The 288,358-nt window shown below is 41.5% G+C and overlaps 2 protein-coding genes across 2 annotated transcripts in view; one reads left to right on the forward strand and one right to left on the reverse strand.

Annotated features, from left to right (window-relative positions):
- Positions 1 to 33,537, reverse strand: part of LOC106589781 (exportin-5) — a 38,318-nt gene extending 4,781 nt beyond the window's left edge. The window contains exons 1-26 of the mRNA XM_045710454.2: positions 33,294 to 33,537; positions 32,495 to 32,616; positions 32,103 to 32,175; positions 31,729 to 31,866; positions 31,348 to 31,530; positions 31,214 to 31,240; positions 30,857 to 31,042; positions 27,384 to 27,460; positions 27,246 to 27,290; positions 26,972 to 27,056; positions 26,771 to 26,854; positions 23,381 to 23,506; positions 23,048 to 23,138; positions 22,768 to 22,896; positions 21,407 to 21,522; positions 20,875 to 21,030; positions 20,738 to 20,779; positions 20,520 to 20,609; positions 20,140 to 20,339; positions 19,527 to 19,623; positions 19,107 to 19,288; positions 10,559 to 10,659; positions 8,591 to 8,687; positions 8,007 to 8,143; positions 7,613 to 7,710; positions 7,266 to 7,312 (exon numbers count right to left, since the gene is read on the reverse strand). Coding sequence (XP_045566410.1) covers positions 7,266 to 7,312; positions 7,613 to 7,710; positions 8,007 to 8,143; positions 8,591 to 8,687; positions 10,559 to 10,659; positions 19,107 to 19,288; positions 19,527 to 19,623; positions 20,140 to 20,339; positions 20,520 to 20,609; positions 20,738 to 20,779; positions 20,875 to 21,030; positions 21,407 to 21,522; positions 22,768 to 22,896; positions 23,048 to 23,138; positions 23,381 to 23,506; positions 26,771 to 26,854; positions 26,972 to 27,056; positions 27,246 to 27,290; positions 27,384 to 27,460; positions 30,857 to 31,042; positions 31,214 to 31,240; positions 31,348 to 31,530; positions 31,729 to 31,866; positions 32,103 to 32,175; positions 32,495 to 32,616; positions 33,294 to 33,395 — 2,831 coding nt within the window. The 5' untranslated portion in view covers positions 33,396 to 33,537. The remainder of the gene's footprint in view (positions 1 to 7,265; positions 7,313 to 7,612; positions 7,711 to 8,006; positions 8,144 to 8,590; positions 8,688 to 10,558; positions 10,660 to 19,106; positions 19,289 to 19,526; positions 19,624 to 20,139; positions 20,340 to 20,519; positions 20,610 to 20,737; positions 20,780 to 20,874; positions 21,031 to 21,406; positions 21,523 to 22,767; positions 22,897 to 23,047; positions 23,139 to 23,380; positions 23,507 to 26,770; positions 26,855 to 26,971; positions 27,057 to 27,245; positions 27,291 to 27,383; positions 27,461 to 30,856; positions 31,043 to 31,213; positions 31,241 to 31,347; positions 31,531 to 31,728; positions 31,867 to 32,102; positions 32,176 to 32,494; positions 32,617 to 33,293) is intronic.
- Positions 33,538 to 111,918: 78,381 nt separating this feature from the next.
- LOC106589783 (KH domain-containing, RNA-binding, signal transduction-associated protein 2) lies at positions 111,919 to 227,288 on the forward strand. The gene is made up of 9 exons (XM_014180115.3): positions 111,919 to 112,415; positions 134,538 to 134,665; positions 170,663 to 170,779; positions 197,082 to 197,228; positions 203,403 to 203,533; positions 205,356 to 205,554; positions 222,045 to 222,127; positions 223,548 to 223,606; positions 226,254 to 227,288. The coding sequence occupies exons 1-9, from the start codon at positions 112,325 to 112,327 to the stop codon at positions 226,346 to 226,348; spliced, it is 1,050 nt and encodes a 349-aa protein (XP_014035590.2). The 5' UTR covers positions 111,919 to 112,324; the 3' UTR covers positions 226,349 to 227,288.
- Positions 227,289 to 288,358: the final 61,070 nt, after the last annotated feature.

Raw genomic sequence — 288,358 nt, forward strand, 5'->3', positions numbered from 1 at the left:
TACCCAGTAACTAGAATATGCATATACTTATTATATATGGATAGAAAGCACTCTAAAGTTTCTAAAACTGTTTGAATGGTGTCTGTGAGTATAACAGAACTCATTTGGCAGGCAAAACCCTGAGACATTTTCTGACAGGAAGTGGATACCTGATGTGTTGTATTACCTTTAAACCTATGCCATTGAAAAACACAGGGGCTGAGGAATATTTTGGCACTTCCTATTGCTTCCACTAGATGTCACCAGCCTTTACAAAGTGTTTTGAGTCTTCTGGAGGGAGATCTGACCGAACAAGAGCCATGGAACGATGATGTCCCATTAGACACCTGGCGCGCGAGTTCATGTTGGGTACCCTCGTTCCAATACGTTATAAAAGAGTATGCATTCGTCCACCTTGAATATTATTCATGTTCTGGTTAAAAAAGGCCCTAATGATTTATGCTATACAACGTTTGACATGTTTGAACGAACGTAAATATATTTTTTCCCCTCGTTCATGACGAGAAGTCCGGCTGGCTTAGATCATGTGCTAACAAGACGGAGATTTTTGGACATAAATGATGAGCTTTTTTGAACAAAACTACATTCGTTATGGACCTGTGATACCTGGATGTGACATCTGATGAAGAGAATCAAAGGTAATGGATTATTTACATAGTATTTTCGATTTTAGATCTCCCCAACATGACGTCTAGTCTGTATCGCAACGCGTATTTTTCTGGGCGCAGTGCTCAGATTATTGCAAAGTGTGATTTCCCAGTAAGGTTATTTTTAAATCTGGCAAGTTGATTGCGTTCAAGAGATGTAAATCTATAATTCTTTAAATGACAATATAATATTTTACCAATGTTTTCTAATTTTAATTATTTAATTTGTGACGCTGACTTGACTGCCGGTTATTGGAGGGAAACGATTTCCTCAACATCAATGCCATAGTAAAACGCTGTTTTTGGATATAAATATGAACTTGATAGAACTAAAAATGCATGCATTGTCTAACATAATGTCCTAGGAGTGTCATCTGATGGAGATTGTAAAAGGTTAGTGCATCATTTTAGCTGGTTTTATGGTTTTGGTGACCCTGTCTTTGACTTGACAAAACATTACACACAACTCTTGTAAATGTACTGTCCTAACATACTCTAAATTTATGCTTTCGCCGTAAAACCTTTTTGAAATCGTAAAACGTGGTTAGATTAAGGAGATGTTTATCTTTCAAAGGGTGTAAAATAGTTGTATGTTTGAAAAATTTGAATTTTGACATTTATTTGGATTCAAATTTGCCGCTCTTGAAATGCACCTGCTGTTGATGGAGTGCACCACGGGTGGCACGCTAGCGTCCCACCTAGCCCATAGAGGTTAAACAACACAATGTAACTCCAAGTCAATCACACTTCTGTGAAATCAAACTGTCCACTTAGGAAGCAACACTGATTGACAATACATTTCACATGCTGTTGTGCAAATGGAATAGACAACAGGTGGAAATTATAGGCAATTAGCAAGACACCCCCAATAAAGGAGTGGTTCTGCAGGTGGGGACCACAGACCACTTCTCAGTTCCTATGCTTCCTGGCTGATGTTTTGGTCACTTTTGAATGCTGGCGGTGCTTTCACTCTAGTGGTAGCATGAGACGGAGTCTACAACCCACACAAGTGGCTCAGGTAGTGCAGCTCATCCCGGATGGCACATCAATGCGAGCTGTGGCAATTAGGTTTGCTGTGTCTGTCAGCGTAGTGTCCAGAGCATGCCTTCTGAGACTTCGTAGGCGATTTAATAAACCCCCACTTCACTCCATTCTGCTAGCAAACGTGCAATCTTTGGAGAATAAAATCGACGAGCTACGCGGAAGATTAAACTACCAACGGGACATTAAAAACTAACATCTATTTCCAAGAGAGTTTATCTATTTTTCGTAGCCGTTTACTTACCAACACAGTCAGAGGCTGGCGCCAAGACAGCATTGAATGAGCTGCATTCCGCCACAAGAAAACGCTCACCCAGAGGCGGCGCTCCAAGTAGCCGGGGACTTTAACGCAGGGAAACAAATCAGTTTTACCAAATTTCTATCAGCATGTTAAATGTGGAACCAGAGGGGGAAAAACTCTGGACCACCTTTACTCCACACAAAGCTCTCCCTCACCCTCCATTTGGCAAATTTGACCATAATTCTATTCTCCTGATTCCTGCTTAAAAGCAGGAAGCACCAAAGACTAGATCAATAAAAAAAAGGTCAGACGAAGCAGATGCTAAGTGACAGGACTATTTTTCTAGCACAGACTGGAATATGTTCCGGGATTCCTCCGATGGCATTGAGGAGTACACCACATCAGTCATTGGCGTCATCAATAAGTGCATCGATGACGTCGTCCCCACAGTGACCGTAAGTATAGTTGAAGTCGAAAATGTTCATACACCTAGGTTGGAGTCATTAAAACTAATTTTTCAACCACTCCACAGATTTCTTGTTAACAAACTATAGTTTTGGCAAGTTGGTTTGGACATCTACTTTGTGCATGACACAAGTAATTTTTCCAACAAATGTTTACAGACAGATTATTTCACTTACAACTCACTGTATCACAATTCCATTGGGTCAAAAGTTTACAAACACTAAGTTGACTGTGCCTTTAAACAGCTTGGAAAATTCCAGAAAATTATGTAATGGCTTTAGAAGCTTCTGATAGGCAAATTGACATGATTTGAGTCAATTGGAGGTGTACCTGTGGATGTATTTCAAGGCCTACCTTCAAACTCAGTGCCTCTTAGCTTGACATCATGTGAAAATAAAAATAAATCAGCAAAGTGTAGACCTCCACAAGTCTGGTTCAAACTTGGGAGCAATTTCCAAATGCCTGAAGGTACCACGTTCATCTGTACAAACAGTAGTACGCAAGTATAAACACCATTGGACCACGCAGCCTTCATACCGCTCAGGAAGGAGACGCGTTCTGTCTCCTAGAGATGAACGTACCTTGGTGCGAAAAGTGCAAATCAATCCCAGAACAACAGCAAAGGACCTTGTGAAGATGCTGGATGAAATAGGTACGAAAGTATCTATATCCACAGTAAAACAAGTCCTATATCGACATAACCTGAAAGGCCGCTCAGCAAGGAAGAAGCCACTGCTCCAAAACCGCCATAAAAAAGCCAGACTACGGTTTGCAACTGCACATGGGGACAAAGATCGTACTTTTTGGAGAAATATCCTCTGGTCTGATGAAACAAAAATTGAACTGTTTGGCCATAATGACCATCGTTATGTTTGGAGGAAAAAGGGGGAGGCTTGCAAGCCGAAGAACACCATCCCAACCGTGAAGCATGGGGGTTGGCACGGGGGTGGCAGCATCATGTTGTGGGAGTGCTTTGCTGCAGGAGGGACTGGTGCACTTCACAAAATAGATGGCATCATGAGGAAGGAAAATTATGTGGATATATTGAAGCAACATCTCAAGACATCAGTCAGGAAGTTAAAGCTTGGTCGCAAATGGGTCTTCCAAATGGACAATGACCCCAAGCATACTTCCAAAGTTATGGCAAAATGGCTTAAGGACAACAAAGTCAAGGTATTGGAGTGGCCATCACAAAGCTCTGACCTCAATCCTTTAGAAAATTTGTGGGCTGAACTAAAAAAAGTGTGTGCAAGCAAGGAGGCCTACAAACCTGACTCAGTTACACCAGCTCTGTCAGGAGGAATGGGCCAAAATACACCCAACTTATTGTGGGAAACTTGTGGAAGGATACCCAAAACGTTTGACCCAAGTTAAACAATTTAAAGGCAATGCTACCAAATACTATTTGAGTGTATGTACACTTCTGACCCACTGGGAATGTGATGAAAGAAATAAAAGCTGAAATAAAATCACTACTATTATTGTGACATTTCACATTCTTAAAATAAAGCATTGATCCTAAATGATCTAAGACAGGGAATTTTTTACTAGGATTATTACCAGGAATTGTGAAAAACTGAGTTTAAATGTATTTGGCTAAGGTGTATGTAAACTTCCGACTTCAACTGTACATACCTCAACTAGAAGCCATGGATTACAGGCAACATCCGTACTGAGCTAAAGGCGAGAGCCGCCACTTTCAAGGAGCGGGACTCTAACCTGGAAGCTTCAAAACAGGAAAAGCTTCAATATAGGACTAAGACCGAATCATACTACACTGGCTCTGACGCTCGTCGGATGTGGCAGGGCTTGCAAACCATTAGACTACGAAGGGAAGCACAGCCGAGAGCTGCCCAGTGACACGAGCATACCAGACGAGCTAAACTACTTCTATACTCGCTTCGAGGCAAATAACACAAACATGCATGAGAGCACAAGCTGTTCCGGAAGATGTGAGTAAGACCTTTAAACAGGTCAACATTCACAAGGCCACAGGGCCAGATGGATTACAAGGACATGTATTGCGAGCATGCGCTGACCAACTGGCAAGTGTCGTCAGTGACATTTTCAACCTCTCCCTGTCCGAGTCTGTAATACCAACATATTTTAAGCAGACCACCATTGTACCTGTGCCCAAAAAAATTAAGGTAACCTGCATAAATGACTACCGACCCGTAGCGATAAAGTCCGTAGCCATGAAGTGCTTTGAAAGGCTGGTATTGGCTCACATCAACACCATTATCCCAGAAACCCCAGACCCACTCCAAATTGCATACCGCCCCAACAGATCCACAGATGATGCAATCTTTATTGCACTCCACACTGCCCTTTCCCACCTGGACAAAAGGAACACCTATGTGAGAATGCTATTCATTGACTACAGCTCAGCGTTCAACACCATAGTGCCCTCAAAGCTCATCACAAAGCTAAGGACCCTGGGACTAAACACCTCCCTCTGCAACTGGATCCTGGACTTCCTGACGGGCCGCCCCCAAGTGGTAAGTGTAGGTAACAACACATCCGCCACGCTGATCCTCAACACAGGGGCCCCTCAGTCCCCTCCTGTACTCCCTGTTCACCCATGACTGCACGGCCAGGCACGACTCCAACACCATCATTAAATTTGCCGATGACACAACAGTGGTAGGCCTGATCACCGACAACGACGAGACAGCCTATAGGAAGGAGATTTGAGACCTGGCCGTGTGGTGCCAGGACAACAACCTCTCCCTCAACGTGACCAAGACAAAGGAGATGATTGTGGACTACAGGAAAGAGAGGACCTAGCACGCCCACATTCTCATCGACGGGGCTGCGGTGGAGCAGATTGAGAGCGTCAAGTTCCTTGGTGTTTACATCAACAAACTAACATGGTCCAAGCACACCAAGACAGTCGTGAAGAGGGCACGACAAAACCTATTCCCCCTCAGGAGACTGAAAAGATTTGGCATGGGTCCTCAGATCCTCAAAAGGTTCTACAGCTTCACCATCGAGAGCACCCTGACTGGTTGCATCACTGCCTGGTATGGCAACTGCTCGGCCTCCGACTGCAAGGCACTACAGAGTGTAGTGCGAACGGTCCAGGACATCACTGGGGACAAGCTTCCTGCCATCCAGGACCTCTATACCAGGCCGTGTCAGAGGAAGGGCCTAAAAATTGTCAAAGACTCCAGCCACGCTAGTCATAGACTCTCCTCTCTGCTACCGCACGGCAAGTGGTACCGGAGCGACAAAGTCTAGTTCCAAGAGGCTTCTAAACAGCTTCTACCCCAAGCCATAAGACTCCTGAACATCTAATCAAATGGCTTCCCAGACTATTTGCATTGCCCCCCTCATCTCTTTACACCGCTGCTACTCTGTTATGCATAGTCACTTCAATAACTCTACCTTCATGCACATACTACCTCTACCTACATGTACATACTACCTCTACCTACATGTACATACTACCTCTACCTACATACCAACTCAAATAACCGGTGCCCCCGCACATTGATTCTGCACCGGTACCTCCCTGTATATAGTCTTGCTATTGTTTTACTGCTGCTGTTTAATTACTTGTTACTTTTATCTCGTATTCTTTTCCATATTTTTTGAAACGGCATTGTTGGTTGAGGGCTCGTAAGTAAGCATTTCACTCTAAGGTCTACACCTGTTGTATTTGGCGCATGCGACTAATAAAATTTGATTTGATGACAGTTCCTTAGTGATGTGGACACCGAGGAACTTGAAGCCCTCAACCTGCTCCACAACAGCCCCGTCGATGTGGATGGGGGCGTGCTCGGCCTTCCGTTTCCTGCAATCCACGATCAGCTCCTTTGTCTTGCTGATGTTGAGGTTGTTGTCCTAACACCACACTGCCAGGTCTCTGACGTCCTGTAAGCTCCCTCATCGTCGTCGGCCTACCACCGTCATGTCGTCTCCAAACTTAATCATGGTGTTGGGTTTCATGTGCAGCCACGCAGTCGTGGGTGAACGGAGTACAGGAGGGGACTAAGCACACACCCGAGGGGCCTCCATGTTGAGGGTCAGTGTGGCGGATGTGGTTGCCTACCCTCAAATGCATTCATAGGGACACACGCTAGAACTCTGCTACCCGACCACGATGGGCCCTGGACACTATACATCAGGTTAGGACGAGTTGGGCCTGTTTTCTCATCAATATTTAGGGTACGGGTCGGGCTCGGTATCACTAAATTGATCACTAACATTTTGAAGCTGAGGCATTTGCTCGTGCTCTGCTGCGCAGTAGTCTACAGTGATCTATACAGAAGCCCAGCCTAAAACAGCAGGTCCGGGACAAGGTAGCACGTCTGGTGAACAGGTCAGGGTTCCAGAACAGCAGAAACTGGAGCAGCAGGACGATCATGTGGACTGGGGACTGTGACAGCCAGGAGTTATCAGGCCAGGTAGCCCTGAGGTATAGTCCTAGGACTCCGGTAATATCTTACTGAGATCATAGCATGGTGTTAGAAGTGCTTCAACCTCATCAAATAGAAGACCAGAACACTGTCCGAGAACACTGTCCGAGTCGACGGAAGATTATTTCACATAAAATAATAAAGTTCTGGATTTAGAGTCGCAGAATATAGCTAGCTAACAGCTAACTGGCATCTCGTAATTGAGCAGCCCAAAGTGGAGACATTGCTATGGATACTGACACAGGCAGACTAGCAGAGCGCATGCAGCGCAGGGAGAAGGAGGACAGACAGACACCAGCAGCTAATGGATACTAACGAAGGAAGTTTTTTCTGATTTCGGGGAGGGCCTTTAATTTTGCAGAAGCAATACGGTTAAGGCCTGAACGTCATGGGAATGGGTAAGACTCGGGCTTAAAATATATGGCTGTGCAGAGCTCTAACGCATCTTACCTGACAGTACTCCGCTGGTTGATGATCTGCCACCTGAGGTTGAGTCTCTGTACAAATAAACAAAGGGAGACAATGTCATGTGATACGTCCTGTTATTACTTATTATTATCATCTCAAATGGTAACTGATTTCTAGCGACTATGACAGCAGCGATCAAAAAGACTGATAATCCAAAATAAGTTCTTGATCAGCCTCAGAGATCGGTTTATTTATTTGGAAGTTGTACCACAGCTAACCTTTTTTGTTACGCGAATACTTAACTTGATTATTTATTTTTTTTATGCAAAGAAGCTTTCCTTTTTGGTGTATTGCTTCACAGGAGCAAGGAGAAAAGTGTGAGCTCTGACCTGAAGCATGTAGGCGAACAGAGGGCCCAGTAGAGGGCAGAGCAGACTGTCGTAGTACTCCTGAGGACACGACAGCACCAGCTGCTTCAGGAACACCCGTACACACACACACATTAAGGAGCACAGATTGGTTGAATAGATAGTGGACATGTAATATCAGTGGCCATGACTATGCCGCAGTGTGTGCTTGATTTAAATTGTTTTACTCCATTCTCTATGTTCAATAGGGGGAAAATTAGGTTGTATTTGATCATCCAAAAAACCTGCAAGAGGGATACTTGGTTCACGAGCAATGACAGAATTATTTTGTCTGAAGAAAATTTAGATTGATTGAATTCGTCAAGAGCTTCTATGTGATTGGAAGCCCTGATGGGCCAATAGGACAGAAGGATATGGAGCATGGGGCGGAGTCTGTGGTCAGGTACGTTGTCGAGGGAGATTAAGGCGGAACCAACGATCTGTTCAGCCAATCCCTCGATGGTGTAGAAGTCCTGCTGCAATGATAGGCCTGCATTCCCCAGGATATGGTAACTAGAGAGAGGAGGGTTATCGAAGATGGTGGATAAATGAAGATGGTTCACTTAGGTTGTTTACCATTGAAAAAATTATCAGTTCCGGTCTGCTTAACGGGGTGGCTCTCCCATAGACACCAATACGATAGCAGCTTAGTTCATTGACTTCCATTGAACCAGAAAAGTGGGATGTATCACTTCCTCTTCCGTCTCTGGGGTCATGTCTAGAGAGCATACAGCTTATGTCAAATTTACGTTAAAAGTAGATTTTTTGGGACATTTTAGCTAATCCTAACCCTTTTCCTAACCTGATACGAAAAGTCAATTTCGACATAAGCTGTAAACCACCTAGTCAAAACTGAGAAAGAGAGGGTTGGTAAGCAAGAGAGAGCGAGACTGTGTAGGAGTAGTGTGCATGTGTGGAGAAGGAGAGGAAGCAGAAGACTATCCACAGTGAGGAACTCACCAGTTGTCATAGAGGGTACAGAAGAAACCCTGCATGCGCTCTAGATGAGTCTTATACACTGGAGAGTCATAGATGTCCAGGACTGGCTGTGTAAGGCCTACAGGTCAAGACAATAATCATGGAGGTTTATCAGCCTTCATAGGTGTATACTAAAAGCAGAATCAATGAGTTAGCAATGCCCATCTCAAGCTAATATATATACACACACTGCTCAAAAAAATAAAGGGAACACTTAAACAACACAATGTAACTCCAAGTCAATCACACTTCTGTGAAATCAAACTGTCCACTTAGGAAGCAACACTGATTGACAATACATTTCACATGCTGTTGTGCAAATGGAATAGACAACAGGTGGAAATTATAGGCAATTAGCAAGACACCCCCAATAAAGGAGTGGTTCGGCAGGTGGTGACCACAGACCACTTCTCAGTTCTTATGCTTCCTGGCTGATGTTTTGGTCACTTTTGAATGCTGGCAGTGCTTTCACTCTAGTGGTAACATGAGACGGAGTCTACAACCCACACAAGTGGCTCAGGTAGTGCAGCTCATCCAGGATGGCACATCAATGCGAGCTGTGGCAAGAAGGTTTGCTGTGTCTGTCAGCGTAGTGTCCAGAGCATGGAGGCGCTACCAGGAGACAGGCCAGTACATCAGGAGACGTGAAGGAGGCCGTAGGAGGGCAACAACCCAGCAGCAGGACCGCTACCTCCGCCTTTGTGCAAGGAGGAGCAGGAGAAGCACTGCCAGAGCCCTGCAAAATGACCTCCAGCAAACCACAAATGTGCATGTGTCTGCTCAAACAGTCAGAAACAGACTCCATGAGGGTGATATGAGGGCCCGACGTCCACAGGTGGGGGTTGTGCTTACAGCCCAACACCGTGCAAGACGTTTGGCATTTGCCCGAGAACACTAAGATTGGCAAATTCGCCACTGGCGCCCTGTGCTCTTCACAGATGAAAGCAGGTTCACACTGAGCACGTGACAGACGTGACAGAGTCTGGAGACGCCGTGGAGAACGTTCTGCTGCCTGCAACATCCTCCAGCATGACCGGTTTGGCGGTGGGTCAGTCATGGTGTGGGGTGGCATTTCTTTGGGGGGCCGCACAGCCCTCCATGTGCTCGCCAGAGGTAGCCTGACTGCCATTTGGTACCGAGATGAGATCCTCAGACCCCTTGTGAGACCATATGCTGGTGCGGTTGGCCCTGGGTTCCTCCTAATGCAAGACAATGCTAGACCTCATGTGGCTGGAGTGTGTCAGCAGTTCCTGCAAGAGGAAGGCATTGATGCTATGGACTGGCCCGCCCGTTCCCCAGACCTGAATCCAATTGTGCACATCTGGGACATCATGTCTCGCTCCATCCACCAACACCACGTTGCACCACAGACTGTCCAGGAGTTGGCGGATGCTTTAGTCCAGGTCTGGGAGGAGATCCCTCAGGAGACCATCCGCCACCTCATCAGGAGCATGCCCAGGCGTTGTAGGGAGGTCATACAGGCACGTGGAGGCCACACACACTACTGAGCCTCATTTTGACTTGTTTTAAGGACATTACGTCAAAGTTGGATCAGCCTGTAGTGTGGTTTTCCACTTTAATTTTGAGTGCGTCTCCAAATCCAGACCTCCATGGGTTGATAAATTGGATTTCCATTGATTATTTTTGTGTGATTTTGTTGTCAGCACATTCAACTATGTAAAGAAAAAAGTATTTAATAAGATTATTTCTTTCATTCAGATCTAGGATGTGTTGTTTAAGTGTTCCCTTTATTTTTTTGAGCAGTATATATATTTATTTTTTTATTCGAACATTCAGGCAAGTTAGCTGGCTAACTCATTGATCCTGCTATGTAGTATATCCCTCAGCGGTGAAATTATAACAGGTTAACACCACAGGTTACCAACTTGCGGTATAGAGTTTCTAAACCAGTACTGTGCAGAACCAGTGAATCAGTGTGGTTCCCCTTACCTAGAACCACCTTCCTCTCCACCTCGATCACCTCATAGGCCCTGGAGAACGTCTCACTCAGACGACACATGTTCTCCGGCAGGAACAGATTGTTGTGGGTTCTACAAAAGAGACATTATCATCCTCTTAATCATCACACACACAATCATCATGTCTCTGGACCTACGTATTGCCACAGTCAAACCCTGGATCTAGTTGTGACGTGGAATAAATATTGTGGATCTAAATGTTATTAGGTTTGAAATTGCAACAAAGAATCTGTTTAAACACCAAACAAGGATGATCAAAAGCCGTGCTATAAATTCTCAGACAACCCAAAGATTCCTAGATGCCCTTCCAGACTCCCTTCACCTACCCAAGGACGTCGGAGTACAAACATCAGTTAACCACCTGACCGAGGATCTACATTTAACCTTGCGTAATACCCCAAATGCAGTTGCACCTCTAAAAACAAAAAACATTTTTCACAAGTTAGCTCCCTGGTATTAGAGGTCAACCGATTATGATTTTTCAGCGCCGATACCGATTATTGGAGGAACAAAAAAGGCCGATGCCGATTAATTGGACGATTTTTTTATAACAATACTGAGTGAACACTTTTATTTTAACTTAATATAATACATAAATAAAATCTATTTAGTCTCAAATAAATAATGAAACATGTTCAATTTGGTTTAAATAATGCAAAAACACAGTGTTGGAGAAGAAAGTAAAAGTGCAATATGTGCCATGTAAAAAAGCTAACGTTTAAGTTCCTTGCTCAGAACCTGAGAACATATGAAAGCTGGTGGTTCAACATTCCCAGTTCTTCAATATTGCCAGTTAAGAAGTTTTAGATTGTAGTTATTATAGGAATTATGACGCGTCAACTATTTCTCTCTATACCATTTGTATTTCATATACCTTTGACTATTGGATGTTCTTATAGGTACGTCAGTATTGCCAGCCTAATCTCAGGAGTTGATAGGCTTGAAGTCATAAACAGAGCTGTGCTTCAAGCATTACTAAGAGCTGCTGGCAAACGCAGTAAAGTTTGAATGAATGCTTACGAGCCTGCTGCTGCCTACCACCGCTCAATCAGACTGCTCTATCAAATATCAAATCATAGACTTTATTATATTATAATTAACACAGAAATATGTGCCTTAGGTCATTAATATGGTCAAATCTGGAAACTATCATTTCGAAACCAAACGTTTATTCTTTCAGTGAAATACGGAACTGTTCCGTATTTTATTGAACGGGTGGCAACCCTACGTCTAAATATTGCTGTTACATTGCAAAACCTTCAATGTTATGTCATAATTATGTACAATTCTTGCAAATTAGTTCACAGTTCGCAACGAGCCAGGCGGCCCAAACTGCTGCATATACCCCGACTCTGCTTGCACTGAACGCAAGAGAAGTGACACAATTTCTCTAGTTAATATTTCCTGCTAACACAAATGTATTTTAGCTAAATATGCAGGTTTAAATAAATATATTTTAAGAAAGGTATTGATGAATATTTTAAGAAAGGTATTGATGCTTATGGTTAGGTACATTTGTGCAAAGACTGCTTTTTTCGGCAATGCGCTTTTGTTAAATCGTCACCCGTTTGGCGAAGTTGAAGTAGGCTGTGATTCGATGATAAATTAGCAGGCACCGCATTGATTATATGCAACGGAGGACAAGCTAGTTAACCTTGTAATATCAACCATGTGTAGTTAGTGATTATGTGAAGATTGATTGTTTATAAGACAAGTTTAAATGCTTGCTAGCAACTTACCTTGGCTCCTTGTAGCCACAAGGTCCTTTTGACGCTGCACTCGCATAACAGGTGGTCAGCCTGCCACGCAGTTTTCTCGTGCAATATAATCGGCATCCGAAAAGGCAGATTAACGATTGTTATGAAAACTTGAAAAATCGGCCCTAATTCAATCGGCCATGCCGATTAATCGGCCGACCTCTACCTGGTATACAGAAAATACCCGAGCCCTGAAGCAAACTTCCAGAAAATTGGAACGGAAATAGTCTTCCAACTTGCTTGGAAAGACAGCACCGTGCAATATCGAAGAGCCCTCACTGCTGTTCGATCGGCCTACTTTTCCAACCTGACATTTTTTATTGTTCTCCTATATATCTTTGATACTGTCGCAAAGCTAACTAAAAAGCAGCATTCCCCAAGTGAGGATGGCCTTCACTTCAGCAGCGATGAATTCAAAGATCATAATCATTAGAAATCAAATTACAGACGACTCTTTGAATCTGCGTATTTCTCCAAAACTCAGTTGTCCTTCTTCTGCACAGAATAGCCAAGCACTAGGATCAATGGAGACACCCAAAATATATATTTTTTTATCCTGCCTCTCCTGAAAAAGCCAAACCTTGATCCAGAAAATGTAAAAAAAATAAATGAATTGTCCTATATTGAACATCCAATTTCTTGAAAAAAAAAATGTAAAAGCTGCCTTCCTGAAGACAAATAATGTATACTCAAGGTTCCAGTCTGGTTTTAGACCCCATCATGGTACTGAGACTGCACTAGCGAAGGTGCATCTGTCCTCGTGCTCCTAGACCTTAGTGTCACTATTGACACCATCGATCAAACACATTCTTTTGGAGAGATTGGAAACCCCAATTGGTCTAGATAGACACGTTCTTGCCTGGTTTAGATCTTATCTGTCGGAAAGATATCAGTTCGTGTCTAGATGGTTTGCCGGGGGGACCAAATCGTAAGTTTCGGTGTTCAAGGTTCCATTTTAGGACCACTATTGTTTTCATTACACTACCTGTCAAAGGTTTTAGACCACCTACTCATTCAAGGGTTTCTTTATTTTGACCATTTTCTACATTGTGAAATAACACATATGGAATCATGTAGTAACCAACAACAAAAAAGTTTTCAACAAATCACATTTATATTTGAGATTCTTCAAAATTGCCACCCTTTGCCTTGACAGCTTTGCACACTCTTGGCATTCTTTCAACCAGCTTCATGTTTTAGTCACCTGGAATGAATTTCAATTAACAGGTGTGCATTCTTAAAAAGTTAATTTGTGTAATTTTTTCCCTTCTTAATGTGTTTGAACCAATCAGTTGTGTTGTGACAAGGTAGGGGAGTATACAGAAGATTATTTGGTAAAAGAACAGCTCAAATAAGCAAAGAGAAACAACAGTCCATCATTTCTTTAAGACATGAAGGTCAGTCAATACGGAATATTAAGAACTTTGAAAGGTTCTTCAAGTGCAGTAGCAAAAAGCATCAAGTGCTATGATGGAACTGGCTCTCATGAGGACCGCCACAGGAATGGACAACCCAGAGTTACCTCTGCTGCAGAGGATAAGTTCATTAGAGTTACCAGCCTCAGAAATTGCAGCACAAATAAATGCTTCAGAGTTCAAGTAACAGACATCTCAACATCAACTGTTCAGAGGCGACTGCGTGAATCAGACCTTCATGGTCGAATTGCTGCAAAGAAACCACTACTAAAAGGACACCAATAAGAAGAGACTTGCTTGGGACAAGAAACACGAGCAATGGACATTAAACCGGTGGAAATCTGTCTTTTGGTCTGGTCCAAATTTGATATTTTTGGTTCCAACCGCCGTGTCTTTGTGAGACGCGTGCAAGTGAACAGATGATCTCTGCATATGTTTATTTCCCACCGTAACGCATGGAGGAGGTGGTGTTATGGTGCTTTGTCGGTGACACTGTCTGTGATTTATTTAGAATTCAAGGCACACTTAACCAGCATGGCTACCACAGCATTCTGCAGTGATACGCCATCCCATCTAGTTTGGGCTTAGTGGGACTTAGTGTGTTTTTTAACAGGACAATGACCCAACACACCTCAAGGCAGTATAAAGGCTATTCGACCAAGAAGGACAGTGTGGAGTGCTGCATCAGATGACCTGGCCTCCACAATCCCCCAACCTCAACCAAATTGAGATGGTTTCGGATGAGTTGGACTGCATAGTGAAGGAAAAGCAGCCAACAAGTGCTCAGCATATTTGGGAACTCCTTCAAGAGTGCTGGAAAATCATTCCAGGTGAAACTGGTTGAGAGAATGCCAAGAGTGTGCAAAGCTGTCAAGGCAAAGGGTGGCTATTTGAAGAAGATCAAATATAAAATACATTTTGATTTGTTTAACACTTTTTTGGTTACTACATGATTCCATATGTTTTATTTCATAGTTTTGATATCTTCATTATTCTTCTACAGTGTAGGAAATAGTAAAAATAAAGAAAAACCCTTGATTGAGAAAGTGGTCTAAAACGTTTGACCAGTAGTGTATATACTCCTCCGCTTGGTGATGTATTCAGAAACACAAAACTTTCACTGCTATATGGATGGCACACAGCTGTACATTTCGATGAAACATGGTGAAGTCCTAAAATATACTACACTGGAAGTCTGCGTTTCAGAAATAAGGAAGTGGATGGAATCAAATGTTTTACTTTTAAACTCTGACAAAACAGAGATGCTAGTTCTAGGTCCCAAGAAACAAAGAAATCAGCTGTTTGATCTGACAATTCATCTTGATGGTTGTATAGTAGTCTCAAATAAAACTTTAGGACCTCTGCGTTACTCTGGACCGTGATCTCTTTTGACAAACATATCCAAAATATTTCATGAGTAGCCATTTCCCCCATCTTTGTAACATAGCAAAAATCCTAAACTTTTGGTCCAATAATTAAGCAGAAAAGTTCATCCATGCTTTTATCACTTCTAGATTAGACTACTGCAATGCTCTACTCTCCGGATACCCGGATAAAGCACTTAAACTTCAGTTAGTGCCAAATACGGCTGCTAGAATTTGGACTAGAACCACAAAATGTGCTTATATTACGCCAGTGCTAGCCTCTACACTGGCTTGCTGTTAAGGCTAAGGCTGATTAAAAGGTTTTATTGCGAACATAAAAAGGACTTGCTCCTACCCATCTCTCCGATTTGGTCCCACTGTACATACCTACAGTACCAGTCAAAAGTTGACACACCTACTCATTCCAAGGTTTTTCTTTATTTTTACTATTTTCTACATTGTAGAATAATAGTGAAGACATCAAAACTACAAAATAACACCTATGGAATCATGTAGTAACCAAAAAAAGTTTCAAACAAATCAAAATTGACATTCTTCAAAGTAGCCACCCTTTGCCTTGATGACAGCTTTGCTGGAAACCTGGATGGTGCCAGGTTTCCTCCAGATGTGACGCTTGGCATTCAGGCCAAAGAGTTCAATCTTGGTTTCATCAGACCAGAGAATCTTGTTTCTCATGGTCTGAGAGTCTTTAGGTAACTTTTGGCAAACTCCAAGAAGGCTGTCACGTGCCTTTTACTGAGGAGCGGCTTCTGTCTGTTCACTATACCAAAAAGGCCTGATTGTTGGAGTGCTGCAGAGATGGTTGTCCTTCTGGAAGGTTCTCCCATCTCCATAGAGAAACTATGGAGGTCTGTCAGAGTGACCAGCAGGTTCTTGGTCACCTCTCTGACCAAGGCCCTTCTCTCCCGATTGCTCAGTTTTGATGGGCGGCCAGCTCTAGGATGATTCTCAGTGGTTCCAAACTTCTTCCATTTAAGAATGATGGAGGCCACTGTGTTCTTGGGGACCATCAATGCTGCAGACATTTTTTGTTACCCTTCCCCAGATCTGTGCATTGACACAATCCTGTCTCGGAGCTCTACGGACAATTCCTTCGTCCTCATGGCTTGGTTTTTGCTCTGACATGCACTGTCAACTGTGGGACCTTATAGACAAGTGTGTGCCTTTCCAAATCATGTCCAATCAATTGAATTTACCACAGGTGGACTCCAATCAAGTTGTAGAAACATCAAGGTTGATCAATGGAAACAGGATGCACCTGTACTCAATTTTGATTCTTATAGCAAAGGGTCTTAATACTTATGTAAATAAGGTAGTTTTTTTTAAATACAATTTGCAAAAAATTCAAAAAATCTGTTTTCGCTTTGTCATTATGGAGGATAGTGTGTAAATTGATGAGAATAATTTTTTGATTCAATTTTAGAACAAGGCTGTAACGTAACAAAATGTTGTAAAAGGAAGGGGTCTGAATACTTTCCAAATGAACTGTATATCCTGCCTGGTTGGTCCTGTCCGTAGGTATCGTCGGACAGGCCCCCCTTCCCACCGTCTCAGCCTCCATTATCTACAGGTGGAGTCGGAAGTTCACATACACTTAGGTTTCTTGTTAACAAACTATAGTTTTGGCAAGTCGGTGAGGACATCCACTTTGTGCATGACAAGTAATTTTCCCAACAATTGTTTACAGACAGATTATTTCACTGTATCACAATTCCAGTGGGTCAGAAGTTTACATAGACTAAGTTGACTGTGCCTTTAAACAGCTTGGAAAATTCCAGAAAATGATGTCATGGCTTTACAAGCTTCTGATAGGCTAATTGACATGATTTGAGTCAATTGGAGGTGTACCTGTGGATGTATTTCAAGGCCTACCTTCAAACTAAGTGCCTCGTTGCTTGACATCATGGGAAAATCAAAAGAAATCAACCAAGACCTCATAAAAAACATTGTAGACCTCCACAAGTCTGGTACATCCTTGGGAGCAATTTCCAAACGCCTGAAGGTACCACGTTCATCTGTACAAACAGTAGTACGCAAGTATAAACACCATGGGACCACGCGGCCGGCATACCACTCAGGAAGGAGACGCGTTCTGTCTCTTCGAGATGAACGTACTTTGGTGCAAAAAGTGCAAATCAATCCCAGAACAGCAGCAAAGGACCTTGTGAAGTTACTGGAGGAAACAGGTACAAAATAATCTATATCCACAGTAAAACGAGTCCTACATCGACATAACCTGAAAGGTCGCTCAGCAAGGAAGAAGCCACTGCTCCAAAGTCACCATAAAAAAGCCAGACTACGGTTTGCAACTGCACATGGGGACGAAGATCGTACTTTTTGGAGAAATGTCCTCTGGTCTGATGAAACAAAAATAGAACTGTTTGGCCATAATGACCATCGTTATGTTTGGAGGAAAAAGGGGGAGGCTTGCAAGCCAAAGAACACCATCCCAACCGTGAAGCATGGCGGTGGCAGCATCATGTTGTGGGGGTGCTTTGCTGCAGGAGGGACTGGTGCACTTCACAAAATAGATGGCATCATGAGGGAGGAAAATTGCGTGGATATATTGAAGCAACATCTCAAGACATCAGTCAGGAAGTTAAAGCTTGGTCGCAAATGGGTCTTCCAAATGGACAATGACCCCAAGCATACTTCCAAAGTTGGGGAAAAATGGCTTAAGGACAACAAAGTCAAGGTATTGGAGTGGACATCACAAAGCCCTGACCTCAATCCTATAGAAAATTTGTGGGCAGAACTGAAAAAGTGTCCGTGAGCAAGGAGGCGTACAAACCTGACTGAGTTACACCAGCTCTGTCAGGAGGAATGGGCCAAAATTCACCCAACTTATTGTGGGAATCTTGTGGAAGGCTACCTGAAACATTTGACCCAAGTTAAGCAATTGAAAGACAATGCTACCAAATACTAATTGAGTGTATGTAAACTTCTGACCCACTGGGAATGTGAGGAAAGAAATAAAAGCTGAAATAAATAACTCTACTTTTATTCTGATATTTCATATCATATCAATATTTCATATTCTTAAAATAAAGTGGTGATCCTACCGGACCTAAGACAGAATTGTTTACTAGGATTAAATGTCAGGAATTGTGGAAAACTGAGTTTAAATGTATTTGGCTAAGGTGTATGTAAACTTCCGACATCAACTGTATGCTGCAACAGTCTACGCACCTTCGGGCTAGGATCAGTCTGTCCTATCTGGTGAAATTCTCCTGTCTTATCTGGTGTCCTGTGTGACTTAAGTATCCACCCTCTAATTCTCACATCTCTTTCACTCTTCCCTCCTGGAGGCCCTGAGCCCAAGGACCATGCCTCAGGACTACCTGGCCTGATGACTCCTGGCTGTCCCCGTCCCACCTGGTAGTGCTGATGCTCCAGTTTCCTGCGGCTATGGAACCCTGACCTGTTCACCGGACATGCTACCTTGTCCCAGACTTACTGTATTCCACCCTCTCTCCCTCCCTCCCACTTGCTGTCTCAACCTCTGAATGCTCTGCTATGAAAAGTCAACAGACATTAACTACTGAGGTGCTGACCTGCTGCACCCTCTACAACCACTGATTATTGTTTGACCCTGCTGGTCATCTATGAATGTTTGAACATCTTGAAGAACAATCTGGCCTTAAATCTCCACCCGACACAGCCAGAAGAAGACTGGCCACCCCTCAGAGCCTGATTCTTCTAAAGGTTTCTTCCTAAGTTCCTGCGTTTCTAGGCAGTTTTTCCTAGCCACTGTGCTTCTACATCGCTTGCTGTTTGGTGTTTTAGGCTGGGTTTCTGTATAAGCACATTGTGACATCTGCTGATGTAAAAAGGGCTTTATAAATACAGTTGATTGATTACCATCACAAACACCATCATCATCAAACATTATCATCAATCCAAACACATGCACACGCTGTCTTTATCTCCAACACCCCCACCCCCTCTACACATCCCCTTACCTGATGAGGGCAAGCAGGTTGGGCAGCAGGGCCAGGACCTGGGGGGTGCAGGGGTTTCTGTAGATTGGGGCTCCAGAAGGGGTGTAGCCCGCCACGAAGCCCCCCGCCTTAGCCTCCTCCAGGTCAGCCGGCCAGCGGGCCCTCTTCACCACCCCCAGGATGGTGTATACACAGAAACTCAACTGGAGGGAAGGAGGGCAGGGTGGGGGAGAGAAACAGGGAATAGGACACTTTCAATATACAGTAGTTGATGTTTTGGCAGGACTGGCAAGCCTGACGTCACATAGAAAGTTTTAGCACTTAGCCATGAACACATGCACGCGAACACACACACACACACACACACACACACACACACACACACACACACACACACACACACACACACACACACACACACACACACACACACACACATACCCGTGACCTGTTGATGCCTGTTGTGTAGTCTGTGCCTTCAGCCATCAGCTGATCAGCACCAACGAAGGCCAGGAACAAAGCAGGTTCCAACAGTACCCTGATACACACAGAGAGGACAACCATTTATATTATACATTGTGTGTGTGTATAGCATGTGTATGTACGCATGTTGTTTGCGCGTGTTATGAAAATCAAGTTGCTTGCTGAGTGAAAACCACTTCATAACACACGTGACCGCACTCCTTGACAACGTTCCAAAGGTTACCAATTGGATGGCTCCATCCGTGACATTTGCAGCTATGGAGTGAGCTTACGTTTTTAACTCTAGTACACACGCTCGTGGGAGGTAGGTAGCCTAGTGGTTAGAGCGTTGGGCCAGTAACTGAAAGGTTGCTAGATCGAATCCCCGAGCTGACAAGGTAAAAATCTGTCATTCTGCCTCTGAACAAGGCAGTTAACCCACTGTTCATAGGCCATCATTGTAAATAAGAATTTGTTCTTGACTGACTTCCCTAGTTAAACAATGGTTAAATAAAAAATAAATAAAAAGTGTCTGCAGTGAGTGTGTGTGTATACACAGTTCAGTGTGTATAGTGTGTGTGTGTGTACATACTGCCTCATCTCATCGGAGGTCCAGCGAGCGGCCACGGTGGCCATGAGCTCCTCCAGGAAGGCCTTCTGCTTGGTGTAGTCTTTGAACTGGTTACTGATGAGGACCAGAGCCTCTATCAGAGCACACTTCTCCATCTGGGTCAACAGGGCCTCGTTGGAGAACAGCTTCTTCACCTGATTATACAGTATGTCAAAACATGGCTGCAGAGAGAGAGAGAGAGATGTACATGATGAAAACACACACACTTATAACATGCAATAGATGTAAGTGATAGTGATGAAACACAGTTGACTATTTAAAGTATCGGTTCCTTTCTGCTGCACAGTGCTGGAGGAGCACAGTCCTCTAGGACTGGGAGGAACGTGACCACGGACACATACCAGAATGAACCATGGGTAATCTCGAGACATCTTGATGATGGAGGAGCAGGCGTGTCTTCTGACGTTCTTCACCGCACGCGTCCGTGGCGCCTGAAAATGACATCACAGATCAGATTGATGATTGGACCGAATACTTTGCCTCGGACACCTATTATTTTTTTTTTCAATCCCAAAGAACACATCTGTCATCCCTCCTAAGAATATTTAAGACGGCTCACCTTGCTCTCCTCTACCACCTCAAATGTGATGGAGGCAAACAGCTGGGAAAGAAAAAACAACAGTTAGACACCTTCCACATGAAGACGGAGACATTATAGATCGGTGTGTGTGTGTGTGTACACGTTTGGGTGTTCACCTTGTACAGGACCTGAGGCAGGAAGTGAGGTCGGTGTGTGACGAAGGGGAAGAGGGAGGAGAGGTTGGTGAGGACACAGGACAGGATGAGAGGGTCTTGGGTGTTGTAGTTCAACACTGCCTGTAGCAGCTCAATGCCCTGATCTACTGGCAACTTCTACAGAAAGGGCAGAGAAACACCAGAGTTAGGGGTTCGTCATCATCATTTCCTTTCATTACATTCATAACACCTGTTTATGTTCTTGAGCCATGGTTTTGTCTTTCGACAATACCTACAAGTAGTAGGGAACTCGACTGGCGGCGTTCACACGTTGACCATCTTTGGATAGCGTATCACCCTCTCTACCCCTCTAACTCTCTGCTGTGTGTATCCAATAGCATTCTGTTTTGGATAGCGTATCACCCTCTCTACCCCTCCAACTCTCTGCTGTGTGTATCCAATAGCATTCTGTTTTGGATAGCGTATCACCCTCTCTACCCCTCTAACTCTCTGCTGTGTGTATCCAATAGCATTCTGTTTTGCTTCCTCATACCTCAACCTCCACGTTCTTGAAGATCTGTCCCACAACACTCTCTGTGAAGAAGGTCATAGCATCCCACTGGACCGCTGACGGAGACAGGATAGAGCACAGCCCCTCAGCCATCTTAGCTGGAAAGGAGGAGGAGAGAGAAGACAGAGGAGGGAGGGAGAAAGACAGGAGGGAGGAGGAGGAAGGAGGAAGAGAGAGAGAAGACAGGAGGAGGAAGGGAGGAAGAGAGAGAGAAGACAGGAGGGAGGAGGAAGGGAGAAAGAAACAGGAGGGAGGAGGAGGAAGGAGGAAGAGAGAGAAGACAGAGGGAAGAAGATGGAGAGAGAAGACAGATGGAGGGAAAAAGGTGAGAAGACAAAGTCTATAGTTAATAACACTAATTATCTAATTAGTTAACAGGCACCACCAGTATCAATCCCTTTCAGAGAGTTATGAGAATTCATCTAAATGTCTGTGTTACGGGTGACCTAGAGTGAGAATTCATCTAAATGTGTGTTACGGGTGACCTAGAGTGAGAATTCATCTAAATGTGTGTGTTACTGGTGACCTAGAGTGAGAATTCATCTAAATGTGTGTTACGGGTGACCTAGAGTGAGAATTCATCTAAATGTGTGTTACTGGTGACCTAGAGTGAGAATTCATCTAAATGTGTGTGTTACTGGTGACCTAGAGTGAGAATTCATCTAAATGTGTGTGTTACTGGTGACCTAGAGTGAGAATTCATCTAAATGTGTGTGTTACTGGTGACCTAGAGTGAGAATTCATCTAAATGTGTGTGTTACTGGTGACCTAGAGTGAGAATTCATCTAAATGTGTGTGTTACTGGTGACCTAGAGTGAGAATTCATCTAAATGTGTGTGTTACTGGTGACCTAGAGTGAGAATTCATCTAAATGTCTGTGTTACGGGTGACCTAGAGTGAGAATTCATCTAAATGTGTGTGTTACGGGTGACCTAGAGTGAGAATACATCTAAATGTGTGTGTTACTGGTGACCTAGAGTGAGAATACATCTAAATGTGTGTGTTACTGGTGACCTAGAGTGAGAATTCATTTCATCCATATAAAGAAGCATTTCCTTTATAAGAACCTCAACTCTCCACTTCCTCTTGATACAGGTTAACTCTTGATTAGAGCAGTCAGCTCAGATGACCTAGAAATGTACTAATGGCCCGAGTCCACAGTCTCTCCAGTTATGAACCTACACCTACTCTTGTGGTAGTCTGACTGCTGTGGCTGGCAGCGTGTTAATCCCCCAGGGACTCCTCCAAGACGCTGTTTCATACTGACACATTTATCATCACACACACACGACCCCCCCTTCCCAGATCTTCAGTGTGAGCCACAGTCAAGAAGCAGGACGTACACCCAGTGGTCCCGATGTCAATGGGTGTACTGATCTGATACTGCAGCCACTCTGCTGCGATCTGGAAGCCCTCCAAGGGAACCACACGACACGCGTTCCGCACCGCCTCCCCCTGCTGCGCTCGGAACGCTGGAACACATCGGAACACGGACACAAGCATCAGGGTGGTGATCAGTAGGAACAAACTGGAGAGAACATTCTTTGATAGCAAATAAATAAATATATATTAAGATTGCATAAATCCAAGATATTCAAATAAAATAGGAGTGACATTGCTTACAGTTGAAGAAGGAGTTGAAGTCTTCATCACTGTCGAAGTCATGACGGGAGTACTCACAGCTGGGACTGTCGTTCCTGGAAGGGAAACCAGTCTAACAGGAGGAGCACGAGAACACAAAGTCATGGAATTAAAGAACCTACCTTCCCAAAGCATGTCAAGAAACAATATAAATATTGGAGAAGCTCAACCTTTTGGTGTAGTTGTCATTATTTATCATAGTTTGTGTGTAACTCAATGAGTCCTTTACTTGCTCATTTTTCTAATGAACATTTTGATACTTTAATGTGCACCTGCACAAAGTCTTAGCCGCACGAACGTTGTAGCCCGTCTCACCTTGACTAGGTTGGTCATGGTGGCTCTGAAGTACTTGATCATCATCTGGATGATGACAGGATCCTTGGAGAGAATCTCATGTCTGAACAGGGTTCCCCATGTGATCTGGGTGGAAGATCTTAGGAACTGGCGGGGAAAGAAAAGAAATACAGAGTAGAATAGATTTATCAGAAGAGATCAAAAAATGAAAGAATAAACCTGTCAACATTCAGTGCTCAAGGCCCAGAATTGACAAAGGGGGATATGGAGAAACAGCAGTATTAGCTAGCTGTAAGGGATTTGAATCAAGAGCCTGTGGCTGGTACTTTACTGTGACAGCAGGTAAGTCACCTGGCTGGTACTTTACTGTGACAGCAGGTAAGTCACCTGGCTGGTACTTTACTGTGACAGCAGGTAAGTCACCTGGCTGGTACTTTACTGTGACAGCAGGTAAGTCACCTGGCTGGTACTTTACTGTGACAGCAGGTAAGTCACCTGGCTGGTACTTTACTGTGACAGCAGGTAAGTCACCTGGCTGGTACTTTACTGTGACAGCAGGTAAGTCACCTGGCTGGTACTTTACTGTGACAGCAGGTAAGTCACCTGGCTGGTACTTTACTGTGACAGCAGGTAAGTCACCTGGCTGGTACTTTACTGTGACAGCAGGTAAGTCACCTGGCTGGTACTTTACTGTGACAGCAGGTAAGTCACCTGGCTGGTACTTTACTGTGACAGCAGGTAAGTCACCTGGCTGGTACTTTACTGTGACAGCAGGTAAGTCACCTGGCTGGTACTTTACTGTGACAGCAGGTAAGTCACCTGGCTGGTACTTTACTGTGACAGCAGGTAAGTCACCTGGCTGGTACTTTACTGTGACAGCAGGTAAGTCACCTGGCTGGTACTTTACTGTGACAGCAGGTAAGTCACCTGGCTGGTACTTTACTGTGACAGCAGGTAAGTCACCTGGCTGGTACTTTACTGTGACAGCAGGTAAGTCACCTGGCTGGTACTTTACTGTGACAGCAGGTAAGTCACCTGGCTGGTACTTTACTGTGACAGCAGGTAAGTCACCGGGCTGGTACTTTACTGTGACAGCAGGTAAGTCACCGGGCTGGTACTTTACTGTGACAGCAGGTAAGTCACCGGGCTGGTACTTTACTGTGACAGCAGGTAAGTCACCGGGCTGGTACTTTACTGTGACAGCAGGTAAGTCACCTGGCTGGTACTTTACTGTGACAGCAGGTAACCCACCTGGCTGGTACTTTACTGTGACAGCAGGTAACCCACCTGGCTGGTACTTTACTGTGACAGCAGGTAACCCACCTGGCTGGTACTTTACTGTAACAGTTGGTAACCCACCTGGCTGGTACTTTACTGTAACAGTTGGTAACCCACCTGGCTGGTACTTTACTGTAACAGTTGGTAACCCACCTGGCTGGTACTTTACTGTAACAGTTGGTAACCCACCTGGCTGGTACTTTACTGTAACAGTTGGTAACCCACCTGGCTGGTACTTTACAGTAACAGCTGGTAACCCACCTGGCTGGTACTTTACAGTAACAGCTGGTAACCCACCTGGCTGGTACTTTACAGTAACAGCAGGTAACCCACCTGGCTGGTACTTTACAGTGACAGCAGGTAACCCACCTGGCTGGTACTTTACAGTGACAGCAGGTAACCCACCTGGCTGGTACTTTACAGTGACAGCAGGTAACCCACCGGGCTGGTACTTTACTGTGACAGCAGGTAAGTCACCGGGCTGGTACTTTACTGTGACAGCAGGTAAGTCACCGGGCTGGTACTTTACTGTGACAGCAGGTAAGTCACCTGGCTGGTACTTTACTGTGACAGCAGGTAAGTCACCTGGCTGGTACTTTACTGTGACAGCAGGTAAGTCACCTGGCTGGTACTTTACTGTGACAGCAGGTAAGTCACCTGGCTGGTACTTTACTGTGACAGCAGGTAAGTCACCGGGCTGGTACTTTACTGTGACAGCAGGTAACCCACCTGGCTGGTACTTTACTGTGACAGCAGGTAACCCACCTGGCTGGTACTTTACTGTGACAGCAGGTAACCCATCTGGCTGGTACTTTACTGTGACAGCAGGTAAGTCACCTGGCTGGTACTTTACTGTAACAGCAGGTAAGTCACCTGGCTGGTACTTTACTGTAACAGCAGGTAAGTCACCTGGCTGGTACTTTACTGTAACAGCAGGTAAGTCACCTGGCTGGTACTTTACTGTAACAGCAGGTAACCCACCTGGCTGGTACTTTACTGTAACAGTTGGTAACCCACCTGGCTGGTACTTTACTGTAACAGTTGGTAACCCACCTGGCTGGTACTTTACTGTAACAGTTGGTAACCCACCTGGCTGGTACTTTACTGTAACAGTTGGTAACCCACCTGGCTGGTACTTTACTGTAACAGCTGGTAACCCACCTGGCTGGTACTTTACTGTAACAGCTGGTAACCCACCTGGCTGGTACTTTACAGTAACAGCTGGTAACCCACCTGGCTGGTACTTTACAGTAACAGCAGGTAACCCACCTGGCTGGTACTTTACAGTGACAGCAGGTAACCCACCTGGCTGGTACTTTACAGTGACAGCAGGTAACCCACCTGGCTGGTACTTTACAGTGACAGCAGGTAACCCACCTGGCTGGTACTTTACAGTGACAGCAGGTAAGTCACCGGGCTGGTACTTTACTGTGACAGCAGGTAAGTCACCTGGCTGGTACTTTACTGTGACAGCAGGTAACCCACCTGGCTGGTACTTTACTGTAACAGCAGGTAAGTCACCTGGCTGGTACTTTACTGTAACAGCAGGTAAGTCACCTGGCTGGTACTTTACTGTAACAGCAGGTAAGTCACCTGGCTGGTACTTTACTGTAACAGCAGGTAAGTCACCTGGCTGGTACTTTACTGTAACAGCAGGTAAGTCACCTGGCTGGTACTTTACTGTAACAGCAGGTAACCCACCTGGCTGGTACTTTACTGTAACAGCAGGTAACCCACCTGGCTGGTACTTTACTGTAACAGCAGGTAACCCACCTGGCTGGTACTTTACTGTAACAGTTGGTAACCCACCTGGCTGGTACTTTACAGTAACAGCTGGTAACCCAACTGGCTGGTACTTTACAGTAACAGCAGGTAACCCACCTGGCTGGTACTTTACAGTAACAGCAGGTAACCCACCTGGCTGGTACTTTACAGTGACAGCAGGTAACCCACCTGGCTGGTACTTTACAGTGACAGCAGGTAACCCACCTGGCTGGTACTTTACAGTGACAGCAGGTAACCCACCTGGCTGGTACTTTACAGTGACAGCAGGTAACCCACCTGGCTGGTACTTTACAGTGACAGCAGGTAACCCACCTGGCTGGTACTTTACTGTAATAGTTGGTAACCCACCTGGCTTGGGTGAGTGGTGAAGGCCAGGAATGCTTCTGTGTACTTGCTGAGGTTTGCAGGTACATCTACCTCCACATCTGAACCCTGCATTAGAAACACATAAAGACAAAGGACAGAATCATCAAGTACTATATAGAAAATACACACGTAAAACAATATAGTAAATAGATGATGGTAATCAAAGACAGTACAGAGACTCACCACTAAGAAGCAGAGTTGGCTGCCAAGGGAACACAGGACCTGACAAAGCCTCTTCAGGAAGATGTAGTGTCTCTCCACCACTGGCCTGGGGGTGGAGGGGTCAAATCAAAACTTGATTTAAACACAGCACACTTCACAGAAAGAAAGAAAAAGAACAGGCCGTATGAGCGCCAATGCTAATGGTGAATATCAACCCTGTTCTAGAGCAAAAAAAAAGGTAAGACTGCTGGGCAGGCACTCTGACGTTGAACACCAACATGTGTAGGCTACTCACTGTGTCGGAGAGGATTTGTTGCATGTTGCTGCTCCATCTGCAGACCTGTAGCCACAAACCAATGAGAATGAGAAGCCAGAACGAGCTAGAAATGCTTCTGTGTAAAGCCTTATGGGTGATGAGGGGAATGGTACTCACTGTGCTGCAGACAAGATGTAGTGCATGGCGACATCATCAAACAGCACCATGAGCGGTTTCCTGTCCTCCAGCTTCCCCTGCGGAGACACCAGGCACATTGTTTTGTATTTTTATTTCACCAGGTAGGCCAGTTGAGAACAAGTTCTCATTTACAACTGCGACCTGACCAAGATAAAGCAAAGCAGTGCGACACAAACAACAACAAGAGTTACACATGGAATAAACAAGCGTACAGTCAATGACACAATAGAAAAAAATAAAGTCTATATACAGTGTGTGCAAATGGCGTGAGGAGGTAAGGAAATAAATAGGCCATAGTAGCGAAGTAATTACAATTTAGCAAATTAACACTGGAGTGATAGATGAGCAGATGATGATGTGCGAGTATAAATACTGGTGTTGCAAAGAGCAGAAAAGTAAATAAAAACAATATGGGGATGAGGTAGGTAGATTGGATGGGCTATTTACAGATGGGCTATGAACAGCCGCAGCGATTGGTTAGATGCTCAGATAGCTGATGTTTAAAGTTAGTGAGGGAAATATAAGTCTCCAGCTTCAGTGATTTTTGCAATTTGTTCCAGTCATTGGCAGCAGAGAACTGGAAGAAAAGGCAGCCAAAGGAGGTGTTGGCTTTGGGGATGACCAGTGAGATATACCTGCTGGAACGTGTGCTACGGGTGGGTGTTGTTATCGTGACCAGTGAGCTGAGATAAGGCGGGGCTTTACCTAGCATAGACTTATAGATAACCTGGAGCCTGTGGGTCTGGCGATGAATATGAAACGAGGGCCAGCCAACGAGAGCATACAGGTCGAAGTGGTGGGTAGTGTATGGGGCTTTGGTGACAAAACAGATGGCACTGTGATAGACTGCATCCAGTTTGTTGAGTAGAGTGTTGGAGGCTATTTTGTAAATGACATCACCGAAGTCGAGGATAGGTAGGATAGTCAGTTTTACGAGGGTATGTTTGGCAGCATGAGTGAAGGAGGCTTTGTTGCGAAATAGGAAGCCGATTCTAGATTTAATATTGTTTAATGTGAGTCTGGAAGGAGAGTTTACAGTCTAGCCAGACACCTAGGTATTTGTAGATGTCCACATATTCTAAGTCAGAACCGTCCAGAGTAGTGATGCTGGGCGGGTGGATGCGGGCAGCGAACGGTTGAAAAGCATGCATTTGGTTTTACTAGCGTTTAAGAGCAGTTGGAGGCCACGGAAGCAGTGTTGTATGGCATTGAAGCTTGTTTGGAGATTAGTTAGCACAGTGTCCAAAGAAGGGCCAGACGTATGCAGAATGGTGTCGTCTGCATAGAGGTGGATCAGAGAATCACCAGCAGCAAGAGCGACATCATTGATATATACAGAGAAAAGAGTCGGCCCGAGAATTTAACCCTGTGGCACCCCCATAGAGACTGCCAGAGGTCCGGACAATAGGCCCTCCACTGAACTCTGTCTGAGAAGTAGTTGGTGAACCAAGCGAGGCAGTCATTTGAAAAACCAAGGCTGTTGAGTCTGCCGATAAGAATACGGTGATTGACAGAGTCGAAAGCCTTGGCCAGGTCGATGAAGACAGCTGCACAGTACTGTCTTTAAGACGTTAACCTGTTGGGGCAAGGGGGCAGTATTTTCACGGCCGGATAAAAAAACGTACCCGATTTAAACTGGTTACTACTCTTGCCCAGAAACGAGAATATGCATATTATTAGTAGATTTGGATAGAAAACACTGTAAAGTTTCTAAAACTGTTTGAATGGTGTCTGTGAGTATAACAGAACTCATATGGCAGGCAAAAACCTGAGAAAATTCCAAGCAGGAATTGGCCTGTCTGAGAATTTGTCGTTCTTCTTTCTAGTCCCTTTCGAAACTACAGTATCCGTGGGGTTACGTAGCACTTTCTAAGGCTTCCATTGGCTCTCTAAAGCCTTCAGAAAGTGGATTGAGGCGTCTCCTGTCTCTGGGCAGAGTATAGGAGCTCAGTTTGTCAGTGGTCTGCCTGGTGACAAAGAGATTGGATATGCACATTCACGCGACCAGGCTGTTTTTTCTTTTCCTCTTTGAATGAATACACTATTGTCCGGTTGGAATATTATCGCTATTTTATGAGAAAAATACCATAAAAATTTATTTTAAACAGCGTTTGACATGCTTCTAAGTACGGTAATGGAACATTTTAAAAAAATTGTCTCGATATGCGCTCGCGCGTTACCCTTTGGATAGTGACCTGAACGCACGAACAAAACGGAGGTATTTGGACATACCTATGGATGATTTGGAACAAAAACAACATTTCTTGTGGAAGTAGCAGTCCTGGGAGAGCATTCTGACGAAGAACAGCAAAGGTAATACAATATTTCTAATACTAATTCTGAGTTTAGTGTGCCTCGAACTTGGCGGGTGTCAAAATAGCTAGCCGTGATGGCTGAGCTATGTACTCAGAATATTACAAAATGTGCTTTCGCCGAAAAGCTATTTTAAAATCTGACATAGCGATTGCATGAAGGAGTTCTGCATCTATAATTCTTAAAATAATTGTTATGTATTTTGTCAATGTTTATGATGAGTAATTTAGTAAATTCACCGGAAGTTTTTGGTGGGAATGCATGTTCTGAACATAACACACCAATGTAAAAAGCTGTTTTTGGATATAAATATGAACTTGATTGAACAAAACATACATGTATTGTATAACATAATGTCCTACGAGTGTCATCTGATGAAGATTAAAGGTTAGTGCTTCATTTAGCTGTGTTTTGGGTTTTTGTGACATATATGCTTGCTTGGAAAATGGCTGTGTGATTATTTTGGGGTATGTACTCTCCTTACATAATCTAATGTTTTGCTTTCGCTGTAAAGCCTTTTTGAAATCGGACAATGTGGTTAGATTAACAAGAGTCTTATCTTTAAAATGGTGTAAAATAGTCGTATGTTTGAAAAATTGAAATAATTGCATTTTTGAGGTTTTTGTATTTCGCGCCACGCTGTTCCACTGGCTGTTCAATAGAGTGGGACGGTCACGTCCCACTTGCCCAGAGAGGTTAAGATGACACAGCAGTTTTCACAGCCCTGTGACGTACCTGACTAGTCCTGGCCATTCAGTAGCTGTAGACCTCCATTTCACATTCCAACATATATATTTTTTATTTACTTAACTAGGCAAGTCATTTAAGAAAAAATTATTATTTACAATGACGGCCTACCCCGGCTAAACCCGGACGATGCTGGGCGCCGCCCTATGGGACTCCCAATCACGGCCGGATGTGATACAGCCTGGAATCGAACCAGGGACTGTAAAGATGCCTCTAGCACTGAGATGCAGTGTCTTAGATCGCAGCACCACTCGGGAGCCGTGAACAAATATCTGGTCCTGTCCTAAAAAGGGGTGTGCCTGCAGTAAGGGGTGTGTCTGAACATAAAGGGGCCTGTCAGGTCCTACAGAGCCTGTCTCCATTAAGGGGAGTGTCTAGTACTGTGTACTAACCTTGCGGCTGATGGCAATGAGCAGGCACTCGGCAGCCTCCAGCTGCAGCTCTGTCTCACTGAGCAGCAGACACAGCATCTCCAGCAGGCGACAGTTGTCATTGGTGAGGTGGGCCAGGGCCACCCAGTCTATGTAGCCTGCCAGGGTGTTCAGAGCAGCCACGCCTACACGACAGTGGGCCTTAGCCTAACCGGGGGGGGGGGGGGGAGAGACAAGGGGGGGGAGAGGAGGAAGGAAGGAGTAGGGAGGGGAGAGAGTGGGTAGGGGCAGAACAGAGAAGTCTCCTTAGCTGGGGGTCTAAATGTAAATATAATACATTAGAATATATAGTAGTACATCTAAAACACTCCTTCCTACCTGCAATTCTTGGCCTGGTATTTTTTTCTGGAAGATACACAAAAAGGTAGAACATATCAATAAAAGAGTTGAAAAATACTGCCGCAAAAAAATATACACCATGAGACAGACAGGTATAACCAGTGTCTGTTTACCAATTTGCGGTACTCGTCGACGTGGAGCTGCAGGATGGTGAGCAGGAAGCTAAAGATGCTATCCATGTTCTGGGTGAGGGTCTGCTGGATGTCCCTGCGGCGCTGGGCGGGCAGGGTCTGGAAGGTGATCACATCCTCCGCTAGCCGCAGCAGGATCATCATCACCAGCTCTGTCTGGGCCTCCTGGGTCCGGGGAGGGAATGAGGGAGGAAGAGGGAGTTGGCATTAATCTGATCGCAACAACTTTATTTGTATACTGTAATGTACTCTCCAATTGAATCCATTGATGTTTTGAGCCCTGAAAGTTGCTCCGGGGGGCCCTTGGCACCCCGCCAACATAACAACCTAGGGGAAACACTGAAATGGAAAGTGCTAACTCACCCCTATGCTGGTCAGTGCCTCCATCTCCTTGAGCATGTCAGGCCAGTGCTGAGGCCATTCTCTCTTGATCATCTCCACTATGATCCGTGCGAGAACGTCCTTGATGTGACTCTCCTCCTCCAGGATAGGATAGGTGCCCTGCAGAGAGAGGCAGTGTGCCAGTCAGGGAACGGACTAGTGTCAGCATATTCATTAACGTACACCTAACAGATCACGCAACAATGCGGAATTTGTTGGTTTATTTATACTTTTGTTTTGAACTATATTTGCTATTCGGTGGACAGACCACCATTAATTCCCTTCATCATCTTGTCTGCCACATACCTTTTCTAGAAAAATAGAGAAAGAGGGTGTTTATCACCCAGACGACTTACAGATGACAACAGCCCCATGGCACAGTTCTTCAGCTGGACTTTCTCCTGCTGTGGCATGTTGTTCCATCTGAACCTATTCTCAACATAAAGAAAAACAAGGTTTTGGGGAACACATTGGCAGCACGTGTCCAGTCCACATGTGTAGGGGAATATCTTGATGACAATGATGGAGTGGCTGGTAGTCTAGCAGTTAAGGGCATTGGGCCAGTAACCGAAAGGGCACTGGTTCAAATCCCTGAGCTGACTAGAAAAAAATATGTTGATGTGCCCTTGAGCAAGGCACTTAACCCTAATTGCTCCTGTAAGTCGCTCTGGATAAGCATGTCTGCTAAATGACTGAAATGTAAATGTGCAGAACTGAATCATAATGACAAATATACTCATGAACTCACTTGATGACGTGCTCCAGTATCTGTAGACCAAAGTGCCTCACCACTGCTGTTTGGGCTTTATCTGCTAACTGTAGCCCACATGGGACACAGAATGGACACTTCTCTTTGAATTCTTCACAAAACTGAAGAGAAAAAGAGACACGATGGACAAGTTAATAATATGCGCTCATTCAATTAGCTACCTTGCGGTAGTCAGCTAGAACAAACTCATTCACATTAATGACGTTTGAAACATCAAAACGGGGAACTTGCAATGATATCAGTCATTGTTATGGTGTTTATGGATCTTTACAAAGAAGTGACTTAGGAGGAGTCGAAGATTGCTACTGTAGCTAGTAAGTAGCTGCTGGCAATCAAGCAAGACGCTCTCAAAACACTGAATAACTCAAGTTTATTCAACGCAATCAATATATCTAGGCTAAATTCTTGGCATAAGTGATATTGCATTCAGTTTGAGTGCATCAGTCATCAGTAATGGTTCTGCACAGATATCTAGGTTGCTACCGGTGTGCAATGAATGAAATCTGCAGCTGGCAACGTGATGGGCATGGCATGTTAGCCATCTGACGTTAGCTAGCTAGTTAGCTAGCAAGCTACGCCCATTGATTAATCCATGCAATAGACATGGTAAAATGCCACGATCGACTTATATAGTGCTAAGTTATAACTAGCTAGCTATGTATGTATTTATATAACACAGCCCATTCTCAGTCAAGTAACCACATCGCAACTGGGAAAGCTAGCTAGCTGGCGCCTTACCAGCTAACGTTAGCTAACTAGCATCTAGCCATCAAGATACCTTTAGGGCCTCCAGACGATATATTTGGCTAGATTCCGCGTCCATCATCACGTTAACAGCTTTGATGAGGTGATCACACATTTCAGACACTGGTTCACCCATGACTTTGAGTAGCGTCTTCAGAAAGTGAGATGAATGCTAACGGTACTTCACTTTGCAAAACACCTGCAGAATGGGTAAACTGCACGCGCTTCGATAATTCACAGCATGTACACATGCACAACGTGCTGCGCATGAACGTTCCACAAAATAGGTGTGGAGTTTTGGGACTTGTAGTTTTCTTGGCTGAGGGTGGGATTCCAGAGCACAGAGTGACAAATGTCACTGTGTGTGATAAAAAAAATACACATGCAAATACTTAATTTAATTGAAATGATTGTGTCAGCACAAAGAAAATGCCTTAATTTGGTATTTTGAAATGTGACTTTTAGGCCAGCCTCCATTCCCACCAGCCTTCCTTTATCTGGCCCGAGACACAGGTATCAAATCAAATCACATTATATTTGTCACATGTGCCGAATATAACAGGTGTAGGTAGACCTTACCGTGAAATGCTTACTTACAAGCTCTTAACCAACAATGCAGTTCAAGAAATAGAATTAAGAAAATATTTACTAAATAAACTACAGTTAAAAAAAAAAGTTTAAAAAAGTTATTGACTGTTTGTTTAATTTGATTTGGTCTACCACACCACGTCAAGCTATATAGGCCTACGCCATTCAATTGTTTTAAACCGCCATGTACAACTGCTCTTAGTAGGCCTATGTGTATTATATTTAAACCAGGGGTTCCCAAACTTTTTTGATACATGACCCCAAAATGTTTCACGACCCCACCATGTAAAAAAACAGCCAATGTTTAGTTTTTATTTGGGTTCCTGATAGTCTATTACAAATCAGTCTGACAGTACTTTCAAAGTATTTCAATCTGAAGGAACTGTGGTTTGAGGTGACCAAAATGCATCCAAAAGGTCCTCAGGCAATAATTGCGTATGATCATCTGTGTAGAAAATATCATCATTGCTTTCAATTATGACGTTTTTGCATTCAAAAGTTAGGGTCACATGTCACAACCGCATATCGTAACCACAGTAAAACTGATTTTTTTGTCTCTCAAGAGTTTCTCTTGTGACCCAATTTTCAAGTCAGACCCATAGTTTGGGAAACACTGAAATAGAATAGTATACAAGTATTTTTGCATCATACCCGTTGTATACAGTACCAGTTAAAAGTCGACACACCTACTAATTCAAGGGTTATTCTTTATTTTTACTATTTAATACATTGTAGAATAACAGTGAGGATATTAAAACAAAGAAATAACACATATGGAATCATGTAGTAACCAAAAAAGTGTTAAACAAATGAAAATATATTTTATATTTTCAATTCTTCAAAGTAGCCATCCTTTGACTTTATGACAGCTTTGCACACTCTTGGCATTCTCTCAACCAGCTTCATGAGGTAGTCACCTGGAATGCATTTAAATTAACAGGTGTGCATTGTTAAAAGTTAATTTGTGGAATTTCTTTCCTTCTTAATGTGTTTGAGACAATCAGTTGTGCTGTGACAAGATAGGCTTGGTATACAGAATATAGCCCTATTTGGTAAAAGACCAAGTCCATATGATGGCAAGAACAGCTCAAACAAGCAAAGAGAAATGACAGTCCATAATTTCTTTAAGACATGAAGGTCAGTCAATACGGAACATTTCAAGAACCTACGAAAGTTTCTTCAAGTGCAGTCGCAAAAACCATCAAGCGCTATGATGAAACAGACTCTCAATAGGACCGCCACAATAATGGACGACCCAGAGTTACCTCTGTTGCAGAGGATACGTTTATTAGAGATAACTGCACCTCAGATTGCAGCCCAAATAAATGCTTCACAGAGTTCAAATTACAGACACATCTCAATGTCAACTGTTCAGAGGAGACTGCGTGAATCAGGCCTTCATGGTAAAATTGCTGCAAAGAAACCACTACTAAAGGACACCAATAAAAAGAAGAGACTTGCTTGGGCCAAGAAACACAAGCGATGGACATTCGACTGGTGGATATCTGTCATTTGGTCTGATGAGTCCAAATGTGTGAATTTTAGTTCCAACCGCCGTGAGACACAGAGTAGGTGAACGGATGATGTCCGCATGTGTGATTCTGTCACGGGTGTTGAAAGGAGAAGAGGACCAAAGTGCAGCGTGTGTGTCGTTCCACATTTGATTTATACTGTGAAACTATGCAACACATAAATACAGTGAATAGAAAAAAACAACAAACTGTGATGCAGAGATGAACACATACACAACTCAAAATGAATCACCCACAAAACCCAGGTGGAAAAACCCCTACTTAAGTATGATCTCCAATTAGAGACGACGAGGACCAGCTGCCTCTGCCTCTAATTGGAGATCATCCCAAACAAAACCCCCAACATAGACCGCACCTAGACAAAACAACAACAACCCCCCCCCCCCTCCCCCCAAAAAAAGAAAAGAAGGGAGGGCAGGCTGGGTAAATTGTCTATGGCGGTTCTGGTGCAGTACCCAGAACCCTATCATCCAGCGGATCCTCCCACAGAGGAGGCGGCTCCGGTTCGGGGCGTAACCCCCGCTCCGCCCGCTGATCCCTCTGCTTCAGTACCACGTGACCGTGGATCGTCATCGGAGGCTCCAGGCTGCAGACCGCCGCCGGAGGCTCCGGGCTGCAGACCGCCGCCGGAGGTTCCGGGCTGCAGGCCGTCTCAGGAGGTTCCCAGACTGCAGGACGTCTCAGGAGGTTCCAGACTGCAGGCCGTCTCAGGAGGTTCCGAACTGCAGGCCGGCTCAGGAGGTTCCGGACTGTAGGCCGACTCAGGAGGTTCCGGACTGTAGTACGTCGCAGGAAGCTCTGGACTGGGAACTGTCGCCGGAAGCTCTGGACTGGGAACTGTTGCCGGAAGCTCTGGACTGGGAATGCACACTGGAGGCCTGATGCGTGGGGCTGGCATAGGTGGTGCCAGACTAGTAACACCCAGGGTGAGTGCGGGGAGCAGGAACAGGGCGTACCAGGCTGGATAGACTCACTGGAGGCCGGGTACGTGGGGCAGGCACAGGATATACTGCACTGTGGAGGCGCACTGGAGTTCTCGAGCGTAGAGCTGGCACAACCCGTTCTGGCTGAATGCTCAACCTAGCTCGGCAAATGCGGGGCATGGGCACAGATCGCACCGGACTGTGAATGCGCACTGGCGACACAGTGTGCATCACCGCATAACACGGTGCTTGCTTCTTCACTTGCTCCCCACGGTAAGCACAGGGAGTTGGCTCAGGTCTCCAACCTGACTCTGCCAATCTCCCCGTGTGCCCCCCCTGCCTCTCAGGCTTCCGTCATTGCCGTGACTCCCTCGCTGCCTCCACCTGCTTCCCCGGTAGGCTGTTGTATCTATCCAATACCTGCTCCCAAGTCCAGTCTATTCTTTCCTCCAACACCTCCAGAGGCCAGGATGCCATCTCCTCACTGCTTGATCCAGTCCTCCTGATCACGCTGCTTGGTCCTTATGTGGTGGGTGATTCTGTCACGGGTGTCGAAAGGAGAAGAGGACCAAAGTGCAGCGTGTGTGTCGTTCCACATTTTATTTATACTGTGAAACTATGCAATACATAAATACACTGAATGTAAAAAAATAAAAACGTGACGCAGAGATGAAAACATACACAACTCAAAATGAATCACCCACAAAACCCAGGTGTAAAAACCCCTCTTCTCTAAATATACAAATACTTTTTGAGATCAACTGACACTAAACAAAGAGTTTATCAAATTGAACAACTCATGTTTAATTTACGTTTTGTTGATCTCCAATTAGAGACAACGAGGACCAGCTGCCTCTAATTGGAGATCATCCCAAACAAAACCCCAACATAGAAATACAAAACTAGAACCTAAACATAGACAGAAAAGATAGGGGGAAAACCTGTCACGCCCTGACCTACTCTACCATAGAAAATAACATCCTTCTATGGTCAGGACGTGACAGATTCCCACCATGAAGCATGGAGGAGGAGGTGTGATAGTGTGGGGGTGCTTTGCTGGCGACACTGTCTGTGATTTAATTACAATTCAAGGCACACTTAACCAGCATGGCTACCACAGCATTCTGCAGCAATACGCCATCCCATCTGGTTTGCGCTTAATGGGACTATCATTTGTATTTCAACAGGACAATGACGCAACACACACATCCAGGCTAAATAAAGGCAATTTGACCAAGAATGAGAGTGATGGAGTGCGGCAATCAGATGACCTGGCCTCCATAATAACCCGATCTCAACCCAATTGAGATGGTTTGAAATGAGTAGGACCGCAGATTGAAAGAAAAGCAACCAACAAGTGCTCAGCAGATGTGCAGCAGATGTGGGAACTTCGTTTGATACTTTTGGAAAAGCATTCCTCATTAAGCTGGTTGAGAGATTGTCAAGAGTGTGCAAAGCTGTCATCAAGTCAAAGGGTGGCTACTTTGAAGAATCTAAAATATATTTTGATTTGTTTAACACTTTTTTGGTTACTACAGGATTCCATGTGTGTTATTTCATAGTTTTGATGTTTTCCCTATTATTCTACAACTTCAATGAGTAGGTGTGTCCATATAAGTGATTATCATCTAGGGACTATGCATTCTATGGAAAATAATGAACGACATAGAAGGTGTGTTTGACCTTCCACGGAGTTGCGTTATTTTCCAAAGAACGCATAGAGCCGAGGTGATTATCCCTTTTATACCGTGTCTATAATTTAACACATTTGCCACTAGAAATGTGTTCATTTGCAGGAAGAAATGTGTTCAACATCCACTGAAGTAGCTAGCAAGCTTACTAGATAGCTACAGTAGTTGCCGTGGTAACCAAACAAACAGACTTGCTAGTTTAGCTAACCAAACCATCAGTCCTAACAATACCAATACTGTTTTCTATTCAACTTTTGCTTTCAAACGCAGCTCAAACAAAACATGTAAAAATTAAATATAGCCATTGAATTCAGCCGTGCAAATATACTGTGCATTATAGGGAAATAATGCACACTTTAGAATGCCCTTCAAGCCAATCAGAAAGGAGTATTCAACAATGCCGTAGTATAATGTCTGATATACACACGTCTGATCAATTGCAGAAGTGTGCAACTCCTAGTTTGGGAAACTTAAGCAATAACGCCCAAAGGGGTGTGGCATGTTGGCCATATACCACAAACCCCTTAGGTACACCACAAACCCTGAGGTGCCTTGTTACTATTATAAAGTGGTTAGTTACAAACAAAAATAGAAGAGTAAACAAGTATTTTTGCATCAAACCCGACCTATATTGTTAATCAAATCCAGTTTCAGCCAATCAGCATCCAGGACCCAAACTACCCAGTTTATAATAGTTTATGACTACCATATATGTTCTTTCCCTTGCTCTTAGATCAATCATCCAGAACATCCAACATATCTTTCTAATCACATCTTCCATTCCTATCAAATAAACCGACAATATCCCTTAAAGCTGTGCCTCCTCTCCTCCTGTGTTATTTTCGATACACCACCACAATAATCCACACCCAAACCACCAGCAAATTCACCACCAGATTATTTTAACTGCAGTCATTTCAAGTCATTTCAAGTTTTTACACCAGTGTTATTTCATACATGCAGCTAACTTTTCTCTTTCTTTCATTCCGTTTCTTTCACACTGTTTTTGGTTGCTTTTGTGATGCAATAGATTGAAGATGAACTGCTTTTCTGAACTTACAAGGTAGGCCTACTTCAATGACAGTATCTGGCCATTGGAGGGCATCATATGCAAAGAAATTGTATGGGTGAAGCAAAGCGCTGTAAGGCTTACCATCATTGGATTCAGTACCATAACAAAATACAAAAGAATAACCCAATATAGAGACAATCTAAATGCAATGTAATTTCCTGGTGCAGCAGCTGGGTAATTCTGAGGTGGGTGTATGTTTAATTTCCTCTTTCAATCTATCTACCAGTAGCTATGAATTTTACACTGAGTGACAGGTTGAATATTGAATATTCATCATGTCGTTTTCCATTAACGTGTTGGATGCTTCATTTACAGCAAATGTAATAACATGGCATTAGCAAGAGTTTGAAAGGAATTCCTCATGAGATATACTAAACTCAATCAAATGTTGTAGGCCTACTTTGCACATTAAAGTGTGGCCTATTTGAATTGTGTTTCAAATAACATGAGAACATGAAATCCCAAGTTCATCCATATCTGAGAAACATAAGACTATCATTTGATAGATATTGATGTGGCAGTGAGTGTTTAGGCCTGGTCATTTCCACGTAAAAAGACCTGTGAGCACCAACATGTAAAGTTCTTAGGAGCATGTCAAATTAGGTGTCACATGCAAGCTGAGTCTATATTTAAAAAATGTGGAATAACCAAAGGCATTTATTTCCTGTCAAACAGGAAACATCTACCAGGAAAAAGTCTTAAAAGTTACTAGAAATACATCAAAACACAATGTTGAAGTCAAGACCCCTGCCAACTAACATCAACACGTATATATAGTTTTTTGATAAAATGTTCTGCCTTCTGTAAACATTGCCTTGTGCCTTGAAATTTCATTTGTGTTTTTACTGATATCAATTTTGTTTTTGAATTTTGAAATGATTAAAACTAGAAATTCCATTACTGAATTTCCCCCCAAAATCAGTAACGGAATTTCTTCAATTGAATTGGCTTCAATGGGAAATCATAGTAGTCACACACCACAGTTGGATTTACAAGTTTGGACAGCACAGTACATTACTGTAGAGTTCAGTGCAGTACACACCAGAGTTGAGTACACTATAATTTACTGTATTGTACTATATTCTACTTTACTGTACTCTCCTGAACTCTACTCTAGTGTTCTGTGCTATGCTGTACTGTACTCTACTGAGATATACTGTGCTTTACTTTGACGTCCAAACTTGTGAAACATATACCCCTATGATTGGTTCAGATTTAGTCCGGTCCAGACCAACCAAATTGGGTCTTGTTTGGGAGCAGAGCGCATTCAAATAATAGCCAATGTGTAGAATAATACTAAAATATGCAAAGGAGGATATTGAAATGTATACCTTTGCGTACATAATTAGGATATACCACCATGAAGGGAATAACATTTCATATGCATAATTAGGCACTTACGTATGTGTAGTGCAGATGAGGGACCAATGATAAAATTCCGTTACCGGGTGTAAATCAACTTTACTTAGTGTAGTTCAATAACCAAAATTATTTTTTTTCTAAGTCAATGTGTCATGTCATAGCTGACACCCCGTTCCTTCTGCAGACATCTTTGAATTTTAATTCGGAGCAGATATTTAATCATTTCACACCACCCTTGATAAGAAAGACACTGGGGCAAAGACCACAAAGCCCCAACTATTAATGTACCAATTATGGTTAGCCCAAGCTACAATCTAGTGGGTTTTCTGATAATCTCCCTCTCGGAAGTCATGAAAAGATAAGGTTTCCCTGGGAAGAACCCTCCCTAGATGCAAAGGATTCTACAGATATTTAAGAGTTTGGGGAAAATGTCGACACAAAAAACTGATTTGACAAAAATTCTGTTACCAAACTTAGCATTCTTCCAGTAAATGTGTTTTGTAGAATGTTCAATGTAAGTTGTTAAACTTAGTCCTTGTGCATAGAGTTCCATGGTTTGTTAAAGTTTGAAATCAATGGTTTTTGTTTGGCATACATTCTCGGCGCAATTCCGTTACCATGGAGTTGCCCGCCTACAGAACAAAGACTATAAGAAAAAATACCACATTGACAAATTATTCTCTGGGATTTTCGGTTGGGTCCAATGTGGAAAACGGCCTAGAAAGATAGAATAGTGAATAACTCTTTCTAACATCAAAATTGTGTTGTTTTTGACCCACTTATGAATCCCGCAGTGTAATCTCGCTATTCTTTGTTTAATAATGTACAGTAGGTTTATCTCTGACTTTGTTTTTGCTTTGATCCATATTCCCTATCAGATGTGTTCTTAGAAGATGTTCTCAAGTTTACACTAGTCTGACTCCATGCCTCCAGATCAACCAGGACAAAATACGAATTGAGGCAACACTCAATGGGGGGGAGGGCTTCATTATAACACATTAAGACACCATGGAGACAGAGATTTGTTTACAAAGGAATACAAATCATTGATTGTGTGTTGTGCGTCTATGCTAAAATTATGATTTTGATTTAATACATTTACATTAACCTAGACACAGCCTACTTATGGGGTATCAAAGTAATACATGCTTATCACAGTTGCTGTCACTTTTGGCCAATAAAAGACATCCAAGGTAGGACAAAAATAAACATATTTGGGTGATTGAATGATCCCATTAAAAAAAAGTTTCCTTGAGAGTTGTCTAAATATGATACAAGCAGAAGAGTTCTGCTGCAGAACTTATGTTTATTTCCAGAAGATGTGGCCATAATCTATTCACATTTTCTGGCAATACTACTGCAATTACAGTCCAATATAATTGTTGGACAGTGCTTTAGGGCATTTCAATTTCAATCTCTTACTAGCCAAGATCAAATGTGAAATTATGGATCTGAGATTCATGTATATTTGATCAAAAGCTGTATGAGCTGACAAGTCTTAAAAATCCTGCCTCTAAGCGTTTATCACACTGCAGAAAAAAATCCTTGTGAATGTTTTTTATGCTATAAAAAGAGACCTTTTAATGAAACAATGAATAACAATTATCTAAAGGACCTTTTGTTTCATATCCAGCATTTCGTCTTTACTTCTGATCAAAACAGATACATTTTCTTTCAAATCTTATCAATATGATGAAACGTGTGCAGCAGAACAACATTAATAAATGCAGTAAACATTCAAAACAACATTTGCATATTACTTTCAACTTCCCAATTATATCACCATACACAGAAAATGCAAACATGAATGCATAATGCACATGCTGCTAATCCATTGTAATAGTTGTTCTGACTGAGTAACCTACAGTTAAACAGTTTCAAGTTGGGAGATAAACAGTGACTCACAAAAGTTCTCAGCCTTCCCTGGCAAGACATCAGACTGTGATTTAAACAGTAACTCAAAGAGATGATGGTTATGATATGGCAGCCCCTGAAGGGATAGAGGCAGGTACGTTATCACAAAAACACTGTGCTTAGCTCTTCCACCACCGCAGGCCATGCTTTCAGTGAGATTACTGATAACCTACAGCAGTCTGGGGCCCGCTCTCTCTGCTTACATATGCACCTTTATTTTCCCCATGATCTGGCCAGGTGGAACAACAATGAAAGCCTTTATTTATTTATATTCTTTATTTTGGCTCTGCACAGCTGCCATGACCTGGGGACCAGAAACAGCAGTGGTTGATATCACAGTCTGGAGAACGGGTGCCAAGTGCCTTGAAGATCGTAGCTAGGGAGAGATAGGCATCAGTTATTAGGGGGGTGCCGATGGGTGGCTGACAGGAGAGACAGACAGGAGTAGACATCAGTCACCAAGGCTGTGGGGATGGGTGGCTGACAGGAGAGACAGACAGGAGTAGACATCAGTCACCAAGGCTGTGGGGATGGGTGGCTGACAGGGGAGACATACAGCAGCAGACATCAGTCACCACCACACAAAGTTTGTTGTAGGCCTATTTTATTTTTCCTCTACATTTGGTCCTTGAAGTGAATGGGTATAGAATAATAATTGCAATGTCAGAACAGTTGATGAAAGCAGCTTTGTTCAGAGTATCCTGGCTGTCTTTACTAACCTTTAGGTGAAACCTCACACATGCTCCCCAAGCCGGGTCTTTAAAGTGCCCATTTCCAGAGGAATATAAATACCATCTGACACACAGTATTTTCATTATTCAAATCCAGGGATAGAGTCCAGTGCAAGAGAGTCAGTTAAAAAAAGGGGGTCAATGTAAATATTCCAGGTAGCTACTTAACTAACTGTTCAGTAGTCTTATGGCTTGGGGTTATAAGCTGTTCAGGAGCCTTTTGGTCCCAGACTTGGTCCCGCTAGCCATGCGGGATCAGAGAGAACAGTCTATGACTTGGGTGGCTGGAGTCTTTGACAATTTTTAGGGCCTTCCTCTGACACCGCCTGGTATAGAGGTCCTGGATGGCAGGGAGCTCGGCCCCAGTGATGTACTGGGCAGTACGCACTACCCTCTGTAGCGCCTTGCGGTCCAATGCCAAGCAGTTGTCATAGTAAGTGGTGATGCATCCAATCAAGATGCTCTCAGTGGTGCAGCTGTAGAACCTTTTGAGGATCTGAGAGCCCATGCTAAATATTTTCAGTCTCCTGAGATGGAAAATGTGTTGTTATGCCCTCTTCACTGTGTTAGTGTGTTTGGACCATGATAGGTCCTTAGTGATGTGGACACAGAGAAACTTAAAGCTCTCGACCTGCTCCACTACAGCCCTGTCGATGTGAATGGGAGCATGCTCGGCCCTCATTTACTGTAGTCCAAAATCAGCTCCTTTGTCTTGCTGATTTTGAGGGAGAGTTTGTTGTCCTGGCACCACACTGCCAGGTTCCTGACCTCCTTCCTATAGGCTTTCTCATCGTCATCGGTGACCAGACCTACCCCCGCTGTGTCATCTAAAAACGTATGGAGTTAGTGATTAGTGTCCCGCTCCTTGAAAGTGGCAGCTCTAGACTTTAGCTCAGTGTGGATGTTGCCTGTAATCCATGTTTTCTGGTTGGGATATGTATGTACGGTCAATGTGGGGATGACATATTAATGAAGCCAGTGAATGATGTGTTAAATTCCTCAAAGCCATCGGATGAATCCCAGAACATTTTCCAGTCTGTGCTAGCGAAACAGTCCTGTAGCTTAGCATCCACTTCATCTGACCACTTCCATACTAAGCACTTCACTGGTACTTCCTGTTTTGAGTTTACGATTGTAAGCAGGAATCAGGAGGATAGAGTTATGGTCAGATTTGCCAAATGGAGCGCGAGGGAGAGCTTTGTATGCGTTCGTGTGTGTGGAGTAAAAGTGATCAAGTTTTTTTTGCCTCTAGTTGCACAGGTGACATTCTGGTAGAAATGAGGTAAAACAGATTTCAGTGTTCATGCATTAAAATCACCGGCCACTAGGAGCGCCGCTTCTGGGTGAGCATTTTCTAGTTTGCTTATGGCCCTATACAAATCGTTGAGTAACGTCTTAGTGCCAGCATTGGTTTTTGGTGGTAAATAGCCACCTACGAAATATAGATGAAAATGATCTTGGTAAATAGTATGGTCTACAGCTTATCATGAGGTATTCTAACTCAGGCGAGCAGAACCTCGAGACTTCCTTAATATTAGAGATTGTGCACCAGCTGTTGTTGACAAAGTGACACACACCACCCTCCTTCAGTTTACCCGACACTGCCTTTCTGTCCTGCTGATGTATAGAAAAAACAGCTAGATGTGCAGTATATTTATATTTCCCCTGTCCTTCTTCAGCCATGTCCCGGAGAAACATAGGACATTACAGTTCTTCAGATCATGTTGATACAATAGTCTTTAGCGAAGCTTGTCCAGTTTATTCTCCAGTGATTGCACATTCGCCATTAGAACAGAGGGTAGAGGCAGTATATCAACTTGCAGACGGAATTTTGTCAAGTAGCCCGCTGTCATAATCTTCTCCTTCATCTGAAGATATCTCGAAGTCAGAGTCAGACCAAAATGCAAGTGGGATGTGGATACTCATCTTTTAATGTAAAGAATAAAGAATACACGAAAAAAACAATAAACACGAACGACTTCCGACAGGCCAACAGGCTATACATACAAAAAGACTAGCAGTGTTAGCACAACCACCCACAAACCCAAGTGACAAACATAACCCGTAATTATATGACTCCCAATCAGGAACAACGATCACCAGCTGTCCCTGATCGGAAGCCACACAGACCCACATAGAAATACAACACCCAGAACACACATACACAGACATACTCTGCCACGTCCTGACCAAAACTACACAACAACACCCTCTGCTGGTCAGGACATGACAGCCGCACGCCGGCCTCTATAACGGCGCCTCTTCCTTCTTCGAGTGTCAGTGATTTGGGCCGGGTCCGGTATGAGCAGTACAGTATGTCCTTCGCTGCTGACTCATTGAAGTAGAAATCCTCATCCAAATTGAGGTTAGTGATCGTTGTTCTGACGTTCAGAAGCTGTTTTCGGTCATAGGAAATGATGGCAGAAACATTATGTATCCAAAAAGTTAAGATCAGCACAAAAAAACATGCAAAATAGAGTTGGTCAGGAGCCCGAAAAAAAGCTGCTACTCCCTCCAGCTCCATTCTCCCACGTATGAATCAAGTCTGAAGCAATGTCACACTCCCATGTGATTTTTATTGGCAAAATGTAGAGTGCAAAGCTTTTTTTCTGCAAAAGAGACACTATTTCCACTCCATCGCCACAAAATATACTCAGCTTCAGCTGATAAAAGATTGACTGAGTTTTGTGCAAATGTGTGGAGAAACAAGAATAGCAGTCAGCAAGACAATATGCAGTGATGGTGATGCACACTATGTCAGTCTACTGTACTTACAAATAATATGATAATTTAGGGGATACTTCCATTCAAACCAACCTGCATGTGTCTTATCCAGGAATCAAACCCGGATGTTTGATGTTAGTTTGATGTAGTAAAACAACAGATACAAGAACTACCTCATATGATGCGTACAAGAGCAGGTACTGGTCCACAAAACTACACTAAAGCAGTAAAGAGCCAAAGGTTGTTGGCTACTGAAAGTGAAAAGTGTTGCCTTGCCAACAACAAACCATCCAAATGGCCATCTGGGTAACTATAGAATTGCTCATTATTTAAGTTTAGCACTACCTTCCTCAAAACAAAATAGTCTGTCATTGGCTAGGGACAGGATCAATGAAAACAGAGAGAACAGCAATGGCTTTGAGAAAGAACACCGTCTATAGATCTGACCCATCTGGTTGCCGTAGAGCAATGTCATCCAATTAGTCATAAAAGAGAGTGAGACAACAATCTCCAAAAGAAGAAACAACGCTTATCAAGGGCAGACATTAGCATAAACCCAATGTGAACCCAATCCCAAACTGATTAAGGAAATAAAATCCAGGAGCCGGGGTGTTATCATTCTGATGGATTGCTCTTGTGGAATAAAAGTTCCCCTTTCCTGGTGGACCTTAAGTGGAATGGTGTTTATATAGTGCTTCAGTTGACACCTGGAGTACAGTATGGATAGACATTGTGATACGTGACAGGGATAGAAATTTGAACTTCATTTGTGTGAAGTTTCTGCAACTGTTCAACTAGGGATGAAAACTATGGATTAATAAATTATGTTAATTTAACCTTCCAAATATGAGTTTGAAAATACGCTGTGTACAAAACATTAGGAACACCTGCTCTTTCCATGACATAGACTGACCAGGTGAATCCAGGTGAAAGCTATGATCCCTTATTTATGTCACTTGTTAAATCCACTTCAATCAGTGTAGATTAAGGGGAGGAGACAGGTTAAAGAAGGATGTTTAAGCCTTGAGACAATAGAGACATGGATTGTGTATGTGTGCATTCAGAGGGTGAATGGGCCTTTGAATGCGGTATGGTAGTAGGTACCAGACGCATCGCTTTGTGTGTCAAGAACTGCAACGCTGCTTGGTTTTTCATGCTCAACAGTTTCCCATGTGTATCAAGAATGGTCCACCAACCAAAGGACATCCAGCCAACTTGACAAAACTGTGTAGTCGAGATGGGCCAGCATCCCTGTGGAACGCTTGACACGTTATAGAGTCCATGCCCCAATGAATTGAGGCTGTTCTGAGGGCAAAAGGGGGTGCAAGTCAAATCAAATGTTATTAGTCACATGCGCCGAATACAACAGGTGTTACAGTGAAATGCTTACTAATCAACAGTGCAGTTTCAAAAAAATACGGATAAGAATAAGAGATAAAAGTAACAAGTAAGTCAATATTAGGAAGGTGTTCCCAATGTTTTGTACATTGAGTGGATACTCAAACTTATCACTATGCTTTGTTGTGATACATTTGTATCTGTTCTATTACAGTCAATGAAGGAGGTCAGATCAAGGGAGAAACACAAACACACAATTCAGTATAACCATGTTTGCCAGAAAGTAGAAATGAGTACTGAATCAGTCATGAAACCAGTTATATAGCGAGACTACATATCCAAGGCTACATATCCAAAAGGCAGGCCTTTTGTAACGGGTGTCGTAATGATTGGACCAAGGTGCAGCGGGAACGTGTATACTCATCTTCTTTAATTGGTTAAAAGAAGGAAAAACAAACAAATCACTAAAACAGTACTGTCAGGTGCACAGACACTAAACAAGGAAGTAACTACCCACAAATCCCATGACAACAACACCCCTCTTAAATAAGACCTTCAATTAGAAGCAATGAGGAGCAATTGAAGGTCAACCCCATCAACTAAACATAGAAATAGAAAGACTAGACTAGAACATAGCAATATACCAACATAGAAAATTAACCAAAACCCCGGAGCACTCTAAACAAACACCCCTCTACATAAACACGTAACATAACCTAACAATCCCCGAACCACATAAAACAAACACCCCCTGCCACGTCCTGACCAAACTACAATAACAAATAACCCCTTACTGGTCAGAACGTGACAGTACCCCCCCCAAAGGTGCAGACCCCGGATGCACCTAAACAAAAACACAAAAATAACCCCCCCCAAAAAAATCCCAAACTAAAGGGAGGGAAGGGAGGGTGGCCACCGTCACCGACGGTTCTTGTGCTACACCACCCCTCCCCAACCCACCTACTATGGAGGTGGCTCAGGCTCCGGCCTTACTCCCCAACCTAACCTGTCCACCCCCGCTAAATATTTATTACATTTTACCCCTCCCGAAGTCTCTGGGCTATGGCGCATCGCTGAAGACCATGGGCTGATGTATGTTGCTGGAGACCACGGACTGATACGCGTCACTGGAGACCTCGGGTGGAAGGGCGACTCTGTCTACGCCGATTCCGGACTGTAGGGCGACTCTCGCTGCGCCGATTCCGGACTGTGGGCTGTCTCTCTCAGCTCCGATTCCGGACTGTGGACCGTCTCTCTCGGCTCCGGACTGTGGGCCGTCTCTCTCGGCTCCGGACTGTGGGCCGTCTCTCTCGGCTCCGGACTGTGGGCCGTCTTTCTCGGCTCCAGACTGTGGGCCATCTCAGCTGGCTCCGGACTGTGGGCCGTCTCTCTACGGGGCACTGTTGCCGGAAGCTCTGGATGGAACACTGTCACCGGACACTCTGGACGGGGCACTGTCGCCGGACACTCTGGACGGGGCACTGTCGCCGGACACTCTGGATGGGGCACTGTTGCCGGACACTCTGGACGGGGCACTGTCGCCGGAAGCTCTGGACGAGGCACTGTTGCCGGAAGCTCTGGACGAGGCAATGTTGCCGGAAGCTCTGGACGAGGCACTGTTGCCGGAAGCTCTGGACGAGGCACTGTTGCCGGAAGCTCTGGACAGGGACTGCGCACTGAAGGCCTGATGCGTGGGGCTGGCTTAGGACACGCCAGACTAAGGACACGCACCACAGGGCTAGTGCGAGGAGCAGGAGCAGGACGAGCTGGACTGGGCTGACGTACTGGAGGCCTGGTGCGTGGGGCTGGTAGTGGAGGCGCCAGGTTGGAGACACGCACCTCAGGGCTAGTGCGGAAAGCAGGAACAGGATATTCTGGGCCGTGGAGGCGCACTGGCGGTCTCGAGTGCACCTCCTGCACAACCCGTCCTGGCTGGATGGTAATAGTAGCCCTGTACGAGCGGAGTGCTGGCACAGGTCGAACTGGGCTGTGCAGAGGCCTGATGGTTGCCATGCGTAGAGCAGGCGTAGGGTAGCCTGGGCCTAGGAGGCGCACTGGTGGCCAGATGTGCTGCGCAGGCATCCTCCTCCCAGGCTGGATGCCCACTCTAGCACGGCACTTGCGAGGGGCTGGGATCGCTCTCACCGGACTGTGCGTGCGCATGGGCGAGATCGTGCGCACTTCCGCATACTCCGGCGCTCTCCACTCCATACGCCCCACATAATAAGCACGGGGAGTTGGCTTAGGTCTACGACCTGACTTAGCCATACTCCACGTGTGCCCCCCCCCAAAAAAAATATTGGGTCTGCCTCTCAGGCTTCCTTGCCAGCCGTGTTCCCCTGTAGCGTTCCCGGTCCTCTTCAGCCTCTCGTATCTCCGCTCTCCTGGCTGCCTCAACCTGTTCCGGTGGGCGACGGTGTTCACCAGCCTGGTGCCATGGTCCAGCCCCATCCAGAATTTCCTCCCATGTCCACGACTCCCTGTAGTCCACGTGCTGCTCCTTCCTCCACTGCTTGGTCCTTTGGTGGTGGGTAGTTCTGTAATGCGTGTCGTACGGAGTAGACCAAGGCGCAGCGGGTTGAGTGCTCATATTTACTTTTATTGAGACACGTAACAAAACAAGAAAATGAACGAACGACAAACAGTCTTGCAGGCTACACACAGCAATGCAAAAACAACTTCCCACAAAAGACAGGTGAAAAAAGGGCTACCTAAGTATGACTCCCAATCAGCAACAACGATGTACAGCCAACTTGATATTGATTTCATGTTTTATGTCTCCTTCCTTGGGCTGATGTTAAACACCTTCCCCTTGGAGAAACCCCCTTGGGCTGATGTTAAACACCTTCCCCTTGGAGAAACCCCCTTGCGCTGATGTTAAACACCTTCCCCTTGGAGAAACCCCCTTGCGCTGATGTTAAACACCTTCCCCTTGGAGAAACCCCCTTGCGCTGATGTTAAACACCTTCCCCTTGGAGAAACCCCCTTGGGCTGATGTTAAACACCTTCCCCTTGGAGAAACCCCCTTGCGCTGATGTTAAACACCTTCCCCTTGGAGAAACCCCCTTGCGCTGATGTTAAACACCTTCCCCTTGGAGAAACCCCCTTGCGCTGATGTTAAACACCTTCCCCTTGGAGAAACCCCCTTGGGCTGATGTTAAACACCTTCCCCTTGGAGAAACCCCCTTGGGCTGATGTTAAACACCTTCCCCTTGGAGAAACCCCCTTGGGCTGATGTTAAACACCTTCCCCTTGGAGAAACCCCCTTGCGCTGATGTTAAACACCTTCCCCTTGGAGAAACCCCCTTGCGCTGATGTTAAACACCTTCCCCTTGGAGAAACCCCCTTGGGCTGATGTTAAACACCTTCCCCTTGGAGAAACCCCCTTGGGCTGATGTTAAACACCTTCCCCTTGGAGAAACCCCCTTGCGCTGATGTTAAACCAATGAACAGTATTTAAGGTTACCGCAGAGACCGCAAGAAGTCTGATTGAATGATTGAAATTAAATAGTTACAGACCATCGGTTACACATTTTGCTTCAGACATGGATTAAGCTGCCATGAGGGGAACTAAGGCTAATGACTGGCCTGTGCACCTGACATGAAGGAATGATGAGGCTGTCTGGGCTCATGTGTAGGATTTGTTTCCTTTCCTCCCAGAGTTATTGTAATAACTCAATCATTAGCTAGACATAGACACAGATACATTTGTGTCATTCAGCAGATGCTCTTATCCAGAGCAACTTACAGGAGCCATTAGAGTTAAATGCCTTGCTCAAGGGCACATCGCCTAGTCAGCTCGAGGATTCGAACCAGCGACCTTTTGCTTACTGGCCCAAAGCTCTTAACCACTAGGTTACCTTTGATGTTTGTTTTCAATTAACAACCTGATATACTGTATCACTTATTAATTACTGACATGTATTGTTCAATCATTTAGAAGATGGATGAAAGGATTGATGGGAGGAGCTGATTTATTTAAAATTGCTCTATTGAGGTTCATTTTCTTTCTGCAGGTTGTTATTATTACCAAAACCATATTAATCATGACATTTACGTAAAACAATAAACAAGTTTAAATCTCTTGTTCTCTCAAACTGACCAAAATATTATCAAATATATTTGGTGATAAAATGCCTCAAATGTTTGAAAACACCTACAGATAAAGATTTCTCTGGTCCTTCGAATTCTCTTGTCAACAAATTACAGAAATTATGCTCCATTTGTCAATCTGACACTGTGTTTCACAATAACACTTAATAAGATTGTGCCGTAATGGATGGCTGCCATTTTGTGAGCTCCTATACAACATCTATCTGAACTTTATTTTCATGAAATGTATCCGCTATAATTTCTTATAACCGACAACAACTTTTAAACATCAGATCGGCAGTTACTTACCTCAATTCCAAATTCCACTCATCTGTCCTGGGCGTTTTATGCAATTCCGACCCAAAGTTTGGGATATTCAAGAGAAAAAGCCGTCGTTACAGAGGCAGGAGAGGAGGAGGCCTGGCGAGATTAAGGCGAAGAGAAAACCGGCCACCTCTTCCCTCCATTCTATTGGTCAATGGTCACTTGATAATAAGATGGATGACCTCCAATCACGGATTTGCTCCAAAGGGGCCCTTGTAACTGCAATATTCTCTGCTTGTCTGAAACATGGCTTTCAGACAAGATACCCCCATGGCTATCCAACTTGACTGTTGTATACGTTCCATCTCAGGATAAGACATATAACAAGCTCGCACTTAACGAACTTCATGAGGCTATAAACAAGCAGAAAACGTACACCCGGAGACTAACTTTGTCACGCCCTGATCTGTTTCACCTGTCTTTGTGATTGTCTCCACCCCCCTCCAGGTGTTGCCCATCTTCCCCATCATCCCCTGTGTATTTATACCTGTGGTTTCTGTCTGTCTTTTGCCAGTTCGTCTTGTTTGTTCAAGCCTACCAGCGTTTTGTGTCTCAGCTCCTGCTTTTTCCAGTTTCTCTTTTCTTGTCCTCCTGGGTTTCTGACCCTGTACCCGCCCGCCTGACCACTCTGCCTGAGCCTGCCTGCCTGCCGTCCTGTACCTTGGCCTCTACTCTGGATTATCGACCCCTGCCTGCCTTGACCTGTCGTTTGCCTGCCCCTGTTGTTACAATAAACATTGTTACTTCACATAGTCTTTTACTTGGGTCTTACCTTGGTACCTGATAGACTAACTTGTCACTGGCGATATTTTAAGACATGTGATGCCCAACTGCTATCAACACGTCTCTTTTGGCACTAAGGGCGATAAAGTTCTAGACCACCCATCAAACAAACAAATGGGCAATATAGGAATAAGGTGGAATCATATTACACAGGCTCCGACGTGGTGCTACAGAGGGTGGTGCGGACAGCGCAGTACGCTGGGCCGAGCTCCCTGCCATCCAGGACCTCTATATCAGGCCCCGAAAATCGTTCGACTCCAGCTATCCAAGCCATAGACTCTTTTCTCTGCTTCCACACGGCAAGCGATACCGGCGCATCAAGTCTGACACCTACAGGATCCTGAACTGCTTCTGTCCCCAAGCCATAAGACTGCTAAATAGCTAACAGAATGGCTACACAGACTATCTGAGTTGACCCTTGTTTTTCATTTGTATTTTTGCACTGTCTCTATTCACACTAACAGGACTCTACACACTCACAGGACTCTACAGTACACACTCACGCACACTGACACTACAACACACACATAACATGCTCACACATTTATTCTGACTCTATACATACGCAGACACACTCACATACAATCATAATATAAACTTCTGCTACTCTGATTATCTTATCTATTTTGATGCCTAGTCACCTAATCCCTATACAGACAGGACATTTGGAAAGTATTCAGACCCCTTGACTTTTTCCACATTTCATTACGTTAAAGCCTTATTCTACAATGGATTAAAAAAAACAAATCCTGATCAGTCCACACACAATACCCCATAATGACATCACAATACCCCATAATGACAAAGCAAAAACAGGTTTAGAGACATTTTTGCAAATGTATTATGAATAAAAAACGGAAATATCACATTTACATAAGTATTCAGACCCTTTACTCTGGCAGCAATTACAGCCTCAAGTCTTCTTGGGTACAAATTTGGCACACATGTATTTAGGGAATTTCTCCCATTCTTCTCTGCAGATCCTACTGTATCAAGCTCTGTCAGGTTGGATGGGGAGCGGGGCTGCAATGCTATTTTAAGGGCTCTCTAGAGATGCTCGATCCGGTTCAAGTCCGGGCTCTAGCTGGGCCACTCAAGGACATTCAGAGACTTGTCCCGAAGCCACACCTGTGTTTTCTTGGCTGTGTGTTTAGGGTCGTTGTCCTGTTGGAAGGGGAACCTTTGCCCCAGTCTGAGGTCCTGAGCCATCTGGAGCAGGTTTTCATCGAGGATCTCTCTGTACCTTGCTCCGTTAATTTTTCCCTCAATCCTGACTAGTCTCCCAGTCCATGCCGCTGAAAAACATCCCCACAGCATGATGCTGCCACCACCCTGCGACACAGTAGGGATTGTGCCAGGTTTCTTCCAGGTGTGATGCTTGGCATTCAGGCTAAAGAGTTCAATCTTGGTTTCATCAGACCAGAGAATCTTGTTTCTCATGGTCTGAGAGTCTTTAGGTGCCTTTTGGCAAACTCCAAGGGGGCTGTTATGCACCTTTTACTGAGGAGTGGCTTCCATCTGGGCACTCTACCATAAAGGCCTGATTGGTGGAGTGCTGCAGAGATGGTTGTCCTTCTGGAAGTTTCTCCAATCTTCACAGAGGAACTCTGGAGCTCTGTCAGCGTGACCATCAGGTTCTTGGTCACCTCCCTGACCAAGCTCCTTCTCCCCTGATTGCTCAGTTTGGCCGGGAGGCTAGCTCTAGGAAGAGTCTTGGTGATTCCATGCTTCTTCCATTTAAGAATGATGGAGGCCACTGTGTTCTTCGGGACTTTTAATGCTGTAGAAATGTTTTAGTACCCTTCCCGAGATCTGTGCCTCAACACAATCCATTCTCAGAGCTCTACAGACAATTCCTTCGACCTCATGACTTGGTTTTTGACATGAACTGTCAACTGTGGGACCTTTTATAGACAGGTGGGTGCCTTTCCAAATCATCTCCAATCAATTGAATTGGACTCCAATCAACATGTGGACTCCAATCTACTCTAACATCTCAAGGATGATCAATGGAAATAGGATGCACCTGATCTCAATTTCGAGTCTCATAGCAAAGGGTCTGAATACTTATGGAACAGCGCTATTTCTGTTTTTTATTTTTTAATACATTTGCATAAATTTCTAACAACCCGTTTTTGTTTTGTCATTATTTGAATTTTTGTATTTGTATTTATTATGGATCCCCATTCGATGCTGCCAAAGCAGCAGCTACTCTTCCTGGGGTCCAGCAAAATTAAGGCAGTTTATACAATTTAAAAACATTACAATATATTCACAGATTTCACAACACACTGTGTGCCCTCAGGACCCTACTCTACCACTACCACATACCCACAGTACTAAATCCATGTGTATGTGTAGTGCGTATGTTATCATGTGTGTGTATGTGTATGCATGTGTCTGTGCCAGTGTTTGTGTTGCTTCACAGTCCCCGCTGTTCCAGAAGGTGCTTTTTTAAATCTGTTTTTTAAATCAAATTTTACTGCTTGCGTCAGTTACTTGATGTGGAATAGAGTTCCATGTAGTCATGGCTCTATGTAGTACTGTGTGCCTCCCATAGTCTGTTCTGGACTTGTGGACTGTGAAGAGACCTCTTGTGGCACGTCTTGTGGGGAATGCATGGGTGTCCGAGCTGTGTGCCAGTAGTTTAGACAGACAGCTCGGTGCATTCAACATGTCAATACCTCTCATAAATAAAAGTAGTGATGAAGTCAATCACTCCTACACTTTCAGCCAGGAGAGATTGACATGCATATTTTTTATAATTGCTCTCTGTGTACCGCCAAGGGCCAGCCGTGCTGCCCTGTTCTGAGCTAATTGCAATTTTCCTAAGTCCTTTTTTATGGCACCTGACCACACAACTGAACAGTAGTCAAGGTGCGACCTGCCTTGTTGATAGTGTTGTTAAAAAGGCAGAGCATCACTTTATTATAGACAGACTTCTCCCCAGCTACCTCTGCATCGATATGTTTTGACCATGACAGTTTACAATCTAGGGTTATTCCAAGCAGTTTAGTCATGTCAACTTGCTCTATTTCCACATGATTTATTACAATATTTAGTTGAGGTTTAGCGTTTAGTGAGTGTTTTGTTCCAAATACAATGCTTTTAGTTGTGGAAATATTTAGGGCTAACTTATTCCTTGCCACCCACTCTGAAACTAACTTCAGCTCTTTGTTGAGTGTTGCAGTCATTACAGTCGCTGTAGTAGCTGACATGTATAGTGTTGAGTCATCCACAAACATAGACACTCTGGCTTTACTCAAAGTCGTTAGTAAAAATTGAAAAAAGCAAGGGGCCTAAACAGCTACCCTGGGGAATTCCTAATTCTAACTGGATTATATTTGAATGGCTTCCATTAAAGAACACACTCTGTGTTCTGTTAGACAAGTAACTCTTTATCCACATTATAGCAGGGGGTGGAAAGACATAACACATAAATTTTTCCAGCAGCAGACTATGATGGATAATGTCAAAAGCTGCACTGAAATCTAACAAGACACCCCCACAATCATTTTATTATCAATTTCTCTCAGCCAATCATCAGTCATTTGTGTAAGTGCTGTGCTTGTTGAGTGTACTTCCCTATAAGCATGCTGAAATTCTGTTGTCAATTTCTTTACTGTGAAATAGCATTGTATCTGGTCAAACACCGTTTTTTCCAGAAGTTTACTAAGAGCTGGTAACAGGCTGGTTGGTCAGCTTTTTGAGCCAGTAAAGGGGGCTTTACTATTCTTGGGTAGCGGAATGACTTTAGCTTCCCTCCAGGCCTGAGGGCACACGCACTCTAGTAGGCTTAAATTGAAGATGTGGAAAATAGGAGTGGCAATATCGTCTGCTATTATCCTCAGTAATTTTCCATCCAGATTGTCAGAACCTGGTGGCTTGTCATTGTTGATAGACAACAATATTTTTTTCACCTCTTCCACACTGACTTGACGGAATTCAAAAGTACAATTCTTGTCTTTCATAATTTGGTCTGATATACTTGGATGTGTAGTGTCAGCTTTTGTTCCTGGCATGTCATCCCTAAGTTTGCTTAACTTGCCAATGAAAAAGTCATTAAAGTATACTGCTCAAGGAAGCAACACTGATTGACAATACATTTCACATGCTGTTGTGCAAATGGAATAGACAACAGGTGGAAATTATAGGCAATTAGCAAGACACCCCCAATAAAGGAGTGGTTCTGCAGGTGGTAACCACAGACCACTTCTCAGTTCCTATGCTTCCTGGCTGATGTTTTGGTCACTTTTGAATGCTTGCGGAACTTTCACTCTAGTGGTAGCATGAGACGGAGTCTATAACCCACACAAGTGGCTCAGGTAGTGCAGCTCATCCAGGATGGCACATCAATGAGAGCTGTGGCAAGAAGGTTTGCTGTGTCTGTCAGTGTAGTGTTGTCATGACGTTGGCCTCTTTTGGTACAGGGAGGACAGTTGACCCCCTCCCTTCTGCAAAACCACCCCCTACCTTCCCCCCAATCCACCCTGTGTGTAAAGGGTCGTAAAAACTCTAAAATTCCAGGAGAGTCTCTGGCCACATGGCCCATAGAGAGACACAGGAAATTCTTCCAACTCATAGAATTGGAGAGCCAAGCGACATTTTGTGTTCTGGAGAAGGTATGGAAGATTGGTGAAGAATCCAGCTACGAACTGATCCGCTTGGTACAATTTTGTGATACTCAGAAGAGACAATATAGCCATATTACCATAAAACTGTTTATATAATAGCATCATAATGGTTGTATAGAATGTATTAATAAGGATAAAGCTTTTGTAAGACATTGAGATGCTATGTACTGATGTAATGTGATAGAATTGTATTTCTGTAACCAAATCTAACTCAGTCATAGGCACGCCCCCAGGGACCCATTCAGGACCAGGCGTCATTTGACAAGCTGTTATATGGGCACTATAAAACACCCCCTGATTTACATTTCTTCAGACCAGGCCTACACTCCGTGGCCTATAGGTTACCATCCAATTCCTCTACTGAAAGTGAACCATACCACGTGGTTAACTTTTAGACTATTGATACCGACAGAATAAGAACAAGTCTTTGATATTAATTATTAGTCTGCAGCTAAGTAAATTATATCATTGAACGCGAAGACCAACGAAACAACCATTCGATGACGACATTAATGAATGTCGCTTTGAAAGATCCATTCTAACCGAGAGAGAGACTCTCCATCAGAACTACTCTCCAACAAGAATCAGAACGACACACTGAGCGTAAATATATATTGATTGCAATTGTTCCCGAATGAGTGAGCCTTCAATTGTCAATTGTTAATATTAATGAACTCTGTGTGCCACAGCTGTCCTTTTATGATCCATTGTTCAACAGGCCGACCTGCCTGTTTAGCCCACAAGGGCACATTCCTCTACCAATCCTTTGTGACGATAATTACTGTTTGTATGTTTTCTGTTAATTACTTAGTGTAGTAAATAAATGATTTTAAGACAATTGATGTATGGATGATTTTAGTAAAGACTGGGTTCGTGCAGATACAACAATTTACGACGTTTGGAATGAGACTGGACTCGAGGTAAATACACCATTTAAACTAGAAGATAATCGGCCTATACTATAATAGAATAGAATATTATAGTACAGGAAAGTTATATTAGGAAAATTATAGCTTTGTAATCTGAATATTCTCCTTGGTGCCCCGATCTCCTAGTTAATTACCATTAAACGATTAATCAGTTTAACCTGTTGGGGCTAGGGGGCAGTATTTTCACGTCTGGATAAAAAAACGTACCCGATTTAATCTGGTTACTAATCCTACCCAGTAACTAGAATATGCATATACTTATTATATATGGATAGAAAACACCCTAAAGTTTCTAAAACTGTTTGAATGGTGTCTGTGAGTATAACAGAACTCATTTGGCAGGCAAAACCCTGAGACATTTTCTGACAGGAAGTGGATACCTGATGTGTTGAATTACCTTTAAGCCTATGCCATTGAAACACACAGGGGTTGATTAATGTTTTGGCACTTCCTATTGCTTCCACTAGATGTCACCAGCCTTTACAAAGTGTTTTGGGTCTTTTACTGTGAGATCTGACCGAACAAGAGCCATGGAACGGTGATGGCCGATTAGACTCCGGCGCGCGAGTTCATGTTGGGTACCCTCGTTCCAATACGTTATAAAAGAGAATGCATTCGTCCACCTTGAATATTATTCATGTTCTGGTTAAAAAAGGCACTAATGATTTATGCTATACAACGTTTGACATGTTTGAACGAACGTAAATATATTTTTTCCCCTCGTTCATGACGAGAAGTCCGGCTGGCTTAGATCATGTGCTAACAACACGGAGCTTTTTGGATATAAATGATGAGCTTTTTTGAACAAAACTACATTCGTTATGGACCTGGGATTCCTGGAAGTGACATCTGATGAAGAGAATCAAAGGTAATGGATTATTTACATAGTATTTTCGATTTTAGATCTCTCCAACATGACCGTTTGTCTGTATAGCAAAGCATATTTTTCTGGGCGCAGTGCTCAGATTATTGCAAAGTGTGATTTCCCAGTAAGGTTATTTTTAAATCTGGCAAGTTGATTGCGTTCAAGAGATGTAAATCTATAATTCTTTAAATGACAATATAATATTTTACCAATGTTTTCTAATTTTAATTATTTAATTTGTGGTGCTGACTTGACTGCCGGTTATTGGAGGGAAACGATTTCCTCAACATCAATGCCATAGTAAAACGCTGTTTTTGGATATAAATATGAACTTGATAGAACTAAAAATGCATGCATTGTCTAACATAATGTCCTAGGAGTGTCATCTCATGGAGATTGTAAAAGGTTAGTGCATCATTTTAGCTGGTTTTATGGTTTTGGTGACGCCTGTCTTTGAATTGACAAAACATTACACACAGCTATTGTCAATGTACTCTCCTAACATAATCTAACTTTATGCTTTCGCCGTAAAACCTTTTTGAAATCGGACAACGTGGTTAGATTAAGGAGATGTTTATCTTTCAAAGGGTGTAAGATAGTTGTATGTTTGAAAAATTTGAATTTTGACATTTATTTGGTTTCAAATTTGCCGCTCTTGAAATGCACCTGCTGTTGATAGGGTGCACCACGGGTGGCACGCTAGCGTCCCACATAGCCCCAAGAAGTTAATCGCGTGATAATAATTACAGGGAGCTAATTGATAAACATATCTTCAGTTTAATGGTACCCCAAAGACACGACAGTGTCCAGAGCATGGAGGCGCTACCAGGAGACAGGCCAGTACATCAGGAGACGTGGAGGAGGCCGTAGGAGGGCAACAACCCAGCAGCAGGACCGCTACCTCCGCCTTTGTGCACGGAGGAGCATGAGGAGCACTGCCAGAGCCCTGCAAAATGACCTCCAGCAGGCCACAAATGTGCATGTGTCTGCTCAAACGGACAGAAACAGACTCCATGAGGGTGGTATGAGGGCCCGACGTCCACAGGTGGGGGTTGTGCTTACAGCCCAACACCGTGCAGGACGTTTGGCATTTGCCAGAGAACACCAAGATTGGCAAATTCGCCACTGCCACCCTGTGCTCTTCACAGATGAAAGCAGGTTCACACTGAGCACATGTGACAGACGTGGCAGTCTGGAGACGCCGTGGAGAACGTTCTGCTGCCTGCAACATCCTCCAGCATGACCGGTTTTGCAGTGGGTCAGTCATGGTGTGGGGTGGCATTTCTTTGGGGGGCCGCACCGCCCTCCATGTGCTCGCCAGAGGTAGCCTGACTGCCATTAGGTACCGAGATGAGATCCTCAGACCCCTTGTGAGACCATATGCTGGTGCGGTTGGCCCTGGGTTCCTCCTAATGCAAGACAATGCTAGACCTCATGTGGCTGGAGTGTGTCAGCAGTTCCTACAAGAGGAAGGCATTGATGCTATGGACTGGCCTGCCCATTCCCCAGACCTGAATCCAATTGAGCACATCTGGGACATCATGTCTCGCTCCATCCACCAACGCCACGTTACACCACAGACTGTCCAGGAGTTGGCGGATGCTTTAGTCCAGGTCTGGGAGGAGATCCCTCAGGAGACCATCCGCCACCTCATCAGGAGCATGCCCAGGCATTGTAGGGAGGTCATACAGGCACGTGGAGGCCACACACACTACTGAGCCTCATTTTGACTTGTTTTAAGGACATTACATCAAAGCTGGATCAGCCTGTAGTGTGGTTTTCCACTTTAATTTTGAGTGTGACTCCAAATCCAGACCTCCATGGGTTGATAAATTGGATTTCCATTGATTATTTTTGTGTGATTTTGTTGTCAGCACATTCAACTATGTAAAGATAAAAGTATTTAATAAGATTATTTAATTCATTCAGATCTAGGATGTGTTATTTTAGTGTTCCCTTTATTTTTTTGAGCTGTGTAGTTTTCAATATTTTGTAATGAATGAGCCATCTGATTCAATGAATGAAGAAGCTGAGTTGGCTTTTTTCCCCAAAATTTCATTTAAGGTGCCCCAAGGTTTTTTACTATCATTCTTTATATAATTGATCTATTTTTCATAGTGTAGTTTATTTTTATTTAGTTTAGTCACATGATTTCTTAATTTGCAGTACGTTTGCCAATCAGTTGGGCTGCCAGACTTAATTTCCATACCTTTTGCCTCATCCCTCTCAACCGTACACTTTTTCAATTCCTCATCAATCCAAGGCGATTTAACAGTTTTTACAGTAATTTTCTTAATGGGTACGTGCTTATTAGTAACTGGAATAAGTAGTTTCATAAATGCATCAAGTGCAGCGTATGGTTGCTCCTCATTACACACCACAGACCAGAGAATATTCTTTACATTATCAACATATGAATCACAACAAAACTTATTGTATGACTTCTTATATACTATATTAGGCCCAGCCTGTGGAACTTTGGTTTTCCTAGATATGGCTATTATATTGTGATCACTACATCCTACGGATTTGGATACTGCTTTAAAGCAAATATCTGCAGCATTAGTAAAGATGTGGTCAATACATGTTGATGATTTAATTCCTGTGCTGTTTGTAACTTCTCTGGTAGGTTGACTGACAACCCGATCCAGGTTGCAGGCACTGGTTACAGTTTGAAGTTTTTTCCTGAGTGGGCAGCTTGATGATAGCCAGTCAATATTTAAATCACCCATAAAATATACTTCTCTGTTGATATCACGTACATTATCAAGCATTTCACACATATTATCCAGATACTGACTGTTAGCATTTGGTGGTCTATAGTAGCTTCCCACAAGAATGGGCTTTAGGTGAGGCAGATGAACCTGTAGCCATATTACTTCAACAGTATTTAACATTAGATCGTCTCTAAGCTTTACAGGAATGTGGTTCTGAATATAGACCGCAACACCGCCTCCGTTGGCATTTCTGTCTTTTTGGTAGATGTTATAACCATGTATTGCTACCACTGTATCAAAGGTATATTCTAAGTGAGTTTCAGAGATAGTCAGAATATGAATGTCATCTGTTACAAGCAAGTAATTGACTTAATGGACCTTGTTTCTTAGGCTACATGTTAATATGGGTTATTTTTAGCACTTTTCTGGGTTGCTTGATTGTTTTAATGCTTTTCTGGGAAGCTTATCAGAGGTAGACTTAATCATGTTATGTACATTGGAGCTGATAGTGCAGGGTGAGCTGCATAAAGTGGTCTTCCTACTATTGCACACCACCTCAGTGCTAACAGTGTAACTCTGGTTTATAGGCTCATGATTGCTGCTTACAATAGCTGTAGGATAAACAGATGTATTCGGTGCAATTAAGGGTACATCAATTAAATTACTTACATTGTGTTTGCCAATGCCCCTAAGATCATGTACATTTGATGCAGCATTATGAAAACTCATTGTCACAATGGTAGGGATTAACTGAGCTGGTCTAGGATAATTTACCAGTCATTGTTTCAACACAGCCTTGATATGCGTGGACAGAGTCCAGGAGCCAAGATGACATCATTCCTGTAGAGTATCTTCTGTTTCCAGAAGTTGTCAAAGTTATATATAAAAGTGACTCTAGCAGAGCTACAGTTGCCTTTTAGCCAGATGTGTAATGCCAGCAGTCTGCTGAATCTTTCACACCCGGGGCCCAACGATGGTACTGGACCTGAAATTATTGGCCGTTTTTTTGGAGTCTTTTAATGCCAAAATCAGTTATTTAAAATCCATTTTCAATTGTTCCGAGCTAGCCCTCCTGATGTCGTACGACAGTGTCAGCTCCCGGCATCTGTGGTAGAACAGTCGGAAGCAGCCTTGTTATGTCGTGTACTCGTGCTCCTGTGTAGCACAGGGTTTTTGCCTTGGGGTACTGAGATGTTAATCACCATAAAGCTGCCTATGATGACAGCTGGTGATGTTGAATGGGCCGTTCTCTCAGGCAGCCTCACGGTCTGGTGTGGCTGAGAGCTCCGAGGATCTGAACCCGAAGTAAAAGCCACCAGAGAGGGAGACAGAGCCGAGAATAAAGGTACCTCCGGATCCGATCTTGATTGGGAAGTCACCAAGGATGAAGGTGCCGGAACCTCTGGATCCAGGTCGGCAAAGCTGTTTCTGGTCTGTGTCAGTTCCGGGCTCAACATCTCCATGCAGACCCCCGTTGCCAGAGGACACCTTCTTCGACTTCCACGGCGAGTGACGTACCTCCATGGCTGGTTGGTTGGGTCGAGATCAGATCCGTTCTCCAGGGAAGGTTGAGACACCTTTGGGGATGGAACCCTGCCTAGCACCAGCCAGTCGGCTGTGGAGAACCGGCACGACGGCGAAACTTCCACCAGTCCAGAGCGGCGTCCGGCTACTGGGGTGGAAGAAAAATAAAATGTAGCTGGGCGTGGATTCCCCAGTAGGTTATGTAGGTTTGCTACTTGCTTGCTAAGAGTAGCTACTTTGCTCCTGTAGTCCTCCACAAGCATGCAGTTCCTACATTGAAAGTCAGTGTGGTCCTCATTGTCCCGGAACAAAGCAAAGTAAGCACAGCTCCTGCAGCACTGGAAACGTTCAATAGCGACCTCTATTTGAGACCACCGAGCCAGCTAGGCAAGCTGGGCTTTCGCGTCTCTCCCCCTATACAGAATCTGGCAGGATCCCGGGACAGATAGCAATTTAGCCGAACAGAGTTTCAGGATTCAAAATAAAATAAAGTATATAAAAACACTGTCAGCTTTAGTTCAGGTTTTAACGTTTGACAGGTTTCAGTTTTGGCGTTCGACAGCGTTCAACAACAACGCTGGGATATTGTGTGTAGCTTGATGAGGAACAACATTTACTTAATCCATTTAAGAATAAGGCAGTAATGTAACAACATTTGGAAAAAGTTAAGGAGTGTGAATACTTTCCGAAGGCACTGTATCTACCTTTATCACTTCTGAATCCCTGCAGATTATAAATATGGGATTGGAACTGACCCTGTATATATCTTCTTACTTCTCGCGTTTTTCTTATTTCTTTATTTATTGTGTGTTTTTATTGTACCTTATGTTATTTTTAGTGCTACATTGATATTGATTACTGTATTGTTGGATTTTAAGCTTGCAAGAAAGGCATTTCACTGTATTTGTGCACATGACATTATAACTTAAAACTTATTTAAAGTCTATGCCCCCCCCACTCTAACAAATATAGATTAAGCTGTTATTGTGTTAGTGTCTACCACAGAACCTCTCTCCACTGCTGCCCACGCCATTCACTCTGTGGTGAACTTCTGGTGCAGAGAGACCTCTACAGACTCAGAGAAACCTTTACCTTAAAGTGGAAAGAAAGTGAGGGTTGGTCACACATGCAAACAGATTTGATTCTTACTGTAGGGTTCCATATCATGTACCATTGCAGGCCTATTCAGATATAACATTCACTTTCATTGAAGTGAAACATAAGCCAGCCTGACACTATTGTCAAAACACATTGTTATGGAAGTTAAAAACAACCCACTGCACTGATAATAAGGGTGCGAGATCATTTTGTCCATGGGGAGAAATACTTTAGGAGCTAGGCTACTTCTAAAGCAACCATAAAAACATTTCCTAATTCAAAGCTTGGAGAAAGGAACGGCACTGTCGCTGTGGACAGTGAAGCCATTTGACGAAGAAGAAAAAACATCTCAGAAAGCGCAGACAGAGCAGACGTTCTTCCCATTTCCCAGAGGACACAGTAACAAACACTGGCCCCACTGAACCTTTTATAGACATTATCTCATTATCAGCCCACTGCAGCCCGATTCTGCTCAGTCACCTCTGTCTACCGCGCGCCAATTAAAAATGATTGGCAATGGCAATGTCAAAACTTCACAGTGTTTGCATTCATTTAACATGGTCACGCACAAGCTGTTTGTGTTAACGTGCAACTCCATGTAAAAAAAAAAGATCCAATGTAACGTTGCTGTGGCGATGCACAACAACAGGTGTCGTTAAGGTAGTTCGGAAGAAATAATGAGCACTGCTTGAAAACAGCACATCATGAAGAATATATCTGCAGGATTCATCTCCTGTCTCTGTGTCCGAGGTTCCATTGCTACATAAGAAAATTGGTGTAAAAGTCCAAGACTATAAGTGACATTTTGAGGACAGGGGAAAAAACAGCAGTGTTGCCAAAACAAAATGCTTTACTTGCTGGATGCATGATCCAACCACGATGGGACTCTGCTGTCGTGTGAGACAGATTGTTAGTCAATTTTACCATAGATTCGATACTGTTAGTCTTTCTCAGAGATCCTATGTTAAATAGAGCTTTGTCAGGTAGAAGTAGGAACCAGACATACAATGGTACATCAATTTGTCTCTTGTATCAGTAGATGATCTATTTGTTCTCCAGTTTCCCAAAGCCTCCAGACATTCTGTTCCTCCAAGACGAGCTGCTAATTAACTATTTAAATGACAAAATTGCTTTAATTAATGGAAGCTATTAAAGAGAGGAGAACGTAACCCAGCATCATTAACTATTCATTTAACTATTCCTATTGTGACATGTCTGTAATTGACAGCGCATTAGTTTCAAATGCCTCTCAATATCAAATCTGACACTGAACTGTGTTCGCATATGAGTTTTTGGTTATAGAATAATTCGATGTCCTAATGCAAAGACCTGCCACATCCATCACGTCACACTGTCTGGCAAGAGGAGGAGTACCAGAGTGTCTGGCACTTTGCTAATTAAATTGCCAAGAGTAAAGTGGGCCAATTATGTGGTAGGGAAAACTTTCAGCTCATAATCGATCTGATCCACCATTCATTAACCAGACCCAGCAATTAAGAAGTTGATAGTCCAGTCTCAGGATTATCCTTAATTGGCAATCAAAACGATCATCAATAGCAGCAATTTATCAAAGCCTACTTTCACATATCAAAGAGTAGAAATGTTCCATTCAATATTAAGATAATTGTGACTATGATAACCATGTGGCTTTGTGAATGATTACAAAGTGCTTCTGATTAGGCTTACCTTGCTCCACGTGGAAGAGGATGAGTCTGTCCAGGGTTACTTTCAGGATGGACTCTTCATGGCCAATAAAGGATAGCGCACCACTCAGGTTGTCTGCATACCCACCAGACCCTTTTTTACCAGAGACAAGAGAAGGACAAATGAAACTTCAATCAACATTAACTTTTTAGATTAATTCAGTTCAATTATGGCATGAAAGAGGATAGGTTAGAGGAACTCTAACATGATATGTAAAACAGTGCTAAAAAGATCAAGGTGTATAACTTCGCAGTCAAACAGGTTGAACAAACTTTTCTGTCTGGCTGGCATTTTTTTGACTGTCCATACAGTATATGCATTTGAACAGTTGGGATAAAGAAAGTGAGCCAAACCCAACTGTCAAATGAAATCAATTAGTAAAGTAGAGCTCTCACACCAAACAATAGGCCTTATTACTGAGTGTTCGACAAAACAATAAACAGCTACTTACTGATGATTGGAGAATCTCCTGCTCTGCCCACCATTTTGTTTCTGATTCCTCCAGTGGAAGTTGCACATCAAATATTACCAGAACAGTCTACAGCAACGGCTCCAACCGTATCAACATTACCAGAACAGTCTACAGCAACGGCTCCAAGATTATCAACATTACCAGAACAGTCTACAGCAACGGCTCCAACAGTATCAACATTACCAGAACAGTCTACAGCAACGGCTCCAACAGTATCAACATTACCAGAACAGTCTACAGTATCATGGCTCCTACATGGAGAAAGAGTAATATGTTTAGGTGCTAATACAACACATAGTGTAAATCTATTTGTGGAAACCCTGTGGGGAAAAAAAGGATCAACACAAAGAAAGAATGTGGTTGACACTATGGTACATTTTTTTAGCACCTCAATTTCTCCAAACCTAATAATGTCCTTTCACAAAAAGAGAAATAACATTGACTATTCTGGTTCTGTACAGGCAGAGGGAATGGCAATACTTTGTTTTTTCCAACAAATATGCAATGGAATTTCAGTTCTGACAAGAAAAATGTTTGCTATGATTGAGCATTTCCATAAATACTGCCTTACCAAAACTGCAATTCAGAAAGCCTTCCTGTCACGTCCTGACCAGCAGAGGGCGTAATTGTGTTCGTTTTGGTCAGGATGTGGCAGGGGGTTTGTTTGTGTTAAGTGTTGTGTTGGTGTAATTGGACTCCCAATTGAAGGCAGGTGTGTTGAGTTGCCTTTGTTTGGGAGTCCTATATAGGAGTGTGTGTTTTTCTTTGCGGTTTTGGGTAGTTATTTGTGAGCACTGCGTTTGTGAGCCTGCTACACTGTTGCCGTCGTGAGTATTGTTTATTGTTTTTGCCTGTGGATGCTTTACTCCTTTTTTGAATTAAAAAACTATGAGTATCCACATTCCCGCTGCGCCTTGGTCTTCTCTCCAGTACGACATTTTTTGTGACAGAACTACCCACCACAAAAAGACCAAGCAGCGGAGAAGAGGACAGAGGGAAGTCAAGGAGGACTATTGGAAGCAGCGCGCTCGGGAGGAGATGGATTCCTGGTCGCTGGAAGTATTGGAGGAAAGGATTGACTGGACATGGGCGCAGTTGCGGATCCACTGTGACAACCTGCCTGGGAGGCAGGTAGAACCTGAGAGGCAGCCCCAATAATTTTTTTGGGGGGGGCACAAGGGCTATTTGGCGGGGCGAGATTGGAGCCCCAGGCCAGCTCCCCGTACCCTTGTAGGGCAGACTGGACAGGTCCCGTGCTTTGGGGCTGTGGTGAGGCCTGGGATTTTCAGGCCGGTAGGCACAGTACCAGTGCCCCGCATGTGCCAGGGCGAAGTAGGCATCGAGCCGGAAGGGGTGATGCCAACCCTGCGCTCAAGACCGCCAGTGCGCCTCTATGGTCCGGTGTTTCCCGCTAGACGCACTAGCATGGAGGTGCGTGTCTCCAGGCTGGCACGTCCAGTACCAGCCCCATGCATCAGGAGACTAATGCGTCAGCCCAGCCTCGCCAGTCAAGAGTCACCAGAGTGGCCCGACTGCCCGGAGCTGCCAGAGTGGCCCAACTGCCCTCCGGAGCTGCCAGAGTGACCCGACTGCCCTCCGCAGAGATACTACAGAGATACCGTGATGAGATCCTGAGGCCCATTGTCGTGCCATTCATCCGGTGCCCTTCATCCGCTGCCATCACCTCATTTCAGGATGATAATGTACTGCCCCAAGGATCTGTACACAATTTCTGGAAGCTGAAAATGTCCCAGTTCTTCCATGGCCTGCATACTCACCAGTGATGTCACCCATTGAGCATATTTGGGATGCTCTGGACTGACGTGTATGACAGCGAGTTCCAGTATCCGGCAACTTCACACAGACTTGTTCTCAACTCACAGAACTTGATATCAACTGGCCAACCTGGTTAAATAAAGGTGAAAATAAAAAAACAGACATTGAAGAGGAGTGGGACAACATTCCACAGGCCACAATCAACAGCCTGATCAACTCTATGCGAAGGAGATGTGTCGCGCTGCATGAGGCAAATGGTGGTTACACCAGATACTGACTGGTTTTCTGATCCACGCCTCTACTTTAAAAAAAAAAGTTTATTGTGACCATTAGATGCATATCTGTATTCCCAGTCATGTGAAATCCATAGATTAGGGCCTATTTTCTTATATGATCTGTAACTGTTCTCCACTAGTCAGTGGAAAAGGTGGAAAGTTTTAAGTTCCTGGGCATGCACATCAATGACAAACTGAAATGGTCCACCCACACAGACACTGTAGTTAAGAAGGCTCAATCGCGCCTCTTCAACCTCAGGAGGCTGAAGAAATTTGGCTTGTCACCCAAAACCCTGACAAACTTTTACAGATGCACAATCGAGAATATTCTGTCGGGCTGTATCACAGCCTGGTATGGCAACTGCACCTCCCTCAACCGCAAGGCACTCCAGAGGGTGGTGCGGTCACAACGCATCACAACGCATCAACTACCTGCCGTCCAGGACACCTACAACACCCGATGTCACAGGAAGGCCTAAAAGATCATCCATGACAACAACCACCTGAGCCACTGCCTGTTCACACCGCTATCATCCAGAAGGCGAGGTCAGTACAGGTGCATCAAAGCTGGGACCAAGAGATTGAGAAACAGCTTCTATCTCATGGCCATCAGACTGCTAAACAGCAATCACTAACTCAGAGAGGCTGCTGCCTACATTGAGACCTGGACACTTTAATAAATGGATCACTAGTCACTTTAAACAATGCCACTTTAAATAATGGCACTTTAATAATGTTTACGTATCTTACATTACTCATATCACATGTATATACTGTATTTTATACCATCTACTGCACCTTGCCTATGCCGCTCGGCCATCGCTCATCCATATACTTATATGTACATATTCTCCTTCACCCCTTTAGATTTGTGTGTATTAGGTAGTTGTTGGGAATTTTTTGGCTACTTGTTAGATATTACTGCACTGTTGGAACTAGAAGCACAAGCATTTCGCTACACTCGCATTAACATCTGCTAACCTTGTGTATGTGACCAACAACATTTGAATAGATTTGATTTTATGTTGCATTTATATTTTTGTTCAGTGTAGTTTCCTCTGGTTTTAACGATCCTATCACTCCTCTATCTTAGACATATAGGCTGTGAGACCTGGTTAGAACCTGTTCTCATTAATATTATTTTTCTCAGGAAGTGGAGCCAATTACCCCTTATCTCTTTTGTCTGTAAACAGCTCTTTGAGTAGACAAAGTATATAAAGAATGTTTGATTGTAAAATCTTTGAGATCCTTTCCGGTATATCCTGAAGATTATTCTTCAGATTCATCCTAAGAGTGATTTTCCTTGCAATTGCTCAAATAAACCTTTTACTGCTGATAAATGAGGGGCATCAAGTCTATTGTCTATAAAAATTGGCATATAAACTCAGCAAAAAAAGAAACGTCCCTTTTTCAGGACCCTGTCTTTCAAAGATAATTCATAAAAATCCAAATAACTTCACAGATCTTCATTGTAAAGGGTTTAAACACTGTTTCCCATGCTTGTTCAATGAACCATAAACAATTAATGAACATGCACCTGTGGAACGGTCATTAAGACACTAACAGCTTACAGACGGTACATTTACATTTTACATTTAGCAGACGCTCTTATCCGGAGCGACTTACAGTAGTGAATGCATACATTTCAAAAAAAAAAATTGTTTTGTACTGGCCCCCCGTAGGAATCAAACCCACAACCCTGGCGTTGCACACACCATGCTGGCGTTGCAAACACCATGCTCTACCAACTGAGCCACAGTTGGCACAGTAGGCAATTAAGGTCACAGTTATGAAATATTAGGACACTAAAGAGGCCTTTCTACTGACTGAGGGCATGTAGGCCTGTTGTAAGGCAGGTCCTCACCAGACATCACTGGCAACAGCATCGCCTATGGGCACAAACCCACCATTGCTGGACCAGACAGGACTGGCAAAAAGTGCTCTTCACTGACGAGTTTGCTGTACACCAGCAGGAACTCATCCAACTTGAAGGAGCTGGAGCAGTTTTGCCTTGAAGAATGGGGCAAAAAATCCCAGTGGCTAGATGTGCCAAACTTATAGAGACATATCCCAAGAGACTTGCAGCTATAATTGTTGCAAAAGGTAGCTCTACAAAGTATTGCTTTTCGGGGGGTGAATAGTTACGCATGCTCAAGTTTTTTGTCTTATTTCTTTTTTTTTCACAATAAAATAGGAAAAGTGCCAAGTGGGGTGAATACTTTTGCAAGGCACTGTAGCACCATAAGGAAATGCTCTGACTTTGTTCAGTGTAGTTGACCCTGCCAAAACCAACACCTGCCACTACTTTAGGATTTTCAATTTCTTTGTTCCAATGAACATAAAATACTCAAGACAGACGCTATTGTATGTATGACATTGCAAATGTACGGGAAAGTGATATAGGTCAAGCGCAAAACAAAACAAATAACATCCAAACAAATGTTAGGATCAAACAAATGTGAAGTGGGTTACAACCACTTTGAAAGGAATATTTGTTAGGACCAGTTGGGGGAGAATCACTTGTCAGTGTCCTGATGGCAGACATCAATCAAATGTGACAGGTGGCTGATTGCTCCATTAAATCACTACTGATGGCTGGATCTGGCTCATCAGCTCAGGTGAAAACAACATCTCAGAAAGTGTTTGGTGGGCTCTATTCTCCAACTCCTGTAACTGAAGAGGAGTTCTGTGGTAAATCTTTAAATATATATAAACAATCTGATGGAGCATGCAGACACTGGGACCCTCAGGGAAGATTGATGTCTTTATCTGACATGGTACTCTATGAATCAATACTACTTTTGAATCCCCACCAAGCCATTATTCTGGTTTTATTTGAGTGTATATATGCAACTTGAATAATCTAATGTCTGGTGATCTTAGTAGTGACCTCCGTAATAAGTCTAACAATTTATACAATATCAAAACTGATCCCCATCAACTTCCAACAGGAGACATTGGTGTCTTTAGCCAACAAGGTCATAATGTGACAGGGTTGAACATGATGACCTGTAAAAGAAAAGGAGGACAGTGCTATTCAACCATTGTAATTATTGTGATGAAGCCACAGTTAAGTGTAACGACAGCTTGGGGCACCATGATTTCCAGGGGCCGTGTAGCTAGCTGCCTAGCTAGCACATATGGTTCCTTGGAAGTTGTGGCAACTTATTTTTGATGTTTCCCATTGGGTCTGGGGATGAAGCCATACATTTCCTGACCAGTAAAACAGACGTTTTTGTTTTTCTTATGAAAGTGAAAGTTACACCTGTTCTGAAAACGTTTTACTATGGTTCCCTAAAAGTTTTACCTGTTCTGAAAAAGTTTCCCTGAAAGTTTTCCTGGGAAGTTTTATTATCGTTCTGAGAACAGAAATTTACGTTTATTTGAAGGTAATTAAATAAAGTTCTGAGAACATGTTTCAATAAGACTTTTAACAACACTGCTAGCTTAGTTGAACTGTTTTGAACTCCAAACGCAGATAAGACACATGAAAATTCATTTTCTTAGGCATTAATCATGCAAACCTATTTATTTTTTATTGTGGCATGGCGTCAATGAGATTCAAACCTATGATCTTCTGTTCTCTAGCAATAGAATTAGTCCACTGCGGCACAGGATGGAGCTAGCATGCCATGTTTTTTAACTCATACAAAGCTGTTCATTTTTGTCTATTCAAACAGACCCCATTTCAAAAGGAAACAAGAAATCATTAAGATCAGGTGTGGCCAATTAGTGGCCGCGGCCAACTCACCTGAACATACTTAACAAGACAGAGGATAGAGAGAGTTTTATTGATGCTGTGAACGGAATCTATATGTTTTTAAATAACATTCTTAGAATGTTCTTTGAACATTACTAATGTTTCCTTGTGGTTTTATGTAAAGTTTTCTTAAAGGTAGACTCAGCGATATGACGTAGATGCAGAAAGTAAACAGCATAGTGGGTAAACTTCTCCACTGTTTTTGTGCCAAGGCTACCACGCAGTGAACAGCGTAAAGCAAACCTGTGCACGTGTGCAGATACTGTGTGTGAATGGGTGAGAGCGAATTCTTGCATCTCGCTCGTCTCAATATCTGCGGTGCTGCTCGTGGCAATGTAATTTCTCTGAGAATATGACTTCAAATAGAACCATGAGGAAACCTGCAGAAAACGTTATGCTAAAGTACTGAAATTCTCACCGAAGAATGTTGTTTCTTTTTTTCTTTAAGGGGTAGATCAGCTTTAATATTGCAGATTGATTTCCATCAATGTAATTATCTTCATAATTTCCAATCTCCCATATATTTTTGGGATAAATATATGTATTTATATACACTACTTCAAAAGTTTGGGGTCACTTAGAAATGTCCTTGTTTTTGAGGAATGGAGAGTAAGGTGGGAGGAAACGTGACACCATGTGCTGCAAACCACTCTGGGATGGGCTGCAAACCACTCTGTGACTGCACAGGAGTGGTGAAATGCCACGTTGTCCCATACAAGTTGGCCGATTTGGCCTCACTGCAACCCTTTCCTCACCTGGCACAACCCTTCCATAGAAGTCATCCAGGAATGAAATGAGACGCTCGGTTTTGTATGACCCAATTAGCGGTTTGTGTAACAGCAATCCATCAGAGAATAATGCTGCACACATTGTGATGTTGGCACCCCTCTGGCCCAGGACATCCACTGTGACTCTTTTCCCAATGACATTCCTTCCTCACCGCTGTGTTTTGGCCAAGTTGAAACCAGCCTCATCCACAAAGATGAGTATGTGGGGTGTTTGCCTTGCTTCGATCTCCATGACTCTCTAAAATAAATCCACAAGGCAACATAAGAGTTAGGCTATTACAGTAGTTTACATTATACCTAAAAACATGCCATTGTGTGTCTCTGCCCTGTTTGGTTTGGTTCAAAACCAGTTCTGTATTTTATAGTCATCTTACCTGGACATATTGGTTCCTGAGTTGCTTGACTCGTTCAGAGTTCCTCTCAAAGGGGACAGTGTACAACTGCTTCATCCTGACTTGATGTTGTTTCAGGACTCTAGAAATAGTTGTTATGCTTATATTGTGAATATTTCCAAATGTAATATTGTCTGCCAACACTCTGTCCTGAATCTCTGTGAGTTTTATGCCATTGTTTCTGTTGACCACATCAACAATTGCAGTTTCCTGCACAGCAGTGAAAATCTTACCTCTCCCGCCTGTGGGAGGTAACCGTTGGGTCCTAAGCAGATATACAAAAACAATTACACACAAGTGGGTTTGGAGGCTTTGCTCAATTTACTTCTGTAATGTGCAGTTCAGTCAGATGCCCTTGCAGAATGCACATCTTACCTGTTGTTTTCCGGAAATTTCTTAGAATACATGCCACTGTTGAGCGTTGCAGATCGGGCTGCACTCTCAGACCAGTCTCTCTCATTGATTGACCATGATTTATTACATGATCAATTATATTAGCCCTAATCTCATCTGAGACTACAGCTCTTGATCTTCTTCTCAGTCTTCTTCCACCACACGTACGTACTCCTCTCCCTCTCCCATCCACTCTTCTTCCTCTGTCAGCCACTTCTCTATCTCTGGCTGGGTCCATGTTTACATTACAGTACAGCATTATTCCTAAGATGTCCTCTTTTGTATAGATGGTAATGAAATTGAAAGACTAACACCTGGGTAGGTGTTCAGCTACAATGGGAATCAGCTGTGGTTGGTCTAATTGTATTGATAGTATTTCGTTTTTTAGATTTGGAATATATTTCAATAAGGATTTACTGTAGAATTTAGCAAATTGCTGTCTTATTCACATTTGTGTTATGTTAGGTTTTGAACTTCAGTATAACAGTTTTGAAAAGAGTATGTAAACATGTACAAATTTGCCTGTAGGCACATAGAGTTTTGGTGGTGGTTGTGTCTGAGTGAGAAAATAATTCATGAAATTTGAAAGATATAGTCATTGTGATGTAGTCATTTTGTGCCAAAGCAATGAAAAATGATCCACAGTTTAACCCACATAGACTGCTGTTGTGCTTACTGTGTGAAGAGTTTTGAAAAAGTGACCTAAGTATTGAGAAATGGGTCCTAACGATTGTCAAAAACTGTAATATTTAATCATTTCTGCTCTCTGAATTCATATTCATTATATAAATAGGCCCTTTTAATTTTGTCTGGCTTGCCATTCAGATCGCTAGGTGTATGCAAAACCATAAGCAAATAGGTAAACTGTGTTATGACTAGAGAGTTAATCAGGATGATTTTTCCACAAATAGACAGGTATTTTTCTTTCCATGGTAGCAAGATCTTATCTATTTATGCTAACTTTCTCTAAAAATGTATTGGAGTGAGATCATTTCTTTCTTTCGGGATATGTATACCGAGTATGTCCACATCCCCGTCAGACCATTTTATTAGTAAACTACACAATAATGTAAAAGTTGTATTGTTTGGTGATCCAATGCGTAATATAGTACACTTAGCATAATTTGGTTGTAATCCAGAGAGGTTAGAAAAAGTATCTCGATCCACTATGTGGCTGTAGAGGGATTCTAATTGTGGATTTAAAAGAAATCAGGAATCATCAGCGTACAATAAGACCTGGATTTCTAATCCCTTAATAATATTGTTGGATCTGATTTTAACAGCTAACATTTTGATGGCAATAATAAATAGACGTGTCGATAGTGGACAACCTTGTATTACTCCTCTTGACAGTTTAACATTTTCTTGAGATGTAGCCATTATTTGCTATTTTACACCTAGGGTTACTATACATAACTTTAACCAATTTTATAAGAGATTCAGTCATGCTTTATCAAAGGCCTTTTCAAAGTCAGCTATGAATACCTGGCCTGGTTTCCCAGATATTTCATAGTGTTCTATTGTTTCCAGTACTTATATTATCTCCAATGTATCGTCCATGTAAAAAACATGTCTGATTAGGATGAATAATTTCCAACAATACATTTTAAATTCTATGTTGCTTCTTAATGTTCTCTGAACATTCTGCGAATGTGACTTTAATTAAAACCATGTGGAAACCTATAGGAAACCTTATTCTGAAGTACTGAAATTCCCACAGAAAGACGTTGTTTCAGGCATCAGCATGCTTTAGTTCGGCTGTCGTCCTGTTAGTCGAACTGAGGAGTGTGCTCGCATGCTCCCTAAAAAGACATTCACTTGAAAAACGAAAAAAGTGTGGGAAAGTGGCAATATTACCCCGGTACAGTAGAGGGCGATGAGCTGGTAATAGCCATCTACGGCCAAACAAGGAAGTGACGACACACCCAAACAAGGAAGACGCGCGGGAGAATAAAAGTGTACAGAGAGACACTTGACTGAAATGCAAAGGATATGCGTGAAGAATTGGATAAAGTGGTTGGTGCACAATGACTGACTCGCATGGTAGATGGAGTGTGGAAGCCCAGTCTCTCCCTTCTCACGTTATATGAGATTCCCTTTAAGAGCCTTCATGCTCAAACACATGCAGTGTGATAAATGTAAAGTATTTCTTAATGTGTCAAGTGTGTGTAGACGGGAGGAGTATTATATGCCAGCTGAGCCTAAATGCTGCAATTGTGGTGGTGAACATGCACCTGACTTTCTGAAGTGTCCTGTTAGGGTGAAGGAGATGAAGGTGGTAATAATAAGGCCTGTCCAGAATGTTTCCTATCCAGAGCCGTTGAGACGAGTGAAGTTGAAGAATAAATAAATTGTAGTAGAAGTAGACACCAGATGATGTTCCTTGTCAACAGAGGATCCTGACATGTTGCATGTTAAGAAGGTGGACTTTGTAGAGATTATTACTTATCAACATAGGATCCTGACATGTTGCATGTTAAGAAGGTGGACTTTGTAGAGATTATTACTTGTCAACAGAGGATCCTGACATGTTGCATGTTAAGAAGGTGGACTTTGTAGAGATTATTACTTGTCAACAGAGGATCCTGACATGTTGCATGTTAAGAAGGTGGACTTTGTAGAGATTATTACTTATCAACAGAGGATCCTGATATGTTGCATGTTAAGAAGGTGGACTTTGTAGAGATTATTACTTTGGTTATCAACTGAACAGCGCAAACGGAGAGGACATCTGAAAAATAATCATCATTGTGAGTGCAGCTGAGCATTTTTTGGGACTCTGGGACTTTTCTGCAGATGCATTACAAGGAATCCTGTCGATCAATGGCCTGTGTAGGGATTTGATTTGAATGTGACCGAAGGAGTGGGATGGTTGTTTGATTGAATAAAATATTTTGTATTATCTCTCTCCCCCCCCCCCCCCTTCCCCTTCCCGCAATGGAATATATTATTTTTGTTTCAATACCCTGTACAGTAGGTGGTGGAAATACACCAATAGGTTTAGTCTTCCAATAAAACTTTAAAAAAGAAGAAGACACTTGACTGGCGAGAACATTTTATTTGTGAGAATTGCCCGGGACCAACTAGATTTGATGTGCCTAGTAACACATACAATAGGCGAGATACAGTGACAGAGAAGATGCCTGTTACAGGTTCACAATGATGGATGAAGGGGCATACGGCCGAGAGAGCTATGGTGGAGTGTTTCTAGAGAGTTCTTTTAGTTCCAAATTGCTGCAGAAGAACCTGGATGTAACACCACCAGCTGTACTGCCACAATGCTAAGTCCTTATGTTTCCTGGGACATGCAGCTTTCCCCCTATATGAGAACCTCATGTGCCCTTATCCAGGTATGTTGATAATAGAATGTTGGAATCAATTTCACTTTTTCTGTTTCTAATTTTCTGTTTCTAAATTTCCCTTGTTACTGCGTACATGTATGCACCTCTATATGAGAAGTGCCATTTTATCTAGGCTTTTGGAATATGGTTTCTGGAAAATGTTATGTTTTTGTTTAGCAAATATATATATATATATCTCAATGAACCTGGGCATACCTGGAACTACCACCACTCTCGTTATCGCAGAGTCAGAATGCATTCAGCATCATGGCTGCAAAGATGAGGATTCTTGATGGACACAGACTCAATTCTTTGTGTGCATTGTGAACCAGTAGAGTTTTAATCTTGTTTATACAATGAAACCTGATTCTATGATGTCTCAGTGTGCAGTAATTTACATTAGATTGAACTACACCACAAGTAGAAGAAAGCCCGTAGAGTCTGTGACACACAGCTGTTCTGTACGTTGTCAGCACTTGATATTGAAATATAATGCATTGAAACACCTTGTATTGAGATGAAGAAATGCCAACTGAGCTTTCAACACACAACAATAAACCTTTATTCTTTCTTCTGGGCTCTGAAATTAAACCACAATAGAAAAGTGTCTGCTGAGGACAGACGTAAACAAGTGTCTATGGAATAAAATGTAAGTGTCAGAGTGTATTTACAAATATTTCTAACTATAAATAATTCTAAACAATAGTACAACAGATTCTGCCATGAACAGATATGTAAACAACAAAAGTGTTAAATATAAAGTGTCAATAGTGTAGACACTATTATTTATGAGCAATATAAATATTTTGGAACAATAGTAAAACAGTGTCTTATGTAAATAACAAAATTGTCTATGGAATATAATGAGTGTCTGACTTAATTTCACTGTGATCCCAATCGTTCGGTCCATGTACTCTTCTTGAAGTCATTTACGAACTCATGCAGCTGGTGATCAAAATCCTCCCAGAGTTTTGGCAGGAGTTCATCCAGGAAATCAGCTAGAGGTGCCAGGACCCTGTGGAGAGGATGAGAAGAGGGGGAAAATTAGGAGTGTCTGGAGAGCAGTGTGCATGGTGAGGAGGAATAAGGACAACAGAAGAGAGGGAAGGGGATCAGAGTAAAGTCTGGAATTATTTTTTATTTATTTATCTCTGGGATGAGCTGGTGGCTCGCTGCCTGACGTTCTCCAGATGTTGAGATATGTCTTCAATCATTTGCAATGCCTTTGTGAGTACACATCACTGACAAACTGAAATGGTCCACCCACACAGACAGTGTGTCAGGAGACTGAAGAAATTTGGCTTGGCACCTAAAACCCTCACAAACTTTTACAGATGCACAATTGAGAGCATCCTGTTGGGCTGTATCACAGCCTGGTACGGCAACTGCACCGCCCACAACCGCAGGGCTCTCCAGAGGGTGGTGCAGTCTGCCCAACGCATCATCGGGGACAAACTAGTTGCCCTCCAGGACACCTACAGCACCCAATGTCACAGGAAGGCCAAAAAGATAATCAAAGACAACAACCACCCGAGCCACTGCCTGTTCATCCCGCTATCATCCAGAAGGCGAGGTCAATATAGGTGCATCAAAGTTGGGATAGAGAGACTGAAAACAGCTTCTACTATATCTCAAGGCCATCAGATTGTTAAATAGCCATCACTAACACATTAGAGGCTGCTGTCCTATACATAGACTTGAAATCACTGGCCACTTTAATAACTGTAACACTAGTCACTTCAATAATAATGTTTACATATTTTTGCATTACTCATCTCATATGTATATATTGTATTATGTACTATTTTACTGTATCTTAGTCTATGCCGCTCTGACATTGCTCGTCCAAACATTTACATATTTGCAATTCCATTCCTTACTTTAGATTGTGTGTATTGTTAGATATTACTTGTTAGATATTACTGCACTGTTGGAGCTATAAACACAAGCATTTCGCTACATCCGCAATAACATCTGCTAAAAATGTGTATGTGGTAAATAACATTTTATTTTATTTCGATTTGATGTGTCAAGGGCTGAGTCTGCAGCTCTTTTCTCCCATCTTCTCACACCATTGCTACTACTGCTGCAGCTCTGTGGCATTGGTGAGGAACAAGCAAGTGGAGTAGGTCTTGGAGGTGGGCCCAGGATAGAGCTTCCCAGGTCTTGTACAGAGATTGTTTCTAATTCTGCACTGCAGCTCAGTGCGGGAGATGGGCTGGGGTCCGATCACCAGTCAGAACTGGGGGCAGAGGTAGTGCTTTGAGCCGGTGAACAGGCAGTGTTGGGGTACAGAGAACAAAACCAGGTGCTGTCTCCATTCATTGGTGTTTATGCCTTGAAAATAAAAAAGTAGAGGGCTATTTAGTACAGATCCAAAACAATAATGAACATCAAATATCATGAACTGAGACTAAAATAGATTATATAATGTTGTAAACATTTGAGTGGAGTTGAGTAGGCTTGGCCTGGCCTTGCTACTCAACTCTGTTCAATTGTTTGCAACATTTTGACTAGCTGGACCTTTCTACTAAACTTTGACTTTGGTGTTACCAATGTGGGAAGCTTATGATTTTCTTTCTATGACTAAATTAAATTTGATCAAAAGTTGTAAAGATCTTGAGTTTGTTGGCTTGCTTTCCCTGCACGACTATGCTGCTGGGCCAGCTAACCACTTGCCAGCCAAGTAGCTAGCGCTAGCTATTGTTAGCAAAACATGGTTGCTCTTTTCGATGACTACAATAAAAAATACAACAATGTACCCCATCCTTTGGTGAAGATGGCATGTTGTTTTCAGTTCTTGAAGAACTTGTTGCGAACCTTACCCCACTTTTTCGATCAAGTGGTTGGGTCAGACTCCAGCATCTCCGCAATCTCCCTCCATGAATTGGCATTTACATGCTGGTCTTTATATAATGCATGGCTAGAATCGTACTGGTGAAGGTACTTTTGTACCTCATCGGTCAATCAATGCTCTAAACTGCCGTTCACCATGTTGAATCCACACTGAGTTTCGGGCTGAATCGACAAGAAGCAGAAACTAGAGTCACCACTACAGTTGACCAATCATGTATGAAGGGGCATTGTAAGGGCTGTCGTCCTGGAGAGAAGAAGACCAAGGTGCAGCGGAGTTAGTGTTCATGATTTAATTCAAACAGAACACTGGAACACTACAAAAACAAGAAAACACCGACAGCTCAACAGCACTGACAGCTGAAACACAACTGAACAGAAACAATTACCCACAACCACAAGGACAAACACACACTACTATATAGGACTCCCAATCAAAGGCAACTCCACACACCTGCCTTCAATTGGGAGTCCAACAACCAACTCACACGTAACACAAAAATCTCTGCCACGTCCTGACCAAAACTGATACAATTGCTCCCTCTGCTGGTCAGGACGTGACAGTACCCCCCCTAAAGGTGCAGACCCCGGAATGCACCTTAAAAAGAAAACACAAAAAATCCCCAATACCCCAACAAAACCAATAAACAATACCCCCTAAACAATAAGGGAGGGAAGGGAGGGTGGCTGCCGTCAACGACGGCACTGTGCTACACCCTCCCTCCCCAACCCACCTATCCTGGAGGTGGCTCAGGTGCGGGACGTGAACCTCGCTCCACCTTCGGCGTCGCCCACTTCGGTGGCGCCGAAAGCTGCGCCGGGCAGACGGGCCACTTGGGCTGACCCTGGCAGACGGACCACTCTGGCTGGGCCGGAGGACAGGCGGGCCACTCGGGCTGGGCCGGAGGACAGGCGGGCCGCTCGGGCTGGGCCGGAGGACAGACGGGCCGCTCTGGCAGCTCCGGGCAGACGGGCCACTCTGGCAGCTCCGGGCAGACGGGCCACTCTGGCAGCTCCGGGCAGACGGGCCACTCTGGCAGCTCCGGGCAGACGGGCCACTCTGGCAGCTCCGGGCAGACGGGCCACTCCGGCAGCGCCGGCACGGCGGGCCACTCCGGCAGCGCCGGCACGGCGGGCCACTCCGGCAGCGCCGGCACGGCGGGCCACTCTGGCTGATCCGAACAGGCGCGGCACCCTGGCAGATCCGGACAGGCGGGCCACTCTGGCAGATCTGGCTCAGGATTCACCAGGCTGGGGAGACATGAGGGAGGAAATCTCTGCCACGTCCTGACCAAAACTGATACAATTGCTCCCTCTGCTGGTCAGGACGTGACAGGCGTTGACTTCGGCTTCCGAACTTCGGCTGGCCCTTGAGAAAAATGGTGTGCCCGAACACCTGACAAAACCCTAACCGAACTCCAAAACGAATATATGCACAAATTGTACCGACCTGTTTCGTTTGGGAAGCATGCAGCCGCCTTTAACCTTTTACATCTAGACGTTCCGCTAGCGGAACACCTGCTCCAATATCCAATGATAGGCGTGGCGCGAATTACAAATTCCTCAAAAATACAAAAACAATTTTTCAAACATATGACTATTTCACAGCATTTTAAAGATAAGACTCTCCTTTATCTAACCACACTGTCCGATTTCAAAAAGGCTTTACAACGAAAGAAAAACATTAGATTATGTCAGCAGAGTACCAAGCCAGAAATAATCAGACACCCATTTTTCAAGCTAGCATATAATGTCACAAAAACCCAGAAGACAGCTAAATGCAGCACTAACCTTTGATGATCTTCATCAGATGACAACCCTAGGACATTATGTTATACAATACATGCATGTTTTGTTCAATCAAGTTCATATTTACATCAAAAACCAGCTTTTCACATTAGCATGTGATGTTCAGAACTAGCATACCCCCCGCAAACTTCCGGCGAATTCACTAAGAATTTACTGAATTACTCACGATAAACGTTCACAAAAAGCATAACAATTATTTTAAGAATTATAGATACAGAACTCCTCTATGCACTCGATATGTCCGATTTTAAAATAGCTTTTTGGTGAAGCACATTTTGCAATATTCTAAGTACATAGCCCAGGCATCACGGGCTAGCTATTTAGACACCCGGCAAGTTTAGCACTCACTAATATCAGGTTTACTATTATAAAAGTTTGATTACCTTTTGTTGTCTTCGTCAGAATGCACTCCCAGGACTGCTACTTCAATAACAAATGTTGGTTTGGTCCAAAATAATCCATCGTTATATCCGAATAGCGGCGTTTTGTTCGTGCGTCCCAGACACTATCTGAAATGGTAAATCAGGGTCGCGTGCATGGCGCAATTCGTGACAAAAAAAATCTAAATATTCCATTACCGTACTTCGAAGCATGTCAACCGCTGTTTAAAATCAATTTTTATGCCATTTTTCTCGTAAAAAAGCGCTAATATTCCGACCGGGAATCTCCTTTTAGCTAAACAGAGGAAAGTAAACAAAGCTTTCGGTCGACGCGGGCACGAGCCTGAGTCTCACAGTACTGTAACCAGCCACTACCCAAACGCGCTACTTTTTTTCAGCCAGAGCCTGCAAAGCCACGATTCAGCTTTTTACCGCCTTCTGAGACCCTATGGCAGCCGTAGGAAGTGTCACGGGACAGCTAAGATCCTCACTCTTCAATAAACAGAGACAAGAAGAACGACACCTTGTCAGACAGGCCACTTCCTGCCTGAAACCTTGTCAGGTTTTTGCCTGCCAAATGAGTTCTGTTATACTCACAGACACCATTCAAACAGTTTTAGAAACTTTAGGGTGTTTTCTATTCATATGTAATAAGTATATGCATATTCTAGTTACTGGGTAGGAGTGGTAACCAGATTAAATCGGGTACGTTTTTTTATCCAGCCGTGAAAATACTGCCCCCTAGCCATAACAGGTTAACGTTCTTAGAACTATTTGAGAACATTCCCAATGTCAAACCAGTTGGAGAACATTCCTAGAGCATTACCACAAATGAAATGAAATGTAACCAGTTTAATATTTTAGGAAATGTACTGTTTAAGTAAAGAAATACCAAGAATATTATGTTTTTTGTCAAGTTCCTTAAATGTGCTGAAAGTGTTTCAAAGTCAAGCAACTATCCTGAACCATTCCCAAAAAGTTTTGGCAATGTTGTATGCAAAAAAAACAAAGGCCAACAATGCTTTCACCAAGCTCTAAGAAACATATGGTTCTCAGAACGTTAATGCGCTAGCTGGGTGAGGTCCAAATGTTACTGATACAATTTCCCTGAAAGAAAGATTGCTTAATGGGCCCTGAAAGCCACAGCTAATTACCATTGTAGTTTAATACAGCCACGGAGCATTCTAATGGCCTTGCCGACTTCTGTCAGCAGCACACACCTCGCTGTGTGCTGTCATTTCCACTCTACCGATGTTATATATGGACCAGGGTCAATTCGTCTGGGCAAAGGGTCTCTGCATAATCGCCCTAAATGAAGGCAGAGAGTAATTGAGTTTCAAGGACTCTGTATTAAAACACATAGAGAGCCAATGCCATGGACTTGAACACCAGGACACCATTAATAACGAAGCAGAGGGTGAGGCAGCGAGAAAGGAAAGGCTGTATCTCAGCCAACTGTCACTTAGCACCTCCAGACAGTGCACTATTTTTACTGCTTCTTCCCACCGGGCTTTGGGTTGTTGGAGTTAATCCCCGCCATGGCTCCAGTTCCTCTTCCCTTCAGCTCTGCTCCGTGGGAGTAAAGGTGACAACTAGGGGTTTCTGAGGTGTTAGCCATGTTCTGGCTCTGCTAATAAGAGAGCCTCTCATCCAATCACAGGCCCAGCCTGAGACTGGTGGTGGCTGTTGTCTTGCAAGCCCCAGAAGCTCATGTTGGTCACACAATCAGTTGTAAGACCTGAATAACAAGCAGTTATAACACCCCACTGTTACAGTCTGGCTGAATAACAATCAGTTCTTCAGTTCTCACATGGTGAAGATCATGAGAATAAAGCCAAATTAGGCGGAAAACATCAATACATGTCAATTGATTATCAATAAATCTTTGCCTTAGTATTATATCTGCTGAATCAATAATGTCAATCTGCAGAACCCCCAGTGGACTGAGTTTTTCCATATATATTCTCCTCAATGTTAGTTTATAAACCCCAGGCTATGTATACCTCCAACCTCTCAACACACTCACAATTTTCCAATAGTCTAGTGCTTCCACCATGTCATGCTGCCAGAATGACTTTACAGATAACTGCAGACCCTGAGAAATGGTGAGAAAGGGAAATGGGTGTGGAAATTGCAAGGTAGTGAGTCTCTGACCAGACAATTCTAACATCAAACTTTACAACCAGGCTCTTCCCATCTCCTTTGGGGAGGAAACTATTAATTCAGCATTAAACTAAGGCTTTGACTGGGTTGTGTTGCAGGTGTATTCCTATCCTACTGTTTAGACACATTAACACACTCACACACAAGACCAAAAACATTCCACAACCACTTTATCTCATATTGTCAGCTTTGAATTCAGGAACATCTCGGATTTCTACTGTACTTGCAGATTTTCTTAAGACCGTTACATTCCCAGCTTCATCTCCCCCCCCCCCCCCCCCCCTTCTCTGTTGTTCCATTTCTCATACACTAATAAGCGTATCATTCATTGTCAAATGTCAATGGAGTTGTTTAACAATGAGTGTTGCTGAGTTTCTTGGCGCTGACATGTTACTCAGTGAGAAGTCTGAAAATGGAAGCCTTCTCCAGGATTACCACACCGTAACTGTCAGATAATCTATCACAGAGTCCACTGCTGCGTCGCTCGCATTCAGCCTGCCTCACAGATTGCTTATCCTACAGTGTCAACTGGCCTTGTCCCTTGGGAGTGTGCAGTGACGGAGCAGCAGTCTCCATAGGGAGGGAGTTCATTTAAAAGGATTTCTGGGTGGTTGTTACACATTTCTTCAGCGATCAGCTGCATGGCAGGAATAATACCTCAGTGATGTTGTTTTGAGTTACTGCTGTTACTTTGTCATCTTTAGGAGGATGAAAAGCCTAAATTAGTCTGAGTACAACTCGTCAGAAAGGCTATATCTGGTCTGGCATTAGGAACACCTGCTCTTTCCATGACATAGACTGACCAGGTGAATCTAGTTGAAAGATTTGATCCCTTACTGATGTCACTTGTTAAATCCAATCAGTGTAGATGAAGGGGAGAAGACAGGTTAAAGAAGGATTTTTAAGCTTTGAAACAATTGAGACATGGATTGTTTATGTGTGCCATTCAGAGGGTAAATGGGCAAAACAAAATATTGAAGTGCCTTTGAACAGGGCATAGTAGTAGTTACGGTAGGTAGTAGGTGCTTGTAGAGTACATGTCCCAACGTATTGAGGTGGTTCTGAGGGCAAAAGTGGGTGCAACTCAATATTAGGAATGTGTTCCTAATGTTTTGTTCAGTCAGTGTATATGTCAAAGCCATGGTATAAAAAAATGAATGGAGATTGTTCTTACCATTGAGAGTTGAAGAGCTCCTTCACTCCAACAGCATACTGCATGGCCTTCTCCCATTCTTTTCTCTCCCTTTCTGTCACCAAGGTCAAACTGGGCACAGACATCATTTCAATGTCTACGTTTAATTTACACTGAATGAAATATCAACGCAACATGCAGCAATTCTGAAGCTTTAACTGAGTCACAGTTCATATAAGGAAATCAGTCAATTGAAATAAATGATTTAGGCCCTAATCATTGGATTTCAAATGACTTGGAATACAGATATGTATCTGTTAGTCACAGATACTGTACCTTAAAAAAAAGGTAGGGGCGTGGATTAAAAAAACAGTCAGTATCTGGTGTGACCAGCATTTTCCTCATGCAGCGCAACACAGTATTGTCCCACTCCTCTTCAATGGCTGTGCGAAGTTGCTGGATATTGGAGGGAACAGGAACACGATGTCGTACACATCGATCCAGAGCATCCCAAAAATGCTCAGTGGGTGACATACCTGGTGAGTATGCAGGCCATCAAAGAACTGGTACATTTTCAGCTTCCAAGAATTGTGTACAGATCCTGGTGACATGGGGCTGTGCATTATGCTGAAACATGAGGTGATGGTGGTGGATGAATGGCACGACAATGGGCCTCCGGATCTCATCATGGTGCCTCTGTGCATTCAAATTGCCATCGATAAAATGCAATTGTATTCGTGGTCCGTAGCTCATGCCTGCCCATAGCATAACTCCACCGTGACCATGGGGCACTCTGTTCAGAACATTTTTAATTTTTCATTTAACCTTTATTTAACTAGGCAAGTCAGTTAAGAACATTTTCTTATTTACAATGATGGCCTACCAAAAGGCAAAAGGCCTCCTGCGGGGATGGGGGCTGGGATTAAAAAATAAAAATATAAGACAAAACACACATCACGACAAGAGAGATACCACAACACTACATAAAGAGAGACCTAAGACAACAACACAGGATGGTAGCGACACCATATGACAACAACATGGTAGCAACACAACATGGCAGCAGCACAACATGGTAGCAGCATAAAATATGGTACAAACATTATTGGGCACAGACAACAGCACAAAGGGCAATAAGGTAGAGACAACAATACATCATGCGAAGCAACCACAACTGTCAGTAAGAGTGTCTATGACTGAGTCTTTGAATGAAGAAACTGCCCAGTTTGAGTGTTTTTTGCAGCTCGTTCCAGTGGCTTGCTGCAGCGAACTGAAAAGAGGAGCAACCCAGGGATGTGTGTGCTTTGGGGACCTTCAACAGAATGTGACTGGCAGACCAGGTGTTGTAAGTGGAGGATGAGGGCTGTTGACATCAGCAAACCGCTCGCCCACATGAAGCCATACACGCTGTCTGCCATCTGCCCGTTACAGTTGAAACCGGGATTCATCCATGAAGAGCACATTTCCTGTGCCAGTGGCCATCAAAGGTGAGCATTTGCCCAATGAAGTTGGTTTCGACGCCAAACTGCAGTCAGGTCAAGACCCTGGTGAGGGAGACGAGCATGCAGATGAGCTTTACTGAAACTGTTTCTGTGCAGAAATTCTTCAGTTGTGCAAACCTATAGTTTCATCAGCTGTCCAGGTGGCTGGTCTCAGACGATCCCGCAGGTCAAGAAGCCGGATGTGGAGGTCCTGGGCTGGCATGGTTACACGTGGTCTTCGGTTGTGAGGCTGGTTGGACATACTGCCAAATTCTCTAAAACTACTTTGGAGGCGGCTTATGTTAGAGAAATTAACATTTAATTATTCTCTGACAAAATTTCTGGTGGACATTCCTGCAGTCAGCGTGCCAATTGCACACTCCCTCAAAACTTGAGATATCTGTGGCTTTGGGTTGTGTGACAAAACTGCGCATTTTAGAGTGGCCTTTTATTATCCCCAGCACAAGGTGCACCTGTGTAATTATCATGCTGTTTAATCAGCTTCTTGATATGCCACACCTGTCAGGTGGATGGATTATATTGGCAAATTTGAGAGAAATAAGCTTTTTGAGCGTATGGAAAATGTATTATAATTCAGCTCATGAAACATGGGACCAATGCTTAACATGTTGCGTTTATATTTTTGTTAAGTATAATTTTGGTTGAGTTGTCAACTAACGTCAATTCAACAAAACATTTCAACATGACATTGGATTTAAGGTAAAAGAATTGTATGATAAAAATATGAAATTCCCTTACATTGATGACTTTTTGCAAATCCAATCAGTTTCCAACATTGATTCAACGTCATCACATACAGTATCCATTTTTGGTTGCAATGACATGGAAACAATGTTGGTTGAATCAGTTTTTGCCCAGTGGGGTGTAGTTGGGACTGAAGGTACAACACTTTCAGCAAAGATGTTTACACCTCTGTCTGTCAACATGATGTGGTCGGTCTGAGTAAATCCCCATGGCAACAAGCACAGAGGATAAACTAGAAACATTTCAAATGACTGTTTAGGTTTTTTAAGCATTAGTCATGTTACATGTGTTAGCATATTTAATTATTGGAGCATGCCCCTATCCACATCGAAAGGGCCACAGTGGAGAAGGTGAAAAGCTTTAAGTTCCTCGGTGTACATATCACTGACAATCTGAAATGGTCCACCCACACAGACAGTGTGGCAAAGAAAGTGCAACAGCTCCTCTTCAAACTCTTGAGGCTGAAGAAATCCGGTTCGGCCCCTGAGACCCTCACAAACTTTTACAGACGGTCCGTTGAGAACATCCTATCAGGCTGTATTACCGCCTGGTACGGCAACTGCACCGTCCTCAACCGCAGGGCTCTCCAGAGGACGGTACGGTCAGCCCAACGCATCACCGGGAGCACACTGCCTGCCCTTCAGGACATCTACAGCACCCGGTGTCACAGGAAGGCCAAGAAGATCATCCAGGACCAGCCACCCGAGCCACAGCCTGTTCACCCCGTTATCATCCAGAAGGCGAGGTCAGTACAAGTGCATCAAAGCTGTGACTGAGACACTGAAAAACAGCTTCTATCTCAAGGCCATTAGATTGTTAAATAGTCAACACTAGCCGACCTCCATCCAGTACCCTGCCCTGAACTTAGTTACTGTCACTAGCTGGCTACCACCCATTTACTCATCCATGCACCTTAGAGGCTGCTGCCCTATGTAAATAGACATGGAACACTGGTCACTTCAATAATGTAACACTGGTCACTTTAATATTGTTTACATACTGCTTTATCCATTTTAAATGTATATACTGTATTTTAGTCAAGTCTATCCTATTCAACTATTGCTGTACATATACTATTCTATCCACGTATTCATCAGATATACTATATATTCTATCCCTGTACTGTCCATATTGTATATATGTCCCATCACATACTGTATATACAGTATGTACCAGTCAAAAGTTTGGACACACCTACTCATTCAAGGGTTTTTCCTTATTTTTTACTATTTTCTACATTGTAGAATAATAGTGAAGACATCAAAACTATGAAATAACATATATGGAATATGTAGTAACCAAAAAAGTGTTAAACAAATCAAAATATATTTTAGATTTTAGATTCTTTAAAGTAGCTACCCTTTGCCTGAATGACAGCTTTGCACACTCTTCGCATTCTCTTAACCAGCTTCACCTGGAATGCTTTTCCAACAGTCTTGAAGGAGTTCCTTCAGTAATTAGGTCTACATTGATTAGGCCCACATTAATTAGGTCTACATTGATTAAGCCTACATTAATTAGGTCTACATTGATTAGGACTACATTAATTGATGCGTCTTGCTTACAAATGTACCTTCTATGCAGCCTGAAAAGTCGGGACAACTGAAATGGGGGTGAAACTGTCACCCTAACACACACTGTCAATTTACTAGTCTGGACTATAATGTTTATTACCATGAACTTCTACTAGGCCTACCGGTAGCCAGTGATGTAGTGGTAAAGAAATAGGTGGGTAAACTCTGAATTCCAGTCGCTGTAAAATAAGTTAGGCTCCCTGTACTTTCAATGGATTTTACTGAAAAAGGTGAGTACTTGCGTTTACCCTCCACTAAGCCTACACCACTGCCTGTAGCCTACCCTCTCAGCTGAGGCAATGTTACATACATGAACACACCCAGAACAGGTAGCCTACAGTACATTCAATATAATACATGAGTTCTACACCCTAGTTTATGAGTTGTCCATAATTCACAAGTTAATGCTTGGGGTTTTCACAGATCATGTGACATAAAACACTACCTTTATTTTCTTACATTATGACATTTATGACAGTGTTATTTGTAATTATTACGCATTTAACAAATTAATTTGATTTTGAAAATAAACCCTGTACGATTCCTGGATTTTTGAGATCTTGGAAAATGCACTATAAGTGTAACTATGCCTACGTAACATTGTATTATGCTTCGCCTTGAAAACAGTTCTCATGGGCACACAAATCCAAAATAATGTAAGCCTATACCACTGCAAAATTGAATGCTTCTAACCGAACTTGAACCTCTTCTAACTTAAAGAGTCACCTTGTAGGTCTACTGTCAATAACATGTAACCTACCTTTTGGATAGATTAGGTGCACATTTGTGTCTAGCTGTAGGCTGGTTGTCTAGTGATATTGTCGACCATCATCAGCTGATCCAGAAAAGAAAACAAATATTGATAGGAAATAATAGCTAAATAAACGGTCTACTACTTCTAGCCATGGATGGCATGAAGAACACCACTAGCCAACCCGCGCAAAACTGAAAGCAATGAGCGCTCTAAACAGCTGACTGACAAAAGCGAACAACAATAAATCAACAGATAAATCTAATGCATTGGAATGAAGGCTATTTTTATCAAGGATGCATCGCAAACAAATGACATGAATTAGAAAGTAACAAGGAACATCTATGCTTAAAGCTGCAATACATAACTTTTTGGGCAAACTGACCAAAAGCACATAGAAATGTGTGTTATAGATCTGCCACTTTCATTGAAAGCAAGTATAAGAAGCGGTAGATCTGGTCTATGTGCACTATTTCTATGCTTCCCCTTCTTAAGTTTAGTTTTTTGCGTCTTACTTTCCATGTTGAACACAAGCTTCAAACAGCTGAAAATACAATATTTTTGGCTATGGAAAATATATTTCACAGCAGTTTAGATAATACAATGATTCTCTATACTATACTTGCTTGTTTTGTCACACAAACTGAAATTAGGCAAACTATTAGAATTGTAGCAACCAGGAAACGGAGGAGTGATTTCTGCATAGTGCACCTTTAAAAGAGCTCAGCTGAGGCCAAAAATCACCATTATTGAGTGGATAGCGCCACCACAAAGAAATAAATTGTTTATACTATGACAGAGTGGTTTCATTTGGAAGCTTTTATTTTCATATTTACCACTGTAAAAAAACATATTTACCACTACAATTTAAACAAATAGGAGAATGGTTCAATTAGCATTATTTAGAACCCCCCCAAAGTTAGACTTTTGTTACATTTAAGGGAGCTAACATCTCATTCAAGGGAGTTGAGCCCCCCCCTCCCTTCCCCGTAATTCGCACCTTGCTGTCATCCATTATACTAAGTCAACATTTCCCTCAGACCTATCCTGGTGATGTACCGATACCGTATCTTCATTTGATCATCCTGTTGATACAGGAATTTTCCTGCACTGCAGGAAATGCAAGCTTGTAGTGTTTTCAAGGTTTAAAAAGGCTTCTAAAGTTTGTAATTTCCACTTTAAAATGCCAGACTTGATTTGCCATATAATGAGAAATGTATCAAATAATTCACATTTCCTGTTTCTACAGAAATGTATCAAATAATTCACATTTCCTGTTTCCACAGGAATTTTTTCCTGCTGTGAGAAACTGGGTCAAATGAAGATACGGCATCTGAGGCATCACAGCCCATTTAAGCATACCAGCAAGCCTGGCTCACAAGACTGGCAGGTAACCTTGACCTGCCTGTTATGTGCCGTAACACTATCCATAACATCTGAGCCACATCTGAGCTTAAATCCATACCCGCTGTGTGAATGCCATGAGTCTGACACCTTCCCCTGATACAAAACCGCGAGAGGCCGTCATTCATCCAAAGTGCAATTCCATCTCTTTCAATCTAATATTTATCAGCCTTTCTCTGGGTATTTCCACTGATATAGCTGACATGGCATTTCTATGGACGACAAGGAGGAAAGCAAAACAGCCCATTTCTTTGTGATAATGCAGAGGAGGATGTTGATAAACTTTTATGGGGGATGGAATTGATTGTAATCGTGATGTCTATTTTCATCGTTAGCCAGGAAATTAGGGTTATATTTCTTCAGTGTTTAGCCATTTGCTGCACCTACCAATTTAGCAACATCTATCTTTATATTGTATTGAAACTATGAAAAGAAGTGCATGTTTCTAGAGCCACACTTGTAACCAATGAGGCCAAAGCTGTGCTTTTTTTATTGCTCTCCTACATCTCTCGTTTTCTCTTGCTGACACTGTTTTCATTTCCGGCAATGGAGGGAATGTGAATCTCACACTCTAGAGAGAGACTAAAATTCCAGTACTTTTACTAAGCTGATGCATACTGTACATTCTCAACGGTTCTCAACAAAGCAACGGTCTTAATGCTCTGTTTTGTCCCATGTGTAATGCAATGGGAGATGGGAGAACATCATTAGCCCTATTGAGAATATTAAATATTAAAATGGTTATTCATGTAATTTTTCTCTGTCAGGCCGGGTGCACTCTAGATAACAGGAAAGAACACAGGGTCAGTGAAGCTTGATCGCTGCATTGATCATGCCCTGATAAATGTTTAATTCCAAGCTGTTAAATAGATCTGCCAGTGAGTGCAGAGCAGAGCAGGACCAAGGTCTTTCAGGGTGGTGACAGGTGTCCAAGATCATCTCAGAAATTTGGCCACTGTGTCTTTTGAAGCTTCACCGTGTTTTTTTAGGTTTCATAAAATATTTGTCCGTATCTTATCTTTAATTGTCAGGGTACCAGAGTACCACAATATGAGTCATAATACCCATAAAACCTAGCTGTCAAACAAGGAAATGGTTCCAATAATCTTTACACCATGAATTTTTCCCATGTGGGATTTTTGAAACACTTAAAACAAAGGCTGTACTTAGTGTAGGCTTACCCTGTAAATCTCTCTAGCACAAGGTGACTTTTATCAATATATTCGCCTGTATTTACCCCCGAAAAATGAAATGTAATTATTTGCTAATGTGGCTAACATAAATTACTATAAATGCCATGACGATCTGGACGAGACTGCCTAATCGAGGCAAAGGTAAGAATCTCTGGATTAACTATCTAATATTAGCTACATTTAGCATTTAATAAATTGGCTACATTTCTTTAATTTGACATATCTGTGAACTGTCTTGTGCAAGTTTCAAATTGACACAATACCTATTAGTAAAGGTGTCAGCTGAGAGATGATGTGCAGGAGCTTGCAGGGAGTTTTTAATACTAATTAGCATTTTTGAATGCTAATCGAGCATTTTCGTCCCACCAGGGTACACGAAACACAGACCTTATTTTAAGTGCTTCAAAAAGCACCTACGTGAAAAATGAATGGTGGAAAAACGATTGGAACCATTTCCCTGTTTGACCGCTAGGTTTGTTGGTTATTATGACACCTCCAATGTGGGGCTCTAAGCAAGGAAAAACAAGCACACTGTGAGAATATAAATCCATGCTGAAAAAAGGGGTAAACTAGGATGGTTGGAATCTCATCGTTATAAACACACAGTTCTTGCTGGGTGAATTGTCAGGCGAGGTATTAATTCAATGATTTGTTGGGTAGAAACAGGAGACAAAAATACTTTTATTTTTGTCTGGGTTTGCCTAACTTCAGGGACTCAGAAGATTAGATTCTTTACAGTGGCTATTCAGAAGACATGTATGGTTATGTTTCGAAGAGTCATTTTCACAGAGGGGACTAATGAGATAAAATAATTGTGTGTGTATTTCACTGCAGCTGAGCAGACTTCACCAGAGTAAATGAGAAGAATCTGTATACCGAACAATTAATTATGAAGCCAGTCTTATTTTGAACGAAGTACATGGTACAGATTTAGGATCTTCATTTGATCAGTTTCTCACAGCAGGAAAATAATCCTGAAAGAACAGGAAATGCGAATTATAATGTGGATTATAATGAATGGACATTTTTGTAAGGTTTGATACATTTTTTGTTAGGGCTAACGAAGTCAGAAATGTTGAAGTGGAAATTACAACCTTTAGAAGCCTTTTTAAACCCTGGACTAGGCCTTCATCTCTGTTGTGTTGCCCATCCATTTTCAAATAACATCTTATTGAGTGAGGTATTAGTTGGCAGCATTGCAAGATTACCAAGCAGCCAAGTGAGTACAAAGATGTCTCCCAACACATTCTACCTGGTAATAACCCCCTAGCTGTTAGACCAAATCCTTCTGTTTCTTCTGTCCTGTGAAATCAGAAACAAACACTATAATGTGGACACTTTTCATCACCTTCAGTGCTAAATCAAATAATAGATCTGCATTCTTCAAGGAGCAAGTCCTTACTGTGCCTGAGGAAATAATATAATCAAATGTTCATTCTCTTCACTTGAAAGGATGGAGATTAAAATCAATATAAACCAGCCTCCATTGATTTTCCTTTGATTCCAGCTAAAATGAAATGTTCAAGGATGGCAGTAATATTGTGCAGAGAAGTCACATGGAAGTATTGAAGTCAATACAATTAAATGTTTGTAGGTTCCCACTTTTAGCCAAGAGCTGAGATAAAAACTGCTTTCCGTAGAAAGTAGATCCTGTATAGCCATGTAGCTATTTTATTCATTGCGTTCATACCAAATCCATTCACAAGTAACTGGCCTTCAAGTTATAATTTTAAAGATGGAATCCATAATGGTGAAACTTCCACATCTATTGGCGATATTTCAACAACAAAGTTATTGCAAACAACAATCAATGTTTTTCCCTCTGACATCAATGCACGCGCGATCGAACAGCAAAATCCATTTTTTCATACCACATTGCATGACACTCCTCACCTCTGCTCGTCAACAAAACAAAAACAATAACAACGGTGGTGGGGCGGACAGTGGCGATGTTTCCCCTATAATGCGGATTCCATCATTAATGTACTTTACTTTTATAGGTACGTTATTGAATTGCAACCGTAAAACAGGAGAGCTACCAGAAAATGGTATTCACACTGAAAATGGTGTCATTGACAACCATATCAGTTCTATCCAAATTCATAAATATGTAAAGACTCTTCACATTTCAATCATGTGATGTATCAATAAATCACAAGGTCTAACTCTGGTCAATCAGTATGCCTGATCAACGTGATTTATCTACACAGCTTTGCAAACGTTTTCAGAAAATCATTGCCTGGCATTATACCTCTTCCAGGAAATGTTCTGACCTGGCACTTTGCACTTTCAGCAGCTCAGAAGAGTGAAGTGCTATATTTGGTTAGCAGAATAAAATCCATTTGTTACTGAGTGGAAAAGCAGCACAAAAGGTGTTAAAAGTGTGCCATAAACAAAGGTGGGATGTTTCTAAAGATGGTTAATTAACCTGGCATCAGGAGAAAGAGGGAACAAAATCCACCATTTCATAGTGTTCTTCCAAACAAACCAAGGCTCCAGCCAGATCAATACTGTACCTAGCGTTCCGACTCTTCTAGGAGACTTAACTGACATGCATTGTTCAGCTGAGAGAAAGAGGAAAGAGAAAGAGGAAATAAGAGAAAGAGAACCTTTTCCGTCGCGGCGCGGGCCTGTGATCCAGGGTCCAGCTCCACCTCTTGCCATTAGTGTTCAATACCACTCCATGACGTTAAATGAAAATGATGGGTCACATTCATCAGGGGTCAGGCTCTCTCAGACCCATGACCAAAGGAAAGAGTTGGTCAAGAATTTGTCATGCAACCCCAACATAAAATGTTTTTGTTTTTGCCATTCCTTACTTCAGCCAAAGTGCAAATGTATTGATATTGTGGAAGCGTAGTTGCATATTTTGAGACACTTTATTTTTCTTAACAGTGTATTGATAAAAAAGTTACAATGAGCTGCCCATGGCTGTGTAATATCACAATATCAGTTCTCTTCACTAAACCCAGAGGTCATTCAACCCTGCAGTCTTTCCTCCCAAAGTGAGATTGCATTAGTAGTCTATTGATTAGACCTTGCTCCTGAGTGCCGACTGCTTCAGTGTATACAATTATCGTTTGATGAAGTGCTGATTTTGCTCCAATGCCTTAAAGAGGATCTGGCATTTCACCCAATGTGGCAGTTAGCCATCACAAACGAGATGGGTCCTGACAAGCTGAGTGTGTTAATGAAGTGTCTTGTTGTGCTCCCTATGGTTCGGTGTTTCCCAATGATTGCTCCAAACCTTTCAATGCCATCTGATTGTTAAGTCGACTCCTTAGAAGTACAAATGGAAACACAGTGGAACTTGAAAGAGTAGCGGACGTGTGTTACATACAGTACCACTTATCAAATGTCATGATGTCCTTCTAATATGAATACTACCATATTCTACCATTGGAAACTATACCATAAAATGACATGGGAAAATATTCAGGCCCTATGTGAAAAAAATTGCTTAAGATTAAAAGTTAAATAGTGTCAGTGGATAAAGTGTTTTAAATGTGGCACTTGCTGAAATCCAAGAGACGCGGAACTTGAATTATTGATAAAAAAAATCTCTAATCGCTCCAGAGCAGCTCCCTAACTAAAATGCATCTCAATATGAAATCGAGAGAATTCACTATCCCTAATGGAGTTTGCAAGCTGCATATTTAGAATTGAAGCTTAATTAAAGTTAACGTTTATGTTAAACCAATGTACCAGACAAAATTGTAACACATTTGATCTCTACTGTAAGTTTGAAAATAGAACTATGATCATTGGAGATACAATTCAATTCCCAAGACACAGGGCCAAATCAGTCGCCACACCAGCAGCGCAGAGAGATCTACTTGGAGAATAACAGGGTGAGCTCTGAGTCTGAGCAGAGACAGAGCAGTGATTGTGCAAAGCTTACCAGCATCAAATGCTGGGTCATCTTCTAAGGCCCTAACTGCCAGCTCATCAGCATCCAATGTACTGCCCAGGGCCAGCTAAAAACCTCTCTAGGGGGTGTGGGATGGTAGCGTCCCACCTGGCCAACATCCAGTGAAATTGCAGAAATACTCATTATAAAAATTCATAAAACATACAAGTGTTATACATCGGTTTAAAGATGAACTTCTTGTTAATCCAACCATGGTGTCAGATTTCAAAAAGGCTTTACGGCAAAAGCATACCATGCGATTATCTGAGAACAGCGCCCAGCAGACAAATCATTACAAACAGTTACCAGCCAAGTAGAGGAGTTACACAAGTCAGAAATAGCGATAAAATTAATCCCTTACCTTTGATGATCTTCATATGGTTGCATTCACAAGACTCCCATTTACTCAATAAATGTTTGTTTTGTTCGATAAAGTCACTCTTTATATCCAAAAACCTCCATTTTGTTAGCGCATTTTGTTCAGTAACCCACAGGCTCAAAGCCAGTCACAACAGGCAGACAAAAAATATGAAAAGTATCAGTAAAGTTCGTAGAAACATGTCAAACGATGTTTATAATCAATCCTCAGGTTGTTTTTAGTCATAATAATCAATAATATTTCAACCGGACAAAAGCTTCATCAATATAAAAGGAAAACAAGAAAGGCGCGCTCTCGGTTGTGCACATGAAAAACCTCTGGGACACTGCAGTGTCCACTCATTCAGAGTGGTCTTACTCCCTCATTTTTCAGAATACAAGCCTAAACAATTCCTAAAGACTGTTGACATCTAGTGGAAGCCATAGGAAGTGCAATTTGAGTCCTAAGTCAATGGAATCTGTATAGGCAGTCTATGGAAAACTACAAACATAAGAAAATCCCACTTCCTGGATGGATTTTTCTCAGGTTTTTGCCTGCCATATCAGTTCTGTTATATTCACAGACATTATTTTAACAGTTTTAGAAACTTTAGAGTGTTTCTATCCAAATCTAACAATTATATGCATAACCTAGCGTCTGGGCCTGAGTAACAGGCAATTTACTTTGGGCACTTTTTTCATCCATAGGTGAAAATAGTGCCCTCTACCGTAATGAAGTTAATGCAGGTGCTTACCGGGGCTGAAGACCCTGGGCCCAGGCCCGTGGGGGGCCCAAGAAGCATAAAAAAAAACACAATTAAAATGCATATATACCGCAGTTGTGGGTGGTGCCATTTAAGATGAGGGAGGACGATTCTTTTTTTATGAGCATGGCCTTATTTAGTATATTACAGCATATTGGATGACTGTCATTCATATTCTATTCCCCCAGCTCAATGTAACATCGATACGTTTAGGCTACTACATGATACTCAAATTTTCCATATACCCATTATGAGGTTGTTACAACCTAGCCTATCAATGAAAGTTTACAATGTAGATGCAGAAGTTGAGAGAAATGTTAGTAATCAAAGTGACAGACATTTACACATTCTATACCACCTTGCACATTCTTACCTGCATCTAGCTGATCTAGGGTGTAATCATTAGTCGAACAGCTGCAAGCAAGAGTTTCTATTGGACAAATTCACGTGCGTTTCTCTCTGTTTCGTTCCGTTTGCTTCCGTTTAAGAAATGTTTTGAATACACCTCTGATAACATGCAAAAACAGTTCACTTCCGTAGCAGCTACATACAAACAGCATGATCCCTTCGATCATTGGATAACTCCTTCTCACATCCACGCGCTCTCCTTCTCTCACTTTTTCCTTTCGTTTTTGGACTTCAGTGCACAACAGGCACACAGCCTACATTGTTGTCACCATATTAGCTAACATCAACTCAATATAGCTACTAGAACTAATGCGTTAGTAAACCCGCTACAATCATGCAGTACAGTGTATATTTGGCAAGCAGTTTAGCAGTTACACTGGTGGATGTATTAGTAAAACCAAAAGCTTACCTTGACTTGGAAAGGTTCCAGTGTTAGATAGCCATAGCCAGCTGGGTAACATAGCATCCCTCTCTGTTTGAGCCAGGTTTTTGAGTAGGCTAAACTAGCTAGCTTCATTCACTAGCTAAGTAAGTGAAAGTGAAAAGAAATATAGCTAGCTCTCTCTCTCTCTCTTGCTAGCTGTAGCTTAACCTTTCAGTACTAGATTCCTTCTCTGACCCTTTGATTGGGTGGACAACATGTCAGTTCATAATGCAAGAGCTCTGATAGGTTGGTGGACATCCTCCAGAAGTTGTCATAATTACTGTGTAAGTCTATGGAAGGGGGTGAGAACCACAATCCTCCTAGGTTTGAATTCAAGTCAATGTACTCAGAGGAGAATGGAAACTAGCTGTCCTCTGGCTACACCATGGTGCTACCCCACAGAGTGATATTGAGGCTACTGTCGACCTTTATTGCAAAACAGTGTGTTTTAATCAATTATTTAGTGACGGAAATATATTTTGTATCGTTTTATCTAAAAAGGCTAACTTTTTTAATGTTTCACTATTTTTATTTTCATGAAATTCACTGAGGAGGATGGCACTCCCCTTCCTCCTCTAAAGAGCATTCACTGATATACAGTAAATATTAGAAATGTAGTATACATAGGCACCTAAAGGACTCTCAGACCACGCGATACAAGATTCTTTGGTCTGATGAAACCAAGATTGAACTCTTTGGTCTGAATGCCAAGCGTCACATCTGGAGGAAACCTGGCACCATCCCTATGGTGAAACATGGTGGTGGCAGCATCATGCTGTGGGGATGTTTTTCAGCAGCAGGGACTGGGAGACTAGTCAAGGTTGAGGGAACGATGAATGGAGGAAAGTACAGAGATTCTTGATGAAAATCCGCTCCAAAGCACTCAGGACCTCAGACTGGGGCAAAGGTTCACCTTCCAACAGGACAACGACCCTAAGCACACAGCCAAGACAATGCAGGAGTGGCTTCGAGACAAGTCTCTGAATGTCCTTGAGTGGCCCAGCCAGAGCCCAGACTTGAACCCGATCGAACATCTCTGGAGAGACCTGAAAATAGCTGTGCAGCGACACTCCCCATCCAACCAGACAGAGCATGAGAGGATCTGCAGAGAAAATACAGGTGTGCCAAGCTTGTAGAGTCATACCCAAGAAGACTCAAGGCTGTAATCACTGCCAAAGGTGCTTCAACAAAGTTCTGAGTAAAGGGTCTTAATACATGGTATATTTCAGTTTTACATTTTTAATACATTTGCTGAAATGTCTAAAAACCTGTTTTTATTTATCATTATGGGTTATTGTGTGTAGTTTGATGTGGGAAAAAAGCTATTTAATCAATTTTAGAATAATGCTGAAACGTAACATGTTTTTTTTTAAATAAAAATAAAAACAAATTTCATAATCCCACCCTGGTACTGCCTCCTTTCTTCACAGCTAGAAAGCCTGCAGAAGCTGCAGACCCTATCCACAGATGCTTTAGCAATCTCATTAGGGGCGAGACTACTTCTGGCTTCATCTTCAAGTCTGACAAAGCCAACAAAAACAAGTAGCTTTTTTGGAAGGTGTTTGAGATTTTTTGAAGTTATGTCTTAAAAAAAAAAAAAAAAAAGAAATTCATTAGAGATGTATTTAATAATTTTGATTTTGAACACTTTATTTTTTACAAATAAAAGCACGGTGGGTGGGATAGCTGTAACAATGTTGAGGTGTGAGTATCAGGATAACTTAATGGCATGTCTCAGGCTGGACACATTGGCAGTCAGGATCTACCCCCATGGTTCCCGTTATCCAACAGTCGGTGGAGAAACCAGCTTTTGAGTGTTCAGAGATAAACCACCTAAATTCTTCAGACTGGCATGGAAGTGGCTAGATTCTTTAGAGGTTTTAGGATAATTAGGAGTCTGAAGCTAGGGTATTTGGTGCAATGTACTCACTTAATGGCTCCGGAACAAAACCGTTTAAATTGAAGTTTTACGGCGCATTTTCACTACGTGAGAAAAATACAGTGGGTGCATTTCATTTAGTTTGCTTGGCACTTCAGCTTGGCAGAGTTCACCAAATCAAACTTGACTTTAGGTTGACAGATTGGCCTGTTCTCGCAGATCATTTTGTTGGTTATAAAACAAATCAAGATTACATCAAATATTTCTAGCTTTTTCAATAATTACAGCTGTACAAAGGCCTACATAGGCTTCTCCCAAATGTTTGTTTTAAAAATGATGACATTTAAAATAACCCTATTGAAAAGTCTATACAGAACTTACAATGGCTTTCTCTCCTTTTGAAATAGTGCCTTTAATGTCTCTTTGAGTTTTCACTTCTGAGAGCATCCCTGGGACTGTGAGTAAGAGAAGTGCAAGCAAAGGCATTTTAAAGAGTCAAGTGTTCTACGTGTGCGGTAGCACAATCTCAGTGGGATATGATGAATAAAGGCTTCATATTTCTTCTGGTAGACCTTAGTTATTGATCTAAACCATTCTGCATTTAAGATGCCATTTGGGGGATCAAACACTTAAGCTATGGATTCCTTACGTAGATGTGGTTCTTCTCACTAATGTGTTGAGTAACACAATCTGGTGTTGTTCACAGAGTGACAGTAGACTCATTTCATACAGCAAGTCTCGGTTGAAAATATACTTTAGACCTAGCAGCAAGTTTCTCCCAGTGAGTATTTGTTATTGTTGTTATTGTTGTATCCAAATACAACGGGATGTATGAGTAGCCCTCTGATACATGGCTCTAGCTGCTCCGTCCAACTCATTTGCACTTCAAAACAATTTGTATGTCAGAATCATTCGCACATTTTCTCAACAGAACCTCTCATAGCACCTGCATGCAATTCATTCTATTGCAATTTTTTTTAGGAGTAATAAGACATAGTAAACTAAGTCATGATATTGATCAGGCCATCTTTCTATCCCTTCGTTTTCCACTTTTCATCATGCATGAGCAAAGAGATTGTACACTCTAAGCAAAAGGATTCCAAAGGGGGTTCTTCGGCTCTCCCCATAGGAGAACCGCGTTTTGGTTCCAGGTAGAACCCTTTTTGGTTCCAAGTAGAACCTATTTTGGTTCCAGGTAGAACCCTGTTAGGTTCCACTTAGAATCCTCTGTGGAAAAGATGGCACCCATAAGCGTTCTACGGTACCTGGAACCATAAAGGGTTCTTCAAAGAGTTATCCTTTCGGGAAACGGCCGAAGAACCCTTTTAGGATCTAGATAGCACATGTTTTTTTGTAAGAGTGTAGTAGCTCAAGCTCACTATGTAATTTCATTGAATTCATTGTGTAAGAAATTGAAGAGAATCATGAATCATTGTGTCAAGATGAAGACTACAAAGAAACTGCAAGTGAGAGATACAGCACATTCATTATGTGAAATTGTTGAACCTTCAATGCACAACATCTGTACCCAGGTCATTATGAAATATGTGAAGTAGAGATTAGATAGTGTTCACCTTTTGGATACTGTTAGTCTGTTCTTCAGCTCTTCTTCAGAGTCATCGCAAACACACTGCTTCTTGAAAGGATAACAACTTCTTGAAAGGGCCATACCACTATTTTTCAATGTTCCCATTGCTTTTCATTTCCTGGAAATGTTCATTGGAGTGATTTTTTAACTTTTTCTAAACACGTATGTTTCATGTGGAGATGAGCAGAGATGTTCGGCCTTCTTACCCTAGAAGGACAGATAGCGGATAAACTATGACTGTTTACGCTGTAGAAGTCAGCGAAGATCATACATTTCAGGGAACCAAGTGGTCAGATACATTAGTTTTACTTCTCAATCCAGGGCTAAACTGTATATCCCTTAACCTTTATAACCAGAGCAGAACAGCCTTAAAACAACCTGTCATACCTGATTTCATGGCAGCACTAACAACACATGATTGAGTTATATGCTTTAAATTTGATTTAAAGTGTCACAAATCACATTCTAACAGCTGCATTCATATACACTATATATACAAAAGTATGTGGACACCCCTTCAATTACTGGGTTCGGCTATTTCAGCCACACCTGTTGCTGACAGATGTATAAAATTGAGCACACAGCCATGCAATCTCCATAGACAAACATTGGCATTGGAATGGCCTTACTGAAGAGCTCAGTGACTTTCAACGTGGCACCGTCATAGGATGCCACCTTTCCAACAAGTCAGTTCGTCCTATTTTTGGCCTGCTAGAGCTTCCCCGGTCAACTGAAAGCGCTGTTATTGTTAAGTGAAAACGTCTCAGAGCAACAAGGGCTCAGCCTCAAACTGGTAGGCCACACACGCTCACAGAACGGGACTGGCGAGTGCTGAAGCGCGTAGCGTGTAAAAATCACCTGTCGTCGGTTGCAACACTAACTATCGAGTTCCAAACTGGAAGCACTGGAAACAACTAGAAGCAGCGTCAGCACAAGAACTGTTAGTCGAGAGCTTCTTGAAATGGGTTTCCATGGCCGAGCAGCCGCACACAAGCCTAAGATCACCATGCGCAATGCCAAGAGTCGGCTGGAGTGGTGTAAAGCTTGCTACCCGCCCCAATGCATAGAGCCAACTGTGAAGTTTGGTGGAGGAGTAATAACGGTCTATAAAGCCTGTTTTTCATGGTTTGGGTTAGGCCCCTTAGTTCCAGTGAGGGGAAATCTTAAAGCTACAGCATACAATTACATTCCAGATGATTCTGTGCATCCAACTTTGTGGCAACAGTTTGGGGAAGGCCCTTTCCTGTTTCTGCATGACAATACCCCTATGCACAAAGCAAGGTCTATACAGAAATGGTTTGTGGAGGTCAGTGTGGAAGAACTTGACTGGCCTGCACAAAGCCCAACCCATCAAACACCTTTGGGATGAATTGGAACGCCGACTGCAAGCCAGGCCTAATCACCCAACATCAGTGCCTGACCTCACTAATGATCTTGTGACTGAATGGAAGCAAATCCCCACAGCAATGTTCCGACATTTAGTGGAAAGCCTTCCCAGAAGAGTGGAGGCTGTTATAGCAGAAAGGGGGGGACCAACTCCATATTAATGCCCAGGATTTTGGAATGAGATGTTCAACGAGCAGGTGTCCACATATTTTTGGTCATGTAGTGTACTTCTCCCAAATGGAGGCACAGTTTAACTTAGTTTTACTGACAATAAATACATCTTGATTTTATTTTTCATTCTCTGATGCTTTATCCAACAATAAACTGGGTAACGCACTGAGCTCATTCCATCTACCACTAATCTGTCAGTTATATTAGACAACATATGGGCTGGGCTTTAAACAGAGTGTTTGTATATCAGTAGCCAACTGGTTTGCACACAGAAAATGTGAAAAACAATTATGCTTTAGGAAAAAATGCCTTATCAAATTCCCTTGCAAGGCAAGGTGTTACCTTTCATTCTCATAGCTGTTTATTTTTTCCGTTGCTTCAAAGGAGAAAACAATTTAACACAAAACAAGATACACAGCTTTTGAACAAGGAAATAGAATATGGGAAATGTTTATGCCCTTGAATTTTTTGCCATAAATGGATGGACCATGGTCCATTGTAATTGCTGATATGCAATGTAGCACTCTGACGTACAATTTTTTTAAATTTCAATTACCTCTGTGAGGTCTAATATCTTATTATTTCCACATTTTCTGTCTTACCGGAGGCAATTATTAAATTCACTTTTACCAGGTAGCTAGCACTGAAAATAATTGCGGGTCACAAAGGGCATTGGCTTGTCTGAATCCTGCAAGGCTGCACTCCAACTAGAGCTGGTGGTGTTGCCACTTTTAGCCAAGAGCAATAGCAGGGATTATTAGCTCAAGCCTGTACTCTGAACCAGCCTAGATTCAGAGGTATAGCCCTGAATCTTGACCATGTTGCTGTGATTCACAGCACTATACAATGTAGGCTACTTCCATAAAAAACACCAGCAGAGACAGTGCGGAGCTTGATCCGTATACTGAAGTCTGTTACATTTCATATCACGGTGTAGCAAAGACATTTATTTCAATGCAATGATTGTGTTCCAAAACATTAGCCATTGGTAGATTACTCTTGATACTTATTGTACAATGCTGTTGATACAACACCTTAGATCACTCCAGAAACCACCTCAGTGATTTAGTCAAATCAAATCAAATAGCATTTGTCACATGCTCTGTAAACAACAGGTGTATACTAACAGTGAAATGCTTACGTACAGGCCCTTCCCAACAATGCAGAGAGAAAAAAAGAGAAATAATAGAACAGTAATACCACAAGGAATAAATACACAATGAGTAATGATAACTTGGCTATATACACAGGGTACCAGTACAGAGTCAATGATTACTTGGCTATATACACGGGGTACCAGTACAGAGTCAATGATAACTTGGCTATATACACAGGGTACCAGAACCGAGTCAATGATAACTTGGCTATATACACGGGGTACCAGTACCGAGTCTATATGCAGGGGTACGAGGTAATTGAGGTATACATGTACAAATAGGTAGGGATAAAGTGACTAGGCAAAACAGGATAGACAATAAATAGTAACGTATGTGATGAATCAAAAGATTAAGTGCATTTCTCTTGCAAGTGTTTTTCAATTATATAAAAAAAGTGTTTTTAACCTTTATTTAACTAGGCAAGTCAGTTAAGAACACATTCTTATTTACAATGATGGCCTACCAAAAGGCAAAAGGCCTCCTGTGGGGACGGGGGCTGGGAATAAAAATAAATTAAATATACAACAAAACACATCACGACGAGAGAGACAACACAAAACTACATAAAGAGAAACCTAAGACAACAACATAGCAAGGCAGCAACGCATGACAACACAGCATCGTAGCAACACAACATGACAACAACATGGTAGCAACACAACATGGTACAAACATTATTAGGCACAGACAACAGCACAACGGGCAAGAAGGTAGAGACAACAATATAACATGCAAAGCAGCCACAACTGTCAGTAAGAGTGTCTATGACTGAGTCTTTGAATGAATGGATTGAGATAAAACTGTCCAGTTTGAGTGTTTGGTGCAGCTCGTTCCAGTCGCTAGCTGCAGTGAACTGAAAAGACGAGCGACCCAGGGATGTGTGTGCTTTGGGGACCTTTAACAGAATGTGACTGGTTGAACGGGTGTTGTATGTGGAGGATGACGGCTGCAGTAGATATCTCAGATAGGGAGAGTGAGGCCTAAGAGGGTTTTATAAATAAGCATCCACCAGTGGGTCTTGTGACAGGTATACAAAGATGACCAGTTTACAGAGGAGTATAGAGTGCAGTGATGTGTCCTATAAGGAGCATTGGTGGCAAATCTGATGGCCGAATGGTAAAGAACATCTAGCCACTTGAGAGCACCCTTACCTGCTGATCTTTAAATTATGTTTCTGTAATCTAGCATGGGTAGGATTTTCATCTGAATCAGGGTTAGTTTGGCAGCTGGGGTGAAAGAAGAGCGATTACGATAGAAGAAACAAAGACTAGATTTGATATGCAGCTTTGATATGTGCTGAGAGAAGGACAGTGTACCATCTAGCCATACTCCGAAGTACTTGTATGAGGTTACTACCTCAAGCTCTAAACCCTCATAGGTAGTGTTCACACCTGTGGGGAGAGGTGCATTCTTCTTACCAAAACACATTACCTTTGTTTTGGAGGTGTTCAGAACAAGGTTAAGGGTAGAGAAAGCTTGTTGGACACTAAGCAAGCTTTGTTTTAGAGCATTTAACACAAAATCCGGGGAGGGGTCAGCTGAGTTTACGACTGTATCATTTGCATATAAATGGATGAGAGAGCTTCCAACTGCCTGAGCTATGTTGTTGATGTAAATTGAGAAGAGCTTGGGGCCTAGGATTGAGCCTTGGGGTACTCCCTTGGTGACAGGCAGTGGATGAGACAGCAGATTTTCTGACTTTATACACTGCACTCTTTGAGAGAGGTAGTTAGCAAACCAGGCCAAAGACCCCTCAGATACACCAATACTCCTTAGCCAGCCCACAAGAATGGAATGGTCTACCGTATCAAAAGCTTTGGCCAAGTCAATAAACATTGCAGCACAACATTGCTTAGAATCAAGGGCAATGGTGACATCATTGAGGACCTTTAAGGTTGCAGTGACACATCCATAACCTGAGCGGAAGCAGATTGCATACCAGAGAGAATACTATAGACATCAAGAAAGCCAGTCAGTTGATTATTGACAAGTTTTTCCAACACTTTTGATAAACAGGGCAAAATAGAAACAGGCCTATAACAGTTAGGATCAGCTTGATCTCCCCCTTTAAATAAAGGACGAACCGTGGCTGCCTCCAAGCAATGGAAACCTCCCCAGAAGGTTACAGGTTAATACGGTTGGAGATAGCCTTGGTGATGATAAAGGCAGCAACCTTAAAGAAGAAAGGGTCTAAACCATCTGACAATATCATTTTTTGGGGGTCAATTTTCAGGAGCTCCTTTAACACCTCGGACTCATTGACTGCCTGCAAGAAGAAACTTTGTAGTGGGGCAAGGGAAAAAGAGGGAGATGCATTGGGGGTAGTTGCATTAGAAGGGGTGGGAGATGAGGAAATGTTGGACAGGCAAGGAGGCATGGCTGAGTCAAATAGGAATCCTGACTTAATGAAGTGGTGATTAAAGAGCTCAGCCATGTGCTTCTTGTCAGTAACAACCACATCATTTATATTAAGGGACATGGGCAGCTGTGAGGAGGAGGGTTTATTCTCCAGGTCTTTAACCGTTTTCCCGAACTTCTTGGGGTTAGACCCACAGAGAGAGAACTGGTCCTTAAAGTAACTAACTTTGAACTTTTGAAAAAATATGTTTGAAAAATAGACAAACCATACAGTGAGAAATAAGGTTAAAGTGATTGTAGGACCGTTGTAGAAAGTGAGAGGATCTTAGAAAAAAGGGTCCCAAAAGGGTTCATCCCCATAGATGCGGTGCAGAGGTCAATGGAACTCGACCCAGACAATGGAAATGCATGTGGGAAAGATGACGAATCTCCTCATTGCCCCCCAGCAAAATGAGCCTACATTTAGATTACTGTTTATATGTGTATTTCACACTATTTTGAGGTAAAAATTGATGTCAATCCCAATACATGTTCTTGTCATCGTCACTGATCAACTCTATTGCAGTTAAAAATGACTTTGATTACCCTACCACCGATTTCTGTATGCTAGTTATACTACTAGCTTATACTGTACGAACGGTAGTCAGCATTTAGCAGTCACTTCTTCTAGACCTGAAAAGGAACAACTTCTAAATGTTATGAAAACAGCTATATACATCCAAATAGGACTTAGTAACCACATTGTGGATCTGTTACAATACATCAGTCATGACGGAGTTGACGAATATCCACTTTGTTAGATCAGGTGTGTTGAATGGGCGCCAATCCGGCGTCCTTCTTTTATCCCCCACGGTCTGCGTTCCATTGACCTCTTTACCGCATCTATAGGAGAACTCTTTTTGATTCCATGGTAGAACCTTTTTGGTTCTAGATAGAACCGTTTTGGGTTCCATGGAGAACTCTCTGTGGAAAGGGTCCTACATGGAACCCAAAAGGGTTCTACGTGGAACCAAAAGTGTTCCACCTGGAACGAAAAAGGGTTATTCAAAAGGTTCTCCTATGGGGACAGCTGAAGAACTCTTTTATGTTCTAGATAGCACCTTTTTTTTCTAAGAGTGTAGGAGAGCCATTTGGTCCCAAATTGACCATACCTTAATATTACCTTCCCTTCACTGACCAATTCTAGTTAATAATTCATACACAGGGATATTGGATTTCCACATTCTGGGTCCCTGCTAAAATAACAAATTCATCATCTCCTTTTCTGTTCCATTCACACTGGGTTTTTGACACATATATAAGGTTGCACCAGGTTGCACCTACCTAGTGAGAACATTATGACTTTACAGAGGTTAAAATTATAGTGCCAGATCTCATTATAAGATGTCATTTTGTAGTGCTTGTAATCATTTGACATTTTCTTTGACATTTTTAAAAGTGTGCCATTTTTTATTTGAAATAACAGTGGACTTTAATTTGAGGTATCTTTTATACACTATAATGAAAATACAAGAAGAGTTAAATCAGTTCATAATGTTCAGCTTATAGTAAAAAGAAAATAATTTGGTTTGTGATTTAAAAACATTCGCTGCTGACATGGTTCAGAGCTGTTAGTGCTGTAATTGCAGGCCACAAATGCATAAACTGCCTGTTTCTGAATCTTATGGACAATATAAATTCAAATCATCAATCAATGTGGACTGTCTGTCACGTTAGGACTCTGAATATGCAGTTTTATGTTTTGGCCACCAGAGAGCTGCAAGAATCCATCCATTTCATATCACTATGCAGCTGTGGCAAACTAAAACAGTACATAAATGCATTTTAGACTGTGGCAGTGTAAGTGATTTTCACATACTTTCATGATCTTATTCTTGGAATAACATCCATTAAAAAGTGTTTTTAAAGATACATTTTAACTTTAGAAAAGTATTTGCAATATGTCTGCAACCTTCCTGCCTGCCTAACTTGGCTAACCTGCCTTTGAGCACACTACTGGAATTCGGAGATCATTTTTATACCTTGTAAAAGTTACACCATAGCACACCCTTTCAAGTATTGTACTTTGAAAAAGGTGCACTAAAGGTACTGTTAGATCAAAGTTCAAATAAATTCTTCATTAATGGGTGTTTTTCCTTCTCAGAGATGGTTGTTATAGTCCCTTTTGCTATACTTGACCCTTTCCTCTAGTCTGTGCATTCTTAATGGCCCATTGCAGTCAAAAACATTTCCTGTGGTTTATATATACTTCCACGCTATGAGGTTGGAATAATACTGTGAAATTGTGAAAATGATGATAATGCCTTTTTAGTGTAAGTAAGAGCTGTTTGAAAGGACCTCCTAAATTTGCTGTCTGTTTTGGTGGGATGGAGTTTTGGCCTGGCAGTAAATTAGTAAATAGACCAATAAGACAGAGGGTTCCAAACCTCTCTGCCAACAACAGATCATTTTCAATTTTCCCCTCCCCACTCAGACAACTCTCAGACAGTCCTAGCAAAATGCTTACTTGAGAAATTGTTCTTTGCTAAGAAGATAGAGTGTTTTTGTTTATTTTTTTTTACCATTTGAATTGAAAACAATCACAGTAAGGTACTTAATTGTTACCCAGAAACAGCTCCATTGGACCTTTTAATAAATGTTGGTTCTGTTATTCATATGGTCATACATGTTTTAAAATGGAACATTATATCCCTCCTAACATATCTCATACCACTCTGTCTTTAGACTATACAACCAAGTAGATATTTCACAGGGGAACCAATCAGAGAAAAGATATCGCAGGTATTTTGCTGATATGGTTCATTAGGATAAGTAGCCTATACTAGAGAACAGTGAAGTTTGAAATGTAATACTGTTGCTAATATGGGTGATTGTTCATGGAACAATAGATGGCTACAGCCATCACACTAATAGTAGTGGTTTAAGGATAATACAAAAAAATGGTGTCCCACATTAATGTTATAAACTTATCGTTCTATTTATCGTTATCACATCAATTCAGGCAATTTATTGTGATATGGATTTCTGTCCTTATCGCCCAGCTCTAATCAGTACAATCTCAGCAGTCATCTCACAAAATATTCCTTTTTGAAAGATGCTGACCATTATTCCTAACTTCCTGAGAATATTAGTTCCCTCAATCCCACCTGTGGATAATTCTTAGAAATCACCAAATTGGCAATTAGTCTCCATCCTTTGATTATCCTATCCACCAAACATAGAACATCAACCAATGTCAGGAAGCATACAGCTTACAGTTTATACCAAAACATAAAGATCAGTTGGGAACAAACAACCACCATTTTGTCACTGCATTGAAATACTGTTATCATTATAATAACAATGCAGGTTGCTACAGTATTTGTTATACCCAGGAGCATGCAAACTACACAACAAATCGACTTGGTCTTGTCGTGCAAATACACATGATAACACTAGCTCTCCCTAAGTAAGCACTCCCTAAGCTATGAGATCAGACAACCTTTGTGTTTTAGTGAGGATGTCTTTGTCCTTGGGTTATGGAACATTCTCTCTTCCTCTCAGCCTCCCAGAGAGAGCACATCATGTCAAGAAACCAAATCCAATACGACTGAGCCCATCTTGTAATGGACATTGGTATAAGCTGCTGTATATGTGGCCTTGAGGAGGACAAGGAAAGCTGTTAAAAGACTAATGCTTCTACCATTTAGAATGTCTATAAGTGTATCCTCTAAGAGGCTGTAGCAGTATGTAGAATGTTTCATAATAGAAGGGTTGAAATTATATGATAGGTGATTATGCTCAGTTACGTTCATGACACGCAGGTCTATAATCCATTCAATCATTAATGAAACGAGCTGGATTTATACAGTTACTAAAGTGTGTGTGTGTGTGTGTGTGTGTGTGTGTGAGTGTGTGTGTGTGTGTGTGTGTGTGTGTGTGTGTGTGTGTGTGTGTGTGTGTGTGTGTGTGTGTGTGTGTGTGTGTGTGTGTGTGTGTGCGCGCACCTGCATGCGTGTGACCCTTCTGGAGGTTTGTTGTCACCACATTCTAATCCAACTTGGCAAGTAGAAGCTCGCAACAAATCCATTGATTAGTATTCATAGGCCTACCAAAATAAGCTCTCTCAAACCACAAGGCAGGCTTGAGGAAACATTACATGCAACATTATTTTTCACATGTCCTTCCTACACTCTTAGAAAAGAATGTGCTATCTAGAACCCAAAAGGGTTCTTCAGCTGTCCCCATAGGAGAACCCTTTGAAGAACCCTTTTGGTTCCAGGTAGTATAACACTTTTGGGTTCCATGTAGAACTTAAAAAGGGTTCTCCTATAGGGACAGCGGTAGAACCCTTTAGGAACCCTTTTATCTAAGAGTGTACGGATTGACAAAACATTTTCACCCAAGTGTGTGCAGTCTTTGGCCAGCATGTCCCGAGTATTTATGATATTTTCACATATAAAATGGAGATGAAAACAAACACCTCTTCTCACTTAATGTTTCATTGTGTTGGAACAAAGCAAGTCACATTTAAATTGTGGCAATCAACTTAATGGCTCATTTATATTGTGTCAATTAATTTTAGGAATGCCTTGAGATGTTTGATCTGTACCATCTACTTTATTTCCATTTCAGACTAATTTGTGTAAGACAGCTGTTGCCTTAAAGAAATTCAACCTAATTCCATTTTGGCCATGCATTTCTCACCTGCCACAGATGTATTGTCAAAATACTTTTTGTCTAGTAAAAGGAATAGAGTTGTAACAATGCATGGACACTAATGCCCGGTAGCCTAGACCTTGCATTTCATTCATATTAACAGGTTTATTGTGTTGCCTATCTAACGTCACCGCATTTATGTCCCGTGTAGATCAGTTGGTAGAGCATGGCACTCGCAACGCTAGTGTTGTGGGTTCGATTCCCACGGGAGACCAGTATGGATAAATATGAAAACGTATGCACTCACTAGTGTAAGTCACTCTGGATAAGGGCGTCTGCTAATTGACTCAAATGTGTCTGCTTCTTTCCACACGTGAGAAATGCTCAGCACCAAGGACAGCGGCTGAAGGAAAATATTCGCTGTAGCCTACTACAACAGGGCATTACCATAACAGTGTTGAGATTTGTTGTATGCGAATAGTCTGTCTCATATGACCAATCGTGTTTCAGAGGGGCGGGGAGCGCCACGCAGTCTCTCTGTAGCTAAGGTGGCTGATTCTCCAGGAGGGAGTGGGATGTGGAGAGATGTGTTTATAGCTCTGAATTTCTTTCAGTTCTCAGTCAAGCATCACGTGTAATTGAAGAGATTACTTACGGATTTTTTTGCGGTAGCCTACCTATAAAGAGAATTACCAAGTGGAAGAGAGACGCGCATTCCGACCCTCATCACTTTTGTCGTCTCACCTGCACAAGCGGTGAACAGGAGAGGTACCTTATCATGGATCAGGAGAAATGCTTACCGGAGCTGATGGCCGAGAAAGATACGCTGGACTCCTCATTTGTTCATGCAATGCGTCTGCTTGCCGAAGGTAACGTGTCATTGTTTTGGCCTGTCTTTATCGCTACAATTATCAATGTGTTGTAGATTATTTTATTGCTTTTGTCTACCAGTCCATTGTGTCCACAGGCATCACATACAGTATGTTGGGAGATGAAGGGGTGGATACCTGTACTGATTAGCTACTGCGTATAAAATTACGCACAAGACTGAAAAGTGTGGATTTACTGGTTCAATTGAACCAAAGGTGTGTTAAAATACATTAAAACGAGCTATATAACTTATCTATTCAAAGATTCCTTGTTGGTGTTGGTAGTGCCATCCAAGAGAAAATACAAGACACTTTAATCATAGCTTGTGTTACTGGATTTGTAAGGGCGACAGATAGTCAGAGAAACTTTCCCCAATAAAATTCAGCCTCGACCTCAACTCCATTTTACCAAATAGTAGGCTACAAATGTTTCCCCAAAAATTGCCATGCTTGTCACTTCATGTCAGACTATCAAACAGCGATCCTCAGATGAAGATAAGACAGGGAATGGTGCGCACACACACGCACGCGCACATACACGCACATACACACACGACAATATTTAGAGATTTAACTGTGTGAATAGCAGGTCAGGGTGTTCTTACACCTTGAAAGGGGCGTGGGTTTGTGTTTCTACACAAAGCAAATATGACCTTGGTGATTCCTTTATAGTGGGGCTTCGCCATCCTACATTCCCATCCCTGGACCTGAAATAGCCTAAATACTGCCCCCAAACCATACCCTGGAAGCCAAGCTTCTATGGTTCAGTGGTGATGACTGTGAACTTTGGGAGCACAAATTATCTGTTTTAAACTAAATGGAATCAAAGAACATCTACAGAAATATATCGGGAGAGCTTCAGGACTGTATTTTGCTGAGTGGTTTTGACTTCAGTGAAACCGGGCAAGAGGCCAACAATAAAACTATTCAGCTTGTTCAGCTATTTAAAGGTGCACTATGCAGAAATCTCTCTGCCATTTCCTGGTTTCTAAAATTCGAATAGTTTGCATAAATTCAGTTTATTTTACAAAACAAACAACTATAGTGTAGAGAATTATTGTACCATCTAAACCACTGTAAAATACACTACCGTTCAAAAGTTTGGGGTCACTTAGAAATGTCCTTGTTTTTGAAAGAAAAGCTATTGTTTTGTCCAAAAATAACATCAAATTGATCAGAAATACAGTGTAGACATTGTTAATGTTGTAAATGACTATTGTAGCTGGAAACGGTAGATTTTTAATGGAATATCTAAATAGGCGTACAGAGGCCCATTATCAACAACCATCACTCCTGCGTTCCAATGGCACGTTGTGTTAGCTAATACAAGTTTATCATTTTAAAAGGCTAATTGATCATTACAAAACCCTTTTGCAATTATGTTAGCACAGCTGAAAACTGTTGTTCTGATTAAAGAAGCAATAAAACTGGCCTTCTTTAGACTAGTTGAGTATCTGGAGCATCAGCATTTGTGGGTTTGATTACAGGCTCAAAATGGCCAGAAACAAATAACTTTCTTCTGAAACTCGTCAGTCTATTCTTGTTCTGAGAAATGAAGGCTATTCCATGCGAGAAATTGCTAAGAAACTGAAGATGTCGTACAACGCTGTGTACTACTCCCTTCACAGAACAGCGCAAACTGGCTCTAACCAGAATAGAAAGAGGAGTGGGAGGCCCCGGTACACAACTGAGCAAGAGAACAAGTACATTAGAGTGTCTAGTTTGAGAAACAGACGCCTCACAAGCCATCAACTGGCAGCTTCATTAAATTGTACTCGCAAAACACCATTCTCAACGTCAACAGTGAAGAGGCAACTCCGGGATGCTGGTCTTCATTTTTAAGTAACCCCAAACTTTTGAATGGTAGTGTATATTTTCCATAACCAAACAAATTGTATTTTCAGCTGTTTGAAGCTGGAGTACAAAACCAAAAGTAAAAGACGCAAAAACAAAACTTAAGAACGGAAGCATAGTAATAGCGCATATAGAACAGATCTTCCGCTTTGTATACTTGCTTTCAATGAGAATGACAGATCTACAACTGACATTTCTATGTGAATTTGTCAGGTCACCCCAAAAAGTTACATATTGCAGCTTTAATCAGACAAAAAAGTTGATGTAATTCAGAAGACCTCTAAGCCATGTGTCATTACTGGCTTTAAAAAAGGTTATGCCCCAGTTAACCATGGTACAAACGTGCTATTACCTCCACTGCTACCACTGAACCAGCAAGCTGCTGCTGCTATAACTGTACCACACCGTAACCACAGCTGCCAATACGACTGAAATTATACCAATGATATCACCAATACTGTCACGGATCCCTCCATAACTTTCATTACGCACACCTGTCCCCTATTCCCACTGATTAGTACTTGTAAACGTGTGCCCTTTGGTTTCCATTGGGCTGTCGATTATTGTTACAATGTCCGTTGGTGCGTGTGAGTACCTATGCTGTGTGTTTTGGGCTTTCATGCCCTTGTGGATTGTGCAGATGATTACGGGTCTCGTCCCGTGTGTTAATCATTGTGCGTGTGTGTTATTTATTCGAGGTACTCCTCGCTCTTTTGTTTGGGTTTCAACCCTGTGTTTTGTTTAGTGTTTATTTGGTCTTCGTCCCCGTGCCTTTACACGGCATGCCGTAATTTGGGTGCAATAAAAAAACCTATTACGCATTCCTGCATCTGTCTCCCGATCATTCATACCAACGTGACATATACCTCTTCAGTTATATGTTTTCCTTACATTTGTGTAGTTTATGCATTACGAGTATGTGTACATCATGTACATCATTGCACATTTAAAACAAATGCATGCCTAGTCGGAATAATCTATGGGAATTTGTATATTAGACTAGCTATTACTAATGTCTAAAGGGAAGAAAAAAGTCCATATGTGTGTGTAAATTCCTCCTTCCCATTAACTGGTAGAAATAATTAGCCGGTGATAATCTACATGGTTGATTGAGATGATATCTCTTCCCAAGTTGAAGTAATTGAAGGATTTCCACAAGGGTTCTAATCAGTAATTTTCATGGAGGCACCAGTGAAATTAATTAAATTGGCAATTGACATTTGTCTTAAGGTGCATGTGATAAGAGTATATCTCATCATAATGTTTTAGAAGTTTTACTCAAAGGGATATAGACATTTAGGGCTATTTGCTGGTGGAGTTGTTGCATAGAGCACTGGGTTGGTCTTGTTGTGCGCGTCAGGTAGTGGTAGATACTAGTGTCCTTCAGATGAGAATGCTGTTGGTTATCTGCCGTGTATGTAGGACGTCTTTTCACCTGGACTAGTTTTTATCAATGCTCACCAGTATTCTTCAGTATAGTCATAGATCTTGTGTGGTATGCTTGTACTGTATCTGTAGGCCAGAGCCTTTGAGAAAATAAGCACTCACATTGAGAGAGCCAGTGTGCATTGTCAATTTCACATTCTCAGGCAAGAGGTCGCATACCTCTCACTGAAGCAGTAAGTGTTTCTATGTTCTTAGCAGAGGACCTGGGGATAGTGTGGCGAGTTATAGTGTATTGAGTTCACAGGAGGCTGGTGATGGGAGGAGGGCTCTTAATAATGTCTGGAATGGAGTGAATTGAGGGGTATCAAACACTTGGAAACCTTGGTGCATTTACAGTGGATGGCTGGCCTGGCATTCAACCGTTTGTGCCCCTATAGACGATGACAAACATAGTGAACCTCAATTACTTAAGGTGTATTATAAACTGGTTCATGACGCACTACTGGCATTTCTGTGAATGAATAATACCAAGTTAGTATTAATTACTGCATATTAGCATGCACTGTGTGTAGTTCTACACTATTATACATGTTTACAGTTATATGCATCATGCCAGGAGCTGCCATTCCCTCTTGTTTGGTGGTCAATGTTTCAAAGAGGTGTGGGAAAAGGTATCATGGAATTCTTACATTTTAGTAATTTAGCAGATTCTCCTATCCAGAGCGACTTGTGAGTGCATACATTGTTGTACTTTCCCCCATATTGGTCCCCCATGGGAATCGAACCCAAAACCATGGCATTGTAAGTGCCATGCTCTACCAACTGAGCCACACAGAACAACAAATTAAAGTACACACAGTGCATTCGGAAAGTATTCAGACCCCTTGACTTTTTCCACATTTGAGAAAATTGTTATCAATCTACACACAATACCCCATAATGACTAAGCAAAAACAGGTTTTTATACATTTTTGCAAATGTATAAAAAAAAAGAAGGAAATATCACATTTACATAAGTATTAAGACCCTTTACTCAGTACTTTGTTGAAGCACCTTTGTCAGCGATTACAGCCTTGAGTCTTCTTGGGTATGACGCTACAAGCTTGTATTTGGGGAGTTTCTCCCATTCTTCTCTGCAGATCCTCTCAATTTCTGTCAGGTTGGATGGGGAGTGTCGCTACACAGTTATTTTCAGGTCTCTCCAGAGATGTTCGATGGGGTTCAAGTCCGGGCTCTGGCTGGGCCACTCAAGGACATTCAGAAACTTGTCCTGAAGCCATTCCTGCATTGTCTTGGCTGTGTGCTTAGGGTTGTTGTCCTGTTGGAAGGTGAACCTTGGCCACAATCTGAGGTCCTGAGCGCTTTGAAGCAGATTATCATCAAGGACCTCTCTGTACTTTGCTCTGTTAATCTTTGCCTCGATCCTGACTAGTCTCCCAGTCCCTTCCATTGAAAAACATCCCCACACCATGATGCTGCCACAACCATGGTTCACAGTAGGGATGGTGCCAGCTTTCCTCCAGAAGTGACGCTTGGCATTCAGACCAAAGTGTTCAATCTTGGTTTCATCAGACCAGAGAATCTTGTTTCTCATGGTATGAGAGTCCTTTAGGTGCCTTTTGGCAAACTCCAAATGGGTTGTCATGTGCCTTTTACTGAGGAGTTGCTTCCGTCTTGTCACTCTACCATAAAGGCCCTGATTCGTAGAGTGCTGCGGAGATGGTTGTCCTTCTGGAAGGTTCTCCCATCTCCACAGAGAAACTCTAGAGCTCTGACAGAGGTCACCTCCCTGACCAAGGCCCTGCTCCCCCTGAATTCTCAGTTTGGCCAGGCGGCCAGCTCTAGGAAGTGTCTTGGTGGTTCCAAATGTTTTCCATTTAACAATGATGGAGGCCACTGTGTTCTTGGGGACCTTCAATGCTGCATACATTTTTTTGGTACCCTTCCCAGATCAGTGCCTCCATACAATCCTGTCTCAGAGCTCTAAGGACAATTCCTTCGACCTCATGGCTTGGTTTTTGGTCTGACATGCACTGTCAACTGTTAGACCTTCTATAGACAGGTGTGTGCCTTTCCAAATCATGTCCAATCAATAGAATTGACCACAGGTGCACTCCAATTAAGTTGTAGAAACATCTCAAGGATGATCAATGGAAACAGGATGCACCAAATCTCCATTTCGAATCTCATTTTCGCTTTGTCATTATGGGGTATTGTGTGGAGATTGATTAGGAAAAATTTAAGGCTGTAACGTAACAATATGTGGAAAAACGGAAGGGTTCTGAATACTTTCCGAATGCACTGAAGACCTTTATAGTAACTACCGTATAGGAAATGAGTCAGGATCATTGTGAAATATGTCATTACAAACACTTTGATGTTTCATCTGACTCATGACATCAAGGCATGTAATGGCAGAGAGAAATAGACAACCGCACCTTCAGAAAAATGGAGAACAGTCTGAAAGTGATGGATATCGTTGCTAATTTTGGATGTGCATTTTTCAGGATTAGGCATATAAACCAAAAATCATTGGCATCCTGTCATCTGAGTGCTAGTATTCTGCATTTCTGGGTGACTATTTTGTTTCTGGGAAAATGAAGGTGCAGCTTACCATTAGCCAATAATTATTCGACAACATTTGTATCAGTTGAGGTATTAGCTGAATAATTCACTGTAATATTATCACCAGTCAATTGAACGTGATAGCCAAGGAAAGATTGTAAGATACAGCTCTAATGTTAAAGAGGACACATCATCGTTACATAAAACATTTTTTTAAATGGCATTATGGGTTTTGAACATAGACTCATCTTCTTGTCACGACTTTAGTATGCTAATGTTTCAAGTAATAGTCTACTTCTACCTGAGCTGTATGCGCAGTAAACGCTGTAGTATGAGAAGTTGTATAGCGCACGCATGTCCATTTCCTCTGATCTGTAGCTAACTGCTTCTGGACCTGGAGATAGTTGCTGCTGCTCCATTTGGTGGACAATATATTATGGATTCAACGGGTGACAAGGAGTTATGATAGTCTGTTAAATATTCTGTATTTTGTTTAATTTAGTTTATATGTGCAGTGAAGATTAATCATTATGTCCAGTGATACAATCCAGAAATTTCATAATGCAGCATATTTTAGCAAACCATGAAGAATAATGATCATGTTTTGGGTCAAATTCATTTTCAGGTCCATGATTGTATAGAATGAGTCAGTGGCACAATTACAATCACCCCCCCCCCAATGTTTTTTTAAATAAAATAAACTGTATGTGAGCTGTGAGTCACACCAGCATCATGTTGCCAATGGAAATGGTTAATGAGTGTCATTTGCAACTATAGGCTAGAGGAAAATTAAATGAATAAGAATCCTCAGTAGTTGATTCACATTTGTACAACCGCAAATAATGTAGGGGAATCACAACACCTGCCTCTCTAAAAGCAACAACAAAACACCCCAGACAGACCTAGCCATCATTGTCGTCATAAGATGTCTTGAGATGTCTTCAGACATACATTTGAGACATCTTGAGACGTTTTGAGACATAAAGCCTTGAAGATGTTTCTTAAGTTGTCTCAAGATGTCTTCACAAATATGTCTTAACCTTTTACCTCAGTGGGCTAAGTCAAGGTCAAACAGTGTTTCTTGGTAGTCTTAAACAAATCCACTTTGAAACAAAAGTATACACCTCACACACATGGTTATGGGCTTAACAGAAGAAGACATCAGATATAGAGTTAAAATGTATTACATTTTGAGTTTGCATCCCAATATTACACTTTATATACATCACAGAAGACTGAAATATAACAAAACCGTTTGACATAGAAACAGGATTTTCAGGAAGTTTTTGGAAATAATGTTTAGTAATTATGAAATTATGAAAAATGTTCGTAATGTTCTACCCAAGTGTCCACTAGAGGGTGATTTGGTCATTTGACTGCAAGAAAGGTCTACAAGTAGACTCAACGAAAATACGTTTCTACAAGCAGCACCACAGATATTGAGGTGAGCGAGTGGCAAGACTTTGTTCTCACACAGTCCCACACAGTATCTGCGCAAGTGCACAAATTCGCGTCACGCTATTTCAGCACGGTTGCCAGGGCACTAAAACAGAGGAGAAGTTGAGCCTTGTGATTCAACGCTCTTAGTTTTTGTAGAAATTGACCCACTGTGATGTTTACTTTCTGCATCTATGTCATATCGCTGAGTCTACCTTTAAGACCTGTTTCAAGCCATGGTGAGGGTTCCCTTCTTTTCCAGTTCCTCTTTGGCACTAGTGAGAGACCTTGAGCCACATTTACTGTAACTCTAGGCAGGTTAAAACTGTTAAAATGTTGTATTTAGACTAGAGAATCAGTCAATTATCATTTCTCCCTCATATAAATACAAGGTGTGCAATCCCCGACCTAACTGGGAATTTGAAATTTGACCATTGGTTGTATAGCCTGCAGGTATGGAGAATACGTTTGGCCTTTACTTTGAACATAAAAAAGTATAACATTTGTAAATGGTCTCCATGGATTGAAGTAATCATTTGGAAATGGCACATGCTTAAGGGCATTTGAGCTGTCTGCTTATATTTGTATCTTGCATATTTTACCGACCACGTATCGATCCCAGGTCATTCACTCAAAACCGCATTATCTTACTGTTATCCCACTGGGAGCTAGCACAAGATTTCAGGTCGTAGGTAAGGTCAGGGTTTTTTTCTGGATCAAAATGGGGCTTAGGTGGTGGGCATGGGGGTAGTGGCTAATGATGCGGTTGCCGACCAAACATTTTAGAGGCCCTCCTGTTGGCCGAGAGTGACAAAATGTTGCTTTTTTAAAGCTAATTTCCTGCAATTCAGTATATTTTGCCACGTTGCTGAGATAAAATTGAGAAAAATCGGGTTTTAAAGCACATTTCCTGCAATTCTACACATTTTGCCATGGCTTATGTTGTCTGAGTTACTCAAACATTAAAACAAAATCAATGGGGGACCCAGGCCATGACAAAAGCAATCCTTAGATTCTCCATGACTATCTACCTTTTATTTTGGTGATTGTTTTGTTCATAGATGATCTTATTTAAAAAATATATAGGTCCATTATCCTTTCTACATACTTTATGTATTACTCTTTAAAAAAAAAAAATCTGTTTGGACATAGGTGGCCCGAAAAAAACACTTAGGTGGCCTGCCCAAAACTATTCTGTGCAGAAAAAACCCTGAAGGTTACTTTTCACTAGGACTGCTGCGGTGACCATATTACCGCCACACTGGTGGTCACGAGTCATGAAGGCAGTCAAATTCCATGTGACCGTTAAGTCACGGTAATTAAACTTCTCCAAGCTCTGATACTGCTGATGGTCATTAGTAGCCTACCAAACTTGCAAACCCTCTAATCACTCTGACATCAATGCAAAAGTAATCGAAAATCAAATCAAACACTGAGAGCCCATGAGCTCATGTTGCACAACATTTCTATAGGCTATGCAATTCCAAGAGAAAATAGAGTGATTGCCTCTATTAAAAAGAGGAGGATCCCATGAGTTTTCTATAGGCTAGGCCTACTATATTTATTTCTCAACTTTCCTAATATTAAGCACATTGCTTATCTTTACAACAGGAGTATAGCCTACCTGGCTGGCATGAAAATAAACCACAGGAAAAGCATCCTCCATTCTCTATTTAAGTGCAGAGATGACATGTCTTTTTTCCCCGCTGCCCCTGTTTCCCGACAGGTGCATGATAATGGTCCATTCTAAGTCAAAACAAATTTCACACATATATTATTTAGTATATGTAAAGACCAGATTAAATCAGGAATAGTCTGATGGGTGACAATATTAGCCTATCACTTGTGAATTATATATTATCACTTGTGAATGATGCCCAGCATAAGGCAAGAAACAATGTATTTTTTGTGTGACTTTTTTAATCATAGTTGCACATCTCATGTAGCCTTGCCTATAGGTCTATATGTTTTGATAAGGTTTGTAACTAAAGTGGCCAAATAACTTCTTAAAAAGGGGTGTAGAGCCTAACTGGCATACATAAGCAGCGCATGAGTTTTAAGTTTGGGGAAGATCATTACCTATTTATTTGTTAACCACTCAACATAGAATAGCCGCATGTTCACACTCCCTCAAATCGTTTGGAGAAAATATCCTTTCTATTTTATTCAGCTTTGTTCAATTGTATTCTTCATACTATAAAGTAATGTAAAAGATGCCATGGAATTCTAACCAAATCTTGTCTGCTAAATGAACAAGTGCAGCCTACAACTCAGAGCTATTCTGTTCTTCTGAAATAGACTACATTTTCTTCATGTCATCTTTCTTTAGAAATGTCTAAAATAAATAATGATTGCTTGACAATCACCGGCTGACGAAATTACGTGACTGCCACAGCGCTACTCATCACACAGGTGTAGTTCATCGAACCACCTCCGCTACACTTCCTTACCTGAAAATATAGTATAGTAGATATTGGATATTGTCCATTGAAGCATGTCTCATGTTACACATAGTGTTGCACCTGTTGACGTGTGTAGCCTGTTGTTGAGAGGAAAAGTGTTTTGGTCCAGAGCTAAATATTGGAGGTCATAAGTGTTTCTGTTGTTTTCTTCTCTGCTACATGATAATGGTTGTACCAGATATTCATCAGGCCAGGAAGATGGATGTGTTCCTGCGCTGTTAAATAAATTAAACAGCCATAATGATAGAAGCAGGCACACTGAAATCACACAGGAAATCTGATCAATGGTGATGACAAACTCCCTGGATGTCCTTCCTACAGAAAGTAAAACACTTCATGATCGAGTCACTGTCTCTTTTGATATACAATACATGTACTGTATGATATATGAATGAATGGGAGGTGAATGGGAGGTAAATGAGACAATACTACCTCTACCTCTCCAATTGTTCAGAAAAGTTATGTTTAGACCAAGATCCCCAAGCAAAGCATAATGCCTGAAATAATTCAATACATTGATTATGCCTCAAAGGCAATCTGTATCATGCCGTCACACAGTAGATGTACACTCTTAGAAAAAAAGGTTGCAAAAGGGTTATTCGGCTGTCCCCATAGGGGAACCCTTTTTGGTTCCAGGGAAAACCATTATTGGTTCCACGTAGAACCCTTTTGGGTTCCATGTAGAACCTTCTGTGGAAATGGTCCTACATGGGACCCAAAAGGGTTCTACCTGGAACCCTATTAGATTCTAGATAGCACCTTTTTTTTGATGAGTGTAGAACATTTTAACATCGATATGTGAAGTTGCTGAAGTCAATTCACAGCAACTGAAAGCCTAAGTATGTGGATTTGAGGTTAACAATAGTGTTTGCTGAAAGCAGTGACTGAGTGTGCAGACTACACAATTAAGATAATTATTAATTTTGGGAGATTCTTTATCCTCTGGAAAGCTAATAAACGGGAGACCACAATGGACAGGTTCACAATTAGATGTTTCCAATAGGAAAAATATGAGGAGCATATGCATAACCATGGTAGCAATTAAAAGGGAACAATTAGAAGATTATGGGGAAATTCTCAGAACAAAGGTGAGGACACAACAGTTCACCTGAAACAAGACCGAATTTAAACATTACACTGTTAATCTTATGTGCATTTTACTGTACTTTCTGCAGCCATTTGTCGATAACGAAATCTGTAAATACTCTGGATATATTCAGTAACATTACAAGAATATTCATCCAAAATTTGGGGCAGACACAACAATTACAAGGGCTTGAGCAAGTGGTCTAACGGTAAACATAAGCTCATTCTGTTCAGAACAATCCAGAACAATCCTGTGTATGATCATTGTAACTGTGCATAAAACATAGTTATCATGAACATTGATTCTGTAAATTAGATTCGTTTTTAAAATATGGAAATGTGAAGTGCACATTTGGGCTAAACGGGTGTGTAGTATGCATGTGAATTTAAAGGGCTACAGTACTTAGGGAAAGCAAATTGGCTTGTCCCAGTAGTGACACAGTAGAGTTGTAGTGACATGTTTTGGGGATTTAGAAATATCTATTATTTTGAAATCTAGAAAGTAAACAAAAGTATTTCATATGTTGTATAAATGTATAAAACAAAGAAAGCTATTTTTTTTCACTAGTATAATGTCTGTCCCTCCGTTTTATGTCATTGGTGTTACCACCTTGAAAATCAGGAAGTACAAAGATATACGAGAACCTTTGTCTACTCCCGCTCCTCCTCTCTGGCGCTCGTTGTCGCCAGTTTACTCATTATTACGCACACGTGTCACCATCGTTAAGCGCACCTGCACCTCATGAGACTCACCTGGACTCCATCATCTCCTTGATTATCTTCCCTATATCTGTCACTCCCTTTGGTTCTTTCCTCAGGCGTTATTGTTTCTGTTCCTGTGTTTATGTCTGTACGCTGCTTGTGTTTGTTTTGTTCCATGTTAGTTTATTTATTATTACATTCACTCCCCGTACTTGCTTCCCGACTCTTAGCGTACACGTTACAAGCTTGAACATTTCCTCCAGTGGCAAACTGTTATGGGGGCGGGGTCTTTATTGAATACAATTATTAGCTAATCACACCCTTTTAGTATGTCACAGATTTCAGGATTCCATTGATAATTTGTTGCGTCTAAATTCGAAGTGTCATTGGTGATACTCAATTTAAATGAAGGGAAAATACATTGTGAACAAAATTATTAATCATATCACTTAAATAATAGATTTTTAAAGGGTTAATGACATTAGATTTGAGCATCTGTGACCTCCATTTAAGAAAATCCTAAATTACCTCAAATGTGTCATTGGTGTTACCATCATTGGTGTTACTACTACTGGTGGCACAATGTTATCATAATGGTAAAAATAATTAAGTCATTAAGCGAACATATTTAGATGTACCCAAATACACTTTACTTTTTTTTTTAATAATGAATACATTTTTTCCAAAATGCCATGCCCAAATGCCACTGCAATTCAATAACGACCCGTAGACAATGTTGTCCTAATGGTACTGCATCTATCCCACACAATAACTTAGCACGTACATCTGACTGACTAACATAATTAATTGCGGCAAATTGGGTTCATGAAACACCTGAATAATGTGCTATTAAAACCCCAGAATATTCCTAATTGCAATTCAGAAAGTCAGTTCCGATTTATTTTCATATAACATACGCTTTTATCCAAAGCGGCTTGCAGTCATGAGTGCAAAAAGCTTTTCACATGGGTGGCTCTTGGAATCAAACCCACCGTCCTGGTATTGCATGTGCCATGCTCTACCAACTGAGCCGTAAAGGACCACACAGGACCATCATTGGTCAAAAACAGCTCCCTTTGCCAAATTTACGCAAGGCTGTTTCATACGCACAGAGTGGGATCGTACCTGTAAATAATGGCATCCTAATGGTGCTGCATATCTACTCCACCCAATAGCTTAGCACCTACATCTGATTGACAAACATAAGTCATGCTGGACGACCCTTTTTCATTACATTTTAATGTTATTGAATTCTAATTTGGATAGATTGTTATTGCCAGTAGATCAAAAGAGTCCGGTGGACATATATCCATGTTTGATTTCTAACTTCAGTCTATTTCATTTATCTGTCATAAATGTGAATACATGTTTTGGATGAAATGTCAGTTCTGTTTTGTTGAATGGTTAAATGGTGTTGCAGAAGGTGGTTCATTTAGCTGCTGGTGGAGTTGTGAAAGCAGGAAATGAAAGTGTGGCTGTGGCTGTAACCTCACATCTGGCAGGGGTACCACCTGGGATGGTGCTGGGCTGCAGGCTACTTCTAGGTAATACATACGGCTCAGTAACGCAGAGCCCACAGTAGAAATGTCTGCTGTGCAACACAGCAGGTTGTAAGCTTAAATCCCTTAGCATGGTCATTTACCTCCAGGAATATGACAGCTCCATGTTTCCCTCTCATCACTCTCTCAGTGAAGCCCAAGGCAATGGTTCAATGAAGGAATTGTATTAAGATGAAGAAAACAATTAGCTCTTGAGGGAGAGAGTACAATGTAATGCTTAAAGTGGTATATGATATTATATGATTTGTTGCTGTTCTTTGTCATACTTATTTTTAAAATAGATTTAACTGGGCAAGTCAGTTAAGAACAAATTCTTACTTACCATGACAACCTACTGGAGAACAGTGGGTTAGCTGCCTTGTTCAGGGGAAGAACGACAGATTTTTTGATCCAGCAACACTTTTGGTTACTGGTCCAACGCTCTGACCGCTAGGCTATATTTATATTTATTTAAGTGTTGTGATGTATTCATATCAAAGCAGGTATAATTTACAATTAAATCCGATCCAATATTGGCACTTACTTTATATGGTATATAATCTATGCTTATAAATCTGAATACCTCTACCTACTTGCAAGGTAAATAAAATGGCCTGTTGAATGATAATGCTTTTTGTAAGACAATGAACATATCAGCAGTTATATCTGAATAGGAGGGATGGAGAGAGGAAGGGAGAGAGGGAAAGAGGGGAACAAGGGAGAGAGGTAACTCACATAAGACACATTTTCCAACCACAATAATGTCAAATGAATTATGCAGTATCTTGTTAATGTTGTACATAACTATTGCGTGCACAGGTACAGTAATTCACTCAAGTCACCTTATTGGGGTCACTGAGGTTGCATTTACTGTATACTTTGGCATGTTCATTTTGACCATGAATTGCTTCATTTTTGGTTTGGTTATATGTTTTAGTGTGGATTCTTTTGTGAGATAATAAAAATGTATGCGTCAAATTGGGTGACTGCTTTTTGACTTGTTCTGGCTGTGTTTGATGCATTGAGGCTGGTCGGATACCATTCCCTTGGGGTCAACTACATCGATTCAGTAACATGCACAAAGACGTAGCGCCATAATAAAAAATGACCTCCAATAGGTAGGAGGCATCAGAAGGAAGACAGAACACTTTAATATGCAGCACAGTGGAACAGTAAGGTGAACCCTGTCGTCTGAAATAGATATTAGGTTATACATATTCATGATTGGGGAAAGAGATGCTCAGTCAGACACTCACACACATGCCAAATGAGTCACAGTTTTCCCAGTGAACATAGTTAGGATGCTTCAAGTGAGAAGAACTGTCAAACACACTACGTGTTTCCCTTCTGACTGGTTACAGATTAGTGTGTCCAACTGTCAAGCACTGTTTTCTAATACACATGTCAGTACTATGTCCTCAGTTCTAAATTCAAATATACTGCTCAAAAAAATAAAGGGAACACTTAAACAACACATCCTAGATCTGAATGAAAGAAATCATCTTATTAAATACTTTTTTCTTTACATAGTTGAATGTGCTGACAACAAAATCACACAAAAATAATCAATGGAAATCCAATTTATCAACCCATGGAGGTCTGGATTTGGAGTCACACTCAAAATTAAAGTGGAAAACCACACTATAGGCTGATCCAACTTTGATGTAATGTCCTTAAAACAAGTCAAAATGAGGCTCAGTAGTGTGTGTGGCCTCCACATGCCTGTATGACCTCCCTACAACGCCTGGGCATGCTCCTGATGAGGTGGCGGATGGTCTCCTGAGGGATCTCCTCCCAGACCTGGACTAAAGCATCCGCCAACTCCTGGACAGTCTGTGGTGCAACGTGGCGTTGGTGGATGGAGCGAGACATGATGTCCCAGATGTGCTCAATTGGATTCAGGTCTGGGGAACGGGCGGGCCAGTCCATAGCATCAATGCCTTCCTCTTGCAGGAACTGCTGACACACTCCAGCCACATGAGGTCTAGCATTGTCTTGCATTAGGAGGAACACAGGGCCAACCGCACCAGCACATGGTCTCACAAGGGGTCTGAGGATCTCATCTCGGTACCTAATGGCAGTCAGGCTACCTCTGGCGAGCACATGGAGGGCTGTGCGGCCCCCCAAAGAAATGCCACCCCACACCATGACTGACCCACCACCAAACCGGTCATGCTGGAGGATGTTGCAGGCAGCAGAACGTTCTCCACGGCGTCTCCAGACTCTGTCACGTCTGTCACGTGCTCAGTGTGAACCTGCTTTCATCTGTGAAGAGCACAGGGCGCCAGTGGCGAATTTGCCAATCTTGGTGTTCTCTGGCAAATGCCAAACGTCCTGCACGGTGTTGGGCTGTAAGCACAACCCCCACCTGTGGACGTCGGGCCCTCATACCACCCTCATGGAGTCTGTTTCTGACCGTTTGAGCAGACACATGCACATTTGTGGCCTGCTGGAGGTCATTTTACAGGGCTCTGGCAGTGCTTCTCCTGCTCCTCCTTGCACAAAGGCGGAGGTAGCGGTCCTGCTGCTGGGTTGTTGCCCTCCTACGGCCTCCTCCACGTCTCCTGATGTACTGGCCTGTCTCCTGGTAGCGCCTCCATGCTCTGGGCACTACGCTGACAGACACAGCAAACCTTCTTGCCACAGCTCGCATTGATGTGCCATCCTGGATGAGCTGCACTACCTGAGCCACTTGTGTGGGTTGTAGACTCCATCTCATGCTACCACTAGAGTGAAAGCACCGCCAGCATTCAAAAGTGACCAAAACATCAGCCAGGAAGCATAGGAACTGAGAAGTGGTCTGTGGTTACCACCCGCAGAACCACTCCTTTATTGGGGGAGTCTTGCTAATTGCCTATAATTTCCACCTGTTGTCTATTCCATTTGCACAACAGCATGTGAAATGTATTGTTAATCAGTGTTGCTTCCTAAGTGGACAGTATGATTTCACAGAAGTGTGATTGACTTGGAGTTACATTGTGTTGTTTAAGTGTTCCCTTTATTTTTTTGAGCAGTGTAGTTAAGAGGAAAATGGTAGATTGGAAATTGAGTAACTATCTGGCCTTTTTTCTGGTTTGGTGATTGGACTTATTATCAACAAAGATTGTCATGTTAATGCAGAATTCTTTTCACATTTGACACATGTAACTGCTGCATATGACCTTGTTTTACAAAAATAACAGTGCAAGGCTTATTTGTTTGTTGCTTTCACATTGTGCTTTAAAAAAAGAATAGATAGGCTACAATACTGTACAATCAGAACTAATCCATGTTAGGGTTGCACAATATATTATGATCGATATCACAATGGTTGTTGGTAAAGTTGTTTTCTATAAAATCATTACGACTCAAGAGAGTGGGTGTCCTTGTGTTTATTGTTGTTAAATTCATAGGCTCTTATTCAATGGTTGTTCAATTCAATGGCTCATATTCAATGGTTGTTCAATTCAATGCTCATATTCAATGGTTGTTCAATTCAATGCTCATATTCAATGGTTGTTCAATTCAATGCTCATATTCAATGGTTGTTCAATTCAATGCTCATATTCAATGGTTGTTCAATTCAATGGCTCATATTCAAAGGTTGTTCAATTCAATATCTCATATTCAATGGTTGTTCAATTCAATGGCTCATAGGCAGTTAAAAGCTGTCTTTTTTTTGGTGAATAACTTTTTATTTAGATTTGTAATTTTTCTTTTTCAGAGTGGGATTACAGGTATATATCCTCCCTCTCCACCTGGAAATCATGCTTCCCACCCCACATACCCCCCCCCTTCCCATCCCAACCAGCAAGAGAATAACTACTCAAACCTTTCCAACTTCTGTCTTCACAAAGGGCCACAGCAGGGTATATAGATCGTCCATGCCCTCTTGCCGTCTAAGCATGCTTTTTCAAAGAGATTTCAATAGTTTGATTTCTGTGCGAGACCTTCCTGCTAGCGGGCTGGGGTCACCTGGCTACTTTACTGCATCCTCCGGAGAAGGCAGGTGTCACCGAGCCAGCCACAGCATATGCAGTCAGCAGATGTTAGGGATTAAAGGGACTAGAGAGGTCTTGGAGCAGTTCACCTGGGGGGTCAGTAAGGAGTCTGAGGGGTACAGAGTGGCAGGTGTATGAGTAAGCGTTCTGATTTCACTTAGCAGTGGGTTGCTACATTCAAATCACTATTCTCCCTGTTCAAGGCTTTTCAACTAGGCCTCTGTACGAGTGTGCAAGTGGAGAGGAGGGGATTTAAAAAAAGAAAAAAAAAAGAAATCTGGGTACCTCAGCACAATTTCATTTTTGTGGAAACGATCCTATGTAAGTCCCTGGTACAATAAAACGTTCACAGTGTTTAGAAATAATACTATGGACAAGTCTCACTCCAAAGTAGGAATGATCTCTAAACCCTATTCAGTTTGATACCCAAAGGTAGTTTATAATTGTGGTGTTTGCTGGAGCCTCAACACTCCTACAACTTGACAGTAGCTTCACTGAATCAAATTCACAACATCATTATTAAGTGGCGTTTTCAAAACGACACTCACTGGAAGTGTCTCATTTTGAGTTCAGTTTAGCTCCTTTATGTGAGACTCAGTTGAAAGGAATGAGATTATGGGAACAAGACAGCACCGGCAGTGTGTTCCAATCCAAAGAATCTCAAAGGGATTCTGTCATGTTTGAAAGAACTATGCAGTTCAATCTGCTGAAAATCTCCCTGAATCAACCAAGTTACTGGGACTTTTCTGTCAGTCTGGGAAAGTCACTATCTGCAATGTCGGATAAATGCGTTCAACTAAATCCTAAGTATTACCAACGTTAAATCCACCCTGAATCCAGCCCTTGGTATCTAGATGTAAAGCAACATCAGTATTTTTCAGAGGGCATTGATGACTGTAAAGGATCAAGGACTGAGGCAAAATATAAGGATCATTAAGCCAAGATGTTTAATATGCAGGGAAGACATCAAGGAAACCCAACTTCCTTGGGACCAGTAGCTGGAAACAAATTGAACCATAATGAGTTGATTTCTTTACAGCCAGACTCTTGAAATTCCATGTGGTTCCTTCTTCACACAGGGAACTGCATAGCCTGAACTAGAGCCAACATTCCAGACTTTGTAAGCTTAGCTTGGCTGTCTCTATGGAGACACAATGTACAACGCTCCCCAAAATACTGTTACACTCGCTAACAGTTAGGGCCACAAGAGGCGCAATTCAATCAAACTTGTTTTTCAACATGTATGTAGTGCCGTGCCCCATGGTCAAACAAAATTACAGTTTGAGAACACAACTAGACACAGGTACTTCTACTTTGTGTGTGTGCTGTGGGCACAGGTAGATTGTGAACATTGGTACGGCATAGCATGAGAGAGGCATTGACTGAATCCACCCCACATGGTCATGCAGTAGGTGCTCCAGTATGTATTCCTCTCATAACCATTGTTGTACCCTTACAAGCTGGTAGCCCAGTGCTTAAGAGCACTGGACAAGTAACCAAAACGTTGCTGGTTTGAATCCCAGAGCAGACTAGTTGAAAAAATCTGTCACTGTGCCCTTGAACAAGGTACTTAACCCTAATTGCTGCTGTAAGTCACTCTGGATAAGAGTGTCTGCTAAATGACTAAGCAATAGGCTATTTTACATTGCTTTCACTATTCATTCTTACAAGGATATCATAACTATCATCCTACACAGAGGCTTAAGGCCTGAATTGAATGTAGAATGGGAGCAGCTTTCTGTTGGAGAATTCCTGGAGTTCATTGAAAAGGAACAAAGCCTTTCAGGTTTGTCTGTAACTGAGACAAACGCAGCAACACATACACAACCAGCCAACAGCCTCCTGCTGTGAAGCTCTGCCAACAGAGTGCACTTTACCCTCATCTTACTCACAGCTTTGTTTGTCATAATGGTGTATAAATAGATAGAGCTGAATCGCTCTAGATCAGAACTGTTGAGGAGGAAAGGAGGGGGCTCTCCAAGTGAGAGATCACCCCCCCCCCCCCCCCCGCTGCCTGTCTTCCTATCTCTCCCATGCCCAGGTCTCTCTAGTATTGTTCTACAAGAGTGGCGCAGGTTCATCATTCTTAATTCTGCGGAGCATTAATTTGCCAGTGACAGAGGGGGATCCCCAGAGAGGACAGGTGACAGCTTAATTTCCAGCTCCTTAATGTTTCCTGGCTGTATGCCTTTCAGTCAACTCTCCCAAGTGCTATAAAATGTATCAATCAACAAATATCATTGTTCGGCACAGTGGTTCTCCAACTCATGACTGTTTTGTATGCTTAACCTGGCAGCTCATGTCAACTACTCCTCTCACCATTCAGGCACTATAAATAACTTTGATGATGATGATCAGCTGCAAGTTATGCTTAGGGACTGAATTATCCTGGTTACGCTGTAACAGACCTGGGTTCATATCATTTTACAAATACATTAACTGCACTAGATCGAGCCTGCCTGGCACACTACTTACCTGGAACACTATTGAGCTTGCCTGGCACACTAAAGTTGCTATCTAAAACCCTTTGAAGAACCCTTTTTGGTTGCAGATAGAACCCTTTAGGTTCCAGGTAGAACCCATTTGGGTTACATGTAGAATCTTTTCCACAGAGGGTTCTACATGGAACCCGAAAGGGTTCTCCTATGGGGAGAGATGAAAAACAATTGTTTCTAAGAGTGTAGAACCAATGAAAACAAATAAGATAGCATAGGAAACCGGATCTTCTCTGTCAATGACAAGGATGTTGAGGAACCTTTCCGTTGAAGTTCTGTTTCCTGTGGCGTTCTGCATTAGCATCGAATAGCCCCCGTAATATGCAACTTTTCAGGGAAGTTAGGAAGAAATATACACAAGCAGTTAGAAAAGCTAAGGCTAGCTTTTTCAAACAGAAATTTGCATCCTGTAGTACTAACTCAAAAAAGTTCTGGGACACTGTAAAGTCCATGGAGAATAAGAGCACCTCCTCCCAGCTGCCCACTGCTCTGAGGCTAGGAAACACTGTTACCACCGATAAATCCACTGTAATTGAGAATTTCAATAAGCATTTCTCTACGGCTGGCTATGCTTTCCACCTGGCTGCCCCTACCCCGGTCAACTGCCACAGCAACCCGCCAAAGCCCCCACCATTTCTCCTTCACCCAAATCCAGATAGCTGATGTTCTGAAAGAGCTGCAAAATCTGGACCCATACAAATCAGCCGGGCTAGACAATCTGGACCCTCTCTTCTAAAATTATCTGCCGAAATTGTTGCAACCCCTATTACTAGCCTGTTCAACCTCTCTTTCGTATCGTCTGAGATTCCCAAAGATTGGAAAGCCGCCGCGGTCATCCCCCTCTTCAAAGGGGGTGACACTCTTGACCCAAACTGCTACAGTCCTATATCTATCCTACCCTGTCTTTCTAAGGTCTTCGAAAGCCAAGTTAACAAACAGATTACCGACCATTTCGAATCCCACCGTACCTTCTCTGCTATGCAATCTGGTTTCAGAGCTGGTCATGGGTGCACCACAGCCACGCTCAAGGTCCTAAACGACATCATAACCGCCATCGATAAGAGACATTACTGTGCAGCCGTATTCATCGACCTGGCCAAGGCTTTCGACTCTGTCAATCACCACATTCTTATTGGCAGACTCGACAGCCTTGGTTTCTCAAATGATTGCCTCGCCTGGTTTACCAACTACTTCTCTGATAGAGTTCAGTGTGTCAAATCTGAGGGCCTGTTGTCCGGACCTCTGGCAGTCTCTATGGGTGTGCCACAGGGTTCAATTCTTGGGCCGACTCTCTTCTCTGTATACATCAATGATGTTGCTCTTGCTGCTGGTGATTCTCTGATCCACCTCTACACAGACGACACCATTCTGTATACTTCTGGCCCCTCTTTGGACACTGTGTTAACTAACCTCCAGACGAGCTTCAATGCCATACAACTCTCCTTCCGTGGCCTCCAACTGCTCTTAAATGCAACTAAAACTAAATGCATGCTATTCAATCGATCACTGCCCGTACCTGCTCGCCCGTCCAGCATCACTACTCTGGACGGCTCTGACTTAGAATACGTGGACAACTACAAATACCTGGCTGTCTGGTTAGACTGTAAACTCTCCTTCCAGACTCACATTAAGCATCTCCAATCCAAAATTAAATCTAGAATCGGCTTCCTATATCGCAACAAAGCATCCTTCACTCATGCTGCCAAACATACCCTCGTAAAACTGACCTTCCTACCGATCCTCTACTTCGGTGATGTCATCTATAAAATAGCCTCCAACACTCTACTCAACAAACTGGATGCAGTCTATCACAGTGCCATCCGTTTTGTCACCAAAGCCCCATACACTACCCACCATTGTGACCTGTACGCTCTCGTTGGTTGGCCCTCGCTTCATACTCGTCACCAAACCCACTGGCTACAGGTTATCTGCAAGCCTCTGCTAGGTAAAGCCCCGCCTTATCTCCGCTCACTGGTCACCATAGCAGCACACACTCGTAGCACGCGCTCCAGCAGGTATATCTCACTGGTCACCCCCAAAGCCAACTCCTCCTTCGGTCGTCTTTCCTTCCAGTTCTCTGCTGCCAATGACTGGAACGAACTGCAAAAATCTCTGAAGCTGGAGACTCATATCTCCCTCACTAGCTTTAAGCACCAGCTGTCTGAGCAGCTCACAGATCGCTGCACCTGTACATAGCCCATCTGTAAGCAGACCATCTATCTACCTAACTCATCCCCATATTGTATTTATTTATTTATCTTGCTCCTTTGCACCCCAGTATCTCTACTTGCACATTCATCTTCTGCACATCTACTATTCCAGTGTTTAATTGCTATATTGTAATTACTTCGTCACCATGACCTATTTATTGCCTTAACTTACCTCATTTGCACTCACTGTATATAGACTTTTTGTTTTCTTTTGTTCTACTGTATTATTGACGGTATGTTTTGTTTATTCCATGTGTAACTCTGTGTTGTTGTGTGTCGAATTGCTATGCTTTATCTTGGCCAGGTCGCAGTTGCAAATGAGAACTTGTTCTCAACTAGCCTACATGGTTAAATAAAATAAAATAAAAAATATCTAATCATTTATTCTTGAATACCTTTTCCTACAGAAATTGAAAAGTATGAGGGGGATGAGTTGAGAAAAGACGGTGACGTCAAGAAATACCTTGATGTCATCAGTAACAAAAACATCAAGCTCTCGGAAAGAGTTCTCATCCCAGTTCAACAGTACCCAAAGGTAAGACGACCACACCTGCACTGTTTTGTTTGATCTTCTTATTTATCCATCAAATTAAAACAGCCAACAAAGAAGGAATACCAATGCTTTAAAGAAACACCAAATGCATATTTGTTAGAAACTCTATACAACATCAACATGGGGTCTTGGCAGGGGAAAGACACAGATGGAATTGGGACCATTTCGGCCATCTTGAGGGCTGAGAATAAATAATTACTGATGACATGTTGTGGTCCCTACATCTGTGCATCTGGCTGTACTGTGGGATTGACTGGCCAGTGTGTGTGTGTGTGTGTGTGTGTGTGTGTGTGTGTGTGTGTGTGTGTGTGTGTGTGTGTGTGTGTGTGTGTGTGTGTGTGTGTGTGTGTGTGTGTGTGTGTGTGTGTGTGTGTGTGTGTGTGTTGATGATGATCACATTGCAGTCTTCTGTCAGGAGGAGTGGGACAGTGTGGTGAAAGCTCCAGGGTCTGATCCACCGTGTCTAGCCGCAGATGGTGGGTGTGTTAGGCACGGCGAGAGGAGCATATGATTGCAGCTGACTCATATGGGATCAGGGTGGGTCCTGCCTGCTTCCCTCCTCGCAGTCTCTGTGCTGGAAAATAGAGCTCACTGACTGGGAGACATGCTGAGGCTATTCATTCATGAGTCATCATCATGTTTGTTTGTCGCTTATTGTGTGCTCACCCACAGTCATCATTAGTATGCTGCTGAAAGGCATCTCTTCAGAGATAATGTTGAGAATTGATGTATCTGAGTCAGGGCCGGCTCTAGCCTTTTGGGAGTCCTAAGCGAAATTTGGCTGTGGGGCCCCCACACCAAGCAGGCAAAATAAATGTGTGGACCCCTTTTGACTGAAAATGCATGTTTTAAAGTACCTTTCCTACAATTCTACACATTTTGCCATGCTTGGTGTGGGAAAATGTTGCAATTTTAAAGCAAGTTTTTTGACCGCTTATGTCGCTTATGGGCTTATGCCCTGATTAGAGGTATGGTTTTAGTCCCTTGACATGCATTTATTGTGCATTCAGCTGTACATTTATTGGGTAGAAGAATGTCTATGCTATGGTCTTTCAGAAACACTCAAGCCTTAGTGTTAATTGGGAAACAAAGTAGAAGGAAAGTCAAACCCTGAAAATTGTGATGGCAGTCTGAAGTAAATTGGGATTTTGTTTTTTTGTTTTGTTTTTGTTTGGCAAAGGATAAACCAACTACTTTAAAATAAATTCTTTGTTCTGATGTGTCACTTTGAGTCTCTGACAAGGAGATATCAGTGTAGTTACATAGCGCCATGATGTTTAAAACATTACAATCCCACCCTATTTTTCATCTGTAGATCAGCTCACTGGAATTTGCTGAAATAAGGCCATACAGATGTAGGATCTTAATTCGATCACTTTTTTGTTGCTGACTTGTAGTGTATTTGAGTTTTAAAAAGGCTTCTAAAGTTTGTAATTTTCACTTTTTAATGTCGGACTTGATTTTCAATATTCTAGCTTTTTTTTATTTATCCTTTGTTTAACTACGCAAGTCAGTTAAGAACAAATTCTTATTTACAATGATGGCCTACACCAGCCAAACCCTGACGACACTGGGCCAATTGTGCGCCGGCCTACGGGACACCCAATCACAGCTGTTTGTAATACAGGCCGGATTTGAACCAGGGCGTGTATAGTGACACCTCAAGAACTGAGATGCAGTGCCTTAGACCACTGTGCCTCTCAGGAGCCCTTACATCAGCTTGCATCCGCTTACATCAATGCACTCTCTACAGATACTAAGCAGTACATTTTTTACAGTTGAAAATAGTAAGTATTATAGTTAAGTAGTTTACTGCCCTTGATACATGCTTTTATGCTACTCTTCCAATATAGAATGAAGGAAGAGGTGCTCAATGGTCACAGATTGGAAATATAATTGATGCTATGAAACATTTTGACCATATCTTTGAAGGACACTAAGACCAAACACCTTTCCTTTCATACTTTTCTTTGTCTGCCACCTGTGACCTGTGACTAAGGGGCCCTCATTCAACCAACTTCTGGGAACTACTGTAGCTGCTGTCAACCAAGATCTTAACCGACTGAAATGAGATTGAGAGTTTGCATTGTGGGTTATCATTCTGTTGCATGTCTTGAAGGTAACTGTACTGAGAATTTGAAATGTAACCTTTATTTAACTAGGCAAGTCGATTGATGTTTGCAAGACTTTCCCCTAAATTGAACGAAGTCTGAATGGTGATTAAGGAGGAATAAATTACAACTTGTCCTTTATCATGTTGTATTTATCAAATGATAACAAAAAAAATCTAAATTGTATATCAACCCATTTTAATTACCACAAGTCATTGAGAGATCTGTTCCCCTAAGTGTATGCACCTGGGCCCAGTTTTTAAAAAGTTATTTATCTAGATTTCGCCTATCGGATAAGGTTAAATGCATAGAAAGCAGTGGCGTTCAGTGCCGTTTAAGATAAGGGAGGACAATTTTTTGTTTTCATGAGCATGGCCTTATTTCTATTTCTATTGCAGCATATTGGATGACTGTCATTCATATTTCATTCACCCAGTTCAATGTAACAGTCAGAGGTTTAGGCTTCATGATACTCACATTTTCCCTATACCCATCATGAGGTTGCTACAACCTAGCCTGCCAAATAAAGGTTACAACATAGGTGTACAAGGTCAAGAGAAACATTTGAGGTGACAGACAGTGACACATGGACAGACAGTGACACATTCAATATCACCTTACACACTCTTTCCTGCATCTAGCTGATCTAGGACGTGAGGCCTGATCACCGACAACGATGAGACAGCCTATAAGGAGGAGGTCAGAGACCTGGCAGTGTGATGCCAGGACAACAACCTCTCCCTCAACGTGAGAAAGACAAAGGAGCTGATTGCAGACTACAGGAAAAGGAGGGCTGAACACGCCCCCATTCACATCGACGGGGCTGTAGTTCAACGGGTCAAGAGTTCTAAGTTCCCTGGTGTCCACATCACCAACAAACTATCATGGTCCAAACACACCAAGACATTTGTGAAGAGGGCACGACAACACCTATTCGCCCTCAGGAGACTGAAAAGACTTGGCATGGGTCCCCAGATCCTCAAAAAGTTCTACAGCTGCACCATCGAGAGCATCCTGACCGGTTGCATCACCGCCTGGTATGGTAACTGCCGGCTTCCGACCGTAAGACGTTACAGAGGGTAGTGCGTATGGCCCAATAAATCACTGCAGCCAAGCTTACTGCCACCAAAGACCTATATAGGAATCGGTGTCAGAGAAAGGCCTAAAAAATGGTCAAAGACTCCAGTCACCCGTCACTGACTGTTCTCTCTGCTACTGGATGGCAAGCGGTACCGGAGCACCAAATATAGGTCCAAAAGGCTCCTTAACAGGTTCTACCCCCTACCTCAATGTACAGATTTCCTTGACTAACCTATACCCCTGCACATTGACTCGGTACCGGTAACCCCTGTATATAGCCTCGTTATTGTTAATTTATTGTGTAACTTTTTATTTAATGTTTTTATTTTGTTTATTTAGACAATATTTTCTTAACTCTATTTCTTGAACTACATTGTTGGTTAACCCTAGGATGCATATGCCGGGTCAAAATGATCCGATAATGTAATATCTGTGTTTTATTTATATGGGTCTAAAATATTATCAATTTTGTGGAACACAATTATTTTGCGTGATGATTTGGACCTTTCAATAATTATTCTATTGTTTAAAAGTTTTTAGTCACTATTCAACAGTTTGATACACATTTCAAGGAAAACATATTATGAAATTCAGCTATTGAAAATATTATCTTACAATAAATCTTACAATCAAAGTTTCACATTCAACCTTTTAGTGTGAAGAACAAAATAAAATCACCTTAACCTCCCTGGGCCAGTGGGACGTTTGCGTCCCACCTAGTCAACAGCCAGTGGAATCGCGTGGCGCGAAATACAAATACCTCATAAATGCTATAACTTCAATTTCTCAAAAATATGACTATTTTACACCATTTTAAAGACAAGACTCTCGTTAATCTAACCACACTGTCCGATTTCAAAAAGGCTTTACAGCGAAAGCAAAACATTAGATTATGTCAGGAGATTACCCTGCCAAAAATAATCACACAGCCATTTTCAAAGCATGCATATATGTCACAAAAACCAAAACCACAGCTAAATGCAGCACTAACCTTTGATGATCTTCATCAGATGACACTCCTAGGACATTATGTTATACAATACATGCATGTTTTGTTCAATCAAGTTCATATTTATATAAAAAAACAGCTTTTTACATTAGCATGTGATGTTCAGAACTAGCATACCCACCGCAAACTTCCGGTGAATTTACTAAATTACTCACGATTAACGTTGACAAAATACAAAACAATTATTTTAAGAATTATAGATACAGAACTCCTTTATGCAATCGCGGTGTCAGATTTTAAAATAGCTTTTTGGCGAAAGCACATTTTGCAATATTCTGAGCAGATAGCCCGGCCATCACGGCTAGCTAATTTGACACCCACCAAGTTTGGCCCTCACCAAACTCAGATTTACTATAAGAAAAATTGGATTACCTTTGCTATTCTTCGTCAGAATGCACTCCCAGGACTTCTACTTCAACAACAAATGTTGTTTTGGTTCGAAATAATACATAGTTATATTGAAATAGCTCCGTTTTGTTCGTGCGTTGAGGTCAGTATCCGAAGGGTGACGCGCGGGTGCATTTCGTGACAAAAAAATTCAAAATATTCCATTACCGTACTTCGAAGCATGTCAAAACGCTGTTTAAAATCAATTTTTATGCGATTTTTCTCGTAAAATCATGATAATATTCCAACCAGGCAATGTTGTATTCGTTCAAAGAGAGAAAGAAAAACATGGAGTCCTCTCGTGCATGCGCGCTCCAGTGTCAGTGTTCCCTGCCTGACCACTCACAAACACTCCTGCTGTTTTTCGCCCAGAGACTGCAGAGCTCTCATTCCACTTTCTGGCGCCTTCTGAGAGCCAATGGAAGCCTTAGAAAATGTCACGTTACAGCAGAGATGCTGTATTTTTGATAGAGATGCCCTAGAAGGACAACAAATTGTCAGACAGGGCACTTCCTGCATGGAATCTTCTCAGGTTTTGGCCTGCCATATGAGTTCTGTTATACTCACAGACACCATTCAAACAGTTTTAGAAACTTTAGAGTGTTTTCTATCCAAATCTACTAATTATATGCATATTCTCGTTTCTGGGTAAGAGTAGTAACCAGTTTAAATCGGGTACGTTTTTTATCCGGCCGTGAAAATACTGCCCCCTAGCCCCAACAGGTTTAAGCATGTTTTATAATATTTCAAAACATTAATTTGAAAATCCAAAGATCCAAAAATCCAAACTGGCTCAAACTGGCTCAAACTGGCTCCAAACTGGCTCAAACAATTGTGAATTTACAAAACATGAAAACTAAAAGGAACAAAGTGTGCATGTGTGTGATGCTTACTTATGCTGTCTTACTCCATGCATTTGTTACAAACCACAAGCATGTGACTGTGCTCTTTGCAGATGGGTGTTTTGCACTGAGAACACCAGCAGCTGACTTTTCTATCCTTTGCGTTTGGGCAGAGCTGGCACCTCTTCCTCTTCTGGCCCTGGCTGCTCTGAGTGGTGGTGGCATGGCTCTCTTTCATCACGCCCACATCTTTCCATTGCCTCAGTTCCTCTGTGGAGATGGGAGAATCTTCCAGAAGGACAACCATCTCTGCCGCACTCTAACAATCAGACCTTTATGATAGAGTGGCCAAACGAAAGCCACTCCTCAGTAAAAGGCACATGACAGCCCGCTTGGAGTTTGCCAAAAGGCACCTAAATGACTCTCAGACCGTGAGAAACAAGATTCTCTGGTCTGATGAAAGATTGATCTCTTTGGATGGAATGCCAAGCGTCACGTCTGGATGAAAGCTGCTCATCCACTGTGACCCAGTCGCTGGGAATGAACCTTCCTCTACAGTTTGCTAGGAAAAGGTCGCACATATACCAGAAGGCTGCCAGGTGATCCGTTGCCTCTCTGAACACTCTGGTCCTCTTGTCATCAAGCCTTAGGCAGTGACGGATATCCTCATATCTCCCGACCGACATGGTGGCCTAATACATTGGATTTTGCAGTGGATCCAAAAATAGCTCCCGTATGGAGACATCCCACCTTTAATTCATGCCGGCGAGGAGGGTTAAGCCAATGAAGGCCTTTAGTTCCTCTTTGTTGCCTTCTCTCCACTCTGTCCCTTTTGCTGTCGCTATTCTCCGTCCTTCTAAATTTGTACACTTTAGGACCTCCTCAATGATGTTGTCACTAATGAACAGCTCCCAGACAACTTTTGGTGACACAACTGTTGACCCCGGCCAGAATGTGCATTGTATCCCGCCACCCAGAATGTTATGGCTTCTAGTCCTGCCTTTAGTGGGTGGGGGGAGGGGGGTCACTCCACTAAGACCCTTTTTTACTCACTCCCCTCCTCAGAGGAGTCCTCCCCATTTGTTGAATCATCTAGGACAGCTGGACTGCCAGGTGCTTCCACAACTCCAACTTCACTCACAGACTATCTGAATTGATACCTCAGAGGCACCAACGGCTTCCTCATCCAGCATCTGTAAAACCATTTTGGTTGTATATCTGGCAGCATTCTTATGAGCATCCTTATGAAACTCCTTTTACTCAATGAGTTAAAAAGGAGAAATGAAAACGGTGATTAATGAACATTAAAAACAAGATATTTAATAAATATGTTATTCATTACTTTGATTTTATTGTTGTAGCAAAAAAAGGTCAGTTTGACCAGTGCAGTGCAGTGAATTCCATAGGAAATACATACGGGTCATATTTGACCCACATGTCAAACTTGGGGTAGTGATGCAAAAACAAGTCAATTTGTGACAAGTCAATTTTGATTTGATTTGATTTTTATCATTAGTCCAAAAGTTGCAAACAAAAGTTTCTATTGGAAAAATTCAGGTATGTTCATGTTCCGTTGCCCTCCGTTTAAATTTTTTTTTCTCAACAGAATCGGCAGAATAAATACACCCCTGATCACGCGTCATCACAGTTACTTTCATAGCAGCCACGTTGTATTCCTTCTCACATCTATGCACTCTCCTTGTCTTACAAGCATTGTAATTTTGAATTAAAGTCAGTGTGGAAGAGGTGAAAAAAGTATTGTTGTCTATTAACAATGACAAGCCACCGGGGTCTGACAACTCGGATGGAAAATTCATGAGGATAATAGCGGACGATATTGCCACTCCTATTTGCCATATTTTCAATTTAAGCCTTCTAGAAAGTGTGTGGCCCCAGGCCTGGAGGGAAGCAAAAGTCATTCCGCTACCTAAGAATAGTAAAGCCCCCTTTACTGGCTCAAATAGCTGACCAATCAGCCTGTTACCAACCCTTAGTAAACTTTTGAAAAAAATGCCGTTTGACCAGATACAATGCTATTTTACAGTAAACAAATTGACAACAGACTTTCAGCACGCTTATAGGAAAGGACAGCACTTACACAAATTGCTGATGATTGGCTGAGATAAATTGATAATAAAAAGATTGTGGGTGGCTGTTTTGTTAGACTTCAGTGCGGCTTTTGACATTATCAATCATAGTCTGCTGCTGGAAAAACATATGTGTTATGACTTTACACCCCCTGCTATATTGTGGATAGAGAGTTACCTGCCTAACAGAATACAGAGGGTGTTCTTTAATGGAAGCCTCTCCAACGAGGCAGGTCCTACAGGTCCTAGTTTTGTCACACCTGGACTACTGTTCAGTCTTGTGGTCAGGTGCCACAAAAAGGGACTTAGGAAAATTGCAATGGGCTCAGAACAGGGCAGCAATGGCTACCCGGACTATTTGCATTGTGTGCCCCCCCAACCCCTCTTTTACGCTACTCCTACTCTCTGTTTATCATATATGCACAGTCACTTTAACTATACATTCATATACATATGCACATACTACCTCAATTGGCCCGACCAACCAGTGCTCCCGCACATTGGCTAACCAGGCTATCTGCATTGTACCCCGCCACCCGCCACCCACCACCCGCCAACCTCTCTTTACGCTACTGCTACTCTCTGTTCATCATATATGCATAGTCACTTTAACCAGATCTACATGTACATACTACCTCAATCGGCCTGACTAACCGGTGTCTGTATGTAGCCTCGCTACTGATTTTCACTGTCTTTCTACTGTTGTTTTTATTTCTTTACTTACCTATTGTTCACCAAATACCTTTTTTGCACTATTGGTTAGAGCCTGTAAGAAAGCATTTCACTGTAAGGTCTACACCCTTTGTATTCGGCGCACGTGACTAATAAACTTTGATTTGATTTGATTTGATCTCTCCTGGCTCAAAGTGGAGCAGAGATTGATTTCATCACTACTTGTATTTGTGAGAGGTATTGACATTTTGAATGCACCGAGCTGTCTGTTTGAACTACTGCCACACACCCATGCATACCCCACAAGACATGGGGTCTCTTCACAGTCCCCAAGTCCAGAACAGACTATGGGAGGCACACAGTACTACAGAGCAATGACTACATGGAACTCTATTCCACATCGAGTAACTGATGCAAGCAGTAAAATAGATTTTTTTTAAACTGATAAAAATACACCTTATGGGACTTATGGGACTGTGAAGCAACACAAACATAGGCACAGACACATGCATACACACACAATAACATACGCACTATACACACACGTACAAATGGATTTTGTATTGTCGATATGTGGTAATGGTGGAGTAGGGGCCTGAGGGCACACAGTGTGTTGTGAACTCTGTGAATGTATTGTAATGTTTTAAAAATGGTATAACTGACATAATTTTGCTGGACCCCAGGAAGAGTAGCTGCTGCCTTGGTAGCAGCTAATGGGGATCCATAATAAATACAAATACAAATACCTTTTCCCTTTGCTTGTGGACTTCAATGTACACCACATCAGCTGTATGTGACCAGGCAAAAAAAACTTTCCAAGCCAAATCATATCAATACTGCTACACACAGCCCACATTGTTGTCACCATATTGGCTAAAGTAACGTCATAGTCAACATAGGTAATAGAACTAACACGTTAGTAAACCCACTACAATCATGCAGTAACGTTACAGTGTAGAGTCAGTAAGCAGTTAAGCAGTTAAGCAGTTTAGCACTTACACAGGTAGGCCACGGTGGCAATAAATTAATAAAAACGTAATCTTACCTTGACTTGGAAGAGTTCCAGTGTTGTGTTGGATAGTCATAGCCAGCTAGCTAGCATAGCATCCCTCTGTTTGAGCAGGATGTTTGAGTAGGCTAAACTAGCTAGCTGCATTTGCTAGCTATGTAAGTGAAACTGAAAGTGAAAAACATTACGAAATCTCTCTTTCTCTCTATTTTGTTTTATTTTGTTCAAAACTGTTGTCTTCCTCTCTCTTTGAGTCAACTACTCACCCCATGTTATGCACTGCAGTGCTAGCTAGCTGTAGCTGATGCTGCAAGAGCTCTGATAGGTTGGAGGACGTCCTCCAGAACTTGTCATTATTTATTTTTAAGTCTATTGAAGGGGGTGAGAAGCATGGGCGTCCTAGGTTTTGTATTGAAGTCAGTGTTCCTTAGAGGGAGACGGAAGTTAGCTGTCCTCCAGCTACACCATGGTACTACCCTACAGAGTGCTGTTGAGGCTACTGTAGACCTTCATTGCAAAATAGTGTGTTTTAATCAATTATTTGGTCAAATGTGATTACATTTAGTATAGTTTTATCTAAAAAGGATAACTTTAAATGTTTTCCAATTTTCTTTTAATGAAATTCACTGAGTAGGATGGTCCTCCCCTTCCTCCTCTGAGGATCCTCCACTGATGGAAACAGCATCAATAGTACGGACAAATCATTGACTTGATTTGGCACCCCTGTTCTAGTCATTCTATTTCTATGCATTTAATCCTGTATGATAGGCAAAATCCGTAAAGATAACTTTTGAAAAACTAGGCGCAGGTGATTTATGTTAAATTATACTGACTAACTGGAGCCAAAAATGATATTCCAAAACCATTGCCTTAATAATGTCAAAACCACATAGTGTATCTCATTTAATATTGTAACACTTTCTGGGCCTGTCTGGGATAGATAGTAGTAGTGTTAGCATCTGGCTCATCTGTATTAGACACGGTGTCCTGCTATCCAAATCACTGGACCAGCTATTCAATTACCACACAGTTCACCTCTCTAATAGGGGAAACATTTATCAGTCTAAAGAATGGGAATATCATGCAGTAATAAAACACTTGCTGGAGGAAAAGAGGGACTGTTGATAGTCTTGACAATTAAAGCTGCTGGTGAAATATATTGAAATGTTTGGCTTAGGTTTTGAATAACTTGAAAACGTGCAGAGTCTAAATTAATCTATTCAATCAGATCTGTGGAGTTGACAGTTGGTGCAGCTCACTAGCAAAGCTGTGTACTATCTTGACAGGGTGGCTCCTGCAGAGAAGAGGTAACACTGTAGGACTGACCTGGCTCAGTGCTGCTGCTGGGGTCATGCCCTCTTCTAAATAATTGGTGCTGCGAGACAGACAGGTGCTGAGGTGAAGAGGGGGAGGGCGAGACCCAGAGACAGCCAAGTGACCATCAAACACACACACACACACACACACACACACACACACACACACACACACACACACACACACACACACACACACACACACACACATGCATGCATGCAAGAACACACACACATGCAGGCACGCATACACACGCTAAAGTGTATTTTTGCTGCATCGTAAGTGTCAACTTTTGACACACTCAACAGCTGCTGGTTAATATTGTCCCTTCTTGCTTCCATCCTTGTGATAGTACTTGAGTATTCCTTGGAACGCTTTAAGGAGAGGCTTGACTGCAAATACTGTTATTAAAGAGCATTATTGGTGATCTATTTAAACATAATGCATATACAGTAGATGGTTAAGGGGCCTTTTCGAAGTTACTTAGAATGTAATTGGTCAATGTATACAACATATGAATGGCCTTTTACACCATGGGTTGATTTGCTTGGTGTGAAACCTTACAGTAACACAGTCATGACTTAGTATAGATGCAGTGTTTCTCATCTTCGGGTTGACCATCTGTGAGAAAGTACATTTTGGCTTGCTCAGGAACTCCTCTCTGTATTTAAACGTGTCTCAAATCTCTGAGAGCGGGAGCCAAGCTGCCCTGTCTCTCAGGAAGTGTAAAATAGAGCTGGCTCTGGAGCAGGCTCTCTCTGGTTCTGCAGTCGGGGACTCAGACAGAGCTCCAGTTGCATGGGGCCACTTCCTTTGATGTCCTCATTAAAGTAGGTTGATTTTAATTTGTGCATTTGCATAAAGTAGTGCAGGCTGTTCCTGTTTGGGACCCCATCTGAGATGTGCCAAACTGATCAGCTCCCCCACACAGTACTGTATTTCTGGACAGCTGTTTCCACTGAGACATCTTGACTAATTAAAGTAAAAAAAAGTCAGCTCTTTAGTTTTGTCCTTTCATTCATATTATATTACATAAAGGTGAAAAACACAGCTTTAACTTAAAGCATGTATACTCTTCCCAAGCCATATAATACTGCAGCTGTACAGATGTAGGATCTTAATTTGACATACATCGTCACAGAAGAATTATCCTGCAACAACAGATTTAGTCCATAATGTTGCTTGATCGGTTATTAGGCTATTTCATTGCCAAAAGTAGACTACATGAAAAGTGCAATACTGTTCATTTAACAGTGTTTTAGTGTGGGTTTTCAGTGAATTCATGTAAATCACAAAGCTCATACGCATTTCCTGCAATAAAAGAGCGCACAAATTAAGATCCGACACCTGTACATTGGAATCTCTGGAAAATAAGGTGGGGTCAGATAGGCAAGACATTGATTGTTCACTAAATACCAGACTGTCTCGAGTTACAGTAGAAAAGGAAATCCTTTTGAGAATTATAAGAATTCCAATAATCTTGGCCAATGGCCAATCCTGCAGCGGATTTACACTCAGAATGAGATAATACAGAATGAACTGCCTGTCCTTACTTCACTCTAAAGTAATCTGTACAGAAGCCCAAAGGAGGAATGCGAAAAGCCACTCAATACTATACAGTAGCACAATATCAAATTACTGCCTCCCATTCACCGACCACATTAGAAGATCACATGTGACTTCTTTGTTAACATCCCTCTTTAGCAGCAGCTAGTGTAAGGCTACTATTGAATGTTTTTTGCAGCAGTCTATTTTTCTAAGAATCCCCAAGAAGAATTCTAAGAATTTCTAAGAATTTTTGGTATGCCACTACCAGACTCTCCTGGCTACCACTGGAAGAGATGGTCCCTGCTGACACAGACTCCTAAGGCCTCAGAGGCCTTCGAGCAGAGATATAAGTCAAGGTGAAAGACTTCCCTTAGAGCAGAGATATTAGCTTTCCCTTAGACTGAAACTGGGGCTGAGAAACGAATGGGGCGCACAAACAACTATCTAGTAATTTCAAGAGATAGGGTTTCATTGAAAACACTCATATTACGGTTGGAGATTTAAGAATGTGTAAGGGGCGTGGGGGAAAATCTATCAATCACTGGAGAAGTTCTTGAATATCTCAGTATTTTACCCAAATTGTTTTATTGTATCGTGGTTATCTCAATTCAGGGTAATGAATCTCCTTTGTCACAGTCAGTCATCAGATTATTTGTGTGGGAGATAATTATCTATTTCACTTGCTTTGGCAATGTAAACATATGTTTCCCATGCCAATAAAGCCCATTGAATTGAATTGATTATGGGGAATCAAATTTTATGAACTAATTGCCATACTGTTATCTGTGCCTTGATTGGTCGAGTGAACGAGTGATATAGCGTCTGGACTATTTGAATTGATAAAGATTATTATGATACTGCAAGACACCACCACAGATGGAATTTGAGAGAGATTTTAGAATATGTTATATTTGGCAGTAGGGGTGGCATCAAAGATAACTGGGGTGCCATCTATCACAATGGCTGCATGTAGAGATGCAGCCCAATTCTGATATTTTTTCCACTAATTGGTCTTTTGAACAATCACATAAGATCTTTTCACTGATCTGATAGGTAAAAAGAACATTTAGTGAACAAAAATATCAGAATTGGGCAGCCTGTCTAAACGCAGCCATAGTTTCATCAGCTGTGTCGTGTTGAAAGAATTGTTCAAACATTCCCCATTACTTATTTTGTTCATGTTAGACTGCTTACTCCACCCTGATGGATACAGTAACATACAGTGCCTTCAGAAATTATTCACACCTTTTTACTTTTTATGCATTTTGTTTTGTTACAGGCTGAATTGAGATTTTGTGTCACTGGCCTACAAACAATACCCCATAATGTCAAAGTGGAATTATGTTCTTAGACATATTTACTGATTAATTGAAGATGAAAAGCTGAAATGTCTTGATTCAAAAAGTGTTCAAACCCTTTGTTATGGCAAGCCTGAATAAGTTCATGAGTATAAATGTGCTTAACAAGTCACATAATAAGTTGCATAGACTCACTCTGTGTGCAGTAATAGTATTTAACATGATTTTTGAATGACTACCTCATCTCTGTACTCCACACACACAATTATCTGTAACATCGCTCAGTCGAGCAGTGAATTTCTAACATCAGATTCAACCACAAAGACCAAGGAGGTTTTCGAAAACCTCACAAAGAAGGGGACCTATTGGTATATGGGTAAAAATAAAACAGCAGACATTGAATATCCGTTTGAGCATGGTGAAGTTTTAGATTACACTTGGTAAATCAATACATCCAGTCACTACAATGATACAAGCGTCCTTCCTAACTCAGTTGCCGGAGAGGAAGGAAACCGCTTAGGGATTTCACCATGATGCCAATGGTGACTTTAAAACAGTTAAAGAGTTTAATGGCTGTGATAGGAAAAAACTGAGGATGGATCAACAACATTGTAGTTACTCCACAATACCAACATAAATGAGAGTGAAAAGAAGGAGGCCTGTACAGAATACAAATATTCCAAAACATGCATCTTGTTTGCAATAAGGCGCTAAAGTAAAACTGCAAAAAAAATTGGAAAATAAATTACATTTATGTCCTGAATAGAAAGTGTTATGTTTGGGGAAAATCCAACACAGCAAATCACTGAGTACCACTTTTCATATTTTCAAGCATGGTGGTGGCTGCATCATGTTATGGGTATGCTTGTCGTTGGCAAGGATTTGGGAGTTTGTTAGTATAAAAATAAATGAAAAAGAGCTAAGCCCAGGCCAAATCCTAGAGGAAAACCTGGTCCAGTCTGCATTCCAACAGACACTGGAAGACAAATGCACCTCTCAGCAGGACAATAACCTAAAACACATTGCCAAAAATACACTGGAGTTGCTTATCAAGACAACATTGAATGTTCCGGAGTGGCGTAGTTACAGTTTTGACTTAAAAGGGCTTAAAACCTATGGCAAGACTTGAAAATGCCTGTCTAGCAATGATCAACATCGAACTTGACAGAGGTTGAAGAATTTTAAAAAGAATAATGTACAAATATTGTACTGTCCAGGTGTGTAAAGCTCTTAGGGACTTACCCAGAAAGACTCACAGCTGTAACCGCTGCCAATGGTGATTCTGTATTGACTCCGGAGTGTGAATACTTATGGAAATGAGATATTTCTGTATTTAATTTTCTATAAATTTGAAAACATTTCTAAAAACATGTTTTCACCTTGTCTTTACGGGGTATTGTGTTTAGATGGGTGAGAAAAAAAATATGTAATCAATTTTGAATTCAGGCTGTAACACAAAATGTGGAATAAGTCAAGGGGTATGAATACTTTCTGAAGGTTATATATGTATTGAAAATACCATATGAATTATATCTAAGCCCAAGCAGAAAAAATTACAGTCCCTATGGGGCACTGCATTGTAAGTGAGCACTGTGCATTAGAAGGGGACTGATCACTTGATTGAAAAGTTGTCTAACAACAATTACTGTACTGCAGAAGAGTTGTCTAACAACAATTACTGTACTGCAGAAGAGTTGTCTAACAACAATTAATGTACTGCAGAAAAGTTGTCTAACAACAATTACTGTACTGCAGAAGAGTTGTCTAACAACAATTACTGTACTGCAGAAAAGTTGTCTAACAACAATTACTGTACTGCGGAAAAGTTGTCTAGCAACAATTATTGTACTGCGGAAAAGTTATATAACAACAATTGCTGTACTGCAGAAGTTGAGATTGTTCATATCTCATCACTTCTCAGATTACTGTGAATGTTTTGAAAACAATCAATAGCCGTGGAAAGAGAGATTTAGCTTGTGTTGTATTGACCTTTATTGCATCACCATCAAACCAATTGTTTTCAGAGGCCTTCCACATGATTGGCCAAGCTGTCAGATACACAGCGTGATCAACCAAAAGCCTTTGTAGCTAACGTAGTATGTTATTTCTTTCCCCAACCTTCCTGCACAACAGCGAGAAACAATTATAATGTCAGTGTTTGACGGTCAATCTTCAGCGCGTGAACGGACCAAAATCGTCAAATGAAGCACTTTTCTGTTCTACGAGTGACGTCAGTCTGGGTCTTTGAGAGAAATGAATTACCGCGTTAGCTACCCCTGATTGATTCACTGAAATCTATAAGCATATGGACAGCACTCCCTGAAGATGATGAAAAAATACACCCATTTTACAAGCTGCGTCAGGCATAACAGGCTTGTTTGACTTCTTTGCTGATGCTGCACCTTCCACTAATAAAGCCGCTCTAACTTTCTCATGACATGTGCAGTCTTTTTACAGGTCCCCAAGAGGCAATCCGTCCCATTTGTGAAGTGCTTTTTATTTGTCTTTTCTCTCCAGCCCAGATGGGAGGATGAAGCTTAGGCTTTAATGCTGCAATGCAACAAACAGTCACCACATACAGATGCTCGGGGCTCTGTCTACACCACATACCTTTGCCATGATAATCAACAGCTCAGTGGGCTTAATTTACATTTTGAATGCTGATTATTTATTTCTACCATTGCTTGAATTTAGTTTGTTTTTATTTCCCTTCGCTGTCTTAATGAGATTTAATTGATTCACATCAAATACCCCCTAGGCTTGGAAAAGATTTTCAGGGGCTTTGCTCTCCACGAAATGGTTGATTCTTTATTGTTTTCTGCAGACAGGGTTTTGGTTTGGAAGAGCACACAAACCTTGTATGTCAAACCTAGTATGACATAATATGCATGAAATAATGTATTAGACAAATGTAGATAAATGCAGTAAAACAACTGACAAGCAACATATATTTCTATTTCCTCTTTGATTCAAAATTGTAATATAAACTGAGCGGTTCGAGACCTGAATGCTGATTGTCTGAAAGTCGTGGTATGTCAGACTGTATACCACGGGAATGACAAAACATGTATTTTTACTGTTCTACTTTACTGGTAACCACTTTATAATAGCAACAAGGCACCTCGGGGGTTTGTGGTATATGGCCAATGTATATTGGCCATATACCACACCCCGTCTGGCCTTATTGCTTAAATAAACCTGTGGAGTTTTACTGTCATCCTGTATGCAGTTTGATCACAGCAAGATCCCGCTATTCACCTACAGATTCAAGATTCATCCATGTGAATTAGTTCATGCATTAATCTCATCACGCCTGGATAACTGCAATTAAAGCAGCCATTACAGTAATGAAAGTCTCAACATACACAATGCTGCAGACTGTGTCCACACTAACCACACTGCTACCTATACAATGACACCTTACCTGCACTGTTTAAACTCCATTTAGTATGTTACTCAGTTAGGACGTTAACACGGTTAGCCTCATTGTCATACACGTTGCATATACTTCTCCATGTCTGTTCGGCTGGTTTATAATTGGCTTAAAAGTGCATATTCCTGATTAGAAACATTCCAGCGTAGAGAAATATAATTATACTGCAGATTAAAAGCTGTATAACCTGCAATATTAACAAACTGTGGTAGTAGTGATAAAAATGTAACGTGTATTATCTCAAAATTGCATTAACTGTTTGCCATGTGTCATGACTTGACTTTAACATTAATCTGATGACTGTTATTTATCTAATCAACTAACTATGTTTAATTGTTACCCGATTAAAGTAATCATGTAACAATTAACTCATCAGGATCTGGGGCACCACGATAATTTTTTTTTAAAGAGTTACCATCTCCCAAATTAAACTCTAAAAGGTCTTTACCTATCACATCATATAAACAGTCAACTTATTAATCATAACATTGTATCATATCATCATTCTGAACAGTCGTAACCTCCTTGCATGTTAAAAAAAACCAGAGCCTTACTTATGATTCAATACTGGACAAATTGGTTGAATTATTTATGTACTAGCTAATTAATGGTAACACAGAAGAAACATACATACTTAGTACATTAAAAGCAGGTCCCTAGCAGAATGACACAACATTTGTTACAAAAGAGATGGAGAGGGGGGGCAGAGAGGGACAGAGACACTTAGCATTGGTACATTTAGAAACTTCTCTCACTTACAGTAATCATATACTTTGCACACGAACCACCGCCCACTTTGAGTAAGAAATCAAGAATGTATTTACGTGAAATGTCTTGGTTCACCAGATCTCTCTAGGTGGACACGGCCGCCTTGGAAAGGGAGTTGGGCCTTTTCACAGCATGCTTGTAAGGCTCTGATTGTCCAAATTGGTTCTGACAGTTTTCATACTGTTGTCCTTCTTTGTAGTTGTCCGCTATCCGGTGACTTGTTGTGTAGTCCTGAACAGAACTACAGAGTTTATTTTCTTTCCTTTCGCTCCTGAATATGCTTCTTTGAAGATAGGCTAGCCAGCCAGGTCGATGGTTCCCAGTGGGGTGATGAGAGTAGCATAATGCAATGACTTGAGCAGAGTTGGATAGTCCTACTTAAATTCGCTTCCGAAGATACTTGAATCACTAGTACGGCTAATCAGCCGTACTAGTGATTGTCCGGTAGGTGAGTTTATCGTCTCTACCTCGTGTTGAGATTCAAAGTTCAGACCACTTTAACCTGTTGGGGCTAGGGGGCAGTATTTGCACGGCTGGATAAAAAAATGTACCCGATTTAATCTGGTTACTAATCCTACCCAGTAACTAGAATATGCATATACTTATTATATATGGATAGAAAACACCCGAATGGTGTCTGTGAGTATAACAGAACTCATTTGGCAGGCAAAACCCTGAGACATTTTCTGACAGGAAGTGGATACCTGATGTGTTGTATTACCTTTAAACCTATGCCATTGAAAAACACAGGGGCTGAGGAATATTTTGGCACTTCCTATTGCTTCCACTAGATGTCACCAGCCTTTACAAAGTGTTTTGAGTCTTCTGGAGGGAGATCTGACCGAACAAGAGCCATGGAACGATGATGGCCCATTAGACACCTGGCGCGCGAGTTCATGTTGGGTACCCTCGTTCCAATACGTTATAAAAGAGTATGCATTCGTCCACCTTGAATATTATTCATGTTCTGGTTAAAAAAGGCCCTAATGATTTATGCTATACAACGTTTGACATGTTTGAACGAACGTAAATATATTTTTTCCCCTCGTTCATGACGAGAAGTCCGGCTGGCTTAGATCATGTGCTAACAAGACGGAGATTTTTGGACATAAATGATGAGCTTTTTTGAACAAAACTACATTCGTTATGGACCTGTGATACCTGGAAGTGACATCTGATGAAGAGAATCAAAGGTAATGGATTATTTACATAGTATTTCCCCAACATGACGTCTAGTCTGTATCGCAACGCGTATTTTTCTGGGCGCAGTGCTCAGATTATTGCAAAGTGTGATTTCCCAGTAAGGTTATTTTTAAATCTGGCAAGTTGATTGCGTTCAAGAGATGTAAATCTATAATTCTTTAAATGACAATATAATATTTTACCAATGTTTTCTAATTTTAATTATTTAATTTGTGGTGCTGACTTGACTGCCGGTTATTGGAGGGAAACGATTTCCTCAACATCAATGCCATAGTAAAACGCTGTTTTTGGATATAAATATGAACTTGATAGAACTAAAAATGCATGCATTGTCTAACATAATGTCCTAGGAGTGTCATCTGATGGAGATTGTAAAAGGTTAGTGCATCATTTTAGCTGGTTTTATGGTTTTGGTGACCCTGTCTTTGAATTGACAAAACATTACACACAACTCTTGTAAATGTACTGTCCTAACATACTCTAAATTTATGCTTTCGCCGTAAAACCTTTTTGAAATCGTAAAACGTGGTTAGATTAAGGAGATGTTTATCTTTCAAAGGGTGTAAAATAGTTGTATGTTTGAAAAATTTGAATTTTGACATTTATTTGGATTCAAATTTGCCGCTCTTGAAATGCACCTGCTGTTGATAGAGTGCACCACGGGTGGGACGCTTGCGTCCCACCTAGCCCATAGAGGTTAAACATGCAGCTGCAGCTTGATGTCTTTCTGGTCTGCTATTTTAGTTTCTTACCCATCATTTATACAGTTTGCAGGAAAGGGACGGACACGCTCTCTGACCTCACTCGGGGGCATGGCTTGTCAGTTGTACAAAGTAATGTAAAACAATTATCTCTTATAGTTTCTCAAATCACATTCATCTCTTAACAAAAACACTTTCATAATTGTTCATGTTACATGCACCATGCATAGTATGGAAACTTCGTACATGTAGTGGGTATACTTTCCAAGTTACAGTATTTCCTTTATAACATTGTTAATGACATCACAAAATAACAAACAAAATGGCACTAATGTTCAATAGATGGCCTCTGACCATTCCCCATATTTTAGGTTGTAAATATTGTTCCAGTAGTTGCTTTTGAACGTGTTAGAGTTTCAGCAGGAAAAAGGTCTGTTGAGACAAAGCACATTCCTTTGGTGAATTTGGAGAGAGAGACCTGCATCTTCTCCCCTTGATTTACAACAAGACGTGAGTTGTTAATCCCCCCTAGTTCTCCCCCCCTGATTGAAGTTATTCATTTCAAACCTGATCTGACCTAATTGAATTCTCATGGACAGTCATGACACATGATAAACAAAAACCCTATCTTCTTGCCCTTGAAGTTTTCCCAGTCATGTGTTTTTGGCTTTTAAATTGCCTTTAAAGTGGCTACATCCATTTTTGGACATAAATTAATTATGATTCTTGAAGACTACAGTACAACTGCTTCACTGCTTAGTTCAATGGTTGTACCCCATGAGAACTCAAAATGTAAACTTGTTTTAATCCAATGTTTGTAAACAATTTAAATGTAAACACTGTATATCCTCAAAACCTGGTTAGAACTCGGCTGGCCATGCTTTCCACCTGGCTACCCCTACTGCAGTCAACAGCACTGCACCCCCCACAGCTACTCGCCCAAGCTTTCCCTATTTCTCCTTCTCCCAAATCCATTCAGCTGATGTTCTGAAAGAGCTGCAAAATCTGGACCCCCTACAAATCAGCCGGTCTAGACAATCTGGACCCTTTCTTTCTAAAATTATCTGCCAAAATTATTGCAACCCCTATTACTAGCCTGTTCAACCCCTCTTTCGTGTCGTCTGAGATTCCCATAGATTGGAAAGCAGCTGCTGTCATCCCCCTATTCAAAGGAGGGGACACTCTTGACCCTAATTGCTATAGACCTATATTCATCCTACCCTGTCTTTCTAAGGTCTTCGAAAGCCAAGTCAACAAACAGATTACCGACCATTTCGAATCCCACCGCACCTTCTCCGCACTACAATCTGGTTTCAGAGCTGGTCATGGGTGCACCTCAGCCACGCTCAAGGTCCTGAACGATATCGTAACCGCCATCGATAAGAAACAATACTGTGCTGCCGTTTTCATTGACCTGGCCAAGGCTTTCGACTCTGTCAATCACCACATCCTCATCGGCAGGTTCAATAGCCTTGGTTTCTCTAATGATTGCATCGCCTGGTTCACCAACTACTTCTCTGATGGAGTTTGGTGTGTCAAATCGGAGGGCCTGTTGTCCGGACCTCTGGCAGTCTCTGTGGGGGTGCCACAGGGTTCAATTCTTGGGCCAACTCTTTTCTCTGTATACATCAATGATGTCGCTCTTGCTGCTGGTGAGTCTCTGATCCACCTCTACGCAGACGACACCATTCTGTGTGCTTCTGGCCCTTCTTTGGACACTGTGTTAACAACCCTCCAGACGAGCTTCAATGCCATACAACTCTCATTCCATGGCCTCCAACTGCTCCTAAATACAAGTAAAACTAAATGCATGCTCTTCAACCGATCGCTGCCTGCACCTGCCCGCCTGTCCTGCATCGCTGCTCTGGACGGTTCTGACTTGGAGTGTGTGGACAACTACAAATACCTAGGTGTCTGGTTGGACTGTGGGCTCTCCTTCCAGACTCACATCAAACATCTCCAATCCAGAGTTAAATCAAGAGTTGGCTTCCTATTTCGCAACAAAGCATCCTTCGCTCATGCTGCCAAACATGCCCTCTTAAAACCTCTTACATCTAGACGTTCCGCTAGCAGAACACCTGCTCCAATATCCAATGATAGGCGTGGCGCGAATTACAAATTCCTCAAAAATCCAAAAACTTCAATTTTTCAAACATATGACTATTTTACACCATTTTAAAGACAAGACTCTCCTTTATCTAACCACACTGTCCGATTTCAAAAAGGCTTTACAGCGAAAGCAAAACATTAGATTATGTCAGCAGAGTACCCAGCCAGAAATAATCAGACACCCATTTTTCAAGCTAGCATATAATGTCACAAAAAACAAAACCACAGCTAAATGCAGCACTAACCTTTGATGATCTTCATCAGATGACACGCCTAGGACATTATGTTATACAATACATGCATGTTTTGTCCAATCAAGTTCATATTTATATCAAAAACCAGCTTTTTACATTAGCATGTGACGTTCAGAACTAGCATTACCACCGAAAACTTCCGGTGAATTTACTAAATTACTCACGATAAACGTTCACAAAAAACATAACAATTATTTTAAGAATTATAGATACAGAACTCCTTTATGCAATCGAGGTGTCCGATTTTAAAATAGCTTTTCGGTGAAAGCACATTTTGCAATATTCTGAGTAGATAGCTCGCCATCACAGGCTAGCTATTTTGACACCCACCAAGTTTGACCCTCACCAAACTCAGATTTACTATAAGAAAAATTGGATTACCTTTGCTGTTCTTCGTCAGAATGCACTCCCGGGACTTCTACTTCAATAAGAAATGTTGGTTTGGTTCCAAATAATCCATAGTTATATCCAAATAGCGGCGTTTTGTTGTGCGTTCAAGACACTATCCGAAGGGTGACGAAGGGTTACGCGCCTGACGCGTTTCGTGACAAAAAAAATCTAAATATTCCATTAGCGTACTTCGAAGCATGTCAACCGCTGTTTAACCTCTATGGGCTAGGTGGGACGCTAGCGTGCCACCCGTGGTGCACTCCATCAACAGCAGGTGCATTTCAAGAGCGGCAAATTTGAATCCAAATAAATGTCAAAATTCAAATTTTTCAAACATACAACTATTTTACACCCTTTGAAAGATAAACATCTCCTTAATCTAACCACGTTTTACGATTTCAAAAAGGTTTTACGGTGAAAGCATAAATTTAGAGTATGTTAGGACAGTACATTTACAAGAGTTGTGTGTAATGTTTTGTCAATTCAAAGACAGGGTCACCAAAACCATAAAACCAGCTAAAATGATGCACTAACCTTTTACAATCTCCATCAGATGACACTCCTAGGACATTATGTTAGACAATGCATGCATTTTTAGTTCTATCAAGTTCATATTTATATCCAAAAACAGCGTTTTACTATGGCATTGATGTTGAGGAAATCGTTTCCCTCCAATAACCGGCAGTCAAGTCAGCACCACAAATTAAATAATTAAAATTAGAAAACATTGGTAAAATATTATATTGTCATTTAAAGAATTATAGATTTACATCTCTTGAACGCAATCAACTTGCCAGATTTAAAAATAACCTTACTGGGAAATCACACTTTGCAATAATCTGAGCACTGCGCCCAGAAAAATACGCGTTGCGATACAGACTAGACGTCATGTTGGGGAAATACTATGTAAATAATCCATTACCTTTGATTCTCTTCATCAGATGTCACTTCCAGGTATCACAGGTCCATAACGAATGTAGTTTTGTTCAAAAAAGCTCATCATTTATGTCCAAAAATCTCCGTCTTGTTAGCACATGATCTAAGCCAGCCGGACTTCTCGTCATGAACGAGGGGAAAAAATATATTTACGTTCGTTCAAACATGTCAAACGTTGTATAGCATAAATCATTAGGGCCTTTTTTAACCAGAACATGAATAATATTCAAGGTGGACGAATGCATACTCTTTTATAACGTATTGGAACGAGGGTACCCAACATGAACTCGCGCGCCAGGTGTCTAATGGGCCATCATCGTTCCATGGCTCTTGTTCGGTCAGATCTCCCTCCAGAAGACTCAAAACACTTTGTAAAGGCTGGTGACATCTAGTGGAAGCAATAGGAAGTGCCAAAATATTCCTCAGCCCCTGTGTTTTTCAATGGGATAGGTTTAAAGGTAATACAACACATCAGGTATCCACTTCCTGTCAGAAAATGTCTCAGGGTTTTGCCTGCCAAATGAGTTCTGTTATACTCACAGACACCATTCAAACAGTTTTAGAAACTTTAGAGTGTTTTCTATCCATATATAATAAGTATATGCATATTCTAGTTACTGGGTAGGATTAGTAACCAGATTAAATCGGGTACATTTTTTTTATCCAGACGTGCAAATGCTGCCCCCTAGCCCTAACAGGTTAAAATCAATTTTTATGCAATTTTTCTCGTAAAAAAGCGATAATATTCCGACCGGGAAACCCTGTTTTCGTTCAAAGACGAAAGAATAAAAACATGGTGTCGCCTCGTGCACGCGCCTCGGTCTCATCGTTCTCAGATCGACCACTATCTAAATGCGCTACTGTTTTTCAGCCTGGGCCTGCTGCATTTTGCCGCCTTCTGAGAGCCTATGGGAGCCGTAGGAAGTGTCACGTTACAGCAGAGATCCTCAGTTTTCAATAAAGAGAATGTAGAAGGCCAAGAAATGGTCAGAGAGGGCACTTCCTGTAAGGAATCTTCTCAGGTTTTGGCCTGCCAAATGAGTTCTGTTATACTCACAGACACCATTCAAACAGTTTTAGAAACTTTGGAGTGTTTTCTATCCAAAGCTAATAATTATATGCATATTCTAGTTTCTGGGCAGGAGTAATAATCAGATTAAATCGGGTACGTTTTTTATCCGGCCGTGAAAATACTGCCCTCTATCCATAACAGGTTAAAACTGACCATCCTACCGATCCTCGACTTTGGCGATGTCATTTGCAGAATAGCCTCCAATACCCTACTCAACAAACTGGATGCAGTCTATCACAGTGCCATCCATTTTGTCACCAAAGCCCCATGTGCTGCCCACCACTGCGACCTGTGCGCTCTCGTTGGCTGGCCTTCGCTTCATGGTCGTCGCCAAACCCACTGGCTCCAGGTCATCTACAAGACCCTGCTAGGTAAAGTCCCCCCTTATCTCCGCTCACTGGTCACCATAGCAGCACCCACCTGTAGCACGCGCTCCAGCAGGTATATCTCTCTGGTCACCCCCAAAGCCAATTCCTCCTTTGGCCGTCTCTCTTTCCAGTTCTCTGCTGCCAATGACTGGAATGAATTACAAAAATCTCTGAAACTGGAAACACTTATCTCCCTCACTAGCTTTAAGCACCAGCTGTCAGAGCAGCTCACAGATCACTGCGCCTGTACATAGCTCATCTAGAATTTAGCCCAAACAACTACCTCTTCCCCTACTGTATTTATTTATTTTATTTATTTTATTTTGTTCCTTTGCACCCCATTATCTCTATTTCTACTTTGCATTTTCTTCTACTACAAATCCACCATTCCGGTGTTTTACTTGCTATATTGTATTTACTTTGCCACCATGGACCTTTTTTGCCTTTACCTCCCTTATCTCACCTCATTTGCTCACATTGTACATAGACTTATTTTTCTACTGTATTATTGACTGTATATTTGTTTTACTCCATGTGTAACTCTGTGTTGTTGTATGTTGTCGAACTGCTTTGCTTTATCTTGGCCAGGTCGCAATTGTAAATGAGAACTTGTTCTCAACTTGCCTACCTGGTTAAATAAAGGTGAAATAAAAAAATTAAAAAAATTAAAAAACTATACATTTGATATCATGGATGGTTAGTCCATGCATCCATATCCCTGTCTATGTATTTAAGAGTGTTTACATTTCTCCAGGCATATCCCTCAGCCTTATACCAAAACAGAGGCAGGGTGACCGCTTTGGCATTTTTTTCAATTAAGGATTCTAGCTTTAAAATACATAAACCTGCAATATAAACAAATGTGGTAAAACTGTAACATATATATTATCTCAAAATTGCATTACCTGTGTGCCCTGATAAGCAAAACCCCAGCTTCTTGCCCTTAAAGTATTCCGAGTCATTTGTTTGGCTTAAAGAGCCTTTGAGGTTTTTTCCAAAGGAAAAGTCTCCCTCCAGGTACACATGCAATGACATTTGGTCCTGTGAGCCTCACCCATTCAGGCTTATCAGTCTTCAGTTCTTGTGACCTTTACATAGCGGTGTATCTGCGCTTTGCACATAGAATAATCCCATTGTATTGCCAAAGAAATCCATTGTCCCAAAGGAGGACCGACCTTGTTGAAAGGTGTTAAACATAGATAAGGCCCTGAACAGGACCTTACAACACATTGTAGGAAAAGTTAAGTGGATGTAAGATGGTATCTTCGGTTTTGCTTCGGAGACCTGCTGAGACAGACCTGTTGGTTACTTTGTTGTACACAAAGCTGTTTATGAGAGAGTATACAAAAGTGTGATACTATGTTTTTGCTTGCTGCAGTGAGGCTTCAGGCATAAATTGTTTTCCTCTGAGAGCAAAGCAGAGGTCTTGAGTGTTTGCTTCTTCCTCCTAGCTTGTAGTTAGCTCAGTTGAACATCTGCCTCCGGCAGAAAACTTGTACGCCCCCAAACATTCTGATCTAAGGAGAAGGGTTGCACTGCAGAGTGTAATCTTTTGACACTGCATAGGATGAATCATTAGTAAGAGCCAGGCAGTTCTTTCTGGATACTAACAGCTTGTCAAAGAACTAGGGCTGCAAAGCTACTGGTAATTTACCAAAGTTTTTCAAATAAAATCTATGGCAATCCATTGTAACTTTGGTCATTTATACTTGAATAACTTATTTTTTTATTCATATATAGTGTTAATTTATTATATCTGTCTCCATATTGTTCAATGGTGTATAGTAGCTAGACCATATGGGTCAAGAGAAAATAGCCTAATTCATCAAAAAAGCATCTAATCAACAATGGCATTATGTTCAATTAACTGACTTTTGTCACAACTGCCACCAGTTTGACCACAAAATATTGACAGCCAGTACATATTGACATAGTAAAATAAATACAAGTTTGTAAAAAAATATATAAAAGGATATTTCATGCTGAAAGTGTAATGAACACAAGGGGAGACAGAAAGCTGGTTTCAAGCGCAGGGCGCAGAAGGTGTTTATTGCGAAGGACCACAGGTGGAGGCAGGTAGCTGGGTCCAGGGGCAGGGAGAAGGTCATACCCAGGGGGTCCAAAAGGGCAACAGTGGTGTGAGCTGGAAAGTGGGCCGGAAAGTGAGCTGCGTTCAGGGGATCTACATGTTTGAGGGTGTGAGTTGGAAGCAGACGTTACAGAAACCCTCATATTTAACAGCAATGGTATTCAGTAAGTTGATGGTTTGTATTTAGGATAATGTTTTAGAGCTTTGTCATTCAAATTTTTTTTAAATAAAATGTATCTTATTCTATTATTTCTTATATTTTACATGTGATAAGGCCATACAGTGAGCCAGAGATCATTACAGAGACCTGTGATAATCTGAAGTACCCAAAAGGGCCACTAGATGTCTTGTGATAGATTACATAAAATCCTTGAAAGATACCAAAATTCTGGTAGTTTACTGGTAAACTTTGAAGGTTTCCAGTAATATACCCTCCTTTGCAACCCTACAAAGAACTAGTAAATATACGCAAATGTTGAGATAGAACAAGTTATAGACACACATTTCATCATCGTGTTTTTTATTTCTCCTTCAGAAAACTGTGTGACTGACTGCTGATCTTAGAGAGCGTAAGACTGTCACGCTTGACTCTGTTTCACGGTCCAGATTAATTTAGTCCAGTCAGACTGGGAGGCAGCAGCATTCACTGTGGGGTTGTTGAGTCTCATCTGTAGGGATAATGGCTTTAATAACCTGTCAGCTATTCTCCTTCACAGGAAGCAGTCCTAATGTCCTGTTTGTTTACACAATATCTGTGCTGCTGGCCCCCTGTGCCAGGGCTCCACGACTATATCTGTGCTGCTGGCCCCCTGTACCAAGGGTGTCTATATCTGTGCTGCTGGCCCCCTGTACCAAGGGTGTCTATATCTGTGCTGCTGGCCCCTGTGCCAGGGCTCCATGTCTATATCTGTGCTGCTGGCCCCCTGTACCAAGGGTGTCTATATCTGTGCTGCTGGCCCCCTGTGCCAGGGCTCCATGTCTATATCTGTGCTGCTGGCCCTCTGTACCAAGGGTGTCTATATCTGTGCTGCTGGCCCCCTGTGCCAGGGCTCCATGTCTATATCTGTGCTGCTGGCCCCCTGTACCAAGGGTGTCTATATCTGTGCTGCTGGCCCCCTGTGCCAGGGCTCCACGACTATATCTGTGCTGCTGGCCCCCTGTACCAAGGCTCCATGTGTATGTCTGTGCTGCTGGCTCCCAGTACCAAGGCTCCATGTCTATATCTGTGCTGCTGGCTCCCTGTACCAAGGCTCCATGTCTATATCTGTGCTGCTGGCCCCCTGTATGTTAATGCAACAGATTCATCACAAACTTGTTCCTGCTGTGGCTGTGTCTTTACATCCCTGTTTCATTGGGGAACAATGTGAGAAAACGCAGCATCCCCTGAATGTTAAACCACACAAACACACACACACATAATTTTTTACCATATTTTTTCGAAGTTCAGGATGAAAAGTCATTGAATCTCATTGATTTTTATGATTATTACTTGCACTAAGCATTATTTGAGGCATTTCCATTTGTCTTTTTTTAGTTCTGTTGATAGAATGTAGCCTTCAACTTTCCTTTCAAAATTAATTCCAAGTATAGATATCAAATATAGTATTGCCAGAACCCTTACAATAGCATTACGCTGTCAGTAACATTTCTCCAAACAAATACAGTACATTTCATCCATTCCCCAAACCCAAGACATTTCTTCCTGGAGGCTCATTAGCCTTGCAGCCTCAGCTATCTCTTCCTGGACTCCACTTAGCAGAGTGCTTCTCTCTCTCTCTCTCTCTCTCTCTCTCTCTCTCTCTCTCTCTCTCTCTCTCTCTCTCTCTCTCTCTCTCTCTCTCTCTCTCTCTCTCTCTCTCTCTCTCTCTCTCTCAATTCAAAGGGCTTTATTGGCATCGGAAACATATGTTTACATTGACAATGCAAGTGACATAGATAATAAATCAAAACGGAAGAAACAATTAAAAATGAACAGTAAACATTACACTCACAAAGGTTTTTAAGGAATAGAGACATTTCAAATGTCATATTATGGCTATGTACGGTCTTGTAACAATGTGCAAAGTCTCTCTCTCTCTCTCTCTCTCTCTCTCTCTCTCCTCTCTCTCTCTCTCTCTCTCTCTCTCTCTCTCTCTCTCTCTCCTCTCTCTCTCTCTCTCTCTCTCTCTCTCTCTCTCTCTCTCAATTCAAAGGGCTTTATTGGCATCGGAAACATATGTTTACATTGACAATGCAAGTGACATAGATAATAAATCAAAACGGAAGAAACAATTAAAAATGAACAGTAAACATTACACTCACAAAGGTTTTTAAGGAATAGAGACATTTCAAATGTCATATTATGGCTATGTACGGTCTTGTAACAATGTGCAAAGTCTCTCTCTCTCTCTCTCTCTCTCTCTCTCTCTCTCTCTCTCTCTCTCTCTCTCTCTCTCTCTCTCTCTCTCTGCCAGTGTCTAAGCTCTGTGGAACTAATGCCGCTGTCCACTGACGCCCAGTCATCCCTCAGCCATTAAAGTGCAGGCGGGGAGACAGACCTCCGCCTCAGGCTATAATCCCCCTATCAGAACAGAACTGGGTTTACCCAATAGCACAGCTGGCTAAACAAGCAGGGACTTTCTGACTGTCTCAGACCATCTGCAGATCTCATTTGGCCTCACAAAACTGGAGTGGGGGGCTAGGGTGCAGTGCACAAACACACCCCTGAAATCCATCAAAGAGGAACTCCTTTTTTGAGGTGTAATCCTACATTAGGATTACACCTCCAATTGTCTGCTGGTATGCTGTGTGAAATTATGTTGTTTATGTGTATTGTAGCCTAAGTGTGTTGTAGTCTGACTCTCCTCTTTGCTCTCCAACTGAGCGTAATGACAGTTTTAGCTGTCTTTAAGGAGCGTAATGACAGTTTTAACTGTCTTTAAAAAACATCCTTCAGCTGAGCGTAATGACAGTTTTAACTGTCTTTAAAAAAACATCCTTCAACCAAGCGTAAAGACAGTTTTAGCTGTCTTTAAAAGAGCCTCCTCCAAGGACAGTACTCTCTAATGTTACTCTAATGTTGCCTTGATCTGTCAAGTGTTTCATAGGGTTTCCATTTTTTATTGTTGTTTCTTAAAGATGGAATTTGCAGTAGGGGGAAACCACCCACCGTTATTATTGTTTTTGTTGCCGAGCTGAGGAACGCCACGAAAGCATGGTAAAAAAATTGCAGTACATATTGTGCTTTTCTATTGCGCATGCAATGATGTCAGAGGGGAAAAAACTGTGTTCGTTGTTTACAGTAATGTTTTTCTTATTGTAATATCGCAAACGGATTAAAATAGTACTCCTTTTCAACTCATTTAACACATGGTTTACTTAACAAAAGGTACATCTCAATAGGTGGTTCAGGTAAGTCATGACATGGCAGTGGGGGGTGGGCCTTTCCTATTTTGTTCTCTATTGCTCCTCTATTGTTCTTCAGGCAAAGGGGAAGGCCGGTGACATCACAGATTCCCATCAGACCAACTCCTTGAATGCCCCACTCGAATAAGTTTGCAGTTGTGTCTAAAAAACTATAGTTTGATCAAAACATATTTTTGAGGGGCCTTTAGTGTGTGTACTTTACTGTATTTATACTTGTGATATTGCTTTTCAAACAGTAAAAGTTCAAAAATCGCTGGAGGACAATTCCAGCTTCAAGAAGAGGCCTAGTTCAAACCTTTGCTCTTGAATAGGCAAAGAGGATTCGGAATATCAATGACTCCTTCGTAACATTACCATCAGCATTGCAGTGAATTCACTGTTCAACAATACAGTAAGATTAACCACTATATTGTTGTAATATGAGGTAAACAGCTCTTTTGCTAAAGGATAATGCCATTTTAAACATCAACCAATTCACAGGCGAGATGCCGCAACATGTTAAGTAAAAAAATGGGGGGGGAAATTGTTGACAGGCGTCTTCTGCTCTAAACAATTTGTAGTCTACACAGAAAGCATAATTTGCATTAATCCAGCTGTAAACATGGGCAATGAACAACAACATGGAACAGCTATTCAGAGAGCAGCAAATGCACTAAAGGCAAGGACAGCAATTTACTGCAGTGGGCTAAACCAGAGTGATTCTTGGTAGTGTTAAACAAATCTACTTTGAAACAAAAATATACACCTCACACATTGTTAAATTACACTGTAAATGCATCACAGAAGAGTGAAATATAACAAAACTGTTTGACATAGAAACACTGGAATTTCTGCGTAAAAATAAAATAAAACCTTTATTAATTACGAAATTATGAAAAACATTAATACCATTCCACCCATTAGACCACTAGGCCATTTGACTGCAGGATAGAGAATAACGCATTTCAACTAGTCCAAGTGTGAAGCGCTGAAGTCGGAAGACAAATGTGCTGTGCGAGAGGCTCAATAGATTACAGCCATGTAAACTTCCTTTGTGAGCTGCATGACAAGACAGTCATTTGCAGCTGTTTCCGCTCAGTGTGACATTCAGTGGGAAGGTTGCCACAGTGTTTATTGAGGACGTTTCACCTTTTGTTTTATTGAAATCTCAGGGCTTGTCTCTAAGGAGATGTGCTATATCTAGTAGTGATTGTCTCGGTTATGTCACTGTGATTCTTTTCTTCATATTTCAAGTGTGTTTAAAGGCCACGTCAGTGACTTCTCACAAAGAACATCTGTTGATGTGAGAGCATACATCTCAATCCAGGATCTATGGGCAATTTTAAACTTGCGACATGACACTTGAAATATTCACATTTGTGTTAGATGAAGAGCATGCAGACATTATACTGGTTAAATTACAAAACTAAATGTAAGTGGTGTATTAGCAAGGAGACATAGGATTGTCAATCAAAACATTTTGGATGAATGAAGATGAAGATGAGGGGGGTTCTCGAATAGGCACCAATGCGATAGCAGCTGGGTCTGGTTTGCTTGGTTCATTGACCGTATATGAACCAGAAAAAATGAGGGACTGGGATGTCTCGCTTCCTCTTCAGTCTGTGGTTTAACAATTTTTTTAGTAAATGGATTCTAATAGATTTGAAAGAAAATCGGCCTGATTCGAGTTGAGTGGTCAAACTGGTTTGCAGCGTACCATCTGTAAAAACATTTAGAAGAACAAAAATGTCACCCACTTAAAAAAAAAAAACATATGCCCTCGGAGCAAGGGAGCAGTTCTCTGTCACAGAGACTCATGTGTAAAAAGTCATTTACTCACACATCCACAGGTACTCAGATTCACAGGAGCATGACTGACCTGAGCTGTACACTCTTAGAAATAAAGGTGCTATCTAGAACCTAAAAGGGTTCTTTGGATGTCCCTATAGGAGAACCCTTTGTTCCTTGTAGAACTGTTTTGCGTTCCATATGGAACCCTTACCACAGAGGGTTCCACTTGGAACCAAAAAAGGTTCTACCGGGGACTAAAAAGGGCTATCCTATGGGGACAGCCGAGGAACCTCTTTGGAACCCTTTTTTCAGAGAGTGTAGATGCAACACATCCTCATTGCCTAGTCAACATTACCCCTACCCACATGTACATACTCTATTACCTCAACGACCTCAACTACCTCAACTACCTCCTGCACGTTGACTCGGTTCCGGGACTCCTTGTATATAGCCTCTTTATTGTTTTGATTGTGTTACAATTTCCTTTTTATTTAGCAAATATTCGTCTTACTTTTTTAACGCTGCATTGTTGGAAATGGGCTCATAAATAAGCATCTAACCACTATGCTACCTGGGGTGGCAAGTAGCATAGTGGTTAGAGCGTTGGATTAGTAACCAAAAGATTGCAAGATCAAATCCCCGACCTGACAAGGTAAAAATCTGTTGTTCTGCCCCTGAACAAGGCAGTTAACCCACTGTTCCTAGGCTGTCATTGAAAATAAGAATTTGTTCTTAACTGACTTGCCTAGTTAAATAAACATTTAACTGTAAAGTCTAAACCTGTTGTCTCTAGTTGAAATATCCCAAAAAGGCCACCATAATTTGTGACGAATGGCCACCAAGCCCTTAATAAAAACTAAGTCTGAAATTGATTTGATTTGATTTTCCCTTACAAAACCCCTACAAAAATGTCCACCTACAATTATAATCCACATAATAATTAATGTCCTGTTGCTGCAAGATTATTATCTTGCTGTAGCAAACCGTCTCAAATTAAGATTCTACATCTGTATGTTGTCTCATGTCTGTCTGTAGGTTGATTCTGGCAGGTCTGTCTGTAGGTTGATTCTGCTGCTACTATTGGATAGAGCGCACTCAGCGCAGCTGTTTCTCCGTGCATGACCATTCCCCCTAGGCGTTACCATCCTGTGCTAGTGGGCAAGTGGGCATGACTGAGCATGATTGAAATCAAAACCCAACCCTCAAATATCCAATTATTTGGGAACGTCATAGTTTTCCCTAAATCTCGCAAATCTCTGTTTTGGAAGATACTGACTTTATGCCCCAAATTATTCTATTTACACTTTGTAGTAAATTCTGGCACTAGAATCAATGTTTCTGACTAAAATCGATGCCACATAGGCCATTTTCAACCAGATAAAAGTTCTTTTTTGGTTCAGCTCCTCTTTAAAGGAGCTCAGTCCAACTGCTGTGTCCCTATTACTTGGTATTTATCATTTTGATCACAGAATTTGAAGACAGGATTTGAAGACAGGATTTGAAGACAGGATTTGAACACAGGATTTTAACACAGGATTTGAACACAGGATTTGAACACAGGATTTGTAACGAGTCAGTACTAGAAAGTGGACATAATACTTGTTTTTGTTAACCTGCATCAACAAACCTCACATCCTATGTGCATAAAATCATAGTCATACTCTTGATATAAACACAATCTTCCCATAATTTTTTTTCATTTGTGCCTGCGTAATTTCCACAAGTAAAAAAAAAAAATCCCCATACAAATTTGCAGCTTTAGCAACACACCCAGTTTCAAACATCCTCAGCCTTATCGGTGTTGGGGCTGCAGGGGGTGGCTTGCATCATTTCAAACCTCATTTAACACTGAACCATGCCCCCTTCTAAAGCCGAAATTGCCCACCACGGAGCCTAAGAGTGGCTCCAGACATTCATTAGCGTAATGAGAACAGGCCACTGTTCTGCTGCCGCCCAGTGAGCTACTTCTCACTGTAGCCGTGGCGACCATCTGCTCCAGGGCTCCCAGCCAGCTGTAGGATATTCCAGTCAAAGCAGCCACAGAGAAGACAGAATACCCACCAGGGTGCTCAACTCAATCACCTTAGAAAGAAGAGATGGATGGAGGTAGAGTGGTGCTCTGTTGGCGATGTATGTTGGACTCTTCCGAACCGTATCCTTTTGCTTTTCATGCGGTCCTTCATGATGTCAGAGATAAGATAAGCTGAGTACGCAATCATGTGCCACTCCGGTATCCGTCAGTTTGCCGCTGCAATACAGAAAACAGCTGACCATGGCTCCTGGTGGCTGAATAGGCTATAGAGCCTCAGTGGAGGGGGAGGGGGACATCCTGTAGTGTTATGAATAGGTTATAGTAATTTGTGAGGCCAGGGCAGGAGATGTCTAGATGTGTAGTTGACCAACTGTTCAGCTCTGGAGGAGGTTGAGTTATCAGCTGGTCACAACAAACATTTGAAGGTCAAGTCATTCATTTGAAAATGTTGGCGGAGTGGTCGAGAAATGAGAACAACGGGAGAGACCTCAACAGGATTTTTGGGGATGGCAGTTGTAAATCTAAATGACTTAATAATCCATGGGGTGTTTCAAATTGGTGTTCTGATTGTGGTTTTATTGAATGAATAGTCCGAGAATAATTACTTTTCCATTAGCAAATGACTCAACTAAATTACTTACATTATGATGTTGAGGGTCACCATTGTGGTCACTGCCAATCTCCAACAGTGACAAAGAAAAAAGGCAGTAACAGTAATATCCTGAGGGCTAGTTTTTTGTCCAACAGCAAGTCTACAGTCTGTGAGATGAGTTCTGTTAGCCTGTGCCTGAAGGCAGGCGTTTGATAGTTCCTCATCTGGATAGTGATTCCTTGATTTCCCACTGGGAAGAAAATCATTATTTCACACTTTCCTGGCTCTGACCTCTGGATCATTCCCAGGAATTTTATTGGCTGGTGCACGTGTTTTATTTCCTCTCCGTACAACATTGATGACCCTGAGCAATAATAAGACATGACTGACTAAGCCTCAGTGGTTTAACTAAGGGATGGAGCTGATAACTGTCTGTGTCTGAAATATTCCCTATATTTCATATATAGTGCACTACCCTATGGACCCTGGTCAAAACTAGTGCACTATAAAGGGAATGGGGGGGCATTTGGGACACAAAGGCTGTTATGTTCTACCTCAGATGAGATTAAGACCCATTCACATGGGTATTGTGCAGCACACATGGCTGAACATGGTTGAATTGTTGCAGTTTTTTCCATGTGTTTTTTTGTTTTATTCAGCAATTGTTAAAACTTCTTCGGGATCGGTGTCCCTTCCACAGGACGGTTGAGCTAACATAGGCTAATGCGATTAGCATGAGGTTGTAAGTAACAAGAACATTTCCCAGGACATAGACATATCTGATATTGTCAGGAAGCTTAAATTCTTGTTAATCTAACTGCACTGTCCAATTTACAGTAGCTATTACAGTGAAAGAATACCATGCTATTGTTTGAGGAGAGTGCACAATTTTGAACATGAAAAGTTATTAATAAACAAATGTGGCACATTTGGGCAGTCTTGATACAAAATTTGGACAGCAATGCAATGGTTCATTGGATCAGTCTAAACGTTTGCACATACACTGCTGCCATCTAGTGGCCAAAATCTAAATTGCACCTGGGTTGGAATAATACACTATGGCCTTTCTCTTGCATTTCAAACATGATGGTACAAAAACAATACAAAAGAACAGTTGGATTTTTCTTTGTATTATCTTTTACCAGATCTATTGTGTTATATTCTGCTACATTCCTTTCACATTTCCATAAACTTCAAAGTGTTTCCTTTCAAATGGTACCAAGAATATGCATATCCTTGCATCAGGGCCTGAGCTACAGGCAGTTAGATTTGGGTATGTCATTTTAGGAGAAAATTGAAAAAAGGGGCGGATCCTCAAGAGGTTCTTTTTAAAAAGGTTGATTGTTAGCCAACTGTAATCTATATTTTCCTCTAATCTTTTTTTCCCTTGCAGAATGTAACCTAATTTCCATTTACTTCAGTATATAATAGGTATATAATTGAAAACTGTCAAGGAAGCTGTTTTAGAAACATTGCTTTTCCTCTCCTCTGTTGCAGTTTAATTTTGTTGGGAAGCTGTTGGGTCCACGGGGCAATTCCATGAAAAGATTACAAGAAGAAACAGGAGCAAAGATGTCCATCCTCGGAAAAGGCTCCATGAGGGACAAAGGAAAGGTATGATGACAACACCTCCTTTGAATGTAGTCACTGACTGTCTGTATGTTTTCACCTTCAATTAAATACCTACTGTATGATGTAGAAAACCTTTTTTGGTTTGTTTTTACCTTTATTTTGACAGGGAGTCATGTTCAGACCAATGTCTCTTTTTCAACTAAGCCATGCAGAATACAAAAATACAGGCATCAAGTACACATATGAAATGCAATCAACAAATAGGAAATACAAAGAAAAAAGAAAAGAAAAACAAAACACAATCATATAAAACAAACATATTCCAAACATGTATTACATTTCTGCTATTTACTCATGGTCAAAAAGGGTAAGAACGAACATCTTTGGCCTCCCGAGTGGCGCAGTGGTCTAGAGATTCTGGTTCGAGTCCAGGCTCTGTCACAGCCGGCCGTGATCGGGAGACCCATGGGGCGGTGCACAATTGGCCCAGTGTCATCCAGGTTAGGAGAGGGTTTGGCCGGCAGGGATGTCCTTGCCCATAGTTCTCTAGTGACTCCTGTGGCGGGCCAGGCGCATTCACACTGACATGGTCGCCAGTCGTACGGTGTTTCCTCCAACACATTGGTGTGGCTGGCTTCCGGGTTAAGCGGGCATTGTGTCAAGAAGCAGTGCGGCTTGGTTGGGTTGTGTTTCGGAGGACGCAGGGCTCTCGACCTTCGCCTCTCCTGAGGCCGTACGGGAGGTGCAGCGATGAGACAAGACTGTAACTACCAATTGGAAATCACAAAAATTGGGGAGTAAAAGGGGGGTAAAAAAACATCTTTAGAATTTTCTGAATGAGGCTCAATGACATTCGTTACATACAGTATATCCCGGTATTTTGTCAAATGCTAGCCAAATGCTAGCCTGTTTCAGTGAAAAGTCAACCTTAAATGCATTCAAATACAAAAAGATGAAAGTAACTGTGCCACAGTATGTCTGTATGTTAACGCTACTATAGATAAATGTAATAGGGCTTTACGTATAGAGAGCATTTTGCTTCCCAGCCAGGCTATTCATTCTCACTGACTCGTGGTCCCCTGAAACCAGCCTTATCTGAGGATCAACACCGGCCTAGAGAACAAAGTCAAAGGTCTGGGTGGTCCAAGTAGCTCACTCAGGACATTACTGGGGCTTCAGTAGGTCCAAGTGTACTGCTGCTGTATAATGTTACACAGCTATTGTTAGACCTGGACACATGAATACACACATCTATAGAGGATGATAAAAGACCTGCTGAACTGTACAACCTCAGTGATGGAAAAGGAGAACTATGTTCTCTAACACCCTCCACAGTAGACACTTTAATTCTGGTAGCTGTCAGAGTTATTGAGCAAAAACTTCTTTCTACTGAGTATTGACCTCTAAATGTTTTATGTTTAGTGAATGTTGGCCCCTTATATACTAGCATTTGGTATTTAGAGAATGTATAATAGTCAAAGCATTTTATGAGAGGTTGCCTTCATTTAGATTGTCCGTTATTTGAGACATACTGTACAAGCACGTCATTGAGTTATCTCCTGTATTTGTTACATTTCACATTTTCTTACGTCTTGTGTAGACGACCATCTGTATCACCATGGATATGCACACAGCAAACATGCCTATAAAACAATACACCTGTTGTTACTATTTTCAGTGGTGAAAAATTGACATTGTAGCAAGGAAATTATGATGCCTTTGAGTAAACATGTTTTGCTCTTTTTGGAACTAAATCAAATGTCCCTTCTTTATGAGCACAACATTGCAATAACCTTGCAGACACGTTTACAATTGACTTTATATGAAGTGAGCGTGAATAGAAAGTCTGAGGGAAGGAGGTGAATTGGATTGCGAAAAGCTCACATCTGATATGCTCATATTGCAATGTAAACACCCTTGCAACATATTTTTTTTCACCTCAACTCCAACAATAGGATCATGTATGAATACCCTGATGATTATCTTGGACTTGATCCATCGTTTTGACCACAATCGAAATTGACAGCCTTGATCTGCATTTTTCTGGTGGTTTTTCCATGGCAGGGCTCAGGAAAGCTTGCCATGCAGTAGTACACCCTAAAATGTCAACATACACAATGTTTACTGTTCTTGAGACTTGATTTGAACACTGATTTATGTATTCAAAGGAGATGCTGCTTCTTGCCTTAATACTAAACAGTCTGACATCTCTCCGACTCAAGTCTGCAGTGATGCATGCGAAGAGTAGATTGTGAAAGATAACATCAAGGCATTACATCTCCACACTCATCAGTCCCTGTGTATAAACATGTTGGTTTTGCTTGGTTGTAAGATCATTTCAGCTCCACAACAGAACTTCACAGACATTTTTATTTCATATCTAATTTGATTATTGAGGCTGCACTTGCATATTTTTGCATATATTACCCAGAACAGATCCAGTATCAATTGGTATGTCTCCAGATCAGTTTATTTTGAAAACTTCATACCGTGTGTACAACAGAGGTGTACTGATTCTCAAGGTGAATATTTGAGCATGCATATATTTGCACAAATAATTATCTTGGGGAATTTCAGACAATCCAACTGACCCTTGTTTGAGTCATGTAATACAAACTAATTTGATTTCAACAGAGACCACTGTGTTGTTATGTCTGAGGAATATGCCGACTGACTGAGTAAGTATTTTCAAATGGATACAGAAAACTTGAAAATATCAGCTACAATAGTTTTCTTGAATATGTTTCACAACTGTTTCAGGCAAAGTAAATCCAATAGTGAACCAATAGAATCATGAGGGCCCTATTTTGATTGAGTCAATATAAATGGTTCATTCTATAAACCAGGGTACCTGTGAGTATTTTCAACTTGTTACAGCTGTTGATAAGTCATTGATAATAATCTTGCAATATTTTTCACGTCATTACATTAAGATATAAGGGGGGATCATAGCTTTATTCAATAAAATTCACGAGTAGATTTAAAACATACAGTGCATTTGGAAACTATTCAGACACCTTTACGTTTTCCACATTTTGTTACTTTACAGCCTTATTCTAAAATTGATAGAATTTGATTTTTTTCCCTTTGTCAATCTACACACAATACCCCATAATGATAAAGCAAAAATAGGAACATTTTGCAAATGTATAAAAAATAAAAAACTTAAATATGACAAATTATTCAGACCCTTTACTCAGTGCTTTGTTGAAGCACTTTTGGCAGTGATTAGAGCCTTGAGTGTAATCCACAAGCTTGTATTTGGGGAGTTTCTCCCATTCTGCTCTGCAGATCCTATCAAGCTCTGATGTTGGATGGGGAGCGTCGCTGCAAAGCTATTTTCAGGTCTCTCCAGAGATGTTCGATTGGGTTCAAGTCCGGGCTCTGGCTGGGCCACTCAAGGACATTCAGAGACTTGTCCCGAAGCCACTCCTGCATTGTCTTGGCTGTGTTCTTACGGTCATTGTCCTGTTGGAAGGTGAATTTTCACTCCAGTCTGAGGTTCTGAGCGCTCTGGAGCAGGTTTTCATCAAGGATCTCTCTGTACTTTGCTCCGTTCATCTTTCCCTCGATCCTGACCAGTCTCCCAGTCCCTGCCGTTGAAAAACATCCCCACAGCATGATGCTGCCACCACCATGCTTCACCGTAGGGATAGTGCCAAGTGTCCTCCAGACGTGACGCTTTGAATTCAGGCCAAACAGTTCAATCTTGGTTTCATCAGACCAGAGAATCTTGTTTCTCATGGTCTGAGAGTCCATTAGGTGCATTTTGGCAAACTCCAAGCGGTCTGTCATGTGCCTTTTACTGAGGAGTGACTTCCATCTGGCCACTTTACCATAACGCCCTGATTGATTGAGTGCTGCAGAGATGGTTGTCCTTCTGGAAGGTTCTCCCATCTCAACAGAGGAACTCTGAAGCTCTGTCAGAGTGACCATTGGGTTCTTGGTCACCTCCCTGACCGAGGCCCTTCCCCCCTGATTGTTCAGTTTGTCCGGGCAGCCAGCTGTAGGAAGAGTCTTTGTGGTTCCAAACTTCTTCCATTTAACCCTTGTGTGGTGTTCATGTTTTTGTTATTCACCCAATGTTCGCGGGTCTGATGGACCCACAATATTTTTGTGTTTTTAAAGCAATACAGCCATAACAATTTAATTAAAACGACTTAATACTTAGATGTTGACTTCAATTACAAGCAACATAGACAGCATACATGGTTAATATTTGCCATTTACCTCTGCTAGATCACATTTATCAATAAAAGCACAATTCGTTATTGTTAAATAAAATCTGATTTTTGTAACAAAAATGTATTAGAACCAAGACATGGGTGGAATACATCATGTTAATCTTGAACAAATATAAATGAATCAATGTTTTCATCAGTATTGAAGTTTATTGCTTTGAACTGAACCAATTGGAAGGACAAATTTTACATACACTATTTTATGGAAATTACAAACCACATGAGGGACAGAGTTTTACTGTGTGTTTGATGCAAATGTATTTCTTACACTTGATGCATGTGTATTGTGTCTTCCTGTCCTTCTTTGGTCCACATGCATCACAGCGCTTCTTGTTGCTAACGGCTGCAATCTAGAATGATGATAACACTTAATTCAGGAATTTTAACTAACATCTCACTCACTCACATATACAGCAGGCCAAGGTAGGAGAGTCAGACACACACACATGCAACAACATCCCTCACACTTACTTCCGGTATTGGAGTTGTTGGTTCTGTGGGTCGGGCGGATGGGGCACCAGCATCCTCCTCCTAAATCCTCTTCACGATGGCTGCAGAAGCTGGGGTCCTTGGGTATGTTGCCAACTCTGGATTAGAGGTCTTACCAATGCCTTGCCCAGCTCCTTGAGGAAGAGCCGTCTCGTCTGTAACTTTCCTCTGTTCCAATCTGGGTTCTACGCCGTTCTGAAGACAAATTCATTGTACGCCGAGATGTCCAAGATGTTGAAGAATATCACAAGTGGCCAGTGTAGGGTTCTTCTTTTGCAGCTGTAGCCAGTCACCAGCTTGTCTAAATTGTCCACCACTCCCTTTGTGGCATTGTAATCCATTATGATTTCTGTTTTTTGATGTTCCTGGCCACAGATTCTCCCATCCCTATGCTGCGTACTCACGAGTACCACATTTTTGCCTTTCTTTGGCACGTAGGACACTAGGGACGTGTCAGCCGTGAACACAAACTTAGAGGAATTGATAGGCCCGTGTATTCAACAGCTGAGCTGGGAGCTCTGGCTTGTTTTTTCGTACTGTTCCTACTATTCCAGAGACATTGTTGCATGGAAAAGTTCTCTGCCAGTTTCTGCATCCCGAAGAGATTCTGTGGATTCCCCATTGGATCTGAAAACACCAGTAAGGATAAGAACCCCAAAGTGAGTTTGGTCCATCTCCTTACATCTCTCTCGAAAAATACACCTTCCCTCCAAATTAGTGCAGTCCAGAATGATGTTCTGGATGGTGTCTGGGATGAACAGTTCAAAAGAAGACTTCATGTCCTGCACATGACCAACCGCCATCCGCGTCGGCCCTGATTGCATCCTTATCACATTGGCAGCCATGTGCGATGGCTCATTCCTTGGGCAAGAAGACCACTCAATTTCACAATTTTTGACATCCATATTTCTCTTCCTGCATGCTGCTGATGAGCTGGTTGCTGACGGGCTGGTCCTGGGGCTGGTTGCTGATGGGCTAGTCCTGGGGCTGGATGAGGGTTCATCTCATCCTCTTCTTCCAACTCACTGTCATACTCCGAATTGACAGAGACATGATCCTCATTTTTGGAAAATTCTTCATCTTTCAAAATGGAAGACCCTCCTTACACACTAGCTTCTCTCTCTGCAAAAATTATTTTGAATGCCCTCAAAGCAGAGATTATTTTTGCCATACTGATTGATTGTGGTAAGGAGCCACATATGCAAAGCTATTTATTTGTTTTGTCCCTCCACCAATTTGCACCTGGCTGGGCTAGAGTGTGGGAAAATAGATACTTTTTTACAATGTATCGAAATAATGTACCGAAACAATGTATTGTAATAACATTGTGCAGGTTCCCGCACTACAAAGGGTAAAGAGTGCGAGAAAAGTGGGAGACCGGCAGACAGGCCGGGAGACAGGTTATTGGTGCTATGTTGTAACAGCAGGCCCAGGGAGGAGGAAGACAGAGTGAAGGCACATAGCAAACCTTTTTGTTTACTTTTTACTTTTTTTCACCAACACACACACTTTTCCACACTTTTATTACTGCCGGGTCCAGTGGACCTGAACACCATATATGTAAAATAAATGTGTAGGGGTGTTCTTCACAGAAAATGAGCCAAGTCCAATGAGTCTCAGGTTGAACAAAATAATTAATTATTTCATTTTCATTTTAGTAAACATTGAAAATGGGTCCCACAGACCCAAACACCATACAAGGGTTAAGAATGATGGAGGCCACTGTGTTCTTGGGGACCTTCAATGCTGCAGAAATGTTTTGGTACCCTTCCCCAGATCTGTGCCTCGACACAATCTTGTCTTGGAGCTCTACGGACAATTTCTTCGACCTCATGGCTTGGTTTTTACTCTGAAATGCACTGTCAACTGTGGGACCTTATATAGACAGGTGTGTGCCTTTCCAAATCATGTCCAATCAATTGAATTGACCACAGGTGGACTCCAATCAAGTTGTAGAAACATCTCAAGGATGATCAATGGAAACAGGATGCACCTGAGCTCAATTTCGAGTCTCATAGCAAAAGGTCTGAGTACTTATGTAAATAAGGTATTTATTTTGTATTTTTAATAAATTTGCTAAAATAAAATAAAATAAAAAAATGTTTTTGCTCAGTTATTATGGGGTATTGTGTGTAGATTGATGAGGGAAAAAATATATTTTTATCCATTTAGAATACGGCTGTAACGTAACAAAATGTGGAAAAAGTCAAGGGATCTGAATACCTTCCGAATGCACTGTATGTTTAATCCTTTCTCATGGTGGTTGTCTTGACGGATCCAAAATCACATGACATAGAGCATTACTTTTCTGTCCTTGCATTTATGGCGGTGTAAGTTGTCATTATATCATATACTAATAATTAATCAGTTAAATTAGACATTGAACTTGAACCTTGTAGAGATCTCAGAAAGGTTGTGTAACTACATAACATTTCAAACCATTTTCATGGGCACACAAATCCAAAATAATGTATGCATTGCAAAATTGAGTGCTTCTAACCAAAAGAGTCACCTTACCTTGATACTTAAAACTTAATTTGATACTGTCATTAATGTGGTTTTTCAATAATTATGCATAACACATGTTGGATGCACATTTGGTGTCCAGCTGATTAGTTACGCCCTGATATTTTCACACTTCATCATATGATCCAGGAAGGAATTCTCAGAATGACAGTCAAGTGGTGAACAGCTGTTGTGATAGGATACAACAACAGCCCAAGTGCTGGAAAAAAATGTGTTTATGAGGCATGTCCAGAATATTTTGGAGTCTCATTAGTTATGCTGGTGAAGACAGTTGTGCCTGGTAGTGGTGCCCGGGTCAGCTTTTTGTTCACCCACACCTGCCTGCAATGTCTAGTAAACAATCCTAATAATCCATCCGCAATCGCCAGACTATACAGTGCATTCGGGAAAGCATTCAGACCCCTTCACTTTTTCCACATTTTCTTACGTAACAACCTTATTCTAAAATGAATTTTTAAAAGAAACTCATCAATCTACATACAATACCCCATAGTGGCAAAGCGAAAACATTTAGAAATGTTGTCAAATTTATAAAACAGAAATAAAACAGAAATACCTTATTTACATACGTTTTCTGACCCTTTCCTATGAGACTCGAATTTGAGCTCAGGTGCATACTGTTTCCATTGATCATCCTTGAGTTGTTTCTACAACTTGATTGGAGTCCACCTGTGGTCAATTCAATTGATTGGACATGATTTGGAAAGGCACACACCTGTCTATGTAAGGTTGACAGTGCAGTTGACAGAGCATGTCAGAGCAAAAACCAAGTCATGAGGTCAACATTGAAGGCCCCCAAGAACACAGTGACCTCCATCATTCTTAAATGGAAGAAGTTTGGAACCACCAAGACTCTTCCTAGAGCTGTCCGTCCGGCCAAACTGAGCAATCGGGGGAGAAGGGCCTTGTTCAGGGAGGTGACCAAGAACCCGCTGGTCCCTCTGACAGAACTCCAGAGTTCCTCTGTGGAGATGGGAGAACCTTCCAGAAGGACAACCATCTCTGCGGCACTCCACCAATCAGGGCTTTATGGTAGAGTGGCCAGACGGAAGCCACTCCTCAGTAAAAGGCACATGACAGCCCACTTTAAATTTGTCAAAAGGCACCTAATGGACTCTCAGACCATGAGAAGCAAGATTCTCTGGTCTGATGAAACCAAGATTGAATTCTTTGGCCTTAATTCCAAGTGTCACGTCTGGAGGAAACCTGGCACCATCCCTACTGTGAAGCATGGTTGTGGCAGCATCGTGCTGTGGGGATGTTTTTCAGCAGCAGGGACTGGGAGACTGGTCAGGATCTAGGGAAAGATGAACGGAGCAAAGTACAGAGAGATCCTTGGTGAAAACCTGCTCAAGGAGCTCAGACTAGGACGACCCTAAGCACACAGACAAGACAAACTAGGAGTGGCTTCGGGACAAGTCTCTGAATGTCCTTGAGTTGCCCAGCCAGAGCCCGGACTTGCATCCAATCGAACATCTCTGGAGAGACCTGAAAATATCTGTGCAGCTACCCTCCCCATCCAACCTGACAGAGCTTGGGAGGATCTGCAGAGAAGAATAGATGTGACTCCCCAAATACAGGTGTGCCAAGCTCATAGGGTCATACACAAAAAATTCAAAAAATAATTTTTTGCTTTGTCATTATGGGGTATTGTGTGTAGATTTATGAGGGGAAAAAAGCAACTTCATCAATTTTAGAATAAGGCTGTAACGTAACAAAATGTGTACAAATTTAAGGGGTCAGAATACTTTCCGGATGCTCTGTATGTGGTTAAGTAAAAATCTGATGCGCGCACCCAACCCTAACCCGATAATATAGAAAATGTGCTATAGACTACAGTCAAAGATAGAAAATGTGCTATAGACTACGGTCAAAGATAGAAAATGTGCTATAGACTACAGTCAAAGATAGAAAATGTGCTATAGACTACGGTCAAAGATAGAAAATGTGCTATAGACTACGGTCAAAGATAGAAAATGTGCTATAGACTACGGTCAAAGATAGGAAATGTGCTATAGACTACGGTCAAAGATAGAAAATGTGCTATAGACTACGGTCAAAGATAGAAAATGTGCTATAGACTACGGTCAAAGATAGAAAACGTGCTATAGACTACGGTCAAAGATAGAAAATGTGCTATAGACTACAGTCAAAGATAGGAAATGTGCTATAGACTACAGTCAAAGATAGGAAATGTGCTATAGACTACGGTCAAAGATAGAACATGTGCTATAGACTACGGTCAAAGATAGAACATGTGCTATAGACTACGGTCAAAGATAGAAAACGTGCTATAGACTACGGTCAAAGATAGAAAATGTGCTATAGACTACAGTCAAAGATAGGAAATGTGCTATAGACTACGGTCAAAGATAGAAAATGTGCTATAGACTACGGTCAAAGATAGGAAATGTGCTATAGACTACGGTCAAAGATAGAAAATGTGCTATAGACTATAGTCAAAGATAGGAAATGTGCTATAGACTACAGTCAAAGATAGGAAATGTGCTATAGACTACGGTCAACGATAGGAAATGTGCTATAGACTACGGTCAAAGATAGAACATGTGCTATAGACTACGGTCAAAGATAGAACATGCGCTATAGACTACGGTCAAAGATAGAAAATGTGCTATAGACTACAGTCAAAGATAGAACATGCGCTATAGACTACTGTCAAAGACAGCAGAACAATTTTTTGACGGGGTGCAGGATTTGTTTTGCCTGATTTGGATATGTTTCTGCTTATAATTTCCAACATTTTGATAGGCTATTTGTTAGTCAACTTGTCTATAATTAGATAGATGTAGCTTCTCTTCTGTCATCTGTTGCCCTAGAAGATTAAATAAACCCTTCCTCAACAGAATAAATCATGTAATAGATTGATAGAATGAATGAATGCTTCAATCTAGTTGACATCTGTAAAGTTTCGCTGTCATCTTTCGCGAAGCAAAGACTTTTATGGACTGGGAGAAAATACAATAATGCAATTTACTTTTTTTTAAACTGGAAAGATTTTACTTGCAAAATGTCCAATTGACATCAGATTGACCGGTTGTAAGGTAAAAGAAAGCTGTGGAAACAACCCAATGTGTTTGTGATCAGATTTCAGTTCGGATTCGATCCATATTTGATGTGGTTGAAGTACTATCAGCTTTTATTGTGCTTTTATGTTGAAGACAGCACCTCTAAGGATGGTATCTAACTGAGCATTGCATTCTCTCAATTTTCAGAAAGAGAGAAATCATGTTTCTCCACTCCTGTTCCCAAGACCAAATTTGCCTACATTTGGTGTATTGTTTTACAGCAAGAAATGCTTAATTCTACAGGAGTTATTATTAAGGCTATGTGAGAGCTTATAAACCTACAGTCAGTCTCCATATTTCAGTTTCCACTTAACACATCTAAACAGTAGGCTACAGTTAGTTCCCTTGACATGCCATAGTCCTTTTTAAAGTCCCGTCTTGTGACTGTCGAATTTGTATATAGTGCCTCACAATCATCACACATAACAGCCTGCTATCATCCTCTTTTACCACTTCACCAAATCTTATCCAAAAATGTAATTTCTGGCCCTCCTTCTCTTTATTTTCAACTCTCCTTTAACCACTTTTGTTTTATTGAATTAAACTTCGACAATGTCATTTTTTTTCCTCTGTGGATTGACGTGAACTTTTTCTGCCCCTTCCCAAAAGCATTACTTGGCAATTGGCTGTGTAGGCTATTTGTTGTGCATAGAGTTAAGCCCTAAAGCTTAGGCTTATGCACTAATACCAAACCTCAAGGTAGCCTATAGATATAAATTGCACAATAATTATGCATTTAAGGATTTTTTAAGGTATTGTTTTCTCTTTATTCAATCAGCCACACAGTATTTAATGACCCTAAATCCGTCCACCCCGCTGATATAACCGAGGGGACAGCGGGTTATGGTTCGACCCGCACATCACTAGTGCCTGGATCCATGTTGGACCCAATATCCCTAGTGAATTTATGTTGATCATCTGTTGTTGTCTGATTGATTAATAGCAGGTTCTCGTTAGATTTAACAGAAAAAGCATCAAGGGAATGAGTTCATGTTTTCATATGTTTTTGTGCCTCGTAGTCTACTGTGGCAATCGAGTAGGATAGACTATTGCCCAACACCCAACACTCTTCCTATTAATTATTAAGGATATAATGACAACAAATTACATAGCTTAGTGGTCTTATTCACAACACGATCTGGTAATGATATAACGTGACAAATATATTTTGTTTTCCATGTTACACATGCAATTTTAGACAATACAGTGGGCTTGAAGTAGATTACTTGGAGCTCAGAAATTCAAGTACTGGAATAGGCCTACCTTGAATATCTAATATTTCCTAAATTTGGTGCTTGAGAAGTTATTGTAATTATTGCAACCAATTTATACGTTCTCCTGCTCCCCTATAATTATTTGTGATTTCATTTTTGATCTGTTTTTGTGAGAGATGTGTCCACTTCAGTTTGTTTCCTGTCACTTCATTTGAAGGATGGTGTTTTGCTACTCTGTTGCAGTGAATCCACATGCGGTTATTACGAGTAAGACATCTGTTGGCTTCAACTTGGCTTTTCCATGCAAATCCTTCCATTAAGAAAGGAACATGGTTTTTGCTCACTTTCTCATTATAAAAACAGTGATGGTGAGATTCAAATAGTGAGATTAATGCTTCCGCTATTCATAGCTTTATTATGTGTGCCTGCATCAGCCACATGGGGTACAGAAAAATCTGCATCCATCCAATCTATTTAGTCACCATGTCCACATTATTGTTACATATTGTAGAATGTAATAATAATTTGAAAATCAACGCATTGGCAAAGGCCAAAAAATGCACCATTCTTAAAGTGATAATGACTACTTTCTTGACACTTGTTGCATGCTTTTTGAGGTGGAGGGGTTTTATATTAGGCTCTATATCTACAATTATATAAATGACACAATTGTATAACATTGAGGTCCTTGAAAAGTACAATTAAGTGCTTGAGAATGTGCTTGAAAGTCCTTGAATTTGACTTGTCAATGTCTGTATGAACCCTGCTTATAGGATGTTGTTGTATAGGTGGAATTATGGGCCAGTTTGCATGTATTCACTTTTATTCCTCTAAGTACATGTGTAACTGCATGAAAATCCTTTTATTTTTGATTCAAACCATTTTGAAATGTTGATGCCAATGTCACACATTGGCCTCATTATTTATAGAAAGACCCAAATCTGCAACAACCTGCAGATACATAATCTTGTTTTTTTTCTCTGGGGTAAATACCACTTACTAGGATGATAGTGTGTGTCCCTGCAGTATCTACAGTATCTACTGTATCTCTATTTCTAGTACTTCTCTGGTAACATGAGACAAGCTTATTCTAAAGGGAGGAAATCAAAACAGCATGACAATGTAGCCTATCTCAAAACCTATGGGCAGCCACACAAACAGCTATTCATGCATTGTGCTAATAATAATGACTACACGCCAGGGGATTCTAGGGTGTCTTGTTTGGTTTTGACGAATATTCTGCAATGAAAGCCATTTTTAATTCCATACAAGTTGCATTATTTATGCTTAAAGTCTTAGGGAAGCATTTTCAAATGCTACTCTCCGAGGCTGACTAATTGGATGTGTGTAGCGTATATATTTAGAGGTCAGCTGTCGGCCCACATGTTATATCTACAGTTGAAGTCGGAAGTTTACATACACTTAGGTTGGAGTCATTAAAACTCGTTTTTCAACCACTCCACAAATTTCTTGTTAACAAACTATAGTTTTGGAAAGTCGGTTACGACATCTACTTTGTGCATGACACAAGTCATTTTACCAAAAACTGTTTACAGACAGATTATTTCACTTATAATTCACTGTATCACAAATCCAGTGGGTCAGAAGTTTACATACACTAAATTGACTGTGCCTTTAAACAGCTTGGAAAATTCCAGAAAATTATGTCATGGCTTTAGAAGCTTCTGATAGGCTAATTGACATTATTTGAGTCAATTGGAGGTGTACCTGTGGATGTATTTCAAGGCCTATCTTCAAACTCAGTGCCTCTTTGCTTGACATCATGGGAAAATCAAAAGAAATCAGCCAAGACCTCCACAAGTCTGGTTCATCCTTGGGAGCAATTTCTAAACACTTGAAGGTACCACGTTCATCTGTACAAACAACAGTACGCAAGTATAAACACCATGGGACCACACAGCCGTCATAACACTCAGGAAGGAAACACGTTCTGTCTCCTAGAGATGAGTGTACTTTGGTGCGAAAAGTGCAAATCAATCCCAGAACAACAGCAAAGGACCTTGTGAAGATGCTGGAGGAAACAGGTACAAAAGTATCTATATCCACAGTAAAACGAGTCCTATATCGACATAACCTGAAAGGCCGCTCAGCAAGGAAGAAGCCACTGCTCCAAAACCACCATAAAAAAGCCAGACTACTGTTTGCAACTGCACATGGGGACAAAGGTCGTACTTTTTGGAGAAATGTCCTCTGGTCTGATGAAACAAAAATAGAACTGTTTGGCCATAATGACCATCATTATGTTTGGAGGAAAAAGGGGTAGGCTTGCAAGCCAAAGAACACCATCCCGACCGTGAAGCACGGGGGTGGCAGCATCATGTTGTGGGGGTGCTTTGCTGCAGGAGGGACTGGTGCACTTCACAAAATAGATGGCATCATGAGGCAAGAAAATTATGTGGATATATTGAAGCAACATCTCAAGACATCAGTCAGGAAGTTAAAGCTTGGTTGAAAATGGATCTTCCAAATGGACATTGACCCTAAGCATACTTCCAAAGTTGTGGCAAAATGGCTTAAGGACAACAAAGTCAAGGTATTGGAGTGGCCATCACAAAGCCCTGACCTCATCCTATAGACAATTTGTGGGCAGATCTGAAAAAGCGTGTGCGAGCAGAGGCCTACACTCCTGACTAAGTTACACCAGCTCTGTCAGGAGGAATGGGCCACATTTATTGTGGGAAGCTTGTGGAAGGCTACCTGAAAGGTTTGCCCCAAGTTAAACAATTTAAAGGCAATGCTACCAAATACTAATTGAGTGTATGTAAACTTCTGACCCACTGGGAATGTGATGAAAGAAATACAAGCTGAAATGGTCCCGTGGGGCTCAGTTGGTAGAGCATAGTGTTTGCAACGCCAGGGTTGTGGGTTCGATTCCCACGGGGGACCAGTAAGGAGAAAAAATGTATAAAATGTATGCATTCACTACAGTAAGTCGCTCTGGATAAGAGTGTCTGCTAAATGACTAAAATGAAATAAATAATTATCTCTACTGTTATTCTGACATTTCACATTCTTAAAATAAACTGGTGAGCCTAACTGACCTAAAATAGGGAATTTTTACTGAGTTTAAATATATTTGGCTAAGGTGTATGTAAACTTCTGACTTCAACTGTATGTATGAAGTCTTACTACAGTTGTAGGATCTTAATTTAAGCCAGTTTGCTACAGCAGGAATATAATCCTGAAGCAACAGGAAATTTGAATTATTATGTGGATTATAATAATGGACATTTTTGGAGGGGTTGATATTTTTTTGTAAGGGAAAATCAACACTGACATTTCAAAGTGGAAATATGAACTTCAGAAGCCTTTTTTTTTTTTTTTACCTCAAATACACTTCAAGTTCTCCTGCAACAGGTTAATCAAATCCTGCATCTGTATTTTCCTTTATGTCATAATTTCCAATAAACTCCTCTCTCCTTTCAATGATTGTTTACAATGGTAGGACAAGCATTTTCTATAATGCGCGAACAATAAAAATTGTGTTAAAATCAAGAGTAGACGTCGACTGATTATGATTTTTCAACACCGATACCGATTTATTGGAGGACCAAAAAAGCCGATACCAATTATTGGAGGGCCAAAAAAGCCGATACTGATTAATCGGCCGATTTCTTTTTTTTTTATTATTATATATTTTTTTTATTATTATTATTATTATTTCTTTTTATATATATTTTTATTATTATTATTATAAAAAATGTGTAATAATGACAATTACAACAATACTGAATGAACACTTATTTTAACTTAATATAATACATCAATAAAATCAATTTAGCCTCAAATAAATAATGAAACATGTTCAATTTGGTTTAAATAATGCAAAAACAGAGTGTTGGAGAAGAAAGTAAAAGTGCAATATGTACCATGTAAAAAAGCTAACGTTTAAGTTCCTTGCTCAGAACGTGAGAAAATATGAAAGCTGGTGGTTCCTTTTAACATGAGTCTTCAATATTCCCAGGTAAGATGTTTTAGGTTGTAGTTATTATAGGAATTATTGGACTATTTCTCTCTATACGATTTGTATTTCATATATATTTGACTATTGGATGTTCTTATAGGCACTTTAGTATTGCCAGTGTAACAGTATAGCTTCCGTCCCTCTCCTCACTCCTACCTGGGCTTGAACCAGGAACACATCGACAAAAGCCACCCTCGAAGCAGCGTTACCCATGTAGAGGAAGGGGAAACAACTACTCCAAGTCTCAGAGCGAGTGACGATTGAAACGCTATTAGCGCGCACCCGGCTAACTAGCTAGCCATTTCACATTGGTTACACCAGCCTAATCTTGGGAGTTGACAGGCTTGAAGTCATAAACAGCGCAATGCATTGCGAAGGGCTGCTGGCAAAACGCACGAAAGTGCTATTTTGAATGAATGCTTACGAGCCTGCTGCTGCCTAACATCGCTCAGTCAGTCCTGCTATATCAAATCATAGACTTAATTATAACATAATAACACACAGAAATACGGGCCTTAGGTCATTGATATGGTCAAATCCGGAAACTATCACCTCGAAAACAAAATGTTATTCCTGTTACATTGCACAACCTTCAATGTTGTCATAATTACGTAAAATTCTGGCAAATTAGTTCGCAACGAGCCAGGCGGCCCAAACTGTTGCATATACACTGACTGCGTGCAATGAACGCAAAATGACACAGTTTCACCTGGTTAATATTGCCTGCTAACCTGGATTTCTTTTAGCTAAATATGCAGGTATAAAAATATATACTTCTGTGTATTGATTTTAAGAAAGGCATTGATGTTTATAGTTAGGTACAGTCATGCAACGATTGTGCTTTTTTCGTAAATGCGCTTTTGTTAAATCATCCCCCATTTGGCGAAGTTGGCTGTCTTTGTTAGGAAGAAATAGTCTTCACAGTTCGCAACGAGCCAGGCGGCCCAAACTGCTGCATATACCCTGACTCTGTTTGCAAGAGAAGTGACACATTTTCCCTAGTTAAAAGAAATTCATGTTAGCAGGCAATATTGACTAAATATGCAGGTTTAAAAATATATACTTGTGTATTGATTTTAAGAAAGGCATTGATGTTTATGGTTGGAGCAACGTGTACCTAAGCGATTATATGCAACGCAGTACAGGCTAGATAAACTAGTAATATCATAAACCATGCGTAGTTAACTAGTGATTATGATTGATTGTTTTTTATAAGATAAGTTTAATGCTAGCTAGCAACTTACCATGGCTTCTTATTGCATTCGCGTAACCTCGTGGAGTGCAATGTAAAGCAGGTGGTTAGAGCGTTGGACTAGTTAACCGTAAGGTTGCAAGATTGAATCCCTGAGCTGACAAGGTAAAAATCTGTCTTTCTGCCCCTGAACAAGGCAGTTAACCCACCGTTCCTAGGCCGTCATTGAAAATAAGAATGTGTTCTTAACTGACTTGCCTAGTTAAATAAAGGTAAAACATTTTTTTTTTTTAAATAAAAATAAAATCAGCCAAATCAGCGTCCAAAAATACTGATTTCCGATTGTTATGAAAACTTGAAATCGGCCCTAACGATTAATCGGTCGACCTCTAATCAAGAGCTCAATTAATTTGTTGTTTATGTTCATTGTTTTAGTTATGCATTGCATTTTCTTGTTTCCCAAGATAAGCCACCTTTTTCTGATTTTAATGCATTCCAACAATAGTGAAACTCTTGAGTAAGACATTTTACATTTTAGTCATTTAGCAGACACTCTTATCCAGAGCGACATACATTTCATGCATTTATTTAAAAAAAATAAAAAATTGTACTGACCCCCCATGGGAATCAAACCCACAACCCTGGCATTGCACACACCATGCTGTACCAACTGAGCCACAGGGAAGAGGTAAGGAAGTGATTCCAGAGTTTCATAACTAGTCCTACATGTAGTAACAGTGCCAGCTGGGAATCCTGAACGAAAGGGGTCTCTGGCAAGTGGTACTTGGGTAGCTACTACTGAAACTGGATCATATAAGATTCTTTTGAACTAAGAAAAAATAGTATTCACTCTATTGGTATGTGTTTCTATGAGCACAGTACAGTATAGTAGGCAACATCAAATCTACTTCTCTGCATTCCTCAGAAACGTATGGCTTTTTCTGATAAATAAAATCCCTGGCTGTAAGATGAGAACTTCCAATAGGATTTACACAGTTCTCAGATATACTTTGACACTGTTTGACTGAATGTTTGTTGTAGGTGTGCTTCTCAACATACCTGTCATATCAATGCTACTGTATGCACCAGTTTAATTTTAATTACACTCTTTTATGGTGCCATAATTATAGCTATTAACCTTGCTGTCAATTGTTAGTTACAAAAATTAACTTGTGGAAGTTGATTATTTTGTAATCAAAATAATTGTGCAATTGTATTTAATAAGCGGTGTATTTAAACAGTTTTAATAGTTACTTTAATTAGCCAGATTAATTCGTTACCTTTATAAAATGTTAGCGGATTGTCTTTTTATTTTGCTCATTCCTGTAATGTTGCATATCAGATCACAGTGAAATTCTTGAGGGAAACCTGTTTCAGTATTCAAGAGATTTGACTGGGATGGCGGTTCACCTTCCAGCAGAACAATGACCCTAAGCATACTGCTAAAGCAACACTCGAGTGGTTTAAGGGGAAACATTTAAATATCTTGGAATGGCCTAGTCAAAGCACAGACCTCAATCCAATTGAGAATCTGTGGTATGACTTAATGATTGCTGTACACCAGCGGAACCCATCCAACTTGAAGGAGCTGGAGCAGTTTTGCCTTGAAGAACTTTCAAAAATCCCAGTGGCTAGATGTGCCAAGCTTATAGAGACATACCCCAAGAGACTTGCAGCTGTAATTGCTCCAAAAGGTGGCTCTAAAAAGTATTGACTTTGGGGGGGTGAATAGTTATGCACGGTCAAGTTTTCAGTTTTTTTGTCTTATTTCTTGTTTCATGTTGTGTAAATCAAATCATACCAACCCCCCAAAAATCCATTTTAATTCCAGATTGTAAGGCAACAAAATAGGAAAAATTCCATGGGGATGAATACTTTTGCAACCCACTGTATGAGACCTATTTATTTTTGACTTCGACTATCTTCAACTTCAGCTGCACTCAAGACCAGCCATATCCATAAAGTCAAGACTTTAAAGCTCGTCCTGAAAACTTGTCATTTTGTCATTTCTAAAAGGATTCTGCTGTACTCATATTGAACCACTTTAAAAAAAAAATGACATTCATGTTGAAAACAGGCCCCGGCTTTTAAAACAACAGAGCATTTTGCTCATCGGATTGTCATAAAAGGATAGTTAAAGCTTTCAGACAAAATACTAAAAAATGTCACCCAGTTCTTCCTCCATTCACGAGATGAATCACCTGAAAGGCTTTCAATTGTCTGTTTGAGCACAGACCTAGACCAACCACTTACATAAAGACACATATTGACTCACTAATTGAAATGGTGATTACTGTACTTTGAACAAACAATGACCAATCTGAGAAAGGAGGTAGAATTTTTAACCATCCAGCATCCATTCTAATTAAATTCCCTTTCCTTGTAAATTCCATTTAATTCAATTCAAATTCAAGGTCAGTCTTTGAATTCAGAGGTGCAGCAATTAAATCCCTCTCAATTCCAATATTAGGTACATTCCCAAAAAGTAATACTCAATTCAATATTTCCCCCCAAAATTTCACAAATTCCAATTTGAATGCAATTCATTCAGGCTTTCAGGCTGATCATGTCAATGTTCAGGCAGCTTACTGTAACATTAGAAATATAAGTTAAATGATTTCAAACAAATCCTGCAGTCCATGTTTGATACTAAGTGCATTAATTATATTAATTGGGAAGTGTACGAATATTTAATTCCAAAGATGAAAGTTTTTACAATTTAAATTCCAATTCAAACAGTTCAAACAGTCTAATTCCAATTCCATAACTTGAAGATTGTTGATATTCAAATTAAATTCAATGTAAATTCTCCACCTCATGAGTGAATTCTAGAATTGAATTGGAACTTCAAATTCATTTGGAATTGACCCCAACCCTGCTATCCATTGTAGTTGGAAATATAAAGATGTTTCAGTGCCAATTACCATTGTTGTTAGATGTACAGTTGAAGTTGGAAGTTTACATATACCTTAGCCAAATACATTTAAACTCAGTTTTTTCACAATTCCTGACATTTATTCCTACTAAAAATCCCCAGTCTTAGGTCAGTTAGGATCACCAGTTTATTTGAAGAATATTTAATGTCATAATAATAGATGAGAGAATGATTTATTTCAGCTTGTATTTCTTTCATCACATTCCTAGTGGGTCAGAAGTTTACATACACTCAATTAGTATTTGGTAGCATTGCCTTTAAATTGTTTAACTTGGGGCAAACCTTTCAGGTAGCCTTCCACAAGCTTCCCACAATAAATTTGGCCCATTCCTCCTGACAGAGCTGGTGTAACTTAGTCAGGAGTGTAGGCCTCTGTTCGCACACGCTTTTTCAGATCTGCCCACAAATTGTCTATAGGATGAGGTCAGGGCTTTGTGATGGCCACTCCAATACCTTGACTTTGTTGTCCTTAAGCCATTTTGCCACAACTTTGGAAGTATGCTTGGGGTCATTGTCCATTTGGAAGATCCATTTGCAACCAAGCTTTAACTTCCTGACTGATGTCTTGAGATGTTGCTTCAATATATCCACATAATTTTCTTGCCTCATGATGCCATCTATTTTGTGAAGTGCACCAGTCCCTCCTGCAGCAAAGCACCCCCACAACATGATGCTGCCACCCCCGTGCTTCACGGTTGGGATGGTGTTCTTTGGCTTGCAAGCCTCCCCCTTTTCCTCCAAACATAATGATGGTCATTATGGCCAAACAGTTCTATTTTTGTTTCATCAGACCAGAGGACATTTCTCCAAAAAGTACGATCTTTGTCCCCATGTGCAGTTGCAAACAGTAGTCTGGCTTTTTTATGGTGGTTTTGGAGCAGTGGCTTCTTCCTTGCTGAGCGGCCTTTCAGGTTATGTCGATATAGGACTCGTTTTACTGTGGATATAGATACTTTTGTACCTGTTTCCACCAGCATCTTCACAAGGTCCTTTGCTGTTGTTCTGGGATTGATTTGCACTTTTCGCACCAAAGTACGTTCATCTCTAGGAGACAGAACGTGTTTCCTTCCTGAGCGTTATTACGGCTGTGTGGTCCCATGGTGTTTATACTTGCGTACTATTGTTTGTACAGATGAATGTGGTACCTTCAGGTGTTTAGAAATTGCTCCCAAGGATGATCCAGACTTGTGGAGGTCTACAATTTATTTGCTTAGGTCTTGGCTGATTTCTTTTGATTTTCCCATAATGTCAAGCAAAGAGGCACTGAGTTTGAAGGTAGGCCTTGAAATACATCCACAGGTACACCTCCAATTGACTCAAATGATGTCAATTAGCCTAACAGAAGCTTCTAAAGCCATGACATCATTTTCTGGAATTTTCCAAGCTGTTTAAAGGCACAGTCAACTTAGTGTATGTAAACTTCTGACCCACTGGATTTGTGATACAGTGAAATAATCTGTCTGTAAACAATTGTTGGTAAAATGACTTGTGTCATGCACAAAGTAGATGTTCTAACCGACTTGCCAAAACTATAGTTTGTTAACAAGAAATTTGTGGAGTGGTTTAAAAACGAGTTTTAATGACTCCAACCTAAGTGTATGTAAACTTTCGACTTCAACTGTAGATATCAACTGTATGTTATTTGCACATGATCTGTGGTGAAAGTGTTTTCAGAGGCCTTTACAGTCATTATTCTTCCTCATATGTGCTCTACCTGTGTAGAATACAGATCATTTGAGGAGTTTATTATGTCATTGCCAACCCTACAGTAGCTCTATATTTATATTCTTTCTCATTAATGATAAGTTTGCCCCATTGACTTAGCAGTAGAGACCTTCCCTTCAAGGAGGCTATGGGTTTCAAAAATATTGTGATTGCTCAAGTACGTCCTCCACCTTGGAGCCAAATGAGGCTGTCTATGCCGTATAACATATAGCCTGTCATGTCGTACGGTCTGGAGAAGAGGGCTGATGTGATAAGAGGAGTGCACCACACCACTAATCAAGCATCTGGGAGAATCCCTCACATCAAAGCATCTCCAGTGTTTGAATGTGTGCCAGAGCCCAATGTAATCAACATAAGAAGGTAATGCTGGCTGTCATAATTACCAGCTTTCCAAATTTCTTTTGTAGTGGCGACCTTCAGCAATCAGGCCACTTTGGAAATCTTACCTGGTGTGTTTGCATTGTTGCATATAATTGATTGACATTTGTTTTCTGAGTTAAAACCGAAAAATCTGCGACATGAAAATGGCCTGGGTTTTAAACCCAAAAGAGAAATAGAAAAAGAGAAATAGAAAAATGACCTGTTTTTTTTTTGTATATAAACAACAACAAACTTGATATTTAAATGTTGACGTGGGTGGTTTTAAATGTGGAATGCCTGTCATTGGCCAAATGCACCGCCAACCCTTCCTGTCCCTTCAAAATAGAAGTTCATCCTTCTAACTTCATTCTATTAATCTACTATCTATTTGGTAATCTATTAATAGCTATTAATTAATATATTAATGTCAACATAAAGTGATATTTCTCCATTTCTATTTAGATTCAAGATTATAAGAGAGGGATTGATGGGTGGTGACATGGTGAGAGCTCCACCTTACCCTCTGATAGGCTTGGTGTAATTTTGTTCGTATTGCTTACACGTCTCCAATCCTCTCAGATCTCCACAAGTGTCTAGGGTGTTGGTTGTGTCGGACAGGGCCTGGGTATCATAGCTACTCACTCACTCACTCACTCACTCACTCACTCACTCACTCACTCACTCACTCACTCACTCACTCACTCACTCACTCACTCACTCACTCACTCAGAGCCCCAAAAATTACTACCTGTCAAATCCTTGCTTCCTCTGTCCTTATTTCTTATATAAGTCGCTTTGGATAAAAGTGTCTGCTAAATGGCTTACAGTGAGGGGAAAAAAGTATTTGATTCCCTGCTGATTTTGTACATTTGCCCACTGACAAAGAAATTATCAGTCTATAATTTTAATGGTAGGTTTATTTGAACAGTGAGAGACAGAATAACAACAACAAAAAAATTAAAAAAACACATGTCAAAAATGTTTGAAAATGATTTGCATTTTAATGAGGGAAATAAGTATTTGACCCCTCTGCAAAACATGACTTAGTGCTTGGTGGCAAAACCCTTGTTGGCAATCACAGAGGTCAGACGTTTCTTGTAGTTGGCCACCAGGTTTGCACACATCTCAGGAGGGATTTTGTCCCACTCCTCTTTGCAGATCTTCTCCAAGTCATTAAGGTTTCGAGGCTGACGTTTGGCAACTGACGTTTGGGATTAAGGTCTGGAGACTGGCTAGGCCACTCCAGGACCTTAATGTGCTTCTTCTTGAGCCACTCTTTTGTTGCCTTGGCCGTGTGTTTTGGGTCATTGTCATGCTGGAATACCCATCCGCAACCCATTTTCAATGCCCTGGCTGAGGGAAGGAGGTTCTCACCCAAGATTTGACGGTATATGGCCCCGTCCATCGTCCATTTGATGCGGTGAAGTTTTCCTGTCCCCTTAGCAGAAAAATACCCCCAAAGCATAATGTTTCCACCTCCATGTTTGATGGTGGGTATGGTGTTCTTGGGGTCGTAGGCAGCATTCCTCCTCCTCCAAACACGGCGAGATGAGTTGATGCCAAAGAGCTCCATTTTGGTCTCATCTGACCACAACACTTTCACCCAGTTGTCCTCTGAGTCATTCAGATGTTCATGGGCAAACTTCAGACGGGCATGTATATGTGCTTTCTTGAGCAGGGGGACCTTGCGGGCACTGCAGGATTTCAGTCTTTCACGGCGTAGTGTGTTACCAATTGTTTTCTTGGTGACTATGGTCCCAGCTGCCTTGAGATCATTGACAAGATCCTCCCGTGTAGTTCTGGGCTGATTCCTCACCGTTCTAATGATCATTGCAACTCCACGAGGTGAGATCTTGCATGGAGCCCCAAGCCGAGGGAGATTGACAGTTCTTTTGTGTTTCTTCCATTTGCGAATAAATACACCAACTGTTGTCCCCTTTTACCAAGCTACTTGGCGATGGACTTGTAGCCCATTCCAGCCTTGTGTAGGTCTACAATCTTGTCCCTGACATCCTTGAAGAGCTCTTTGGTCTTGGCCATGGTGGAGAGTTTGGAATCTGATTAATTGCTTCTGTGGACAGGTGTCTTTTATACAGATAACAAGCTGAGATTAAGAGCACTCCCTTTAAGAGTGTGCTCCTAATCTCAGCTCGTTACCTGTATAAAAGACACCTGGGAGCCAGAAATCTTTCTGATTGAGAGGGGGTCAAATACTTATTTCCATACTTAAAATGCAAATCAATTTATAACATTTTTGACAAGCGTTTTTCTGGATTATTTTGTTGTTATTCTGTCTCTCACTGTTCAAATAAACCTACCATTAAAATTATAGACCGATCATTTCTTTGTCAGTGGGCAAATGCACAAAATCAGCAGGGGATCAAATACTTTTTTCCCTCACTGTATATTATTATTTTATTTAATTCATTCCTCACCTTCCTCCCAAAACACATTGGGGTAGAGGATTGAAGGTTCCTCACCTCGGGCCTCCTCCTCCAATGTACTTTGAAAGAGAGGCGAGGAAACAAGGACAGAGGACGCAAGGATTTGACAGCAAGTGGGTGGGTGGGTAAAATGCAATATAACCGTAATGAAAGCATGGTGATACAAAAGTCTGACTGCCTTTCTTTTTAAAGATGTGTGTGTGTGTGTGTGTGTGTGTGTGTGTGTGTGTGTGTGTGTGTCACTCCTAATTATCATCTCTGCCATTTGAAAGCTTTAAATACCAACAGGGTTCAAATAGACTCCAGGGTTAATTTCTGCTCATTACTGCCATCTAGTGGAATTAAAGATGCTGCTACATACGATTCAATTTATTAAATAGTCCTTTTTCTGAAGTGTTGAGTACCCCCTGGACCGTTGTTTATATCCATGAAAGCACATCTCTGATTGTCAATACTGATTAGTTTTAGGTCTACATGATATACAGTGTCATATATAGTTTCATTATATTCCCTATAATAAAATGTTATACACATTTTGGAATAAATAATATGAGCTGGTGCACACCCAGAAAAAATATTTTGTGTGGAGGTGCTGACTAATAGTGAATAAACTATCAAAATAAAGAGAGTTTGGACACAACAATTCAATATAAAGTGAAATAATCTCCACAATAATTGCATTAATGGGCCTTTTCCTAGAATGATGGCTCAATCAGAGTCCGGTCCTAAGTGCTGAAAAAGCGTCAGCATCTGCTGATTACATGAACAAGGGGAACCTGGTCAGTAATCCTAGACCAGCAATGCTACTCTGAAACACTTGGTGAATACAGACCTAGATCTTCCCTACATTTTAGGTGTGTGAGCAGGTACGTGAGCAGGTACGTGGCAGGCAGGAGAAGGGTACAGGAAGAGGAGTGCACTGCAGATGTATGTGTGGTGGCCTGGCCTGGCCTGTGTACATCATCTCTCTGTAGCCTCAAGCCTTTTGCTCTTAATCTGAATCTCTCAGCCTGCTTTTGCCTCTTCATTGTCACTCTGTTGAATGATGTAATTATCTGACTCCTCCATTCACCTCCTATTCTGAGCCCATGCCCTCAACTGATAGAATAGCAACCCCAGCAGAGCTACAGTACGCCGACTTTCTGAAATGACATTGTTAATATGAGCATCGTAGACTATGGTTAACAAGGGAGCTAGGATATATCAGTTATCTAACCATTTACAGTAACAGAAGTTCATTAATAACTTGATAAACATTGTCATTGTTGTGCTCTTATCTTAAATATAAATGGAGAAATATCATGATCTTGTAATTAAGAGACTAATTAATAGCTATTAATAGATTGCCTAATAGATAGTAGATACATAGAATGAGGTTAGGGTGAACTCCTATTTTGAAGGCATAGGAAGTGTTGCCTATGCATTTGGCCAATGACAAGCATTTCACCAGTGGAGGCTGCTGAGGGGAGGACAGCTCATAATAATGGCTGGAATGGAGGAAATGAATGGCATCAAACAAATCAAACGTGGTTTCCATGGACTCCATTCCAGCCATTATTATGAGCCATCCTCCCCTCAGCAGCCTCCACTGCATTCCACATTTAACCCCACCCACTTGTGAAAATCTAAATATGAAATCATTTTTTGTTGCTTTGTTTATATCCAGAAAACGAGAACATAAAATAAGCAATTTCTCATTATTTATTTTTAAAACTGTCTGTTTCCAAGTTGCCGATTGCTCTGTTTTAACTCAGAAAACAATTGGTCAAAAGTACATGGACCATTAACACATCATTCAAGTTTGTAGTATCTTGTTTATAATGTAAACCAAAACCTTCAATATGATTCAGCCACAGCTTCATGGTGTAAATCCCAGTGGGTGGTTACAGCCTGACAGGCTGGCTGGCATGCAACTGGGACGTCTCACTCCCAACTTCCCCAATGCTTGAGGGAAGAAGTCAAGACATGCTGATGAGATTTAATTTATTAATAGGCAGCTGTGGGCTACAAATGATTCTTGTTAACCCTTCATGCTTCACTTGATATATCCATCATACCAACTGTACTGTCTGATATCACTTTCACTTTCTCCTTTCAGGCCCTACAATAATACTTGACCTGATTTTTCCTTCTCTTTTTCTCCTCAGGAAGAAGAGTTGAGGAAAAGTGGAGAGGCCAAGTATGCCCATTTGAGTAACGATCTCCACGTTTTAATTGAAGCCTTCGCTCCTCCTGGAGAGGCCTATTCCCGCATGAGCTATGCCTTGGAGGAGATTAAGAAATTCCTAGTTCCAGTAAGTTCGTTTAAACCATTTCATTTACTCTAATTGTACATTGAGATGGGTCGGTGCACCTCTGCTCTCGTGGATTCCTCTACCGGGTCTTATTTGCACTTTCAGATGTAATTGAAAGTTGCTACAAGGTTAAGCAAGTGATTAAAACAGCTCCAGACAGACTGATTGAATGTTGGAAGGTCGACACTGACACATTTTGTTACAACCCCAACTGAAATCTCTCAAGAATGACAATGTAGTACTTTTTTCACATAACTTGCAATATATTCTGGATGGTTGCTATATTACATTTTCTATATTACAATGTAAATAAAGCTTTTGCTTTGCTCTGTACCCCCCCCCCCCCCCCCCCCCCCACTCCATCTAACTAATGAGTGAGTTAATGTATTCCACAATTAACAACAAGTGTGGTATAGAGCAACTTGCAAGGCTCTGCCGACTTTGAGCCTACAGCAGTTAGCTGTAATTAATGTGCATACTGTATAGGCATGCTGAGGCTGAGCTGTAAATATGAATAAAGCGTCTGCCAGTCCCTCAGGTAGAGAGGCTGGATGAGTCTCCTCATGGCATTCCTTGTGCCTCCCCCTTCCTGCCGTAGGTTTTACATCACAGAGTATATGCTTAGCTGGATATGTTTCAGCTTCGGCAGCTGCACTGATCAGGTCAAAGTACCCCCCCAGCCCAGTCAAGACTATATTTCAAATCTCCATTCTGTTCATAATGGCCACCCGACTAGAATTGCAAGTAGAAGGACACTTGTCTACCCCTGAACAATGTTCCCTCTAAGCTGCAATGCAGAATTAATATCAGCTCGGTCAGAGAAGCGCGAGATTGAACTTCATTCAACTTTCTAGAGTTTTCCCCATTAGTTAATACTATCAATGGTTCCCTTTACAGTGGGATTTGTGATCAAATCAACGCAATATTAGCCACTTTCAGTGCAACATACCGAAAAACAAAACGAACTATGCAAGACTTAGTATGCAAAACCATGCACAGATTTTGCTATAGGCAAAACGCATCAGAGTAGGATTCTATTGCGGTGACAGGTACGACTCAGGCCCATACGTCATAATCAATCAGAGTTGCAGTAGTCCTATATGTGGCCTGGATCTGTGCCATTCACTTTGAACTGATATCCAATTGCGATCCAATTACAATCTTGTCTCATTGCTGCAACTCCCCAACGGGCTCAGGAGAGGCGAAGGTCGAGTCATGCTCTGAAACATGACCCGCCAAAGCCGAGCACCTTAACACCCGGCCGCTTAATCCGGAAGCAAGCTGCATGTAGGAAACACTGTTCAACTGACAACCGCAGTCAGCCTGCGGGCACCCGGCCTGCCACAAGGAGTCAATAGAGCACGATGAGCCAAGTAAAGCCCCCCAGGTCTAGGGGAGGTCAAACCCTCCCCTAACCTGGACAACGCTGGGCCAATTGTGCACCGCCCTCTGGGAATCACGGTCACGGCCGGTTGCGACACAGCCTGGAATTGAACCCTGTAGTGACGCCACACAGTGCCTTAGACCGCTGCCCCACTCGGGAGGCCGTCAAAACGTGCATTTCTATACATCTTTGAAAAGCGGCTCAGGTGAAATCCTTTTTTTGTCTTAAAGGGACAGTGTTGTATTTTGAGACAGGCTTGATAAGCTAAGTATCCAATAGGCAGAGGGTAGCATAATTTGACTGATTCTCTGTAATAATGGTAAGGGAATAATTATACATTTTATTTTGTAAAGTTGTTTCTTGTATCAAACAACACAACAACATTTTCAGTCACCTGGATAAACAGGTTAATGTCAAGCCCTGCATGTCTTTTTCAGAAGTCTTACATTGAACACCACACATTGGCTGCTATTGTTGGCTGAACGATAGAACCGCTATTTCCATGTTCCATGTTATGGGATGCATTTTCTCCATTGTTTTTGATGGTAGGCCACTCTGGTTGGCCTACATTATGATCAAATAGCCACAGGGCCTAATTAACCACTGTTAAAACTAACTTAAAGCGGGTACAGCCTCAGTGTTAACAGTAAACGCGCACCGGAAGTTGCACAGAAGTTTCACAATGTTCAAGTTTGCTCTCAGCAGACCTGAAATTTGCTCAGTGACGAAAAGAAAATAGAGGTAACATTGCCCCTGAAGTGTTACAGCTTTGGCTAGGTTAGAATGAAAATATATTTTGGGGGATTTGTTTTTCCCCAGTCTTTTATCTCCTACATAGAGACTTGCAGTCATGCAAGGTTCCAGAGCCTGATGATTAACTCACCTAAATGCAACCTGGTTGGAAGAGGAGGATTTTCTTGTTCAAATGATGTATGGAGGAGGACCAAAGTAGCCAATCCAACGATTGGCATTTTCCTTGGCATGCCCACCCATCCTGTTATTCTCTGTATTCATCTGTCAGGTTAAAATCAATGGACTTCTTCCAAAACTTGCCTTGCAAGCAAACAAAATGTCATAGTAGTCAGAGAATGTGTCGTCTGGTCCGGAGGGTTTTCCCCAATAGGGACATGCGACATCTGTGAAAAGACCATTCACTGTGTGTTAGGACATGGGACTTGGACCACATACTGTCCCCTATTACCAGGAGAGTAGTGATTCACATACTGCCCCCTAGTACCAGGAGAGTAGTGATTCACATACTGCCCCCTAGTACCAGGAGAGTAGTGATTCACATACTGCCCCCTAGTACCAGGAGAGTAGTGATTCACATACTGCCCCCTAGTACCAGGAGAGTAGTGATTCACACACTGCCCCCTAGTACCAGGAGAGTAGTGATTCACACACTGCTCCCTAGTACCAGGACAGTAGTGATTCACATACTACCCCCTAGTACCAGGAGAGTAGTGATTCACACACTGCCCGCTAGTACCAGGAGAGTAGTGATTCACATACTGCCCCCTAGTACCAGGAGAGTAGTGATTCACACACTGCCCCCTAGTACCAGGAGAGTAGTGATTCACACACTGCCCCCTAGTACCAGGAGAGTAGTGATTCACACACTGCCCCCTAGTACCAGGAGAGTAGTGATTCATGCAGCACAATGTGTAGCATTAAAATATACTGAACAAAAATATAAACGCAACCATTTCAATTTTACTGAGTTACAGTACATATAAGGAAATCAGTCAATTCAAATAACTGCATTAGGCCCTAATCTAGGGGCGCAGCCATGGGTGGGCTTGGGAGGGCATAAGCCCACCCACTGGGGAGCCTGGCCCAGCCAATCAGAATTCGTTTTTTTTCTTCCCACAAACAGGCTTTATTACAGATGGAAATACTCCTCAGTTCAATCAGCTCTCCGGGTGGCTGGTCTCAGACGATCCCACAGGTGAATAAGCCAGTGTGGAGGTCCTGGACGTACTGCCAAATTATCTAAACGACGTTGGAGGAGGCTTAAGGTAGATAAATGGACATTCAATTCTCTGGCAACAGCTCTGGTGGACATTCCTGCAGTCAGCATGCCAATTGCACGCTCCCTCAAAACTTCAGACATCTGTGGCATTGTGTTGTGACAAAACTGCACATTTTAGTGTCCTTTAATTGTCCCCAACACAAGGTGCACCTGTGTAAAGATCACGCTGTTCAATCAGCTTCTTGATATGCCACACCTGTCAGGTGGATGGATTATCTTGGCAAAGGAGAAATGCTCACAAACAGGGATGTAAACACATTTGTGCACAAAATTAAAAATCTGCTTTATGTGTGTATGGAACATTTCTGGGATCTTTTATTTCAGCTCATGAAACATTGGACCAACACTTTACATGTTACGTTTATATTTTTGTTCAGTATAGCAGGTGTATCTGTATTGTCTCAGTCATCAACAGTATGGACCACAGAAGAGTTGTTAGGGAGGCGACTGGTAGTAGAGACGCTCTCGCTGGTTAACGCAGACCACAATGACAGGGTGCTGTACACCACTACCCACCAACCCCCAATGTAAGAATACTGAAATACTGTATTTCACTGCAATGTCTGAATCCCCTTCGTTTATACTAGAATATTACCTCCACTATTATCTAAAAGTGAAACAATGGATGAAAAATCTTCTGAATGTTTTTAAATGATATTGTTTATCAGGTATTTTGGTTGTCTTATTATAGTGGGGAATTGGGCCTCTTTTTTCTGCCAGTGTGTTTCATTATCTTCTCTGGAAATAGGCTTCCAACTGGAGCTTAATCACAGTGTTTCATTATCTTCTCTGGAAATAGGCTTCCAACTGGAGCTTAATCACAGTGTTTCATTATCTTCTCTGGAAATAGGCTTCCAACTGGAGCTTAATCACAGTGTTTCATTATCTTCTCTGGAAATAGGCTTCCAACTGGAGCTTAATCACAGTGTTTCATTATCTTCTCTGGAAATAGGCTTCCAACTGGAGCTTAATCACAGTGTTTCATTATCTTCTCTGGAAATAGGCTTCCAACTGGAGCTTAATCACAGTGTTTCATTATCTTCTCTGGAAATAGGCTTCCAACTGGAGCTTAATCACAGTGTTTCATTATCTTCTCTGGAAATAGGCTTCCAACTGGAGCTTAATCACAGTGTTTCATTATCTTCTCTGGAAATAGGCTTCCAACTGGAGCTTAATCACAGTGTTTCATTATCTTCTCTGGAAATAGGCTTCCAACTGGAGCTTAATCACAGTGTTTCATTATCTTCTCTGGAAATAGGCTTCCAACTGGAGCTTAATCACAGTGTTTTCTCCAAGTTGTTGCCTCCTGGTTCAGTTGAAAGCATTTTGCCACCAGTTTTCATTCAGAGGCTAATTAGCCTGACCACCCAACAGCCTCTATAGTGATCCCATCAGGCTAGCCATTACATCTATTCATCGCCAAATACATTTATTTTCTGAACCAATTTAACCCCATCAGGTGATGGCTATGGGCAAACTGGTGCAAATGCAATACAATTATTTCACTTGAAGCTATTCAAGACATTGCTTGCTGTTTTGCAGAGCAAAGCATTTAGGAACAATACTTAGAATTTACTTCATTCACTCGCTAGAATACCGCCATTTTGATTACGTCTGTTTGTACACAAGTCACTGTCAATCAGGTAATGCGGACATTTTACATGAAATGTATCACTGTTTAAAAGGAAAGGCATGAATGAGTGAATCTCATTGACATCGCAAACATGGTCTGTGGGACGATGTTAGCGTTTCCTTTTCAGTATCCATAAGTGACCGAAAAACAAGTTATCTACATTCTGTGTAGTCTCTCTGCTGTGTGCACTGTTGTACACCCACCTACTATATAGAATACCATACCACCACCATAGTGCTCCTTTCCATACCACCACCACAGGGCTCCTTTCCATACCACCACCACCACAGGGCTCCTTTCCATACCACCACCACCACAGGGCTCATTTCCATACCACCACCACCACAGGGCTCCTTTCCATACCACCACCACCACAGGGCTCATTTCCATACCACCACCACCACAGGGCTCATTTCCATACCACCACCACCACAGGGCTCATTTCCATACCACCACCACCACAGAGCTCCTTTCCATACCACCACCACCACAGGGCTTTCCATACCACCACCCCACAGAGTTCTGAAACCCAGATGCTGAGTGCCTAATAAAGTTGTTTTTACCCATCCAGCCCTTTTATATAATAATAACAACAATAATAATAATGATATATAGATCAGTGGCCCACTTGAGGGAGGAAGAACAGAAGCCAGACATGATGTAGCTAACCAAGGCCATGGACCTTGGATGACTAATGGGGTAGATACATTAACTTATAAGGCATTAGCTATATGTTTATGCCTCATTGAAAGTGTTACTAAATTTCCACTCCATTTTTCTCTATGATGTGTTTTGGAGGACAGTCTGGTGTTATCTTTTGAGACTGACTATGAATGCTGCAAAATTTTTTTTATTATAATATAGATATTTTTTTATTATGTCCTTGCATCTCCCCTCGTCTATGTTCTAACTGTCAGCATACTGAGACTTGTTCCTCTACACTACTCTGACTCGAACATCCTCTAAATTAATATTCAGTGTTAAACTAAATCATGCATTTCCTGTGCATATCAGGATAATTTTTTATTTAGGAGAGCTTTGCCGCAGTTGCGAGCATCTGTTGCGGTCCTAAGACAAATGTCCTCTTTTATTTAATGTGAGGCCTGTTGTATTCTGTTCCCACAGGACTACAATGATGAGATCAGACAGGAGCAGCTGAGGGAGCTCTCCTACTTGAACGGAGGATCAGAAGACACCAGCAGAGGGAGGACTGTACGTGGGCGGGGCTTACGACTGGCTTCCACCACAGACACACGGTACATATTTAGATTTCTACCATTTGCCAGGATGAACCATGTTGATTATGACCCGCTGGTTTGTTGGTCTCCATCCCAACTCATTAATGGTCATTGATTGTGTGTGTGTGTGTGTGTGTGTGTGTGGGGGGGGGGGGGGGGGGGGTGTGCATTTGTGTGGTTTTGTTTTGTATCCGTGTGAACTTTAACTGCGATCATAATCCAAATGTGATCTTGGCTTCATTGTGTTTAATACTCATACCCCGTTTGATGAATGGTTCGTCATTTGTTTCAAGCACATATAGTTAATTATTCATGATGTAACGTTTTCATAATTAATGTAATATTTCATATTTCAGATATGACGTACCTCATAATTCATATTTTATACATCTACCCCGACCATGTCTTCAGTGTGACAGTCGCTCAAGGATTTTGAGTGTACGGTGATGACTTGCACTATTCTACCTCAGCTGGTAATGAAGCTTAAACACAGCCCCTCTTCTCATATGATTCTGATTCTGCCCATTTAGAATCACCACCATGTCCCTCCCCTGATTCACTCCTTATGCCTCCTCGATAAGCCATTACTGTAAATCTCCATGAGAAATATGCACCGGTAATGTGCCTGTGATTCTCCTTGGAGTCTTTGTATTTTCCGATCATAAAGGACTGCTAGCTTTAGTGAAGGATCTGCAGTGCCAGAAGACTGTATCTTCTTCCTCCTCCGTCTTGCTAGTGTTAAAACGTCTGGATATTCTCCAGATGTAGACAGCTTTATGACCTTAAGTCCACCCTGAACTCCCTGTGGTGCTCCTCTGGCCCTTCTAGGCAGTAAAGAAGAAAGCACCTCAGCATCCGTCTCCCAACACCCTCATTTCAGTTCAGACACATCAGGGCCCATTTGCGAGTTGTGTGCACAGTCAAATAGCTGTTAGTGAACCCTAAACAATATAGCCTCCCTTGCTGGGATAAGCACAGGGAGTCAGAGGGTCATTTCTCTACCAGGACACAGGTTGGCATTCTGGAGGCAGAACTGACCAATTTCCGCCAGATGGGCCAGCTACAAAGTCAAGATTGGCTAAATCGTAAACAATTTTATCAAAACAAAAATTTGCTTTCTGGTCTTAATTTAAAGTTGGGGTTAGGCATTAGGGCTACCAGTGTGGCTAATATTAGGGTTGAGGTTAGGGTTAGGTTTAAAATAAGATTTTATAACTTTGTGGCTGTGCCAGCTATTGACTACACTGCAGAGCTGCCTCCAGTACATGAGTCATCCCAATAAATGCCAACCTGCTGCCAGGGCTGCTTCGGTATGTGAGACAGATGGACATGAGGATTCTCTACAAATACAGGTAGAACCGGTTCCCCAGATCATTGGAATAACAGTGCAGTGTCCGAATGAATGGCTTGTCTGGAAGAAAAGTGATATGATGACTGTTCTGCTTCAAACATCATTATGACTGTATCTATCCAAGCAGAAAATGTTATGCTTCTCTTCCACTTTACAACACTTAAGCTTGTGACCACCACCAGCTGAGGCAGTCGGTATAATATCTGCCCACATTAGAAACAAGTGTTGAAATCAGCTACCATTCCACTTTTGCACATAGTTGTTTGAAATCAAGAAAGCAGCATTTCATTTCCACATTGGATAACGAATATTTTTGAGATGCGATCAATACCATAGTGATGTGTTTTCATCTATGCTGTTCAACATACAGTACTCAGCGTATGCTACGATATAAATGTCCTTAACTCACAGGGATAATATCAATGTTCGAGATGGCCAGACTAAGTTATATCATGCTGTGATCCCATCTATGTTCTGTTTTTCAAACAGGGCACGGGGAGGTGCGGCCCCACCCCCTCCACCAGTCAGGGGGGCAGCTGTACCCAGGGGAACAGTGGGTAAGCGGAGTGTCCTGCCACAAGCCACATTAACGAGAGGAGTACCCGCTCCCAGGGCCAGGGGAGCACCAGGGAACCCCGGATACAGACCCCCACTGTTACCCATCACACACGAATCATACGACGACTACGTAAGTCTGACTCACTTTGCCCCACTTGTAATGTTTTATGTTAAGTAAGTACAGTGCCTTCAGAAAGTATTTATAGCCCTTGACTTTTTCCACATGTTGTTCATTTACAAAGTGAAATTAAAATGGATTTAATTTAAAATTGACAACAACAACAAACAAATATTCATGAAAAATAAAACACTACTATACCTTTATTAGATAAGTATTCAACCCCCTGTGTCAATACATATTCAAATCACCTTTGGCAATGACTACAGCTGTGTGCCTTTCTGGGTAAGTCTCTAAGAGCTTTCCACACCTGGATTGTGCAGCGTTGCCTGTTATTCTTTTCAAAATTCTTCAAGTTCTGACCATTGCTAGACAACCATTTTCAGGTCTTGCCATAGATTTTCAAGAAGATTTACATCAAAACTGTAACTCGGCCACTCAGGAACATTCAGTCTTCTTGGTAAGCAACTCCAGTGTAGATTTGGCCTTGTGATTTGGCCTGTAGTGCCTTTTTGCAAACAGAACGCATGTTTTGGAATATTTTTATTCTGTACAAGCTTCCTTCTTTTCACTCAATCATTTATGTTAGTATTGTGGAGTAATACAATGTTGTTGATCAATCCTCAGTTATCTCCTATCACAGCCATTAAACTCTGTGACTGTTTTAGAATCCCCATTGGCCTTATGGTGAAATCCCTGTGCCGTTTCCTTCATCTCCGGCAACTGAGTTAGGAAGGACCCATGTATCTTTGTAGTGACTGGGTGTGTTGATACACCATCCAAAGTGTAATTAATAACTTCACCATGCTCATAGGGATTTTCAATTTCATAAGTGCCCTTCTTTGCAAACAATTGGAAAACCTCCCTTGTCTTTGTGCTTGAATCTGTGCTTGAAATTCACTGCTCGACTGAGTTTATGGTTTTTCATGTTCGCTAACTGCAGATATTCATAGGCTATACATTACCTCATTTTCCTATTAGTTGACAGCTTAGCTGTCGTGTTAGGGTAGTAGATGCCTGCACAGTGGAGCTCATATGAGTTGGATATTTGTTTAAATAGCCAGCTAACAAGTTGCTTGTTTTGTCCTGTTTCTACCGATGCAATTTATTCAGAAACGATCCCAGTTTCGTAACTAATCAGCTAACATTGGCGAACTCTGTAGTTAGTCTATCAGGCAAAAACACAATAGTTGATTAGTGGATAGAGAGAGTGTGTGTTTGGAATGGGAGGCGTGTAACTGTATCACACAATTTATTATCGAAACCCCTTATTAGAAAGAGAGTATGTGTACAGTATGTTTGAGAAAAAGAAATAGAGAAAGGAAGAGAGAGACCGTGTGAGAGGAGATAGAGATTATGTTCCTGACTACAATTGTATCATATTTATTGCTCCTCTCCTCTCCATCTGTTACTCTGTTCCTCTAGGTCAGTGAAAGAGAGGAAGTGGTGTCCATCTGTTACTCTGTTCCTCTAGGTCAGTGAAAGAGAGGAAGTGGTGTCCATCTGTTACTCTGTTCCTCTAGGTCAGTGAAAGAGAGGGAAGTGGTGTCCATCTGTTACTCTGTTCCTCTAGGTCAGTGAAAGAGAGGAAGTGGTGTCCATCTGTTACTCTGTTCCTCTAGGTCAGTGAAAGAGAGGGAAGTGATGTCCATCTGTTACTCTGTTCCTCTAGGTCAGTGAAAGAGAGGGAAGTGGTGTCCATCTGTTCCTCTAGGTCAGTGAAAGAGAGGAAGTGGTGTCCATCTGTTCCTCTAGGTCAGTGAAAGAGAGGGAAGTGGTGTCCATCTGTTCCTCTAGGTCAGTGAAAGAGAGGAAGTGGTGTCCATCTGTTCCTCTAGGTCAGTGAAAGAGAGGGAAGTGATGTCCATCTGTTACTCTGTTCCTCTAGGTCAGTGAAAGAGAGGGAAGTGATGTCCATCTGTTACTCTGTTCCTCTAGGTCAGTGAAAGAGAGGGAAGTGGTGTCCATCTGTTCCTCTAGGTCAGTGAAAGAGAGGAAGTGGTGTCCATCTGTTCCTCTAGGTCAGTGAAAGAGAGGAAGTGGTGGCCATCTGTTCCTCTAGGTCAGTGAAAGAGAGGAAGTGGTGTCCATCTGTTCCTCTAGGTCAGTGAAAGAGAGGGAAGTGATGTCCATCTGTTCCTCTGTTCCTCTAGGTCAGTGAAAGAGAGGAAGTGGTGTCCATCTGTTCCTCTAGGTCAGTGAAAGAGAGGAAGTGGTGTCCATCTGTTCCTCTAGGTCAGTGAAAGAGAGGGAAGTGATGTCCATCTGTTACTCTGTTCCTCTAGGTCAGTGAAAGAGAGGAAAGTGGTGTCCATCTGTTCCTCTGTTCCTCTAGGTCAGTGAAAGAGAGGGAAGTTGTGTCCATCTGTTCCTCTAGGTCAGTGAAGGAGAGGGAAGTTGTGTCCATCTGTTCCTCTAGGTCAGTGAAAGAGAAGGAAGTCATGTCCATCTGTACTCTGTTCCTCTAGGTCAGTGAAAGAGAAGGAAGTGATGTGGAGAGTCAGGACTCAGCAGAAAAAGGCAGGGAGGAAGAGGAGTTAGAGATGATTGGAGGGATAGAGATGTTGTGTGAGGAGTGGAGTGAGAGGAGAGGGGAGAGAGAGAGGAAGAGGAGAGTGAAGAGGAGGTAGAGTAGAGGAGAGAGGATAAGGAGAGAAGAGTGGAGGGAGAGGATAAGGAGAGGAGAGTGGAGGTAGAGAGGAAGAGGAGAGTGAAGAGGAGAGTGGAGGTGAAGAGGTGGGAGAAAAGAGGGAGAGAGGGAGAGGAACATGAGGAGCAGGAAGAGGAGGACAGAGTGGAGGGAGAGGACGAAGAAGAGGTAGAGGAGGAAGAAGAGGGAGGGGAAGAAGGAGAGCACACCCAAGAGGAGAGCATACGTTTCCATGGCGAGTATCTGCCCTAAGTCCCATCATTCACCCTTGCAGCACACAAACTGGGCCTAAAGTGACACTGGCAGGGGTTTTAGAGTTGTTTTTAAAAGTGGTAGGAACTTATGTCTGTTCCAGAGTTTGTAATGGATTAAAACAAGAAAATGGGTGGGGTTGACCATCTTGAGGAGTTATTACAATGTTGGACACACAGGCAGAAAATGGTGAAAGTATGTGTTTTGGGGAATGTTCAACATTTCCATCATAAATGGGTACATTGTGTGTGGGACCCTGCAAAGGCCCCTTCCCAGAAACTGCAGGCGCTGGTTCCTGAAAGTATCCAAAATGCAGCTTGTGCACTGACTTTGTGATATGGCTACATTGGCAGGACAAGGGGAGACAGGATGTGGCACCAGGGTGTGGTCCGAGTTGTAACTCATTTGAAGCAGGTGAAGTTTGAAGGCCGCAAGAGGGTGTGTGGTGTGCATCTGGAGTGAACGCAGGGCATAGAATGGGAGATGTGTAGAAACCTCCTTTGGGTGCTTTAGGTGTTCTGTGCCACTTTGCAGGATGGATTCATGCTTCCAGTGTAGATATAGAGGTCTATAGAGCCTGTCTGCATTCCTTATTTCTGTAAACATTAGCTTACCTGTGTAATATTGACATAATCTCAGAACCACTTGTTTTCAAACATGGTCCTGTTTTATCAATTGCTGTGATGAACAATGGACAGTTCATTACCCCTGTCAAATGTCTATGTAGCTTAAAGTTATGTGTGTATGTTTTATTGAAATAAAGATGATGACGGTACATAATACACATTTACAATAGGCTTCTATCTACAAAATACAGTACATACAGCCTAATGATATATACACTATTTTAATAGCAGGACACTGTAAAGTCCATTATCCCTGTGAAGAGTATGAATTAGGCTGCTTGAGAAGGTTTGAATCCTAAGCAACCTGCCTACACATTGTTGGAAGTACAATAGACCAGCATACTGTAGTAGGTCAAAGCTGTGTGCTGGAAAATCATGGTAGAGCATGGGTGAAATACACATTGTGGTGCTCATGAATTTCCTTTCTTTTTTGGCTTCAGACCAGTGCCCACTTCTCACTTAAAACATAGTTGTTTGTTTTTAATAGAATGAAACAACGATGAAGCATAGCCTTTAAAGGGTAGACTTAAAAAACACAGTTCATTCAACCCCATCCTTGCTGTGCAAGTTGTTTTTAGTTCATATAACTGAAATCACATTACCACTCGATTAAATAGAACAAATATGTACTTTATAAAATATAATGATAATGAGTACGTGGCCTACAGATGAAGAACAATTTAAAAATTGTATATAAAATAAATCCCTCCGATTTCGGGACTTTCAAAGGTGAACGCTGAATTGTGACCTCATGAAAAAAGCTACATTTTTACCAGTCAATTTCCACCGAGCTTTCCCGCTATTCAAAGCCCTTGTGTGTGCTGGCAATTGGCAGATTGGCCTGTTTGCATGGGGAAATGCACAAGCACAGCCTCATTACCAAAACCGAATTGAGTTCTGACGGAGAGCCTGTGTATTTCTTGAGAGGCAAAAATCTGGACATTTTTCTCCCCAGTAATTGGGGGTTGGGAGCGACGATGGGAGCGCAGAGACAGATACCAGGGGATTAAAGAATGAAGGAGTTTGTCCTGAAAATATTTTCCTCCTATTTTGCCCCCTGTGAATCTCACCTTGCTCTATCCTCTACGCCAGTACTCAATTTTCTCTCAGAGTGTTCTTCCCAGAGTGTAGGCAGACCTCTCTCTCTCTGTAAGGTCGAGGTATTTTCTTCCCCACTGAAGTATACATGATGCTGTGATGCGTTACACTCCCTCCTTCTCCTTGGTACGGGTGCAGAATCTAGTCACGGTCATGAGGAATCATCAACAAGTGTCAGTGTTTTTTGTTGTTGCTGTCGCTGTCGCTGTCTTCACTTTCTTCTATTTGTCTTTGTGAAGACATACTGTATGTGCTGAATATTGAATATACAGGAAGAACACAGAGCACGCTCCTCGTGGCATGACGGGATTTTCTCCAGAGGAAGCTATGATTGATGGCCTCTGTCAAGTTGTCAGTCTCCCTCATGAAACTGATACTGTTAAAATGACCATGATCGCACCTGTTAGGGATAGTATTGATTCACAGCTGCAATGCATAGCTACAGAGAGAGAAAGAGTTGTTGAATTTCAAGGTACTATTATTGCTCTTTATACCATGTCATTGTTGAATACTCGAAGGGCTTTGTAGAGCATGCATTATTTCCCTATAACGCACAGTATATCGCCACAGTATAATTCAATGTGTATATACGGTATATAGTTCATTCTTATAGTACATGTTTTGATTTAGCTGCTTTTTAAAGCAAAAGTCAAATTGAAAACTTAATTGGTATTGTTGAAATCGATTTTGATAAAAGCAAGCTAGGACTGATGGTTTGGTTAGCTAAACTAACAAGTCTGTTTGGTTACCACGGCAACTACTGTAGCTATCTAGTAAACTTGCTAGCTACTTCAGGGATAATCAACTCGGGGCTTTGGAAAATAATGCAACTCTGTGGAAGGTCAGTTCCACTCAGCTAGCGCATCAACATGCCTGGCTAGTTTTCTCTGTTGAAAATACTGAATCTAGCGGAATCGAAGCTTGACACCCAGAAATGGGAGTCGACACCGGGAGTCGACCGGCAAGTAGAGGGATCCATTTTTTTCTATGCCTGGCTAGTTTTGACAGCACAGATATTCCCTCATTGTTGTGCTTTGTATTTCAGTGCTTTTCTCGAGTTGCAGTCTATTTAATTGATCTGCATATGAATTGTTGTTTTTCTAACCTGTAGATTTATCAGGCTTTATGCCGTAACAGAATATGAATAAACATTTACACATCCTATTTGTTTAAACAAATCCACTTGCTGAAATCTAGTTAATCATAGCTCTTCCGTGGATCAGCACAGCTGAAGCCGGGTTATTTTCCTGCTTTCACTGTCACCCACTCCCACTTTCAACCAAACAATAACATAAAATGACTAAATTGATCCTGCTATTTTGGGAATTCACTCACTTCAGAGCTAATGTGGTAGTTTGCTGTTTCATCAAGCTAATTTACTGTCTTGCCAACTATTACAGAACTGACAGTGGCCGAAATGAATTGTTTCTAAACAATTCAGAGCATCACTAAAGTTTTTGGTCAGTGTTATGATTAGGATTCCATGATTTGGGCTTCATAATAGACCCCTTGAGACCCAGAACCACACCAGTACCAATACACAACAAGATCTAGAGCAGACTTCTTGAGACCCAGTTCAGACCATTTTCAATACTTATTTTCTGTATATATTTTTTTATTCATTTGGCCAAATCATCTACTGCTATCTGAAGTATTTGAAAGTATTTTCATATGTCTTATAAATATTAGTCCATTTTAAAATTGGGTTCAAATTGAAATATTTGTATTTGAAAATGCACTTGTCTGTGTATTTGAGTACTTTCAAATATACTCAACAAAAATATTAATGCAACATGCAACAATTTCAACGTTTTTACTGAGTTAAAGTTCATGTCAGGAAATCAGTCAATTGAAAAATGAATTAGGCCCTAATCTATGGATTTCACATTACTGGGAAGGGGCGCAGCCATGGGTGGGCCTGGGAGCCAAGCCCACCCACTGACGAGCCAGGCCCAGCCAACAGAATTCGTTTTTCCCAACAAAAGAGCTTTATTACAGACAGAAATACTCCTCAGTTTCATCAGCTTTCCGGGTGACTGGTCTCAGACGATCCCGCAGGTGAAGAAGCCGGAAGTGGAGTTCCTGGGCTGGAATGGTTACACTTGGTCTGCGGTTGTGAGGCCGGTTGGACGTACTGCCAAATTCTCTAAACAACGTTGAATGTGGTAGAGAAATTTAATTAAATTCTCTGGACAGCTCTGGTGGACATTCCTGCAGTCAGCATGCCAATTGTACGCTCCCTCAAAGCTACAGGCATAATGTTGTGTGACAAAACAGCACATTTTAGAGTGGTCTTTATTGTCCCCAGCACTAGGTGCACCTGTTTAATTAGCTTTCTAATATGCCACACCTGTCAGGTAGATGGATTATCTTGTGTTCATATTTTTGTTCAGTATACATGCCAATGCTTTTGCAAATTATTTCATAAACCAATATTCAATTACTTGAATTTATCAAAGGAAAACTATCCAAATAATTATTTTGAAATGTATGTGAAATTAATTGAAATACTTAACTGTATTTGAACCCAGGTCTGATCCAGACCTAAACTAAGCTTAACACTTTTGACCAAGACCTAAACCAAGACCACAAGTATAACCTACACTGAGTGTTCAAAACATTAAGAGCACCTTCCTAATATTGAGTTGCACCTGTATTCACCTGGTCAGTCTATGTCATGGAAAGAGCAGGTATTCTTAATGTTTTGTACACTCACCATAGATGTATGCGTGCTTGATAAACGAAATCTAAAACTCTGTCACTTATGGCAGACCACAAATAATATACCTGAAAGAAAAAGGATGAAAGAAAATGTGTTGAGGGCCTCCCGAGTGGCGCAGCGGTCTAAGGCACTGCAGCGGTCTAAGGCACTGCAGCGGTCTAAGGCACTGCAGCGGTCTAAGGCACTGCAGCGGTCTAAGGCACTGCAGCGGTCTAAAGCACTGCAGCGGTCTAAGGCACTGCAGCGGTCTAAAGCACTGCAGCGGTCTAAGGCACTGCAGCGGTCTAAGGCACTGCAGCGGTCTAAGGCACTGCAGCGGTCTAAGGCACTGCAGCGGTCTAAGGCACTGCAGCGGTCTAAGGCACTGCAGCGGTCTAAAGCACTGCAGCGGTCTAAGGCACTGCAGCGGTCTAAGGCACTGCAGCGGTCTAAGGCACTGCAGCGGTCTAAAGCACTGCAGCGGTCTAAGGCACTGCAGCGGTCTAAGGCACTGCAGCGGTCTAAGGCACTGCAGCGGTCTAAGGCACTGCAGCGGTCTAAGGCACTGCAGCGGTCTAAGGCACTGCAGCGGTCTAAGGCACTGCAGCGGTCTAAGGCACTGCAACGGTCTAAGGCACTGCAGCGGTCTAAGGCACTGCATCGCTTGAGGAGTCACTACAGACCTGGGTTCGATCCCAGGCTGTGTCATAGCCTACCGCACAATTGGTCCAGCATTGTCCGGGTTAGGGGAGGGTTTGGCCAGTTGGGACATCCTTGTCCCATCACGCTTGAACAACTATTTGTGGTGGGCTAGACGCCTGCAAGCTGACTTCAGTTGCCAGCTGGACAGTGTTTCCTCTGACATGTTGGTGCGGCTGGCTTCCGGGTTAAGCGAGCAGTGTGGCTTGGCAGGGTTGTGTTTCGGAGGACACATGGCTCTTGACTTTTCCCTCTCCCGAGTCCGTAGGGGAGTTTTAGCGATGGGACAAGACTGTAACTATCAATTTGGGAGAAAAATGGGTAAAAGTACAATAAAATATAGAATTTCTTAAAACAGAGGCTACACAAACAGAGAATGATGCCCAAATGTGATTAAATGCAGGGCTTGGAGAGGCTTTGAAGAAAATATATATTTATCCAGAACAGAATAGATACAGTATAGCACAAGGTCACACTGTGGAAGTGGTACAGATTCTTTGCTCGAAATCAAATAGTTGTTGTCAAATTCGCCAAATTCCGTGAAATCTTTACTTACAAGCATTTCCAAACAATGCAGAGTTGAAAAGTAAGAAACATTTGCACAAAAAAAGGATATAATAACAGAATGAAATATCAATAAAGAGAGTATATACAAGGAGTACCAATGTGCAGGAGTATGAGGTGTTGAGGTTATTGAGGTAATATGTACATGTAGGTTGGGGTAAATGTAACGAGGCAATCCAGATAGATAATAAACAGAGTAGCAGCAGAGTGTGTGTGTGTGTAGTGTGTGTGTGTGTGTAGTGTGTGTAGTGTAGTGTAGTGTGTAGTGTGTATAGAGCTAGTGCAGAAGAGTCAGGGAAAAAGATAGCGGGTCAATGCAAATAGTCCAGGTAGCCATTTGCTTAACTGTTCATTAGTCTTATGGCTTGGGGTTAGAAGCTGTTCATGAGCCTTTTGGCTCCGGTACCACAGTGTGGAGGGCAGTGTGGAGGGCAGTGTGGAGGGCAGTGTGGAGGGCAGTGTGGAGGGCAGTGTGGAGTGCAATAGAGATAGCACAATCTGTGGATCTGTTGGGGCGCAATATGATCTATTTAATGGTTTTCTAAGATACGTGAAATTCTAATAGTTGAACCAATGTGTGTATTTCTCAAATGTGGTGGCAGATTTTGATGTAGCTCTTTTATGCACACTATGTTGTAAGCTCACTATTCTACATATTGAAAAATCAAGCTCGCCTTCTAGAAACACCATGCATGACAAAATGGAACAAAATAGCTTTTCTTGGGCTACCTAAGGATGGCATGCACATCTGGAGTAATTGCTTTTTAACAATAGGCTTGGTTACACTGCTGAGTTCCCATTTGTGAGATGAACTAATTATGGAAATGTGATTCTCCATGCACAACTCCCTGTTTAATAAAACACAAGTAAGACACACACCTCAGGTAGATTGTTTAATAACTTTATATACTGACTTAGAAGTAAGCGGAATACCCAAACACCTTGGTATCAGTTGTAATCCAAGGGATTCCTAACAGCCTTAGAGTAGGAAAACTACAAAAGAAACCTAACAATATGCAAATACAGCGTATTCCAATTTTTCTATGAGACCAGTTGTCATATTCGTGTATGTAGGTGGCAGGGAAGTCAGGCGCAGGAGAAACCAAGTTGGTTAAATATGAAGTATTTAATTAAAACCAAACTCCAAAACCAAAGTACAAAATAAATATGGGTAAAGGATACCCGTCGCACACCGATACACAAACCCATGTAATATAACATACAAACAATCACCGACAAGGACATGAGGGGAAACAGAGGGTTAAATACACAAGTAATTAATGGGATTGGAAACAGGTGTGATGGAAGACGAGACAAAACCAATGGATAATGAAAAACTGATCAATGATGGCTAGAAGACCGGTGACGTCGACCGCCGAGCACCACCCGAACAAGGAGGGGCATCGACTTCGGCAGAAGTCGTGACACCAGTTATGACCCTATTTGGTTATGAGAATGGTCCTCTCTAAGGACCTTCATACAGGTGTTTTAGTCTTTGTTATTATGTTACTTTATATTACTAATTTGATTCAAAACTCTCTGAATAACAGCTTGTGAAGTACTCCCTTTTTGTGGGCTCTTTTCATGTCTTTCACATGCTGCAATAAAAGTGAAATGCGTAAAGCGGAGTGTGTCGTTTGAATATGCATAGGAGTAAAATCAAGTCCGTGCAGCCACAAAAACTGGATTGCAGCAGAAAGACAAAGGAACCCACCACTCATTTCAGGGCTCTGCATTCAGAGGCAGCCCCGTGTGCAGATCAGTCACTGTCAGGGGACGTGCAGGTTGTCAATTGATAATGAAGCATAGAGCTGAAGGCCTTTATCTCCTAATTACAGTGAGCCAGGACTCTCCAGCCCATGTGTTAATACTTGATTTATTTCCTCCTGGCCTGTTCAATAGCACCAGCGTTAATTGGTTTTCCAAATGAGTGTTGAAATATAAGGATCAGGTTTCATTAACAAGAGGGCGCGGCCGACCGCAGCACCCATTATGCATGGCGCCTTGTAAGACATGTTAAGGTCAGCGAGGTGAAAATCCCTGGCTCTGTAAACAAACATGTACTTTATAGATAAGTGATATTGACACAATATACTGTAACAGGACAGTAGCTAATCAATGCTGCTAGAGCGTATCTCATCTTTGAAATCCTATTGTGGCCTTAACCGCTCACTTATAAGGCCACAGTTTCATTTTCTATTGTTTTTTTTCCCATTGAAAGACTTCAACAATAGTTTGTTCAAACTAAAGAAGTATTATATTATATACTGTTTGTATTGAGTGAAAATAATCTGTCACCAAAAAATAGGACCTCAGAATGAGAATAATGTCTAGAGAATGTAGGGACAATTACATTCCATCTTCACACAATGCAGATACATGATAACCTTGAAATTGCGGTAATATGTCATTGCAGAATTGACATGATCCTGGAATTCTGTCTCCCCTGACTGGTTTACATGTCAGCGGCGGACAGTGCCGAGGCGATGTGGAGAATTCTGTCAGCCGGGTACACTAACAAAACGGTCAATTAGTGAGCTAGGTAGGCCTCTGACCCTGTCATTATGGGAAAAGACTCAGAGAGAGGAAGTGGCATAAGATCCCCTGAACAACTTAATCCCTGACACAATTCCTAACTTTAATTAAGTCAAATCCATGTTCATACTCTTATAAAGCCACACAAGAGCCCAAAGCAGAATTTAAATCGGCTTGAGCCAACAAAAGAGGCAGGCGGTATCTCAGTAGTCTGTAGCTTCATTTGGCAACTTTTTCTCTATCTAGCATGGGTTTATAACAGTAATGGCAAAGTCAACAACACCAAATAGAGGATGTTATTTAATATTTATTACAAGCAGCTGTGAGGGAAGGGAATTATATGATTTGTTTTATGATGACTGTCTCATAAGGCAGCTGTTGAGTATTCTAGCATGGAAGTCTTGGCAGAAATTGTGTTTCCATAACAATAAAGCAGACTTATTCCACATTTTGTTGTGTTACAGCCTGAATTCAAGAAGGATTAAATACACACAATACCCCATAATGAAAAAATGAAACCATGTTTTTGGAAATGTTTGCTAATTTATTGAAAATTAAACAGAAATATCTAATTTATATAAGTATTCACACCCCTGAGTCAATACTTTGTAGAAGCACCTTTGGCAGCGATTACAGCTGTGTGTCTTTTATGGGTAAGTCTCTAAGAGCTTTCCACATCTGGACTGTGCAACATTTGACCATTATTCTTTTCAAAATTCTTCAAGCTCTTGGTAAGCAACTCTAGTGTAGATTTGGCCTTGTGTTTTATGTTATTGTCCTGCTGAAAGGTGAATTCAGCTCCAAGTGTATGTTGGAAAGCAGACTGAATCAGGTTTTCATCTCGGATTTTGCCTATGCTTAGCTCCATTATGTTTATATTTTATCCTGAAAAACTCCCCAGTCCTCAACAATTACAAGCATACCCATAACATGATGCAGCCACCACTATGCTTGAAAATATGGAGAGGTACTCAGTAATGTGTTATTGGATTTTCCCCAAACGTAACACTTTGTATTCAGGACAAAAAGTGAATTGCTTTGCTATTATTTTTTTGCAGTATTACTTTAGTGCCTTGTTGCAAACAGAATGCATGTTTTCGAATATTTTTATTCTGTACAGGCTTCTTTTCTTTTCATTCTGACAATTATGTTAGTATTGTGGAGTAACTACAATGTTGTTGATCCATCCTCAGTTTTCTCCTATCACAGCCATTAAACTCTGTAACTGTTTTAAAGTCACCATTGGCATCAAAATGAAATCCCTGAGTGGTTTCCTTCCGATCCGGCAACTGAGTTAGGAAGGACGCCTGTATCTTTGTAGTGACTGGCTGTGTTGATACATCATCCAAAGTGTAATTAATAACTTCACCATGCTCAAAAAATACAGATGGCAGTGACAGCAGAGTGGATTAAACAGCAGTTTATGCTCCAAGGGATGTTCAATCTCTGCTTTTCTTTTTTACCCATCTACCAATAGGTTCCCTGCTTTGTGAGGCATTGGAATACCTCCCTGGTCAACCCTGTGGTTGAATCTGTGTTTGAAATTCACTTCTCGACTGAGGGACCTCATTCAAAAATCATGTTAAATACTATTATTGCACGAAGAGTGAGTTCATGCAATTTATTATGCAACTTGTTAAGCAAATATTTACTCCTGAACTTATTTAGGCTTGCCATAAAAAAGGGATTGAATACTTATTGACTCAAGACATTTCCGCTTTTCATTTTTAATTTGTTTTTAAAAGAAATCGAAAAACATAATTCCACTTTGACATTAAGGGGGTATTGTGTGTAGGCCAGTGACAAAACCCCCCGCAATTTAATCAATTTTAAATTCAGGCTGTAACACAACAAAATGTGGAAGAAGTCAAGGTGTGTGAAAACTTTCTGAATACGCTGTCGTTGGAGAGTATTGTTATTAATATATATGGAGAAGATTATTGAAGAAGAGTATTGTTATTAATATATATGGAGAAGATTATTGAAGAAGAGTATTGTTATTAATATATATGGAGAAGATTATTGAAGAAGAGTATTGTTATTAATATATATGGAGAAGATTATTGAAGAAGAGTATTGTTATTAATATATTTGGAGAAGATTATTGAAGAAGAGTATTGTTATTAATATATATGGAGAAGATTATTGAAGAAGAGTATTGTTATTAATATATATGGAGAAGATTATTGAAGAAGAGTATTGTTATTAATATATATGGAGAAGATTATTGAAGAAGAGTATTGCAGGATTATAATTGCAGCAGCAAACCCTTGTTCTGATAGGTTATTGCAACAGTCAGATGATGCTCATGACTTTCTATGATTCAACTTCGTACTGACAGTGACAAACATTTGCTGTGAATGCAAAGTGTTTATCATTATCAGTTGAATTGAAATACTTATATTTATAGTAGATCTATAAGTACTGTAATAGATCCTCCAACTTCGATGAATTTTGAAGCTATTAAATCGACCAAAAGGAAGAGAGAAGTATTTTACTGTGATGGCAGACTATGTTTTGCAATGTCAGACTTTTCCAGTGTACAAGGATTAGAAGACCGGGGAGATTACAGAATGATGATGATTGACATAAATTAGGCACTTTGAACACCAAGCAAAAAGCTTTAAATAAGCAAGATCCAGCGATTAGAATGGCTTCATCTTCAGAAATGTGACAGAGGAGATAGCAGGGCCAAAAATACACATGGCAGTGACAGCAGAGAGGATTAAACAGCAGCTTTGAAATGAGTAGCTCAGCCTGCAGCCTGGGTCTGCTACAACAGACGTGTCATAATATGAACACTGACTGACTGCAGCCAGGCTCATTAAAGGAAGAGATAATGTATGCCTATTTTACGGTCTTCCCCAGTGTCTAGGTGTACATTATCATATATATATTAGACCTAAAATAAGAGGACTTGCTGAAACAATCGCTCTCTGGGAATTGTGTGTGTTTTAGACAGTGGAGTCTGAAGGAAGTGTTTCACAATCATGACTCAGGGATGACAAGTGTTGTTTCAACAACTACAGAAAACTGAGAATAGACTGTTTTGTAGTATGGACTTTAACTAAATAGTAATGAAGGAAATGGCAGTAAATTCCTCCTTTTTGTATGAATTTTCGAAGCTGTCATCGAGGCAAAGGGTGGCTTGTATGAAGAATCTCAAATATAAAATATATTTTGATTTGTTTAACACTTTTTGGGTTACTACATGACTATGGAAATATGTGTTATTTCATAATTTCATGTCTTCACTATTATTCTACAATGTAGAAAATAGTAAAAAATAAAGAAAAACCCTTGAATGAGTACAGTAGGTGTGTCCAAACGTTTGACTGTTACTATATATATATATATATATATATATATATATATATATATATATATAGCTGCTCAAAAAAATAAAGGGAACACTTAAACAACACAATGTAACTCCAAGTCAATCACACTTCTGTGAAATCAAACTGTCCACTTAGGAAGCAACAATGATTGAAAATAAATTTCACATGCTGTTGTGCAAATGGAATAGACAACAAGTGGAAATTATAGGCAATTAGCAAGACTCCCCCAATAAAGGAGTGGTTCTGCGGGTGGTAACCACAGACCACTTCTCACTTCCTATGCTTCCTGGCTGATGTTGTGGTCACTTTTGAATGCTGGCGGTGCTTTCACTCTAGTGGTAGCATGAGACGGAGTCTACAACCCACACAAGTGGCTCAGGTAGTGCAGCTCATCCAGGATGGCACATCAATGCGAGCTGTGGCAAGAAGGTTTGCTGTGTCTGTCAGCGTAGTGTCCAGAGCATGGAGGCGCTACCAGGAGACAGGCCAGTACATCAGGAGATGTGGAGGAGGCCGTAGGAGGGCAACAACCCGCTACCTCCGCCTTTGTGCAAGGAGGAGCAGGAGAAGCACTGCCAGAGCCCTGCAAAATGACCTCCAGCAGGCCACAAATGTGCATGTGTCTGCTCAAACGGTCAGAAACAGACTCCATGAGGGTGGTATGAGGGCCCGACGTCCACAGGTGGGGGTTGTGCTTACAGCCCAACACCGTGCAGGACGTTTGGCATTTGCCAGAGAACACCAAGATTGGCAAATTCGCCACTGGCGCCCTGTGCTCTTCACAGATGAAAGTAGGTTCACACTGAGCACGTGACAGACGTGACAGAGTCTGGAGACGCCGTGGAGAACGTTCTGCTGCCTGCAACATCCTCCAGCATGACCGGTTTGGCGGTGGGTCAGTCATGGTGTGGGGTGGCATTTCTTTGGGGGGCCGCACAGCCCTCCATGTGCTCGCCAGAGGTAGCCTGACTGCCATTAGGTACCGAGATGAGATCCTCAGACCCCTTGTGAGACCATATGCTGGTGCGGTTGGCCCTGGGTTCCTCCTAATGCAAGACAATGCTATACCTCATGTGACTGGAGTGTGTCAGCAGTTCCTGCAAGAGGAAGGCATTGATGCTATGGACTGGCCCGCCCGTTCCCCAGACCTGAATCCAATTGAGCACATCTGGGACATCATGTCTCGCTCCATCCACCAACGCCACGTTGCACCACAGACTGTCCAGGAGTTGGCGGATGCTTTAGTCCAGGTCTGGGAGGAGATCCCTCAGGAGACCATCCGCCACCTCATCAGGAGCATGCCCAGGCGTTGTAGGGAGGTCATACAGGCACGTGGAGGCCACACACACTACTGAGCCTCATTTTGACTTGTTTTTAAGAACATTACATCAAAGTTGGATCAGCCTGTAGTGTGGTTTTCCACTTTAATTTTGAGTGTGACTCCAAATCCAGACCTCCATGGGTTGATAAATTGGATTTCCATTGATTATTTTTGTGTGATTTTGTTGTCATCACATTCAACTATGTAAAGAAAAAAGTATTTAATAAGATGATTTCTTTCATTCAGATCTAGGATGTGTTGTTTAAGTGTTCCCTTTATTTTTTTGAGCAGTATATATATATATATATATATATATATAGTTATTTTTACTTCAGTATTACTGTGTACTTCATTTAGCGGCAGGTCTATAGAGAAGTTCCTTTATTCTCTGTGTTGATCATTACAATAGTCACTGATCAATAGTAAAGGTTGTATTTGTGTTGGATCACGGTCAGAGGAGAACATACACCCTGCTAGCAAGACAGCTTCCCTGCAAACCTTAATCAATAGTCTGTGTTAGACATGATTTAATGTTGTCACCCCTCCCATTCAGGGGCTCTATGTGTAACAGAGATCTTTTGCCAATGTAATTAAGCATTGATTTTTTTTTAAATGTCCCAACCCTAAACAATTAGACTCCTGATAGGTTTGAAAAAAGCTGCTTGTACATAGAGTTTTCTTAGGTAGCATGCTTTACTTTTTCTCTGACCCGCAGGGCTATGATGATGGATATGACGGTGAATATGATGACCAGAGTTATGATGCCTATGAGGAGAACTACAGCAATCAGTCAAAGAGGTGAGTTAGTGAACAGAAGGCATGCTTTGCTTACTTAAAGGCCCAGTGCAGTCAAAATTCTGTTTCTCTTGTATTATATTGTACAACAACTGATGAAACTAACTCTGTAAAAGTGTGAAGAAATGGGATCAGTGTTATTTCCTGATAGATAGTTGCTGTTTGAAAATGCAATCTACACAGGACCTTCTAATCAGCAGGTTTGTATGGGTGTGTGTTTTGGCTTTCTATGGTGGCATCAAATCAAAATGTATTGGTCTGTACATATATTTTGCAGATGTTATTGTAGGTGTGTGCTTGTGTTTTTCTAGCGCAAACAGTGCAGTAATACCTAACAATACAAAACAATACACACATATCCATGAGGTAAATTGGTTAATAGACCAATAACAAAGAGTTCCAAACCTCTGCCAATAACAGCTAGTTTTCAGTTTTCCCCTTCCATCTCAGACCACTCCTAGGCAGTCCTTGCAAAATTCTTGCTTGAGAATTTGTTTTTTTTTTACAGTAAGGTATTAATTGTTACACAGAAATGATTTGATATTGATATAAAAACGACAGAATTTTTCCTTTAAGCATTCCTCTTATTGCAAGGTGAAATGTATTTTGATTAAGTATGAAACTCAGTTGAATACACATTCACATACTGGGTACACAGACCATTCTCATTCATTTAGAACATTGTCAATTTCTCAGTCTTTGTCTATCCTCTTCCCCAACATATTGATTTTTGTTCTTAGCTGGAGTATTTGCAATATTACTGTGAAACAACCTCTCTCCGAGGGCACTTTGTCTTATTCAGAAGGTTTTTGGTGAAGTTTCAGATAAACACTTTTAGCACTTTTTAACTTATTGCATATTCATAGAGTTATACCTCTGTGTTTCCTTTATATTTTTTTATATATCCATATACTGTGCTTCACACATCGCTTCAAATTAAATCTACAGCGCAACTCATTCATGGGGATTTAAAGAATGAAGACTATGTACAGTCTGTTTAATCAGAGGATTTTTTTCTTTTCTTTTTGAACTTTCGATTCCATCTGTAAATATTGGACTAACATAACCAGTATTTTTTATCAGCTCTATAGTATCAGTGCCCCATGTTTCCCTCTTCTAAACAACCGTACCATTTTTAACAGACAGCCAATCAGGATGGCAGTTAATCCAAAAGGATTTTGGAATACAGTATCTTGAGGTGGCATCGCTGCACGGTTTACTGTGAGGCTGCCATAAGAGGTGGTGTAGTTGGTTGTGGTGTTATAATGACGACTCATCCTATCTGAGATGTTCTCAACAAAATATAAACTGTACTGCATTAGTGACAGGCCCATTGCCCTTCGTAAAGAGCTTGACTAATGGAAGTTATTATCCTCCTTTTTGTCTCAACATTGTTTTTGAATGATCTTTTTATCTATTTTAGCATTTCTGAATATTACGAATATGGCCACGGAACCAATGACGAAGCCTACAACAATTACGGTAAAAGCGTAACGCATTTGACTTATTTTATTCATACTGTTCTAATGCCCTGAAATGATTGACACAAACCGACTCAATATCCCTGTGTTATTCCCAAAGCTTGAATATTGATGAGAGCTCTTTAAAACCAAGGCTATCATGGCCTCAATCCACCGCCATTATAAAACCTCTATAGCTTCTCCTTTCCTTAAAGAGGCAGTGCAGTCAAACCTAATTTTCATATTTTTTAAATAATATTTCCACACTATGATGTCAAAATAACACTCTGAAATTATGATAATGCTCTTTTAGTATAAAAAAAATGCCTAGAATTTTTGTGTGTTCAGAGATTTTTGCCCACAGCATGACATCACAATCTGATTTGATTATTCTGACCAATGATCAGTCTCCTCATCTGTATATGTATCCTCCTACTTTTAAGGGGGTAAGCGAGTAGGCTCTAGAATCTAGACGGTCCTATCCACCAATCGGGGCTGTGTATGTACATACTGTATATTTAAATGTGTATCAACACGCACACACAACTGAGCATTTTCAATGGTAAAAGGAGGAAAATAAATGATAAATATATTTGGAGTTATTTTCATGAAATAAACACACACAGTGATTTATTACAAGTACAGTGAAGATTTCAAAATACAATTAAAAAGACTGCATGTGGGCTTTAAATTGGACTACCTGCCAGGCTTTGATGAAACACAGTCATGGCTCTGAGCCCTCACTAGAGAGTACTGGCAGCTCCTCCGTCACTATCCATAGAGGAGATAATGTTTCACAGATGAGTTAAAGAAAGATGCCCCATAGTTTTGGCCTAGGCCTGGTCATTCAGGTCCAAGGACCAGCTTTTGTATGTATTGCCCATTGTACCTTTTGGCTAGCTAGCTAGCTAGCTACAGGCCAGGGTTTGATTGGCGATGAAGCACAGCACAATGTGTGTCAGTGATTGCCCAGAGGGCTGACTGATGCCTATTGAAAAGATGGAGGTGGACGTTCCGCCAGCCTTCTGCTTTTTGAACATGTGCCCTCAATGTGGATTAGATAGGATTCCGGACCAGGGATGTTGCTTCTCTTGGCTCTGAGCCCTCTGCTCTCCACTGAAGCTGGTTCTCTGAGCCCTCTGCTCTCCACTGAAGCTGGTTCTCTGAGCCCTCTGCTTTCAACTGAAGCTGGTTCTCTGAGCCCTCTGCTCTCCACTGAAGCTGGTTCTCTGAGCCCTCTGCTCTCCACTGAAGCTGGTTCTCTGAGCCCTCTGCTCTCCACTGAAGCTGGTTCTCTGAGCCCTCTGCTCTCCACTGAAGCTGGTTCTCTGAGCCCTCTGCTTTCCACTGAAGCTGGTTCTCTGAGCCCTCTGCTCTCCACTGAAGCTGGTTCTCTGAGCCCTCTGCTCTCCACTGAAGCTGGTTCTCTGAGCCCTCTGCTCTCCACTGAAGCTGGTTCTCTGAGCCCTCTGCTCTCCACTGAAGCTGGTTCTCTGAGCCCTCTGCTCTCCACTGAAGCTGGTTCTCTGAGCCCTCTGCTCTCCACTGAAGCTGGTTCTCTGAGCCCTCTGCTCTCCACTGAAGCTGGTTCTCTGAGCCCTCTGCTTTCCACTGAAACTGGTTTCCACTGTGGGTCTGCTACAGAATGGTCATTCATTATCAGCACCATGAATTGTGCACCAGGGTGCTGAAGTGTGGACGCAACAATAACCAAAAGGGCAATGATTTGATTTTCTGCTCCATCAATACTTTGTGCCATGGAATCTGCACTCTGCACAGCGAAGGACTGTGCTCTTTATATAATTCTAAAAAAGGAGCTACATCCTGAATGAGCCAGAGCTCAGTTTTCAGCCGACAGAGGACAGAACGCTCATGTCATTAATTTACTGTGCTGAGAGCAGTAGCCCCAGTGGTAATGGCAGCAGAAAACAAGGACCTGAGAATGCTCCCATGGACATGCATGCCCTTGTTTAGAACGATTAACGCCCGAGATATGACAAGGATTTTCTATGGTTTGAATAGCCTGTATTAGCGTAACCCATTTCCAGCTCCCCCAGCAGCTGTAGACCGGTATTGCCTTAAACGTGTAATAGTCTCATGTGAATCAGTATTGCCCGTAGAAAAATAATGATTTGGTCTTATTACTTGGTATGAAATGTGGATGAGGGCATACAGGAGTGTCTAGGGGCACACTGCTCTGTATTTTATGTTCTGCGAGCTTCATGGAGCCTTGATCTCCAGCACGATGCATGATGACACCACAGCTGTTATGAAGACGCTAATTGATCATTAAAGGAGTATGACACTGCATACTCAACCATTCAAGTGGAAAAAACAGTGAGCACGGAGCGAAGCAAGTCTTTGGAGGGAGTCATTGAGTTGGTCATTGACCAAGTCCAGTTTCTACAGGGAAAATGTCGAAGCTGCTTTATTACTTACCTACAGATACACTTTAGTAAACAAAAATATCGGTCACAATTAAACATGTTGTAGATATAGCCAGGAGTAAACAAAACATTGCTCACACCGGTTGGATTGAACCCTTAGTTTGTCTTTGACCTATAGTTTGTCTTTAGTGTACCAACAAATATTATAGTAGTTCCTTACTTTTACCTTGGTTTGGGTTCTTATCTTACTATATAATGTTGTCTGAACTCTACCTCTTGCAGAAGAGGAGTGGACTACAACCCGTCCGACACTGAAAGCCCCAACAGCAAGGCTCTCACGCGGGGGCTACAGAGAACATCCCTATGGTAGATATTGAAGGTACTACACATCTGTGACCTCCGACATAAGACAACCTTACGATTGTTTTTTTTTTTTTTTTTTACATTCTCCTCCCTCAGGATTTGTCCACAAAGGAAGCACATAGCTACAGTAGATGACCCTTAACCTTTCACACAGTGTCTCTATGATTTTCTTGATAACATGGGCTCTTTTTTTCGAACAACGAGCAGAGAAAACAAAAGGGAGACACTTGTGTTTCAATAAGCTACATTGTAATGTTGTTCTTGGTTGTCCATCATTGTTTGTCCCTCAGAAAAGAAAAGCATGAAGTTGTCACAGAACTTGATGCTTCATGATACCCCTTAGTGAACTTTGATTTTATCAGGGTGACAATAGGATGCTACTATTTAGTGAAGTTAACCAAGTTTATAAATTATTTTTTAAATATTTGTTATGATGTTAGAATTTGATCTTGTAAAACTAATTTACATTTTTTGTGTTGGGGTTGAAAGCAATCAGCTATGTTTGTAGCTTAATACAAGTGCTCTGTTCTGTGTTTAACTTGTATTTGTAAATAAAACGTATATTAAAAAGACCATAAAGCACCATGTGTAAGCTTCTCTAAATAGGTGGCCATAAATTGGTAAATTTGTTTTTCCATAATTTGTTAATAAAGCTGAAACTTTTGGGTAAAAACAGAAACATTTGAAGTACTTGTTTCTAGCACTAAATGCCTGCTTGGTTTCAGGTCATTGCTAAAAATGTTTGGTTTTTTTATACAGAAAGTCCACAAAAAATGACATTTCGAGACTTTCCCAGGCTTGTCTTTCGTAATTTCTGTGCAACAGTATAGATAACATGCATTAACATGATAAAGAATCTTTTGTTAAATAATTTCAAAGTAAGATATAAATTGTTTCTTGAATCTTGGTTAGTCATATTAAATGTATAATGTTTAGACTAATAAATGGATTTTTAACCTATTTTCTAAGTTTGACCTTATTAAACACAAATTCTGATTGACTTGTTTGCACTAGCATGTCTCTGAGAATGATATGGCGATAAAAGAGGTAAGAAAGTCCCCCTATACTACCATAATATTGTCTAAATGCCTTCAACCTTTTGAACTTGGCTCATATACAGTACTCGACATACAGTATGTGAATATTGTAGATATTCACACTCTTATGCCATCACTGAGTGAATGAATGGGATGGACTCAGATTGCCGTGTCTTTTATCAGCAATCCATCAGTGTCTCTGCTATCTCTCTCTTTTTCATTTTTCTTATTCAACCTTAGAAAGCTGCATTTGTACTGTAATTTCCAGTGCTTTTAAATATCACCTCTGCTGAAGGCCATTTAGAGATCTGAATTCTGAAGGCTTATTAAGCGAGTAGATCGTGGGACTCAAAGGATGACTTAACCTTAAGCAGGTAACCCTAATAATAACTAATGTTGCGTTTGCCAATTATAAATGATTATAAAAGTTACTTACACTTAAAAAAGTAAACCTGTCCCTCCTAACCCCCAAATAAGAGCATAGACACTCTAAAACCACTAATTCATGTTAACTAGAAACTTCAAAAATGATCAAAATGAAGAAAATAACACAACAATCCATAAAAGACACTAAAACTAATATTAATGTCTTAACAGCTAAACTTGAGCCATATAACCAGAAAACAAAACAATGCAATAGTTCTTCTGAAATCAAATTGTCATATTCCTATGGCTTTTGTCCTACCCTGAATTGGTTTACTTTTTTGACAGTAACATACTGTAGGCTTTACATCCTGTGTACAGTCCACAATGTTGCATTGCATGCAAACAGGAAGTAGTTCAAATAATTGGTATTTTCCATAGTCTGACACATTTGTATTTCATCATGTTTGATAATGTATGAAATGAAATCTTAATCACATTGTTTTCCCCCTACAGGAGTAACATATTGTGTGAACTGTTCAATAAGGGAAGTGTGAGAGGTAAGTTGAACCTCTTAAGACTACAGTGCCCATTTTTTTTTTGTGCACTAGATTTACTGGTAACTACTGATTTAGATGTTTACATTACTTATTTTATTAATTTCCCACTGTTTTGTAACTCAGAATACATGGTCCTTAGAAAAACAGCTCACCAGATCGACTCGTTTAAGACACAGACATCCCCAGATTTCCTCTCGAGAAGGCAAATGGAAATATATAACTTTTATAGCTGTACGATAAAGAATAAAATTAAATAATTTAAACCTAAAGTAAGTAAAGAAGTAATTTTGTGTGGAGGCCTAATTTAGATGCAAAGCACAGTAGAGCCAAGAAAAGGCATCCTTTTCACAGCACATCTCCCATTGTCGATAGGATTTAAATGGCCAAAGTGTTTAGATTTTCACACATTTGGACATTCACTCATGCAATGATATTTTGAGTAAATTAATAAAGAAGGTGAAATATTTTGGTTAGATGTTCCTAAAACTGAAACTATATATGGACATATTATAAAGTATAAAAAGGCTGATTCATTCACATGTCATGAATTCACTATGATATCATCATATTTCTATAGGGTTTGTTTTATTTGTATTGTGTACTAGATCATATACATTGAAACGTTTTTTTTTCTTTCTCAGACATAAATAAACAATTCCAGGTGAAAGCCAAAGGTCGTAGCTTTCTAGGGAGGGGAAACACTACTACATTATTAAAACATTACCTTTCTAACGAGGGGAAACACTACTACATTATTAAAATATTACCTTTTTTCTAGATTGATGAATACAGCATTAATTCATTTTCTAAACTATCGTTATAAGGGAAGCTATATAAAGTACATTGTAACCTGGCGTCCAGTAGTTGCATGAGTAGGCAATTTGCCATGATAAAGAGCTTTGAAGTTGTTTGGCAAGCATCCTATTTCAGTCCCCACTTCGCCCAAGGGAAGGGGATAGTTGTCTCTAGAATAAACATGCTAGTTAGACAGAGAGCAAGCCCGAGAGACCTGAAAGTTCTGTGTTGCTGCTCCGATTTCTTAAAAGGATTAATTCTACCATGATATTGAGTTCTGGGCAGTGCTACTTCAACACAACAAAAGGAGAAAGCAATTAATATGTACATTTCCAATAGTGCAAAGTAAACAGCGCTGAATACTAACGCTAGCTTGTTGTTCCTTGGAAGGGGACTGGTCCATCTGTCTATTATGTGATGGGGAAGCAGATTGTGACCCTGTTTGTTGTTCTGTGCACAATGCTTTGCAGGGATTTTCATCTTAATGCATTTGCTCACTGCATTGTGTACCTTTGGAAATATAGCAAAATACACACATTCAAAACATGACGTTGTACATTAACATAAACTAATACACACACATTCAGAATATGAAAAGTAACATTAACATAACAAAACAAAAAAATACACCTACCATAAACATTACCATAGTAATGACACCTCAATGACAATGTTCATTTTTAGCTACAACATTTTATAATTTCAATAAAACAAGATAGGTTGCTGTAATGATGCTTAGCAAACACAGGAATAGCTTGCTGTTGGACATTTGCAGTTTCTATTGCTAAGTACCATAGCATTCCCTTGACAAAAACCCTCAAATGGAGAAAATGTTTTTCCTTTCTTTTAAATGATAGACTTGGTTTAAAAATCAAGCAAGTAGAAGAACTGCATGTTTGAGTAACACAATACAATGAATCATATACTCAACAGAAATGCATAGCAGCAGATACATGCTCGAAGGTAAAGTCTGTGCTGAAGGATGCAGTCTTGTTGGATAGAATGTACAGATTAATTGCACACGAATGCCAGTCTTTGGGGAGTATCTCTGCTCTAATAGAACTGTGCCCTTCTACTGCAATGCTGGGAACGTCTGGGTAATTAACAGTTCAATAAAAAATGATGCATCCTTCTTCGCTATTTTAGCAAGGCAAATCTAATGGTAAAGTAAAATAGTAATATCTAGTTAGACCAGGGGTTTTCAAACTGGGGTCCGCAGACCCCTAGAGGTACTGCAGGGGGTCCACAAATGTTTATATTTTTAGCAAAATTATTTGTTGGGATTTTTTTATGTGAAAAAGTATTATTTCATGAATATCCCTAGCTGCACCAGAATGCCATCGTGGATACCATTTGTATGTCTCTGCGTCCTCCAGTATGAAGGAAGTTAGTTTCACGAGCCAATGCCAGCTAGCGTTAGCACAATGACTGGAATTCTACATGAACACTTATCATGCTAGCTGTTCCTGTTTATTCGACTCTGGGAAGTAGATAAAGGGCAAGATCTCAGACTATCCCTTTAATGTGGAGGAAATTACAGTAATTGACAGTAATTACAGTCATTACAGTTACAGTAATTAATTGTAATTAATTACAGTAATTACAGTAATTAATTACAGTTTTGTTCTGTATAGAAAATTCTTTGAAAAAAAAAATGTCAGTGTCAACTTAAATGACCGAAACCAGATAGAAGGCATGCAGACATTGTATTGAGCTATATATATTTTTTGACAGTACCATCTTGAAAACTAACAATCAAATAAAAGCTAGACAGTCCCCCCCAAAAAAATTATGGGCATTCAGGGTACATACATGCCCATTGATTTTGTTATAAAGTTTGAGCAGAGGAACAGCATTAGCCATGACAAAATGCGTAGAATTACAGGAAATTAGCTTTAAAACTGCTAAATGTTCTCTACCGCCAAGATACATTTTGAGCTACTGTAATAAACTATTTTCATACTTCCTCTTCCAACCAACTGTTTACCAAATATCTTAATTTTAAAATGTTGTTTACTTCTACTTGCCATTATCATTCACCTGATGATATGATTGTTTTTTCCTAACATAATGATTGGGGATCCCTGGGTCTCCGGTTTGTCTGGGCGTGGTTCTCTGGTCAAGAAAAGTTTGAAAATCCCTTAGTTAGAGAACACTGAACTAAGCATAGGAATTGAGTAAGATTTTTTTAGGTAACTTTTTTTATGGTAGCCTCTGGTTGCCTATTTTAAAACAGGGTCCCATCGGTAATTAGTCTGGTAAATACGAGGCTACCCTCAACCTAGATTAGACCACAAACATAAACAATAGAGATGTAGGCATCTCTACCCTAAAATAGCTGGGATAGAGTTATTCTCTGGCCTCAAACCGCTGCATTAATATGTGGCTAAACTGCCCTCTGTTCACCATTCATTTCCTCATGATTGGCGTCACTATCATCAAATCTCCCTTAAACAAAGAGATTAAAAACAGAATGGTGTTTATCTATGTGAACGCAAGGTAATTATTGAGATTGACATTCCATCTGAATTAATTCCATGCTGTTAACCTCTACTTTTTTTCGGGGGGTTTCACGGTATTCAGGGACAGCTGGCTTGGCTTAAATCCCCTGCAGTTTAGAGCATTCCAGTGGATTTATTAACACTTCCCATACCTTTCTGGAGTAGGATCCCATTATATGTCTTACCTGAGGTCATACAAGGAACATGAAGTATAAATGTGTTAATCTTAAATGCCTTAAGGGCTGAGCTGGGATCTTTTTTACAATGTACAGGTAACTGACAAAATAAAGGAAACACCTTTACATAAAGTGTCTTAGTAAGGTGTTGAGCCACCATGAGCCAGAACAGCTTCAATGCACATTGGCAGAGGTTCTGCAAGTGTCTGGAACTCTATTGGAGGGACGCAACACCATTCTTCCATGAGAAATTCCATCATTTGGTGTTTTGTTGATGGTGGTGGAGAACCCTGTCTCAGGTGTTGCTCCGGAATCTCCCATAAGTGTTCAATTGGGTTGAGATCTGGTGACTGAAACTGCCATGTCATGTTGTTTACATCGTTTTCATGCTCATCAAACCATTCAGTGACCACTCATGCCCTGTGGATGGGGGCATCGTCATCCTATTGGGGCATAGCCATGGTAACCAAAATTATGGCCTGCCCAGAATTTTTATTCATGACCCTAAACATGATGGGATGTTAATTGCTTTATTAACTCATGAACCATACCTTTGTGGAAGCACCTGCTTTCCATATACTTTGGCCTAGATCCAATCAGCTCAGGCATTAACCCGCTATAGCCGACACCCACATAGCGGGTGTTTTGGCAGTGTCGGAGGTGTAACTGCGTTAGAAATGTCAAATCGGTGAGCTGCTGCTCGTGTGGTCATTGTCACGAAGACACACCCATCCCACTCGCGTTAGAAATTCAGAATGACAAAGTGTCGGCTATATGGAAATAATGACACACAAATGTAAAATCATTCAACGAAATAATGAGGACTTCTATCAGCCTAATTGAGGTGTAGATTAGGCTAGCCTACATCTCAGTGTTCAAACTTGTAAAAAAGGCTGTATTAAATTTCTCTTAATGAGACAATGTCCGCTTTAGGTATAATAATGGGTGCCGCTTGTGGATTTGACTGCTTTTATGCAGTTCCACCTCTCCGATACCGCCAAAACAACCGCTATGCGGGTGTCGGCTAGTGCAGATCTGACAGAATCTATCCCTTTGTGTTAGTGTTTCCATTATTTTGGCCATTACCTGTAGATATAAAGAGATGCAGTGATAGTGGCCACTGGCCAGCTCAGATGCTTCCTGTCATTTATGAGTTTCTGAAGCAACGGTGGCGTAGTGGGAAGACTGATCTTGATAAGGACTAGCCACTAAATAGATTTTTCATTAATTTCTGAACTAGATATTAGATAAACCTCCTGCAAACTATTCTCTATCTATTGATTGCAAAAGTACTGTACTTGCCATTAATTTAATACCGAACTTCATCTGCAGAGCTGATTATTAAGATGTGAACCAGCTGTTGCTATGGCTTCAACTCTGAAAATGAGATCCTTCAATATGTAACATCTATCTGGTTTAAATGCGTATTACTGCAGGTGCAAAGGATCATGAATAATTAACTCTTGCATAGACTTTGTTAAAGCATGTTACAGTAGCTTCGGGGCATGTGCTTGGTGTAGAAGGCAAGGCAACGTAGCACACTTGTGTCTTATAGAGCATTACCTATAAAGTGATTAGATTACCTTAAATCCTTGTACATCAGTTCTCATTATTATGGAATAAATGAAATGCAATAAAATGCATTTTACCCTTTTGATTAGTTAACCCATGGTCTCTAGTCTTGCTATTTATTATCACAAATGGATGTTCATTGAAATGTCAGTCCATTTTAACAAAACATTTAATAGACAACAGACTACTAATGACGACATTTAACCCTGAGTTGGGCTGAATACAGCGTCTGCGCTCCCTGTAAGCTGGGAGTGGATTGAGCCAAGAGAGGGATTGGACATATATTTTTGACCAGATAGGTTTGACATACTGTACTATACATGGGGCTTTGGGTCTGCTAAATAAAAGTGGCAGTCTGCTCTAATCAGTGTCACACAGGTGGAAACATTTTCATCTTACAGTCACGCTTCTAGTAAAGCCTTGTCACAGCCACACTTCGAAAACCATTTCCTGAGCATCTAATTTGTCTTCTCTGTCGAGTGCCATGTTAGTCAATGAAGTAGCTACACACAGAACTGGATTACTAAAACCTTGAGGATAATTGCCTTTTTTTTGGCCAAGATAACACAGTTGTGTGAAAACATGGCTCAGAAAACACGCTCTCTTAATTTAAACAGTCCACAAAGAAACACTAAACTGTGCTATAAATGTCTTAATGTATCTGGGCTATAAGGTAAGATACTTTATTATTTTCAGTATGATGCCAAATTCATAAAAGACAGTTGTGATTAATCTCAGATTCCAGTAAAAAGAAAATGCAAGAGATCAAACCGTTGTTTATAGAAAATATCACACCTCATCGAGTGTTAAAAGGATTCTAGTTGAACAGCACGGTTCCAGAGAAGTGTCTTACTGATCCTGTAATTGAATTCAGGAGTGTTTTAACACGGCAGGATAAAAACAGCCCAATCAGCTGATGAGGAGCTGCAGCAGCTCCCAAGGAAGAGGAGGCTGCCACTGTCATCCATAAATTATGCCTTTGGTTGACTACATTCATAAGTCAATTAATGTTAGTTCAAGGGATTCGGGGAAATGCTCATTTGCTCATGCACCATAAGGGAATTCACCATTGCACATTTGCTCATGCACCATAAGGGAATTCACCATTGCACATTTGCTCATATACCACAAGGGGATACATGAACACTATTCTGAAGTAGCACATGAAGTAGTAGATCTCAGATCGCTGCGTTTACAATAGCCTTGAGCACTTTGTCTCCCACATTTCCTTAGGTATGTCCCTTCTTCCTCTCTCTATTTCCTTTAATATTTCCATACCATTTACACATCTGTTTCCTTTCCTGTTCTCAAAACTCTCAGTATGGAACACACAGTAAAGTCTTCCCTGGGGACCGCAGAGTGCCTCCGCGTATCTGAAGTGCTGGGCACAACCAGAAATTAGCCTTGTGCAAATGAGCATGGTAAGTATCTGGAAGCTTTCTTGCACGCCTGCTGTAAAATTAATACATTTTGTCCTCAATACCTGTTACAAAGAAACCTTTCGACAAACTATAGGGGTTGGGTTGCCAAAGAATGGGCACAGCCTTTTGTTAATGAACCCTATCAGCCATTCGGAGAGGAAGCCAGTGCTTCTGGCTTTCTGCTCTGAACCATAACTTATATTTGTGCTGCAATCCAAAATCTGAAAAGTATGTGGGCTACAAAATATCTTTAACACAAATAAAAGGCTGTATATGTCACAGCAGTTGTCTCCCAGCAATTAGGGGTTGAATAGGTACATATAAGAGTGGAAAACATAACGTACATACAATCAAATGCATATTCAGGTTTCAGTAAAAGGCTGTTGTGGGTTCTTTGTTGATTTTGAAAAGCTTTTGAAACCGTTACATTTAGCCTGTAGGAAGTAAATCCCTCTATCTTTCCACACTCTTGTAACATCAAAAGATTTGCTGAAGGACAACTGCTGAAGGACAATTGGGCCACTTTGAAAGGCTTTTGAATAACTCCCTAAATAGTATTTTTTTTCATGATGAATTGTGTATGTATGTCTGTGGGGTTGGGGGGGGGGGCATTTGTAGATTGTAATCAAACAAACATTTAGTTTAATTCTTTCATCATACCCTCTGTCTGCAATTTTATCTTGATCAATTTGTCTTGTCAATTTTGGGGTATAAAATGGGTAAATCATGAATACTAAGTCTGGTCCACAGGCACCAAGACATGCTTGCCTAATGTTATGTTCTATTACAGCAAAGCTTGAAATTGTCTTTGTGAACAGCTGGCCTCCTCTTTGCCCTTGACTTTGAAAGCCATCTTCTCCCTGAGCCTGAGCCACTTGGCTCTCAGCAGGTGCAGCCTGTTAGGAGTGCCCCAGACCAGATTTGCATGGTGGCTGTTTATTTGCCGTTATGACTAAGGAGTGATTTGTGTTGCTGGGCTGAAAGACGTCTGCCAGTGCCATTCGTGTAGCCTTTGCCAAAAGCCACTCTCAGATCCATTTTCATAACAAGCGTGTTGCCAGCTTGACACAAGCCAAGGGCTCAAATCCCCCAGCCTGCTATGAATGTTGGTGTACATTTCTTAAAGTGTGTGCCATTGTTCAGAATCGTCTCACATACAGATTACCAATGAGTCATTACCAGAGCTGGATTCCCAAAGACAATAGCATTAGTCATTGTTCGGTTAAATGTGATGTATGCAATTGTCAGAGGCCGAGGTGCTTCAAGGCTTCTCAGATCACAATTTATTTTGTGTAGAAAATTATTGAATACGCCTATAAATTGACCAATGTTGAACAATTGTACCGTGGTGCAATGCAATGAGTCACCAGGTCAGATATGGCATGTTAATTCCTTTAACGTCCCTCAAATGAATCTAATAATTATTGACTTTTCTGAGTGTGTGTAATGTTCAAATGGATCATTATCCTCCATTGGCAGTGGAAAGGAGTTAACAGCACAGGAGAGTGTACTTTATGATTGAAGATGAATTATATTAATCCAAGCTGACAGAATCAAAACATTTGACAGTGATATACAATGACACCATCTGTTTGTAGCGAATTGGCACTGGCTTGTTTTCCCCACACAAACACAAACATGACATAATGCACTTGGCTTGGCAGAGTCAACCTGGGGATTTGGGAAGGAATCAAAGACACTTGCAAGTCTTTCAGTCCAAGACTAACCATTGACAGTAAAATAAGTAAACCTATGTTATATTCTGCATGATTATGTTAAAATTCAGTACAGTATATACCATAGTAACACTGCAGTTGACCCTTATTGAACTCAAATGCGCATATGAATGTTCTCCACCATTTTGGCATGCAGAGAGAGATTATTTGGAGCAGATGTAGGGGGTATTACCAGGGAAAGATTCACTCACACAAGTTAATAAGCAACACCAGTTGTTGAGTTTTCAGCTGAGCGCATTACCCAGGCCATGCATGAAATGGTTTCATTTTCCATCACTGTTTGTTTTCCCTGATCATTTCCATGATAGAGAAAGAAAACGGAATTACTGTTGTTGAACCTATTGAGGTGTACAGCTCCCCAGTCCTGCCAGTTCACAAATGAGCTTGGCATCTGGGTCGATTGCATGGCAAGGATGGTGTCTGCATAGGCTCAGCACGCAAGGAAGTGTCTCATGCCAACCACTGCCAAGTGACTGACTGTGTCACGCCTGCTCCCGCTCCCCCTCTATGGCGCTCGAGGGCCATCATTACGCACACCTGTCACCACTGTTACGCGCATCAGCGCTTCATTGGACTCACCTGGACTCCATCACTTATTGATTGCCTCCCCTATATCTGTCTATTCCTCAGTTTCATCCCCGTGTCAGCATTAATGTATTTTTTGTTCCCCCTGTCCCCCTTGTTGTGTTTCATGTTGGTTATTTATTGAATATTCACTCCCGTCTCCCAGCGTCTGTCCTCACAGAATGCTGACACCACAACATCAGGGAGATTTTTGGTTTTTGTTGGTGACGTCGAGTGCCACTCCCGAAGGGCTGCCTCAGCTGGCTCGTCAGGCTTCCATGCCTTAGCTGGCTCGAGAGGTTTTCTTGCCTCGGTTGGCTCGGCAGGCTCCCATCCCACGTCACAACTCAGCCGGCTCGTCGGGGGGGGGGGGGGGGGGGGGGGGGTGGTACTGTCACGCCTGCTCCCGCTCCCCCTCTCTGGCACTTGAGGGCGCCAGGCGGCCCATCATTACCCACACCTGTCATCATCGTTACACACATCAGCGCTTCATTGGACACACCTGGACCATCACTTATTGATTGCCCCCCTATATGTCTATTCCTCAGTTTCATTCCTGTGTCAGCACTAATGTCGTTTTTGTTCCCCCTGTCCAGATGCTGTCCTTGTTTTGTTTCATGTCGGTTATTTACTAAATATTCACTCCCTGTACTTGCTTCTCGTCTCCCAGCATCTGTCCTCACAGACTGGCTGACTGGCATGGGGAGGCGAGGGGGAGAAGAGAACGGGTGTCTAGACCAGACAGCAGTCAGTGAGCCTTTGCTCATCACCACAACTGTCTTATTTATTCAGGAAAATCCACAAACTTACAGCACTCAGTAGTTCAATATCAAATTGATTGCAGTTTCAAATTCAAATTGCAAAGAATAGCCACAAAGCCATGTTTTCTAACTTATCCAAAGACTACAATAACACCATCAAGAAGATTGTCAAGCTTTGTCTCTTGCCTGTTTTTCAGATGTGCAAATGGTTCTGTGGATGTGTAGCATCTTCCCTGTCCATGTCAACAGGTCAACTTGGCCAGGTGAATGCCTGCACTTTATCATGCATGTATTTTATCATTGTGATTAAGTTAGCCGTGTCATACTAGTTTGTAGTGTTTCCATACAACCTTCATTTCCATTGAGTTGCATGCTTATACTGTAGTTTTGATTGGATTTGCCTTTGATACAAGACATCAGCTTTTGTTATTGTTGAAAAGTTGAGCAGAACTTATACTCTTCCCTTGAAGCAACATAAGAGGTTTTCTCAGTTCTCCAGGGTTTTCTCAGTTCTCCGGGGTTTTCTCAGTTCTCCAGGGTTTTCTCAGTTCTCCGGGGTTTTCTCAGTTCTCCGGGGTTTTCTCAGTTCTCCGGGGTTTTCTCAGTTCTCCGGGGTTTTCTCAGTTCTCCGGGGTTTTCTCAGTTCTCCGGGGTTTTCTCAGTTCTCCGGGGTTTTCTCAGTTCTCCGTGGTTTTCTCAGTTCTCCGGGGTTTTCTCAGTTCTCCGGGGTTTTCTCAGTTCTCCAGGGTTTTCTCAGTTCACCAGGGTTTTCTCAGTTCTCCGGGGTTTTCTCAGTTCTCCGGGGTTTTCTCAGTTCTCCGGGGTTTTCTCAGTTCTCCGGGGTTTTCTCAGTTCTCCGGGGTTTTCTCAGTTCTCCGGGGTTTTCTCAGTTCTCCGGGGTTTTCTCAGTTCTCCGGGGTTTTCTCAGTTCTCCAGGGTTTTCTCAGTTCTCCGGGGTTTTCTCAGTTCACCAGGGTTTCACCAGTATCACCTCTCCTACCTTTTCCATCCCAGAGAGCAGATCATTGCTATAGACATGCTATTGTACCCAGTGGAAAGCACAGCCACACATCCCCACTGCCCCTCACCCACAGGCGGACTGCACCCTTGATGTCAAACCCACATTGACAGAGAGTAGCCAGGGGTTGTAGAGACATATGGTTGAAGGGAATACTGTAGGGACTGGAGGGAGACGTACCAGCCATGATGCTCAACAGATAACTTTAAGGCCCATGTTGAAGCACAACAAGGACAAGAGTGTCATCTGCCAAAAAGAAGTGAGGAGGCTTTATTTGTATGTGCTAATTATATATGTCACTTATTTTCTCTGTTTCTAAAGCATCCTGTCTATAATTTCATTTTCTACACAAAAGCCCCCAAAAATGTATTACGGGTATGCAGAACTAATAGATGTTTACTCAACTGTAGCTCGACCTGAGATATTTCTTTCTTTCTATTTTCCCTCACTACAGGCAGTGAAGTATACGTGCTGTTTCTGTATTGTATTTCCTCTGCTGCCATTCTACTGTGTTGAACGAGGGGACAAACAGGACAAATAAATTCTACATTTGCTTTCACTTAAATGCTGACATTGTATGTGATGAGGTTCGTATGTGATGACGTTCGTATGTAATGAAGTTCGTAGGTAAACTAAAACTGTGCAGTTAAAAGTGTGCTGTGCCATTGTTCGATTTCAAGGCAGATATCAACACAATAGGTCAAAATGTATAATTCAGCAAATGTTAGTGTATTTACATTAAAATCACTTTTTATCCTACAGAATTTGCCTCTGTATGTTTATTTGCAAGGAGCAATTGGTTTTGTTATACAGTATGTATTATTGTTGAAACTGATATCCTCATTGTTCAAATACCGTTGACAAATACCGTTGACAAATACCGTTGACATGGCCTCTTAATTGGCAACTCACTCTTGGCAAAGATATGCAACAACAAAAAAATGCAATATATTGTCCTGCTTTTTACCAAACAGCAGCACAGCACTGCGACCTTGAATCCCGGACAGGCTAAGAGGTATTGTCACCTGGAGCCTGTTGTCATAAACAAATAGAGTGCCCCCTGGGTATGTTCCAGCCAGGTCTGCTAATAAATGATGTGCTTGGTAGTGCCAACATGAGCGTGTTAATTCATTAAGAAAGTCGGGGCCTACCGCTGGCACCCAGGCCAGATGTCACAGGCACATTGCTGTAGAGGCCTGTCAAGAAAGTCAAAAATGAGCAAACGACAGTGGCCAGCTACAGTATGGCACATTCCTCAGACTGCTCTCTAAGGTTGGGGGGTGTTTGGGATAATGAATGATGCCGTCTGGACATCTGCATATGCTAAGCCATGATTAAAAGAGTAACTTTCATGAAAAAATTTAAAACAGATGTTTTAGGCTTAGTTATAATGAAACACATCATTTATGGTCTTCATTTTCACAGTTTGGTAGTAAATCTAGCTCTTTTGGCCCCTAGCGGTTCAACTACCATTGAAATCATGATGTAGAGGTCACCAACCTTTTCTGAGTCAAGATCACTTTCACAGTCAAAAAGCAAGCCGAGATCTAACGCTCAGGTTTTGTTTTTAAACATGACTTAAAAATGTAACATTAATCTAATACAAATGAGGTTTGTGAAGTAGGCCTAATACATTATCACAGCATATTGGCTATATGCCTGGCCTGCCAATATTGTTCCTCTCAGACCATATATTTCAAAACTCGAGCTTTGATAACAAAATAGATCAGTTGTTGTAGCACTTGCAAGGCACAGCTGAGCATAAATTTAAATAATTACCTTTTTATTTTACTGGACTTATCTGTATCTGCATCTGATTAATGGTAATGCTGGGAACTCGGGAATTCCAAATTGGATGACCGTTAAAAAATATTTTTCCCAGTCGGGTCTCGTTTTTTTCCCAAGTTCCCAGTTGTTTTGAACACAGCATTAGTCTCAGCGAAGGGAGGGAGAGAGCAGCAGAGGGTCCGCCTCTCACGGTCCCTGCTCTCTCCTTCCTTTCCTCCTATGAGACTGACGATGTTGTTCCTATGACAAGAAAATGTGAAATATTCCTTGATATTAAAATAGACACGATGAGCTGCTAATAATAATAAAAACGCAGGGCTATCAATACACTTGGCTACTCCTTCAATGCAGCTGCAGCGTGAGTGGAGGTAGGGAGAAGTGTGTTTTATATTTTGTAATAGTGTTGAATAGAATCAGTGTTGAATAAAAAGTGTTGACAGTGCTAAATAAAAACAGTGTTAACAGTACTGAAAAAAAAACAGTGTTAACAGTACTGAAAAAAACAGTGTTAATTAACAGTACTGAAAAAAACAGTGTTGACGGTGCTGAATAAAAACAGTGTTAACAGTACTGAAAAAAACAGTGTTGACGGTGCTGAATAAAAACAGTGTTGAATAGAAACTCCCTCATAAAAACAGCAGCTCTTCGCTGTATTCTTTGACAATCCCTCTCTGGTCAAGGTTTTAAAAGTTATCAAACTTTGCTGTGGCTGGGGTCGTGGAAGCTGTAGGCATGGTGATTTGAGCTATCCGATTGGCCAGCGCAGTAGGCATACTCCATTTAGCTACAGGTCTCCCAGTCTGCCTGGTCGGTGGATTTGTCTTTTCAGACAAATGAAAATGTTCCCATTTTGAACCATCTGCCTACCCGGTGTACAGGGCTTCTGAATCAAGTGCACCTACCGCCAACAGCGCAACACAAATAAAAAAAGGAACGCAAGCCTTTATCACAGACTTTATCGTTGGATTTTCTACAGAAATGTTTGGTGATCGACTAGAAATGCCTTGAAGAGCGACTGTGATTGATCGGTTGGTGAACACTGCTCTACATAATTTCAAGGGAGGGGTTCGATATAAATCCACTCCCTTCTATGTGCTGGGTGGAACCACCTCAAGGGTTACTATGAAGCATGTGACAGCACGCCTTATTTGGCAATGGTCTTGGTAAGTGGGATGTACCAATATATTTTGCATGATGCCTCCTTGACTAGACTACTGACGTTACACAAAATAGAAAAGGCAGTAAGGCACATTTCCGCATATGACCAAATTCACATTTTTGGCTTACCGTTTCATACAAATGTATGTTTTTACAAAGAAAATAAACATGTAGGCTATGAGGATTATACATGTATATTTGTAGCTACATCCATTGTAACTAAGAAATAGATGACAATGGTGGTCAGGAATTTTTTTATTATGTTTTCCCCATCTACTATAACTGATTGGTGGTGCAGCCTGCTGCTAAAGCGGTTGGCTAATAGTTCCATGGTTGTGAGTTCTGATCCCACATGAGGCAGTTATCTTTATTTACAATATTCATCCCCTGCTCACACAATTCTAATTGTGAAAAGTGAAAGCATATCTGAGAGAGTGGTCACCCTGGTATTAGTAGTAGAGTTTTATACAGTACCCAAAACCAATCTGTGAGTGAATTTGACCATTGGGCAAAAAAACGATTTTGTAAACACTGCAATGCGGTTTGGATTTAATTTTCAAGGTGATGATTGCACTTTTCTTCACAACACAATACCACAATAAATGTGAGTCCACATTTCAAAGATTTTTTTGCGCCCCATGGGGGATTTGAACATACAGTACACCGCAACAGATAAAAGGAATTTGGAGCCTTACCACTCTAAACTAACTGTCCAGAGCTGTATTTTCTCGTGATACACATTATTTTATTATCAGAGCGTGCCAGTGGACTTCTGGTAAATATGCTTTAGTGAGAAAGTGTTGGGATCACGTACAACTACGTTTACCCACCCCAAAAATGAATATTTATGTGCAATTTCCCCCACCCACAACTTCTCAAATAAGTCAATTTTTTTTTTTTTACATTTGAAGGGGTTGGCACCTTAATTGGGGAGAACGGGCTGGTGGTAATGGCTGTACGGAATGGGTGGAATGGTATCAATACATTAAACACATGGCCGTTCTACCCTCAGCTTTAAAACAAGCAGCACAGGGAGTGATGGTACAGCTGGCACGTTGGGGTTTTGACATGTTCTGTACTATAGTACTATAACAACATTTTCCCTCTCCTGATGCAAGCAGAACAAATCATTCGGACTGTTTATTTCAATGTCTTCTGATTACAGTATTTAACCTTGCCAAGGACTATATATTTTTTATGAAGATTACCACGTGAGCCTTGAAATAGTACCATGAATTGTGGATAAGGAAAACTGATGCTATTCAACGTGTACAACTATAATAAGGATCTGGATTCTAATTGCGTAACAGAATCCCATTTCACTTAGGTTACACATTTTATAAGGAGAGATTCGCCCCATGAACTGCCAACTGTGGACATCTCCCATAAAGACATTCATAATTTAGACTTTTATTTGATATTGATATGTTCCCTCAATAAAAGCTGATTCACTCCGACTCTACATTTTACCTGCCTTTATATCTCTTGATCTAAATATTGAAAATGCAGAGAGAAAGTGGGTCAGAGAGCAGGCAGATATCCAGAAGAAATGTTCAATGATGCAAAACAGTGCAGGGCGGCAGTTGAAACACAGAGCAGCAGTGAATTCCCCCTGCCTGGCAGAGACAGGTACCTGAGCAAACCCAGCTTTGTTTAAACAGTTGCTCACGCTTGATGAGCCAGAATGGAAGGGAGCGCTGATCATCACCAGTTGAAAAAGCGCTTCCCCAATGTAGAATTTGTAATGAAGCGAGTTTGCAGAGTATGCGGAGTATGCGGAGTACTTGACATGTTTTGATGACTTTTCGTCTCTTCTCGATGGCTGGCTGGGATCCAGGCACGGGTGACATAATGTTGGGGTGTTACAAGGTGAGCTGACAGCTCAAAAGAAGTTCTGTGCTACTCTGGCTCTGTGCATCAGATGAAGGTTACCTTCTGCACAGGTCTTGCCCTTCTCCAGCTCACCAGGTCTATATTTCACAGAACTGATTGATACTGAGTGTTGACATGTGGGCTATTTGTGCTATTACAGTATACAGCCAGGTCAAATGAGGAAACTTCTCAATAGGATTCTTCTGAGGTGATCTCAACACATTCATGTAGTCTAAAAACATAGGCTTGTATTACTTATGGAAATCTACATAAAGCAATTGCAGAAGAAAAAAAATGTGTCTATAATTTTGGTCACATTTAGGTCACATTTTTAAGGCAGTGCATAATAGAGTGAGTATAGCACAACAGCTGTGCTTTCAAGTACAATAACCATACTGTATAACATACAGTAGAACAGGGTTCACCAACTGGCGGCCCATGGGCCAAATATTGCCTGTAGGTGATTTTATTTGGCCCCCCAAGTTTTCTGAGCAACTTTTTTCATTGTTGGACATAAACAAGTGTAAAAAAAACCTGCAAATCAGCTCCAAGTGATTTGAATTTTGGAAATATGTTCCAAAGTATTCCCACAAATATTAGAGAGATATGTGAGATCGCATACAAATGTAGACGTTTGAAATATTATGTTTTAGTCAAATATATCTGTCTGGGCTTCTTGCTGTCAATTTGCAGTCTACGAATGATTTGTAATTATGTTCTGGCCCCCTGACCATCCACTCAAGAAAAAATTGTCCAGCGGCTGAATCTAGTTGAAGATCCCTGCAGTAGGCCATGTGAAGGCTTGGTTTATCTTTCAATTTCTGGGATAATTGGGTGATTTTGGTTTTCACCTCCGTACCACCATCCCCAAACTGACAACCCAGCTCAGCCTTGCATCATTTGCCAAGATGGCCCTTGCTGTATTTCCCCTGGGCAGTCTCTTTTTCAGCCCGCCGCACCTTCCATCTCGAACACACCAGGTCAAAACACGGCTCAGTGATGTTCACACCAGCTGGCCACAGGTACAGATATAATGAATCCTAAAAATACACGCTCTTATAGAGATAGACTCCAGCCCGAAGTAATGTTCAGCAACAGAAAAATATGTGTGAAATCAACTCGTATTGTTGGCAGAGTTTGTATATGGATGTTCTACCACAACCTGGGTAGACTACAGGAAATGTGAATGGGCAGCAGGTAGCCTAGTGGTTAAGACCAGTAACTGAAAGGTTTCTGGTTCGAATCCCCGAGCTGACTAGGTAAAAAACATGTAGATGTGTCCTTGAGCAAGGCACTTAACCCTAATTGCGCCCGTAAGTTGCTCTGGATGAGAGTGTCTGCTAAATGTTAAAACCTTTATTAGAAACCCAACAGTATGTATTATCATGTACATTTAACTGGTGCTCACCAGAGCATGATGTTGTCATATTACTCATGAGCCAGGCCTCTCATTCACACTTCTGATGTGAATAGGATTGAATAGGTCACAAAAGATCAATGAACTGATGGGCTATCACGTCCGCCGGTGAACAGAAATACAGTATGAATGTCAGAGGAGGTTGCTGAGCACGATACCGTTTCACCCCACAGACAAGAGGAGCTCAAAACAAGCTACGTTTCAGATGGTACATCCACCTTTGCAGTCTCACATTAGGATTACTTTCCTGAAACGACAAAGTACAGTATATCTCAAACCAACAAATGCAGCCTAAATGCAGAATATCAACCACATACCTTGAAACAAAAAGCTGTTCAACACAGTTACTCCTAATCGACAGAGGGATATTATAAGTGTGTAAATCTCCACGTGGTTCCTTCCACAAGTCGTTACACCATGGAGGCACATCTGAGCAGGGAGAATATTTATTTAATGAGATTCACCACGGCTCTCACCAGCTGGTCATCATTATGGATTCCCTCTCATATGCCCTGTTGACATCCCATGCTCTGCTGCCCACCACAGCACCACTCCAGTCACCCTTAGCTCACATTCCGCAATTTATCCATAAATTAAGACATGGTTTCAACTGAATTATTCCACAAGGAGAGCAAAAGACAAGAAGAACTAGCCTCAGATACAGTAGCTACAAACGCTGTGCAAGGCAGTTATTGAGCCGACTGCTGATGGTGTACAATGCAGCAAGCAATAAAGACATTTCCAATTCTACAGGGTGCACTTCAGCAACTTGTTATTGTACTAAATTATGACTAGGGCCAGGATTCAATCAGATCAGCAGTAACCCACGGAAGCTGACAAACGCATAGCTTATCATTGCTTTTGTTTAGGCGTGTCGGAAGTGTAACTGGTTGGAGCTGTAAAATCCCAAAACTGATCAGGTTGTTACACCTAGGCAGTGGCGACCCGTCATTCAGGTCACTCCTTGAGCCGTAACAGTTTTTTTTTGTTTTTTTGCCTGTTATACATGTTATTTTGGCGTTAATACCTGTCACATACCAGTTCGCAAACAATGCAAAAAAAATTATACAGTATATAATTGAGTTAATAAAGACGCATACAAACATGGTCTCTTTTTTGCTTTGTTAAGTAAGGCAGCTCTAAAATGCAGGCGTTTCAGCCTAGCTCAGTGCTTTCTGTGGTGGTGGGGCAGTCAGGATAAAATACGGAGCATAGGGGTTGGTAATGTTCTCTAGTTGCACCGTGATTGGCTCTGTGTTCTGTCACTCATCACTGTACACTACATCACCAAAAAATCTACGGGGAGATCTCAAAAATTCAAGCCCCTTGGGTGCTGCCATAGAGTTACATTCAAAGTGCCCATCCAAGAAGCCTCAAGGTCATTGGCCACATATAAAAAGACATAAAATCACGTTATATCTACAGTAGCTTTGATTGGACTGATCATGTCAACATCATACCTTCAAAATCTTAGCTAGCAAGCTAGCAGTCATCATCATGAATCAAGTCAACAATCTACTGGCAAATCCTTTTCAATCCTTGTCATATGAGGAGAAATTATCGATAAAATGTATTGGTGCTCATCGGCCTTTGGACATAAACATTACCCAACAAGTTGAAAATTGCAAATTCAACAATGAGTGGTTTGGAAGGAATCAGTGTCTTACTGCAAGCATTGAAAAGCAATCACTACTCTGCTGTTCAGTGGAGTGGATGTGTATTCCAAGTCTGGGTTTAACGGTTTCTTTTCCAAGCTTATACGGATAAACATTCAACATTCACCATTCTGTCAATCCAGCATGACTTCAGCCGCTTTCAAAACAACTGGAAACTCGTAACTGGGAAATCTCAGACATCAGTGAATTCAAGACAACTGGGAACTCGGAAAAAAATGAGCTCTAACTGGGAAAATATGTTTTGAACGGCCATCCAACTCGAGATTCCACGCCGGAAACTCTGGCCTCTTTCTAGAGCTCCGACCTGAAGATCTCTAACGTCATGATTCAACCTTGTTTTTTCCCAAGTTCCCAGGTATCTTGAAAGCACCATAAATCCAGAGAATGACAGTTTTGATGACAAAATTAGCCCACAAAGGACCGCCGCACCAACTTCCTGTTCAAGTGAGCACAACGCAACAAGGTGAGTCCAAAAATGTCTTGTATGCTGCTGCCTATGTTCTCCTCCCGAGTGGCACAGCGGTCTAAGGCACTGCATCTCAGTGTTAGAGGCGTCACTACAGACCCTGGTTTGATTCCAGGCTGTATCACAACCGGCTGTGATTGGGAGTCCCATAGGGTGGTGCACAATTGGCCCAGCGTCGTTAGGGTTTGGCCGGGGTAGGCCGTCATTGTTAATAAGAATTTGTTCTTAACTGACTTGCCTAGTTAAATAAAGATGAACTAAAATAATACATGATGTAATATGCCAGGGAGATATCTATACTATAGCTAAGAAAGTAATACTAAGTGTATGTTGTTTAGTAAGCTGTTAGTAGCCCATGTGCCTCACCCTAATAATTTGGTCCCTTGTCCACATGTGGCCTACAGCCTGTTTTAGAGAAATATCATCATCAAACATTGTAAGAGCTTTCATTGTCTGCTTATATGCCCCCTTTATTTATCCTATGGTTCTGACTTGGTGTACAAGGAGAACACTGTAAGAACGGCCCATGTTCTGAATTCTGTCGCTGTAAATTTAAAAAAGGGCTGAACAAATAGTTATATTGACTACTTCCATCCTAGCTCGCTCATTAATATGTTAATCAAAACTATGGATTGCCTCATATTTGCTTGTCGTCCCCTTATGCTATATTTTGTACATCTCAACTGTCAGTAGAAACCACACGTTTAAGCAAGTTTTTTTAATGTCAGTAAATGAGGCTGACTGAACTGTTTCGCTGCCAGACAAGGCTCTGCTGATAGCTAGGTGTAACAGTGGTAAGATGTTGGGACTCTGCTGTTGGGACAGCTTTATGTAGGCCCTAATAGTTTGTGGGAACCATTTGTCACCGTTATAGTCCAATTAATGTATTGTTTAGTGATGTGTTGTGTTGTGTAGTGGCTTTGCTGGCATGCATAAAAAAAAGTCTAAAACCGCCACTGCACCTAGGGTTGTTAAGGTGACTGTATTACCGCTGCACCGACGGTCATGAGTCATGACAGCTGTCAAATTCCACATGACCATTTAGTCACGGTAATTAGGCTTCTCCAAGCTCTGATGCTGCTGATGGGAATTAGTAGCCTACCAAACTTGCAAACTGCCTGGTACTCAGCACTATATTGTCCCTCTAACCACTCTGATATCAATGCAGAATGTTATCGAAAATCGAATCAAACATTTCATGATAGCCCATGAGCTCATGTTGCGCAATAGGCTATGAAATTGCGTGAGAAAACAGAGTGATGGCCTCTATTAAAAAGAGGAGGATCCCATCAGCTTTCTATAGGCATAATATATTTATTTCTCAACTTTCCTAATATTAAGCACATTGCTTCTCTTTACAAAAGGAGTATAGCCTACCTGGCTGGAATGAAAATGAACCATGGGAAAAGCGTCCAACCATTTAATTTCTAAGAAGGTATGTATTTTTTTCCGCTGCCCCTGTTTTGAGCCAGGTGCATGATAATGGTCCATTCCAAATCAAAACAAATTTCACACGTATGTAATTTAGTATATGTAAAGATATTATTCCTTGTGAATGATGCCCAGCATAAGGCAACTGTTTCTACTTTTTCTAATCATAGTCCCACACCTCATATAGCCTAGCCCATGGGCCTATATGTTTTGATAAGGTTTGTACTTGGATTAGCTGACACAACATGCCATTGGAACACAGGAGTGATGGTTGCTGATAATGGGCCTCTGTACACCTATATAGATATTCCATAAAAAAATCAGCCGTTCCAGGTACAATAGTCATTTATAACATTAACAATGTCTACACTGTATTTCTGATCAATTTGATGTTATTTTAAAAGGACAAGAAATGTACTTTTCTTTCAAAAACAAGGACATTTCTAAGTGACCCCAAATGGTAGTGTTCATATTTGACACATAATTACATCGTGCATGTGCATTTATACAGTAATTATTATTCAACATGTCCTCACCTGGGATCTGAAGTCATAATCTCTTTGTTCACAGCATACCAATCTTCCTGCTTCTCTTTTTTCTCGGAATGCCGTTATCGGCCAACTAAACATTTTTAGTTCAGTTAACACTTTAACCAAAAAGTTGAGTAAACTGAAAACGGCTGTGGAACCAGTTAATTAATAATAATTTGTTTAAACAACTATAATTCTTTAACATTGCAACTCACCAGTCAGGCCTTGGTGTAACAGACTAGATTCCGAGACAGAGACATCTGCGATAGAGAGATTTATATTTCAACCCTCACAGTTGAAGAAAAGATGCACCATTGTTGGATTTGATCCAAGTCAAGTCTGTCATGCCAAGACGGATGTGTGAAACATCCCTTCCAAAGACGTTTTCACTTATTCAGTTGTTCTATTGCTTACTGACAAACTGGTCAAATCACACAGGTGACTACAGTAATATATATCTCTAGTGTCAAATACTAGGTTGTCTTACTGTAATGAATCAAAGTGATGTCTTCTCCTTTCAAAACAGGACACTAGCCAGGGGGAAAGTATGTTGCCTACATCTATGATGACAAGATGGGCACATTAGCAAGGACTCTATTGTGAATCTGTTTGTTAGATTCTTAACTTGCCTAACCTTGTTGAAACATTCAGTGCCGGTGTCAGGAGCTCAATTGCAATGAAGATGATAAGGCGATGAGCTCACAATTTCTGCATAACAATCATCTCCAGCAGCAAATTTTTACAACTGAACCATGGAGGTAATTGCAGCCTGACAGTCTCACTTCACACACACATACATAAACAGATGTAAGGTCTTAAGTTGATCACTCTTTTGTTGCTGAGCACAGCAGAAAATGCATACGTGTAGTCTATTCAAGGTTTAAAAAGGCTTCTGAAGTTTGTAATTTCCACTTTAAAATTCCAGACTTGATTTGCCCTAGTGAAAAATGTATCAACCCTTTCAAAAAAATTCCATTCATTATAATCAACATAAAATAAAAACATTTCCTGTTTCTGCAGGATTCTTTTCCTGCTGTAGCAAACTGTCTCAAAATAAAATCCTACATCTGTAGCGAGCAGTGTAATTTCCTTTCTTTCAGTAACAGTAAATATGCTGCATTAGCATCATCTGTAAACCCTGTCCATAGGCAATCAACATGGCAATGAGGACATTATTAATTAGTGATTGACCCATTTCCAAATGGGATCGTGTCCATTTGAACGGACCATGAAACTGCCTTCTCTTTGATGTATGACTACATGAGACAAGAGACTGGTTGCACTAATGCACTAATCACACCGCAGCACATGCTGTAGATTTGAGCCTCAGATCGCCTAAGGCTGCTGCCATTGTATGTTAAAGACACAAAAGCAGCCATATGTTTCGAACGGAAAATCTGAGGTTTCATCTGGAAGAGGAACCTTTAGTTAGTGGGGAAATTACTTGACATGTTCCCATTTGTATTTTTTAGATAGAGCTTCAAAGCTTTTACAGTACACCACACATAGTCCATGCAAAACAATGGACGAATGAAACAAATACCAAAAGTTTTTAGGTGGAATTTTACTTTAATTTGTAATTCATTGTGGTGTCCAAGCAGTTTGGATACCTCCAGTAAAATGCATTGAACCATAGCAACTATGTAGTTTCTACATTCACAACATGGAATGACTAGTTAACACTGGGCTTGATGACATTGGGGAAGCTGTTTGGGGAAATTTCAATTTGTACTGTAATACCCATGCATTTTGGAAATGTATTAAGTCCAATAATTCATAGTGTCAATAAACTGTAACGCTCCACATTCTACTTTCACATTCTTATTTTGCTTCAGAACCTTTTTCCTATTAACAGCCATGGTATTGGCAGTCCCCAGCCCCAGTCCACATATTACTGGATTATTACTTCCATTGCAGTGCTTTGTTTCTGGGCTAGAAATGCCCAGAGGGGTTAGTGCTATAAGCTGTTGAAGTCGATTACCAGCTTACATTGACCTCACCTTATCAATGTGGCAACCTCTGGAGCTGCATGTGCTTTGCTTTGTCTCCAGTGAAAACACTGCACCTCATTTTCTTCGGAAAGAACAAAAGATAAATGTGTGGGAACTGCAAACAGAACAGAAGAACTGACATTTTCTAATGAGCATTTTTTTTCCTCACCAGCATCCGTTCTCAGTCCTCGGACTTCAATGTAATATCCCTGCCAAAATTCCTGAGTGGTTTCAAAAGGCTAATAGGCTGTGAAAGGGAATATGTCGTGTTGACCGCCTGATTATTGGACAGACCCTATTTCCTCTCCTGGGGTATTCTACAACAGTCACTTTGCTATTGAAATAATCCCAGTCCATACAATGTCCTAGTTGCAGGTTGCCAACGCCCTCCAAACCCTTCTGTACCGGCTGTTAAAATAGTGGAATCAGGCCAAAAGTCCTCTCTATGTACCTCTCCTTCCTACGCCAGTGGGTTCCAGAACAGTAAACCACCACCTACTGAGAGGTTCCAGAACAGTAATCCATCACCTACTGAGAGGTTCCAGAACAGTAAGCCACCACCTACTGAGAGGTTCCAGAACAGTAATCCATCACCTACTGAGAGGTTCCAGAACAGTAAACCACCACCTACTGAGAGGTTCCAGAACAGTAATCCATCACCTACTGAGAGGTTCCAGAACAGTAAACCACCACCTACTGAGAGGTTCCAGAACAGTAAACCACCACCTACTGAGAGGTTCCAGAACAGTAAACCACCACCTACTGAGAGGTTCCAGAACAGTAAACCACCACCTACTGAGAGGTTCTAGAACAGTAAACCACCACCTACTGAGAGGTTCCAGAACAGTAAACCACCACCTACTGAGAGGTTCCAGAACAGTAAACCACCACCTACTGAGAGGTTCCAGAACAGTAAGCCACCACCTACTGAGAGGTTCCAGAACAGTAAACCACCACCTACTGAGAGGTTCCAGAACAGTAAACCACCACCTACTGAGAGGTTCCAGAACAGTAAACCACCACCTACTGAGAGGTTCCAGAACAGTAAGCCACCACCTACTGAGAGGTTCCAGAACAGTAAACCACCACCTACTGAGAGGTTCCAGAACAGTAAGCCACCACCTACTGAGAGGTTCCAGAACAGTAAACCACCACCTACTGAGAGGTTCCAGAACAGTAAACCACCACCTACTGAGAGGTTCCAGAACAGTAAACCACCACCTACTGAGAGGTTCTAGAACAGTAAACCACCACCTACTGAGAGGTTCCAGAACAGTAAACCACCACCTACTGAGAGGTTCCAGAACAGTAAACCACCACCTACTGAGAGGTTCCAGAACAGTAAACCACCACCTACTGAGAGGTTCCAGAACAGTAAGCCACCACCTACTGAGAGGTTCCAGAACAGTAAACCACCACCTACTGAGAGGTTCCAGAACAGTAAACCACCACCTACTGAGAGGTTCCAGAACAGTGAACCACCACCTACTGAGAGGTTCCAGAACAGTAAACCACCACCTACTGAGAGGTTCCAGAACAGTAATCCATCACCTACTGAGAGGTTCCAGAACAGTAAACCACCACCTACTGAGAGGTTCCAGAACAGTGAACCACCACCTACTGAGAGGTTCCAGAACAGTGAACCACCACCTACTGAGAGGTTCCAGAACAGTAATCCATCACCTACTGAGAGGTTCCAGAACAGTAAGCCACCACCTACTGAGAGGTTCCAGAACAGTAAACCACCACCTACTGAGAGGTTCTAGAACAGTAAACCACCACCTACTGAGAGGTTCCAGAACAGTAAACCACCACCTACTGAGAGGTTCCAGAACAGTAAGCCACCACCTACTGAGAGGTTCCAGAACAGTAAACCACCACCTACTGAGAGGTTCTAGAACAGTAAACCACCACCTACTGAGAGGTTCCAGAACAGTAAACCACCACCTACTGAGAGGTTCCAGAACAGTAAGCCACCACCTACTGAGAGGTTCCAGAACAGTAAACCACCACCTACTGAGAGGTTCCAGAACAGTAAACCACCACCTACTGAGAGGTTCCAGAACAGTAAACCACCACCTACTGAGAGGTTCCAGAACAGTAAACCACCACCTACTGAGAGGTTCCAGAACAGTAATCCATCACCTACTGAGAGGTTCCAGAACAGTAAACCACCACCTACTGAGAAGTTCTAGAACATTAAACACCACCTACTGAGAAGAACTATATCATGCAGACCAAGAAGAATCCTAGAGTTTGGTAAGGTTCATCTCTGGGGACATACTTCCCTAATATTTTCCCATGTTCTTATAATGAATCAGTCACATGATAATTGCTGCTAGTCTCCCTGCAGTTTCCTTTCACTCTCAAAATATGACCAATTTGCCCGTCACCTAAATGAAATATATGACAGGATTTTTCTTTCTTGAAGGAGACAAGAACACCAACGGAGAGGAATAATTGTGTTCCTCATGGAGCACTTCTAGTGTAATAATCTAGAGACTTCCATGAAACTTGGCTATGAGAAATAATTAACAAATTACATTCAACAAGGGAGGCCAAGCTCAATTGATTGGTAATATATTCTTGTTCAGTTCAGCAAGGATGGATTTGTCTTCCTGACATTGCTGAATGATTTTCCCACCTCGCAATGTCAAAAAGACAATTACTGTTATGAGTGAAATTAAGCTCTGTGAGAGGTTACACTAATAGTCTACCAAGAGTTCTATTCTTGTTTCAGCATTTGCAATACCCAAGAACATTCTGGTATGAGATGTATTCTTACCAGGACTTAATATTCCCACTGGACACAGGTGTCACTTCAGTTTTGATTCATATTTGAATCATGAATTTGGTGCTGAAGTGCAGTGCAATGAGCACAGGAACTGTGTGCTGGTTTTTCCACTGACCTGACCTACTGCAAATGATACAGTCAATAAATTGAGAATAAGTTCCGGGGATCCTCCAATGGGAGTCTGAAAGCATCAGAGACTGTTTTGTATTCTGATATTTGATGTTTGTTTTAAATTCAATGTAGATGTTGGTTGAAGGCTGTACACGTGTACGAGGCATACCACAGCTCTGACATCAAACTGCACACGACCACACGACTAGGGAACACTGTGGGAACACTGTGAGAGGGAGGGTTTTCTTAAGCCATGGAAGCTCCTCATCGTAATTCTCTGTACCGAGTGCTGCTGGAGTCCCTTGTAGACAGGACAGAGAATGGCCGTCAGAAGTGATAAAGCCATGCTCCCTGAGGAATGTCACAGGGAGCTACTGTATGAACCACAGGATGGAAATTGCCACTGCTGCTGTGTGAGGGTTGAAGGGGGCTTCTACTTTTCAACCGTATCTGTCCCTAAACAGAAATATAAATGTAGGAGAAGGAAAAACATGTTTTCTGTGCTTCTGCCTCTGCGATGCTTGCTCTTTGGGGTTTTAGGCTGGGGATCTATCTGTAAAGCACATTGTATCTGCTGCTGATGTAAAACTGGCTTTAAAAAATTAATGGGATTTATTTATGTTTTCATTCTAGACAGATCAGAAAATATATCGTAGCCGTAGCAGTGTACCTAGAGCAACTCAAGTAAGGTAAACAATAAACAAGTATTATCTAACGACTTAGTAACAGCCCTGGTCACTAACAACACTGGCATGGTTCACACATGTTTCTCACTCACAGTATTCTAATCATACTAGGGAGATGTTGAACAGACAGACTCCTGACTAAAAACAAACAACGTTTATGAGAAATGTGACTTATAAGACTAAAACAAAATCAAATCAATCTGCCTGCATAGGGGTTCCCATGTTAACTAACTTAGTTTGGACTATTACTCCTGTTATATTACTAGAGGGGATATGTCATAAACCCTCAAAGTTCAATAATAGGCTCAAAATAGCAGCCATCTTGGTTAGGGAGAAATCCAAAACAAGTTTAATTGGAATGAATGGCAGTAGAGGAATAGGGTATTACTTTCCTGCTTTTACTTATACAAGAAAATAAAAGTAAGGCATGCGATGTATCATACATTTTCTAATTGAATTATAATCAACCTAAAATATTGTCATATAATTATAAATGCAGTTCATACAGGTTTTATACACTGTTGAGTGCTATTATATGATAACAATCAAATAAAATATTTATTTTGTCACATGGGCCGAATACAACTGGTGTTGAATTTACCTTAAAATACTTGCTTAGGAGCCCTTCCCTACAATGCATAGTTTAAAAATAGACATAAAATAGTAACGTCAGGATAGATAATAATAAGGTATTTAAGGTAGATATGTACATGAAGGCAGGGTAAAGTGACTAGACATCAGGATAGATAATAATAAGGTATTTAAGGTAGATATGTACATGAAGGCAGGGTAAAGTGACTAGGCATCAGGATAGATAATAATAAGGTATTTGAGGTAGATATGTACATGAAGGCAGGGTTAAGTGACTAGGCATCAGGATAGATAATAATAAGGTATTTAAGGTAGATATGTACATGAAGGCAGGGTAAAGTGACTAGGCATCAGGATAGATAATAATAAGGTATTTAAGGTAGATATGTACATGAAGGCAGGGTAAAGTGACTAGGCATCAGGATAGATAATAATAAGGTATTTAAGGTAGATATGTACATGAAGGCAGGGTAAAGTGACTAGGCATCAGGATAGATAATAATAAGGTATTTAAGGTAGATATGTACATGAAGGCAGGGTAAAGTGACTAGGTATCAGGATAGATAATAATTAGGTATTTAAGGTAGATATGTACATGAAGGCAGGGTAAAGTGACTAGGCATCAGGATAGATAATAATAAGGTATTTAAGGTAGATATGTACATGAAGGCAGGGTAAAGTGACTAGGCATCAGGATAGATAATAATAAGTATTTAAGGTCGATATGTACATGAAGGCAGGGTAAAGTGACTAGGCATCAGGATAGATAATAATTAGGTATTTAAGGTAGATATGTACATGAAGGCAGGGTAAAGTGACTAGGCATCAGGATAGATAATAATAAGGTATTTGAGGTAGATATGTACATGAAGGCAGGGTAAAGTGACTAGGCATCAGGATAGATAATAATAAGTATTTAAGGTCGATATGTACATGAAGGCAGGGTAAAGTGACTAGGCATCAGGATAGATAATAATAAGGTATTTAAGGTAGATATGTACATGAAGGCAGGGTAAAGCGACTAGGCATCAGGATAGATAATAATGAGGTATTTGTGGTAGATATGTACATGAAGGCAGGGTAAAGTGTCTAGACATCAGGATAGATAATAATACGGTATTTGTGGTAGATATGTACATGAAGGCAGGGTAAAGTGACTAGACATCAGGATAGATAATAATAAGGTATTTGAGGTATATATGTACATGAAGGCAGGGTAAAGTGACTAGACATCAGGATAGATAATAATAAGGTATTTGAGGTATATATGTACATGAAGGCAGGGTAAAGTGACAAGGCATCAGGATAGATAATAATATGAGTAAAGTAAAGAACAGAGCAGCAGCAGCAAATGATGAGTGTAAAAGTGTGTGAGTGTAACAGTATAGCTTCCGTCCCTCTCCTCGCCTTGAACCAGGGCCTCTCTGCACACATCAACAACTGACACCCACGAAGCATCGTTACCCATCGCGCCACAAAAGCCGTGGCCTTTGCAGAGCAAGGGGAACAACTATTTCAGGTCCCAGAGCGAGTGACGTCACCCGATTGAAACGCTATTAGTGCGCACCACCGCTAACTAACTAGCCATTTCACATCGGTTACATGAGTGTGAGTGTGTGTAATGTGTATGTACTGTATGTGTGTTTGTGTTGTGTCAGTCTGCGTGTGTGTGGGTTTTGTGTGGGAGTGTCAATGTAGTGTGTGTGAGTGACTGTGTGTGTATATGGTTTGTATATATAGTCTAGTGAGTGTCCAAGATAGAGTCAGTGCACATAGTTTGGGTACCTTTAATTTACTATTTAGCAGTGGCTATTTTGCAGTCTTATGGCTTGGGGGTGGAAGTTGAAGTTCTTGACCTGCTCCACAACAGCCACATTGATGTGGATGGGGGCGTGCTCGCCCCTCTTTCTCTTATAGTCCACGATCAGTTCATTGGTCTTACTGATGTTGAGGGAGAGGTTGTTGTCCTGGCACCACACTGCTAAGACTGTGATCAGGCCTACCACCGTTGTCATTTTGTCATTTGTCATTTTTATTAGGATCCACATTAGCTAATGCCGTAACGCAAGCTAATCTTCCTGGGGTCCAACACCAATAAACAAGATATTACTAACAACCACAAATCAAGACTTCGCAAACATTCAACAAGTAGACAATACAGACAATTAAAATACCTGACAGGAAACACATTTATACGCTGCACCGGCAAGATAGAACAGCACACTCCGGTAAGACAAGGAGGTGCAGTCTGTGCATATTTCTAAAAAACAGCTGGTGCACGAAATCTAAGGAAGTTTCTAGATTTTGCTCGCCTGAAGTAGAGTATCTTGTGATAAATTGCAGACCACACTTCCTGCCTAAAGAGTTTTCAGCTGTACTTTTTGTGGCTGTTTATTTACCACCACAGACGGATGCTGGCACTAAGACCGCACTCAGTCAGCTGTATAAGGAAATAAGCAAACAGGAAACCACTCACCCAGAGGCGGCGCTCCTAGTGGCCGGATACTTTAATGCAGAGAAACTTAAATCAGTTCTACCTAATTTCTATCAACATGTTAAATGTGCAACCAGAGAGAAAACAATTCTAGATCACCTGTACTCCACACACAGAGACGCGTACAAAGCTCTCCCTCGCCCTCCATTTGATAAATCTGACCACAATTCTATCCTCCTGATTCCTGCTTACAAGCAAAAATTAAAGCAGGAAGCACAAGTGACTCGGTCTATAAAAAAGTGGTCAGATGAAGCAGATGCTAACTACAGGACTGTTTTGCTATCACAAACTGGAACATGTTCTGGGATTCTTCTGATGGCATTGAGGAGTACACCACATCAGTCGCTGGCTTTATCATTAAGTGCATCGAGGACGTCATCCCCACAGTGAATGTACGTACATACCCCAACCAGAAGCCATGGATTACAGGCAACATTCGCACTGAGCTAAAGGGTAGAGCTGCCGCTTTCAAGGTGCGGTACTCTAACCCGGAAGCTTATAACAAATCCTGCTATGCCCTCCGATGAACCATCAAACAGGCAAAGCGTCAATACAGGGCTAAGATTGAATCGTACTACACCGGCTCCTATGCTCATCTTATGTGGCAGGGCTTGCAAACTATTATAGACTACAAAGGGAAGCACAGCCGCAAGCTGCCCAATGACACGAGCCTACCAGATGAGCTAAATCACTTCTATGCTCGCTTCGAGGCAAGAAACACTGAGGCATGCATGAGAGCATCAGCTGTTCCGGACGACTGTGTGATCACGCTCTCCGTAGTCGATATGAGTATGACCTTTAAACAGGACAACATTCACAAGGCTGCAGTGCCAGACAGATTACCAGGACGTGTGCTCCGGGCATGTGCTGACCAACTGGCAGGTGTCTTCACTGACATTTTCAACATGTCCCTGATTGAGTCTGTAATATCAACATGTTTCAAGCAGACCACCATAGTCCCTGTGCCCAAGAACACGAAGGCAACCTGCCTAAATGACTACAGACCCGTAGCACTCACGTCCGTAGCCATGAAGTGTTTTGAATCGCTGGTAAGGACTCACACCATTATCCCAGAAACCCTAGACCCACTCGAATTTGCATACCGCCCAAACAGATCCACAGATGATGCAATCTCTATTGCACTCCACACTTCCCTTTCCCACCTGGACAAAAGAAACACCTATGTGAGAATGCTATTCATTGACTACAGCTCAGCATTCAACACCATAGTACCCTCAAAGCTCATCACTAAGCTAAGGATCCTGGGACTAAGCACCTGCCTCTGCAACTGGATCCTGGACTTCCTGACGGGCCGCCCCCAGGTGGTGAGGGTAGGTAGCAACACATCTGCCACGCTGATCCTCAACACTGGAGCCCCCCAAGGGTGTGTGCTCAGTCCCCTCCTGTACTCCCTGTTCACCCACGACTGCATGGCCAGGCACGACTCCAACACCATCATTAAGTTTGCAGACGACACAACAGTGGTAGGCCTGATCACCGACAATGACGAGACAGCCTACAGGGAGGAGGTCAGAGACCTGGCCGTGTGGTGCCAGAATAACAACCTATCCCTCAACATAACCAAGACAAAGGAGATGATTGTGGACTACAGGAAAAGGAGGACCAAGCACACCCCCATTTTCATTGACGGGGCTGTAGTGGAGCAGGTTGAGAGCTTCAAGTTCCTTGGTGTCCATATCAACAACAAACTAGAATAGTCCAAGACAGTCATGAAGAGGGCACAACAAAGCCTATTCCCCCTCAGGAAACTAAAAAGATTTGGCATGGGTCCTGAGATCCTCAAAAGGTTCTACAGCTGCAACATCGAGAGCATCCTGACTGGTTGCATCACTGCCTGGTACGGAATTGCTCGGCCTCCGACCGCAAGGCACTACAGAGGGTATTGCCTACGGCCTAGTACATTACTGGGGCTAAGCTGCCTGCCATCCAGGACCTCTACACCAGGCGGTGTAAGAGGAAGGCCCTAAAAATTGTCAAAGACCCCAGCCACCCCAGTCATAGACTGTTCTCTCTACTACCGCATGGCAACGGTACCAGAGTGCCAAGTCTAGGACAAAAAGGCTTCTCAACAGTTTTTACCCCAAGCCATAAGATTCCTGAACAAGTAATCAAATGGATACCCGGACTATTTGCATTGTGTGCCCCCCCCCCAAACCCCACTTTTACGCTGCTGCTACTCTCTGTTGATCATATATGCATAGTCACTTTAACCATATCTACATGTACATACTACCTCAATCAGCCCGACTAACCGGTGCCTGTATGTAGCCTCGCTACTGTTATAGCCTCACTACTGTATATAGCCTCGCTACTGTTATTTTTCACTGTCTTTTTACTGTTGTTTTATTTCTTTACTTACCTATTGTTCACCTAATACCTTTTTTGCAGTGTTGGTTACAGCCTGTAAGTGAGCATTTCACTGTAAGGTCTACACCTGATATATTCGGCGTATGTGACAAATAAACTTTGATTTGATTTGATTTTAACATTCAGTTGATGCTTTCTATTTCCTGTCCAGTCATATGGTCTGACGCATTAGATGTGCTTTAATTTTTTTCTTGAAGGTGGATTTACTTTTTTCCTGAGAAATATGGATTGGTAAAGAGTTCCGTTCAGCTATGGCTCTATATCAAATTGTAGATTTAAGGTGATTTGTCCTTGGCTTGGGTTTGTCTTAGCTGCCCTGAATTTGCCTGTCTGGTTTGGTGGATATGCGTGTTGCTAGTATGTACTAACTGGCCTGAAAAATAGTTTTTTGAAAAATAGAACATTCCTAAAGAAAATCGGAAGACTGGATAGTAATTTGTTTTTAATGTGAAGCCATGAGAGATTCTGATACATTTTGATAATATTCATACGGAAAGAGCAATGAAGAGCTAATCTGGCAGCCGTGTTTTGAGCAATTTGGAGCTTTCTTTGCTGCAGATGAACGTATAACTACTCTAAGTGTGATAGGACTAGGTATTGAATCACCTTATTCAGTGTGCTAGATGTTACATACACTGAACATTTTCTTGTTACAGCAATTCCCTTACCCATCTTAAAAACAATATTATCTATGTGTTCTGACCATGGTGAAGCTGCATCCAACATGTTGCCTAGTAGTTTTGTTTTATTCACTTGCTCTACATGCGTTCTATTCATCGACAAATTCAATTGGGGATCATCAGCAAGCATACAGTTGAAGTCGGAAGTTTACATACACTTAGGTTGGAATCATTAAAACTCGTTTTTCAACCACTCCTCAAATTTCTTGTTAACAAACTATAGTTTTGGCAAGTCGGTTACGACATCTACTTTGTGCATGACAAAAGTAATATTTCAAACTATTGTTCACAAACAGATTATTTCACCTATAATTCACTGTATCACAATTCCAGTGGGTCAGAAGTTTACATACACTAAGTTGACTGTGCCTTTAAACAGCTTGGACAATTCCAAAAAATGATGTCATGGCTTTATAAGCTTCTTTATGCTGATAGAATCCCTTCTTCTTTCCTTTGTTTAGCTTGGTCACATTTACAATAACTTTGCTTATCAAACAGAGTGCCAGATTTATCTGCTACTTTTTTGGCATTATATTGTTGAATCATTACATTTCTCAGCTCATCATCAATCCACTGTGTCATCGGCAAACTTGATGATGGTGTTGGAGTCCTGTGTGGCCACATAGTCGTGGGTGAACAGGGAGTACAGGAGGGGACTAAGCACACACCCCTGAGGGGCCCCCGTGTTGAGGGTCAGCGTGACGGTGTTGTTGTCTACCCTCACCACCTGGGGCTGGCCCGTCAGGAAGTCCAGGATCCAGTTGCAGAGGGAGGGGTTCAGTCCCAGGGTCCCTGGCTTGGTGATGAGTTTGGAGGGGACTACGGTGTAGATTGAAAATGTCTGTTTAAACGTTTTGCTCACATCGGCCATGGAGAGTGAGATCACACAGTCACCTGGAAAAACAGAGGCTTTCACGCAAGGCACAGTGTTATATTCCTCGAAGCAAGCATGAAAGGCATTTAGCTCGTTTGGAGTTCTGCATCGCTGGGCAACTCATGGCTGGTTTTCCATTTGTAGTCTGTTATCGTCTGCAAGCCCTGCCACAAACGACAAGTGTCGAAGTTGGTGTAGTAGGATTCCACCTTACTCCTATGTTGTCCTTTTGCATGTTTTATGTCTCGTCGGAGGTCGTAGCAGGCTTTCTTGTATGCGTCCATGTCCGTGTCCCATTCTTTGTAAGTGGTAGCTCTAGTATGCTATATACCAGCATGTACTAGCAAAACAGCCTCGCATCTGCTTCATTCAGTTAAATAAAGGTTAAATTCTAAAAATAAAACCACTTCTGTATTGAGCGCATCACAGGTACTTCCTGTTTGAGCTTTTGTTTGTAAACAAGAAGCAGAAGAATGGAGTCATGGTCAGATTTGCCAAAGGGGGGATGAGGGAGGTCCTTGTATGCCTTTCTGTAGATAGAATAAAAGTGGTCTAGTCTAGAGTTTTAGAGTCCCTAGTGGCACAGGAGATGTGTTGTTAGAAGTCAGATAGGAGAGTTTTAAGTCTCCCCAGGTTATGGCCCCTTACAGTTCGTTGACTGCCAGAATGGTGTTGGTTTGGTGAGGGATGTAGACAGCCATGATAATTAATTACTCTCTTGGTAGATAAAAGGGTCTGCAGTTTACCATGAGGTATTCTATATCAGGTGAACAAAAGCTTGAGATTTCCTTCACACTTGAAGCAGCACACCAGCTGTTACTGATGAAAAAATACACTCCACATCCTTTCGACTTCTCCGAAGCCGCTGTACATTCCTGCCGCTGCACTGAGAATCCAAAGAGTACTACGTGCATGGCAACATTATCTAGCCAGTAACATTATCTAGCCAATATTGCAGCTTTTCAAGTCTCTCTGATAGAAGACTCTCGAACGAAGCACATCCATCTTATTCTCACGTTTCTGGACATTTGCAAATAGAACAGAGGGGAGCACCATTCGATTGTCTCTTCGCCTCTTAACGAGGACTCCACCTCGTCTCCCGCGTCTAAGCCTGTGGCGTTTTGGTAGCTCATGGAACAAAGGAATGTGGTCCGGTATGAACAGTGGAACATCTTAGTCAAAAGTTGGAGTCGTATTTGAAGTGGACATGGAGGTTAGTAACTGCTGATCTGATGTCCAGAAGTGCTTGGCAGTCATGTGTGATAATAGTATAAACTTTCTTCCCAAAAAAAGTAAAGATTAACACGATAAAAGTCACTATATGTACAAATGACCTCTAACCTGTACCCCCGCACACTGATTTAGTACTGGTACCCCCTGTATATAGCCCCGTAACAAGACAGGAACTGCGTCAGCACACGGGTAACACGGACATATGACAAACAATGCAGCAGCGGGGAACAGCTGGGGAACTGACAAATATAGGGGAGGTAATAAACAGGTGATTGAGTGAGTCCAGGTGAGTCCAATATTGCTGAAGCGCGTGACGAGGGAGGCAGGTGTGCGTAAATGATGGTGGCAGGATTGCGTAATGCAGGACAGCCTGACGCCCTCGAGCGCCAGGGGGAAGAGCGGGACCAGGCGTGACAGAAACTCATCAAAGCAAAATAAATGCTGTTTGTAAAATCCCTTCACACTAGAAATCAGGCCCAGTGATTCTAAACGTAAGCTTGGATCTGGCTGCTTTTTTTCACAACATCATGTGCTATATGGGATTAAATATGTACAAGTTATTGATAACTAAACAGAGAACACTTGACTCACATGGAGTTGTCAGCATGTCTCTGAGTTTTCTGTGCCTTGGAATGAGTGGTTTTATTGGCTATAAATAGCTCAAGTCATCCCTGGATGGTTTATTTTCATGAAACATCAAAGCTTAATAGGAAAGCAAGGTCACACTTCATTTGGAAAGTCCATATGTAGATTGTCTACAGATGGTCACACTATCAAAAAACGATTTGTTCATAAGCAACTGCTAGCTAAGGTTACGGTTAGGGTTAGGGTTAGGGTAAGGTTTAAAATAAGGGTTAGGGTAAAGGTTAGAGTTAGAGCTAGGGTTAGGGTTAAGTTTAGGTTTAGGATAAGGGTTATGGTTAGGGCTAGGGTTAGGGTTAGTAGATAGTTTAAATGTTACCGATAGTATGTAGATAGTCTGTAGTGCATCTACAGATGGACTTTCCAAATAAAGTGTTACCCAGTAACTACATCCCACTAATGCACTTTTCCCAGACATAGAACTTTCCCGCACAAGGACTGACCAATGCACACCACTATTACGCTGATACAGATGGCCATAAGGAAATAAAAGGGTTTCTAGTTGTAGCAAGAAAGTTTGTAGAAAATGAGGAAGTGTGAGGATGAGACCAGTGTTGTCCCCCCCCCAAAAAAAAGTGACCACATTTCAAGAAGAAAATCAATATGTTTTCCAACTAGAGCTGTGAAATTCTTCTGAAAATTATTTCTTATCCTTAGAACTGAAGATAGCTATGCTTGTCATTGGCAGTACAGAAAGATGTGAAAACCATTTCCTCTGCTGTTTACTTTGTGAAATGTGCACTTTTGAGACTTAATGTTTTATGTCCAGTACATTGGAGTGGAACACATTTCTCCAATGAGATAGATTTTTCCAAAGCCTTTCAGCTTGGCAACGCTTATCTTGATGTATTCATTTAGAGCGATGAGTCGCGACACTGTCAACACAGAACCAGGAAGTATGTTTTTTAATCTATCAATGTCAGAGGCCAGAGGGATTACTGTGAACTGTGGCTCCCCCACATCGTCCTGGCGCTTATCTCCCATCCACTCAGGGCGCCTTCCAACCTTTTGGCAGCAGCAGCATGGGAAGTCTATAACCTAGCTCAGGTGTTCTGTCTTGATGGGTACACACACCACACACACACACACACATGCTAAATAAAAAATAGGAGTACTCTTCTCTCAGCTGGTTGATTGTCAGTGCCATTATGTCCTCCAAGGACTCCCTACTCACGCAATTCACTCTATTAACAAGGGGTTTTGGTTCCCATTTTCCTCTTTGATGTGTCACACTCTGATGTGGACTTGTTTTTAATATGTGTGACAGGATCCACTTATCTGCCACAAGAAGGGGATAGACTTATTTCCCAGATTAATGGAACTCCCTCCTCCTCCCACAATGGCCTTCCTCTCTCAGCTGTGTTCCAGAGAAGACATCTTAGGCAGTAAAGTGTAGATGGAGTTTATAGCTAACACATCATCACAGAAGAGATGATTAATCTATCTATACACGTGTCACACCACGTGGATGAGAACACCGAGCAGACGGGGCCACGACCCACTGATGCCTCCTCCATTGCTATTATGATCTGTTTTTGTCACTTAATATTCTGATTAAAATGAATTACATGCCCAACTTTGTTTCTAATAGGAATGACTGAGCCATGGACCAAAGTGATGAGAAATTCCTTGTGGAAGCCTAAGCTATTTCTCTCCCCCTTTCTATGGAAAATTCTCTGGGGAAACAAATGTACTCAAATCTCACTTTTGGCAAAAATAGATTTCAATGGCACAATGAAGGTCACTGTTTCCTTCTCCAACTATGGTAAGTCTATCTAGAGTACACAGATTATGACAGCACACTTCATCTAGTTTCTACTTTATTACCATGTCATTACCCTTTATTCTGTGCTGTAATGTAAAGTGCTAACAAAGAGATTATGATTGAAAACGTCAACTTCTGCAACCCTCTGCATGATGATGCAGCTGGTGTTTGAGCAAATGAACATGTTTACATGTTTATCAAAGTGAGCACGGTGTGGTGGTGGTGGTACTAGTGGTGGAGGTAGTAGTGGTGGTGGTGGTGGTAGTGATGGTGATGGTGGTAGTGGTGGTGGTGGTGGGTGGTAGTAGTGGTGGTGGTGGTGGTAGTAGTGGTAGAGGTAGTAGTGGTGGTGGTGGTGGTAGAGGTAGTTGTGGTGGTGGTGGTGGTGGTAGTAGTGGTGGTGATGGTAGAGGTAGTAGTGGTGGTGATGGTAGAGGTAGTAGTGGTGGTGGTGGAGGTAGTAGTGGTGGTGGTGGTGGTGGTGGAGGTAGTAGTGATGGTGGTGGTGGTAGTAGTGATGGTGGTGATGATGGTAGAGATAGTAGTGGTGGTGGTGGAGGTAGTAGTGGTGGTGGTGGTGGTGGTGGTGGTGGTGGTGATGGTGGTGGAGATAGTAGGGGTGGTGGTGGAGGTAGTAGTGGTGGTGGTGGTGGTGGTGGTGGGGTGTAGTGGTAGTAGTGATGGTGGTGATGATGATGGTGGAGATAGTAGTGGTGGTGGTGGAGGTAGTAGTGATGGTGGTGGTGGTAGTAGTGATGGTGGTGATGATGGTGGAGATAGTAGTGATGGTGGTGGAGGTAGTAGTGGTGGTGGTGGAGGTAGTAGTGATGGTGGTGGTAGTAGTGGTGGTGGTGGAGGTAGTAGTGATGGTGGTGGTGGTAGTAGTGGTGGTGGTGGAGGTAGTAGTGATGGTAGTAGTGGTGGTGGTGGTAGTAGTGATGGTGGTGGTGGTAGTAGTGGTGGTGGAGGTAGTAGTAGTGGTGGTGGTGGAGGTAGTAGTGGTGGTGGTGGAGGTAGTAGTGGTGGTGGTGGAGGTAGTAGTGATGGTGGTGGTAGTAGTAGTGATGGTGGTGGAGGTAGTAGTGGTGGTGGTGGAGGTAGTAGTGGTGGTGGTGGAGGTAGTAGTGATGGTGGTGGAGGTAGTAGTGGTGGTGGTGGAGGTAGTAGTGATGGTGGTGGTGGTAGTAGTGGTGGTGGTGGTAGTAGTGATGGTGGTGGTGGTAGTAGTGGTGGTGGAGGTAGTAGTAGTGGTGGTGGAGGAGGTAGTAGTGGTGGTGGTGGAGGTAGTAGTGATGGTGGTGGAGATAGTAGTGATGGTGGTGGTGGTAGTAGTGATGGTGGTGGAGGTAGTAGTGGTGGTGGTGGAGGTAGTAGTGATGGTGGTGGAGGTAGTAGTGATGGTAGTAGTGGTGGTGGTGGTAGTAGTGATGGTGGTGGTGGTAGTAGTGGTGGTGGTGGTAGTAGTGATGGTGGTGGTGGTAGTAGTGGTGGTGGAGGTAGTAGTAGTGGTGGTGGTGGAGGTAGTAGTGGTGGTGGTGGAGGTAGTAGTGATGGTGGTGGAGATAGTAGTGATGGTGGTGGTGGTAGTAGTGATGGTGGTGGAGGTAGTAGTGGTGGTGGTGGAGGTAGTAGTGATGGTGGTGGAGGTAGTAGTGATGGTGGTGGTGGTAGTAGTGATGGTGGTGGAGGTAGTAGTGGTGGTGGTGGAGGTAGTAGTGATGGTGGTGGAGGTAGTAGTGATGGTGGTGGTGGTAGTAGTGATGGTGGTGGAGGTAGTAGTGATGGTGGTGGTGGTAGTAGTGGTGGTGGTGGAGGTAGTAGTGGTGGTGATGGAGGTAGTAGTGGTGGTGGTGGAGGTAGTAGTGATGGTGGAGGTAGTAGTAGTGATGGTGGTCGAGATAGTAGTGATGGTGGTGGTGGTGGGTGTAGTGGTAGTGATGGTGGTGATAGTGGTGGTGGTTGTTTAAGAGACCTGTAGTCATTTCGTCGACGCTGCTTTAAATATCCTTTTTAGAGGTTGTGACGTGTCTCTCCCTGTAATGTGAAGTGACAGCATGTCTGCAGGTGGAGTTTACAGAAAGAGTAGTGAGTTAGGGATAGGAGTTCATCAGATGTGCAATAGTTTCACGTGTCTGCCAGGTTAATGAAGCAAAACCAGACAGAATAATGACAAGTTTACATACAGCCCCAGGAAGTCCACATCCAATTTTACACCCAGCAGGGTTTTCACACAGCCCAGGCTAATTCGGTCCCAGGAAGAAGGACTTTGATGCTAAATGCCACTGTTATTTCATTTTGAAGACGACAAAAACATACGTTACTCTCCCGTAGAGATTATGCACATCGCCTAGTGGTTTAATTGACCCAGCAACATGTAAATTAATATATTTATTTTAGGTGACATACGTGAGAACCAATACAAGGTTAAAATGCTGATGAGAGCATACTGTACATAATGTTTTTGCAATCAATACAATACATACACTATTGAGAGCAGTAATAGGCATGGTCACCCAATTTCCATCCCATTGAATAATGTCAAAGTAATCATCCTCAATGTACTCATGGGGCCTACTCAGATCCACACCAACCCTGTCTTTATTTCACTGTCATTACACTAATTCACAGACATGCAAATGCAATGTTAGTAGAGTGTGGAATTTTTCAGATGATGTGCAGTGCCATACAATATATTTTGAAATGGCTCAATGGTCCAATTGACTCCTTGTCAAGCCCCGCCCCAGAATTTTGAGCATTTTATTGACTTGCTGATGAGCCAATCGCAGTGCTCCAGTGGATAGCAACTGTAGCTAACCAAGCTCGAGTAACTGGCTGACCATGGAACATGATATTCACCTGATGACAGCCACCAATGAACAGTTCTACAGAACTGTATGACAACACTGCATGAACAGTTGACTGTGGAGTGGAGTGTCTGTATTTCATTGTTCGTGTGTTGCTGTGTTGCTGTGACTAACAGTACATACCAGGGGCCTCATTTTATCAAGGTGCGTTCACACAGAAAGTACTATAAACCTTGCGTTTGCCAGTTTTCCCGCAAATGTTGGTATTTATCCATTTTGAACTTAATGGGAAAGTGTGTGTATGTCCACACAAATCTCAAACCATGCGTACACACAACTTCTCTTGGTTGATCAACTGTATTACAAGCGAATATTGTTATTTTTGGGGAAATGGAGTTGTTTGATGCGCAGAAATTATAGTAAGGGTAGGCTAATAAACATTCAAATGTACGATAGGCTTAATGATAAAACAGATGCATTTGCGTTGGTAAGATCACCCAGTAACATGTAGTCTAATATGTTTATAGTACTTTTATTATATAAGCCTAAATCATAATCACATTGCACGACATCTCTCCTTTTCTGACATAACTGGTTTATTCCCGCTTCACAACAAATATTAGGCTACAATTTATCAATTGCTCATTCAATAGTCAAGCATACTCTAAAGTAAATAGACCAGTAGCCTATTTAAAATATTTGACAGTATGGGTAGGCTACACTATTGCTGTGTGATAGGAGCGTGACATCATAGCCTATTTAATCACAGACCCTATACCAAGGCAGGAGATAGAAAACACAAATACGTAGCCTATTGATATACAAATTATTGAACACCAATTCGTCTTTTGGATAGAAATGTAGCCTGTAGCATTTTCTTTTAAATTGTTTGAAATGACAATCAATCAAATTTGCCGTTGTTCTTTCTTTTAGAAACTGTCATGGCCCAGTTCCACATCACACAGCAAATGAGAGAGTTGTTGTTACCATAAAAGGTGAATGGAAGCCATTTCCCAGGCAGGGTTGTAGCGCTTGTTCACAACAGCACAAGAATAGTATGGCTCTGATTTATCAATGAAAACATGCGAATATCTTGCAGGTGACAGTTTGATAATTCCAAATAATTTGTTAAGCACGCAAATCCTAATATCTCCACGTACAGCGCCTTGCAAAAGTATTCATCCCCCTTGCCGTTTTTCCTATTTTGTTGCATTACATCCTGTAATTTAAATAGATTTATATTTGGATTTCATGTAATGGACATACACAAAATAGTCAAAATTGGTGAAGTGAAATGAAAAAAATTACTTGTTTCAAAAAATTCAAAAAAATCTAAAACTGAAAAGTGGTGCTTGCATATGTATTCACCCCCTTTGCTCTGAAGCCCCTGAATAATATCTGGCGCAACCAATTACCTTCAGAAGTCACATAATTAGTTAAATTAAATCCACCTGTGTGCAATCTAAGTGTCACATGATCTCAGTATATATACACCTGTTCTGAAAGGCCCCAGAGTCTGCAACACCACTAAGGAAGGGGCTCCACCAAGCAAGCGGCACCATGAAGACCAAGGAGCTCTCCAAACAGGTCAGGGACAAAGTTGTGGAGAAGTACAGATCATTGTTGGGTTATAAAAAAATATCCGAAACTTTGAACATCCCACAGAGCACCATTAAATCCATTATTATAAAATGGAAGTAATATCGCACCACAAAAAAACCTGCCAAGAGAGGGCCGCCCACCAAAACTCACGGACCAGGCAAGGAGGGCATTAATCAGAGAGGCAACAAAGAGACCAAAGATAACCCTGAAGGAGCTGCAAAGCTCCACAGTGGAGATGGGAGTATCTGTCCATAGGACCACTTCAAGCCGTATACTCCAACGAGCTGGGCTAACCGAAGAGTGGCTAGAAAAAAGCCATTGCTTACAGAAAACAAATATGCAAACATGTTTGGTGTTTGCCAAAAGGCATGTGGGAGACTCCCCAAACATATGGAAGAAGGTACTCTGGTCAGATGAGACTAAAATGTAGCTTTTTGGCCATCAAGGAAAACGCTATGTCTGGCACAAACCCAACACCTCCCATCACCCCGAGAACACCATCCCCACAGTGAAGCATGGTGATGGCAGCATCATGCTGTACGGATGTTATTCATTGGCAAGGACTGGGAAACTGGTCAGAATTGAAGGAATGATGGATGGCGCTAAATACAGGGAAATTCTTGAGGGAAACCTGTTTCAGTCCTCCAGAGATTTGAGACTGGGACGAAGGTTCACCTTCCAGCAGGACAATGACCCTAAGCATACTGCTAAAGCAACACTCGAGTGGTTTAAGGGGAAACATTTAAATGTCTTGGAATGGCCTAGTCAAAGCCCAGACCTCAATCCAATTGAGAATCTGTGGTATGACTTAAAGATTGCAGTATACCAGCAGAATCCATCCAACTTGAAGGAGCTGGAGCAGTTTTTACTTGAAGAAATTTCAAAAATCCCAGTGGCTAGATGTGCCAAGCTTATGGAGACATACCCCAAGAGACTTGCAGCAGTAATTGCTGCAAAAGATGGCTCTACAAAGTATTGACTTTGGGGGGTGAATAGTTATGCACGCTCAAATTTTCACTTTTTTTGTCTTATTGCTTGTTTGTTTCACAATAAACATATTTTGCATCTTCAAAGTGGTAGGCATGTTGTGTAAATCAAATGATACAACCCCCCCAAAAAATATATTTTAATTCCAGGTTGTAAGGCAACAAAATAGGAATGAATAACAAGTAACGTCTTTATTGTCTCCCCTTGAAGCTCAATACAATATTAAATATACTTTCACAGGCTTGGTTTTAAGGTCGTTGTAGATATATCCCTTGGATGTTTTTCAGTTGTGATATTCAGAAAAGAAAATGTAAGGTTTGGAAAATTACAGTGACTTCACAACATGCACAGTCACTCCTGTCACTACAAAGAATTGTAAAAAAATAAATACATGAACAGTTTAAGTAAACACAAATTGATGCAGTTCATATACTCCACTTTGTGCTGTTGTAGGTACAATAACATGGCGTAAGTGTTTCAAAGTTTCCAGCTCTGTCTTCTTCATTGTACCGCATACTTTCTTTGTCTCTATTCTGAGTTCATGGTGTCAGACTCACATTTTCCTGAGAATTGAATTGTCAAATGGAGCATCGCTTACACAGAATAGAGAGACACACCTTTTTTTGCACAACTTTTTGACAGGTGTGAACCCAGCATACCTTTTTATTTGTGCCAGTTAGGGAATAGAATGTGTTGGAAAAGTTAGGTAGAGTGCATTTTGATTAGATTCTCTACAGTTTCAGTTCAAGTGTAAATACACACCAGGTTCAGTGCATGGTCTTGATCTTACTCTGTAACCATCCTGAACAAATTAACACTAGCATGAGAAATGGAGTAATAAACAAAACAAAGTTCTGCATTATTTCAAGATATTTTTTGAAGGTAAAACAACTTGTGAGACCTACAACACTGATGACACCGTTGTTTCATATTGGTTCTTACTTCTAATATATACAGTCAAAATGTCCTAAAGGCACCCCTACTTAGGAGACAGTTCAGGTTGCCATGCTCTCGTGAAAATTGTATTATTGATGTTTAACAGATCCAAACATAGCCTCCAAGTTCTGTGTTGAGGGACAAGGAGAGATGCGTATCAGAAGACAATCATTCACAAATGAAAAAAACTCCACAAAGGAGTACATTTTTAATCATCAAATTGAGTGAGCAGAAAATTAACCTTGCCATGAAGGCAGTAAGACTAAGTCAGCAATGTGATGATTGTTGAGAGGAGATGATTTTGAATCATGCTGTGGATGATTCTTCCTGCAGGTTACATTCCTATTTTTAAATCAGATTCCCAGTGCCCATCCATTTACACCATAAAGTAATACATACAGAAAGCAGTATGTAATGTAATAATAACACCACAGACTCCAATCACCTCAAACCAGTGTCCTTGTTATTCACTCTCTGGTGTAGATTGGCTGCAATCCCAGAGGTTGTACTTTCAGAGCTTTCAACGACAGGTAACTGCCAACATCAACATAAAGTGTCTTAACAGGGCATTAGGCCACCACGAACAGCAATAACAGCTTCATGCGCCTTGGAATAGATTCTACAAGTGTCTGGAACTCGATTGGAGGGATGTGACACCATTCTTCCACAAGAAATCCCATAATTTGGTGTTTTGTTGATGGTGGTGGGAAACACTGGCTCAGGCGCCGCTGCAGAATCTCCCATAAGTGTTCAATTGAGTTGAGATCTGGTGACTGACACACACAAACACACACCCACACTTTAAACACCCTATGCTCCTTTGAGACCCCTTTTTCAAAGTCACTGATATCTCTTCTTCTAGCCATGGTAGGCAAAATAATGGGCAACTGGGCTTTTTATACATAACCCTAAGCATGATGTGATGTAAACATTTTTATTTTATTACATTTTTATTTGACAGCACAAACTGGCCCTAACCAGAATAAAAAGAGGAGTGGGAGGCCCCGGTGAACAACTGAGCAAGAGGACAAGTACATTAGAGTGTCTAGTTTGAGAAACAGACGCCTCACAAGTCCTCAACTGGCAGCTTCATTAAATAGTACCCACAAAACACCAGTCTCAACGTCAACAGTGAAGAGGCGACTCTGGGATTCTGGCCTTCTAGGCAGAGTTCCTCTGTCCAGTGTCTGTGTTCTTTTGCCCATCTTAATCTTTTATTTTTATTGGCCAGCCTGGGATATGGCTTTTTCTTTGCAACTCTGCCTAGAAGGCCAGCATCCCGGAGTCACCTCTTCACTGTTGACGTTGAGACTGGTGTTTTGCGGATACTATTTAATGAAGCTGCCAGTTGAGGACTTGTGAGGTGTCTGTTTAACAAACTAGACACTCTAATGTACCTGTCCTCTTACTCAGTTGTGCACCGGGGCCTCCCACTCTTTCTATTCTGGTTAGAGCCAGTTTGTGCTGTTCTGTGAAGGGAGTAGTACATCGCATTGTACATGATCTTTCGTTTCTTGGCAATTTCTCACATGAAATAGCCTTCATTTCTCAGAACAAGAGTAGACTGATGCATTTCAGAAGAAAGGTCTTCGTTTCTGGCCATTTTGAGCCTGTAATGAAACCCACAAATGCTGATGCTCCAGATACTCAACTAGTCTAAAGAATGCCAGTTTTATTGTTTCTTTAACCAGAATAACAGTTTTCAGCTGTACTAACATAATTGCGAATAGGGTTTTCTAATGATCAATTAGCCTTTTAAAAGTATGAACTCGGATTAGCTAACACAATGTTCCATTGGAACACAGGGGTGATGGTTGCTGATAATGGCCTCTGTACGTCTATGTAGATATTCCATTAACAATCAGCTGTTTCCAGCTACAATAGTCATTTCAACATTAACAATGTATACACTGTATTTCTGATCAATTTGATGTTATTTTAATGGAGAAAAATTTGCTTTTCTTTCAAAAACAAGGACATTTCTAAGTAACTCCAAACTTTTGAACGGTAGTGTATATATAGGAAAAACACATCACGACAAGAGAGACAACACTACAAAGAGAGACAACAACACACAGCATGGTAGCAACACAACATGACAACAACATGGTAGCAACACAACATGGCAGCAGCACAACATCGTAGCAGCACCAAACATGGTACAAACATTAGTGGGCACAGACAACAGCACAAAGGGAAGGAGGTAGAAAGAAGGTAGAAACAACAATACATCATGCAAAGCAGCCACAACTGCCAGTAAGAGTGTCCATGATCAAATCTTTGAATGAAGAGATTGAGATAAACTGTCCAGTTTGAGTGTTTGGTGCAGCTCATTCCAGTCGCTAGCTGCAGCGAACTGAAAAGACAAGCGACCCAGGGATGTATGTGCTTTGGGGACCTTTAACAGAATGTGACTGGCAGAATGGGTGCTTAATTAACTCAGGAACCACACCTGGTGCTGTCAATATACTTTGTATCTCTCATTTACTCAAGTGTTTCGTTTATTTTGGCAGTTTCCTGTATGTCTTCCTACTGTTCATTTTACCCTCTAAAAAACCTGAAAAATAAGTATTCATTTTTCTTAGATGTGAGAGGGGGTTTGTGGGAGGTGGGGTTTACACCATGAGAAGAGGAGAGCCAAACAGGATGGGGGTTTGTCAGACAGGAGGGGGGGGCAGGCCTCGTGGGAGAGAGGAATGCTAGCTTCCCCGCTGATGAATGAACAGAAAGGGAGCAGCTCATTTGTTTTCCTGCTGTGTTGCCACAGAAGGGAACCACTGGAGACCGACTGCAGGCTGCAACCACCTCCCTCCCAGTCAATCCTGTTATCCTGCTATCGCTTCACCCACTGACACCTCCACCACACAACTACACTAACTTATCACGGCTTATTTCTTCCAAATAATATAGTCCCAGTCTGAACAATTAGGCTGTGTTCACACAGGCAACCCAATTTTGATCTTTTGCCCAATTATTGACAAATGATCTGATCTAATTGGCCAAAAGAACAATTAGTGGCAAAAGGTCAGAATTGGGCTTCCTGTGTAAATGCAGCCTTAGAGTAGTTTATTCTGAGTCACAGAGTAAAGTTGGGTCTGCTGAGGGTATGCAAGACAGTGAAGAAGTGGTCTATTGAAATATCATAGGATACTGTAGGTGGTCAGCGCCTGATATACTGGTAGCTTCTCTGTGGAGGGATGCACTACGGACCAAATCCTAACTTGAAAAGAAGAGTGTGTCAAACTTCATAGAAAGTCAAGTATTCAATATTTACACTCAGTTTACTGTAGAGTCTTTCGAATTAATGTTTATTTATTTTTTAAATTGTATGATAGAAAACATCGGATCAAATTGTCAATTGGCAACCCATCCCTTATGTGATTTATTGACACAAACAAACATAATAATTCACTGTGTAATTCAGTGGTAACTCTTCTTCCAGTGTTCTCTGCAGTGTGCATCGCATGAAGAGTAAAAATAAAATTAAATAAAAATCAATTCAAAATAAATAGTAAATAATAATTATAATAACAATAATTATAAATACAGAAAAATTCAACAGAAGGCATTTGAACCCAGTCTGGCACAAATAGAAGATTCGTGTGGGAGACAGGCCTACACATTCTGTGCCACAAACATTTTGTGTCAGATCACATCAGTAACTTTTGGTTCCTGAATTGTTCTCTTTCAGATGAGAGGTAATTTAAATGGGGGAGGGAGAGGTGGGGTCACACTGTAGATTTGATTGGAATCCCCTGAAGACCTGAATAATCTCTTCTTTCCTCCCATTGTAAAACACATTACTCTGTCATTACTGTAGCTTGGAATTTTAATTGAATTTCAATTGCTCATTAAGCTTCCTGCATGCGCACAATCACTTATTCCATGGTGAAAAATAACCCCTTGATTTATGTCTCTCATTTTTCCCAAGCAGCATTCAAACAAAAAAAAACAGAAATGTTTCATCTCTGCCAGCCAATGACTTTCATAAATCGGATCTGAAATGAGGAAGGAGACTATTATCTGGTAAACTGAGGCCATTTTATTACACAAAAGAGAGTGATGACCTGTCCTGTGGGATACTATGTGATCTTTGCACATACAGATTTATGGGCTAACCAACAGCAGGGATTGCGATGGAACATTTCCATAATTCACAAATTCCTTGTCATTAATGGGGAGGTCGTTTTCCTCAAATTCAGAATACATGACCCAGCGACTATTTCACATTACTAGAAGAACATAGAAGACGCTCCTAAGCACAACATGTGTTTCGGATTGACTGTTACAAATATTGAAAATGTGGATGGGTGGACTGGGTGATTCATACTGGAAATTGAAAAGTATGAAAGAAAAGAACCACCCTTAGAATGTGTGAATGTTGTTCAGGGTAGCACACAGCTCTGCTCTATGCTTGCCTTCACTCATTCGTCATTGTACAAATGTGTATCGTCACATTTTCTAAAACCCCAGCTATTCATCATGTTCTTTCCAACACCTTTTAAAATCTTCTCTTCATGTGTCACTAGGTTGCTGGATTTGTTAAAATGTAGAATTATTACGAGAGAATGTTGTTTATTAAAATAAATATTTGTCCAATGGGACTAAACTTCCTGAGTCTGTGCAAACAAACCGTAGGTTTTAAAGAACAGTGTAACAAGAACTTAAAATCAGCGCTATGTTGTCTTGGCCCATTCATTTTAAGTGTTGAAAGTTAATGGAAAGAAGATGTGGTTTCAAGTAGCTTGAGATGAAATTTGGTATCAAATAGCTAGAGATGCTTCTGTCAATGTTGAGGACTTGTACACTAGGGAACAAATTAGTATTTGTAATTTAACCAGCTTCAATAGGCTCAATCACATTCAAAATTATAACAGCACTTGTCATCTGTCCCCGAGGCAAGCTAAGACAGTGATTTGATCAATCTATTTATTTATAGCAAATGCAATTAAACTGTCAATTGTTTATATGTAGCACTTGCATAATATTGTTTGCTAAGGAAGTAGAGCAGGAGAAATAGCAAGTGAGGACAGAGTACTAGAATGTTGAACAATCAGTGAACATTTTTAACTAGACCCAGAGGATAAAAATGTAATAATGCTTTATTGAGAGACATTCAAGGGTCAACTCATTTCCCTATTAACCATTGTAAGGAGGCATTTGATAATTACTCTGGTTTCAAACTGTACTCTTGTGGTGTTGTTAACAGAGCCTTGCAACAAACATGCCATTTACTTCATCAGAAGATTTAGCACAAGATAACTTCATGGCATTTTGCCATCTGGGTATTGTGTAATTTAGTACATGTTGTTTTGATGATAAAAACAGACAAAAACTAACAACAGTTTTGCACTCGCTCTTGTTGAAGGGAGAGCAAAACAGTAGGGTATATGGTAAAAAAGCCCTCTCAAAGTTGGTTATAGGGGAAAAAGGTCCTCTCACAGTTGGGTGGCAGAGGGAAAGATCAGCCCGTTAATCAATTCCTTTCAACCTCAGAGAGTAGGCTAATTTGCATTTCTGGGCCAGGTTATAAACTTCAAGAGATGCCAGCGATCCAAAGTATTATTAAGGCTCTCAACTCCCTCTGGCCTCCTTTTGTCACAAAAATATGCTAACTGCCCTGATGGCCCACTTCCTGTGCTCTGAGCCTGCCATGAAGTCTACTGCCTTGAACAGGTGTGGGGTCAAGGGCTGAAGAATTCACTGTTTTTTTTCTCCGACACTTTGGGAAATGGCTGATTTGCAGAGAAACAGACATACTGTGATTCCTCCCATTCTGCTGTGCTGGGCACAGAAAAGGTTTAACACACAAAGGGACTGACAATGATAACATGATTTTATCATGCATGAATCAACTCAACGTAATAATTGCTTCTTTACTCTCTTTTTGGAAGACTAGAAAATGTGTATAACCCATAATTATTGCGATATGCGTAAATTGTTCTACAATTGTTTTACTCTTTGCCTTTCCAAACAAGCTTGCACCGTTCTGTTAGGAGTTTCTCAATCTCTCCAGTGTCAGAATGTATGAAAAAGTCATAACCAAATGTGTATGATCTTGGACTGTATTTTTGTAGTAAGCACTTTGGCAGTTGGAACAGTCCAAACATTTGTGCAATTAATAAATTGGGGCAGTTGAGTATTTGGAATGTTTATCCTCCATGGAGTTTTACCAGCTGATCACGAGGGAATTCGCTACTAAAGGTACGAGCCTCATGATTTATTACAGCCTTATGTTTCAGACAAAGCTACTTTTTGAGATAAATAAAAAGCACATGAAACACAATGCTCTAACATGTTGTTCTACTTAGGCCTATGTGAAACATTAAAAGGGATCTTATTGGTCGCCTTATTGCTAGCACCAGTATTAATTATTTTTTACATCTTCTCCTCCATACACTTGACAGAGTCAGTCTCTGAGACCTTTTAAGGGTCATTAAGAGTCATGTGAAACGACAGCAGGCCCCTTGCCTTCGAGGGCCACTTGGTTAATGTGTGGCTTACCTTCAAAACAGAGAGCCCAGCAAACCGGGAACATTCTAATAACATTAGCTAAGATTCCCATTAAGTTCTATTTAGGCTTTTATGTAACATTATGATGATAACATCCCAAAAACATTCAGAGAATATTTTTGATAAAATCTATATATTTAAAAAAAATGTTTTAGATGAAATATAATTGGAGTGTTCTAACATTCACTCAAATGTTGTACACAACATCTGTAACAACCACCACAGAACATTCCCCAAAAGGTTGTGTGTTTGTATAAAATACATTCCTATAACACATTTAATCTGTTCTTTAAAGGTTTGCAGAATGTTTCATTAGGTTGCTTGCAGTTTGGGGTTTTAGTCGGGGTTTCTGTACAGCACTTTGTGACACTGGCTGATGTAAAAAGGGCTTTATAAATACATTTGATTGATTGATTGATGTTTTTCATCAAATTGTATGATATTTGGATGAAATCAGTTCATAGTAGTTTGACCCAAGTATGAAAACTTATTTTATCTGGTACATTGACAAAGTTGATCATAAAGTTACTGGTCCCCTCCCCCCATGTAAAACACCTGGATTTAGGAGAAATTTTTCCAACAATTGTTTACAGACAGATTATTTCACTTATAACTCACTGTATCACAATTCCATTGGGTCAACAGTTTACATACACTAAGTTAACTGTGCCTTTTAACAGTTTGGAAAATTCCAGAAAATGATGTCATAGCTTTTGATAGGCTAATTGACATCATTTGAGTCAATTGGAGGTGTATCTGTGGATGTATTTCAAGGCCGAGAATCAAAATTGTAGACCTCCACAAGTCTAGTTCATCCTTGGGAGCAATTTCCAAACGCCTGAAGGTACCACTTCATCTGTACAAACAATAGTACAGAAGTATAAACACCATGGGACCACATAGCCGTCATACCGCTCAGGAAGGAGACACGTTCATCTCTAGGAGACAGAACGCACTTTGGTGCAAAAAGTGTGAAACAATCCCAGAACAACAGCAAAGGACCTTGTGAAGATGCTGGAGGAAACGGGTACAAAAGCATCTATATCCACAGTAAAACGAGTTGTATATTGACATAACCTGAAAGGCCGCTCAGCAAGGAAGTACTGCTCCAAAACCGCCATAAAAAAAGCCAGACTACGGTTTGCAACTGCACATGGGGACAAAGATCGTACTTTTTGAAGAAATGTCCTCTGGTCTGATGAAACAAAAATCGAACTGTTTGGCCATAATGACCATTGTTATGTTTGGAGGAAAAAAGGGGAGGCTTGCAAGCCGAAGAACACCATCCCACCGTGAAGCACGGGGGTGGCAGCATCATGTTGTCGTGGTGCTTTGCTGCAGGAGGGACTGGTGCACTTCACAAAATAGATGGCGTCATGAGGAAGGAAAATTATGTGGATATATTGAAGCAACAGCTCAAGACATCAGTCAGGAAGTTAAAGCTTGGTCGCAAATGGGTCTTCCAAATGAACAATGACCCCAAGCATACTTCCAAAGTTGTGGCAAAATAACTTAAGGACAACAAAGTCAAGGTATTGGAGTGGCCATCACAAAGCCCTGACCTCAATCCTATAGAAAATTTGTGGGCAGAACTGAAGAAGCTTGTGCGAGCAAGAAGGCCTACAAACCTGACTCAGTTACACCAGCTCTGTCAGGAGGAATGGGCAAAAAATTCACCCAACCTATTGTGGGAAGCTTGTGGAAGGCTACCCGAAGCGTTTGACCCAAGTTAAACAATTGAAAGGCAATGCTACTAAATACTAATTGAGTGTTTGTAAACTTCTGACCCACTGGGAATGTGATGAAAGAAATAAAAGCTGAAATTAATCACTCTCTACTATTATTCTGACATTACACATTCTTAAAATAAAGTGGTGATCCTAACTGACCTAAGACAGGGAATTTTTCCTCGGATTAAATGTCAGGGACATTGTAAAAAAACTGAGTTTAAATGTAGTTGGCTAAGGTGCATGTAAACTTCCAAATTCAACTGTACATTATGCCGGACATTTTTTACACCAATGGTTGCATCTTATAATTTTAACTCATTTAAACTGCTTGTACTGCTTAAAACTGTCATTGTGTGTGCATCAAATGGCTTTGTTTAAAAATAATTTAGACGGACCGCTGCACCACTCAGCAGGCCCTAAGACACTGCATTGCAGTGCTTGAGGCGTCAGTACAGACCCATGGTCGATCCCAGGTTGTGTCACAACTGACAGTGACCGTGAGTCCCATAGGGCGGCGCACAATTTGCCCAGTGTCGTCCGGTTTAAGGTGAGGGTTTGGCCGGGGGGGACTTTACTTGGCTCATCACGCTCTAGCGACTCCTTGTGGCAGGCCGAGCGCCTGCAGGTTGATTTCGTTCGTCAGTTGAACGGTTTTTCCTCCGACACATTGCTGGCTTCCGTGTTATGCGGGCTGCTGTACCATCATTAACAGTGGATCAGTGCATCTTGCAAGCGCTGACCATAAATAAATATAAATATCAGAGTTTGGTGAGTCTGACATGGTGGCTGCTGTTGTTCTTCCATCCCTAAGTTCCCTAACATCGAGTCTGAGAACTGCCAGCACACAGCTGACACAAAGCAATGTTGTTCACTATAGTATTTTGCCATTCCATTGTGTGTGTTGTTGTCTTACTGTTGACGTAGCTTATGTCATTGGAGCCAATCATGATGATTAGGGCCTGTAGTTATTATTATTTTACTTTCCATCTCCTTTTTCTCTCCACTTTCATCAAGCTGTAATGATAGACATGTTAGAAAATCCAACGTCTACTCTGTGTGCACAGCTTCCCAGGCATCCACCGCAGCAGGAGTGCTGTGAGACAGCATATCCCCCTTATTCATTTGAAATTGGCACTTAAAAAATATCAGAAAACACATTGTAGAATGAGTAGATCACTACATAAACAAATTGATAGCATCATAACAGTAAATACAATTAAATTCACTACCCTTCTAACAGATATTTCCCTTTTCAAAAACATTACCGGCTATGTAGACAGGCTCCTGGATCCTCTTCAACGAGGTCATCCTTGATCCATTGCCGTATGTGGGGAAGCTGCGCGAGCTGTCCATCCCAGGACCCCTGTCTACCCAGTGAGAGAGGCCTGAGCTGTCCATCCCAGGACCCCTGTCTACCCAGTGAGAGAGGCCTGAGCTGTCCATCCCAGGACCCCTGTCTACCCAGTGAGCGAGGCCTGAGCTGTCCAACCCAGGACCCCTGTCTACCCAGTGAGAGAGGCCTGAGCTGTCCATCCCAGGACCCCTGTCTACCCAGTGAGAGGCCTGAGCTGTCCATCCCAGGACCCCTGTCTACCCAGTGAGCGAGGCCTGAGCTGTCCAACCCAGGACCCCTGTCTACCCAGTGTGAGAGGCCTGAGCTGTCCAACCCAGGACCCCTGTCTACCCAGTGAGCGAGGCCTGAGCTGTCCAACCCAGGACTCCTGTCTACCCAGTGAGCGAGGCCTGAGCTGTCCAACCCAGGACCCCTGTCTACCCAGTGTGAGAGGCCTGAGCTGTCCATCCCAGGACCCCTGTCTACCCAGTGTGACCGAGCGCCTGAGCTGTCCACCCACCCAGGACCCCTGTCTACCCAGTGAGAGGCCTGAGCTGTCCATCCCAGGACCCCTGTCTACCTAGTGTGAGAGGCCGGACAAGGAAGAGGCCATAGCTGGATTTGTCTCCCGCTTCAATCTTGGGGTTGACTGAAACCAAGTGGGTGACTGAAGCCTGACTGATTGAAGCAGTGTACATGAGTCCCCATCCTCTCCTGCTCCTCTCCCCATTCATCTCTGTAGTTCATTGCATTTCCTAAAGTCTACACATATTGTGTAACCATGTTTCTCTAGGGAAAAAAATGGAAATTGAGGCTCAGATATGCTCTACTAAAAGAGAGGATGTCATTTATTTTGTCCAGATCTATAAATCCAGTCAGAAATGCTGAATTTTGACTAACTGTAAAAAATAAAATAAAAATAAAAAATAAAAAAACATTGTGTAAGAATTCACTGTTCAACTTTATAACAAAATGCATCCGATATAATTCCTACTTTGAGACGCTTGATATGGTCCCCTCTGGCTTATTTTTCATGATGTGAAAAGTAAAAGTGATCCTAGATCAGCACTCATAGTCTTGGACACCTTGTAAACATGGACCCAGAAGTACACAGCATATAAAGAGGATGGGGGAACTGATGTTGAATAACCCAGTTACCAGTATTTCCCTGGATTAGTTATATCTAAGAAGGCTAAAAAGGAAGCATGGAATTCCTGATTAGTATATAGCCATGGCAGTATGGTCAAAGAAAACACTGTGAAAGCAAACTTCCCTGGTGGTGCAGAGGATAAAGACTGGGCTTGGGAAGCAAACATTGCAGGTTTCAACCCCACATGCAGATTGTCAGCATATGAAGGGTAAAAAATATGGTTGTTTGTATGATTAAGTACTGTTCAAATGTCCTATGAATGAAATAATATTGAGATTGCAGATTGTCAACATATGAAGTGTAAAACAAATATGGTTGTGCTTGTATGATTAAATGTTGTTAAAATGTCCTATGACTGAAATTAAAATGCAATGTGTCTCTATATCACCTACAATACAGTCCTCAAATGTGGATTGCCATTCAATCTGGAGAGAAACATAATGGGGATGCATTCCAATCTGCTTTCTCATGATTAATTTGCATTCTGAGAATGTTGTGGTAACATTCTCAGGTAAAACGTAAATATAACATTTCCTAAATGTTTTGAAGTGTTCTGAGAACCTCCAAGACAAGGTAAACTGTACATTGCATGAACATCAATGGAATATTATGTTAAACCTAAAACAAATATGCCGTGTACTTCATAACTAACTTCAGTCTTACAAGATTAAGGGAATGTCCTCTGCAACCTAACGTAAACATTGTATGAATGTCATTAGCATATTTAGTGTTCTGGGAACCTCTCTCTTGTAATTTACCCCCACTTTCCCACAACCTAATTACATGTTCTGGGAACCTTTAAAGGACTTAATGGCTGTTTTGTAAACATTCTTGCAACATCAAAGGAATGTTTTGTACACCCTGATACCAACATTATCTGAATGTCTGCACAACTGGACAGTTTTTGCATTTTTGGGAACTTATCTCTTGTCAAGTTCCCAATGTTACCACAACCTAATGAAACATTTAGGGAACATTTAAATATCCCGTACAGTCATCCTAATTCCCAAGTAAAAATAGTCTGAATGACCAAAACATCACCCATAATATTTTTACACTATTAAAATGCTCAGAATTTAAGAAATTGTACCTTCTCTCATATCTAACTATTACAAGCCTGAAAGAACGGGCTCAGTGGGCTGGGAGCTTATATCCATTCATGAGCTTGCCTTGACTGACAGGCGTTGCCAGGTAACAAGGTAAACAATGGACCACGTCATTGATGACCAGGTAAACAATGAGCCACATGTCATTCCGAGCCTAAATACCGTAGTATACCTCAACCCATTTTCTCTGCAAAATGCTCTCATGGTCAACAGAGCTGATCATGGACTGTTGGATATCAGACAAACAGCAGCAATACACATTTATATTGTTCTGTAACTAATTACAGAATACAGTTCACTGATACACTTCACAAGAATTAGTAAAGCCTGAGTCCCTTTAGAAGCGTAGACATAAGGGAATGTTCATGAAAAGCCAGATAATTAAGTCTCTGCACAAATTTCAAAATCACATTTCATAAGACTTTCAACACGTGATGAGAAAAGACAATCGTAAAATACAGTTTTACAAGTACACAGCATATGAAGAGGATGGAAGCATTTGAATAACTTATGTATTCTGTGTGCTGATTGACCATATGAAATTAAAGTGCTATTTGTCTCTGTCACCTACAATACAGTCCTCACATGTGAATTGCCATTACATCTGGAGAGAAACTTAATGGGGATTTTCATGCTGAGAATGTTGTGGTAAAAACATTTCAAGAACATTTCGAAATGTTATTCGGTAAAACTTAAATATAACATTTTCTAAATGTTCTTGAAATGTTCAAAGGAATTCAAAGACGAGGTAAAATGTATAGTGTGAACAATGGAATATTAAAACAAATACGATATGAACATTATAAAAACGGACATTTAATTCTTACAACATTATTAAGGGAATGTAATGTGCAACCTAACTTAAACATTGTATAAATGTGATCACAACTGAGAACATTTTGTGTTTCGTGAACCCATCTCCTGTAATTTTACATTTGAGTCATTGAGCAGACGCTCTTATCCAGAGCGACTTACAGTACTGAGTGCATACATTTTCATACTGGTCCCCCCATGGGAATTGAACCCACAACCCTGGTGTTGAAATTGCCATGCTCTACCACGCGAGCCACATGGGACAACCCACACTGTTCGAACAACCAAATGAAATGTCCTGTGAACCTTTAAAGAACTCAGAAAGGCTGTCCTGTCAACATTCTTGACATCAAAGGAAGGTGTTGTGCACCCTGATACAATGTCAGCACAACTGGACAGTTTTAGTGTTTTGGGAACATATCTCTTGTCATATCCCCGACCTTGAATCACTGGTGGGTAGAGGCTCTTTGATGAATAATGTTGGGTGAGTAGCAATACAGTAGCATCCCTCAAATCTCCTCTCCTTTTGTTCAGCAGGGTGATTAGACCTCTGATCTTTCTATGCCTGTAAACATTACAAGTCCTTCGTTATTCTCCCTTGGTTCGAGGGTGAGGAGATCAGACATTCTGGGCTTCAAGGAACAAATTCATTTCCATAGGTAAGTTGTTTATTTGCTTGATATATCAGGGGAATAGGTCACTGTTTACACTCGGATACTGAACTGACATCTTATCTCCAGGCACAAGAAGAAACCATTCTGAATCATCCTTCAATCATCCTATTCTCCCAATCTCAAAACGTTCTAGCAGCATGTTTGATTACTCTGAAACCACAGGTTCTTATAGGGAGACTAAAAATATGTCTGGTTCTACTCCCAAGCATCAGCAGGCCTCTTAGGACCATGTCGATCGTATGATAATGGAACACCGTCATGTTGAAATTAGCAAGTCTGCTGGCACATATGTCTGTCTGTCTGTCTGTCTGTCTGTCTGTCTGTCTGTCTGTCTGTCTGTGTGTGTGTCTGTCTGTGTGTCTGTGTGTGTGTGTGTGTGTGTGTGTGTGTGTGTGTGTGTGTGTGTGTGTGTGTGTGTGTGTGTGTGTGTGTCTGTCTGTCAGTCTCTCCATTTCCTCTCCCCATCAGCTATGAGCACACTGCAAGTGCAGCATTCACTTTCACCAGTTCTGTGCTGCACAGTCTAATCTATTCCGACTTCCTCCTCCTCCTCAGCAACCTCTAACTTCCCCTCCTCACGTCAACACACAACAAACAAAACTCACTAACAGAGACCCACACATTAGTTAACAACAACATTGATGCATTCATTACTTCTCCCCTCTCATTCCTCTGCAAGAAATCCGAGGTTAGGAGGGAAGGCGGTGAGAAGAAGAAAAGGAGAGGGGGAAGAGAAAAAAGGAGGAGGAAGCGGCCAGGCAGCAGGAGATGAATTGAATCCTCAGCAGGCCAGCGTGTGCACTGGTAGCCCCTGTTAATTAGTCAACGTCAGGACCCATTAAGAGAGGGAGCGGGTGTTGGGCTCTGGCTGGATGGGGTTCAATCACTATGACTTTCAGTGTCAGGTAAAAGGAGCAATTTCACAGCAATGTACAACATTACAATACGCTTTGTACTTTGCAGATACAAACATTTGATGCACAGGAAGGAAGAAGACCTAAAATGGACACAACACTTGTGTCAGTGAGGAATACAGACCTCTGTTCAACACTGAAGTGTTTCAAAGTGCAAAATGATTCCCTGTGGAACCAAAACAACTGACACTTCCAGTGTACTCTCTGCATGATTAGAGGAGGAATTATACCAAGAGTCGATAAAAGCATCCACAAGATAATATTTTAATCAAGATAACGGAGTCTGGTACTGACATGGCTAAAGAGCAGAAGGTCCTCCCACCCCCCCAGGATCTTTGAGGATTGGAATAGTATAGAAAAACAGATTCAACATCACCCTTATGGTCATGCTTTAAAAGCCAAACCACAGTGTGTAACTATAAAAACACCGGCCACCATTGCATAGAAGATAGAATAACATGTCCAGCGGTGTAAAGTAAAAATACTTTAAAGTACTACTTAAGTCGTTTTTTGTGGTATCTGTACTTCACTATTTATATTTTGACAACTTTTACTTGACTACATTCCTAAAAACAAGAATGTACTTTTTACTCCATACATTTTCCTTGACACCCAAAAGTACTCATTACATTTTGAATGCTTAGCAGAACAGGAAAATGGTCTAATTCACACACTTATCAAGAGAACAACCGTGGTCATCTCTACTGCCTCTGATCTGGCAGACTCACTAAACACAAATGCTTCGTTTGTAAATTATGTCAGTGTTGGAGTGTCCGCCTGGCTATCGATAAATAAATAAAAACAAGAAAATTGTGACGTCTGGTTTGCTTAATATAAGTAATTAGAAAGAATTAATACGTTTGATACTTAAGTATATTTTAGCAACTACATTGACTTAAGATACTTAAGTATATTTAAAACCAAATACTTTTACACTTTTTCCTCATTGAGTCATTTTCTATTACGGTATCTTAACTTTGACAATCGGGTACTTTCTCTACCACTGAACATGGCAAGCAGAATCTATAGCATTACCTAAAAATCCCATAAGCATAGAGAATAATAGAACCAAACGCACACCAATTAATCTTCCAAACTCGTACAACTCCATACAGTATTAACCTCATGAAAGACTGACAAATGGAAGTCATTACCAACCATAAGCTTGAGACTTCACAGCCGACACACAAACAGGACCTGCTTTCACAGGACATCCTTCCATGTAGCCTACTTCATTTCCTCTCACAAATGTTAATCCTTTGAAGCAAGGAGGACATAAAACAAACTAAGAAGGCATGTTTTACAAATAGGCTAGTAATAAATCGAGGTAAACTTATAGTAAATCGATAGTGTGGGCCTTTACTGATGAATCAGGATATTTCATGTACTGTAGCCATATTACGCCAACTTTTTGTATTATGAAGTGAGGTCCAAGGGTACGTTCAGCAGCTCTAGCCTGTTAGAAGAGCACCCTTATATAAGGGAATGTGTGTACCGGCATATACTGTACATTGCAAATGGGTTTTGAATGGTGTACAACGTCAGCACTGGGATTTGCTGGGGAACCAGACAATATTAAAGCCTCAAATGAAACCCATTTTGGAAAATGTAATTTTGTACACCAAGACGCGCAGCCCAGTATATACATGTAAGACATGGGGCTCCATTCATCTCACTCTCCCCAAGATAAATGGAATGAAATTATCCCTGTGTAGCTGGGTAAGGTGCCTCGGGTTTCAGGAAACAGGGCCTTGCTTTTACGGAATATATTATATATTTCCCATCAGCCTTTTGTAGTGAATGCACCCATTCAACCATCCCCACTAGGCTTCTAGTTCATGTATTGACTAATGGAAGTGAACTAATCACTCTGTGAACCAGTGAAGTTTATAATATGGCTAATGATTGTAAATCCATTTGTCGAGGGGAACGCTGCCCTGGTGAACTGATCCAAGCCGCTAGAGAAGGGGGCATCTTTGTCAAAAGCAGCGGTCAAGCTCCACCAAATATGAAACATCAAGGTCTTTTGCTGACAGTAGCCTGGCTGTGCACTGTTCATATCTGCTCGCCTTATTATTTGTGCTTAAATCCTCTCTGTCAAGCGCCATGCTCGGATTCCAAAAACTAATTTAATTCCAGCTATGTGGCAGGGTGCAGGCAGGCTCCTAGCAAGCCAAACGTTAATGCTTCAGCATTAAACGTGAGACAGCGATGCACTGTAGCCTGATGAGACACAGCTCCCTTCAAGTATGGGTTCATAAAACAACCAGGGCCTGATTTCCCGACAGCAATGGAACTTAGGCTTATGACTGTTTTAATGATGCATCTTTCCCACAACGGCCCAAGATGTATAATACATTTTCCAAAACAC

Source organism: Salmo salar, chromosome 28 (genome assembly GCF_965601325.2).
Source record: "Salmo salar chromosome 28, fSalSal1, whole genome shotgun sequence".
Taxonomy (NCBI): domain Eukaryota; kingdom Metazoa; phylum Chordata; class Actinopteri; order Salmoniformes; family Salmonidae; genus Salmo; species Salmo salar.

Coding starts and splice junctions, on each gene's coding strand:
- LOC106589783 (XM_014180115.3), top strand. CDS start 112,325: ATGGATCAGGAGAAATGCTTACCGGAGCTGATGGCCGAGAAAGATACG. Junction 203,534..205,355: donor GCTTCCACCACAGACACACG/GTACATATTTAG, acceptor TTTTTCAAACAG/GGCACGGGGAGGTGCGGCCC. Junction 222,128..223,547: donor TACAGCAATCAGTCAAAGAG/GTGAGTTAGTGA, acceptor TATCTATTTTAG/CATTTCTGAATATTACGAAT.